The sequence below is a fragment of the Paramormyrops kingsleyae genome, chromosome 7 (genome assembly GCF_048594095.1).
Source record: "Paramormyrops kingsleyae isolate MSU_618 chromosome 7, PKINGS_0.4, whole genome shotgun sequence".
NCBI classification, from domain to species: Eukaryota; Metazoa; Chordata; class Actinopteri; order Osteoglossiformes; family Mormyridae; genus Paramormyrops; species Paramormyrops kingsleyae.
The window spans coordinates 4,643,049-4,931,406 of record NC_132803.1 but is presented as its reverse complement, the minus strand read 5'-3'; the positions used below and the strand labels follow the sequence as shown (position 1 = coordinate 4,931,406).

At 42.8% G+C, this 288,358-nt stretch overlaps 2 protein-coding genes and 4 long non-coding RNA genes across 18 annotated transcripts in view; 3 read left to right on the top strand and 3 right to left on the bottom strand.

Moving 5' to 3' along the window:
* Positions 1–14,355, top strand: part of LOC111859817 (uncharacterized) — a 19,031-nt gene extending 4,676 nt beyond the window's left edge. Inside the window, exon 4 of one of the 2 annotated variants that reach the window (XR_011992321.1) lies at positions 12,665–14,355. This is a non-coding gene — a long non-coding RNA (uncharacterized lncRNA). Of the gene's footprint in view, positions 9,506–12,664 lie in introns of those variants that run through there. The other variant, XR_002841902.2, reaches the window with a different exon arrangement.
* A 6,011-nt stretch (positions 14,356–20,366) lies between these two features.
* On the bottom strand, positions 20,367–47,113 carry tmem161b (transmembrane protein 161B). 3 transcript variants are annotated; one of them, XM_023843254.2, is made up of 12 exons: positions 46,861–47,113; positions 39,493–39,596; positions 37,675–37,758; positions 36,072–36,169; positions 35,719–35,875; positions 28,394–28,545; positions 28,092–28,152; positions 27,867–28,007; positions 27,147–27,260; positions 26,135–26,309; positions 25,294–25,390; positions 20,367–23,828 (listed from the first exon to the last, which is right to left on the bottom strand). In XM_023843254.2, exons 1-12 carry the CDS (start codon positions 46,957–46,959, stop codon positions 23,548–23,550), a joined length of 1,563 nt encoding a protein of 520 aa, XP_023699022.1. In that variant the 5' UTR covers positions 46,960–47,113; the 3' UTR covers positions 20,367–23,547. The 3 variants fall into 3 exon arrangements, with proteins under 3 accessions (XP_023699022.1, XP_023699030.1, XP_072570230.1); XM_023843262.2 differs by having other exon boundaries at positions 46,875–47,113; XM_072714129.1 differs by lacking the exon at positions 46,861–47,113 and adding an exon at positions 41,828–42,827.
* Positions 47,114–51,940: 4,827 nt separating this feature from the next.
* LOC111860087 (uncharacterized) lies at positions 51,941–63,076 on the top strand. The gene is made up of 3 exons (XR_002841955.1): positions 51,941–52,160; positions 57,627–57,786; positions 62,756–63,076. It is a non-coding gene; the product is annotated as an uncharacterized lncRNA (long non-coding RNA).
* Positions 63,077–71,078: 8,002 nt separating this feature from the next.
* LOC111860101 (uncharacterized) lies at positions 71,079–115,936 on the bottom strand. 2 transcript variants are annotated; one of them, XR_002841960.2, is made up of 4 exons: positions 115,620–115,936; positions 97,301–97,390; positions 75,260–75,347; positions 71,079–71,411 (listed from the first exon to the last, which is right to left on the bottom strand). It is a non-coding gene; the product is annotated as an uncharacterized lncRNA (long non-coding RNA). The 2 variants fall into 2 exon arrangements; XR_002841959.2 differs by lacking the exon at positions 115,620–115,936 and adding an exon at positions 113,248–114,536.
* LOC111860106 (uncharacterized) lies at positions 114,809–119,453 on the top strand. Its single transcript, XR_002841961.2, has 2 exons — positions 114,809–114,935; positions 119,098–119,453. It is a non-coding gene; the product is annotated as an uncharacterized lncRNA (long non-coding RNA).
* A 5,716-nt stretch (positions 119,454–125,169) lies between these two features.
* LOC111859941 (myocyte-specific enhancer factor 2C-like) lies at positions 125,170–187,947 on the bottom strand. Of its 9 annotated transcripts, XM_072714120.1 has the most exons (11): positions 187,732–187,947; positions 182,145–182,279; positions 160,782–160,966; positions 151,778–151,981; positions 140,432–140,575; positions 138,190–138,379; positions 137,185–137,232; positions 132,598–132,770; positions 131,475–131,604; positions 130,280–130,433; positions 125,170–129,371 (listed from the first exon to the last, which is right to left on the bottom strand). In XM_072714120.1, exons 3-11 carry the CDS (start codon positions 160,833–160,835, stop codon positions 129,044–129,046), a joined length of 1,425 nt encoding a protein of 474 aa, XP_072570221.1. In that variant the 5' UTR covers positions 160,836–160,966; positions 182,145–182,279; positions 187,732–187,947; the 3' UTR covers positions 125,170–129,043. The 9 variants fall into 9 exon arrangements, with proteins under 9 accessions (XP_072570221.1, XP_072570223.1, XP_072570219.1 ...); XM_072714122.1 differs by lacking the exons at positions 182,145–182,279; positions 187,732–187,947 and adding an exon at positions 180,045–180,851; XM_072714118.1 differs by lacking the exons at positions 182,145–182,279; positions 187,732–187,947 and adding an exon at positions 180,161–180,851.
* Positions 187,948–288,358: the final 100,411 nt, after the last annotated feature.

The following is a 288,358-nucleotide window of genomic DNA, read 5'->3' as shown; positions in this document are numbered from 1 at the left end:
TGAAGGCTTTTATGGTGGTCTGCTAAAGTCACTTAGCATGCCAATCGCTAACCGATGACGTAAATAATTCCTTGAGTGATTCCGTACCAGCAGAGTATGCCGGCCATAACTACCCTGCATTAAGTTTCTCAGACAGCACTTATAGTTTTTGTCCTTAAAACTTTATATTATTATATAAACATTATAGTGAAGCTATTCACATTGAGTGCCTGGCACAAGTGTGTGACGACAGAGCCACCGCGGAAGTGTAATCTTCACGTCCAAAGTACGTGTGTCTTTAACTGCTGCCCTACCTGTTTCCTCAAACTTCACTAACGGCCTTTGTTAGCCCTCATCCAAGCAAAGTGGGACTGTGTGGGATTCAGGGTTACAGGAAAGAGAATGGGGGCTGGGAACAAATAAGAGGGAAATCAGAATGAAAGGGAAGAGCATATATAAAAATACAGGTAGCCATGAAGCAAATTTAGTTCAAGGCTTACAACCCACAAAATGAATAAACAGAAATATAAAAATGAAAGTGGGCTGGACAAAGTATCTTTTATTTTCGTGCTGAGGCAATAACCTTGGGACAAGTTCAAGTGCTGTGTGATAAAGTTTTTCTGCTTCTCTCTGTTATTAACCGAATAATTGCATATATCATCAATTATGTTTTCATTCTAATGCCTGAATTTATTTGGGTGTTTTGAAAATTTTTAAACACACGGGCTCAAAAAAAAAAAACAGACTGACCTTGAAAATGTATGTATGAACACAATGAAAATACGAGTACATTTATTTCACTAGGTGTGCCTCCGCTTCCTTTAATGTTCTAATTAAAAAAAATTACACAACATACTTTGACTTTTTTTTCTTTTTTTCTCTATTTTACAGATTGAGATTCTGTTTTACGCACTACGGAGAATATTTTTGCTCAATTTTAATTCGTTTTTAGGGAGAAAATGGCCGCTGCTATTATAATTTATTATTGGTTTTCTTGTGCATTTATATGTGCAACTATTGAATTCTGCCTCTGTGCAGCAGTCATAAGTTGTCCATTATTTCAGTGTTTTGTGGAAGTTGGACGTCGCTATCAGGGGGTCATTCATAACTTGACTTATTCAGGGACATTTCCAGCTCTTTGAAGTGTGTCTTTTAGATATTGCATTGCTGATCACCACAACACACCGTCCTCAGTTTGTAAAATCAATGCTCGCTAGATGATCTACCATTAAGTGTCATTCCATGGTTTGGCTAAATGTGTCTGTCATTCAGTCTCTACTAAACAACAATGTCAAAGGTCTTTCTCACATTTTACCCCTGTTTACTGATTCCTATTATCCATAGAACTATTTAAACGTTATATTTTAATAGTATAGATCATTTCTTGAGTTATAACCACAAGTATAAGGTCTAAGGTACGTTCAAGCAGAAGACCTCCTGCGTTCAGTCTATTAGCCAGGGTCTTAATCTGTAGGCCACCAAACACTGACAATGGACAAGTGGGGCATGTCACCTTGTAAACAACAGGATTAAGTGGCCTGAGGTTCCATCTTAAACAACACAAAAAGAGAGCCATGTCAGACTAGGAAAGGGCAGAAGGATTCACAAGACAGAGGTCAGAGGTCATTGTAGCGGTGACCGTTCACATGCTTCAGAGCAGCCGGGTTCCCGCAGCCACGGCCACATTCACCTCTTTCAACATCTCTTGCCCTTTCTCTGCAAATTGAAATAATTGGCCACAAGTCTCTTCAGCTGTATTTTTAAAATATGAGCTTGGGGAGAGATGCACTGTGAAAGGATCGCCTTTGTGAAGAAGGCGCCCGGGACTGTTATCCCCACATTACCCCGAGTGCTACATAGACTTCGTACACATAGACTGATGCCTTTATCGCCTCGCTGTTTAAGGTAAAGGAGCAGGGGTCAGCTCGGTATTCACACGGCACATCCTTCTTACCTATAGCAGGAACTAGAGACAAACTATAAAGAAAATGACTCTTAAAGCTTATTTATTAAAATACGGTTTCTTCCATAACCCATTTTTAATATTGAAATACGGTTTGAATTTATAGGAGGAACAAATCATATGACAAAGTTTAAGAGTTTCTAATGACTTTTTCGTAAGTGCCCGCCGTTTTTTCCATTGTATTTGAAATGATTAACTCCTCCGGAACGTCACAGTGATTGATTTCTGTGTCAGGGATTCCTATGGGGACCCCAGCAGCCTCCATATTGCACGGCCACCTTGTGGGAAGATGAGACGTTCGGCCCATTGTAGCCGCCGCCACACAGGGCCGTTTCTGCCAGACAGGGGCCCGACGGCCCCTCGCAGGGGTTATGAATATAGTTACAAAGGGCCGGCTTTGTTTGGCTCGCTCCGCTTTTAATAAGGAACCTCACAGGCCGAGCCTTGGGGTCAGGTGCCGCTCTGCTGGTGTTAGGGAGTCGTCTGACTATTTTTTCCCACGTACCCCCTCCCTCATGTCCCTCGCAGGGAGCCCCCCTCCCCGCCTCACACACACACACACACTCTTGGCTCTTTAGGCGTCTGTGGTCAGAGCTGTAGAGGCTGTGTGTCTGCAGGGTATATATAACTCTGTGCATGCCCAGCCCTAGGAAACGGCAGGAACAAGGCGTGACTGTGGTGACAGGGGAACTGCGGGGTCATTCTCCAGCTTGGAGCTTTTGTAAGGGACGCTGTGTGCATGGGGGCTTGTATATATCACATTGTGGGGATCAAATGTCCCCTCAATGTGGTAAAACCTGCTACTTTTTGGCTTGGGGGGACGTTTTAGGTCCCCAGTGTTTGAATAACAATCTCTGAATGCAAGTAAAAAAAAAAACAAAATTTGAATTTTGTTTAGTTATTTATGGTTAAGGTCAGGGCTGGGTAGGGGTTAGGGTTGTCATAGTTAGGTTTAGGGTTATGTCCATAGAAATGAATGTCCCCATAATGATAGGAATATAAGTATGTGTGTGGCTGTGTGTGTCTGGTTGTGCAATATTTGGAGATTCATGGTGGCTAGAATTTCAGGTAAATTTTCATGCTGTTTATGATTTTTTTTTTTAACCGATCAAACTGTATGTTCATGTGCTGAATCTAGGGTTAAAAACCATATGTTAAGTTTTCATTCAAAATATGTACCAGAGGTTAAAAAAGAAGATAATTCTCAATCATTCCCTTACTGTTTCAAAAAGCATTTCATTGTTGTGTATTTTCTGTTTTCCAATGGTTTTTGCAATATTTGACATCATTTACATATTAATAAAATGGTTATACATTGTTCCCCCACTACCCTGACCAGGATATCTAGTTATAAGATGGATGGATGGATGGATGGATAAGTTTCCTTGTATGTGGAACTTGGTTGGTAGTTGGCAGCATTCTAATAGTCATTCACATATTAGAAGCAGGAATGTAGTTGAAAAAATAGAAATGGCTCCTTGTAATGTCATAAGGAGATTATTTTTGTACAAAGTGAAAGGTGTAATCCCGTACAATTTCCATTAGATAAAAAAGCTATTGTCTGGTAATAAAAAATCAAATTAGGATAATTTTTGTTGTTTTGCTTTGACATTTAACATTTAATATTTTCACAGCCACATCCCGTCTTGGAGAGCATTCAAGATCAGAAACTATTTTTCTCTGCTATAGAATGATGCCAGAGGTGCTTCATTCAAACTGGCCTAATATTCTGAATAATTTGAACTGACAAGAAATAAATATACAGAAACAAGCTTAAATTGACATTGTTTGCCTTTATAAACTAAACTTGGAACATGCAGCACCATACATTCTTGGCAGGAAAAATGTTTTCCCACTCAAAGATCCTAAAAGAAAAATAAATAAAATATGTGAAATGCATGACAGATCTAAAACTTTTTGAAATCTAAAAAATTATTGTAATATGCAGCAAATTTGAGCTGGGTGTTATTGTACTGTATTTACATGGGATCTATTATTTGGTACCTTTCCGAATAAAAAATGAACTATAAAGTTATATACAGTTGTAATTTAACTCAACAGTCGATGCTATTAACATTACACTGTAGTAATAACAGCAGTTTTTTTTTCCTTAAATTTCACCTGCAAAGTTTTATGCCTGTGTTAATTTATGTTAAACAGCAGTCTAAGGTTATTGCCAAAAATATATAAAATTACCAGCAAGATTTCATATATCTTATTAAACTTGTAAATATATGACCCTTGGATTATTTTTCAGTTAAACATGCACATAGCAGATATTTACTGAATATCAGGGAAATTGTTCCATCCATCCATCCATCCATCCATCTTCCGTGCACTTGCTGGTCAGGGGCATGGGGACCCTGGAGCATCTTCCTAGTAGCACAGGGGGGTGAGGCTGCGGTACACCCTAGATGGGATGTCAGTTTGTTGAAAACAATAAATTTTTAATTCACAGGCTGCCATTTTCTGAAGAAATTTGTGTGAAAATTGACGAAACCTGTGAAAAAGGATGAGTCCGCCGGGTAATGCCGTTGGTGCGATGATGCATTCCGATATGACAGTCCTCGTGACAGTGTGCTTACTTCTGTCTCCCAACTAATATTACAGATCATTAAATTTTAATATTGGGTCACGGAGGTCACGGCATTAAGGTTCAATGCTATTTTAATTCGGGTCCCACCTTGGGGAGTCCTGAGCAGAATCATTCAACAGTCGCGAGTCACCTTCAGCTAAGTATGACTCTGACTGTGGTGTACCTTTATGTCTGCTGCGCTACCCAGATATCCACAACAGTCACTCAAAGGTCTTTGTATGCATGTAGATATTTGCAGAGTCACCCTGTGTATATTTTCAAAGTCACTTGAGGCTCTGGGTGTATGCGGATAGTTGCAGAGTCACTTCAGAGTATTGCATCATATAAAATATCTTAAAACTCTGAAGGAAATTTCCTCAGGACTACTAAAGCTGAAAAGAGGGTTTTTAAAGCATACTATTGATGTTTTGGTGCACATATACTTTTCTAAATAATAAAAGGTGGTCATCCTTTGATTTCCACACTTTACAGTCTGGATTTTATGTCCTACACCATGAACTATACAAATACAAAACATTTCAACGCATGGGTGCCAATGCCTCTGGATAGCCATTGGCCCTGTTCTGGAGGATTGCTACTGTAGCCAGTATAAACACTCTTTTAATGCTACATCTATAACAATTATTGCTATATTTTTTCCAGTATGACAAAGATTTCAGATGGAGCTTGATATTCAGAAGAACAACGATAAGGACAAATGTTGCTCAGATCTGGGCGCGAAAGGAGAACAGCTGACACATCACTGATTATATCCTCTGAAAGCCACATCCAATGCCTTTGATATCATATCTTTTTGTGTGGTGATGTGTAAATTTTAAATTATAGCAGAATATTCGATTTCAATATTTATTTTTATACTGGGAAATATAGTTTTCAAATTTCACCGTCAGTTATGAGAAATCATGCTGCAAGTTATATATATTCACACAAACACACACACACACACACACACATATATATAGTACTTTTGTGTGTTACAGGTTTTTACCAGCTTTTATTGTCCCAGATATTATTGGGTACTTCATATCTTGCATGTTCTCTTGAGACAGATTTCTGCTCCTCCTATTTATTTAAATCTTAACGTGTCGCATGGATGAAGAAGAGTAAAGCTAATCACCGCTCTGCATGTGCATTCTGGGACTCCACATGGTCAGTGCTGAATGGTCTCCTTCATTACCTTTGTCTTAGTATCGGCCTGCAATTGATGCCATGCAGATTTGCCTGTTTACTTCTCCTCAATGTCAATGTTACTCACTGACCAGTAGTTTCAGTCTGGTCTAAGTACACAGGCTCACACAAAGACCGCACAGATTGTCCCAAAGTCATTTTATTACCACACATAGTAACCCTCTCCCCCCCAACTCCCAAATACAAATTAATGGCTGCTGGCTTTTACTGATGAGCAGTGATAGCATCTTCAGTGAGGCTGGGGTCACCAAGGGGGTGCTCCAGATTGATGTGCCCATTCCGGCTGACCCACTTGTGAACTTTAACTAAACTTTTGCCAAACTCAGTCCCTCCACCCCTCACCCCCACCCACCCCTTGACCCTTAGCTGATGGTGTCACGGAAAGCCAACGACGATGCAGAAGAACTTGGCAGTGGGGAGAAAATGCTTGGCCAGGGTTCTTAGCATCCAGCAGCATGAGGGGTCGTGTGGGTCAGATTGAGGACAGTGGGCTGGTGTGGGACGGACTCTGAATGTCCAATATTGTCCTGAGCGATTTATTTAAAGCTTAGCAGTCTCTCTCCACAACGTGCCATATACCCGTACATTTCAGCATTCGGACAAAAATGAATCACACAGAAGAAACAAACAAACAAACAAACTGTGAGTATAATCCAGCTGAGGACAGCATGCTGCCTGAATATGAACTGAACATTTGACAAAAAAATACTTATTTTGTCCTAACTAGACAAACACTTCATATCTGAATCACTTGAATCACATGTGAAGCACAAAAAAATCTGACAGACTAAAGTGCCGTCGTAATGAAAATGACGAAAAATAATATGTTCTGTACCAAATCTAGATCTTTTATTACATCTTGGTATTTTACTGGATGTACAATTTAAGTTCATTGTTTAACAGCTGGACATCTGTGCCTCAGATCCTTTAAATCCTCATATTGGTACAGCATTGGCCCTTCATGTCCTCCGTCACATGATCAATTACATTCAACGTTTTGGAAACAGTCTGTCTTACACTTTTAAAGATTCCTCTCTGCTTGGGGGAGACGCAGAAAATTAAATATGACACAATGAAATTACACATCACTGAGACTAGACAAGTTCACCTTAGAAGGAAGAGACAAATATTAACCTGACCCTCCAAACTCTTCTATTTCCCTGGCAAAACAACGCAATTAAATTAACATTTAGTGGCAGAGCCTGAAACGGAGCTTTGTATCACTGTGTCTGGGTGTTACCAATTTTTGTTTTTCAATTTTCTTCATTCCTCCGAAAATTTTTGTGCACTGAATGTCTTTCATGTCTTCTCTTGACAATTGACACTAGCAACATTATGCCGCCGTTAACGTTGCGTCATCATGTTACATAAAAGCACCAATTTTCATAATCGTTTTAATAAACATTTTGAAATATCTATTTGCAATGAAAAACAGAGGTGTTTTAATTCGTTTATTTACACTGCATCTCTGACAATGTAATGTAATTAACGTAACATAATAGCTACCGCTTGGCGGTATGTAAATAAATGCTGTTCTGGGCTTTGCTCAGGGATGCAGCTGCCTCCTGTCCTACAGAGTCTTAAGCTGGGCCTTTCAATAAGATATGTTTTACACAGGTACCTGAATGCACCAAATCACATTTTTCATAAAATAGCTTTTGTTGAGATTAAAAGAGGTCTGCAGCCAGAGCCGTAACAATCGCGTGAAATTACCGCGAAGCTCGACGAGTCGCGGCCGCTACCCCCAACCCCCCAGCCCTTCTCCGGCAGCAGCAGCGAGCAGCTCAGGACGGGGTCTCCCCAGAACCGCATTCAAACGGAATGCGTAACCAAAAAACGAGGCTGAGCGGGAACCCTTCAAGCGGCGGAACTAATGAGGCGTTTTGCCTTGAAATCGGGGGCCGGGCAAGCAGGCCCCGTCAGGGCAGAACTTGAGAGTGAACATCACAATCAGGTACAATGATGGCTCGTCTTCAACGAAAGAAGAATTCAATGGCAGCGAAAAGAGAAAAAAAAAAGAATATTCATTGAGCTGATCACTGTGGGTCGCCTTTGTAACACTGAGGGCTTATTTCATAAAATAAGTCACTATGCCTTGTATACAAAAGCTGGGCAGCTTTGACTTTTGGTTTCATACATATATAGATGGGATTAAAGGAACCATCACAAGCTGAAGGGTCTGTTCAAAACAGGTGACAGTTAGCCTCAGCTGGAAACTCTGGGGCAGACAAACAGAAGGAACAGGTACACTTGACAGTTTGGGGTCTTTGTGGCAGATCTTCTCGGGGTGCCGTGTGGCTGATGATGAAAGGAGCTGAATATTCAGTTAGAGAGGGGGGATTCTTTCTTTAATCAGGAGCCTGGCGAGAGCATAGAGAAGCCAGCGGGTCCGGCACGGCTGTTATGCTAATGGACGCGGCAGAAGTTGGGGGGTTGGGGTGCGAGAGAGGCAGACAGGAATAGAGTGCTGGGAGGGTGTGAGTGAAGGGGCCCTGCTAGTTAGCGGACTGCTAATTAACTTAGCCGCCAAGTGGGAAGCAGGAGCTGCAGGGTTATCTGCATCCTAATGAAGCTGAAGCAAGCGTGTGACTTGATTGGTGGAAAGCCTGCGTCAGGCCTCGTATTGTCCAATATTGTCAGTGAATAAATGCACCCGGGGGGATTTAGCGGATGGCGGATTTCTACATTCCCACTGTATGAGCCATGCTTAGGTTAGCTAACGACGATTTTTGTAGTAAAACGTCCCTCTGTTTCTTATGCTCGATCTGATGTTTTAAAGGCCGTTGACTCATTATTCAACACAGTACAGTCAGTCTGGGTGTTTTAACAGGATTTCACGCTGAATACTCATCAAACAGGGTAGTATAGCATATATACATACGCTAACAAAGATACCATCACGTTCGTATGGTTTTCGGCTGCATTTGACCGGAGGCTCTTTGCCCTGCGGTGTAACACCGACGCCACAGCGCCGGCCTTTTGATGGATCGCCCCGTCTGGCTTCCTTCACTGTGACACAATTCCCCCAGAAGCATGGACAATTGAATCGCCGGGGGTCAGCCGCACGGCACAATGCCGGCCCATTGTCTGAGGGTCGGCGTCGGCCCGCGGGCGCAGGACCTGCGTCGCTGCCGTGAGTCCGGCTGCAATCAGCTGTCTGACTGCAGCTTTCCCACACGTAGAGTCCATATGGGACTCGTAAGTGACACCTGTGATTTTATAGAGGCTGAGATCACATAAACAAGAATAAAAATTACTTATCTTGTTCCGGCGAAGATGACCTTGGCAACCAAATATTTTTGGAAATAAAATATTATTATTATTATTATTATGGATATTCTCTTTTCTAATCTTTGATAAATTTTATTTTAAAAGTTCTTAAGGATAATGATCAGTACTATTGTCACAAAACAAAAACATAAAATAGTAACTTAGCTGGGAAACTTTTATTTTGAAAAGAGAAGAAATTTTAATGTAGTTTATAAATTTGTAATTCATAATTTCTCACCCAGAAAGCTGCAATTTTATTCTGTAATTTGCAGTGTGAAAGCATGAAATTTAATTCATTTCTCCTTAATTTTACAACAGAAGTATTACTTGCACACAAATATAACACACAACATTTCGCAATATAATAAACGGTATGGACCCCACAGTCTCATGTATGTAGGTTTGGCTGGAGTGTAACAGTGATGCTGTCTTTTTTAAGCACACAACCTTGCACAAAACATACAATTTTAGAAGAGCCAAAAACTGATTTCAAAGCGTCACACATGCAGAAAAGCACACTGTGATCAGTGTATGTATTCATGATGTTCTCCATTTTGGTTTTGATGTCAGTCGTAAATATATATATATATATATATATATATATATATATATATATATATAATTTTTTTATTTTTCACTCCAATTAATTTTTATTATAGACATTCAAACAAACACTAGTTTTCACACTAAAGTCAAATAACTGTGATTTTTTTTACACTATTTTGGCCTTTGTATTCCAATCATTGTGTGTACTTCATAGGTAAAATAAAACAAAAAAAATGAATTTGGTTATTCTGGGTTTCTAGACAGATGACTCGGAGCTCCGGAATTTTTAACTCTGTTACCTAATGACACTTTTCCACTTTTAATAGTTATAAAAATACATAGAAATTACAAGCTGGTCCTCAATGAAGAAGTGATGTGATTAAAAATGACTCGCACATCAAAGCTGAGGATGAACGATTGGTGAAGTTATTCTACGGAGACTTACTTTCTTGTTTTGCAGTTATAATGTGATTGGGTCGATCCTGGGTGAACTGCAAATTTGGGAACTTTAAATTAGGTCTCCACAGCGTTTTTTATTTTTTTCCCCCGCTAAAACAGAGGAGCTGCAGATATCTCCTGACTGACAGCTCGTAGAATGAAGGGTGGCTTCCATAGATGCTTCTGTTCTAATTGCTTTGCCTCAGTCTTCTTCATATTAGTGCAAAATGTGTCATACGGCCTATTTTCAGTTAAAGGGTCATGGTTACGTGTGGAGCCCAGTTGAGACCATGGAAAGAGGACAGTGGCTAAACTCTCTCAGTGGACGGGAAGCTTTAAGCTTATAGACTTAGTTAAATGCAAGAAGCAGTACAAAGGATGAAACTGGTCATTAGCAGCCTTCTTTGTGCCTCATCTGCCAAAGGTGACGTGTGCCAGACTAGGAACTCAGAAGGCTGCGGATTTTTCCGGTGTCATTCTGCTCAGGGTACATGGCTTATGCTGCTCGTGGATCTGCATTTGATGGCCGCGTCTCTCCTACAGCTTTGTTGGTCTTCGTAGTGGCCAGCAAGTCACTGTATGAATCTGCTGAGCGCTTGACGATTCCGGCAACCAGTCATGGGAAAATACTCATAAAATCGTATACAGACAAAACATTACAATGCCTGCCCACTCATCTACATCATGATAGGCGAAAAATAATGCTCTGAATTCTGAGAAAATGATACGAAGATTTTAAAATTAATATAGCTGTAACTTATATAAACAAGTAGAGGCTTCTCATCATCATGGAAAAATTGAAGGTAATTTTCGCTAATGATTGCTAGCTGCAGATAGCATAATGATATGGAGCTCAGGGTGATCACATGACCAAGGAGGATGTGAGGGCAGACACGTGCTGGTGATGTTTCTATTGATATAAAACAGTCCAGAGATGAGTAACTTAGGCATTCACACCTGAGAGCTGGACCCATGACAATTCTTCTAGAAGGATCTTTGAACCTGGGGCAGCCCTGACCAGGAGTATGAAATATGATTGACTATTTCTTCATGTTGCTAGCAGCTCTTAAGGTGAAAATGCCGTCAATGGTGTGTGTGATGTGTGTGTGTGTGATGTGTGTGTGTGTGCGTGATGTGTGTGTGATGTGTGTGTGTGTGTGTGTGATGTGTGTGTGATGTGTGTGTGTGTGTGTGTGATGTGTGTGTGATGTGTGTGTGTGTGTGTGTGATGTGTGTGTGTTGTGTGCGTGATGTGTGTGTGATGTGTGTGTGTGTGTGTGTTGTGTGTGTGTGTGTGATGTGTGTGTGTGTGTGTGATGTGTGTGTGATGTGTGTGTGTGTGTGATGTGTGTGTGTGTGTGTGTGTGTATGTGTGTGATGTGTGTGTGTGTGTGTGTGATGTGTGTGTGATGTGTGTGTGTGTGTGTGATGTGTGTGTGTGTGTGTGTGTGTGTATGTGTGTGATGTGTGTGTGTGTGTGTGTGTGTGTGATGTGTGTGTGTTGTGTGTGTGTGTGTGTTGTGTGTGTGTGTGTATGTGTGTGATGTGTGTGTGTGTGTGTGTGATGTGTGTGTGATGTGTGTGTGTGTGTGTGTGATGTGTGTGTGTGTGTGTGATGTGTGTGTGTGTTGTGTGCGTGAGAGAAGAAATGAGGGAAAGGTTCATCTAAGAAAATAATTGTTACATTCGAAATATTTAGCTAGACTGGCATCACATGTCATTTGTCTTTTATCAGTTTATCAGTGTATTTGTGTTTTGCATATTCATCCATGTTGGCCAAAAAAGCCACTGATTTGATTAATACCTATAAAATCACAAAGGAGAATCAGGAAAAGGTGGTAGTGTGGGGGGGTGGGGGGGGGGATGAATTTTTTTTAAGTAGTGCTTAGTGAAACTGAAGAGAAATCCAGTAGCAGACAAACACCATCCGTCTAAGTAGCTGAATGCAATTTTCATTTAATAGTTGCTAGGTTACACTTTGCTATGCGAGGAAGCATGTGTATATTTTGTGGAAATGCACATCCCCAGTGCAAATGCAGATCCAGGTCCAAACACATATGTACCTGCCTCTCTATATCTATATAACATCCCTGTGCTTTTGTAGCATTCATTTCTGTGTTTTTTCCAACATCTACGGGGGAGGGGTTGTTACACAAAGATGAATCTTGGTCTGATCATTCCAATGAGGCCACCATAAATGGAGGCATGCAATTTTACCTCCAGAAAGCCACGTTTACGATTATATGACAAATGGCACGAATCATAAACATTTTTCAAGCTGCTTCCTCACAAGAGTCCATTTTCCAAGTTATTCGGAAAGCGGATTATGCGATTCATTCGTAGGCAAAATAAAGATGCGCTTATTACGAACCCCAACAAAATAGGGGGAAGATATCACAGTACGTATATTGCTGAACTCCAGGGTGCGCAGACAGCAGTGCCGGTTAGTAAGGAACGGCGTTCCCAGTTCAGCAGAAGTCACCAAAGAGGGGAAGCAGGTGAACAGATGCGAGTCTATGAATACCAGAGCACAGTCTGAGTACATAAAGAAAAAGCGTTGTAAAATATAAAACGTATCACTGTGACAGTTATGTTTTCTTTTCATTCACTTTTCCCTCTGTTGTATTGACATGGAGATCTGAAGCGACAGCCCTTTCAACTCATTGACAGCGTTTCGTTTCCAGTGGTGACCAGGCGGGATCTCAGCTCGGGCACTGGTCCGGCACGCCGGACGAGGGCAGATGCTTCGGGGCCCCCGTCCCCTGGCAACTGTCCCCTGCAAACCCTGGCCCTCACCCCTCCAGCCCAGCAGTGTGGAGCTCAGGCAGCAGCGCGATGGGCTTCAGCCAGCCAGTGTAGCTGGGCCCTTGATGTCGAGAAATAAATCTGACAGGCCCCACTGGAAAGGTCTCGCCCTTCTCATTCCCAGCTCTTTCAATCTCTTCTCTTTTTTCAGTTTCTCTCTCTCTATCTCTCTCTCCTCCCCCCTGAAATCCCCCCTCCCCCTTTTCCACGGTCTCAAAGATAATGTCATAATTTACAGACAAGCATTGTGCAAGATGAATGACGACTGCTTTTTAGACTTAATAAGCATTACCCTTTAACAGATAATAGTCTTTGGGTAACACGCAGTCAGAGTATATAGAAAGAAAACACCTTCAAAAGGAATTTTCCTTTTTACTTCGTATTTTCTGACTAATGGGGAGATGCTGAAATGTAATTATTTTCCTTTATGATCCAGCAGATTGATAGTGATCAAAGAGCCACCCTTTGTTCTGAATATTATGCTATGCTCCTCCCGCCCCTCCCCACGAGACCGTTTTTGTCTTAAATGCAGGGGGAAAACTGTAAAGAGATGCCTTGCAGATACAGCCCACTGTCTCATGTGGAAAATTCCACGCTTCCTTTATATTTGCACACGTGTGCCCTTTGCGCTTGTTATTCTGCTGTCTCGCAGTTACCGCCGCATTCTGCCGGCTCTCTCCAGCTGCAGCTTCAGCAGATTGGAAGGCACGCTCCCCCCCCCCTGCCCGCACACCACAAGGCGGGGGACGCGATCAGCTCTATGCCACCCAAAGGCCGCTGATCGCTGAGGTCCGTCCCAGGGTGACCTAAGCATCCACTTCCTATACGGAGTTTGCCAAGGGGAGGAGGTGGGGGCTGAGGGTTGGCCTTTTACCCCCACTCACAAACACTGAACACCCCCTCGGGGACGGCCAATTGACTTCCTAATGAGTGGCCAGCGATGGGTTTGCCCCCCCAGAGTTCTGCCCGGTGGCCTCGTGTTAAACAGGTGTCTCGAGCACGTTCCGCATTATGGGACGGGAGGGGCCAGGGGCCGTGACCTCGCATCAGCACTGCCGGCACTGCAACACGTCGCCGCTCCATTTAGAGGGCTGCGCGGGTTAAGCAGCATCAATATTCCCAATTCCATTTAATTATTCCATCTTTATCCTATAAAACATAAATTCCAATTGCGGGTGTTGGTTTAAAATCACAGGAATACATCTTTCTCTATTATCAACAGTTCTGTTTTATTAATGGTGGATGACATTATGTGGAGTATATACATGATTGACAATGTGTTTGTGAAATGGTAAAATGTGATAGATTTCTGTAATACATTTATAATCTACTTTTCATATTTTATGTACTTTTTCAAAATAAGACTGCATATACATAGTCATTTTAATATTTATCTAAATTTATGTTTTTGCTTGCTGTGTTATAACTGAAAAGCCTGATTTTTTTCATAACTGTAAAAGAAAGCTAGATAGAAATAACATTGCAGTTTTAATTTAGATTTTCGCTTTGAAAAGAAACATAGCACCAAATACTGGGTATAAAAGCTAAATAAACCTGTCAAACCTCAGAATTCTGCTTCAGGTGCTGCATGTATTATGTCTGAAATGCATGGTTCAGTTCATAACTTTCACTGGAACATTATTTTAGCAATATTGTTAAATTTAACAGAATATCCATCTGTAAATTGCAGTTAAGAAGGAGCCAAGACAAACTTGCTGTAGGAAGCTCAGTGTAATCGTCACATCTGAGAAATCTTCCAGTGTTTTAATGAAATGCGACAATACGACAATGCGATCCTGCGTGTGTAACGGTGGATGAGGAAAGGAAGGTACCCCAGGCCAGTCAGGTTCCAGGTATTTTGGCACAGAGGGTCCTGTGGGTGGAGCTTTGAGGTTAATGGAACAGAATCATGAATTAGATTAAAGGTCTCTTCCTCACAATGGGTTCGGCTGTTGTACCCTTGATCATCTGAAAATCCTCATTAAATCCTCATGTCTGCATAAAGGGGTAAAACCGAAACTTATGCAAGGTGAGTGATGAAAATCTGTTGTGGTGTGTGTGGGCTGAATGTGTTACATTTCCTCTATAGCACTGGCCCAGCAAATTAAGATACACATTTATGTTGTTTACTGTGGAACGTTTTCTTGTTTGGCAAAATTATCCGGACATAACAGTTATTTTTCTCCTCCAAGACAGAACTGCTCAAAAATAAATACAGTATGACCTTAAGACTGAGAATTGCAAGGTTCTCTTGAATTGTCTTCCGTGGGATGATGCTCCATTATGTAAGAAGTTAATAACCACAAAATATTTGATGAAGGATAAAGTGAGAATGAAGCCTGATAAGAGATGTGGGGGGTGGGGGGAGGATGCTCTTGTCAGGGGAAGTCAGGGGGCAGAGAGAGGCCTGATTCGAAGGGTTTCTCCTGAGACACACTGCCGAACCAGCAGGGGGCAGTAGATAATGTTTCTTCTTCTCAAGGAAGGAAGAAGATGGATCGCTTTGTATGTTTGTTTTTTTTTCATGGTGAGTAAAATGTAGATTTCTTCTGAATAGAATGATGGAAGTAATTTAGAACTTGGGGAAATGCTAAAGATTTCCCATCTTTTATGCACTTTAGTTCATTTTGAATAATTGTTTTTTTGAATTACAATAAAGACAGTAATGATATTAATTTATATCTTTGCTGGTATAAATAAAATAAATAAATATTTTTAAATATTTCTATTTCCACAGCAGTTAAGTGCATACAGAGCTCTATGTGCAGACTATCAAACACTAACCAGTAATGGTGTTAAATCTGCTTAAAAGTATGACTTTCATTTTTTAATTAAAAAGGCAGAGAATCTCAGTAAGCTTGCAATATTGTTTCATTGCATTAAATGCTTTTGTGCTGAAATATGATTCCTTTATATTTGTTTGTACACAAGGACATCCTTATGAAAACCACAGCACCTGCTTTAATGTCGCTACTGCAAACGAAAACACACTTCTCTGCTCTTGTAATTTAATTGTGCTGATGTGCTCATGAGCACCGTATGTTTTCACGTTACGCTCAGACTGCGGGAGCAACCCGATAGCTACGTGCTCATTAAGGAGCTGGCAAGATGGCATCGCAGGGCCCTAAAGCGACCGGGACGAGCTTCACTGTGAATGCATGCAAAAAGAAGCAAGGCTTTGTTCATTTCCAGGGATTTGTATGGTTATCAAACATACAAACAGATGCACAGTCAGCCCCTACCCCGCATGAACTACTGTGTGTATGTGTGCATGTGCATTTATATAGTGTATATGTGTGTGTGTGGCCTTATCCTAAAAAGATCCAATAAAAAATGTATATACTCCAGAAAACTGAATTACCAGTAAACTGTAAAAAGACATGAGTGAGTTGCTTTGGTCGACTGATGCATGCATGTAAATGTTAAAGATACTTGGTTTATTTTAAGCAGTAAGAATGTGTTATGCTTAAAATGCATGGTGCACTTTCATAAAACCTTGGACTCAGAAGCGTTGGCCAAAATCAAATATAGTTACATTATGATTTGACTTCAGTTACTAGGGCACATTGAGGAGACCTTCCTGAAAGCTTCCTTCATTTCTCCTGCAGTGGTTACTAGGATGAACGCTTCTCCTTCCCAACGATTTCTAAGAGATTGACAGCTGGAGTGGTTCTTGCTGTTTTGGTGTCAACCAAGACGTTTGATCTTCGTTGCATGCAGGAATTAGAATGCATCCACCTCTCTTTCTTTTTCTTCCTACAACTTTGTTCATATATTGGTTTGATGTTCGACGAGACGCAATTCAGAGCCGGCTGTTTATTCATTGGCGGTATGCTGGTGGCCACCATTCAAGAGCAGGGCAATTGAAAAATACGTACCGCAGTCGGTAAAATCTGCCTCTCCGCTACCCGAAAGTACGATGCATCTTTGATCTATCTGAAAGGCAATCTGTCTATGCGAAGGCAAAGCCAAAGCTAGGCAAGATAAGCTCTTCCTGTCGCTCTTACCGGGACAGCATTTGTCAAAATGCTGTTTCTGGGATATCACAGTAGTATCTGCCGTTTGTCGATATGGCATCACGTCACACAGACTGATGCTGCATTGGACTGAATTTCTGACGGAAGGAAAATCACACTACAGATGATAAGAAGCATATCTGAAAGTCTTTCAACGCTTACAAATCAGTGAAATAAAGAGAATTGTTTCGAGTGTTGGTCCTTGTAGCTATTAAATCAGACCTCAAATCCTCACGGAACTCAACAGGAAATAATGGAATCAATTAAACTAAATCATGGGAATGCAAACGCAAAAGAACCAATGCAGCACAATTCCAACAGAGACACTGAATTGCCCATTTATTTTATAATTTTTTATTTTATAATTTCCTCTAAAGTCAGTTATTAAAGGCTTTATTAGCTTGTCTTCTTCAAGAAACTTTGCAAAGTCTCAATACCCAATACTTATACTGAACCATTAACTTGATAGACAGCAGCTACTCTGTGGAACAAATTACTTTTGAGACCACAAAACTTAGATACTGTGAAGTCGATGGACGCTAAATAGAATTCTTGATGGGAAAACAGGAAAATGGCAGAAAACTGTAGGCAAACTCAGCAGAGCATAGTTCACCAAAGTCAATGGTGCGAATTGTGCTCTCCTGGGTACAAACAAATGATATGCTTCAATCTCCATTTATTTGTTTTTTTTTTTAATGCATAGATTTTACATTCATCAAACAATAAAGACTACTGTTTTGTAAAGTTCATGTTTTTCTGAAGTATTACAGGCCTGAGATCAGAATAAGAAAAATAGGACCATTACTAATGAAGATGCAAAAATTGTTATGGTAGAATTTCCCCAATATGCTTTCCTTGTGGCTGCTAACAGACCATGTGTTCATCTCAGATCACTGCTTCCTGCTGTGGCCACACTTTGAGTGAAAATAAATTTAGAGTATCGTGGGACTTCAGACATTTATTGGCTTTCGACTGGTTCAATGTAAAATGAAACCCATGGTACAACTCCTGTTTCAGACCAAGCATTTGTGTATAACAGCAATCCCAGTGTTTTGCTCTGTAAACACTGAAGCAGCCTCTTAGTAGGATGGTATGAGTGAACGCTGGAGCATATAGACCAGGGGTGGGCAAGGTTTGCAGGTTTTTGAGATAACCTTTAGGTCAGCTGTTCAAACCCAGGTGTGAGGACTCTTCAGCCAATCAGTCCTCTAATAAGTGACCTAATTAGGTAGTTGCAACGAAAACCTGCATACACACCGGCCCTTTGCGGATAAGATCGCCCACCCCTGATATAGATACTCAGATTCACCCACATTCCAGCCGCTTATCTAGCATTGGGAGCCCGAGCAAATCCCACTGGGCACAAGCTCTCAGCTAACAAGGAACATTCCCAGAAGTCTTCTCAAAGTTGGTGTAGGACGTTCTTACTGTAACGTTGACGGAACGCCATTTCCACGTTTTACATTTTAACAAAGGTTCTGTCAGTGTCAGCATGGTAATGTTATTGCCTCAACATCCTTTTAATGAAATTAATGTTGAAAAATAGCTTTATAATGAAATTTTATAAAAGTGTTACATGAGTATACTGCGAAACTGCTGGCCAGCCCTTAACCCACGACCTTTGAGGTGTAAATCGACAGTGTTACCCTCTGCCCTACTATGCCCTTCATTAGCTTTCATATTATTAGCCTTAGCTGTAGTAGTAGTTGTAATTCTATTAGTGGGTTAATGTTCTGGGAACATCAGGAATACTGGACACTTTGAATGTTTCCATATCTTAATTTTAACATTCAGGAAACATTCCTAGAATGAAAAATTGTTAGTGGTGCTGGAGGAGTCACACCGCACAGGGGGCTCAGCGCGCGCACCCATGATGGGTGATTTTAGACACCTCAGTTTACTAACACCTTTTTTGATGGGGGGAGGAAAGATGAGTCCCCACATGACACCCGAGCAAAACAGCTATACTGGGTCGACTTCACACATGCAGGGATAAGATTCACACCTCAAGCTCCACTACGAGGCAGCAGCACCACCCAGCTAAGCCAACATGATGCGGATAATGTAAATGTTTAATAAAATTCAGGTCACACTAAATGATTTGTATTTTCACTCCTATATTATTTCGATCTTCTATTTAAATCTTCGATTTCCAAAAGACTGAATAAAAGTTCTTTCGCAATACAAAAAGTAACCATCACGCATGGCTCATTTTTTTAGAATATGCACAAACAGCATGCTTTTAAATACATTACGTTTAAATACAGCATACACCTAAGATTATAAAGTCCTTCATTTGTAATTTTTGGCAGTTTAATGACCTTATAACCATTCGCTGTCAACTTTTCATTCAGTCGATTCTGTTCTTTGTAGTGGTGCACATAAACGTGTTGCATTAAATGACATCTTTGGCAGATTGGTGTTTAAATTAGAGAATAACAAAATCCAGTGACATTTACAAATGACAAATGTTGCAGCCAATTTATGTGTCTGGATTTGTCTTATTTTTAAGGAATGAAATGAAAATCACCTTAAACTACAGGGGTCTCTGGGTTTCCTAATCAGAACTGTAAGTCATGCTACGTTTCATATTTAGTTTGGTTATTCGTAGTACTATATACAGTTTGTGTATGAGGGGAAAAAGATGTGCTGCGATTCTACAGTGCTAAAACTTTTCCTCCCCGAGAATCGGATCTCAGGAGGACTTTACATCCTGTGCCAGGAGGGGGGCTAACAGGCCCCCCCACGCTTACGTTTTAATAACGCAGCAGGTAGCAAACTAGGCTGTTACGAGTGGAGTGGCCATCGCATCAAGATCCCCCTCCCCAACGTCGCATATCTGCCCGCAGATCTATGGAATACGGCCAGTAACCAAAATTGACACATATTCACATCGATATTCAAAAATGAACTTGCTCCAGACAGGAAAAGTGCTAATTTAAACACATAAAAAAAAAAAAATCATACACTTTTATAGAACTGTTGTTTATGCGATACAAGTAAAAAATAAATAAATAATGGGCCTCAGAAAGATGCGAATTCTCCAAGTTTCTGATCGCAACATTAGCAAACTGCACTCGGGGGTTAACACATTAAGTCTTTCAATGGAACGGTTTGGACAATGGAGACAAACAAGGAGAAAAAGACTTCTGAGAGCAACTAATACTGTGTTGACCCTGACTTCGCCTTCAATTCCCAACGCCAATAACCTCATTTAAGGCTGCAAGAAACTGGGAGGAAAATAGGCGGCAGCAGGTTAATAAAGCAAACACAGTTACTAATTGCTACGTTCTCACGGTTGGGATTCTTCCCCACCTCCCCCCACCTTTAAAAAAAGCACCTGTCAAATGGGAAGTACAATTTCTAAGGAGGAAGAACTCAAAGGCTTTTGAAATCTGAAGGGCCTGCTGTTTATCTATCTGACCTGGTCGACAGAATGGAGTGTTTATTTCGAGTATCACTCACCCTACAATGACATTCCCACAACATTTACCTTTTTAAAAAAAAAAAAAAAAAAAAAAAAAAAAAATCTACAAACATAAAGAGAACACAAGTAAACCTGAAATTCTTTGACAACAGTAACTTTATTGTTTTGGTTTGCAAGAAAATGGAGCCATTTAAGTCACCGATACCGAAGTAACGAATAAAAAGGAATTGTCTGGTCCAGGTGGCAAATCTTATCTTTTGTTAGCTGTGAAATTTTTATCATTACAATAACACTCGCCGGTTTTTCATATTGCAGCCTTTTTTTAAAATCAATAAAGAGAGAAGAGGAAGATCGACCGACTAAACACCAATCAGACTTTCAGATAAAATGGTCATGATATTAAAACTTTGGGCAAATAAACAAATGGACGGGTCCTGGTGCACAAAACATTATGTAACATAATATTCAGAACAAAAGTAATTGTTATCGCCTGCTAAACTGGCCATCATTGTCATTACGGACACTGTCATGACCGCTGTGGTCTTAGATGACACATTTCCTTAGATGTAAGATAAGTGGTCACCTTCTTTAACCAAAACATCGCATCTGAGATCAACACAACTTAATACAATGAAAAAAAACTAGACTATAAATAGCAAAATTTAATGGCATGTTTAAGCAGTTAAACGCAGTGTTTTATACAAATAAAATTCTCTAATCCTAATAATTTTGATACTACTACTACATTGATACGCTTTTTAAAAAATTTAGTCTTAATCATGTCAAAAAAATGAAAGTGTTCAGACAATGCCTTCAAAAAAATCATTCAGTGTCTTAAAAGTTAGATTTTGCAACAGATTTAAATTCAGAACACCTAATTAATGTAAGACATTCCAAGAACTACACAACATCCATTCAACGGGCAATAAAAAAATCATGATTAAGAAAGGATAGAAGGCAATTTTTTCCCCATTAAGTAAATCTAAACAATTTAATGACAGTCTTTGGTATATATTTTTTTAATTATTAAGTACATGATTACGTATGCGCTTGACTACAGATTGATGTGCGAACCAATTAACACAATTCCAAAAGTGACTACATTTGAAGATCAATCTGTTACATTAAACACAGGTGGCTAAATGGACCCACCTTGCTGAGTCAGATGTGACAAAAGGGACACAACTGCATAACATTAATATTTGTTAATGAATACATGGGGGTGCGTAATTTCAAGAAAACCAAACATTATATTTGGGGGCTTGCGTTAACTGTGCTGCACTGATTCAAGTGAAGGAACGACAAATGCATCTGGAAGGTTCCGTTTTAAAAGGTGTTCCACATGAAAGTCCTCTTCAGAACTGTCGTTTTGCAGGTCTGGTTTCCTATGGGAACACACCGTACATGCCTGGCGTGGTCAGACTAAATTAAGACAGATCAACAGAGCTCTCCTTAAAAAAAGAAAAAGAGGGATTAAAAAGATCCTTGTGACCTGTGGTGTGCAGCCAGCATCTCGCTTCTCATGCCAGATTTGAAACCGTTAAAAATGTCAGAATAAGGGAGTGTGAATGGCTGACGACCCGAAGCCTCGGACACGTCGACGTGACACATGTCACCGCAGCCACGGAACAGCCTGCTGAATGCTGAATGGCATGCATGCAATTTCCACAAAAGAATGCAAACAGATCACAGAGAACAGGGGCTTTGTACCTAAGGCACGCAAGAATACCTTGTACATTTAACTTGGGTGTTAGTGGCCAGTACGATTTAATAATGAAAGGGCAGACGTCCAAAAGTCCCCCCCAGTAGAGAAAATCACAATACAGGACAAAAACAAAAAGGTAACGATGTATGAAAGCCAGACCATTCATTTTGTCAAAGCATACCATCCACATAACTAACAGATACAATTTTTGAAGGGCAATTGCAACAACTTAATTTCTTGTCTGATGAATTAAGGGATAGAAGCTGATCCTGATGACTGGCATAAAGAGATACATACAGCAGTTATATGGGAACAAACACACTTGTATCTCATGCCATCTCTGATTCCCACCGAGATACCACCCAACACTGGCAATTAACAATTACAATTACAATCATACGACCAGACGCAAACCTAGACAGGCGACAGTCATTTGTAAGAATTTTCCCTTTCATTTCACTTTTCTTCATGAATACAATGTGTTTTCACAGAACTAGACCAGCTGTCAAACAAAACCTAAAACTGCTTTGATATTATGAACCAGACATGCAATAAATAAATACCCTGTTTTGTTGTGCAATTCTGCTCTGACTTTATTAAAAATGTTTATTAACCCAGCACTCAAAAGCATCAGGCAATTTTAAAATGATAATTAAAATACTACTAATAAAATAACAATAATTAAATGATTCTTTAGAAAACACAGACAAGTATTGGTTCAGTCTAATTGTTACAGTAATTATATATATATTTTTTTTAGACGCTAAGACTTGGCACCTTTTTTGTTTTTTTTAAATCGCTGAATTCCAACTAAAAAATTCTTGGGGGGGAACTTCTGATTATGCTGATACAATGGGCTCTGATTTTTGTTTTCTCCCCCATGCTCTACTTCATTTTACCACAGAAGGCAAACAAAGCAGAATGCCTCAATGCCACATCCCAGGGGTCACACACCACTGCACGCCAAGCCCCCCCTGACCCTTGCTTTTGTCCACTCCCACACTGGCACAGCATCGTCTTCACTGTAATATACAGCAGCATCCATCTCCAGTCCAGTTGGAAATGCTTCCACCTGCAAAGCTGCGTTGATTGACAGCGTCGTCATCCAATAGGAAACAAACAATTGTACTTCTGTTAAATATGGCTCAGCTTCTACTTTAGAAGAAAAAAAATCTCTGTAAAACACATTATATTAAATTTCTGTGTGCATTCCATGTATGTATGTTCATTAAAACAATATTAATGTATCCTAATGGTCTTTGTCACGTGATCATAGTACCCATTTGTTCTCTCAGCTTGGCTCAGACAATGGAGACCATGACAGTTGAAATTGTGACCTTTTTGTCCACATGGTGAAATCTCAGAGCCTCCATTCTGAAATGAGCCATCTCTCCAAGCGGCCAGAGGTAAGACCTCTTTTAGGGGGCGGTGGGACGTGTGGACAGATTCTCACACGTATACAAGGTTCATCGTGTTAAGACTCACGTCTCCAGGTTTTTGAAGAGAGACTGTAGAGGAACCCAGGAGGAAGCACTTGAGGGCAGGATGAACAACAGCACCCCCCCTTTCCCACTGCCTTGGCCCCCAGGTGCTGGAATGGGGCAGGACACAGCCCTACGCCGCCATGAGGTACTGGTGGTAGAACAGACCGAAGAGGGAGGTGGAAAAGAGGCAGGCAGCGATCCACCAGGTGAGGAAGGACAGCAGGCCGCGGAAGAGCAGGGGGCTGAACACAGTCTGCAGACCCCCCAGGGCCATGGAGAGCTGAGCCACCGACGCCTTAGCCAGCCCCGGGATGGACGTGGGCTCCGGAGAGGCGGCAGCCATGGGGTCAGAGTTCACAGCCAAGGGGCCAGGCTCTCCCGGCTCCAGGGACGGGGCCCAGGAGTGACCACCTGATGATGAAAGCACACATATTAGAAAGGATGGAAGGACAGCAGCCACATGTCAAAAACCCACAACACAATGACATCAGGATCCATCCATCAGACCGTGCCTGTCTGTACAAATTCGAAGTGAGTCTGGAGCCTATTCCAGGAAACACAGGGCGCGAGGAAGGGCGCGAGGAAGGGCACGCTCAGTGCAGAATGCCACATCACCACACAATAAGGGAAATGCTAAATATTTAGAAAAACAAAAAGACAAAAAAAAAAAAAAAAAAAAAAAACCCAAACAAATGGTGCTGGAACCACAACAATGTATTCATCGGACAGGCGGACAGCCTCATCACCCGCCCCAATAAATCCGCACTTCTATCACACCCCCCACCATCTACAAGATCTAGCGCTCCTACATATTCTCCCCATCATTATAAACACTTTTAACAACAGCCCAAATTTGTGTGACTTGTCTTGATATGTTCAGGTTCACCAAATCTGCTCTGTGGCTGTGCTTTCATGGGCCACCACTAAGTGACAATCCTTCGAATTTGGTGCAATGAGTCTCAAAATGAATCATCACCGATACCAATGATTCTCAAACTTATAAATACGATTCGATTCCCCTACAATAAAATTTGCTGATATTTTTTTTACTGAGGAGCTACTGCACTACTACCAATAAAATGTGCCAGAGAGGGGGGGGGGGGTGTTTATAAACCTTATTTATAAGATTCAGAAAATCATCTCACATCCCAAAGTTTCAGAACCAGTGACCCATACAAAGTTCATAGGAAGTTTGAAAAAGATCCATTAAATACTTTCAAAGTTACTGTGTTCGCAAGACTAAAGGACTTCTGAAGCCACACAGATCCTATCCATTTAATTACATTTTTTTCAGAAGTACTAATAAGATTAATGAATTACTAAAATGCCACTGCCATCAAGTGGTATTGTTTTAGATTTGGGGTGATATGTCTCAAAATTTGTCTAGTTCCAGTGTGTCACTCATACAATGTGTCTGAAAACTTTGAAAAAAATCAGTGAAACACTTTGAGTTATTGTGCTAACAGGATAAGCGTCTGTGGCTTGCCCTTTTCATTGCCATCACTATGCGACACTGTTTCATTGTTGATGCGATTTTTCTCAAAATTTGAGTAGTTCCACATCTCTGCAAAGGTTGAAAAACATTCATTGAATACTTTTTGAGTTATCCATCTGATGAGAAAGCATCGGCCACTGAGGCAGACTGATTCCAAAACCATATGTATTCCCCATCCAGCAAATGCAATCACAAAAACACTGCAATAAAACCATAAGAAAAACAAAGCACAGATGAATTTTGGACTGCTGGAGGAAAACAGGGCACTGTAAGAAATCTAGGCAAATATGATGATAACATGCACATTCCACACATTTGCACACACAGGAATCAAACCTTGGATGTGAGAGACCATGGTGCTGAACAGCACTTAACTCTTACCTAAAGTTTTGAGGAGCAAGGTTGTGTGCAGCAACATCACTAGGGGTGCGACATACTGAAGGGCAATCACACAAAGGTAATAAAAAACACGCGCCACCTAGGACACAAAGAAAAGGCCTCTTAGCTCACAGTCTCTTAGCTCACAGTCTCTTAGCTCACAGTCAGTAAGCGAGAGCCAAAACGGGTGGGGATCTTATCGGTGACGGAACACCGAAGTGCGGGAGTTATGCCAGCGTCTGCGAGGCGTATCCTGAGCTATGCAGAGGTGATGTGCATAAAACATAACCAAGGACAGCAGCACATTTGGGCTACTGCATTCAAGGGACTCCAGGTCCCAGGAGCCACAACTCGGTCTGCAAATAATTTCACTAGTTACTGAGGCCATCTGGATTAAGGACCAGGTCAGACATCTTATATGATGTGGATAAACCACAAGTAGCTGATTAAAGTTTTACAGGTACAGAATACTCTTGTTACAGGTTTTAGAAGTTATCAAGATGAAATGAGAGTTAGGTAATGGCCAGTATTACAGCTTTAGATCATCCCTCACTTTAATGAGGGGATGCTGGCCTGTATTGAGATTGAGGCAGTTAGTAGGATGGTCCTTTGCTCACTGGCAAATCCCAAGCCTCAAGTCTGATGCTGTATCTGAAGAACATTTCAGTCTCAGCCTTCAAGTCTATGGGGCCTCAAAGTGTTTAATTCTGCTGAGACAAAGTTTATTTTTTTTGGGGGGGGGGGGTTGTGGTACACAATCTCATATAAAGGGGCAAAATATCATATGATTAAAGCAAGTCCACCATACAGGTATTCCCACCCCCTGCCCCCAAATTTGGGTTACCATCTTCTGCAAGTCGACGGTGCTGATGCGGCCTGCCTCCTTCTTCATCTGCTCCACCCCCTTCTTGGCCAGGTTGAGGTAGGCCTGCAGGTGGCAGCGCATGACGGCCAGCCTCAGAGCACACAGCAGCAGGATGGCCCACAGACGCAGAGTGTCATATGTGCTCTCCGTCATCCTGGGGGGGGGGTCACCGGGTGGGTCAGGGCGGCGGCTCACGCTCGCTTACGTGTAGCATTAGCATTAGCCTCGCTGTGGAGCTGCAGATGTTTAGCAGCAATCAAACCAGACAACTGCATGTGGCCACTGAGCCACACTTATTATTAAAATAAGCATGTTGGTTATTTAGGAGATGCTGAAGCAGCATGTGCTGCTAAGCAGCTAGCTAGCTAACTAACGATCCTCTGACTCTAAACGCTACCAATATATTGTAAACATCTGGGGAGGGAGACGTTTTGAGTGGGTCCCCAGAAACGACAAACCCATCCCATGGGCCTCACGAACACTGTCAGCTTCCCTTCACATCAACCGCTAAGCAAGGGTTCCCCAGTCAGGTCACTGGGCACCCACGGACAGTCCACAAGCTCCAGAAACTGGGAGGGAGCAAAATTGTGGACTGTCCGTGGGTCCCCAGTGACCTGATTGGGAAACACTGCACTGGGCTACCTGCTGCATGTATGAACTCATTTAAGTGAGGCAACAATTTATTAATGCATATTATTGTCAGTAAGAAATCTGTACTGCTGCACACAGCTCTATGAGGCTGCAGTGAACAGCGGCCCAGTTCAACCACTTATAGTTTCAGCTGCGTCTCCAAGCTCCCAGACTGCATTCAGATTGGCCTAAAGCCATTCAATATAAGAGAAAAAGTTTGTCAATTGATGCAGATTTAATAAAAGGTTCAAACATAACTAAGACACGAAATGAAAACGAGTAGAAACATCAAAACACAAACACACACACACACACAAGCGGCGAGAAAACACAGAAAGATGAATAGGAACAGGAGACTCACAAAGGCTGACTCTCCTTCCCCAGACTGGGGCTCATGATGTAGTCCTTGGTGATAGGTTTCACCCATAAGAGTACCATTATCAGGGGGGCCAAAAAGTTGATGTGAAGCAATGTCCTGCAAGAAGCCATGAAATCAGGGCAGAAACAAATACAGTGTTTTTCACAAAACAAGGAGGAAAACACTTCACTCCAGTTTCCCCCAGCGGATCCCAAAGACTTGGCTTACAGTGCTCTTCTAGACAATGACGTCATAACCTCTGAAAATCTTAATTTTACAAATTAATTTTTCTCCTCTCACATCTGTGGAAGTAGATCAACTTTTTTTTTTGCAAGCAACACAGAGGGACTAACTCTTTACAGCCTACGGGGTCTCGCAGAAATGGCGGCATTGCCATAATGGAGTTTTAGTAAGATCAGAAAAGGAACAGCGCCTTTAAAAAAAAACAAATTAAATCCCATTGTTCTCATATGAATCGTGTCACTGAACAAGAGCAACACAAGGATACTCACTGGTGAGCTAAGCCCATGCGATCATGTACAATCACGGCTAAATGAATATTCTTTCAATCAGACACAGGAGAAAAATAGCCAGATGGAGGAAGGGTTTTTGTGGGAGGGGCAACCAAACGCCCTGCCCCCGAGAGCCGCTTAGCAGCTTTGATTGCCCTGCTGGGGGCAACTTGCCGACGGCGGTAACAGCAAACGCATCCGAGCTGCTTACTGCGTAACTTTGGCTGTGGTGAGGTTCAGGGCATCCAGGTGCATCTGAGCCAGTCGCAGCCCCGGAAAGGTCAGGAAGGCTCCGATCAGAGAGCACAGCAGGGCCAGGATCAGTTTGAACGTCAGCCTGGATATGGGCCCCCTGGTGAGAGCGGGCACGTGGACGAGTGTGAACCCACAGACCGCACGGCGCACACCCGCTTATATCGGCGGACCGAAAACTCACTGTGACTCCAAGCCCTGGTTTTCCAGAAACTGCACGGCACTCTCCGAGAAGTTTGTGAAACCTACAGAGCGGCAGAATTACCATAAGTGCAACAGGCAGACTTTCAGGAACAAAGCAACGAGCAAATCGGCAAAAGCAGAAGGCGGCGGCAAGGTATTAGCAACATGTTAAAAGCATCAAGTAATGAAAGGCATGGTAACTGTCAGCCATTTTGGTAACTGGAACAGGTATACCTGGACGGACAAGGACACGGACACACACACACCTTACAGCAAACGCTAATCATGCCTTGTAGCATTTACCCGTTTCAAGGCCAAACTCCAGGTAATTCTCAGTGACAATCAGAATGGCCATGGCTTTGACGAAGAAAAAGAAAGCAAAGGTGATGCAGAGTGATCTTTCTCCACCCTCCTCCACCCTGAAGTAGTGCATGGTCAGAGAGAAGAGATTCTTCCTGAAGACGGCAACGTTAAGGGAAAGTCCCAAGAACAGAAGACACATCAAATTCAGGTCCTTTTAACAATATTATATACAGAGTTTAGTGTAGAAATCCCCCGTTTAGTGTAGTAATAAACTGAATTTCTCAAAAATCTTGCAGACAATCAGTATGATTGAAATTCACGATTTATGAAGGTACATAGCAGCAAGGAATGAAGCAGTTAAGGACATCAATCAAAAATCCAATGGCTGCAGGTTCAAGCCCAAGAAAGGATCCCACCATGTCAACCTCACATGAAGCATCCAACCTGCTTCCTCCAGATAAACGATGAGCCGCTTTAGCTGAAAGCTTCAACGGCAAAGAACCAGGTCGATCTTGTGAGACCGAACAATTCAAGGCACATGAAGAGACAAGGGAAAATCGTGGTTTAGACTGCAGTGGTGTGTAGCTATGCAGGCTGATCATTCCACATGCAAACGGGATATTACACTGGCCAAATTCACACAGGACGGAAGGGAATAGGCTCCCCTATCCGCATTTTATCACAAAACAGCAATATACATACAGTTTAGGGTCACACAAACCTGCTTTTTGACTGACTGATATTTTGAATACTTGAATCATTTTGAACTTCATAAAACTTTTCCCCGTTATGTGCGTGTGTTCTTTTGGGAAAGGACACCATCATCCAATCTGCAGATATACTCTTCACCTTGTGGCTATGCGGTATATACAATTTTTATGGTATATCAATATATTTTCAAAACGAAATATAGGATGACAATATCATTTATATCGGTATACTTTTATTGTGCATTAAAATTAGGGCTTTTTTAAAGATATTTAGTCATTGTTCCTGGTACATTGTGTTTTAAAATATTGGCAAATGGCTCAAAGGTTAAGAAAAACATAGTTTACAATATTTGCTTTATTTTTTAAGGTTAATACATTAAAATGAGGGTCTTTCCAGTTTCTGTTTGTAGAACTATTTGCCATATAGCTTTCAATTAGGTAGTCTTTTTGTTCATAATTATTCACTTTCTGCTTTGAGAGCAATGTCATAAACGGAGAAAAAAATATCGGTGGATATAGTGGAATGAAATGCTTTTATGTTGTAGCTGCAACACTGATATCCATTTGGCATTAAGAAAAAATTCAGTATAGACATATTGGCAAACAGGGAAGGAAAACCTGTATTTGCATTTCATCTTGAGCACACTCTGTTTTCATTTGTAACAGCTCATGTGTGGCTTTAACTTACAACTGAACAATTAGCCCACTTAATAGAGTATACTCATTTATTTACACACACACACACACACACACACACACACACACACACACACACACACACACACACACACACCAAGCCACTATCACAAAAGTGCTGCGTCACATGACCTGGCCACCTGACCTAAACACAGCAGAAATGCTTTTGGAGTACCATGACCAGAGAGTGAAGGAAAAGCGGCCAATGATTGCTCAGCATTTATGCAGGAGCTCCTTCAGGACAGCTGGAAAAGCATCCCAGGCGGCCACCTCATGAAAGTGGTGTGGGGGGGGGGGGTGAACAAGAATAAGGAAAAAAGTGGGGAAAATAAATAAATAAATACATACAATACTATGCTATACTGGATAACCAAAATATTCCCACACTGCTGACTTGAATGTGGGTTTACTCTGCAGTCTCAGGGTTATCAAATCGCCAACTTTGGTCAGCTGGCTGGAGTGAGATTTTCGATTCGAGATCAGTCTGCACACACACTTACATGTATGTAACAGTTTAATTACCTTGTAAATAGTCTGTAGGGTTTGCGAACTACCTCAATGCTTTTGATGTAGCTAATTTTAGGTTCATCATGGAATTATAATATTTGCTGTAAGATTTCTTGCATTATAGTCCGGAAGCTTGAGTGTCATAGCAAAAGCATGAGAGCTGGCAAGCCAGGTTATTATCCATCTTGAGGTAATAAAACTAGCTTAGCTGTTAGTGCAGGTACAATCACTCGATCACGATTAGACCAAACCAGTCACGTGACACATGCAGCTGGAAGTCAATGATGTGCACAGTATACAAAATATACAGTCTGCTCTAACTTTAAACAGGATAACAATTTCCTGATTTACATGTGTTATAGTGTTAATTGTGAAGTGAAAAATGTAACATTAGTAACGTAACACAGCTCAACAGGCTGCAGCTTCGGGGTGGACATTGTGGTTCCATTTTCCAGAACCGTGAGAAGAGATCATGAATGTTTGTGAGTTTCACCACTAATTTTTCATTTTATATAATATCAATTGCTCTACACAAAAAAAAAAAAAAAACAGTATTTCATAGTAACATTTTTCTGTTCATGAGTATGACCCATATTTTAACATTTATTTATTTTGACTTGTGATGTACAAGTTGTTCACTGTCAGCAAAAATTCTACTTAGAGGCAAGTACAATCTGAATTTCAACGCTTTCAAATAGGCATTGAAAAGGCATACACCATAGATACAAACACTCGCAGGTACTCAGGAGGACCCTAACGATCTAAGAATCTATAACCTATTTGGCAGATGGCTCTAAAAACAGAAGCCCGACAACCACTGAAAGTGCACTTAACATTAAAGACCTTAATATTTTAAAGGTGTAAGCATTCAGTAAAATAAAACACATACTGCACATTACAATATCGTTACCCTACGTATGCCTCCGTCTTGCAATTTTTAAAAACGAAGTCAACCAGGTAACATCACCTTTGCTTACTGAGTGCTGCGACTTTTTATATATATATATATATATATAAAAAAAGTCGCACCATTCATATATATATAGACACACACACACACACACACAATATATATATATATATATATATATATATATATATAAAAAATCATGGACCACTACTCTGCCTAAATATATCAAGATACGATTTGAATAGTGCATATAGCTGGGAGGGGAAAGGGTCTATCCATTTATTTTTGACTAATTTTATCATTTTCTTTTAAACACTTGATGCCAATCACCACATGTAAATTATTTCTATGTTTTTAACATCTTAGTATACACTTGAACATTATCTGGTAATTGCATTCACAAATCTTGGGTTTGTATTCTTTAATAAGATGCCAATCCCGTGAGCCAGCAATCTACAGAGCAGTGGAGCAAGGTTGCCCCAGAACGTCTTTATGGAATAGCAAGGCCTGCTATAGCTATCATGGAATGAGGGGAGAGCCAACCCTCAAAAGGCCTCGCTGGGTCAACAGCTGGGAGGCATCAAAAGGAGGAAGAGGGGGAGGTGCAGGAGTCCAAGTATACTTGTAATCAAGGCAAAAGCAAAGCTGGACAGGCTACCACCATAGACCTGCTGCCAGCCCAAGAGGCGGAATAGTACAGATTTCCGATGGCAGAGATCTGCAGTATAGCATTAGCCAGCCTTGCAGCTGCTGCTCACAGTAAGCATTCGACTTTGGGAAAACTCGTGACCAAAAAAAAAAAGACGTCTAGTCATTTTTATTACGGTAATGAGATGCCACCCAAAAGCTTCAGCCTTCAACGTCATTCTAGCACTTGACTAAATTCATTATGACCTTATCAGTTTACTGCGAATGCGTGCGCGCGCTCAGGAGCCCACGGGTTCGGGTGCCCGTATCCCGAAACTCGAGCACACTCACGTCATCACGTCACGCACCGCCACCTCACGAGGTAGGCCCCCCCAAGCCACCACGGGGGTCATCTGTCCCGCCGAGACACCAGGCAGCATTTCCACATCACGTTACCGGATCCTGGCTGACAAGCGTAAATAAATCCGGAACTGAGTAGGTCCATTCATACATGCAGCTGTATCATTATCTTGGAGCTCGGCCTCCCCCAGCCGCCGACCCAGCAGAGCAAATCAGTTAGGGCTTGCTGGCTATACGGCATCTTCAATTCTCCACGGCAGGAAATAGTGGGCTTTTGCCAAATGTATACTTGCTCGCAGAGGACTCCTATCAAGCCAGATTGAACCCTTGGGCTGTGACTGGGATAATTCTTATGATTTGGTGACATATTAGTGGAAAAAAGTAGTGAGTGCAAGACACCACAGTTACTTCTATAGTTATGGACCTTCACAATTCTCTTCTCCCATTTAATTCGGAATCGGGAAAGTCATATACACAGCCTGTATTCCACGGTTCCAAAGTGTGCGTATGTATTTTTCTTAACAAGTAATAAAAAAACATGGCTACCCTGATCACAAGGTATAGACAATAATATATATGAGGTTGCCATTAAATGAATCTTACAAAAAAAAAAACATGGTGATGAATACAAGGCTGAGAACTGGTAAAAGAGCAGCCAAATTACAGCCATGACCAAAGGTCCAAGGTTCGAGCTCTTGGATGAGGGCCAACTGTCATACCATTTATCTGGGCCCTTTATGTAAAATGGATTCTTGGGTGAAACCCAATACAGCAAGGCTACCTACGCAGGTGCAATCTATGTACCAAATACTTCCTTCAGGAAATACCGAGTCATAATGGGACCCTGATGAAAAAGATCCTGTCAATAATATATTTTAGCACATGCCTTATTGCCCAAAGCCTGGCATGCAGAACTACGCTTTAGATGATCACAGGCAATCAAATCCAAATTCCTTTCTGTGCCAAAAAACACCCTCGAGCCTTTGTTACGTTTTTGTATCCATTTTGCCCTTCATCTTCGCCTCCCGGTCCAATTCCAACTGCCTCTGAAGGCGCCACACTTTCACACCGGCTACCTGAGGAGCTCCATCTAGCTGGGCTTACCCCTCACCCTCGGCGCCAGTCCCAAATGATCCCCCTGCCCCTAGCCCACCAGGGATTAAACTAGCACAACACCAGGACCCTAAAGCTACCAGGGCCAGCAGCATTCAGCAGTGGTGAATCATGCATTATATGTACTTTCTTAGGATTTAGTATATGCCCTACTAACTCCCACTGAAAAAATTACTTTGATTTACTCAATATTATGTGAAATTCCCATTGTTACAATAAAAAATGGCTCCTGGAAGACACATCACCTGAAACATGTATGTCATTGGAAAACGCACGATGAAGATGAGTTTTGTTACTGAGACACCCTCAACTCAAACTTGCATGGCTGAGCTTGACATCCAGTGCGCATGGCCTTAATTACAAGGATCCGATGCATTTTTATGGAGCAAAGAACAACCGATAGAGAATAAGGCCCCTTTTCTGCTTCCCACACGTGACTGAGGCATCTGTGAGCAAGATCCCCTCAGCAGTGAACTAAGGTAGTGAACAATCACAATTCTATCCCAAGTCCATTTTCCTCACTACTGAAGACCTACTTGCATTAAACCAACAAAACTAATGCCTGATGTTTAACTTGTGTGGATTTGAGGTTCCATGAAATTTTGCCCCGGCGCTGCATGACATATTTATACACAGATAAATATTTTATTTATTTATTGTCAATTGCAATGATGACTTATGACTCTGGAATCTTTCTCAATGACTGGTTTAAGATGCCTCAGCTCTGTCAAATATTATTCATATAACAGGCCATTTAACATGTGCTTAAGCTGCCCCGTTCCAGATATACTAGGTAATTCATGCCTTTGGTAATTTTTTTCAGCCTCATCATTCTGATAAAAACACAGCAGTTACTTGCATGTGGAGTTATTGTGCATGGCACACAACCTTAATATGTCAACAAGTTACAGAACAATTAAACACCTCAGAGGAAGACGACACTATGCAGCCATTATAAAATCATACCACAGTTCTGTCCTCATGTTGGTCTCCATCAAAGCCATTTAACAGAACCGCTAGCTTTCACTCTCTGCACACAAGATCAGGCCTCCAACGCAACGGCAACCGCAAGTACACAACCATTGATAAGATAAGAAAGATAAGATGAACTTCATTTATCCCAAGGGAAATTCTTAAATTCTTAATTCTATAACAATAATAATAACAACTTTGAAAACTCAGGAAATGTAAGACTGCATGTATTACTGGACTGAGTAACTAGCAAGAGAGCTTTGCCTAATAATATATTTATAGATATAGATCAGTATTTCCCAGCTACCTGCCTGGAGCAAAAATGTGGAATGTCTAGCAGATAGCTGGGAGGGAGCAAAAATGTGGAATGTCTAGCAGATAGCTGGGAGGGAGCAAAAATGTGGAATGTCTAGCAGATAGCTGGGAGGGAGCAAAAATGTGGAATGTCTAGCAGATAGCTGGGAGGGAGCAAAAATATGGAGCGTCGGGGGTCCCTGAAGACCAGGATGGGAAGCACTTATCTAGAGAACTGAGACAGGTGTTCTGCAGCAAAGGCATGGAGGCACACATCACAAACACCTCAGCGCTCTGAATAAGAATCAGGCAGCGGCTGAAGGTCCTGCCAAGATTCCACAAATCACTGGAGACATCTCCCAAAGTTTCAGTGCAGGGGCTCACCGGCTCACCAGTGCGGGGCGGAGGGATGGCACACGGAGATAGGATAACGAGAAAGCCAGTATAGATGTGGCAGCTATTATGGACAATCACATATTTAAGTTGATACTGCCTCAGCTGTTGATGAGAGGCTTTGCAGCATAGAGGGGTTGGTGATCACACCTAGAAGATCCATATTTGATTTGCTTAATTTTGAGAACAAAAAAAACAAAAAACAAAAACAATATCATTGACCAATAGAGACTTTGGATTGGAATCCAAAACATGTCAAAATGCAACTGATGAGTTCATCATCACTTGACTTTGGTCTGTATTGTTGACCGAAAAGCTTTCTAGCATAGCAATTCACTGAATAAAACTAGAACATTTCCTCTCGCGTATGATTACAGGCTTCAGAAAAAGGCATCGGATATAAAGTGCACACAAACTGCATTTAATGCAGTTGTCCGCTGAAGACAACTTCCGCAGGATAGACACTACAGTAATACATCAGTGGCTCTAAGCACTTTGTTCACTGTAGTTAACATGGACACAGAGTTTCTTAGCTTGCTTTACTTAGGAGAAGCATTGCTCTTATGTAAAGCTCTCCCCAACTCATCGCCTAACAATGACTCTTGCGTTCTCTCACTGAGAAATCTGATCCGGTCTAAGGTTTGTCATCATCCAGACGAGGTTATATTATAGCAATCAACCCTATCTTGCTCTCAACCGACAACTGAACAAGATTCCACTGAACTTAAGCTCACAAAGGATACATGACAAAGGCCAACACTAGAAGACACCAGACCACGCTGATGTTCATCTCGCCAGTGGGTGCGGCCAGGCTGTAGTAGAGCTCCGTGATGAAGTACACCACAGTGGCTGCCACAGTGAAGTCCACCAACCACTGGTACTCGGGGAAGTAATGCAAGGCTAGAGAGGGGTAACAGAAAGGAAGTAGGGTTACATCGGGATGCCAAAGAATCACGTTGCCAACCCTAAATCTGGCAGCATGTACATGAGGATTGTCATACACGCGTTCAATGGAACAGTTATGAGCACCACTGTAAAGCATTTTGTTAACTGCACAGCAAGTAAAACATACATATCAGAATGAATGGTCATTCACCCAGTGTGTCTACTTCTGTAATCGACTTGGTCTCCAGCTGCAGATCGATGTCCTTGGGAATGGTCAACGGTTTGTTATCTATGTGCCCGTTGTACTTCCTGAGAAGATAATGTGCAAAAACAGCCGTCTGATGGGGGAAAAAAATATTATAATATTTTGCATACCTCAATGTCAATTCAGGTCCATCACAAATGCCAAAAAAGCAAAACAAAACCAAAAAAAAAAAAATTGCTATATGCAGAGACGTAACATATATTAACATTCTAGAGACTAACCAAAAGAATACATAATGTATAACCATCTCCCATAATGCAAAGGGCCACCTCAGTGACAGAAGGTGAGTTCATCACCAGGATGAAATGCAAATGTTTGGTACATGCGATCAGACATAAATATTTGATGGGTAGCGCGGTGGGCGGCATGGCGACATCAACGACCCCAACCGCGGGGGGGCACCTCCACTCATGACGCCTGAAAGGAGAGAAGTCTGGGGAACGGACAGCCTACAGACACAGCACCGTAGAAGCCCCTGCTACTGCATTTGGCGATGGGAAGGGGGGAGGGATCACTCTTAAAATGTAGTACGACTGTAATGAATTTGGTTTTACTTCATAAGTAGCTTAGAGCAGCTCTCGGGCATGGCTAATGGAAACGAAAGTAAAGCATCGGAGAGGTACAGGCACATGACATGGCGGTCGCCAGGCAGCGGACCGTCTCCTGCGTGCGTCCCCCCCCCCCCCCCGTGTACAGCCAGCTGACGAGCCCTGCGATGACAGCGCCGAACGGGTCTCACGAGCGACTGGCTCGGCTGTTTCCAAGGGAAACCGGGAAATAACCAGCCGTTTTTAATCTCTGCCCCCCCCCCCCCCCCGACTACCCACCCTCTGCTTTTCACAGGATTAAGAGGACGGGCTGTAAAAAAGGCAACATTTAACCAGAGAAAGGTACGGCTCCCGGGTAGTCCAGCCATGCACAGGTGCTGGGCCTGACGTTGGGTGGGCACCAGAAGGGAAGAAAGAACACTGAGGCCCCTGTGCGGGCCCTGGGAGAGGTGGGGGGGGGTGTGGGGGGGGCACTGTAAATGCACACAAGCAAGTGTCACCGGATTTACCCCTCCCAGAAAGGAGCCACGCACCCGAGAAGAATAGAGGCAGACATGCACATCTGACACTGACTTCAATTTAAATCAGTAAAGCGCGCCCTGCTTTTGTGTGACTGTAGCCGCTTATACCGTAATTCATCTCCAGCATATGATGTGACACTGGCCACCGTGGGGGCGCCCTGATAAAGAGACAGTCTTTCATCATGTCAGGGGGAGGGCAGTGCCGCATGTCAGCTTGGGTAAATAAGACGAGTGTCCTGAAGGTCTGAATGGGGTATAAACGGCACGTGCGTGCACACACACACACGCACGCACGCGCACGCACACACACGCACGCACACACACACACGCACACACGCACGCACCTTCTTTTTTTATAAGGGAGAAAAAATAAAATCTAGTGAACTACCTCATGGGTCTGACATGATTACCTTACATATTTTTTTTCCTCCCCGACCAACCCGCGCCTCCACCCCACCCCCCACCCAGTTGGATCTTCACCTGTCCTTCTTGTTCTTTCCTTTCTGCTGCTTCCCAGCAAGGTTCCTCAGCTCATCTTCTGTGGGATGCTGGTACCACTTTAGGCTGAGAGAGCGAGAGAGAGAGAGAGAGAGAGAGAGAGAGAGAGAGAGAGAGGGAGAGAGGACTCACCAAAGGGTCTAGGAAAAAGTAGCCAATCCTTCAGACCAGAGCACTATTAACAGGACACCCCCAGCCATAAGGGGAGGTACGCCCCCTTAATGTGACAACAAGAGCAAAACGAAAGTAAGCGATACCCTGCAAGGAGGCAGAATTCAGCTGCTCTGTCCCTCCCGCTGCACATCATCAAAATCCAAAAAATTCTTACAAATGAAAAACATTTGCAGTGCCAGACAGGACACTCTCTCAGAGCTTATCCTGGACACTGGGGGGAATACACGCAGTGCAGAGCAGTGACGGATGCAGTGGCCATCCGCTGGACACTGGGGGGAATACACGCAGTGCAGAGCAGCGACGGACGCAGTGACCATCCGCTGGACACTGGGGGGAATACACGCAGTGCAGAGCAGCGATGGACACAGTGGCCATTTGCTGGACACTGGGGGGAATACACGCAGTGCAGAGCAGCGATGGACGCAGTGACCGTCCACTGGACATTGGGGGGAATACACGCAGTGCAGAGCAGCGATGGACGCAGTGGCCATTTGCTGGACACTGGGGGGAATACACGCAGTGCAGAGCAGCGATGGACGCAGTGGCCATCCGGCGTGAGGATCCAAGCTTGGACAGTGGACCTGTCTAGCTGCATCGCTCACTCTCTGTCGGAGCTTTGCAGACAGGAATGAACAAACTGGTGCAGCATTTCACAGCGCATTTCACGAGAGGAAGGCGGCTTGTTACACTGTGCAGCTCAATCAGCAACTGCAGGAGGATTTTATTTAAAGCTTGTGGCTGATTCATCATGCTAAGAATCTGATCTAAAGCAACAGGATTAACGGATTTGTTATATGCATGTTCAGAGTTAAAACCGCAGAAACTGAACGGAAGACCCATGACATTCATCCATAAATGCTTATGAATGTCCTTTTAGCATAATGGTGCCATTTTCAGCATCAATAGAGAAATTAAGGCCTATGAGAAAGAGACCTGACTTCAGAACGGTGCTCTTCCGCGGGGAAGCGGCGAGTATCCCGAATCTGGCCCATTTCAAAGCCAGCAAGAGGAGGGAATTTCAATGGTCTATAGTTATCCTCCTTATGGGATGAACTTAAAACTCTCAAAACTCACTTTGAGGGCCAAAAACTTACACAAGGCCCTTCATTTTCAAAGGGGTTTCATGTCACACTGAAATGCATCTGAAGCTGGCTGAGGTTCAAAGAGCTGTAATATTTCTTTCCACGTTTGTTCCTTAATTAAGCTTTTATTAACGAATAGACTCTCCAGAGCAGTGATCGGGCCCGTATTCGCGCCAAACTTCAGAAAACCACACATTAATTATTCAGGGTGCTCCCAAAAGCTGTTGACTCTAGAACACAAAGTGCTAATTAGAGAAAATTAAGCCAGTGCATCCCCCCCCCCCCCGATAACCGAGCCGCCGCAATCCTCTCAGGAGTGCCCTAATGCTGGGTGACACTGATTTAATGTCCTAAGGGCAAAAATGAATTTGCTACAGCCATATGATACACAGAGCAGAGCTGATGAATACATCAACATAGAAGGAAGAGGATAGTAATTTCAGAAACAACAATAAATGCAGCTGTACCTTTTTAAGACACTGATCATGAAACGGGTCACTAAGAAGCATTATGACAGGAGCGACGGAAAGCGTGCGTGTCTTACCGACCACTGCAGAGCAGCCACCTTGCGAAGGAGTAGTGAGGTATAATCTTCTGAATGACACTGGCCATTACCATGGTAACCACCAGCTGAACACCAATCACACCCTGGGAGGGAAGAATGTTAAATACATTTTCAAGGCACTGTTAAAACACGAAAGTGATCCAGCTCAGTCAATTTGAAATAACTTCCTCGGCCAACCTGACCCAACAATGGTTCCGCATTTCAGGCCATTAAAACTCAGCACGGATAGCCGCGAATTTGCAAAACAGCGCATGGCAGGGTAGGGCTCATTAACATTCATAAAGGACGATCTCTGCGCTACGGTGACGATCCTTGTACATCGGCACTATTGGGAAGCCCTGTTTTGCAGCACAGAACATTCTTTAATGGTTAAGATGATCTTCGCGCTACGATGCTTTTGGGAAATGCCCCAGTCTTTGTAGTGCGAAAAAGTCATTCATTCTGCTAGCTATTTGGTACCAATGGTGAAGAATATGAGGTTACCAACTAGCTAAGTAAAAAGTAATGTTAGTGTTAGAGATAAGTTGAAATATCGGTATCAGTCGATGCTCATTAAAATAAAGAACTCGGCATCTTTCCACTGTGTGGATCTCGGCTGATGCTGCCAGACAAGATTTTAATCAATATTCAAAAGTTAGCAGTGCCAGAGTTACACATGTACTAAAATAACGGCAATGACTGCGTTGGACAATCAGCCATTTTCTGTAGCGGAAGACGAGGGATTAAGTCGGCTCATTCACCACGTAGAGGACGTACCAAAGTCCCGGCCCTCAACATGTTTATAACGCATTATGAAATCTGGCTCGCAGATCGATCTTTCCTTTTCCACAGGAGGGAAAAAAAAAAATAATAATAAAAAAACGCAACATCACTCCGTAAATTTGAGCCGGCAACTCCCCAACCCCATTCAGGTAGTGCTTCCTTTAATGCGTTTGATTTTTTTTTCTTTTCTTATTTTCCCTGTTTATAAAGAACAATAAAAATTGATGTTCCAAAGATTTTACTTTCTTTTCATTCCACTAATAGTGTGTAATCATTTTCCCAAGGTAATCTGTGACTTTTTGTCAGTGACATTAAAAAGGTTTGAATTTAGGTTAACAAAATAATCAAATAATAGAATTGCGACAGAAATGACAGATTTCTGATGTATGGAATCGTTCCTTCAATCATCATCATCAATAATCAAGTTGTGTTGCGACCAACGATTTGCATCAAGGGAAATTCAGGAAGGCTTGATCGGATTTCTGACAGATTGTCAATGGCTTGTAACGTCTGCCCAGTTACAGACAAGTGAGACTTGGGGGAGAAATATCAAAGAGGGGGAGCCAAGTTCAACTGGGTCACTATACTTTGAGTATTTCAAGAAATTTACAACAAAATTACAATAGGACAGTCAACTAAATATATGTTTAACTATAAAATACTCAGATATGCGTGGTTAGCGCTGTTGCCTCACAACTCTGGGACTAGGGTTTGGTCCGCCTAGGTTACATGCATGTGGAGTTCGCATGTTGCATGTGTGGGGTTTCATCCAGGTTCTCCGGTTTCCCCCCACTGTCCAAAAGCATGCTGAGGTTAACTGGAGTTACCAAATCTCTCATAGGCTTGCATGTGTATGTGACTGGTGTGTCGGTGGCCCTGTGACGGATTGGCAAAGCAAGGAACAACCAAGGATGGGGATCTGACCAATCTAAGGACACACACACCAGTCACACAAACAATCTGGTAACTCCAATTCACCTTGGCATGTTTTTTGGACCTGAGGTGGGGGGTGGGGGGGGTGGGTGGAGAATACCGGACAAAGACAGAAAGACGACCATTCAAACATTACAGGAAACACTACAGCAGACAAGCAGGAGCTGAACGGCTACATCAGAGACATTAATCTGTAAGCCAGATTGGAAGGATAAGATTTTAAATATTTGTATAAAATTTAATAGGTGGTTCTCTTACATAAATGCCAAACTTTAGTTGTTGGTACTGAACCGAAAAACACAGCCCCCCCTCCCTGCCTAAAAAATTCAATAGATTTATTGCAGAATGTCCTGAAAAACTTCCAGGAAACTGAAGAGGGGAGAAAGGCTTAATAACGAAAGCTGGCATATGAAATAAAACAAATACTCAGTCTTCCAACACCTCAGCAAATCTAACGTTGGCAGTTTTAAAGAGCCGTGCGCCTCCAGACTCACAAAGAGGACCCAAAGATACAATTAGCCACCCAAGACTGGCCTCCAGGGAACATCTGACGACGACTGACTGTTCTCAGACACGGAATCAGCTGGACAAACCTGTCTGATTTACTGTGCCAACTTACAACAGCGGTAAGCCATTCAGGAAAACTGCTTTCGAAACAAAATCAGGGACAAGTCGAAAGTCCACAACAGCAGTGAGAATCCTTCCATCAAACTCTTCGCCCCGAGTCCACCCAAAGCCAGCTGGGAGTGTCCAGTCAGAACAACTAGGCCGTGATATGATGAAGGAACGAAGACAACAAGCAGTGTGGACTCCAAGAAGAAGCTCAGAGTGCCACTGGAGACTCAACACATGGAGCCCAAAAAAAATCAAATGACAACTGTGAAATGGTACAAGTTAAAGACCCTGAACCGGTCTATAATTAAATCCCATTTCACAAAGAAGCAAACATTATTAATGTGTGATACATTAATAGCCAAGTAATTCCAGCACATGCAATGATGGGAAAATGTGCATATAAAATTATGTGAGGACATTCATTGTTATTATAATTCTATTTAAATACATGTGTAACATCCTCGTGCTCAAAACACAACTAATTGAAAGAAACAGGATGTCAAACAGGTTGAGCAGCCCAGCTTGTCAACTGATGACAGCCATTGATACCCTCATAACCATTATAATGTCACAGTGAGCATGCGGTTCTTCCCACGAGTCTCATTGGCTAGAGGCAAGGATCACCCTAGATGGGACGCCAATCCATCTCGGGGCACACAATCAAACTGTACCACAAATTCAAAGACAAATATTCACCTAATTACCCATCTTGACTGCCAGAGGAAAGTAAAGTACCCAGAGCAAACACGAAACGCGAGACGAACAAGCAAACTCCACACACATACAGCCAGGGGCAAAAAATATCACAGTTATAATAAAAACATGTTAAAGGCAAAGTAGATAAACTAACAGTTGATGCGAAATAAAAACACACAACGAAAGAACAAGAAACATGCAACAGGCCATCTCGACATCCAGTCTGGAAGTAAAGGTTTCACTCCAATGGAACGACACAGAACATTTTCTACCATCTTCATGGAACGTTCTAGGACTGAGTGATACCACATCGATATCATATTATAATCACCAGCGCTTCAGAGAACAGGCGAAGCATTTGGCCGGACGCCAGCTTTTCAGTATTATACAGACGTTTATTTACGCCTACAATTTGTTAAATAGATTAGTAGTACAGTTAAAATATTAATGGTTAATTTTATGACACCCCAAAGATAGTAATCAGTGCAAATCCAGCACATCCTGAAGTTTAATAAGTGTGTTGAACTTAAACTGCAAAAAGTACGGCCTCCAAGGTCTTTTTACCTTGTTTACCCAGAAGATCTTCGCTTTTAAAAAACGACATGGCTGCTGAGCTGTTCCTTTCTTCACCGCCACTCCAGTCCATATAGCACTGAAGTATACCAAACCATAGTATACCGAACCTTAGTATACCGAACCATAGTATACCGACAATATTATGTGGTGAGCTCCTCTAAGCGAATTTAATGAACATAAAGATATGTCAAATTTATACAGATTATTAGCTTAAAGATTATTTAAACGCATCGCATTAATTTTTTATATAATATTGTCTTAACAGATTGAGGGCATGATAAAACGTCTGTATAGTACCGAAAAACTGGCGTCCGGCGAAATGTTTCGCCTGTCATCTGAACCCCGGTAATTACTGCGTATGCACGATGTAATATCGATGTGATATCACCCAGGTCTAGAACATTCACCTGTTAGTCACAGGGGTTTTATAACATGACATAACATGACTGACCATGACTGACATGCAGATATATACTATTTTATTTCACACCCTACTTCAGAGTTTAATCTGTGCAAAAGGCTGGTGTTTAACTACATTCAAGTACTATACACTGCACTGTGATAGAGCACCAAATCTAATTAAATCACAATTTTAAATCACAAACCTAGACTTCCAAGTATACAGACACACAGAGGAAGTCTTCAGTTAGGTTTTTGGGCTGCGTATTAAAGAATATAGGGGACAACAGGATATTTACAGTTCCTACTTCAGATAAGCATAATTCACCAAATGCCCCTTAGAGTTTGGCAGAGCAAGAACAAAATAAGGACCTTAGAGCGACTGATGACTTCTCTCTGGGGTATCTTCCCAATACCAACTCAAGTTGCACACACAAACAAAAGAAAACCTTTATTGCACAAAGGAATTTATCATCTTAAAATACATTGAATAAGACAAGACTGTCATAACAAGCCAGCCTTCCCCCCACTAGCCAATTTCCCGACGATTTCGCTGCCGTGTGAACAGTTATTCATCATGTCTCACTTTGCTGATGTGCATAATTTATAGAATGCGGTGAGGCTCTCTGCTTCTACAATTTCAGTATTACTGCCTGCTGAACCAGATCCTCCACACAGCCACCACCAGCTTTCCGGCTATATTTACATTATAGATATATAAGCAATGAGGACACTGCGATTCCACCAGCTGATGTAATTAACAGTCCAAAGGATGACCTGGCATAAACAAACACAGTGTTTTTGTTCTTGATTATATGCAGTGTTAACTCTAGAAATGATGAGCTCAAAATTATTCTGCATACTTTCACTGCTTCAACTTTTAGTTTAGGAGAACTGAATTTAGAAATGAATGAATGCTAATCGATAATGTCAATATCGAGATGATACAAGACATTATTTAAAACTGAAAACTACACGCGACAAGCAAAGGTGACCATGAAACTACTTTATTCTACAGATACAACCTTTTAAAGCAAAATAGAAAAATTCTGTCTTTTGTTCTCTAAAATAAAGTTCGATAAAGCACTTCTGATAGCAAAACAATCTTATCGCATGACCGATATGCCTAATTCATTCAAAGTGGTTTGAAATTTCAAGCTCCTAGAAAAGTTACTGAAGCTTTTTAATAAGTCCAAATGGGGGGGGGGAATTCACTGCTTTCTGGGCCACCAGCTTGCAGAAGCAAGGGTGGGTGGGTGGGAAGTCTTTGTATGAACACAGGGATTTGGCGAACTGCCACATTTTGATCGGAAGTCCAGAGTCAGGACCTTTGCGGGAGTCAGACTGGGTAGCCTGAAAAGTGCCAATTTATTCTTTAAGTACTTCCAAAGAGATAAATAATTATTTGGGCCTATCAGCACACAAAAGTGCAATGCACTGATGGGTTGGCACCACATCAGAGTATAGAGAGTCACTTAGCCTGTCCTGTTTAAGTCAAAGTGAGAGCCCAAAGAGGCACCCATGGCTGAGTAAATTAAGCCAGCATGGGATATACTTATCTGTCAGTGAACAGACCTCCCAACATAAAAAAAAAATCCAAGGGCAAAATAAGGGTGGTGGTGGTGGGGGGGGGGGGGGCATTTGCTGGGATTACCACCATGACTGTGTGATCAATCACTCTCTGTCCTCTATTAAAGTAGTTACCAGGAAAATCCGAAAACTTATTGTAGAAATAATGTAAGAGGAATTAGGGTCATGGGCAAAAACAACAGGAATAATTATTTTACAAGCATCAATAGTGAGGCTGTAAACAGAAAGATCTCTGCAGCAGCAGGTTCTCAAGTAAAGCTTTGTGACATTGTGACACTTTCAAAACATCCACTGAGTCCTATAACACTTTTCATAGAGAACCCCCCCCCCTCACAAAAGTCTGCAGTATAAACCTGTAGCATTACTTCTTGGTACAATTTAAAGGCAACACTAATGCATATTGTTGTTGCATATAGCATTAGCAATGAGTCTGATTCGTGAGTGATTTATATGCCATGCTGCACATTAAAAGATACGGCCATAGGAATTGACCAAAGATTAAACATAAGAATGAGAGAAGCTACAAAGAACCTAAGGACAAAAATGTGGGGAATTTAGCCTGAGATAAAAGGCTATAAGGTCACACATTTGATTCAAGATGGATGATGGAAATGGGAATTTCTGTGTGTCAGCACTATACCAACCATACAGAGATTAAACTTTACAATCCAAGGTAAATATACCTAGTATATAGCACACTATTCACAGAAACAAGACGATGGACATCATCAGTCCAAGGACCGTATGACTTAAGTTACGTAGGACGACTTACAGTAGCTGTGGATGCACTGGAGTTCATAGCTCATCTGTAGCCTGTACTACAAAGCGGGGTTACTGGCTTATCGGGGTAAGTTGTCGGATTTAAGGTGCCACAGTTTAAATGGACTTCATATTCGTTCACTTACATTTTGCCCAGGCTACCTTAAATCCGACAAGTTACCCCGATAAGCCAGTAACCCTGCTTTGTAGTACAGGCCCAAGATGATGTAGGATTCAATCTGAAGCATCCTCTCTTACATGTGACTTGTATGACACACATGAATTGAAGCTCTGATATCAAATCCATGTTTTTCCTCTCATGACGACAACTGCTAAACCAGCCAACCAACCAAAACCTTTAATGCATTAACATTTATTTATTGAGTAGACCATTTTGCCCAAATCAATATACAAGTGAGGCAAACAGAGCAATACCAGAAAACTGACTTTGCTGACTAGCAAATCACCAGCGTCTAAGAACTTATACACTTGCTCAATGTAAAAAATGTTAAGTTGGTAGTCATTGGGAAGGCAGAAGAATTACCTTAACAATATAGGTAGGAAACGGTTCACAGGGCACCAATTACCAGAGGACAATTTAAGGTCATGAATAAAGTTTAAAACCATTACCGGGGCCCTTCCAGAGAGAACTGATTGAATAAGACAAATAAAGGAAGATCTACACACATTTCACATTTTTATTTGCCATTATATGTTAGTAGTCCACTAAGCTCTACCAAGAAGATTAAAATGCAGATTAATGATTCGACCTGCTGATAATTAGCAAGCTAGTGCTCAAATTACAAGGAACAACAAAAAAAAAAAGAAAAAAAAAAAAAAGAAAAAAAAAAAATAAACAAGCCGCTAGCCGGCTAGCATGCATACCAAGCACATCTGGCAATTGATGAATTAGCATGGCAGCTCATTACATGCCATATTTGACTGTAGTTGGGTTAGCTTGCGGACCTGGGTGTTACAGTCCCCGCAGCACAGGTGGGTAATTCCCCGCATACCTACCGAAAGCCACTTACCATGTCGGAGCAGTACGGGACCACAAGCAACACCTGCTGTCTCACTAAGCACCCCTAGCCGGAAATCCAGAGGCTCGGCGCACATAAGCCCTTTTTAAAAATTACTAATACCTAGGATGAGTAACCTTAACTGACTGCACCTTCCATTCGCATCTGTTCATACAGAATTATGCATAACTCATTCTATGTACCTCTACATTCAGTGTGTTTTCAACTGTTGTAGAGGTCACGCTCAGACTCCTGGTACTTAGCCGATTGTAGATTCGCCTGATTAAGAAGGAATAAATGTTGCGCTCCTGAGTAATGAAAAAGGAAAATAATAAATTTATTCTACCAGATATTGATTTTTACATTTATATATATATAATTTTTGTGTTTATTATGATCGATTATAGTCTCGATTTTCTTTTCGTTTTTCTTTTAGTCTGGCGTTTAAAACGGGCGACTAAAAAGGGGGAGAGGACCCTTCTGTCTCAAAAGGAGGCAGAGGTCGAGAGACACGTGATTTCATTCAGACGGTTACTGTTCGTATTTTCTATAGCAAAGATGTTAGTCTTTTGAAAATAAAAAAGTCATGATTTAAACTAGGGAAATTATATTTGCCACTGTAGTTATTTGCTGGTGCTGGTGATGTCATTGATGTTTTTTCAAATCCTATTATATGGTTGCCGGCTTTCTAGCTTACTATCGCATATATCGGTTATTACTCTTTTTTTAGAGTATGATTGTCATTAACAACAAAAAGGTTTATTGTAGAACTCATGACTAACATGCTATCCGCGATCATGCCGAGGTTAACAGTGATAGTAGCGTTAACAAAAGTTGCACTCTGTTCTTGGAAAACCACATCTATTAATGACTAATAAGTCATATAATTGCGTGTGAATACAAGAACTAAACGACTATGCATGACAAAATATGGTTTTCATATACAGATTACTGTTACAGTATAAAGGTTACTCTAAATATCAAGCTGGATCTAAGAATAAAAAATACAGATGATAATTAGTAATACTGCCTAGCTGGAAGTATAGTCAGTCCTCAAGGTGAGATAATTCTAGTGTTTGTTTAGTGGTTACAGTAGCCTAGATGTCTGTAGAAAGCCGGTCTTGATAATAGTGGGTTGTTTTTACTTCCTTATGAGACCACACAACTGTGTTTACACAATAAGGGCAAAGGAAAGACAAATTCTGTCGTATAAATGTTGGAGTTCTATAATGGTAAACTCATTCACTATTTAACTGGTGAAATGAGCAACAAAGATTTCAGCAACCTTGCTTGTAATCACTAAAACGTTAATCTCAAAGGTTATGCATCATTTTCATTACCATCATGAAGATCTTGAGGATTACATTTTAAATAAAAATAATCATCCGATACCCTGTCACTTCTTATCCTTTCATGTGTTTTTGGCAAATGCACTGTTCAAATCCTGACGAATCCACTTTTTTTTTCTTTTTTCCCCCTTCTATTAGTAAAAAGGTACTACACTGTTGAGTAATGTATACATTTTGTACAAGTCAAAGAGTTATACGCTCACAGTTGCTTCTGGATTGCTATGGGCACGTAGACTTCTGATTACTGAAACGCAGTCACTGTTGCCCCACACCTAGTCCCTGAGAAAATAGATCACATATCCATTGGCATTGTTAGGTGTCCTTAAACAAAGCTGGGGAGCTTGTTTATAAAGGGGGGGGTGCAAAAGTAGCTGTACTGTTTTTATTTTACAAAAAGTAAAGTTTTTATTTTACAAAGTTATTTTTAAAAGTAGCTTCCGAGATGAACGCCTCCAATTCATCCACTGTGTGGGGCATGCTCTCAAAAACCTTCTCCTTTACTATGCCCCCTCCCCACCCCCTAAAAATGTCCATGGGAGTCAGGTCAACTGAATGTGGGGGCCAGGCGATGCTGCAACGTTGTCCAATCAAACGCTGTGGGAAAGCTGTTGTCAAAACTGTATACCTACTTAAAAAAAAAAAAAAAAAAAAACTTTGTAAAATAAAAGCTTTACTTTGTGAAATAAAAACTGTATACTGTACCTACTTTTGGCCCACCCTGTATACCATCCAACCAAGAGCAGAATTGTAAGCCTCTGTCATAAGAATACGACTAACCCTCTCTGGAAAGGGCCATAATGACAACAACAAGAACAACAACAACAAGAACAACAACACAACAATAATAATGATAATATCCACCAATGTGGCCATTGGTGACTCAGTGCACCATTGTTACTCATCACTGGCAGACTCATCTGCAGCATTCATTCAGCCACCTCAAGCTGCTCATATTTATTCATATTTATTTACCCACTATATTATAAGCTTATTTGCACATACCCAAAAGCTGTTTCTACTCTACAACTGATTGTCTGACCTTATGCTTATTTATTAATATTATTTGTATGTTATTAATATTATGAATAATATTTATGTCTCTTATTTTTATTCAATTTTTTTTTTGTCTTTTATCTTAATTTTATGTTTAATTGTCTACTTCATTCTACCACCTGCACCAAAAAAAATGCACATGTTGTATTTGGTGAATAAAAGGATTTTGATTCAAGGTGTCCAGTTGTGCTCATTAATGTGTAAGGAGGCATGCAAATTTTGATAGCTGGCACTTAATAATGTAACTAAATGCTACACAAAGTGAAGCATTTAACTAACATCCTGTTCTATAAAAAATAATGAAGCTGTCATTAGTTTGTTTCTTAGAGTTTCTTCTGAAGTAAAATTCTTTATGTGATACAAATGTCTCATCCTCTGATCTCAAATATAGGGGAAAGTTGGTGAATGTTTGCTTGTTTCTTTGCTTGCTTGTGTTTGTGTGTCTTGCAAGCCCGTCTATGATGCTTTGACAGCAAAGGTATGTCTTAAACTCGCTGATAAGAAATCAAGGTCAAGAGGAAGCAGCTGCAGTAGCTGACCAGCCTGCTTTCTTAATAAAAATGTAAAGGGGGGGGGGGGGGTTGTCACATGTCAGTAAGGCCCAAGGGGAGTTCTCTAAGGGGCTGGGCAGAGCCTCACCCTTTTCCAGCAGGTTTGCTGGGGTGTTTTAGGTGACACTGAGCTCCTTCTGAGAACTTGTACACCTCTAGCCCTCATCGTAAGCCAACCTGCTGCTTCATTGTAGAGATTTAATGAAGAAGGAGGTGTCCAGAGACCTGAAGACTTTTATCCCCATCAGTTGTATGTAATCCACATCTGCCAATCAGACAGACAGCCCCTTTTCTCTGTTTGAAATGCTGCAAGGCTAATATGGTGAGATGTACGTATGTTTATACAAGTGCTATACAGTAGTGTATGTATGTGTATACAAAACACTAGGGTATACAAAATAGACATTTAAGTCCTCCAAATGTGAAACATGGATATTTGTGCAATCATAATTATATCATGTACTAATTATGTGTTTCACATTCAGTGATCACAAAAGATAATAGTCTTATTATTATTTATTTTAATATAAAATAGTAACCATCTAGGGAAATCAAAATGGTACATCATCATTATACACAGTGCATCTTGGGAAAATTCCAGAAAAAAAGGGCTGCTGTTCTTCTAAACAATAAAACTTGCAACAAACCCAACAATACGCATATTTGTCTTTAAGATTATAAAATCTCGTTCTAATTAACTTTACTGTTTTTCACATTTGAGTAGAGGTGAGTTTCATATAAATAATAATAATAATAATAATAATAATAATAACAATAATATAGTACGTGTGTGTGTGCGTGCGTGCTCTGATAGTGTCATTGGCATTGGGTTAACATAATCTAGGATTTTTCATACAAATTAAAATAGGACCTCATTTTTATACAATATTTAACAAATAGATTATTTAATTCACAGGACACACGGTGTTTTTGTGCAGCGAGTTGTTGGACCGGCAGTCCCTGTTTTAATCGGCGCCGTGCTGATAAGAGCCTAAAACGTCGTAAGCCGGTATTCCGGTTTATTTAATCACAATAAGTATAACACTCGAATTTATCAAGTCAAGAAAAATGAATGCCTTTCACAATACCACCGCTTTGATTCAGTCAAAAAGAAGTCCGTTTTAATCCTGATACAAAGATAACCCTTTCTTGGATAATGTGTGAGCACTTGTTGTGCTGCCCGGGGGTCAGATAACAGGATTTGGAGGGACAGGCTGCGCTCTGATGTCTGCGCCCAGCGGAGCCGCGCTTCACCCAGACCGTGTTCATCTGCATTCATGGGGACGCGCCTGCTGCTTGGGCAAACCCAAGGGCGACTGAGAGACCCTGCAAACTCCACCGTGACTCGGGGTGCGTCCTGCTTTAGCGGGACCTCCGCTGTGATCAACCATGCAAACTGACCCAAATATGGAATACAAGTTTTGAGTGGATAGCCGCTATGTTATTCATGGATAGCTACTATATTATTAATAGATAATTATTCTACGTTAGAAACGGCCTCTCATTCAGAAACATGTTACATATACAATCCTTTTCTGAGAGTCCAAAAGCCAATCTGCCTGCAGACAAAACTGCGTCCTTTAATTTTGCACCTGCCTTGCAAATCATATAAGGCGAAATAAGGATTCGAAGAATGTTGTGTGGCGTTTCGATTTAAGTTTTGCCTAATATACACATTTTCATAGCCGTAGTGCCATCTCCAAATAAAACAACGTAGGCTACGCTTCTTGGAACGTTTGTCGTGTGTTTCTTCTGATGGCGTTGATCTTGCTAAGAAGAAGGTCATTTCTTTATAATCGCATGAAGTAGACTATTTGATTAATGTTACGTTATTGCATATATATATATATATACACACACTCACACATACACACATTAATCAAACAGTCTAGTTTATACGATTATAAAGAAATAACCTAGTTAATTCTCTTAGCAAGATTAACACCATCAGGAGAAACACACATACATTCCAAGAAGAGTGTGTGTGTGCGTATATTATATTATATATATATATATATATATATATATATATATATATATATATATATATGATTTGCTTTCCTTAAATATGAATTCCTGGAAAAATATGCGCAAAATACGTCCCCCCCACCCCCTCTGCGTTCTGCGTTTGTCTATGCCTGGCTATTGCGAACTCATTAAAATCTAAATTTCCCATTGGACAGTGGATAATTAAATGACACTCGAAATGCAAGGCCTGGTAAATTATTTGTTAGTTAACGAAGTAATCAGAGTGCTTTTGTTAAATGAGGGCCTAGCTTGGTGAATCCACTGCAAGAAAAAGACGTGTTTCCAGAAGAGACTTCACAATGGAATGGTTAATAAAGGTGAGTGCACAGATTGCAGAGTTTAATATGTGCATTATACATAAAATGTATTATAATCGCCTTGGAAATATCAGATAAATTCTTTACTTGTGCGAAACTGCGATTCCTTTGTTTCGTGAAATAGTGCAGCGATTAGCCTATAAATAATGTACAGTACTTCTGCGTTTCAATGGGCCTACTTGGTTCAAAGAGCTGAAGTAGGCGTATATGCCATACGAAATATGAAATAATAAATAAGTACTTAAATGAAAGCATTTTTATATCATCTGATATTTTTGACTACAAATATCATTACAAACTTAAATATATGGCAGGGCAACGTAAAAGCTGAAAACTTATTTATAACGTTACGGATTAATGAAACTTAGGTTTCGGATTTTGTATAGCATTAAACTAGTTATTCCAAAACGGAAAAGTGAATTTTTCAATGTATTTTGTATTACACTGTTAATGTTCTGTTTACGGAGTAAGCTAATGGCTTTTTTATGTATTTGGAAAAAATATAAATTTTATATCACCCTTTTTATTGAGACTACAGTTAATATTTTTTATTACCAAAACTTCCGCTGAATGCAGCACCTTTTGAAATGCATGTTGAGAAATTCGTTAAATACTAAGCATGATTATTTAATCTGATCTGTAATTTATAGTCTTCATTTTAAATTATGTAAGTTTACAGTTATACACAATTATACAATGCATTGGCATTTCAGTCTTATGTTTAGGTAATGCATTCATAAAATAAATTTCTCTATGGGGTTAAAACAATTTGTACACTTTTTTGCATTAGCTTATCGTGTTTTGATAGTGAATAGAAGTGTGAAAAAGATCATCGACAGTGCAAACAGGTAGCCTACTATCCCTGAGTAACCTACTTTAGGACAACGGGGGATCAGAAGTAGCATAATATTGAACATTTCACTGGAAAATTTACTTTGTTTAATTTCAGTGGCCTGCAACTATCCGATTTCAACCTTAATAGTTATTTAATGTAAGAAAATAGCCATGTAGCGACATTTCAAAAAGAAAGTTCTGGGTTCACATTGAGTTCGGTTGTGTTTCATACAAATACGTGCTTCTTATGACGGGTGCATGACAATGTCAGTGAAGTCGGATTGCATGTGGTTCACAATTACAAATCAGTTTCGATGCATCGGGACATTTATACAATCCTGCAAGCACTTAACTTTGACATTTTGACAACTGGATAGCAGGAAATATTCTTTTGGGAAATTTTTGGGAAATTCACTTGTGAATGATTCAAAATGGCGATGTAGGCCTGTCTTGAAAAGAATAGAATTTCTGATTTCGGTAAAGAAAAGTTTTGCTTACACTTTAAATGTTTTAAAGCGATTACGATAAAGATGGTGATGATAACATTTGTTATTATGAAATTGCAACAGTAATGATGATAATGGTAATAATAGTAGGTTATTATGAGTTTTGTTTAATTTTTTAAACAAACATTTGCCTGACATGACACTGAGCACAAACTTTTACATATTGTGTTTGATAATGATAATTCATCAAACTGATGTTTTTGCATTAAATAGGAGACAGCTTGTATACAAATGGTCAGAACTTATTGGTGCATATAGTTGATTATTTGCATATTAAATATGTTATATACGTTTTTCAGTGATTTTTCTACATTCACATATCTCCTGTTACAAATGACCACCCAGAGAATAGAGTTTCACTAAACGTCCAAAATGGGTTATTTGTGCCTGTGGCACTCAATGCCTCACATACACACACTTGCAGAAGAAAATCTTTTAAAGTGTAACCTTGGCCTTTGAAAAGAGCACTTGTTGTCTTTCTGTTTTTTCCCTGTAACATCTATTCTTTATATTATCTAAACCTGAGTAGAGTTTGACTTGAGTATAAGACCAGTCCCCACAAACTAACATTATAAGAAGAATAGCGGCAATACAAGTCATATTTGTTGAAAATGTTTCTTTTTTACCGGTTCATGCTGGGAAGAAGAAAAAAAAATGTGTTAAACTCAAACCAGAGATGGTTTTTGGAGAAGAGGGGATGACAACTTATTGAAAGTTCTCAAGGAATCATTTCTATTTCACCCTTCAGTGGGCAGCTGATTTGAGATTGTGTGTTAGCATAACAAAGGCGTTGGGGCCTGTGAACTTGGGGAACCTTTCGACCTCGGAGCTCCCAGGATGAATGGGCTCCCGGGTCTGTCTATAGAACTCTTCCGCAACTCCCCTCTTCGTGGCTAAATTCTTAATCAGGGTAATTTAATATAGTTTTCAATATGCCTCATCTAGCGTTGGGAAAGCATTCACAGAATAATTCACCCCGCCCCCCCCAAGCCCGCCACCCATTCAGCTCGGCGAGACGGGCAGCTGCAGACTCCGGCCTTTGAATTGAAATGTACCAATATCAACAACACCGACGGGGGGGAAAAAAAACACAAGTGCCGGGGTGGGGGGGCGGTATTGTGGGGTGCGAGCTATGAAGGAACAAGGCTGCCCTCCAACTCGATGGAACGTGAAACCCTTTCAACCACATCTAACTCCCAGAATGGGCCCGACTTAACTTGCCGGTGACAAACCACCGAGTCGATGGCGCCCCGCGTGACAAGCACTTTCCTGTTTACATACGCTGGCGGGAAAACCGCTTGGGGCTGAGTGCACCTCTGTGGCAGAGACTGTCTCGGTAAACCCCGGCGTACAAACCGCCACAAATGGTGTTTAGTTAGTGCAGTGAGGGGGGTGTGGGTAGGGGAATGTAGCCAGGCAACCCAGTCTGAGCTGCGCCACCTATTCTTGGTGTATTAGCTAGCTTCAGAGCTTCAGTCGTTAGCTGCACTGCTTCTTTCAGATGTCAGCCATTGTGAAGATTTTTTTTTTTCCACTCCGGTCACTCTGCATTGTTCCATGACGGTTATACGCTTTGCCGTCCAAGTACTTTACGTGATGTAAACATTTTCCTTTCTAGTTAGCCCTTATTATGCACAAAAGTACTTTGGCTCAGTTTTATTTTTTTTTCCTCAGGAGACAATGTGTGTATCGAGGTGTGTCTGGTTTGGGCCGTATGGATACTATTGTCAGTACCACAGTGCAGGTGTGGTCTCTGCGTGTGGCCAGGTTTTTAACTCCAAAAGATTTTGTGAAGACCCACAATTTAGATTAATTTCAGTTAAGACTGAAATGACAGATGTGCTGCTTAAGTATATACATTTAAGAATCTAAGTGTCTCCTTATTGTGTGCTGTAGTATTTGTTATTCTCTCTTTCTGTTGTGTCTGTGCTACTTATCCTGCTCTGCACACCCACACACCCCTTAACCAAAAACAAGTAGGAAAGATTTGCCCGTTTTGTTTCTTCGAATGTTAGGTAATGTTTTTTATTATTATTTTATAATAATTCTATTATTATTATCATGCTGTCAAGTTGATGTTGATTCCCAGCGATCACAGAGGTGACATTTCTGGGAATTTTTGAATGTTTTTGTCCTTTGGGTCTTCAGGGCTCCGGAGTATTTGTTCATCGCGTTGATGATTCAGTTGTTACTTCTCATCATTGTATTTCATTTAGCATTTTTTTTTTTAAACCTTATGAACCATTCTGTACTCTGCAAGATGGCAGGAGTTTGGACATCGCGGATCAGGGCTCGGGTGAGGAGCACATTCCTTCATTCAGCTGTGCCATCATATAGGTCTGGGTTCTCCGTGCCATATGTCATATAAGTCTGGATTCTCCCAGAACATTTGTCCAGAGCTTGATGCTCAGCGCCCCCCCAGCCCCATCATAGCCCTTACCAGCACTTCCACCACCTTCAGCTAACCTCACCTCCAGTCCTGTCCAGGGCTGTATTCCTCCGACACACATTGTTTGGAGAGCAGGGTTAGGCTCAGCCAGCCCCGGCAGCACTTGGGGTTAAGGGCCTTGCTCAGCAGCCCAATGGTGACGTCACTCTGCTGACCCTGGGATTTGAACTGGAGACCTTCCAAGGCTCCGTGTCCTGACCCACGGAGCCACACTCATGCTGTAATTTCTCTCCATCCATCCATCCAGCCACATTTTCTGAATATCTTATTCAATGAATGGTCTCTGTAAGTTTGGAGCCTATCCCAGGAAACATTGGCAATAAAATAAGGTACACCCTGGGTAGATACCATTACACTGCAAGGCACATTATATTGCATGCATTTTTTTCATAATAATTGTGCTAAATTCAGCATTCTACTTGAATGACAATATGTTGTAATTTAGATATATATTTTAGAATTATAAAAATTGAATTTCTATTCAAATCTCAGTACAACTGACTATAGCTGAGACCATCTCAGTGAAAATGTTATTTTATCCAGACATTGTACCATAATTTAATACATTTAATGAATATGGATCGTCCTAGCAATATGGATTTTAATTTAAATAGATTTCTCTTTCTATGCAGTAGAACATTTTACTGGATGAAAAACATTTCATTCTTATTTCAAGCCAAACAGTTACTGATTTTTCAGTAGAGTATACTGAAACTGTATTACTATATATATATATCTATTACTACATATATTACTACTGCAGGAAATATAAGTATATATGTAATTGTTTAAGAAATTTAATTATGTATGAACAGTTTATATGCTGCATTTTAATGATAAACTTATATTTGCAGATATTAGAAACTATCATAACTGACTACATAAAACATCCATCCATCCATCCATGCATCTTCTTAGACTGATAGTCCAGTACAGAGGGGCAGAGAGCATGGAAATCTCTGCTAGGAAACACAGGGCATATGGCAGGGGGAATCGTGAATATGACGCTTATCCATCAAAAGGCACAACTATAGAAAACAGACAAGTTCTAGTTATTCTCCTTTACATTGTTATAGTTTACGGTGACCTTGATCTCATGCTTATCTTGATTACTGGTTGCATGGTAAACCACAGTAAAATTCCCAACAGTTAGTATACCATTTCAAATTTTGACTATCATTAAAAACTGTGGTTTATTACTACGCTTTGGAAAAACACTTTAAATCCGGTAAAGCAGTGACCAAAGTTAGCGACAGTCTCCCAGACGCAGGTGTGCAGGTACAGTATTCAACTTGGGCTTGTTTTGTGTCGGTGTAAACATGGTAAACATGGTGGAAGGCAGCAACAGGGCTCTGGAGATTTTTAACGTTTGTATACAAGCACATTTCTATGCAAACTGTCTCCTATTTTTTATACTCATTTGATATTATTTTCATATATTTGCATAAAGTATTGGCTGTATGTTATTGTAATGCTTATGCAACCAAAAAGTACGTCGTGCTGCTAGTTTTATTTGTGGTTTTCTATGTAAAACTTGGTGAAACGATTTCAGTTTTTGTATCGGTACTTTTTAATCATTTTCAGCACATTTTAACAATATCACGATGACACTGATAACCGTGATAATTGCGGTTACTATAATCGTGATATAAAATTTTCATATCGTTTCCTCTCTAGTGGCCACATTAAGCCGAGATGGCCAGAGTCCCTCCATCCCGGCACCAGTTGCATATTCTGGAAAGCCTAATAGGCGGCCATGTTTCTGCTTGGATGAGGCTGTCACGGCGGTGCCATGTGGTAGCGTTGTGTGCTAACGCCGGGTGCAGCAAGGGCTGAGGTAAGACTGAGCTCTGGAGTGATGAGTCACTCCGCTAGGACCTGATAGGCTAAGTCACTTGAGTCACCTTAAAGTTGAAAGGGTAGCCATTCGCTTCCATTAATAGTGCGTGAAACAGGGGTGATTTAATCTCCCTTGATGTGACAGCGACTGAGATGGGGCCGTTGTTGGGAGATGACTTGTAGCTCCGTCTCGCTACTTTGTGGCCTAGCCCCAGTGGATGTGGACATCGTGAGGGTTGTGGACATTACTTTTCTACAGTAACAGGTGCACTGTGAGTGCTTGAGGAGAGAAACGTGGGCCTGCAGAGAATTAATCATCTTTTGCTGTAAGTCAGGCAGGTTGCAGAGTTCAGCGCCGTGTCTATCACAGGGGATGGATGTCATATTACCGCAGAGGTCAGGTGCCATTGCTTACAAATGATGGCTGCTGTTCTGGCTAAGTTTGGGGCGTTGCTTGGAAGTTTGAAATATGTTTTCTGACCAATCAGAACACCCAAAGTCAGATAAGAGAGCTTCAAATTTTCGCAGAGAATGAGGCCATTTTGTCTAGTCTTGACCATTTAAATGTATTTTTTTCTTCTTTTGTTACTGTTAGTGAAATAGGTCAGTGTTACCATGGAGTGTGATTGTCAAAGTGATTTTAGGGCATTCGATACTTATCTAAATGAGTGATGAATGCCAAGGATTCTCATAAAAATAGCAGAAGTACATTATTTCTCAATGACTTGCAGTGATTTCAGGCTTACAGAGTGAGCTTGCTTTGGTCCATATACAAAGCCTCAAAAGTAAATTGTGTTTGAAATCAAAATAAACTAAATTATATAGCAGAATATCAGGCTCTATTACACTTTCCTCTAGATGTATTATAAAGAATGAATTTGATTGATAGAATGCAGCAAACCAGTGAGTTATATTTATAGAAAAACTAATAAATATATAGACTTTTATCCACTGGTGAATTAACTGTCAGAAGCAAAGGATTTTATGTGTATGTTATTTTTTAAGTTTTTCTTTAGTTATTAAAAGTTTGGACAGCATGTAACGTAAGTCATTGGAGACTTAGGTGACAAAAACTGGAGCTTGAAGAGACGATTAGTGTAGAATCCCCATCCTCAAGACTGACTGAAAGGGTTCCTGTCTCACTCTGTATCATCCTATTTCATGCCTGTTACCAATCACCAGCAATGTTAACAAATAGTAATCAGAGTGAAGAATCAATCAGTTTACTAGCAATTAATTATCAGGAACAAAATAAAATTTACTTGACAGTTGGTCTACTAATACCAATTAGAAAAGATATTTAATTTGAGCCTCAAACTCCAAAGGAGGCTTTTCAGCTAGAAATAAGGTGGTGTGTTGATAGGAGAAACATTAGTTAATAATATTTCATCCGTTTCCATATTTATTATGTAGTACAGAGTGTGTCTGAGGAAACACGGGTTCGAGGCGAGATACGCCACTGGCAGTGAGCACTGTGCACTATGGACAATTCAGAAATGCCAGTTCACCTAACTGCTGTGTTTATGAACATAGGAGTGCCTAGAAGAAACACAGACAGACGTGGTGATGCTGCATACTCAGAGCCAGGGCCAACATTAATAATAATACTAATAATATTAATATATATATATGCACTGGGTTGTTATGACTAGATGGTGCGCTTTCAGCCTCAGAAAGACTGGCATATTGAATGCACAAAGAAAACAGCATGATGAATATTGATTGTAAGTAGCTGAACAGGACGAATTCTTTAAGTTAGAATTAAGCGAAAATCCAGAGTCGGCATGGCTGCCATCTACAGTCAAGGTCTGGTCACCCTCATCGCCTTGATAAGCAGTGCGATATCTGCCTGCCTGCTCCCTTTGTGGAGAGAGAGTAAGACTCATAACCCGAGTACACACAGGGATTTTGGGTCCGATTTGCATATTCGGCAGCCGTGTCACGTTTGTGCGGGATAGTCTGAGTGCAGCGTAATCCTTAACCGCGCAAAATGGGGAATAGGGCATGTTCCCCAGGGAGGGAGGGACAGTTCATTGAACATGGGTGTTTTTTCTCTGTCTCGACTGCTGATGTCTAGGTAATAATACTGTCTAGGGCATGTCTGAATCTTTTTTTATTGCTTATCATGTTTTTAGCTCATTACTTATCAGCACAAAGCATGAGAGCACAATCCCTCCTACTAGGTATAACTGAATTAGCGCACATTTACAAGCACTGTGCTAAAGCATGGATTTCATGGGGAACAACTGGTCTGGGCAAATTGAAGTATTATTGTGTATTGTCATATTATTGTCCATGTTATTTTTAACTTGACAAAGGTTATATACATTTAATTACTGTTGCAGGTGACATGTTAAAGATTTTACCTTTGTCTATTTTGAATTTTTTAATTTTGCGTATAACAAAATCATCACACTTAATTCAATTTTATTATGTGCCTGAATTATTATACAATTATTTTTCTGCAGTGTTTTATTTCCAGCACTATGTTCAGCGCAAAAATAGTTGCATCAAAGTATATTTGTTTTTATTTAAAGTTCAGACACAACAGAATGAGCTGATGGGTGTTTAATAATTATGGAGTAAATACGTCTGACAGGGTGCGGGCAGGAGGCACAGCCGCAGACGTCAGAACAATGCCATTATAGTCCCTCTGGGGGAACCCCAATTCAAATACGCTCAGATTGAGGTGCCCCGAATGTCTAGACGATCCTTCTTTTGTGGCCCGGACACCTTTTCTCTGCGTCCCCCATCCCGTCTGAATGCGTGAGCTTGACCTGTGCTTGACCTGCGCTGTCCCAGCCGCCTCTCCGTGGGAACGGTGGGAGAGTTCAGCCTGGCTGCGGGTCCCGGGACAGACCCATATTAAGGCAGAGCGGCAAGGTTTCTGCTCAGCGATGATCCAGCGCAAAGCAATGAAATGACACCTTTAACTGAAATGTTCCCTCCTCTGCTCATTTCTGCTTCTCTCTCCTTCGCTGTCTCTTCTCGTGCTTAATTTTTTATTTGTTTCATGGATGCTGTCATGAAACTGAACACCCTGAATTATTGAGAAGTTTTCTTAGCTAGTAAAATTGGATAAATTATTACACGTGCTTTGTTTACTAGAAGCAAAATTGATTGACCTAAAATTCTACATAAAGATTATCACGCAAAATCCTGCCCCTGCTTAACCACAATCCTATTTAAATTATCCAAAGACATGAATGTATTAATTATTGGCCAAAAACAACAATAATTAGCTAATGAAATGCAGTGTAATTGATAGAAATGTACTGATAAAAACACTCACGCTTGTCCATTTATTCCCATGCAAAGAATCCAGGTATTTTTCTCCAAAATGACATTTGAAATACGAATGTATAAAAAATACAGCATTTCGTGCTATGAGTAAAAGGGGAAGGTCATAGCAAATGCCCCGTTGTTTCTTATGTAGCACTACAAAGCACTACAAAAGCACCCGTTAAATAAACAATGCCATGAAATAGCATGAACAGAGCACATTTTTAAGAACTCGGGTCAGGAAAGGTGCTTTTTGAACACAGGGGGCAAAGTGAATTTTAAAGAGGTACGATTTGAGTCCTGCCTGGAAGGCGTTTTCCAGAACAGGGTATAACCTACAGTTTAGTCTGGGAACAGAGGTCAATCCAGCCCATAGAGGCCAAAAGCAGAATAAAATAAGAACTCTAATTATGAAGATGTCTAATCAGCTTCACCATCACAAATTAAACCTTAAATGGTGCCATTAGCATGAAAGGTCTGTGTGGAGATATTTAATGTCAGCAGCAGGCGAATTTGGAATAAATCGAGATGAATTTGGAGTGACGTTCTGGAGGTAGCACCGCTGTGAAACTTCAGTTTAACCTCCCTTGACCCGGGGCGTGTTGGTGCCAGGCTGGCAGGTCGCTGGCTCGCGTGGGCTGTGTTCAGAGCAGATGTGTTCAGAGCAGCCACCCGGAACTGTTTTTTCACCTTGGCTAGTGGAAAGCGGCGAGCAGAGGCACCTGTATAACCTAGATAGGGTGCGACTGCAATGCTGCGGGGCGCGTGCTAATTGAAAGGCAGGAAGTGATGTCGGTGCCGCTGCAGGGCTCTCTGGGAGAACAAAGGAAGCAGCGAAGCAGGTGGGTTAAACGGTGACATGCGCTTTCGATTTGAGGGGCGATCTGAGGGCGTCTCCCCGTCGTACATCACGGGGAAAACACACGTTTTGTCTCCAGATGTTTACAAATGTCAGGGCAGATTTTGAAGCAAAAAACAGACCTTCTGGGTCAAGGAATAAATCCAACACGACTTAAATTACACATTATTTACAAATATACATGCAATGATTTAAGAACACCAGATGTCTTTTTCTCTAGGAGAGTTAGAAGATTTTTCCTTCGCGAAATGGTAACCCTGTTTAAGTCTCAGGACTCTTCAGAAGGGTTCGAGCAGCCAAGCAGCGGTAAAGGTCACCAGACCTTAGGAATGGGTTTTCCTCTCTTTTCATTGGTGAATCACAACCTTGCTCCTCACTGGCTAGAAATAACCTTCAGCAAAGGAGGAGACGTGTCTCTGAAGTGATGGGAGGTAGGGTGAGAGAAGGCTGAATGCTACGTTTGCCAAGCGCTGAGCTTTCCACTGACACGCTCCCATTCGTTGCGTTGCTGTTACGTGTTGATTTCAATCAGATTTGACTGATCTGCTCTACAAAGGCTAAGCATAGTAACTGCATGATTTTTTTAATCTTATCAAAATTGAGTTATGACTGAAATCAGGCCTCTCAAGGCTCCGTTTTATCTTGTGACAAAATTTCAGAATTGGACTACGCTCGGTTTGGAAGAAAACAGTGTGAAAATTACACCAACTACAAGATCCACAATAAAAGCAAAAGCAAAACACTCTGTTTCTCAGTTTCAGTGTCGGCGTAATTACTGTGTTTTGCCTTCGTAGGACAGTAATCTCTCATCTTTTTCCTGTCTTAGAACCGGTGGAAAGGGAGACACTTAGGAACTTGGGCAAGCGGCTGCGCAGCCTGATGGCGAAAACGGAAAACGGAAAGGCTCAAGGGCAACTTTTATCCTCAGACCGTCAGGATGCTGAACTCTGACATGCCAACAAACACCCAAACCTAAAAGTCAAGCCCACCCGACTTACTGCACGGTCACTTTATATCTAAGTCACTTTATATTATATTTAATTAATTCCATTTTCTCTTCTGGTAACATTATTTTACTGTATTATGTGTTGCTTTGGAGCTGGCTAGCTTTGTATTTCACTGCACATTGTACCTGTATAACTGTATATGTGACAAATAAACTTGAAAATGATATGCTATGGCTCTAGCTCTTTGTTTGTTAGTCACTTAAGTTTGTGCATTTCTTTAAATGGAACTTACCATAATATAACATTATATTTCCTAGACCATTACTTCTTCAGTCTCTTTAAACATTAACACTTAAGCAGGTCACCCTGTCCACATTCGCTTTACTTTAAAGCACGCATCTTAAAAAGTCAGTCACCTTATTGGGCTACACAGGAACCAGCCACTTCCAAGGGGAATGTATACTTTTGCAACAAATAGCAGATCTATGGTTGTGCATGTGAGAGGGACAGACCCTTCAAATATCCTGCACATGGATAGGAAACATCGGAGATAGAATGCACGCTAAATATAGATAAGATGTTTATAAAGGCCTGTTCAAGCGAAGTTTCGGCAGGTCCAGCAGGAGGTCATGTGTGATAAGGGTCCTGGGGAATAGGCTTCTCATGCCTTTGGTGCGACTTAACACACGGTCTCTTTGCTAACTGTGTTAAGTCGCCAGAGGATCTCTGAATCCATCACATTCTGAAGCAGCAGACCAAAGGAAGCAAATCAGCGGAGTCTAAAATGAAGCAATGTGTCTCGACAAAAAAGCAGCATCAAGACCTAAATATTTAACCTCTAAGCTAGAATTCCATGAGAAATTTCAAGTCAAATTCTAATACAATTTTCAGTTGAACTTAAATACTGGTTAGACCCTGTACCACTATCAGTACCAGTATACCCTCCGGTGATGTAGTAGCGCTTTCCAGTTGAAAGTAGTTTTTACGGACCGATAAAGTCTAACAGACTCGAAAGGAATTTCTATTTGGGAAGTGACTGAAGTTTTGTGTTCCTCAGACCCGAGTTGCATGCCGCACATGTTCCTCGGTCTAGGGGGCATCTGCAGTGCGGGGGCTGCTTCTTAGGCTGCAGAACCTGACGTCCGCTCTTTATTGGCCCTGTTTGTCACTCCGTGGAACCAGAACCAGAGCGGAGTGTGTCTGCCCTGATAGGCCTGGCAGACTGGACGCTTTGTAATGCTGTGATTTCTCCTTAGCTGGCCGTGGAGAATCTCACACCATGTTCACTTCCCCACTAGAGAGATTGGAGGGAATAAAAGGGGGGGAATATGTTAGTTCACGGTAAGGAGGAGTTCTGCCCTGCCCTGCACTGGGTGACAATCATATATATATTTGTGTTAAAAGATGTTTGTTTAGAGCTTAGTCGGTGGATTGATTCACGTGTGGATGTGGACTGGCGATCAGTATGTGGGAATCAGAGGATGTCGCTTGTGGTCTGCAGGATGTTTTGTGGGGGTGGTTGGGTCTCAGGGACACACCCGCTCTACTCACCTGTGAAAAAATGTACTTAGAGGGGAAGGGGAGTTCTCTGGGTGTTAGAAAGAGAGTGTGTCTGAAAGCAATGGGCTCTCCTGCTTTTATGATTTACTCAGGGAAGCCAGAGGCAAAAACAAACATGTTCTGTGGGTTGTTTGGATGACCTTCGTGGCCTGGCGTGGGGATGGGTGGGACCGAGGGGGTCTCTGGGATAGGGACCCGGCCCTCGGGGGCTCCACCCTCACCTACTACTCCGAGGGTGCAAGTAAAATGGCCCCATTCCATCCTCCAGTCCCCCCATCCAGTGGATCTGCTCCCTGTCATGAAAAACAGTTTGATTTTCTTTCTAGTGCGGAAATGTATGGTATTAGAGGTCTGGAAGTCCAGTTTCATGCTGACTTGTGCAAAGCATTACCGAGCATGGCGAGAGACACCTAGACTGTTAAGTAAGCTGTGAGGAGAATTTGTTGCTTCGATGTATGGCCCCACATTTTTGAATGTTAATGAAATAAAAGCTTATTACTTTGTATTTAATGCACAATGATCCATAATCAAATGAGCACATGCCACATTTAAACTAGGTTTAAACCCCTAGCAATACTGTGGTGATTAGTTTTTATTGATACCTGTGCATTGGGTTTGCTTATTATTGAATACTGCATTAAGGATTAATGATTACTAGTGCTGTCAAACGATTAAAATTTTTAATCAGATTAATCATAGGGTTGCTGTGGATTAATTTCGATTAATCACTATTAAATATCTTTTATTTTTAATCTATATTAATCACATTTCATTTTGCATGAGCAAACAGACTCAATAAAAAAGGGAATATATATGCACTTAACATATTTATTGAACATCTTGAACACGAGTCGGATGCATTCCATCTGCCACAGAAGTGCAATACCATGGACCCATATCAAAAAGCAAGATTTTTTGCTTAGCCGGACAACTTGTCGGATTTAAGGGACCTCAGTTTAAATGGCCTTTATCTTTGTTCACTTACAATTAGCCCGAACTACCATAAATCCGACAAATAATCCGACTAATCATGAAATCCAATTCTAGCCCAGTTAATTGCCATTGTTAGCAATATCAGTTAATAACAGATTACACGCGGTGCTTTACGTACAAAACATAGCAACACGTCCACAGATAAGGTGGACGGTATAGTGTGCGCGACCGATTTAATGAGCCACAAATGAGAAGCAGTGCTTAAACAGTATAAAACTACAACTTTCCCTTCTGTTGATAAAAGGTGCAGCCATCTTGGATTCTGAACTCGTGAATCGGGATCCTCTGTGCTGCTCCGAATTTCTCAGATCTCCAAGAAACGGAAGCGCGCATGTCGTCACTTCTGGCTTCAAAATACGAGTTCCGAGGGCAAATGGAAGGCACCAAAACTGCCCGAAATGGGTTGACAGAGACATTTCAGGGATTTTGATTCATTCTACGCTGCAGATGGGTTAATTGCGTAAATTTTTTTAATCAGATTAATCATGATGATGGATTAATCCGCGTTAACCCATTCATTTTGACAGCCCTAATGATTACATAATTTTTTTTAAAATGCCTTCAGTGTTGGGGATCTGATTTCCACTCCCATATCCCAGTGTACGTATTTTGCATGTTCTCCCGGCATCTGAGTATCTCCCACCTTATGCCCTGTGACGGCCTAACATCCACTCTGAGTACCTCCCACCTTGTGCCCTGTGACGGCCTAACATCCACTCTGAGTACCTCCCACCTTGTGCCCTGTGACGGCCTAACATCCAATCTGAGTACCTCCCACCTTGTGCCCTGTGACGGCCTAACATCCACTCTGAGTACCTCCCACCTTGTGCCCTGTGACGGCCTAACATCCACTCTGAGTACCTCCCACCTTGTGCCCTGTGACGGCCTAACATCCACTCTGAGTACCTCCCACCTTGTGCCCTGGGACGGCCTAACATCCAATCTGAGTATCTCCCACCTTGTGCCCTGTGACGGCCTAGGATCCAATCTGAGTACCTCCCACCTTGTGCCCTGTGACGGCCTAACATCCAATCTGAGTACCTCCCACCTTGTGCCCTGTGACGGCCTAACATCCAATCTGAGTACCTCCCACCTTGTGCCCTGTGACGGCCTAACATCCACTCTGAGTACCTCCCACCTTGTGCCCTGTGACGGCCTAACATCCAATCTGAGTACCTCCCACCTTGTGCCCTGTGACGGCCTAACATCCAATCTGAGTACCTCTCACCTTGAGCCCTGTGACGGCCTAACATCCAATCTGAGTATCTCCCACCTTGTGCCCTGTGACGGCCTAACATCCAATCTGAGTATCTCCCACCTTGTGCCCTGTGACGGCCTAACATCCAATCTGAGTATCTCCCACCTTGTGCCCTGTGACGGCCTAGGATCCAATCTGAGTATCTCCCACCTTGTGCCCTGTGACGGCCTAACATCCAATCTGAGTATCTTCCACCTTGTGCCCTGTGACGGCCTAACATCCACTCTGAGTACCTCCCACCTTGTGCCCTGTGACGGCCTAACATCCACTCTGAGTACCTCCCACCTTGTGCCCTGTGACGGCCTAACATCCACTCTGAGTACCTCCCACCTTGTGCCCTGGGACAGCCTAACATCCAATCTGAGTATCTCCCACCTTGTGCCCTGTGACGGCCTAGGATCCAATCTGAGTACCTCCCACCTTGTGCCCTGTGACGGCCTAACATCCAATCTGAGTACCTCCCACCTTGTGCCCTGTGACGGCCTAACATCCAATCTGAGTACCTCCCACCTTGTGCCCTGTGACGGCCTAACATCCACTCTGAGTACCTCCCACCTTGTGCCCTGTGACGGCCTAACATCCAATCTGAGTACCTCCCACCTTGTGCCCTGTGACGGCCTAACATCCAATCTGAGTACCTCTCACCTTGAGCCCTGTGACGGCCTAACATCCAATCTGAGTATCTCCCACCTTGTGCCCTGTGACGGCCTAACATCCAATCTGAGTATCTCCCACCTTGTGCCCTGTGACGGCCTAACATCCAATCTGAGTATCTCCCACCTTGTGCCCTGTGACGGCCTAGGATCCAATCTGAGTATCTCCCACCTTGTGCCCTGTGACGGCCTAACATCCAATCTGAGTATCTTCCACCTTGTGCCCTGTGACGGACTAACATCCACTCTGAGTATCTCCCACCTTGTGCCCTGTGACGGCCTAACATCCAATCTGAGTACCTCCCACCTTGTGCCCTTTGACGGCCTAACATCCAATCTGAGTACCTCCCACCTTGTGCCCTGTGACGGCCTAACATCCAATCTGAGTACCTCCCACCTTGTGCCCTGTGACGGCCTAACATCCACTCTGAGTACCTCCCACCTTGTGCCCTGTGACGGCCTAACATCCACTCTGAGTACCTCCCACCTTGTGCCCTGTGACGGCCTAACATCCACTCTGAGTATCTCCAACACTGTGCCCTGTGACGGCCTAACATCCAATCCGAGTACCTCCCACCTTGTGTCCTGTGACGGCCTAACATCCACTCTGAGTACCTCCCACCTTGTGCCCTGTGACGGCCTAACATCCAATCCGAGTACCTCCCACCTTGTGCCTTGTGACGGCCTAACATCCACTCTGAGTATCTCCCACCTTGTGCCCTGTGACGGCCTAACATCCACTCTGAGTATCTCCCACCTTGTGCCCTGTGACGGCCTAACATCCACTCTGAGTATCTCCCACCTTGTGCCCTGTGACGGCCTAACATCCACTCTGAGTATCTCCCATCTTGTGCCCTGTGACGGCCTAACATCCAATCTGAGTATCTCCCACCTTGTGCCCTGTGACGGCCTAACATCCAATCTGAGTATCTCCCACCATGTGCCCTGTGACGGCCTAACATCCAATCTGAGTATCTCCCACACTGTGCCCTGTGACGGCCTAGGATCCCATCCAAGTTGTCTCCCAAAAAAATGCCTTTGTCCTCCATTTCCTTGGTTCCACTCCACATACACTGCACTGATGCTTTATTGAAGTACTATTTAAGCAAAAATATACTGTTATTCATGGTTATTGAGAATAGGACATTTTAGTTGAGCATAATTATCTGCTGCAATTTCATTGCGTGAAAAATGCTAACATTCAATAAATTCAAAGAGAACATAAACATTTCAGACATAAAGTGCACCATTAATGACCATATAGGTATATGGATTAATGGTTAAATGATGAAGGAAGAAACTGGCGGTTGTTTAAAGACACACTTGGACATGATGTAGCTTAATTATTTTGGAAAAATCTATTTTGTTGCCAATCAGTTACAAATATCAGTAGAAATTCACATTGATACATACACTGAATTCCATTTTTCATGTTACAAGATTTCAAATTTCATAACTGTGATGTGACCCCCCCCCCCCCCCATGCAAAGAATAAAATGTTTCACACTCAGTCTTTCCCAATAAAATAAGACAAACAGCATGTGTTTAGAGAAATGGCGACTATAAAAACAAAAAAAATCAATTAAAAATATCTGTTTGGTAAAAACGTTAATGGCAGCGATCAATTTCACTCAGGTTGCATTTCATATGAACTTAAATTAATTCCTCAAAATTTGCTAAATGGCTTGTTCTTATCCATAATATTATTCTATATACAAAATGTTTAACTAGAGCCAAATATAGCTCAACATATTAAACATGAAAATGCATATTAATATTAAAATGTAGTTATATAGTTCATTATACATGGTCAGTAGGGTGGCACAGTGAGTGTTTCTCAAGCCAGTCCCTCCTAGCTCCCGGCAAAAACCTGGACTGTCTGGCAGGGAGCTGGGAGGGAGCAAAAACCTGGACTGTCTGGCAGGGAGCTCGGAGGGAGCAAAAACCTGGACTGTCTGGCAGGGCGCTGGGAGGGAGCAAAAACCTTGACTGTCTGGCAGGGAGCTGGGAGGGAGCAAAAACGTGGACTGTCTGGCAGGGAGCTGGGAGGGAGCAAAAACGTGGACTGTCTGGCAGGGAGCTGGGAGGGAGCAAAAACGTGGACTGTCTGGCAGGGAGCTCGGAGGGAGCAAAAACGTGGACTGTCTGGCAGGGAGCTGGGAGGGAGCAAAAACGTGGACTGTCTGGCAGGGAGCTGGGAGGGAGCAAAAACGTGGACTGTCTGGCAGGGGGCTCGGAGGGAGCAAAAACGTGGACACTGTAATGTGTGGATTTTTTCTGAGTGCTATGACTTCCTCCTACAGTACAAAAAACGCTGTTAGGTGAATTAGCATCTTCCCATAGTGTGAGCATGTGTGTGCTGTTACAGACTGAGGATACACTACAGGTTTTCTGGGACCCTATATATGGATAAGTGGTTGATAAATGGAATGATAGATATACATAGTCTGTATACTATCAACGATAATGATGGCTAATTCTTGTTAATTATTAAGATGCTTTTTTAACATTTTATTACAAATCATAATAAAAGCATATAATAGATATTAAATACAGATCTTCTCCCATAAAATAGGACAGCCAATATAGTCTTGCAACCTATTAAACATCTAATAGAACTCCTGGCCTGTAAATGCTCCAAGGAAGCAGTGGAATACAAGCATGTAGTAAACATTTTTTTTTTTAAATGCATCTTTGGCCTTGGTTTGTACACCTGCAGCGGTGATGGTTATGTAAGCCAAAAAAAAAAGGTGAGAGAAATCACTGTGGACAGGTACACACTCATCAGCGGCTCACCTGTCACGCTCTGCAGTCATGGAAACGATCCCAGCCCCCCCCCATGGAGAAGGCGATCGCACGAAGCCCCCAGTCTGCAGGAGATTCCGGCTGCGGCAGATAAGCTGATGCGACGTGACAGCGGGCGACACGGCGCGTGTGAGATGGTGGGCCTCTCATCCCCGTCGTCCCGGTTACCGTATGCGGGACGAGCCGATTGATGGGACGCCCCTACGAGATGGAGCGAGGTTTGGGGCGGGGCTGGCGTGGGGGAGGACCTCCTATAGGACACGTGAGGAGCGCCCTACCTGAAGGGAGGGGCTCAGGTGATCAGATAGGGTGAAGAAGGGGGGGGCTGGAGTTTCCTTTAGAGGAATAAAGTAGGAATGAATGAAAGCAGGGCGATAAGACTGAAGCATGTGATAAATGGCAAGGCCCAGAGAATGCGAGCCTCGCCACTCAGGCAAAGAGCACTGCAAGACCCTCCCCGTCCTGCGCTGGACAGTGTCACCCACTACGGTCTCCCATCTACATGGTTTTAACCATGACGTCAATATCTTTGACCACCTATTATCATTCCACATTTTATGTTTGTGAATTTATGTTTGTGTTTGTAGCGTTGCGTAGTCAGTATTCTAAACCAGATGAAATGCAGACTGTCGTGATTCCAGTTTCATACTTGACCAGTAACAATAGTTGAGTTACTCGAACTTGCTAATTAAAGCCCCGGAACGCTATATGCAGTTAGCATGTCGCTAAGATGGGGCAGAGATGTGTGCAATACATGACTTTTGCAGGTGTGACTCAGAACTGAGGCTTAAGTAAAAATAGAAGAGTCTGTCATCCTTGGAAAGGCCTACCCAGCCCCCCCCCCCCCGCCTCCCCATGTAGATTAAAAAAGCTTTAAAAAAATAATTTAAGATGTACATTTTTATGAAGTCAGTGTTTTTTGGACCAATACTGTTCATTCAATAAAATAGTTTATTAGAGTTAACTTGTTATACATATACAAATAGACATATACTGAATATATACATAAAATATACAGTTTATATGCTATATATATGTTTCAATATTCTCTATATATCCAGAATATATTTACAGAAGCTCATACTGAAATAATTATGCAGTCTATACAAAAGTATGTTTTATATTTCACAGCATTCAGTGACACGAGGCCCAGTAGAATGTAAATGTCTTGGTCTCTGCAGGAATCCAGCATCACATTCAGTGCCCATCTGATTCGCTGCTGTCAGAGTCATGTCTGCCGTTGTGTCACCTGCAGGAGACCTCCACCTGAAATAAGGAGAATGGATGGCTGAGGACAGAGCAGACTGGGGGCAGAACACAATGTCCTCTGCGTGCTCCTCTGATCCACGCACCTGAATCACGTTTATTTCAACCGACGCCTAAACATCACAATCACACTTATCTATAGATACAGCTCAGCTCTATGTGGACCATCTTCAAAAACTGAATTACACTGAAAGGAACATTTCACCTTTTCAATGTTCATGATGACCCATGATTACTAATTAGCCAATTATTCAAGAAAAGAATGAGTTCTATACAGGTTAGCAAAACTGTTTCTGTTTCTCACTTTAAAACTATTTTGTAAAACATCTGTGTATGTTCAGGTACTATTTTGTAGAAACTTTATATCACAATTATATTATATAGGAATCATGACCATATGAGATCATTCCTGACCACCTTGATTCATGGCAGAAGATATATTTGAAACTATTTGTGCAAGTACATTTTTTGCATGGGCTGCAAGATGGGAATTTTTTTATCAGCTTAAACAACAAAGTTTGGTAATGCTTATCTTGAAGATCTCATCTATAATGCATTATAGATACCTTCATAATGCATTATAATAATCGGTAAAAGAATTGATTAAGTATTATAGCATCCTCTATAGACAGTTATAAGGCATTATAGTGTTGATTATAACACTTCGTAAGCTCCTGTGAAGTACTCATCTGTAATGCACTACAGAAACCTTCTTAATGCATTATAATGGTCAGTATAAATCATTATAAGAATTAAGGATGCTTTGTACTGCATTATGCAGTTATCTATAGTACATTATAAATGAGAGCTTCGTAAGCCAGTCATAATGCATAATAAACATGGTTATCATTTTTATATCCATGTTTTTAATGCTGTATGAAGGCATTATAATGTGTTATGAATGTGTTCATAGATTCTTACAGACAGTTCTGACCATGCTCTCCAGCTATTGGTAATAAAGAGTACACGAGGATTCTGTTTACACATAACAGAAAATGTATGTATCAAACTAAAGATGCTCCTAGTAACATGTTACTTTTGGAGATAGCTACTCCTTTACTTACAGTCATTGTTTCTTTATATTCACCAGTGTGTCCAAAAATGTATTGTATTGCAGCAATAAATTTCTATCAAGAGGCCCTGTGGTGGACTGGCGACCTGCCCAGGGAGTACCCTGCCTCTCGCCCGAAGATGCTGGGATTGGCTCCAGCTTCCCCACGACCCAGATGGATTAAGCAGTATAGATAATGGATGGATGGATTTCTATCAAGATGTGTACATGATAGCTTATTAATTCAGTGCAAGAATCTAGGCAAGAGATTTATCTTGGTGCATAATGATTCATGTGTTTTATTTTCAAATGTCATTTCTTTCCGGGGACTTCCCATTGACTTACATTGCTATGGCAACACTGATGTGTCCACCACATGTCCATTAAAATCAATTTCCTGTCACTTGAAACAAGAAACAATTCACAACTTTGGCAGCAGCCTCTGGGCTCCAGAGCACTGATGTCCATTTGCTGAATGGTGCTTCCCGCTGACAGTAGAAAATAGTGTGGGAGTGATGTGGCCAAAGTGAATGTTAAGGGCTAATTCAGTACAGCAAAGCGTCACTCTCTTTTCACAAATGTGATTATAATTGATGGCACCTTTGAAAAATGGCATTTTAAATCCCTAGCAGGGATGCCACAGCCCGTCTACAACTTTTGAGCCGTCCTACACCTGTAATTGGATAAGCACCTACGGAAATCTATACTACTAACTTGGTAGCAGAAGTCACTGTCATCTACTTCCTTCTGTCAAAATGACCAGCAAGCACTACACATAATGGGTGAAGCCCAATTCATATGGCTGCCATCTGCAGCAGTAGCAAAACCTTATGAATGTCTGTGGGGAAATTCTCTTTGCCCCATCTTGCTCTCCTTACTGGTGAGAGCAAGCCTGGGGGGCACCCTTACTCAAGGGCCCATGGACATGTGACTGTTCGTGTAAGGCTGGACTGGAACCAGCAACCACCTGATCACCAGCACAGAGGTTTTACCCGCTGAGCCACATTTCACCTCTGTATTTGAGTTTCATTCAGTCCATTTTGAGAATGTTTATGAAACAGACTGAACTAACAGGCCAGGTGAGATAATAGAATGGACATGTTGTCAATCAATCTATTAAAATCATTCTGTTTCTCAGTATCATATTATTTTTGCAACCCACGATGTTTTGACAGGTATTTTAGGAATCATGCAATGAGATTCATTATAAACTTTGTTTATCCTGTGGCTAACTAAGATGATTATGGAGTCTCTCAGGTGCCAGTTAAACGGATGAGTAATGAAAGTAATCTGCTGTAACCTCTGTGAGTATAAGCAGTCGTCTCAGGCAGCTTCAGCAAGAATAACCTTTGCACTGGCAAAAAGCAGGAAACTGTCTCCACGTACTTGCTAACGCTGAGCATTAAGAGACACCCAACTGAGGTAACAAATTTCATACTGCTGATCAGTGCTGGGAACGTTAATCACAAAAGTAATCCGTTACAGACAGAGGTGGAAAGGTCAGGTCCAGAAAGTACTAATCCAACCAGTTGAGTATTCTGTGACCGTGAGTCTTTATACTGGTTGGTTAAAAGAAAAACCTGGTCTTTAATTGTCTTTAATGGATTAATTTTGTGAGTAACTTCCCCAACAATACTTCTGGCTAGCCAGTCATTCATCACGAAGTGCTGAAAACGCTTAAAGAGTCGCTGAGAATGTGCTGATGTGTAACGCTGATGTGTAATGCTGATGTGCAACGCTTAAGTGGCCATGTTTGCTTTTTTCTTCCATTTCTGTTTGGGAGGGATGGACAGGTCCAAATTAATATGGGCTCTCATCTGCACGCAATATCGCAGATGAAAGGCACCACTGTGAACTGGACTGATTGTAATACCTCTAAAAATGAATGCCGACAAGAGGCACCCATGCACCCTGCATACCTGAAGAGGAACCTTCTCATCTTGGCTGTCTCGTGCCTTTGGCAGGCGGGTTTTTAAAGTCTACATGGAAATGATGATGTGCCGCACACATCCATACGCAGACAGATACATAAAATTACCACTGAACCATTACCAGGCTGTAAAAATATGCATAACTATCCCATACAAATAACGGGATCATAGTGGGTCAAAGACACATGCATTGCTCTCCAAAATCTCACTGTACAGCATCCCCTGCAGAGCGTCATGCAATGAGCTGAGTAAATAATACATTTTTCTGTAGAACAAGAAATTAGCTCTTCAAGCAATAGACAGAGCCTGTTTAAGTGTCATGGGTTTTCCTTGTTATGGAGGAAAACGTGTAATAAAGACAGCGGTTGGCAAATGTAAATATGGTTGTGTGGGAGTGTGTGTGTGTGTGTGTGTTGTCAGGAAAGGTTCATGCATTTCAAAAACTGAAGTTGGCATGAGTTACTGCAATCCTTCTCTCTGTATCCATGTTGGATAACAAAATTGGTAAGAATTACCCTTATGTTTCTAATATATGCTCATAAAGATTGTGATGTCTGTTTTGCATCTTCTTTGATGATCAGAAATATTGATGAATAGAGATGAGGATTTCCCTGTCCTTGAACATGCACACCCTCAATATTCATTATATTTGTTTTATTTTGGTGGCAAGTAGTGCACCAGAAAGAGCGCCGCTTTTGAAGATGAAGATGATGAGGACACTGAATGCGATTGCTAGAGCAGAGATGAGACGCGCGCTTCTGACGTGGAATGCAGCGCGGGCGGCTTCCGCTTGCAAGCTCAGGACTTCAAACGCTACGCTCACCTACGACAAAGGGATATCAGACATTCCTTAATACTGTACTCACCTTAAATGCCTATTAGTTCCAGGTGTTGCTGCATTCTTTCCTTCAAATTTCGATGTCATCTGCTTTTTTACTTGGGGGCACTTGGTTCCTTGGAGGGAAAAAAACGCAAATTAGAATGTGTTAGGGTGAGAAAGAGTGTGTTTGGTGAGGGATCTTCCATGTGACAAGCTAGGTCAGGGTTTGCCCCGCTCTCTGTCCTTGGGCAAACGAATTGACCTACTTATCATGTGTTCTCTTTAAAAAAATGCATACAAGCAGCTGATCTAGTAGAGCTCAAAATATTCAGATATCCATCTTTATCGCTGTTCATGTTGTTCTACCCTACAAGAATAGTATTTTCTTCCATGAGCTCTCAGCTACCATGCTTACTGTTTGTAAAATGCGGTAAGCCATGCATGAATGCAAGATTGCATGTGTAGTAAGAATGAATGCCATCCTATTTAACAGTACAAATTAGGGAGGATTACATCATCTGCGAGAGCCTGTTCTGAGGACATTTCTGTCATGCTGTCCCATCCATTTGCCTCTGCTTTTCTATATTTGGGGACAGCTTGGAGAATGAATTCATTGTGTCTGTTGACCTCTTCCTCACCTCCAGTGCCTAAGTAAATTAATTTGACATGCATAGTTATACGCATAGTTACTTATTTGTCTCCAGGAAGTGGATGCCAACCGTCCAAAAAAACACTATTTACAGAATATTAAAATTAAAGGTGGACATTATCTATCAAACCAAACAAGCCTGTACCGAAAAATAAAGAGTAATTTTCAGACAGCGCGACACAAAGTACGGTCCAAGGGCGTTTGTGTTGTTTGGAAATGTAAAAAAAAAAACACTGCATGTTTTGCCTTGAGCACAAGAGAATTCATTGCCTGGCATGGTGTATACCATGGGTATCGACACTCCACCTGTTACAATCAAAAATACCTCACACCTTTCCTGCGGCATATCTCTCCAGCCTCTTTCACATGTGTGTGTGGGTGTGTGTTTGTTTGTGTGACAATCCCATGAAACAAGCAATCCTGGGATTGTCACTGAAAGCACTTCCTTTTTAAACACCCCCCCACCACCAATGCTGGCATGCTGGGACAAGAAGCAAAAAAAAAACAAAAAACATGACACACGGAGGGGGCGGGGAGCAGGGGGAGGGAGAGATTTTCCTACTTTTTTCATTACACTGGCTCCTGAGATGCATTGTGTGTTATAAAACTCTGTATGTGTGTCATACTGTGTATCATGCAGGGAAAATAAGAAACTTCCCACATCTAATATAAAGGGGTGTTTCAATGGAAAACAAAAACAGTTCCCTGCATTTTTAGTATGTTTTTTTTTATAAATATTTAAGAATTTTAAAAAATGTTATTTGACTGGCATTTAAGTGGTTAAAAACTGCACACAGTGAATGGAGAATTTATATCAGGAAGACAAAACCATTATGTACATATAAGGGAAGGATGTAAGTGAATTTTCTCGATGCCATTGTCAAAGAGTCCACATTATTAAATTTGTAAATTCTACTGAATGAAATGCAAAGAATAAAAATTTAAAAACCATCTTTTCAATATTGTGTTTGTTCACTGTCAAAATGTGTATCGTTGCCCTTGGCAGAACAGCTTTGGTACGTCCTTGGTATACTGGAGTGTTGTCATGGATACTCAAAGACACTTCCACTATCGGTAAACAAGTGAGATAAAGCACATTTCAGTGAGGCTGATCCAGAGGTGGCTGTCCTTTGCCTAAACATGACACAGTCAAGTCACAGGCAAACACTTCTGCAGATTCCATCAGACACAAAATGCAGCATTTTCATAATCATATGTACACTTCGGTTTCTATACATTACAATTTCAGAGGTAGTGGAGGTTTAGTACTTTTCGTTCAAAATTGTGCAAAATTCACAACAGTCCTCACACCTCCAGGATTGGGACTTTGAATCTGACTTCAACTCTGTTCGTGTGCATTTTGCATGTTTTCCCAGTGTTATGTTGGTTTCCTCCTTTGCAGTGGTGTGCAGTCGGGCTACATACCCTCTCTGAATAGTGCATAATACCTGAATGTGTCTGAGCCCACTGACGGGCTGGCATGCCGTCCATGGTGTTCCCCAGCCCTGTGTCCTTCACTGCCTGTGATTGGCTCTAGGATCCTGATAGACTCTCCAGCTGGGGGGTATTCCATGAAGCAAGATTTTGTCATTAGCCAGATAACTTAAGCCAAATGTAAGGATTGTCCAATACGAATGTCACTCAACTCTCCTATTGGACAGTAACCACATTTGGCTTAAGTTATCCAGCTAACTGGGAAATGCTGCTTAGCGGAATACCCCCCAGAACTCCTTGAGATTTTCGAGCTGACCTTTGTTCACATTGAACACTGGTAATGTGCATGGCAAATCTCCCATTGCCGTATATATGGGGTATTATACCCACCCTGCTTTTACTTAAATCATTTACTTTTGTATTAATAGCACTGATGAGAGTACAAATGTATAAAATCCATGTCCTCCGAGCAACAATGGAATAGGATTGCATGCAAATCGGACAACCAGTGACTCTGTGAAGTCTCTCCATGAAACTGGCAGCTCAACCATCTGCCTGGTCAGACTCTGGGGTGGGGGGTGGGGGGGGGGGGGTACGAGGGGCAGGTCTGCAGCACCCTACATTTGCACATTAAGTCAAAGTAAGCCTTGACGAAATAAAAAAAAACTCGAGTCTCTGTAATTGGTGAAACCTTGTGACCGACTTGTGAAACTACGCATGGAAGATTCTAATTATTCTTAAATACCAGGAGCCTTATCGACGATTGGGTGCCGAGAATAACCTAAAGGGTTAAACTATTTTCTCTGTAGCATCTCTCTTTTTTATCTTCCTTTTATTACACATATTTTGTCTAAGATGGCAGCATTGTCTTCTGCAGATCCAAAGCCCATAGCCCTTAGACATTGTATAGCTAATTTGATGTATCAATTATTCTCATGCTAATGAGGCTACAGTTTCTCACGTTTCCAAAGGGTTTTGGAACACAGATGGTTGCACACAAATCTGTCGAATACTGTCCCTTTTTTATATCTGGGACAAAAAAAAACTGTGAAAGCGACACAAAAAGCCTGCGAGACGCAACAAAAATATTAGCATGTCTTTGTCCTCGCTGTGTAATTCCCTGCGTTGCATGCGGGCGATACTGTGTTTGGATGGTAGCCCCCAGAAAACACAGCCATCCATATCGCTGTCCTCCTTTTTGTCGTCCCACCCATTTTCCCCTTCTTTCCTCTTAGATTTCGCTCGACATTTGTGGCACTCCGAACCATTATGCCGCTCAGCACCTTGACCATAACAACCCCCCCACATTGACGAATATATGTGGCAAACATGTCACCGATATGCCAACATATGGGAATAACAAGGGAGCAAGGCTCATGAAGGCTGGGGCGCTAACTGGGTAAGCAAGCAGTCGACAGATGACTCACTAAATATCATAACAGCTATTCTATTATTGATGAGAAATCCTACATTCACAGTGCTATTGCTGTTTATTTTCCAAGCTAATGTCTCAATCTCCTCCCAGTCGCTTGTTTCCCAAGAAGGAGAATAAATCTCCTCGCTTAAAAAAAGGTCTCTGGTTTTACAGGGGCGGCTCATTACAAATCAGAATGGCACCAAAATTCATTCACTTGGTATCTTTAAAATTAGGTACTATTAATATGTAATAATTGTTCATTGTTGTTGTAAATAATTTGACACACATTGTCTCCCCTGGGTAGTCAAAATATCATGTGAAATGTTTTTACAGGTCATTCATAATTTTCTCTGTACACTATACATAGAAAATAAAATACAAACACAATACAAATCAGAGGATGACTGGTTGCTGTATCTGTTTGGGGTGAATGTACTTTGTTTGCTGTCCCAATTATTCGAAACCGTGCAACAGCGACACGGACGTCTAAGGTTGCCAGCAAAAATACTGCACGTTGCACAAAACGAAATGAAAAAAAAAACACACAACAATAACAAAACAAAACAAAAAAACAAGGTGAAATTTGTTCTCTGCTTTACAGCATTTAAATCAGGAGTGCACAAGCAGATAACAGCCCGTGGAGATGGGTGATGAATGAATGGATTCACAGGCTCTCGGCACGCTGAGGAATATATTTGGGCTTGTGAGAAGTGAGAGTCATACAGTAAATCTTTTTTTTTTTTTTTAACTGAACCATGGCTTCCAAAGAAAATGGACGAACACCCATGATAGGGAACCTCAACAGCCCCGCCTCTTCTCAGTTGCAGGTCACTCCTGAGAAACACACAGAGCTATAATAGAAAGAACCCCCCCTATTGTTAGGGCCCGTAGCACTTGAGGCGTTCAGCAGACCTGAGCCAGCTGGGCACCTTTTTCTGCAGACGCCTTCTGTGATGGAAGCAGGTCGCATCCTTGGCCGGTGGAACCAGGAGGGCCCATTACGAGCCCGTTAACCCAGACAGGAAAGACGGCAGCGACGAGCAATCATGGCTTTTTAATTTTTTTTAAGGATGTGGTTTCATGATGCTTCATGAAAAGAAGACAGGAGAGAAAGACGGAGAGCTGATTAGAATTAATTTGAGCTTTAGCCACAAAGGCTGATGCTCAATGAGAGAGACAGAATGGGGGATTTGGGGGGAACTGTTGTGACTAACGCTGTTTTACTTCAGCGACCATGAGAACCCTTCAAGCTCGCTATTAATCTGTGCCCCCCCCCCCTCTCCACCCCCACCCCGCACCGCCAACTGCCTGTGTGCAAAAGGGACCGGGGCACAATGACGTTGACGTGTCATTACTGTGTGACAGCGAGAAACAAATCAGGGGGGGTGGGAAAGTCCTTGGAAAGGCAAAACAACAGCCAAAAAAAAAAAAAAAAACTTTTTTGAGAGGAAGGAATCCATTTTAATAAATTTACATTGCATTTGCTGTTCCCTTTCACCTCGCAATGAAACAATATGCTTGGCCACCGGGCCTTGCTCCTTTATCCCGCCGTCTCGGGCCTTGCTCCTACCCTGACAGTGCGCTCCTCTCAGACCCACTCCATCTCTTCCAGGCTTTGGTCGCTTTCAATTTCAATTTAGCACAATAAAGTTGTTATGTGGGACAGTGTGGGCACCTGCTGTGAGGCAACAGAGCGAGCTTGGCGGCCCGGAGGCTGGCGTGGGTACCACGGCCTGGCTGATGGGGAAGCTCTCCGGCGGATATTAAGGCACCACGCTTAGCTTCAAACCGCAAAGAGGCCACTGTGATTCCACGCAACTCCATCCCACCGCTAGTCTATACATACACACACAAGGACACACGCTCTTCCTGTGATGCTGTGGCCACCATCATGGGGGTGGATTCATCCTTCACTCCTCCCACATGAGGATCTACCTTAAAGCCTTGAGTAACCCAAACCGATTCTTTGTTCAAGAGCCAGGGTGGAATTTGGACCGAGTTTTTTTTTATGCGTTTTGGGGTTAAACAAAGTTGAGATGTCAAAATTCATTCCCGCGGGCAGCACAGAGCTCAAAGAGGCTATGGGTCTGCTTGTCCACAGAATGAGAGAAATGTCTGTTTAGGTGAACATCATCCAGACCAAAATACAAATACTGAGCACAGGCTCACAACCATGCACATGAACGCTGAAACTCGCACAAACAGTACAAAGTACGCTAACCATGGCGATGGAATTGTTATAAAAAAAATTGTAAAAATACCAGGGTGCTGTTTTGCGACCAAACACACGAAAATTAAAAAAGTCGATCTTTAACATCGCCATTGTCCGTGACACGGAGACAGTCAAGCCGATCGGCTTCAAGGACAAGTGCAAACGCGGAAAGGCTGGGTGGTCTCGGGATGCGTGCAGGAGCATCCGTGTGTGTGCATCTCCGCGCCTTTTCTCCTCTGCTCTGGATGCACATCGAAAATGGACCACATGGAAGGGAAAGTATTGTCTCCGCTTCCGCGATAAGGGGGGATGGCATATGTGCAAGCGTTCTATATCATTATGCCACTGTGATACTCCGGGGGACCACCGTAACTTAGTTTGTCTTCCTCACAAAGTTCGGCTAAGCTTGGACAGATTCATTAGAAGGGTATTCTTTGGGCTCGACGATGCCTAAAAAGGCTTCCGACAATGGAGCTAATCACAGCCTCGCCCCTGACCAATGGTCAGATTTTCCCTTTTCACCTCTGGGCCTGGTATCATCTCATAGCAATTTGCCCAACTAGTCAATCTGTCTCAAGCTTAAATAAGGTGGTAGCTGTTTTTTTTTTTCTTTCCTGACACTCATCTGTCCAGAATTTAGTTTAACTACAGTCCTCCATCCCCATAGAATTTTAACCAGTCAGATTTGTGTCCAGCTCTGTCCAGCTTGAAATGGGCTCCAGCCTGGCCTGCAACAAGGACATTGGATAAGTGGTTCAAAGATGGATGGATACATTTTTTTCCATTTACCAAGCATTTATAATGTACAGTAACAGGCCGGCATATCAGAATGGATAGCTAGGACATAAATAAATAAGAAACACACACAACTCAAATGTGCCACAGTGCTTTCAAAGGCCACTGAATTGGTAGAGTGCAATGTTATCAACTATTTGTTGTGGCGCCCAGAAGCAACCCTTTGAAAGGCAATGACACCCCACCTTACTCTGGATACTAAGTGCCATGGGATAATCGTGAGTCCCGGTTCCCACTCTACGCCTGTGTCTCATGCCTTAGATGTGCGCTCTGCGTTAGTGACTGCTAGTGTTTCCTTGTTTAACTATAATCTCAATCCACCCATGCCACCCCCAGCCCTGAGTTTAATGAGCGTAAGGAATAGCCATGAATGTGCAGCAGCTATAGGAGGACAATAGGCTACACGTTATAATTAGACCAAAAAAAACACCAATGCCAACTAGAACTTTCAGTGCAAATTTTCTTAGAGTCGAGAGCAAAGGCCGACTATAAGTCTGGGGCCATCTAATTACGACAATATCTGGTATATGACAAACTGAGGCTGATACATGGACCATGGCTAAAAACACATGCCATTTGCAGCTCCACTCTGCCATGCCTGTATTGATGTGCACCACTCTGCTCTCTGAAACTAGCATAACCTAAAACTAAGGGCATTCTCACATTGCTAAGCCAATTGCTATGCAAAACAATGAAGCTCTTTGGCTTCACATAAATTTCTAGCTGTTTAACATTACCCATACCATCAAAATCTCCTGAAGGTCATTTGGCAAGCTGGTGTTATGTCCCCAGCAACAGAAATATGGGCGTGAGACATGTGGCCCTTAATTTTGCACAGTGAGCAACCAGAACAGTTTAATGAATTTTAGAAATTAAATTACGGTGGCTCATGTCACTGCGCTGCTATATGAATGCATGTAGTGGAACTAAAGGCAGAGGCTTCAGACTTTGCACATTGACAAATTTCTTAAACTAAACACCCAATTGAAGCAACCTCAAATCTGGTCTAACATATAAGTACAGAGCTTTAAAAACACCCAAGTTCACAGTGAACCTGTATTGGTTATGTTAGGTTCCAGGTGCATCTCAATCAAGAAATAATGTGTCGCAATATAAGAGGGGAATCCAAAATATGTCTAAACACGAATATGTTTTGTAGAAATAGAACTTACAGAATACATTTGTTAAGAAATGTTTATTAAGCATCAGATTCTTTTATGTATTCATTTTGGTTTTTAAATAATCATATCAATTTTGGGATGCAATGAACTTTGGGAAGTTCTTTGAACTTGTTAACAACTTAATTTCACAAATTACAAAGTACAATAAGTACCGCGGGTATCGGTTATAATTTGGGGCTGTTCCGGGGCAAGGTATACACAGAAGAGGAAATACGGCGACAAGGGATATAAACAGAAACACGAAAGCAAGAAATAAGCCCTACAAATCCAAAGCCAAGACTCCGGAAAACCGCGAAACCAGAAACAAGCAGCCGGTAAAGCGAAGCGCGAAGACGGACGTGAAACGCCGGCACACAAAAGGCAGAACCCGGAACAGCCCGTAAACCCGGAAGAAGGGGAACAAAAACCGAGCCGAGCATTAGAACCGCCTACTTCCGGTTCAATACCGTAATCAACAAAATAGCAGCGCAGCAGCAACGCAAGTGAACTGGCTTTATTAAGGTCATGCAACCTGAATATGAACAGAATTAGAAATTGAGAAAAAATCTGTTTGATAGGTGGTTACTACCCAATATTGTTTTCAAAAGCATCTGTTTCCCCAAAAATCATAAAATAATTAGAAGACGTTACCTTCGGATATATACATAGAATTAATATTTGCTAATTTTAAGATCAAACAACAAAGCATAATGTAGAGGCTCCTTCTTAAAAACCATCACAATTAGTCCTTAATTCATTCAAATAATGCAGTGATCTCAACTCTGCATGAACACAAGTAACACAAGTAAATCTACAGCTACACTGTTAGTAAGCCTATCTATTGCTGTTTTCTGTTTGATTGCATAATCCAATCACTATGTTACACCAAAACAAAAATAATGTGGGAGTGAACTGGTTTTAACTCTGTATAAATTATTCCACCTCCAGCTAAAACAAATGAATAATATAACATTATACTACTAACATGGCAAAAAGGAGCATACTGAAGATATAATATTTCTAAATTAATATAGAACATATTAAAAGATTCCACAAAAGACAATGGATAAAGTCATGTATGAAACAAGATACAAATTCTGAAGTTTTTGACCTTTTTGTCATTTATCCTTCCATTTTCGATAACTGCATAGCTATCACAGTCTGCTCATACCATTTACCATTCTTCCCATATGAGCACATCAACCTAAAGCGCAAATGACCAGGCATACATTCCTAACCATTTGAATCAATGTGTTAAATCTCAAATACATATTTATATACACATTTTTAAAGCAACTCACATACAGAATATATACATAAATAAATATGGAAATGCAATCAGACCACGTACCTAATTTTACACTAAAATTGCTGCATTCCAGCACTCTGATAGGTGAAGATAATAATTCACCCCAAAGAAAGGGGGTGATGCTGAGACCTTCATATCACTGCATAAACCCACGCTGTCATTGTACAGCTTTTAGAATGATTGATATACTATTCTCTTTTTATTTTGCAGTCTATTTTGAAGTCCTTTTGTATGTCTTATTTGTATCTTTTCATTATTTTATTTCATTATTTTATTCTTATTTATTGATATTGTGTTATACTGTTTTGATTTTATTTGTATTGCATATTTCTTTTCAAGCACAATGCAGAAGCAGGTGGGAAAGTATTTCACTATACAGTAGTGAAATATGGACAAACAAACAAATGTAGATGAACAAAACATGAACCACAAATTATCCAAACTGTACCTAACTGTAAAAGGAAATATGAAATGCAATGGCAGGAATTAAATTAGAAAGTGAAGAAAATAAGATCAAAAATGTGAAATGTGAATTTGAAAATCTGAGCTGCAGTTTAAATAAAAGCATTGATATAAATGTAAATTCCAAAATTTAAAAAAAAATCACATCTGTGATTGATTACCTTTGTCTAACATTATAATCATGAAGATAAAATATATTGTACTAGGTAACATATAACACAGAAACAAACCATTATGGTTTTAGCATGATCTGCTCTACAGGTCCACAATCCTTGGATCTTAAATTGTGGAATTAGTACATCTGTGTTCATGTGAAGTTTTTCCTGGTGCTCCGATTTCCCACCATCCAAATACATGCAGTTAAGTTGAATCAATTATTCTGTACTGCATATAATTGCGTGTGTATTTGCAAATTCATTGTGACTAGCTAATAATTCATCTAGGTTGTCCTCAGCCTTTCACTCTGTGCATCCTGGGATCGACTCTTAATCTCTATAAACCTATCTGGTTAAGCAGCATTTGTAGGTGGTTGATTTAGCTACAAGTAAAGTGTCTTATAAGTGTAGGTTTGCATCTTGAGTGTTTTTTGTTCACTGTATCTCAAAGCCTGCCCACACAACATAAGCCTACTACCTATTAAATGTTAAAAAAGACAACATTCAAAGCAAAGATTACACTGGAAGACGAATATTTGCTCACCCATATTTAGTCACACGCAATTTAGTTGTCTTTGCAATGTCGATTTAACATAACATGAATTCTTTAGCATGCTGGTCAGGTTGACTAATAGGATTGGGGCTAAAATGAGGAGTCCCTTTATTGCATGGAACCCATCCCCTGTGCCCACACCACGTCATCTGTGCACAGTGTGCATTCATTCTTATGAATCGTCTGGCTGCTTGCCATATTGCCAGTGTGCCATTTGATAGCCAGCAGAGAACACTGTACTATCCTTATGTGTAATGTTCAGATAGTAGACTTGCAATTAGAAATATTAAATTAAGAAATCCAGTTCAGTTTATTCATACATAGTGCCCAGCTCCATAATAATTACCATAAAGCACTTAATAAAGGGTATAGCATTTATAATATTCCAAAAAACAAATTGATATAAACAAGGCCAATATAAGAAAACACAATTCAGGCTCACTATAACAGTCAATTCAGAGCAGAATACCAGAATGCCACAAAAACTCCTAATGTAGGAATAGAAAACTCAACTGGCTGCCTGACTGCCCAATCCCCCTGGGTAACCATGCAAACTGCAGACCAAAGGGCCAAAATCCACCTGACCGGGAACAGTTAGGGTACATGTTGACCTTGTCATATAAAAATGGTCTTGGGGATTTGTTTCACAAGGCCAAAAACAAAAGCATGAGCAGAAAACGCTGTAGACAAACCATCTGACCTGACTACCAAACCACGCAAGTGATCCCAATGCACTCTACATCAAATCTGAGAAAAAAAAATCAGAGAGACACTAAAATACGACAGTACTAGATTTTAGGTATACGTACTAAATGAATATATAAACCAAATGGATGCCATGACTGACAGATTACAGGTTAAATTAATAAAATCCTTTTCAAGCTATGCAAATTTGTATTCTTTTTAGTGCTTATGTTACATGGTATTGGGTAAAATTATTTCTGTGAGTATATCTGTAAGTGAATGTAAGGAATAGAGACTGATGATGCCTACTTTTGTGGGCTGCAATGCTGCAATGACTCACACACACACACACACACACGCACACGCACACACACACACACAATCAGTACTGTATAAGAAAAGGGCTGAAGGCTCTCAGATAAACCCTCTAGGCAGTTAATATCTATGTGTGGCAACCCCGTCTACACTATCTATCCAAAAAATTCACAACTGAGCCTGTAGTAAGACTTTAAATTAAAAGCATGTGTGACGGTACCCCCCCCCCCCCCCCCCCCCCCCCCCCCCGTTTCAAACCTCACATGCAGAGTAAGGGACCTCTGCCTGAACCTCAGCTCTTCCAGAACACAGAGGCTCTCCTTTTTTGATAATCATAATAAAACGTATTTATTATTTTGTATTCCCCACATTAAGATTCCAGTTTTTTATTGACTCTTTTCAGAGGAAGACTACAATAACAGAACATTAACACATTAGATTTTTAATGAATTGATTAGCTTATTTATTTCACAACACAGTCTGAAACAGCATTTAAAAATTAATGTATGCAAATAGGCCTCTCTATGAAACAGATGGAAATGGCATCTTATTGTCGTTGCATTTCCAGACTGGCACCTTGGAGCCATTGCACAGTCTCTCGGCACGTTCCTGCAGCTGATCATCTGTTCTCTTGCATAAAAACCACTGCAGCGATATTACAGTGTGTCTTTCTGTCATTACTGTGGTAATTGTTCTTTCTCTCCCCCTCTTCTTTAAGAGGAAGGACAGAGGAATTTTATGCTTTATATGCATCGCTGATAGTAAGTGGGTGACAATTTGGTCTGAAATTGCCAATGTCTCTCTATTTGACTTGCATTTAAGCCTGACATTTTGCAGCAGTAAATTGTCTCATGTTTGGCAGACGTTTGTGAGGGAATACACCGAACATTCAGGGTTCTCTTATCATTGTTTCTAAGAAGCAGTGCTCAAGGGGTTAAAATGGATTCACACCACAAGAAGGTGTTTCCAGGGGCCTCTGAAACTGCATCCTTGTTTTCGGCTCTGCTCTTTACTGCTGGTTTTGTCTCCGAATATAAAATAATGGCTTATATGTATATAAACAAGTAAACAAACATGCCACCCACAGTATAATACACAAACAGCTCAATGGTTTGGCAGCCACTAGCAATTATCTTTTAAATGCTATGGAAATGCTGTGCGATGTTCCTAATAGTGTTTACTTGAATGTTTGTTTAATAAACGGTTTATTCCCTTTGAAGTGACAGAAACTACACTGAGGTTATTGATGTTTGTGAAAAATTTGTTCCCAACAAGCAAAAGCAGCTCAGTTTTAAGAAAGCTTTGATGGAAAGTGCAGCCGGATGAGGACAGAGAAGGGAAATGATAAAGGTCTGAAACACTTAGGTGAAGGGAGTGCGGGGCCGTCTTGCTTGCTAATTGATTTCGTCTGTTAACAAGGCATAATGTATTCTATTGTGTTGTTTCTTCTGTCTGAATGAAGCTCAGTCTTGGGGCCCTTCGTTTCGCCCTCTTCCCTGTATTCATGGGCTTTTTGATGTGAAGACGGTATGACAGGCCTGGATTGGTCCCCTCCCTTCCCCACACACCCCCCCCCCCCCCCCCATAGATGGCTGGATGGATGTCAAAAGCTAGTGCTTGCCCATAACGGGCTCACGACGTGGTCCGTGGGCTGGCAATGGGGGCCGTCCTGGTTCCCACTCGCTTTCGAACCCTCTGCCAGTCCTACCCCCCCCCCCCCCCAAAACTAATGCTGGCTCTGGGACAATGCTTGCATTGTTGCCTGGGCTTGGATTTGTGTCCTAAAGACAACTGGGAGTGTATCTTGGCCGATGCAGCCCAAACAGGCCCGTTAATTACTCCTAGGGTTTCCTGATTAACCTCAAACCTTTTGCTCAGGCACAAAGGGCCCACTGAGACCAGCCTGTGCCCCATCCCCCCCCCCCCCCCCCGCCTGGCACTATGGTATCTCCCAGACTCTCACTCCCATGCAGCACCGGAGCTCTGACTAATTGGCTCTGTAAAGCCTCTGTGCATCACACATAGCATGCTACAGAATTAGCAGCTGCCCTCAATCACTCCAAAAAAATATAAACAAACAAATAAACAGACAAACAGGCAAACAAACGAATAAATAAAGGAGAGAGTGGGAGCAGTGGGGATGGGCACTTACTTATGTAGGGGGTTGGGGGAGAGAGAGTAAGACAATATTGCAGCGATGTGAGGGGGGGTGATTGCACACCTCACAAGCTCTGTTGTAAATGACCTTGATGATTTGCGACAAAGCTAATTTCTTTATGACAGCTTTTCGACGTGCCACTTTCGCATACGCAATCCACGCGGGGAGGAAAGGGTGTCGACCAGCCTTCCCAAGCTCAACAAAGGAAATCCTTGGGAAAAATTAGGAGAGCTCCTCCGAAACGCATTACCGGCACTGGAAAATTCACGACCGCTTCATCACGCCGCGTCGCTTTGCACACTAGTAAATGCCGGCCGTGAAATATGCAAAGCAGCCCAGCGAATATGCGTAATTACCTGGGAGCCGGGGTCATTTTTCTGGGTTATGTGATGTGACGTTTGTAGGGCGTTGGCATACATCAGCGTAAGTGCAAGTGACACGTGTACCACCCCCGTCTCATGCTATGGAATATTACAGGTAGCGCGCACACACACACACACACACACACACACCAGCAACAATAATTAGAATATATGTAAGACATACATGTAATGTGTGTATATAAGGCCTGTATTTCACATACACAGATAGAGTGAGAAAAAGGTGACCAGTTATTGACCCTCTTAATTAAAAGAATATTACCTTTTTTTTCCTAAATACACAACAGAGGTGCACAGATGCAAGCACACAATGAAATGAGGAATGTAAATCCAGTGCTGAAGGCTTATCTCAGGTATAACGGTGCGTATGGATACCGTACCACCTATGCTAACGTCGCCCTGCCATTATTTTAACACATATTCTAAACTGCGGGCGAATATTTTGCTATTCATACAAACAGGCCATAGGGATAAACAATTAATTTTCCAGACGGTTAGGCACCTTTTTAAATCCTCAATGAACTTGAAGCACTTGTACAAGATCTCATGCAACAGAAACTGCTTAACACGGCCCTGGAAATTAAATTAGTTTTGTTACTACACTGATGAACAGGTTCATAAAGGTATGGAACAAAATGTATTTTTTTCAGCACTTTGTGTGTTTAAAATTGATTCAGGTTTACAAATAGGCATTCTACACACAATTAATATGTAACTAAACAACGTAAAAACACATGAGAATGTTGCTCAAAGTGGACGTCCTTTCCCCATGATGATCAAAAACTGTAATATGCCCCTCTTTGCCTTAATAGAAAATGTCGGAAATACTAAATCCTGTTGAGTCATGCTGTTTTGAGATGTTAATATGCTTCCCACACACATAAAAGTGTTCTTCGTTATTTTTGAACACTTTGATCAAGTGAATATTCCCATGTAATTCCATGAAGTGAAATTAATTCACCTAAAACAAATAATAAAATGAATCTCAGATTGAAACAAACATGTCAGGTATAGCCCCTGAACCCTATTTTTGTAAGAAAACATTACAACAGGGGTCCAGTTCTCCGTACCACAAAGCTTTGGTCTTCTTGTCTGCATTTGCCATTGATAATGCTATTATGGCACACCATAGCATACAAATGCACTGGATAATGCGAAGGCAATCATTTCCTTTAGTATATAAACTAGGCGACAATGTGTTTCTGTGCTACTCAGGCTCAGAGAAATGTCTTGTTAATAATTGCTATGGGGTTGTTTAATTGATTTAAATATGAACAAATGGGGAAAGAAGATTTAACCGCGGCCTGGACCACAGCCTCTCGACCCTCCACAAGAGCACAAGCAAACATGACGCCATCACTGCAGATGCATCGCATGCAAACACGGCGCTGGCTTATATGCGCACGAGCGGCTCTGCCCTCCTGAATTCCGCTTTTTTATTTTTTCTTCCTCCCCTCATCAGAAGCTATGTGCCACACAAAGCCAGACACAGCCACAATTCCAGCGATAAACAGGATATCCACAGAGCTCCCACGTCGAAATAACAGGACTCTTACGATTTTATACAGTCATATTGATGGTATGAATGTGGGCTCAATGAAATCCAACGAGGTGAATTTCTGATATTTTGTCAGAGCACAGTTTTTTATGTAACATGCTGGCCTAGAAAACGAAAAACGACGAACGCATGTTCTGAATTGTTGGGGAAAAATGTATATCTAAAGTTCAACTGCAAGAGCACAGAATAATTGTTCCCTAGAATATATAGAGAAAATGATTAAAATAGCTAATGCAGTGATGAGAGCTGAATTCCTTAGATGAGCTTTCAGCTATTTACATCATCTACTGTGTCATATTTTAGGTTTTAATAAAAAACCAAAAAAAGAACAATGAAGGAAGCAATTTAAAATCTGATATTGGATCCACATTACAGATAATAAAAAATAAATATTTTATTAAGCTACTAAATAAAAATAAAGGCATGACAGCGACGCGTTACCATTAATATGGCCTCGGTGACTAAGATAAACAGGCCGGATATTTATTTTCACATTAATGTATTAAACGTGCTATAAAATATACACAGGCAGTTCGAGAACCGGGTTTGGTCAGGGGGTCTATGAGCCACACAATACAATTTGAGAAACAGCCCTCTCTGGAAATCTTAAATCTAATCCCAGGTTTTGTGGCACATGCAAATGAGGGTAGGAGTTAACTGTCTGCCCCTCCCCCCTCCGCAATCGGGGGAGCTGAAGCAGCCAATTTCAGCACAGTGGCATACAGTACAGCGTCACTATGCCATCCCAACCCCCTCAGCAGACTGCACCCCCTGCGTCAGTCACCCCCAGCTGCCGACAAAAGCCCCCCAACCCTAAAGGGAAAAAAAACACATATCACAGATAGCACTCTGAAAATTAACTTGACATTTGATGCAGAAAAAATATATATACGGGTGGGGTAAAAGGGGCCGATAACAAAAACCAGCTCGTGACCCGAGGATCACGTGTGGGGGGTGGGGGGGGGGGGTTTAAAGAAATGGGGAATGCAGTGACAGTATCAGACGCCCGCAGCAAATTTTCCACACCTAATTCTCGGGAGACATTTTTGTGTCATTTGTTCCCACAAATGTGTTTCCCCTTCTCCGCTTCCCAACAGCGACGGGCACCTCCCGTTTCTGTCCATCGCGGACGGAAAAATAGAGAAAGCCCCTCGAAAATCTCGGTGTGTGCCCATGCTCGTCATCAAACGAGCAGGCGGGGAGGCACACTCTTGTGGGTCCTCATTAAGATGCTCGTAAATAGCTCGGACTGTTGAACCCATTACGAGACGCCTCGCCTTCATCCTCGTGCCCCCGCAGCTGTGTGCTGACAGTATTCTAGCCGTGGCTGGGGGGTGGAGCTCCTGGTGCCCGCCTGCCCACCGTGCACCCTGGTCTCGATGCCTAACGACAATGCAGAGCAGCTACTATGGCCAGAATATCCAATAAATAATTAGCTAGCTGTCCGTCTGTGGGAGGGGCGGCATGGTCCTTGTTTAGGGCCTGAAGTTCGGCGCTTGTTCGTCCACCGCATACGCCCTTAAAATAACGTATAACCCCCAAGCCCACCCGAAAACACGGACTGTGTGAAACATGAGAGATGTCCAAGATGAAGTAAAAGCCACGTTAATTCGTTTAATGCTTGGTTCATGCTCTCGCTGTCAGCAGTTTCCGAACGTTAACATGTGACGATGCTTCGTATGGCTTATTTATATCCCCGCTTCTATGCTGCAGTGTGCATTAACGAGCGCTCTTTTCGTCAAGCGTACATAAATCAGTCCAAAGTGTCGTAGGTGTAAATGCGGGAAATGCCAGGCCGGGGGGGTTGGGTTTGGGGTTGTGGGGTTGCATGTACCCCACCAGGCCCCGGCAAGTCTCGGCGCCCCCATTCTACCACCGTCGCCATTAGACATGCAGGAATGTTAACATTATTATGCATTATCATAAGCGTCTGCACGGCCCCTCCCGTCGCCGCTCTCTGTATTGTGTCTGGGGGGGCCTGATGCAGCAGCAGCTCTCTAAGAGCCTTGCCTGGCACGGGGCTGGGGACGGGACGGGGGTGTCCTTGTGCCATTTGCACAAATTGCTGCCCTTTAAATGAACGCACCCGACTCTCGAGCGTGATTATTTTGGTGATTTCTCTTTTTCTTTTTTTCATGCACACACTCATTTGCGTATATGCGTACGGCTTTCCTAAATGCTTAAAAATACGAAGGGATTATATTCTGCTAAAATGTGCTTTTTATTTGAGAATTTTTATATATTCGTAGATTTTTTCCTGCTTCATTTTAAATCTACCTCTACCACGATATGTAACAATGAAAAATCAAAAAGTGTATAAAGAAATTAAGAAATTGTCTATTACAAAATGCTATTATATTAATCATTATTTTAATGTATGGAAAACAGTTAAGCTTTTTCCATATATAATGCCAAATTTGAAAGAGGTAACAAGAAAATTATTTTCTAATATTTTTATTTATTTGTATTTCAATTTCCAATTGTTACAAAAAAGAAAATGTAATGTGAAGGTCATAATGTACTTTTAATGTCACCTTGTATAAAAACAATAGCCATTATAACACACAATTAAATTTTGCATTTTAATAAGGTTAAAAAACATACCATTTTTAACAAGATGATATTCATTAGCCAGGCTGCACATGTGCTCTTAGTATTTTTCATTTAAAGTGGACAAAAAGCAAATCACCCTTTACAACAGATGCTTATTTTCATCTCTTTACACATCCTGGCACAAAGGTGAATTTCAAATGAACCATTTTAAGAGTCACACACCCTAAAATGTACACCTCCTGGTGCGGTAGCACACGCGCACACATGTGCGCACACACGCACACATGCACGCAAGACAAAAAGGAAGGAAGGGAGGGAGGGAGAGAGAGAGGGAGGGAGGAGCCAGGCCGGTGGTCTCATTTGCAATTTATATTACGGCAGAGTTGAGGATGGTTTGAGGGAAAAATCTCGGCTTATAGGGGTAACATTAAAATGTGCGTCCAAACGTAGCGATAAAGCAAAAAATGTAAATAAGACCAGGAGAAAGGAGTCAGAATGTTTAAGCGTAACCTGCTTCTTCAGGAATGCTTAGCCGGTGATTTAAATATTTAAATGAATATGGATGAGAAGTGGCTGCCTTATGAGGACATGTGACATGTACCAAACCCCAATACCCCCCCCCACACCAGGCTGCGTCCATGATTTGTGTGATTTTATTATGCGTGTGGCCTTTGTTCTCAGAATGAGGACCAGTGTATGTAGACGCCGCTCCAAACATCCGTACGACCAGCCAAGGGTTCGCGGTCCAGACCTGGCTGCTTAATAAAAATAAAGCTTCCAGAACACAAAAGGGAAACGACAGATTTACTTATTGTCTTCTATGGCATTCCTTAATATTGAGAGGGGAGCATCAGTGTGCGATTCTCCGGTGTATGGGGGGGGGGGGGGGGTGACTGCGGCGTGTCACTCTCGCTAGCGAACTCCGTAGGTGGCCTGACCGAAAAGGCCAGCATGCTACATAAATGCATGTAAATGTCTGGAGAAAAAAATCCCAGTATGTTTTAATAAATACTGTCAAATACACGCACTACCAAATTATGATGCATTTTCCTCATAAGCAAATATGCAGTAGATTTTATTGAATAAAACTGTATAGAAATGTGTGAACTTATATTATGGCACAGATAAAAATTTCACACTGTCCCGTTTCATCCAGAAGACTGGATTCCGTTGCCGTGTTCACCGGAAAAATCGCAGCACAAAGGAAAACCCCAAAGCCGGGCTAGACTTGGCAGTTAACTTTCTGTGTTAATGGCATGGAGGGAATATGGCGTGTGCTTGGAGATGCAGAGGGACATGACTGTTTAAGGTTCGGTTTTTACTTTGGCTCCCATTTAGACATTGGCAGAGAGGCAGATCACTACTTTTGCGAGCCGACAATTACAATTATAAAAAGGCTCATCAGTGGATCCGGATGCCGGCAAACATCCACCATATAATCAGCACCGGCATCTCCAAGCACACGGCATACATGTGCCAGCTGAAGGATGCAGAGACACCATTAACATACACTGTACCTTCACAAAAGTGAACCTGTTTTGCCTGTAACTGCTTGGCGTCCTACTATACTTATGCAGAAATTCACTTACGATGCAAACCAAATTTAGGAATATTTTAAATCTCGTAAGTGCAAATCAGTGCGCAGAGACTATATGACGTAATGACAATATTTATTAGCAACCAATATCAATTATGCGGAATTTCATGGAAACGAATGGGAATACAAGGAACACGATCATTTCTTTTGTTGCATTATGAAAATCGATTTAGACTCATAATAATGTACAATGTGTACTGTGTCTGCCAATTATTTTAAGGTTCACTCTTAGGCTGCTGCGACTTCGAAAAATAGTTGCTTGAATAAACTGTGGTCACAGTCGATCAACTGCAACAATCACACGTCAGTCTCTGTAATGAGTGTGTGACACATGGACATTGTAATGAAACTCTTTATGTGTACATTTTGTAGACAAGTCTCCTCATCATTGGGTATCCAGCCTTAAATTTGGAGTTATTTGTCACAATCTAAATATTCTTTTATAACATATATATCGAAACCTATACAAACCCAGATACAGAAAATCACTTTGGCAAGACAAAATCATTGGATTAGCCGCCAATTGTGTGATTTCAGAATTAAAGAATCGTTTCTTGCACGGTTTCTTGGTTAAGATGTGATTTCGAAAAGGTCTCAGGTCACGAATAAGGTGCTAAAAAACAGATTAAGAGAAGGAAATAAAATATATAAAAGCCTGTAAGTATATATGTGTATATAGTCCACCATCACGCAGAAGGATGTGAACGCTGCATAGAGACCCTGCCTTGATCAGACTATCCCCCGAGACTAAGGGAGGATTTGTTGATGGCTGTCAGTATGACATCAACGCCAACATCGAGAAAACTACAGAGGAGGAAATGTGCAGGAATGATGAATGAATATACTGTTCACTGCATGAAAGTACCGCATATGACAAGATCATAAAACACATATCCTGTTAGAAAGACCTGCAAGAAAGTCATTTAAATCGTTCTGGCCTGATTAGACAAAAACAATATTTTATTTTTTAATCTCTTTATGTCTGACATCCCCACAATCAAGTGTGGTATTTGTAGGTCTTGGGCGTGTGGTGTTCCTCCCAGCCACAGCAAGAGCAGATTATACCAGGAGAGGTTCCTCATCTATGGATTGCTCTACACAGTAAAGAGAGTGGAGGTAAAGAAGGACCATATTGCGCTCTGCCCTGGATTTTCCTTCAAGTTACTCTTTTTGTTCGCAATTCTGGCAAGTTTACAAATTGAAACTCGTCAGAGATTCCTGAATGTTGTCGGTTCCAATACAGCAGTTTCATGCATCCTCAGAGTTTGTGTGAATCTCTGAGAAAATATAGCTCAAGCCCATCCCCAGCAATCTTGGTGGCTCTCTAGCAACCGCAATTTCACACTTTCATGAAAAGTCGTTGTTTGTTTGCCTCGCTAAAATGGACAACAACAGGGCCGAGCGTCAAAACAAAGCAGATCGCAGCCATTGACTGGGGGCGCCTCATTTGAACTTTGGTAGAAACTCTTCTTTGTTGTGTCAAAGACAAGCTGTTGATTTACTGACAGCACTGGGAGTCCCTTTGAAACCAGAGGTCGGTGGGTTTGACTGAGTCTCACTGGCTTTTATGATACCGTAACCTCAACTTAATTGGCTCTTCAATGTATTCCACAAATACTATCTAAGGGAGATGGCTGAAATCATTAAGTCTCACACTTCAAACCACCACTGAAAAATATATGTATTTATATACCCTCTCACCACAATTGGACAGTCCACCCAAACGACTCCAGCCATAATTCCCAAGTCCCATATGTTCAGACAGTCCAACAACTATTATATATAACCCACATATAATGTGTTGGTAAAAACAAGGTCAAGAAAGTTTTTATTTGTCGTTCTTGTCGTTAATTCATAGCTATCAACACAGGTGAACATTTAAGTATTTTCAAATATGTATTACAAAAGCAAATAGTATGTAATGTCTAATTATTTATTTTAAAGAAATATGCTTCCTGCAGTAAAATGCTGTGAAATGTGGTTTTAAACAGCATGAAGGAATCCTGTTTACTTAAACCACTTCTAGCGTTTTTTAAATCATTAAAATAAATGCAGTATGTTCATTCTTCTTTTCCTCTCAGGGTTGAAAAGAATATATAAAAAATAGGAAGCAGGTCATGAGTTCTAATGTTGCCTGTGGCCTGGTTGGTCTAAATTCCCTTCAAAAAACCTACTTGCCTGTTTACTGCATCTCCTGGAGCTGCAGCCCTCACTGGATTAAGCAAATTGTTCGTATGGTTTTGCTTCAGGCGTGTGTGCACATACAAAGCAGACACACACACACACACAGACAGATTTGTAATCATATCTTTGTGGGGACTCTCCATTCATTTCTATGGGCAAAACCCTAATCTCAACAATGACAACCATAACCCCAACCCAGCCCTAACCTTAATCTTAAGTAACCAAACAAAATGCAAGTCTTTTTATTTTTAGTTTTTTGATTGCAGTCACAGATTTTTATAAAATTTAATTTCCCCTTATGGGGACTGAAAAAAATGGTCCTCACAATGTCAAAATAACATCGTTTTATCACAATGTGAGGACATTTGGTCCCCACAATGTAATGTGTACCTGGACCACATACACACACACACACACACACACACACACACTCACAACATTCATGCTCACCCCCCGAGACTCTGTTGGCAAGGAGTGGGTACGCTCTTAATTTTCTTTGAGCCTCGACTCACCTCACTTGGAGCAGCATTGAGAGGAATTCCCAGGTAGCTCCATTTCACGTCTTCCAGTTGTCAGGCTGCAGTCGTCGCACACTCTTCCCTCTGACATGCAAAAGAACATGCAGTGCATTCAGTGCAGTGCTCCTATAGACAGCTCACCATTTTACCTGGGATCAGGATGAGCTAAGATGCTAGGTGCACTTACAGAGAGGAGGGTTATTATTTAAGCTGCTAATCTGTGTCAGAAAGCATTTTCTTTGGAAACCCCAGTATGGAAAATGATTTTTAATTCCAGGCAGTGACTAGCATGAAGGATGACAGACACTCAATTTTCTTTCTATTTGTCGCTGTTCAGTTCAACCTGTTTTTAGAAGTGTAAGATGTCTACCAATATTGGCTTATAAATGTATTTGAAATGCTCTCTCTGCCACAGAACCGTGCACCAGTAGAGATCCGAGGTTCAGCATGCGGCTTCCACTGACAGAGCAGGTCTTTTCCCTTGACAAACCTCCAACAGTGAAGTCCACTTGTGACCACCCTTGACCTCTCACCCCCCCCCCCCCCCATCCAGCCCTGAGGTCACCATGGCAGATCTAGTGATCGTTGCTGGAAAAACAGAAGAGACCCCCCCCACAAATGAGGAGTGATCAGCAATCCATAATGGATCGGCATTCCACGTTGGCGGTCTTGCCAGATTATGTTCCAAGATCCAGGCCATCGTTGATGATGTAACGACAGAGGGCATGTGGGGGGGCAGCCATGAGTGAAAACTGACCTTCCGATTCCAAAGCTCAAATCCCTGCTAAGTGTGAGGCCTTTACTGCTTCTGGGCAGTGAAACCCCTGCCTCATGCCAAATGTAAATAATGTAGCCCATACATCTAATAGATATATGCAATGAAAACAAAATAAGGGGGTTCCCACATCTGGAAAAGTGGAGGCCACGCAATGCCGCTGAGGTGATGGATGGTCGGGAACCAGAGAGGACTGTATGTAACTAGGCCTCTGTCCTGCGCACTAATGGGCTTTCCCTCCTTTCCATACAATAGAAGCAGCGTCACTCAGCAGAGATTAGCAGACTGTCGCAGGCAAATGAGCAGAACAAAACTGCTTATGGAAAATATGTGTATCACTGAGCTGACTGCTGCGGCAGTAACTGAATGGAGGCAGACTAGTGATGAACTCAGATATAAAACTGTAAAGAAAAACAAAATAAACATTTGGGAGTTGTTTGTGTAGGGGCCAATAGTCAGGCCACTTGTTAAATGTGTACATCTAACGAGGGGGCAGGTAATAATTACATTTCAACTAGCTGAATGAACCAGACATAAGCGTGTGACATTGAGGCAGTGAGACACCAGGGCAGTCAGTCTGGATTAATGAGCAGGCTGATGGGGACGAGGCCGTCGGAATTCACTACGGTGTGAGGACACGCCAAAGAGAGGCCGTCGGAATTCACTACGGTGTGAGGACGCGCCAAAGAGAGGCCGTCGGAATTCACTACGCCGTGAGGACGCGCCAAAGAGAGGCCGTCGGAATTCACTACGCCGTGAGGACGCGCCAAAGAGAGGCCGTCGGAATTCACTACGGTGTGAGGACGCGCCAAAGAGAGGCCGTCGGAATTCACTACGGTGTGAGGACGCGCCAAAGAGAGGCCGTCGGAATTCACTACGCCGTGAGGACGCGCCAAAGAGAGGCCGTCGGAATTCACTACGCCGTGAGGACGCGCCAAAGAGAGGCCGTCGGAATTCACTACGCCGTGAGGACGCGCCAAAGAGAGGCCGTCGGAATTCACTACGCCGTGAGGACGCGCCAAAGAGAGGCCGTCGGAATTCACTACGCCGTGAGGACGCGCCAAAGAGAGGCCGTCGGAATTCACTACGCTGTGTGGACACGCCAAAGAGAGGCCGTCAGAATTCACTAAGCCGTGAGGACACGCCAAAGAGAGGCCGTCAGAATTCACTACGCCGTGAGGACACGCCAAAGAGAGGCCATCAGAATCCACTATGCTGTGAGGACACGCCAAAGAGAGGCCATCGGAATTCACTATGCTGTGAGGACACGCCAAAGAGAGACGGTCAGAATTCACTACGCCGTGAGGACACGCCAAAGAGAGGCCGTCAGTATTCACTACGCCGTGAGGACACGCCAAAGAGAGGCCATCGGAATTCACTACGCCGTGAGGACACGCCAAAGAGAGGCCATCGGAATTCACTATGCTGTGAGGACACGCCAAAGAGAGACGGTCAGAATTCACTACGCCGTGAGGACACGCCAAAGAGAGGCCGTCAGTATTCACTACACCGTGAGGACACGCCAAAGAGAGGCCATCGGAATTCACTATGCTGTGAGGACACGCCAAAGAGAGACGGTCAGAATTCACTATGCTGTGAGGACACGCCAAAGAGAGGCCGTCGCTGGTAGATCTGCCCTCATTTATAATCGTCACACGTAAAAAAAGGGGAATTGCCATTAATTGTAATGCCGGTGCACAAATAGGAAATCCAGCGCCAGAGGGATGTAAACACACACACACAGAGACACACGCACACACACACACACAGAGACACACACGCACACACACACAGACAGAGACACACACGCACACATGCACAAAACCTCCCTACAAAACAAGACCAGTTATTTTTCGTATAGTATACTTCTCACATGGGAATATTCTTGGCTTACAGTTTGTGAAGAGCCCTCACATATAGCAGATGATTTCTGTCATGTCACAAACATAGGGGCAATGTTTTAGAAAGATATCAATGAAAAAATCAGATTAAGTCATCTTAAAAAGAAAGTATTTATTAAACAGCTATCACATGAAAATATATGACAAAAAACCCGCTCAACATTTCAAAAATAAAAAAAAATATGACATTTTTTATTTTTTATATAAGTAATCTGCACATTTTTAAAAAGTAAAAATATTTTAGTGTATTACCTGTTTGCACCCTGGGTGGAATTCTTATGAGTTTGCTTTCTGCTTGAAAACATTTCAGAATATGTTTTTTTTAGCTTGCTGATAATGGCAAGTATTTACATACAAGGGTCTACCTTCAAATTCTGGGCCACTGACAAAACGTCATCTTGCCCTCACCACACTAAGTTTGATATATAAATGTACAAATTTGTGGGTCCCAATCAAGTGCTGGGCTCCACGAATCTGCCAGGGTATCCACGCCTCCCTGATGCCCCAGAATATATGTATATGTATATGTATGTATGTATGTATGTATGTATGCATGGATGTATGTATGTATGTATGCATGGATGTATGTATATGCTTACTCATTGCCAGGGCTCCCAACGCAGGTACAGCAACATTATACAAAATGAAATATTGCAGAACACGCACACACATACACGCACACGCAGAGGAGAGTCCAGAAAAAACTACCGCTTCAATTTACGTGCTCGTGACATATCATTGCACTTCCGTGAAAACGGGAATACCCAAAATTGAAAGGGACCCTCCTGACGCACACTGGCTGTGAACAACGACAGTAGGATCGCTTTGTGAGCATGAGAGCGAATAAAGACACACCTTCAGACTTATTGAATTCATCCTCTGCTGGTCTGCAGAGAGAAATGGCGGGAGGCAGGGGTGGGGGGGATCCACTTTATGATTTTTTAATATATATTTTGATTTGTTACTGATTTTATTTATTTGTTCTTCTAATACCACATTTTGTTTTGATCTGGGACCGTCTCATCAAATGTTATCATTGAATGTAACCAATGCATTGATCTATAAATACATGCTGTTATTTACGTTTTTACATAAAAGCTTACGCAGTTTGCTTTTTCATTTCCATTCAATTTCATACAACTAATAAAAGCAGCAGCTTGTAGTCTACATTCATTATTTGTATACCGTCATATTTATGCATAATCTAGGTCTCCGTAGCCCTACTGGGTTGCAGCTAACATCTCTAATTTTAACACAATGGGGGGTGGAAAAATAGAGAGACCCAGTTTTCTGAAGCTGTTCCATATGGATTCATCCGTATGCTTACACAAGTCCTTTCCTCCGGTTTACCCAGGGAGGGGCCGGGCCCGAGTCCCGTCTGGTCGTGTGTGGCTTGCGTGTCCCCCAGTATAAGCTACCAAAACGGCAAGGTGTACCAGGAGTCTACACTGGTGCCCAGACTTAAAAAAGGACAACGTAAAAAAGTGCACAGTGCATAAGCACACTATAGCAGCCAATTAATTTCAGCCACCCACCATTTACTGTCAAGTATCTTTTTAAGACACAATAATGTAAGAGAACAAAAAATAAGTAGCTGAACTACTGTGGCACTATAATGAATTGTGTAGGATCTTCAAGAGGCGCTCAGCAAAGACGTACGTGTGCTTCCCCTGTGCCACGCCTACCCTGAAGGACAGCCTGGATGAGCTGTGCCCACCCCGTCACGGAATGGGGGGGGGGGGGGGGGTGCTGAGGACTTGGCCAAATTTAATTATGCCTCCCGAATCCTTCTATCACAAATCTGTGCCGATTCAGACGCTGTTGAACCTGCTGCCATAGCCCATGACTGTCCTTTGTTCTCTGCATTAGCATTTGCGCTCTGCATAGAAAAATTTCTTTCACCAAATGTACAAAAAAAAAAAAAGGAAAATATGCTAATATCACACTCACAGATAATCAGGCTCCATGGGGGTGGAATGACAGTCATTAAATCAATAAACACTTTTGTTATTAATATTGATGGTTCCCAAAATGATACATAATATAGATACAGGGAGTGCCCAGTGCCTGCCCTTCTGTGGGCAGAAGCGTTAGACATTTACTAAAAAGGTCTTTGATATGTATATGTTATTGGAGTAACTCTAGTTCCAGGTTATATAAATAGTCATTACATAAGTCTTTGAATATATTGGTAAATTGTTTGCACACATGCCTTTAACATCCAATGACCATGCATTAACTGATGTTTCGTCAGAGTGATATGACTTTCCTCAGAACATTACCCTTTAACATAAATTACTTCAGCACTCCAATATCAGTTTAATTACACATATACAGCTTAGTATCTCACCTACAACTCATCACCTATAACCTATAAACCTATAAACCTAAAGTAACAAGGATGTGTTTGCTTTAAAATGGAAACCGACAGATGATATATGTAACTTTACTCACTAAACATGTATATATTCTGGAAGGTAGACTCTACAGCTTTGAACAGTAAGCAAAAAGGTGAAGCACAACCCATACAGTCAGCATCTTGTTGTGATATCTCAACTTCAATATGAATTTCCACGCAGAACTGCACACATTTAAGCTTAAATTCAGCCATTGAACGGAAGTCTTCTGTTTGAATGACACTCCAGTGTTTAAATGTAAGAATATCCCTTCACTTTCTCTGTACTGTTTTATTTACAATTTCCTTCACTGTTGGATAAAAATGTTGTTTGTTTTTGTAGAATCACTGTGAACTGAGATCAAGTATGAATTATTAAATAAAATAATAAAACTAAAACATCAGTTTTATTTTTTTTAATTAAAAACACACCAACCACAACTAGAAATGTGATAACGTAACATATTTGTGTCACATGCTTTCTGCTTGCTCAATGGTAACTGGATTCTGATGAAAGAAACAGAATGCTTCTGACCAAAGAATAATCTGCCTTAATAAGAAACCTCTAGGGCCTATCAGTAAGATAACAGGCCTTAGCATGCGCCTGGGTCACATACAGTCAGTTGTCAAGTTCTTCATCATTTGTAAATTAAGTTCTGCAGTCCAAGATCGGTGTTGTGAGTGTCTGTAAAATAGTAAAACAAAAACAGTGCCAAACAGTCACACTAGACGTTTGAAAGAAATTCACTGTGAGTCAAGGATCTTGAGGCAGCGTGCTTATTCATACTCGTGATCTATGGTGTGTGGAACAATTTATGTGGCATAATTAGTCGTTTCTGGATTGCCAGCTGAAAGGACCAGCACTCTGTGTGTACCCAGGACTATTGGGGGAAAAAAGCAACACAAACTCGCGGACTTAGCATGGCAGGAGGGCAGCTAGTTCCGCTGCAGACAAAACGTGCCGCGATGCCAATCGCCAAGGAATTATGCATGCAAATGGGGCCGTGAGATATGCAGGAGGGGGGTCAGCCGCGACTTTAATTAAAAATCGGTGTCGGCAGCCCCGCTTGTTTGCTGCTTGGTGGCGTGTGCGCGTGCGTGTGCGCGTGCGCGTGCGTGTGCGAGCGTGAGCCAGCTGGCAAGCCCCAGCAGACATTTTAGGTCTCTACCCCGTCGCTCGCCACTGCCTAAACCGTAAGATGGTGGCACCTTGAAAATGACGCTGCTCTCGGCAAAGCAAATCACGGTGGCGTGATTCCCACGCCACGCCGATGCCATAAGGCAGGCCAGCTTAATGAGCCTGAATCCTTCCCGCTAATGAGAACATCGGCCATTAGCATCAGTGCATACAGATAAATGTATAGGCCATTTTCAGATGAAATTAGCATGCCTGATTCCTAATTAAAGCTTACTGAATAAAGTATCACGTGCTACTTCCAGCTAAATCGGAAAAAAAAATATATATAAATATATATATGGAAATAGTACTGATTTTATGAACAAGGCCTTATTTTGTAAAACCTCTGTAATTTTTAATTTGTTATTCTTGGGGTGTTTATGTCGAATTTTGACAGATATGTGTATATGTATGTATGCACATATGTATGTAGATAGATAGATAGATAGATAGATAGATAGATAGATAGATAGATAGATAGATAGATAGATAGATATAACTGTCTGTATATCTAGTAGATAAATATATACTTATATATATATATATATATTTTTTATTGATCCCAAGTGAGAAATTCTGGACATGAATGTCCATAAATACATTCAAAATATGAACTTAAAAAAATATAAACACTAAAAGACCAAACACTATTTCACAGAACTCTTAGAGCACTAATGTCTTTAACTTAAAAATGAGGTCCATCCTTTTAGTTATTGGGAATTAGCCTGAATGAATAATTAATCGCTCTTGATTTATTATTCATAGCCTTTCATCTGATAGGACTGACAGTGTGCCGAATGAATTTACATGCATTAATTTATTGATAAATCATTAATACATGCCTTTATAATGTATAAGGCTGCTTTTACTACAGCATTTCAAATTACTGTACAGATGCACACTGTAATAGTGATAAAAAAAGAAAATACAGCGCCGAGTTTTATTTGGAACACAGGTGTGCGGTTTCAAAATACAGAATGGATCACTGCTCTGTAGTAGTAAATATGTGACATAAGTGTTTCCAACCCAATAAATGCAGTAGGCAAGACATGGTAAGTAAATGACAAACGTATTAGTCAGACTGAACAGGAGCCAAATGTTAATGCCAATAACTGCTTCTAATAAGAGAAACAGGCAAAGAAACTTATCATACAAATGCTTCGACATGAACAAATAATATATTTACAGTGTATATTTCACAGTGCAGTGCAGTCTACTTAAGATCATTAATGGTTATATATATATGTATGTATATATATATATATATATATATATATATATATATATATATATATATATATATATAATTTCATGAGTTTCATAAATGCATTACCTATCTTCATCTGACTTAACCTTTACCGTGGTTTCTCCTGAAGGAAAGCATTACACGTAGTTATGGTCCATATAAGTCCAAGATCCTATTACATCTGTAAGCCAAGGTTGCTGTTTCTGAAGAATGCAACTATTAACGTTTTATACACTGGAGCAGCACTGTGGATTAGGTATTGATAACCGCAGATTAGTAGAGACATGTACTGAGAGAAGCACCATGTTCTAGAAAACAGAGTTTGGTTAATCAAAAAGAGAATTAGCCCCTCTGATGGCATTGATGTCATACATCAACACAGGAGTCACCCACAGCGGAGACTGACTTCGGTCAAAACATACCCTAAAACAGCACGCAGCTTTAAAACTGAGGTTCTGCTATTAGCCAGGTTCTGCATCTAAGGGGACTCAGTGTGAAGTAAAATGTCACTACAGTGGAGTATTTATATGCTACAAGGAAACAAATATTAAATATAAAAAAAAAGTAAAAATGAAAGCTGCTTTATCTGCAGCCTAAACCTTTTTTAAGAAACACGCCACCAAAACTGCCTGTGGTGTTATTCATCAATACTTCATCTGCTGGCTCTAACTAGCAAACAGTGCATCAAAGAAAATCCTCATTGGCCATGCTCAAGATGTCAGGGAAGAATTAGAGGGTCACAAACCAGTATGATTCCCTGGACTGAAGGCCTCTCTGCTTCAACCGATAAATTGTCATTAAGCCACTCTGATCATAATGATCGTTGTGTTACTTTCACTAGCTGTTGTACAACATATAAATGTAAACTGACCTTCGGGTATATAAGCTGTACATTAATGGTGTAAAATTTTGTTGCCCGAAAGCAGGCACCTGTACACAAGTCAAGCAAGCAACGACGCTCAGCAAGTTACCAGATGCTGGCAAAGATGAGTTTCTGTCCATTGCTGTGATCAGATCCCTAAAAAACTGCTGAAGTACCTTTGCTCTTAGAACTAATGAACGTTTCCCGAATGTGGCCCAACCTTTTACGATCTGAAAAGCAGGACCCAGGCGCTAAATTGCAGTAACTGGTGACACAGCACAGCATGAAACAGCTGTAATCCCCTCTGGTCTCTGTAACCTGTCTAAACACCCGTGCGTGATGGTATTACGTGGCTTATACACCATTGCAGAAATACCGGCGCTCATTCACACCGTCCTGGCTGTGCACAGCTTGGCCATCAGTTATCCTGCATGCACGATATCTGATAGCCCATTAACTAAATATACCTACATACATTTAATATATACACTAAGTGCCCAATTTATTGAATATATCCTGCCCCTCTGAACAGCAAGTCATGTGGTTGCAGCTGCATATGTACAGCAGGCAGACAGGGTCAAGAGGGTCAGTTACAGTGTGGCTGAACTTTACAGTGGCTGCAATGCATGAATTAAGGCATTTTAAAGTATGCAATGGTCACTGGAGCCAGGTGTGGTGCTTTCAGCATCTCAGAAGCAGTCAGCCTCCTGGGGATTTCCTATAACACGGCATCCAGAGCTTTCCAGAAAATGGTGATAGACAAAAAAGAAAAAAAAAAAAAACATCCAGTCAGTGGTCAAAAATACCTTGATAACGACATGAGTTTGAGGTGAGTGTCCAGACTGAAAACACAACTTTTCAACCCTTAAAGTGAGCAGTCCTTCCAGCGACTACATAGTGGTATAAAAATTCATATATATGTATATGAAGTCCTGAAGTTGCATTGAGAAGAAATAAGAAATGAGGATTACATGACACTGTTTTCCAGTGTATCAGTTATGCAATATATATGCATAAATATGTGCATATGGATGTCTGCAGTCTGCCTTTTGGGAAATCACAATATGTTCACCTCTACTGTACGCAGCATATATATAAAACTACAGTGAAATGACTTAAGTTCGTGTTCTCTGCTCCCGCATCACGCATGCCCAACCTCCTCCCTCATCCTGCTGCCAGCATATTCACCGTGAGCTCACCTCACTGTTGCCACGGCGACACCAATCAGCAGGAAAGCCCGCTGCACACGACAGAGGCTCACCTAGAGGAGGCGATTGCATAAATTCAAGCTTTGCTTAAAAACTGCAAGGTTTTTATCAGCCTGAAAGACTACGCATCCCATGTACTTATTCCATATGCATCCCATGTACGCATCCCATATGCATATACATGCAAATAAGTAACTTACAATCAAGTATTACAAGTATTTTTCTTTAAATATACTAAGACTGACCCAAATAGCAGACAGCAGAGCTCGCTGTTATTGTGGCAGCAGGATACAAGGACCGAATGACCCTCAATGTATCTGCATATTCAAAGTCCATTACATAAAAACACCTACACCAGACCCACCAGACTCTCTCTCTCACACACACACACACACACAAACACACACACACACACACACACTTCCGTTTTAATAGCAAACATACAGAACAGCTTTTCAAAAATATCAACAAGAAACTGAATACTGTGGTATGGTCATGTTTGGCAGGAACAATACAGAAATCAAGGACATACACTCATGGTGACTGGGAATAGTAAAGAAAATCATGGCAGATCAAACATGCGAAATTAATTATACAGGATGTTTCTACTGGTTTTGGCAGCAGTTTTTTTTTTCTTTTAGTTCATTGAATACTGATATCAGGTTAATTGAAAATAAGAAAAAATAGTTTAATAAATTAGAGTCTATAAAGTTTATCCATATCCAGAGTTTCCATTGTACTTTCTGATATGCACTTCTAAACAATGAAACAGGTGTGTTATCTTAATATTATATTCATATAATTATAAATAATGTATCAAACTATAAATATCAATTTGTGTTTTTTTAAAAACGTACAATTTTTGTCATATAAACATGATTGTAAACAGCATCCATTTTTTTAAAAATATCCATCCGTTAAACTTGAGAGAATAAAGAAGACGTATTTCTTTATTTTGGTAAGTAATTGATCTGTTACCTGCTCAACTCTTCATAAAAGCCTTTAGCACCGTATTCATTTGAAATGCTGAGCCATTTGTGAAGAGCTCAGCCAGCTCGTGCCTCGTGTCACTTCTTTAGGCAAAGCCATGCACAATGAGTAAAAGTAGTTACCCAATCACATTAGTCTTAGAGTGGGTTAGTTTTTCAAGTATAATAAAGTTCTAACAAAATCTATTCACCTATTCCCCACAAGGACGTTTTCGTTTACAGTTGATAGGCTACATATATTTTGGATATTGGCTGCCAAGAACACAGCCTACGTAATATCAATAATATTTAACATGGCAACATTTTAAAAAAAAAAAGAGAGAGACGTCCAAGTGTTGCAAACATCCGTAATCGGGCTGACTTTCAAAATTTACAGACTTTAAAGCAATATTTTTATTCGTTTACCGCCTGACTCGAATAGGCTACAAAGCCTGCTTTAGACAAGTCATCAGTACTCCACAGTTTTTAATGACAGGTTATAGTCTAAGTATTTAGTATCACAAAATATTACAGGGAGTGTATCTGAAAAAGAAACGTGTTAATTATATAGCCTACAATTCAAACACGCAGAAATTCATACAGTGTATGAGATCGTCAGAAATAACAATTTTATTGCTTATATACGAAACAGTAATATAATTTACCATATATGGCTTGGGTGAAATTATACTAAAGATGGTAATATAACGAAAGTATAAAACGAATGAATAACATAAAAGTAAACTAAAGCTAAAAAATAATAATAATAACAATAAAGAGAAGAAAACGTATATTTTAATAACTTAATCTTACCCGACAATTTTGAAAATAATAATAAAAATAGACACACATATATGATCGGCCATTCGCTACTGCTGAGATTCACAATAAATAAAATACTGCTGCACTAAAAAGTAAATACGGCTTTTAATGCCTCAAACGGTTCAAATAAACTAAGAACGCCCGTCTGCCGGGCACAAAGGGTCAGACACGTGTTCTCACGGTCAAGTCCAAATTACTCCAGGCCATCTGCTCCTGAAGAAAGAGCATCTTCTTTAAACACCCATTCAGAAAATGAATTAAATATTGCTTCACTCCCAGATATTACAAATATGCATACTGTACTGTTGTTCAAAGAACAAATTATTTCCTTTTACTTGTAAAGGCTGTTTTATTTTATCAACATTTGTAAGACGCAGTGAACATTATGCAATTACGTATTCATTTTTCGATCAACCATTACCAAAATTGTACTTAAGTCATAATAATACTAGTAATTTTAGTACTAATAATACTATATTACTTTGGGCTCTTTAACAGCTTTAAATAAAATATATTTTGTTGTAAAGCGTCATTTTACTTAAAAATTCGTTGAGTGTTTAGTCGTGAAATGTGTTTTACAATAATAATTCCCTGTTTCATTTGTGCACTAACTTCATAAACAAAACCAAAGCTATAACATTATTCCCGTCACACTCCGTAATCCAGTCACGTCTATCACCCAATAATCCCTCCAGGTCCTCCATCCCTATCAAACACACTTCACTATCGCACATTCAAACTGTTGCCACTCTAGCTCCGAGACCCGCGTCTGCTCTGGGTGGGAAACGGCGCCGCCTTCTAAAGTGATGCAGATGAGTCGGGTGCACTTGGTGTTTTTTTTTCCATGACCTAGGTCGCCCCCACCCCCATCTCTGTCTGTCATATTCGGCCCCAGCACCACATTGCCACTTGCCCTCGAGCGTGGGAATGGGAGGCTCCAGCCGTTCACATCTCCTGCAAGTCCGTTTAACGGAATCAATTAAGAAAGACCGACACCGCTCTCTCTGCGCCATTCCAGTTTTTCACTCGCGCCGTAATTACTTTGGGATGCCGACGCCTTTTCTTAGAGCTGATCGCCCCCAAAAAGATGGGGGGAGCGCGCACGTGCGCTGCCCCTGCTCAGCGCCGCGCAAGAATTAGCAATTAAGCCACGACAAGGAGGAGGCGGCATCTGCGGCAATTAACGCCAGATTTTTGAGGGTTCAGATCTCTTCATCTCAATGCCGTCTATATGTGTTAAGTTCAGGTCCCCCGATCATTTAAAATGTAAAAGTTTTCCCGCCTTTGAAAACAGTTCCGTAATTTCCATAATCCGCGGTGAAAATGGAAGCAGTTTTTACTTTCGGTTATCTAGCTTTATGACGACGAGCACACTCATACAGCTAGATAACCAAAGATAACAACGTACTTCCCATCATTCAGTTGTATCCCAGGTTTCATTTAATTTTGCTTTGAAATTCCTTTTTAAAAAGTGTCTTCATCTCCCTTTTGAAGATTTTTATTCCCACCGAGGACCAACCTTCTGCTGTGACAGCTGTCCATCAAAGTTGCGAGTCCAACTTTTGAAGCGTTTTATAATTAACCAAATACATAATCCAGGTAATTAAACTGTAAAGAAGTAAACAAAAGTGGCTTTATAATAATGAGCATCAGGATTGTGGATTTAGGTTCATCCATCTTTGAACAGGCCTACATTTGCATTATAAACAGCTTCATTCTCGTGTGGCTTCTTAACTCCTTTTAACACGTTATGGTGCGAACAATATCCTGCATCGCCAGCCAGCCAAGTTAATATGCTGTTCAAAAAAAGAGAACGGAAGAAAAAAAGAAACCGATCCGGAGGATTGTGCAGAGATAATAAAACAGCAGCATCGCGCAATCGTTTCTGGTTATGCAGGGAATGTATTTCTGCCAAAACGACTGCAGCTGGACCGCAGTAACAGCCATGTGTTTGCGGGAGAGAGAGAGCCGGGTCCCGCTGCATCCATCTGCGAGGACGCGGTGTGCGAAGACTCCCGAACCGCGACCAGCGGTGTGAAAGACCGAGAATAGGGCCATCACTGAGGAGCGGGGGTGGGGGGATGACGGGGCTTGCGGTTCCAAAATATGAACGAGGTCAAAGGTCTCATACTGGGGGAGTGTACGCTAATGATGTCGTGAGGATTCTTAAATACCTGTTTATATTTAGCCTTATTTATGAATGCGCAGCGATGCGCTCCAGCGTTGGCAAGTGCGCTGGAAAAACGAGTATTTTCCCCGCAGCATTTGGAGCATAAGGGATAACGGCGGTACCTCAGAACAGTCATCACGCATGAGGATTTTCTGTATACCCTGAATGAAGCTTGTAGCCTTCTCTTCGCGCGGTAAGAATCAATATATAGCCTAAATTGACGGGCCTCGTTTATTAAAATGCGTTTAAGCGATGCTATGAGTCTGCGCATTATTACATCAGTAGTCTGATCGTTGGTTTTTATTCCTTTTATTGTTTATTACTAATAACACCCACGCTGAGTGCCGTAAACGGTTGTATAAAAATCCCCTTTTCTCTGCAAAGGTATTATTTCATTTATTAACAAGAATGTACTGCATCTCTGTATAGGTATCGATGGCGATGTCACAATCACAATAATACGATTTTTGCCTTAAGCACACTCAATACACTGGCATGCTTGCAGGCGTCTCATTGCACGGCATTATTTTATGTGCATGTTTCAAAGAACAATTAGGTATTTCTATGCAGTTATGGTTGAGGTATTTTCGTTTTGGCGTGTGCGCATTTACACGCACACACACGCACAACACAGCTAGAGAGAGAGCGAGAGAGAGAGAGAGAGAGCGAGAGAGAGAGCGCGAGAAGAACCCAAGTCATTGTGATGATTGTAGTCTATTAAATATAACAACAGTAACCTAATATAACTCGGTCCTTGTCACGGACGTGCGCGTTATCACTTCAGCATCTGAAAGTGTGGAACACGAATAAAAATCTTTCATTATTGTTGTTGTTATCATTGTTTTGGTGCCACTGTGTAGGTTTACGATATGCAAAGAGCACCGTCATAAGGATTTAAATACATTAAGAATTCGGTGATTAACGGCGCACTTACGTGACCGTATTATTATATAGGTATATCCTAATGGAGAAAGCCTGCGTAATATTTATATCCAAAAAGGACGTACAGCAACAAAGGAATAATTTGACATTTTTTGAAATACCATATTAGTCGGAATTTTGTTGCGCCGTTATACATCCAGGTTTGGAGTGAATATATTCGCTTATTGTCTTCAAAATGTATAGTATCACATTTGAAGAAGTGGTATTGCTGTAGACTAATGGCTAGCGAATCCAACAGATATTCACCAGGAGATTTCAGTTCATTCAGTTCTGGACCCAAATTATAATTAACATAGGGGGCGTAACACAGATGCAAGTTGCGCACTTGCGCCGTAAATGTTAACTTGCTACTGTACTCCTTATTGGTTCTTCCGTCAGTGGCAATTCCAAGAAAAACAAGGCCATGACGACATATATACCCCCTTATTTTGCTAGTCCTTGAAGAGCTCAAGATAGGCGACTTAAAATGTTCGACAGCTGATTTGTGCACACAGGCGCTCATATGAATCAATAACACAATTCTGTGTCAGTTTGTACTTTATTTACATATGCAGGATATTAAAAAATGCATAGGCCTATAAAACGTTTTAAGATGTATGTATCTTATATGTCTATTCTTACTGTATCATTTTCACGCGCACACATTTATGCGTGTGTGTGTGCGTGCGCGCGCGCGCGCGTGTGTGTATAGGCCTTATAATAAAACTGAAATTTCATTAAAATGTGTAACGTTAATTTTTTCTTGGGACGAAGAGGGGGAAATTGCAGGCGACGTCACAGGGGGCGACAATTAATGTGGTGTTATATTCAATCATGCCATGTATGACGTCACCGTGATTGTGGAAAGGAGTGGATATTTCATAGATCGCAAACGCTATAAATGTCTGACTTTAATAAACTGTCTTCAACATGTAAGATGCAGCGTTATTTTGTCCAATGTACAACGTGAGCACACGCCATTATAGTTTTGTAATCATTAAGCAATAACCATCGTAATATCATAATTTATATTCCCTTCCTATAATTTGCACATGTTTAATAATCATTAATATAGCTATTGGTGCTAGATGTTCTAATCAAATGCTAAAAAACATGCTAAAAACCCCTATTATTATTACACAAATATCAATAATATTGCAGTATATTCGATTATATTTTAAATGTAACACAATACTCTCATTTCAGATTGATAGAATTTAAATCTCAGTTTCTGCCTCATTCAGTCATGAACTGTGGCCTATTGAACAGCCCTGTGTAGCTGCAGAATGGCAGCCAGGCTGGTGCCGATGGTTGTGGCCGAATGATGGTCCATTCCCATCTCAGAGAACACGGTTAATATATTAAATGCTTTTCTCCCATTAAAATATCGCTTACAGTCTTCAGAACGTCAATGTAAAATAGCAGGTAATTGATGAATTATTAGTAATATCACATATGCGGACACATAAGCATCACACAAGTAAATGTATACTTACACAATCAAATGTATGCCATACGACAGTATACTGTAAACAGCTGATTTAACTGGAACACTCCCCACGTCGCAAAGCATCCAAAAATCAAGTTCTTCAAACATGTGCAAGGCTCTCTCTCGACTCCTCGGGAATATCCAGCCATCCCTCGTCTCGCCCTCATTTAAAATTGCCGCTAATTTTCGGTTCATTTCGCTTGGTTCAGTTGCATCGAGTTACGCAGAAACATTATTCCAACCACATGAAGGCGAGAAAGAAGAAGCGACTTAAAAAAGGAAAGAAAGGAGAAAAAAAAACTTCCCAACAGCTCATTTGTCTTCCGCAACAAATTGAAAAGTGAAGTGTTGAGCTAAGAGTGAGCTAGTTTTGGGGGACTGGCCGCAGAACAGTCCACCCCTCCTTATAGAGAAGGGCGTGCTCAGAAATTCAAACAAGTTCTCCAAATCTTTTGTTGTATATAAACTGAACACCCATTGTGCATTTACTTCGTCTTTCACAGACTGCTGTAAAAATAACGAATATTCACTGAGCTCCTTTGGCCGGCAGAGCATTTAAAAAGCGAATTTTGACATTTTGACTTAAAGTGTCCCACTGTAAGACATAAAATACATATTACAGGGAAAACTTAATTTAACTATAGTTTTCAAAATATTTCCCTTTTTGTTTGCGAACAATTTCTTCTTCTTAAAGTGGTTATTATTGTTGTTATCATTTTTTCCCAGCACATGTAGTAAGAACATCGCAATAGTACATTTTATCATACGTTATTTCAGTTGTATACGATTTTCTAAAATGCCTTAATTTCGAGACGGCTAAACATGACTTTAAGTAGGAAAGATTACATTAGTCTAATTAATTCTTAACCAAAAATCAAGATGTTCGTTTTAAAATAAAGTCAAAACTCGTCAGTAATTCGTATATTTTTTATAGGTTTAGTGTAACAATGCATTTGGGATTACAGTTAACCTTTTGCGTTATTACTTAATGTCGATAAATAATCCTATTAACATTTAATATATATTATCTAATATTTTTCACAGTCGCCAATGATTAAATTTTGAAATACATAAAATATGTGTATGTCCTGCATATATTGAGTTTTGTACAATGTCTCCGGTGTGTGTTGCTCTTGATTAAATATATCAATATAATTGCAAACTTTCCAGACAAATTCTGATTTAGTGCTGTTTTCAGGTTCTGATTTTTACATACTCCTACTTGTCATCGCTGGCTAATCCGTCTGATTTGATCAGATCCACGAGAAGGTTTTACAACGAGGTCACGTCTAATGACGTAGCTCGGAATATTTGCTACGTGCAGCCATATTTAAATACATCAAGCAAATTAGTGCATCAAAATATGCAAATCCAGCTCGCATAGTCTTTCTCCCAGCAGACGGACTAATGCTCCCGAACATTCTCTTGTTTCTTCATTAGCGTTTTAAAGGTGGTTCAGTTGCTTTTTCCTTTCTAAAATTCTTTTATTTTTCCTTCTTTTCGTAACCTTTCGTAGCTCCGATTAACTGTACCAGGCGCCTTGCGAATCCAGGAGTATGTCGCGTATGGCAGAAGCGGAGAATCCCGTTGGAAAAATCGTCTATGCATAATGAGACATCTGCCGCGCCGTTCTCACAAGGTTGACGCCGTTGGCTCCTGCGTCTGTTTTATTTTTTATTTTGATGCATTTGTGAGGTAGATTTATATTTACTTTATTTGCTGACTTTAGAATTTCACTTGTAATTTGGCAGAGTTAACATTTTTGACAATTTTGCATAATTTGCATACGCAGAAGCATATTCCTGCACATTAAATGTATGCTCTGTAATTGCGGTGAATAAATGCTTTGTCGTACGTAAAGCACAATGCTCTTCGTTTAATAATGAGCAATCTATTAAATGTAGCTGCAAAGAGAAGCAAACTCGTTTTTTCCATTTTGCTTACGTGTAAGTAATGTTAAATTATAAACAAAGGCATCTGCATTTTCAGGTTACCCTACTGCGAAAAGATCTGATGCCGTAATGGGCAAGCAGCATTTAGCGTCTGTGTTACTGCATTAGCTCTGTAATGCAAAGGCAAATAAAACATTCCAAGTAGACATGACCTCACAAACCTTGTATTCTTTTTGCTAATTGTATATGTCTGAATATTTTAGTGCAGAAGGGAAACCAATCCGTTTTAACACATTCCTGTGTTTCGCTCTCTGTCTGTCCCAATTACTTCACCGTGTAGCCTATGCGTGACTTAATGTTCGGCTAGGTTAAATATTCTGTTCTCTATCTTTAGTTTTTAAGAGCATAGTTGAACAATTTTTATAATGGTTATTTGTAGTATGTTGAACAAAAATTAGCCCCGAAGTTTGCCACTGTTTTAACTTACCTTATTGTTTGCTAATTTCAAACGTCTTTCAGTTGTGTTCAGATGCAGAGTTGCATACGGCGCTACTTATGGTGCTAGTTTCGTCTTGTTACTCCGCCAAATGTATTTTGCGAAACCTGCGCTCAGACATGATCATACGATGTGTCACCAGCAGGCTAGAAGTGGTCAGATTGATAGGCAGAGGCATTTTTTTTTTGCAAAGGGGGGGAAAAAAACTGTCGTTGACATCTCATTTGTTTGACAAGGAGTAAGATGTAGAAAAAAAAAAGAACTCGCAATTTATACGTAGCTTTTGCTCACCTGTCTTTACACACTAATATCCCGCATTTAAAATGACTCACCATTTGTAAAATTCTCCAGCTAATCGTCGTGCTGGCTTCTTAGAGTTCAGTCGCACGTGGATTGAATGCGGTAATGTGACAGACCTGGCGATATATTACCATATTGATGCATATTCACTTCAGATCAAAATAGCAACACACGCCAAACGAATAATGAGACCAAAGTCAGGGCTTCAGACACACAGCCTATGAAGAGGAGATGAAAGAGTTTCACCCAAATTTGTAGTATGCCGATTTTATTCCTAATTCTTTATTAAGTTATATAATCGTCTATTGTTTTCTGTTTTTTAAATGATGAATTCTATTTTAAGGCCTTTATGTTAATCCCAGTAGCCTTTTCACTATATATAAAGATATACACAGAAAAATTACACATGGTGATACATTGTTTCCTGCAATACGTCATAGATTTCGGGTTATAACTAGCCGATTATTGTAATTCCTAACCCTTTTTATGATGTTACACGAAGTTGTTTTACAGTTAAACATCTGAATTCAAAATCAATGATGTAATAAGATACTCAAGGAAATATATATATATATATACTTTTTTAAATACAATGTGAATCAGATTCAGAAATTGATTTATTGCGTTTGAAAACTTTTTTAATATTGTGTTTTTTTTTCTTTCTAAATAAACATCATCAGCATCATTCCTTACTGGAATTTTCTGAAAGATAGGTTAGTTAAATTTTTGTTGAACATTTTGTTTTCCTCAAAATAGACTTATTCAAAATTTTCGGAGTGACTGTTTTTCTTCAGTTGCTAAATGCTTTTGTAAGGAAGATTTGTCTATATAGCAAATCGGAAAGCAGTCGGTCTGAATACGATGCATCGGTAATAATTAAACCATCGAACGAACCATATCATGAAAACGTAAAATAGCATAAAAATAACAGCTAGTGTTTTCACCAATTTTAAATGTCTCGTTACTCATTACTATCCTTACTCGTGTTAAATTCTATTTAAGTTTTCTTTTGAGGCTCACATAATTTCAGTATTAAAAAAAAATACATTGACAGTAACGTACCATTGGAAACGACTGTTTTAATAGTGCAAATTTGGTAAGTTTTTCATAGAAAGACCTTGAATTCGTAAGCATAGTAAGCTGGTTGCTGCTTGATTGCGACATCCAGTGGACAGAGTCCGCTAACATAAAAATTGTATCAAGGGAAGTGCTTTGCGAATTTTTTAAGTAAAATTTCTTTAATGTACCTCAAAGATCGTCAGAATTTGTTCACAACTCATGCATTAAGGATAACATATTCGTTAAAATCTAGCTTACTTGGTTTGAATAATAAAAAGTAATAAATAGATTCACATGTGTCTGCATGTCTGTTACTGAAAATTCCGGAACAGTTTGGCGCACTGATTGACACGTTTTGTACGCCAGAAAAAACGTAGATTGTGAAATTTCAAATAAGAGTATTTTTATTTCGGTTATTACTATTGATCAATTTTAATGATGTTCGCTTAATCGGCTTATAAATGACGCATGTTTATTTGCATATTCGCAATTTATCAATCTGCTGATTTTGTTTATAACCAATAAATTTGACCTGGGATGATACCTTTTAAATCTTCATTTTTATCTAACACACAAATATAGTTGAATAATGCGGGAATGCATGCTTTAGTACTCTGCTTTGTAAATTTCGGATTGCAGTATTTCGCACTTTATTAAATGCTAAATCCCTTTAACACTAATCACTTCGAAAAGGCAACTAACAGTAGAATATAACTGGGAAATGTCACTGTGCAGACCGGCTCGATTTCACAAAATTACCGATTACACTTATTCGGCTAGTATAATGAAATGTTGTTTTGCGGTAGCATATATTTAGATGACTTGGTTTATTCATTCAGATCCTGTATATGAAATACTACCTGTGCGCTTTACGAACTTTCCAATTCTTAATGCGAATGAAAATGTCATTTTGGTATTTGTTACATAAAACCAGGTGCTAAAAATAATTGGATTCATCGTTCCATCAACATTTCATGAACCCTTTTTAATTAGAAAAATAAAATCCCATTTTATACGTGCGACATTGTGCAAGTTGCATGCGAAGCTGCATTAAGTGGAGTTGATTTTATAGATAAAATTAAAAGTATATATACTCTGAATAAATATATTTCTGTTAAATATTATCTCCAGGTATTGCAATACACCATCATAAATTAAAAGGAAACTGTACTATGCGTCCGAAATGTGTAACTTATCATTTTGGTTCTTTATACGGAAAAAATAAACGAATGCAATATTATTAATTGAAGATAGGCCTACTGAATATTTCATATGTAAGATAAATTAACGATATATGTATGTTCTACGTGAAAACATTCCTTTGACTTGCAAGGATATTAGTGATCACGCGACACATATGCATTTTTCATAAATAATTAGTTTTAAAATCCATACTACAGGAGAGGCAGTTGATAATGTTAATAAGTGCCGAAGGTGTATTTTATTCTATAGTAGTTTAAAGAGCAAAATCGAAAGTACACATTCTAAACGTGTCATGATTATTTTTTAGTATCTCACTTAAGCTATTCGAAAAGGTATATTATGACATTAAAAGTGCATCACGTTCATCGACCGCAAGCAAACAGGTAGAATGCCCTGCATTTTCAGACAGTACAAATATTCGTTCGAGTATTCGCTGTCAAGTATTTTTTCAGTGTAGTATTCTAAATGGTTGCTCACTATATATTGACGGTTGTCATTCAGTCTGAGAGAACACGATTTATTGGTCCAAATATAAATTACTAGTAGCCTATTATAATTTCTTTTTAAGATGCATTTAATTTACAGCGAATTGGATTTTTTTAATGCACATTCGGTCAATCATATTTAGCAAGCAGATTCATGAAGAATGGAACATGCAAATTCCATTAATCGACAGTTCAGTCATGCAAAAATCTCAGTAAGAAACAGTGCAGTACAAGACGTCATCGTCACCAAGTAGCCTGCATTTCCCTGTATTCACAGTAATTGTTATGTTCTTCGTCAGGCACGTCATTGTTACTTATAATGGAGTACATACGTAAAATAAATGAGCATATACGAATCATTGGGGTGGAAAAGTCTATGTCCGGTGTTTTACGCATCTGTTTCTTTTTCATCATATTTCTAGGAATTTGTTCGTGTGACTGAGGAGTTGATGCAGCTCGGAGAAACTTGGGTTGGAAGAATTAAAACAAGAAAAAATGCCATCGAAATGTGCCTGTAATTTGTGAAAATATCCGCTGTTTAACAATTTTAAAAATGGGTAGAATAGTTTTAAATGCTCGTACGACCTCTAGTGGTGCATAATTATTACACTCGCGAGATTTAAAAAAAAAAACCGCCGAATATCGATGGATTCCACATTTTTAAAACTCAGTGTTTGTAGTGGTGTTATATATTAGTTTAAACTGAGAGAATGATGCTCATATATGATAAAACATTAAGTAATGTTTCCTTGTGACGCAATAAATGTGTAATTCACTTGTTGGTTTACAATAGTCATTATATTTTATATAACTTATAGACGGGAACATTTTGCATGTATGTTTAGTGCGTATTTCGAAATCTCAGCCATCCCAGCCATATAAGAAATACAAACAGATCAGGAGGCTGTAAAGTACCGTTTTCCTTACTGCCTTTCCTTACTCATGAAAGTTTGACTAACCAAAACGGCATAACCGTCAATTAATGGAATTATAGTGACTTTAAGTGAACATATAGCGTGAAAAAAGTAATTGAGGTACCGACCGTTTTAAAGATACTGATATTTGTAGGTGATATCTTTCGCTAGTGTAATAGTTCCTTAGGTCGAATTTTTCAGATATATTCCTCCTAGCAGGAATCTATTCGCAGGATGTCCCGACCACCATATAATCTGCCTCGTAACATACTGGTAGTTATGCTGCATTGTCAGGTGACACGATCAGAGGTTCAAGGTTTCAAGTAAGCTAATTCACAAATGGGACTGCATAGAACCCCCCCCCCCCCCACAAAAAAAAAATGATTATTCTTATTACGAAAAGTTATACACTTGTCGACGGCTCCAATGGCTGTCGCGTGCTCATTGATGTTATTTTTTTAACAGACCAAACGCCCGGTGGTTCTGCGACTCACATACACGTCATTCGCAGGCCTTGATATCAGGCAATTGAATTCTGGCGCCCTCGTCTGGTGGAAGTTTGTCCTAACTCTGAACGTAGGGAGGATCAACTGCGTTTGCTGAACAAAGATAATATAAAACCGACTTAAACCATTTGAGAAAATTTTAACTTAATGTACAAATTCAGTGTTTATTGAAATCTGCCCTATGAAGAATAAAAATTCATATCACGGCATTAATGTGGAGTGATCGCCTAATCCATGTCAGGAGGGACGCTGAGCTACTTCAGGTTTTACAAACTACTTTCAAACTGAAAGGCTCCTGTGCTCGGCCAATTAGTTCAGTTTTCCTTGTGCTTTGACTGGTTTGTTTCCTTGATTGAAAGACTCATCCGGCTGTTTCACGTTAGCATTAGTGACACATGCATGAGTATAGGAGACTGACCAATCAGCACACAGCAAGGACTGAAGCGCTTAGGTGAAATGCAGGTCATTTTAATTGAAACGACTGGTAGTTTTAAAAGCCTGTCATAGCTCAACTCGTCCACCCCGATTAGGATTAGGTGGGCACCCTAAATTAATGATAATGTTGCTTCTTCAATACTGAATTTAAATAATCATGCCAGCAATAGGCCTAAATTAATCTTCAAATAAGTGCAAATTCCAAGAGTGAAAACTTATGCTTAAACAAAACTTTCCCCTAAACAGTGTTTAGTTTTTGCATTTCTAACCTGAACACACTGGAGTGAAAATGGAATCTACAAAAGTGAAATAAAATGTGGATGACCCTCACCCTTAGGGACGCAGGTGGGTGTCTAGGAATTGCTGGGGAACCTAATGTCAATTTCTTGACATCATCTTAGATTAAACTGACTTCTTTATAGTGCCTATGAATATATATGACATGCGACGTGACAGTATGGGAGGGCATGAGGCACCCAAAGAGAGAGACCCCTCTCAGCTGTGGGACCCCAAGAACCCTGTTGATTCTGGGACCTAAACCCCGACCCAGGCTGAGAGGACTGACTTGACTGGACAGACAGAACAAACACAACAAGGCTAGGATCAGGGTTAGGGTAGATATTCAGTGACTGAATCCGGCCTGCAAGAAACACTAGGCTAAAACAGACCAGTGTTTCCCAATCTAGTCTTTGAGGACCTCCAGACAGTCCACATTTGTGATTTTTGCTCCCTCCCAGCTCCCTGTCAGTCTACATTTTTGCTCCCTGCTCGGAGCCAGGGGGGAGCAAAAAATATGGACTATCTGGGGGTCTCCAAAGACCGGGTTGAGAAACACTAAACTGGACAGTGGTGATTGGTAAAGGGTGGCAAGTATGCTGCCAGGAAATGGGCAGGCCGCTATGGGGAGCCGGTTTGCGGGACTGCCGGCTCTGCCCCCTGCTGGCCAGCTGGCTGGATGCGTGACATGCAAACTGGCAAAGGCTGCCAATCTCTCCCACCGAGTGGGGCACACATCTCGTCCCAAACGCTGATGCCCAGGAAACACAGAGGTGAGGGTCTGAAAGTATTTAACTCCATTAGGTGGCCAACTGCTGCAGAGGACTGCATTTACTGTGGCCCCCATCCAGCATAAATGATGAGGCCTCCTTTAGTCAAATAAAACGCACGCTTTCCATATAGGAAATAAAAAGATTGCTTCTCCACGCACTCTGCTATGAGGTGCTATCGATATGCCTTTTGAGACCTGTTCAGCTGCCTGAGTGCCTCCACTCCCGCGCCCCACCCCCAATCACCACGGGTGGTCCGGGAAGGCCGCCTGTGTGGTCCGCACTACGGCGCGGGGTTTCGCTGAGCGGTGGAGAAGCCGGTGGGGGGGGGGGAGTGTTTTCCGCACACCTTGCAAAACGGCGTAACGGGCCCACAGCTAAGGTGGTCAGGAGCACTGTTAGTCGCGTGGGCGAATGAACGGATAGAAGGAAGACAGAGAAAGACAAACACTGTCTATAGATGGAAAAAAGTGCATGGTCTGTGTTCATTTAAGAACACTGGAGCTCTATGTTATAATAAATCACAAGAAATTCAATTCGGCTGAATTAAATGTCACATAAGACCCTTACTGAGGTCGTTTCCCTAAAGCAGTTTAGCACCAATGTGACTCGTAGATGTGAAAAGAGAAAACTGAAAACAGAAAGAGGCAGAAATGATAGTAGTCGTGTATAAAATAACGTTTATAATGTCAGTGTGGAAAAAGGTCAGAAGGTGAGAGAGGGAGAAGCTGAAGAGTCCTGGAAGTGGGAAGAGGGAGCCGTCACGCTGACATCACGCCCAGGGAGCAGCCAGCCGGCCCCGGGCCCCGGACCCCGGGCCCCGCTCCGTCTCCCCGCAGCACTAATGACACCCGCAGCTCGTCAGCTTGGTATAATTAACTGGCCGTTAAAGCACCTGGTATTCAAATACATCGTTGTGAACATTTGAGTGTTTCACCATAGAGATCAGTTCTTGGTGGCTGTGTCTGTGTATCACTCCTCCTTGTTCTCCTTGGTCCCTGTCCTGTGATTCGGACTCGGCGATTTCCCCTCTCGCTGACTCCGCGACCATTTGGATTTGGTCTGCTTCACTTACCTGTACCTGCTCTCACCGCGACTCCTGGACAGTGATATTGGAATTAAAAGGGCTCTTATAACACATGGATCCTTGCTTGTCTCATTATTATAGCTTGAAAACATCTAGGTGTTCACCACTAAAACACAGCAAGTCCAGACAAAGAAAACCTGCAATTCTGTGCTCAAAAATCACAACCATGTTGTTATGATTAAGAATCTTAGGGTGACTGAAACTAGACTTATCGGAAACTGAAACCCCCGCAGAGTCCCCCCGATCTGGGCTCTGATGTCTTTACTGTCAGGTCTCCTGTCCGATGCAGCAGCCCATTGGACTGGACACTGTGAGATCCAGGCTTGCTGGCTGGACAGGCGACTCCAAAGCGAGGTGTGCGTGACAGAGACTCAAACATGTCTGGTTGATAGAGCTAGGCGAAGCCTCTCACTTTCGTTAAGCTCTATGCTTTATTTTAAACTTTATTTTATTTGCATAAGCACTACAGGTACATACAGCTGAATGACATCCCTTGAGATACAGAGATGTGGGTTTTAATTAGCATCTTGTCTTCAAATGGCAACAAAATTCAGCTTATGCCACCGGTTTTTAGTTATAAAACACTTACTTCTAAATGTTCCCCATTTTATTTTATACAAGCTACATTAATCGCTACATTGTTTTTTTTTGTACGTGTTAAATTTGTATTTTTATATGAATGGACAAAAATCATATCTGAAAATAGCACAAAATTGAACAACAAACCAAAAACTGTATGTACTGTATTATCCAAATAACCAGTGCAGGACAGCCATATAACAGACCTGTGGAATTGTTTCTGTTAACTATTGTCGTTTGGCATCAGAAGTAATATTATTATGCATAAAGCTGCTAATTCAGTGGTTTGAACGCTATACTGCATACTATAACATGCCATAATAACTTAGCATTTATCCCCACATATACCAATGCAAGCAAATTCATGTGCGATTGGTGAACTAAACTACAAAGAGTGACACAAGAGAGAGGATTGGCACTCGGAACTCCAGCACTGTGGCGGGCGACACTGGCGGATTCATAAACGTTAAGGCAGCCTCTATCAGGGTTCCCCGTAGCCCTGACCAGGGGAAATGCGCAAAGGACGGACGGACGGAAGGATGGATTTCAGTTTTAATCACGTCCCCGACTGCACAGATATAACATGAAATTGCTCACCCCTAACCTCATTTTAAGCAATAGATAACAATTACACAGACAGACACACAGGAAGGACACACAAAACAAAAAAGTCTGTCAAGGATCAGGGCGGATTTGGCGCGACGGCGCGGCGTGGTGCAGGCTGGGAAGGAGGTGGACGACCCATTTGCGGCTCACAGGACAAAACGGGGTTTATAAACAAAAACAGAAAACACTAGGAACACTACAGAAAACAAAAAGGACCATGAGGGATCAAAAGCGAAAGGGGATAAAGAAAGACTAATTACAATTGGGTCAGGGACGACAACAAGCACAACAACAGGCACGACAACAAGCACGACAACAGGCATCAAACAATGAACCACTGACATAGACAATTAACCAATCAGGGAGGGTGCAGGACAACGAGGAATCAGGAAAACACACAAGGGCAGGAACAAGAACAGGCAACAGGTGGAACTAATTAACTCAGGGACTGGGACGGGAAAACTAAGACACTGACAGAACCAAGGAAACAGACTCTACACTAGGGGAATAACAGACAGGTAAAAACACAAACACGGGTACAAAGCATGAAACCAAAACCAAATACAAATCACAAGACACAGGAGCCAGAAAACTCATACAAATTAAACACTAGGGAACAAAATACAAAAACAGAGGGGTTGAGAGGTAGCCACGTGCTCAGCATGTTGAGCCATATAGCAGCCAGGGAACGGAGGAGACACTAAAGACTTGGACAACGGGAGAAGAGAGGAAAGAATGGGACAAACGGGTGCTGACCCTCCGTACTGCACTGCTGTTAGCTTAAAAACCTGAACATGCCTCAGATTAATTTGTTCTATTCATTTCTGTGGCACCAATGAAACATCTTAGTAATACATACCAAAAAATGAACTTTAATGCAAACAGTGAGAAAAAGATCTCATTGTTCCACATATTTTAATATTTTCTTTGTTTTGTTATTGAACTGTTACAGTACCTATATTATGCTTTTTGTGTAAATTGCTTATTCCAATGCCAATAGTATTACAAGCCTGACAACCTCCAGCATAGATCTGATTGGCTCTGCCATAAAGATGGCACAGTGGAATGTGTTGCAATCCGACTTGCCCCTGATTGGTCGATATCTGGTCACAGGTTATCTAAAGGCAGCATCTGATCAGAACATAACTAGAGTCTAACATTTCATGATTAAGTGAAACTGGAATAATGTATTGTGAAATACACAGTACGGACAAACAATACCTGTGCGATATCTGTGGTTTCCAACTCATTTGATTAAAAGGTGATGTTGCTATCCAAGGAAAATGAATAAAAATGAAAATAAAACACACATACACATCTGTAACTAAGAAAGCCAGTAACTTTACTGAATTGTCTGCAAAATACAAATACCTTTTTCCAGCAAGAGAAACTTTATTTCCATAATCACTACAGACAGCTGAATTAAGTCCCTTGAGATACACAGATGTGGTTTTAAGTAATAACATCTTGTCTTCAAGTGGCGACAAAGTCCAGCTTATGCCACTGGTTTTTAGTTTCAAAACACTTATTTTAAACGTTCCCCATTTTATTTTATACAAGCTACATTAGTTACTACATTGTTTTTTTGTATGCATTACATTTGTATTTTTATATGAATGGACAAAAATCGTATCTGAAAAATAGCACAAAATTGAACAGCAAACCAAGTAGGGCAAACCAAAAATTGTGTATGGACTGTTTTATCCAAATAACCAGTGCAGGACAGCCATATAAGACCTGCGGAAGTATTTCTGTTGCCAAGCAACATTTGCGGCAGATTTCACGGGTCCAAACAAACTTGTATAAACACCTTGCTTAGGTTCATTTCAAACTGAGTAACAGGTTTAGTAGCTATATCCAGTGAAGTTGGGGGAAAATGTGCATTTTGTTTTAACCAAGATATATAGTAAGTCCATCCATTATATAGTAAATTCATCCATGTATCTTTCATAACTGCTCATCCAGTGCATGGTTGTGATGAAATTGTAAATTTTACCTTTTAACCACAAAAAAAAAAAAAAAAAAGTTGCAGAATATTTACAACTTCTTATGTAAATGTAACCACAGGTTTTCGTGATGTACTATAACAGTTTTATCAACTGCCACACTTATCTGATCCAAACCTCAGCCAGGTAAGAAGACCCTTAGTGTTTCATAGTTTTATTCAGCGTTTAAATGATAAATTTTCAGTCAGCAATCATGGCCTTTCTAGTAAAGCAGTTAACGTGAATTGGGGGTGTGTCCCTGACATGGACAAATTTTCGATTAATTTGTTTGAACCCTTGGAATTAACTGCCACAATATTGCTTGAGAGACTGACATTGACTGTTAGCCAGTTTATTAGTTAAAACCACTGGGTCAGATTGTTTGTCTTTGTTGGAAGTGACTCTTAAATGATGACGTGAGGTACTCTGTGGGCCACATCGAGGTACGAGTAGATTTTGGGTTACGGAACACATGAGCGTAACGACAAGGAGAAGCATTATCTGACAGATCAGAGATAAAAGGATTGCTCCATTTCTTTGGTTAAAATATAAAAACGAAAGCAATTTTCTGAACCATAACACTCTACAGGTTTTTAAAAAAATGATTATCTTGTTTTACAAAGGGAAACCAATGTCTTGGAGCCGGTGCTTTAGTCTTGCTTTGTTACAGAAGAAATGGCACAACCAACTAAATCAGCTCTTAAAACAGATAATCGAGTGGCCTGATAAATTAGCTATAAACAGCTCCTTGTAATTATCAAGGCCTTGTAAGTCAATTATGCTGGTCTGTACTGTTCCAGTGGACAGTCGGGTTGCTTGCAGTAAAAACATATTTGTTATATTTAGTTTACACTTAAAACTACATGTAATTATTTAAATGTAGCCTCTTCCGCTAAAAATCGCACAGAATGAACATACATGAAAGCATTTTTTGAAGAGTTGTGTATGCAATAATAAATACTGTTCGGTGGGTGTTTGTAGATATAAAACAAACTTATCCTTTATATGTGACCTGTGTGCGCATCCATCCGTAACCTGAACTGATCATAACAACTGCATGTGTGTGAATTAATAACAACAGTGAACCTTTATAAATACTATTGCTAAGATTCTGAGGGCTCAGCCCCCCTTGATCTTGAGCGCATGTATAGAGTATGATCGCTGACAATGTGTATTAACTGCACAAGGCAACAGCTAAACATCTGAGATACGGCGGATTCAGAATTAAGCAGGCAGACAGTGACATGCCTGCTGGTTGATCAGAAGGTGTGCTTTTTCTTCGAAACAGCTTGTCAGTTCCTGACAGTGTGGTTCGAATCTGTCATATTACACTGGGGTCCAATGGAAAGCGGCTGGCCTCACTCATCAAAATCCATACAGCGACACAGCAACCTTCCACAGAAACAGCTGACAGCGTCCAAATTCTCAGTTAAGATACAAATGAAACAAAATTACAATGCATGTTACATGACGCTGAACAAATTCCATGTATTTTGGCTAAGGAGGAAAACAATGACATTAGATGTATTTTGGGTAATTTAAGCATAATTACTGTTTGTATCTTCTCCACCCAGGCGGTGGCGCTGTAACCTAAATGTATAACTCTGTAATGGAAACGCAACATAGCGCAGCACAAACAGGTCAACTTTCTTGCCATTTCATCACCAGCAGTCCTTTTGTTAGTCAGAGAGAGGCTTTCGGGTATCAACAAAAAAAAAAAGCGTTTTATCGTTGGCCAAACACGTTAAACATGGAAGCATTGTGCATCTGTTCATGTATGTCTCACCAGTAGTGAATACAGCCAGCCAGATTCCACAATAGTGACATTCCGTGAATCAGTCATTTTTTAAAACAAAGATTCAGATCATTTTCTGCAGCTGCTTATTAAGGTTAAACTAATTCACCCCTGAATGGTTCGTTTGTAGGTCTATCGAAACAGCACTGACAACATGTGCAAATGCACATATATAACCCCATTAATTAGATAAAACAATGTTTGCTATAACCATAATTATTATATATACTCATATATTAGAAAGCTATACACAAGCATGTTAATTTCACAGATTTTTAAAGATTCTTAATATTATTATATATAATTAGAAATACGCTTTTAAAAACAAACAAACAAACAAAAAAACTCTACAAAGAAAAAACAGTTACTTGTTCAGCAAAGCATTGTTTTTTTCTGTTGTCATGGCTTAGGGTCGTTCTTTCTATACAAAAAAGCCCATTTTTTAACCTCTAGGTTTTTTTTTTTTTACGTTAGCAAAGCTATCAAAAACACATTCTGGCTTATATAAACTACAAAAAGCCACAAATGCTTTGCATTTCAATTCCTCTTTTTTGTTTAAATTTTCTTTTTTATGAAAATATAAGCAAAATGTCTCATTAGACCCTCTCATACTGAACACGTCAACGCGTGACCCAGACTCCCAGCATGTAAGCAGCTTGGCTCTCAGGTGAAAAGTATGGTCCACATTCACTGGATTCCATCCAAATCCAAAAACCAATAGGCTCCATACTACAAGAGACACATCTTATTTGCTGTGGCCCCCAGCTGTGGGTCTTGCACGTATACCTGTGTAATTCCTCAAATTTTGCATATCTGCATTTTTTTTTTTCCTTTAATACTTTTTTTTCCTCGTTAATAAATCTGCAAAGTTCTGCAGCATTGAAACCCCTGATCCCCCCTCCCTCCCTCTATTTACATAAATACGTTGAACCTGCAACATGACATTGTCTATTGTGCTGCGAATCCTGCATGGGTCTGCCTTCCTGCCTGCGAGGGGCGCTAGCAGTGGCGAAGACAGCCAGCCCACTGGCCCAGTGCATGCGTACGCTTCCATTCGTTTACTCAGCCAAGTCACGCCATATCGCCGCTGTGAAAAGTAGTTTTACAAAACAGAGTACCTGACTTCTTGTTCGTTCCCGTAAATACGCTTTGTACGCACGTACAAATGTTTTTTGTCCGCATACCTGCCTCCTATACACGTTGCACCCCTGACCGTCCGCCAAAACACTGTAATATGTATAGCACACACACTCTGAAAAATAATAATAATAATAATAATAATAATATTAATAAAATAAAAAGAATTACAATACTAAAGTTAAATTTAGAAAACATGGCTCCTTCCGAAGCATGCGGCGAGCAAGGGGGCGGAGCCCTGGTGTCGGTCAGCCGGCCAATAAGAGAGTCCGCTCTGCTCACGCGGCCCAGCCCTCAGACAGGCGCACGCGCTTGACGGTGGGGCTCCCGCGCTCTTCCGGGGAGTGGAACTCGCTGCCTCGCTGTTCATCCCGGTCGCTGCCCTCGTAGGAGCTGCCACAGCTGCTCAGGCTGTCAGCGGGCGAGCGACCCGCGTCCTGGCGCGACGGCAGCGGGACGTGCGGGTGCGGCGGCGGCGGGTGCGGCGGCGGGTAGCCCGCGGAGCGATCTCTAGGAGGAGAAACAGGTTCGGACTTGATGTGCAGGCTTTGGGCAGAGGGCTGGGACAGATTTGAACTCTGACATAAGTGAGTGCTATTGCAATTTCTGTAGAAGAGAAGGAAACTCGGTTACAGGGTGAGGAAACGGCATTCGTCCGCCACACAGTCAGACACTTACACACACAGGCACACACGCAGTGCAAAGACTTCATAAAACCATGCGAGTGTTAAGAAATGTTCATATGATACTGCATACTGCTCTACAAAACACAAGAAAGTAGCATTGTCGGTATACTCGCCCTCTACTGAGAGGGACTTATCAAGAAGAGCCTTTCGCTCTTCTACTTGATCAATTTCAGCCATTAGTTCTTGATAGTAAGTGTCTTACATAGAAGCAGATGTACTCCTACAATCCAGATACACCAAAATTTTGCATCAACCGGGTGCCATGAGTTCAGAGTGAACTTGTTTTTCTTTTTTCTTTGTTTACTCACGGTGACTTGGCTTTCAAGAGTCTAAGATTTCGGGGGCGCTGGCTGTAATTTTTTGGGACAGATGCTTTATTAATACAAGGGGGCTTATCCAAACCAGATGGCTTTGTGTGTTTGAGGCCCAAATTACGCCAACCACTGGTTTAATTATGCCCTTCTTTTGGGTCGGCCTTTCGCTTTTGTTTGCTGCTGAGAGTGGGGGGCCTTCGGAGAGGCGGGGGCCTAGATGTGGGGCCCAAATATGTATTTAAACCCCACCACTTTAATCTGAGACGCTCTGCCTCGTGCTCATACAGTAACCTCATTCGGGTTGCCAGATGTTCATCGAGAAGTAGCTACACATGCCAAGAGAGTTACAGCGGCGAACAGGGCCCGTCCCGGAGGCGATTGGTTGCATGGCCGGCCATCAGAGCCAATGGAAAAGCGAGGCCTTGGATGGGCGTGTCGCGTGAGGGGATGTTAAGCGGGCGTGGGTAAGAGCTAGCCAATAAGGGCGGACTCCGGGTTCTCCCGGGCCACTTACCCAAGATGGGCCAGGCTGGAGTGCTGCATGTTCTGGACGTGTTGCTGCTGTTGCTGGTGCTGGTGCTGCCAGCCCGTGACCGAGCCCAGGTGCAGCGCGCTGGCGCTGTTGAAGCCCGAGAGTGACGACAGGTCTGCGCTGCTGAGGGAGTACTCTGTAGGGGGGGGGGGGACATGACATGTTACGCCGAGAGAAGAACAAACCCCCAATACTCTTCAGCTGCTTTCAACGCCCCCAGGGACTGTTTACAATATGTTTGTCACATTTTTTATCTATATAAAAAACCTTATTACCATACAATTCATAACATTTGAAACACGTTAAAGGGGAAATGCACAATATTAATTGAAATTAGTTAATATTTGGACGATTTCCTGTGTGCCCAAAGGAAACTGCATTTAATGTACCCTAAATAAAGAACTGCATCTTTTATGACACTATGACATCATTTAGACGTTTCAATTGAGATTGCAATTGGGTTTTTACGATTAATAGATCTTGTGTGTTTTCTGTGTCACAGATATTAAAACTGTGACACTCCACCATCATGATATTTCCTCTGAAAGACAGGCTCTTATCCACTGATCCAGCCCGACGTTTCCATAACATCACTGGCTCAGTGAAAAGGTTAGAGGGATAATCTAGAATTTGACGCACACATGGCACTTCTGAACTTAATGAAGTATATGTTTGTTTTGAATCGGAACAAAACAACCACAGGTTATTTGCGAAGTACAAGAAGAACAGCAATCTGCAATATATAATAATTCGTAGTTTTTAAGCAATATGAAGCTGTTCAGAAACCAGGCACAAACCAAAAAGCGGAACTTGTCAGTAGAAGTTCACTCTGAGTGGCTTTGATACATGGGGCAACTTTTTGGGCATTGGCGGCTGTTAGGGCACTTTCCCATTGAGAATGGGCAACAAATTTCCATCTGGACAATTTTGCTTTCAGTGACCGATGCTAGCAGCCGATCACATGACCGACTTGGAGCTTCTGCTGCCATCTTTGCGGTGTCTGTCTCCCTTGCAATAGATTTGCTTTTCTCTGATTGGTTGTTGCCAACTGTTTGTAGCCTTGATCAGTCGTCCTATGTCTCACTCAACATTGCCAGGCAACAGGGCTCAAAAAGTTAGCCCCCGTATCACCTTCAGTGCTGTTGTTAATGTCTATAGTCAGAGTAGCTATACTTACCAGTACCATAGGAGGTTGAGATGGCTGATGGGTAACCTCCCATTCCTTGACCCGGCAGAGTTGGCGTTGCTACAGAAACAACTGGCGTAGCCAATGACTGTGCAGACTGTGAGTTATTTATTCTCTGGTTCTGCAATAAAAGTGAGCGCACAAATAAATATCACTGTGGATGTACAATAAACAGTATATATGCCCTTTTATAAAGTTGAAACAAATCAACAGGATGCAAATGCATTGAAATGAATAAATCATGCTGATCTCTGCCAACCCTGAGGTCTCACTGTAGCTATAGTAACCCATACATCACTGTCTCCTTGGTAACAGGGCCTTGGTAGGGCTCCTTTATTGTGCAGGGTGACAGGAATGATGTGAGGTCGATGAGATTAAACAAACTCCTTCTGATCTTTTACCTTTATTTCAATATATAAACAGATTTGGAGATAATGGCGTCAGCTGTTACAAGTGGGAGAGTAAGAAGTGGATGGGGTGACAGCAGACAGGTGGGGACAAGTGTGTCTGCTTTTATGTACCACTAGGTGTCGCCCTCGACTCAAACAAGCTCCTACGGCGGCCAAATGTGATCCACATGCCACAGACCACGGGGCCACATTCGTGCTTTGTTATAAAAGCGAAGCCCTACTGATTTATCTAAATTATTTAATTTCTCCCAGGCCCCCTGCCTCTTAAATGTCAATTTAAGGATGGGCTCTAATCTTTGCTGCCCCATTTACCAATCGCAGGTCAACATCCGCAGACTGGCGGCAATGAAGAGGAGGGGCGGTAGATTGAAATTAGCGTGATTGGTGGCTGTGTGGTTTTGGGTGGGGGGACCGGGGGTGGGGCCCGGCATAGATCTAACGTGTGTAGCTTCTCCAAGGGACGTCCGATGTAACAGCTGTGCCGGTGTTGCGGACAGGGTGAACCGAACCTTACAGTGCGTTACTATGTCTTTCTCAGAAAGTGCGTATAACGCACTGCCCAGGACGCTGCCATGACATAGAAAATCTTAGCTAACAGACAGATGGAAAGGGAACTTATAAGAACAAATAAGGACAAGAAACAAAAGAGGTGCTTGATTTGGGACGGGTCGGCTGCACATGGAAGTCGCGGAGTGTCTACTCACGATGGAGGGCATGGCGTTCTTGGAGCCTGGTGGAATGAGGACGCGCAGGTCCGACTTGCGGTTGTTCATGCCTAGGTTCATGGGCGGGGGGGACTTGGCCTGCATGCCTTTGCCCAGGCCCCCCGGCGAGACCAGCAGGCCGGGGGAGTTGCGATGGTTTCCATACCCATTTCCTGCAGGAGAAACAGGGCAAAGCGGCGGTGAGGAGATGAGGTCACTCGGGTCCTCGTCGGCACCTCTGTCCATCTCTCTGCCCGCTTGAAAAGAGAGGAACAGAACTGAAGGAGACAACGGCTGCATATAGGAGTTAACCGAGCAGCATTTCAGCGCCATGGAAAACAGTCGTGGCGGAAGGGGGGCACGTTAAAGTCCACGGAAATGTGCTTCTGCAAAAGATTACGGACAATCTGTTTCTCTTCTGCTAAAGCAGAAGCGAGGAGGAGGAAAGGCACCCTTACGGATCAGGTTAAGGTGTCACGCTTTAGCACACAGATCGAGTCGCGTCCTGGGGGCCGAGCGAGACAGCCAGTCGTGGAGACAGGGGCCTGCTGCAACCAAAACAAACCACACCTCAGCTCATACTCCCCCCTCCCGGGTTTAAAACTTGGGTCCTCTTTTGCAAAGTCAGATTACCGTCTCAGCCGCGAAGCGAAACCTCACTCGTTCCGCATCGAGGCTGGCGGGGGATTTAACAAGCGCGTGGATTTCGTAACGAGAACGGACCTCATGAACTGAGAGCTTCCGAGGATTTTCCATTTAGATTTTCTTATTATTTTACAGTTTGGATCGGCACCAGTTTCCTTTTCGCACGAGCGTCCTTGTCACCGTGACACATGAACGGTGTCGAGCCGAGTCACATGGGTCGTCATGAGGCCTCGAGACATTTCAGAGATCAGAGGACAGTCACCATCCGCTAACCCTTTCTCTTTTGCAAGTGAAATGCACCCCCCCCCCCCCCCCCCCAAAATAATTTTCCGGGCATCCGTGTGCTCTAAGGTATAAATGCCAAATTATGGGATGGGACACCGCAGAAGGGTGGCCTTGCCAGGGGGTAAATATACATGCATGGGGTGGGGGGGGGGGGGGCAGCTCGCGTTACAGATGGGCTCAAATATGCCACTTAAACTCCCCACCCATGCTCACGTCCATGAAGTCAGAAAGCTCCAGAAGAAAAGGACAAACGAAAAAAGCCGAGCCTGCAATGCCCCCCCCCCCGAACTCCCCCCTCCACCAAATCACCGGTTTTCTTGCGGTAGGACGCAAAGTGCTCCGACGTGCCCCCCCACTCGAGGGGGTGGGGGGTGGGTGGTGGTACCACGTATTTCCTAATCATCCGCTGGCGGGAAAACGAGACACAGATGTCCTCCCCGGAACTTTCCACAGGGCATCTTTTGTTTCACTGTGGCTGACGAGCCCCGGGGGCGTGATTTATCCCGCGTCCGGGGGCGGCGGGCGACTGCCTGTGCCGGACAGGCTGCTGGACCTCCGGGACACGCAAGAGGAGCAAGGCCTCTGCTGACTTTAAGCAAGAAAGGTACCTGCCATATAGGACTATATCAGGACATCAGTCAGCTTTAATCAGGCAGAATATCACCAATGCTATTTCGTGTTACGCAATTTTACCTGCATGTACAGAATGGTTTACATTTAGGATTGATCTAGTTCAGGCTTGAAAGGTAGGGGAACACCCTGGAGAAGATGCACAACTACATCAGTGTAAAACTTCATGCTGGTTCATTATTGGACAGTGTGATGACATGAAGTCCAAACTGTCACTGTAAGATTTCCAGAGCAGTGATTTAACTGTGAATCGCGGACACACCTCTCCAAGTCGGTTATCCGTAGGCTTACAATACCAGCTTCAGCCTGTCTGGGGTGGGTGTTACTGCTGCCCTCTAGTGGTGCTAATCAGCTATTACTCCGGCCCTGTTGTAAAATGTCATGGCACCCCCGGATCACAGGAGCGTCTTCATGACCCCTGCTCAGCCACATTGGTGCAGACGACCCAGTGAGTCACATGACGTGGCAGAGGCATAGCCTTTAAAGGAAAGCCCACATTATCGGGGCGACAAAGGTCATCACAAAGGTCGCCACAAAGGTCATCGCGTCCCACCCCGTCACGGACACAGGGGGCGTACGTAGATGTCTCTGTGTCGTTTGGAAACACCCGTTCCTGACCAGGCTGTCGTCCCACCGCGATCATTTACTTTTCGTCGCTGCGTAATTGTATAGATTCAGACGCACAATGCGCGTCAGTCAGCCAGCGAGGAGCAAAGTGCACGCTTTGGGATGGACGACTTTTAACTAGAAGGTCCTTCAGACTTCACTCCGCCCCCCCCCCCCTGAAGTTGTCAGCCCTGTCACCAGTAATAAGAACATTGCTGACAGAAAAAAGGCTAAAAATATATATAGAATTTATAAACATGGGGGGGAGGGGGGGTTGCACAGGTTTTGGCTGCGTTTGGTTGCCCCTCGCCTGTAATTACAAGCCACGGCCTTAAAGGGACACTCAGGGCTGTTCATATTTCACAGCAGGCGCCATGGTGGAGAGAGAGAGATGACGACGTGTGTTACAGAGAGTGAAGCCGCTTCGGTCGGCGACGACACCTGCATGCAACCTGGTTTAGAATCAAACGGCTTCCTCTTACGGCCGAGAGACACTGCAGATTCACAGCAAGTCGCCGATCTGTCACCATCGCCACCGCTGCGGTCACCATGGGAGCCGCAGGCTGCGTTCCCACCGCGCGTGGACCGCTCTCACTCTGAGGAACCGAGACCGGCTGTAGCTCGGCCTTCTGTCACACAGGAAGCGCGAGTCCCTCGGCGCATTTACCGCATAATTAAAACCTCTGACCAGAAGCCCGCGTGGGTGAGACGCCAACGGAACCGGCAGCGGGAGCAGCTCTGGGCGGGTGTGCTGTGTGCTGCCGTGTCGACACACTGTGCCGATCTCACCGTGTGTCTGGCAGCGAGCGGCCGGGCGGATTTCCCGACAAAAAGACGGAAAACAGAGGAACGGAGTTAATGTGCTGTTCATAAGGTCTGCGCGAGGCTGCACTGGTCCTAGTAAAAAAACAACATTGCAAGGCCTCCATAAAGTCCACTCAGGATTCAGAAACAAAGTCCTCCAACCCAGCAGGTCCGTCAAAAAACTTGCCCATCTAATGCTGGTTCCAGAACCATCCATGTGTCATTTGGCTAAACACTCTTTAGCATGACAGAGCCGTTTACGCATGAGCTGTCTCAGAGCATTCTGGGGCATTACAGACACAAATCTGCCTGCACTATTATTTTAAACCATACACACATACATGCATACATACATACATACATACATACAATTATAAGTCAACGGCTGGGTAAACCTGCGAACCCAGCTAAGGTCAGTTTAATAGTGCTTTTGGCTTTTTGCACATAGTGCTTACGGGGGTGTGGAAAGCGAGCACCACCCTGTAATGGTGACACTGAGCGAACCGCTTGTGGTGTTGGAGAGATTCCACATCTGGGGCAAAAATGCACCGAAAAGCAGCAGAATATTCATGAGAGGCACGCAGTGGCCCGGTAGCAGGCGTCTGGGACCCTCAGCCAGTGCGCTCGTCCCCTTCCAGTGCGGCGTCGCACACTGGACGCCTCTGTTCTCAGTGACGGCAACAAAGGACACGTTTGATGGCGGCTGCCGGGGCTCGCCGATGACCGGGCACCGGCCCAGAAAGGCCGCTTTTGTGTCGGCCAGCGACTGGGGGCCAGACAGAGGGCCCCCCCTTGACCCCCCGGCCGGCCCGCGGATGGCTGGGGGGCATCCGGCAGCGACCAGCTGTGCGTAGAGGACCAGCCCCCTCCCCCCCCCAGCTCTCGAGAGGCGTATGGTGGTAAATTCACACATTACGACACGGTACACACACACTGCCTCAGATACCTTGGAAATATGACGAGATTGAATGAATTGTGTTTAATGCATCTTCAGAATGCAAAATAAAAACATTTAGCGATGGCATTACAGATGGTAGGAGCCGTAGCCCACACAGTTTTACTGGATATTTCATAAGCGTTGCAAAAACGCCATCTGAACCGAATGTAACCGCTACGCCCCCATTACACCCCCACTACACCCCCACTACGCGCCCACTACTCTACTAAAAAAAATCACTGAAGGTTTTTTTTTTCTCTGCACAGATCTGAACTGTTTCCCAAATAGCCTCCATTTGTGGCCTTGTGTTTGTGAATCAGTACTAATATTAAAACAGTCCCTGTGGTTCACTTGATACCCCCCTCCCCCCATGAGGACGTCATATATATCACATCCAGTTAACTATGCATCGCTACTCTTCTAACCAATGAGTACGCACAATGAAAAACAGTAAAAAGCCCCGCCTTGCCTGATCTCATGGTCTGCCTACAAACCAGTAGCGCGTCCGAATCTATAAACCCCAGCTGTTTGTACACTCACACCATTTCTGTGCTAACAAGGTACATCTCCCCCTTTTCAACTTGAATTAATGCCCGGGGGGGTTGGTCAAGGCTAATATCTCGTGTGAGGAGGTGGGGGGGGGGGGGGGGGGCAGGAGGGGGGGCTGGTGCCTTCCTTACCAGCGCTGGTGCCCACGCTTGAGGAGAGATCTGCACCCATCAGACCACCTGAAGCAGGAGGGAAAAAAGATGAGTGAGAAGACAGAACTGGCAAAAAAAAATAATTGGGGGGGGGGGGGTCTTCCAATTGCTCCCCCCCATCTCACCAGGTTCAATCAACTTGTTGCGCTGCACTTAATGACGCTTACATGTGAAACAGGGGCGAAGCACAAAAAAAGTGCGCAAGATTATCCCGCTTTCCCCAGCCGAGGGGGGGGGGGGGGTCCAAAAATGGCAACGTCAGGCCCCCTCTGGCATCCAAGAAAAATGGCGTATTTTTAAAGTCGGTGCCTGTGTGGTTTCGGCATCAAGAGGCTCTGCCAAAAATCATATTTAGTTATGCTCCTGTAATATGAAGCAAATTGTACGAGGAAGCCAAGTATAATCACAGGGCTTATGGTGTGGGCAGGAGGCAGCTGACCAGTGAACTAAATCCAGCTTTTAGACAATAATAAGAGGCCAGGACCAGCCCTGGCCAGGCCACAGATACATCACCAGAAGGTGCACATATATCTATGCCTGGGTTATACATGGCCCCATATATTCCTCAGGATAACACGGCATGTCCAATTCGGAACTTTCTTCTTTATTTTTTTACAGCAGAGAATTAAACCGCAAAAAGGGAAGTTTAAAGGAAAACGTTGAACGACAGGAGATGGTTTGTAACGGCGGACAGGCACTGGCTGTGGAAGTGATTTTGGGATTCAGCTGCTCTGGTCGGTTATGGGGGGTTTAAAAGGCGGTGCCCCAAACGACCGACGAAAAGCAGCCTGGACACTCAAAGAAAAATCATTATATTCAATATTGCAAACAACACGACCAAAAACTGATGCTGCAGATTGTAATCGTACAGGAATTCTGCAGTTATGGACAATGGAGGGTGACTAGCTTTCCAAGGAGATGGATGTATAGCGGGGGCGTGGCCTCCCGTGACAGTGACCAATGAGGCGACGGGGCGGGGCCCACCTGTGTTGCCGGCACTGGGCGGCCGGTGTGTGACGCCGGGGGACATGCTGTTCCTCTGCAGCGAGGAGTGGGCCAGTGGCAGAAGGCTGTGCCCCCCCAGAGAGCCGCCCGGGTGGCTGTAGATCAGGCTGTTGGGGTTCCCCCCGGGGATGGACACGGGCATGTCATAGCTGGAGGGCGGGATGGCCTGCTGAGGGGGAGGGCACGGTTACTCGAGTTACTGGTGCTTTACTGGTGTGAGATCTCAGCTGCGTCAACAACATGTGGAAAACTCATCCCAGCATTTGCTTAATATAAATCCTGGGTGACTTTAATTATCGAGAGCATATCTACGCTATACCAAAGCAAAGGTGCTAAAACTGGTAGCTTGAAAAAAATCATGTATCTTTATCCGTGTACACAGGCTGTTTATGGATGGAAGGGGGTGTCGGCCAGCTGTCTGAGTACCGCCAGCCGTGCCCTGACCGGAGGCAGATCCACACGCGGGCGGGCCTTGTGATCATGTGACCTGCTACCGCTCACTCCGACTAACCCCGCCGCCCCTCCCTCCCCACTAACCATGTCTCCTGAGCGCCGTTTCCCCCCCCCATGGCAGGAGAACACGCCCCCCACTCAGGTAAACACCCACCCCCCTGTGCCATCTGTTGGCTCTCGGATACGGCAGCGCGTCGTTAAGTGGCACTGTGCCCAAGAAGGCGATTCGCCTGCAGCGTGAGTGAGGGATGTCATCACCGGGTGGGGGGGAATGATGGGGGGTGCCTTCTAATGGCTGCCACGTGTCCCGCAAACGCATAAACGGCCGTCTATAAGGGGTGTTCATCAGAAACCGGATCCCACCTCTGCCTTCTGTCAAGGCCTTGGCCAGCCTGGGTAAATATTATTCAAAGGAATGGCAGCGAAGGTCCCAGCGCCTGGCCACTTAAGGATGGCTCCCTTTCGCCGGCCGCCCGCGTCCCCCGCGTCCCATCCGCCCCCCCCGCGTCCCATCCGCCCCCCCCGCGTCCCCCGCGTGGCCCACCGGCCTCGGCTGCTCACTCCGGCTCTTTAATTACTTCCTGGCAAGCCCAGCTTTTTTTGCAGCACCCCCACCCCATCGTCCTCAGCACCCCCACCCAAGCGTCCTCCCCCGTCCCGCCCGGCCTGCCGACTCTGTGGCTGCGTGGGCCGGAAGCTTCCAGAGTCCCAGGCTGCCGCGGGGACTCAGATGCTCTTCCCATCTCACTCCCCGTCCCGTCTCTCCAGGGGGCGCTGTGGAGACCCGCGGGGGCCGACTCCCCACAGCTCGCCCGGGATGCGGGCTGCCTTTTAGCGCCACTTTGTTTTACGCACCTCCACACGCGCTCGGGTTCATTAAGCTCGTTTGCGTCGCGTGTTAACGAAAGCGGTTAAATCCTGTTTTGGCTAATTTATTCAGAGGAACGTTTAGTGGGGGGATGGGGGGGGGGCGGAGTAGATCTGGGGCAGATCAAAACCCTGTTTACTGGCAGAGGTTTGGACCCTGGTTCCATTAACCACTACACCCCCCGCTGGCCCTACGTGAACATGGCGTGTTCGAGCGAGGGGGAAGAACCAGGCCTCGTTTCTCTAGAAAGTGTGTCACATGGGTAAATGGTCGGGGGTGGGGGGTGGGGGGATGGAGTGCAGTGTAATGAGCACACAGACCTGTTCAACAGTGCAAAAAATGAATAAATAAAAAAATAAAAAGCAGAACACGGTCAATCAGGTAGCAAGTGGCAATCACGGACGAACACCCCCTCGCTCATAATTTTCCTTTAGTGCTGGGTCATTATTCTAATCAGCATTCTCTCAGGTCACACTCTGGGCTGTAAGCCGTCACGGCAATGTGGAGGAGAATCTGTTAAACTGCTAAAAAAACAAAAAACGGGTCAATTTATCTTTGCGGACGAAACTTTGTGTGTACAGTCACTAAAACAGACATAAAAAACCCCAGACAAGTTTGACATATATAAACCAAAAAAAAAATAAACGTATGATGTGTACTGACAACATGTGACAATCACATTTGGAGCCACAAAAGATTAGTAACTGGATTTTTTTAGAGCATAATTCTTGTTAGAATAACAGCTACCCTTTTCCTGGAGCATTCTGAGCCTTGATCAAATCTTTCCATTTTTTTTCTCTTTAGCATCTTTTTGCTCAATATCAACTTCCTCCATGTAAATATGGGGGGGAGGGGGGGGCCCGCGACGATTCCGGCTGGGGGGGGGGGGGCTGCACTCACACACAGTCTCTGCCTGCTGATCATGAGGTCGATGTCCTCGTTCATCTTGCGATACTTGTCCTCTGACTCGGGACTGTGACCCACCGAGTCGTCGGCGTCGATGTCGGGGCTCTCGCAGCCGTTAAGGCCCTTCTTCCGCAGGGTCTGGGGGGGGGGAGACAGTGGGACTCAGATCAGCAAAGGCCAAGGGACGGGGAGGAGGGGGTTATAGAGAAAAAGACGACTCCGTTCAGAGCAGGAGCAGAACAACACGACAGGGGCTCAAACGTGTGATTCCCTTGGAGTACCGTGTACATCAGTCACACACAGACGTGATAAATACATATACGAATACACAGCTGAAATATAACTATTTTAAAATACCTTGGAAAAGAAATATAAGTGTATTGCCACGCATTTGCTAAGCATGCATTGGCAATGGAAAACAGAGATGCGCTGTAAAGGGAATTCTGGGTATAACGACAGCATCCAAGAGCACTGTTTCCAACCTCATGGTTTTATTTTTGCAGAAAAATCCACACAAGACGAGGATGCCCCTTTAAGGCGGTACGCCACCCCTTTAAGGCGGTACGCCACCCCTTTAAGGCGGTACGCCACCCCTTTAAGGCGGTACGCCACCCCTTTAACCCCCTGGCTGTTCGGAATGAATGCTAACGGGCGCATTGTGTACTATGCGTCGTATTAGCGGCCGGAGGGACTTCATAATTGCATTGTTTCCCGGCGTTTAAAGGTGCTGCGTCTCTCTCAAAGGCCTCTCCTCCCAATCCTTGAAAATAGGGGATTAGTGTTATCTCCCTGGAGCCCCCCCCTTCTGCAGTGAACCCCCGCAGTGAAGGGGATGGTAATTAAATGCACTCTGGGGACAACTGCTTCAGATCCGAAGCCAGTATGGGGGTCCTGCTTCGGCAAATCAAGCCCCACCCGAAAATCAATATTTGTCTGACAAACTGGAGAAAAGAAGACATCTGCGCAAATTTTAAGGCGCTCAGAAGAGAGAGTGAAGCGGAAACAGGTTCAAATACAAACTGTAAATGAAAAGTTAAGTATGGCTGGGAAGAGCCACCCAGACTGGACATGGCCCCTGATTCCGAGATGCAGTGTGTCATAGGCCATTCTCATGAAACGACCAGCCCGGGGGGGGGGGTGGGATTAAGCCACTCCCAGGGCGGGGGTGATTGATGGCTGGCAGCCACGCTGCTGACCCTGTGGAATGCCAATCATCTGAGACATCGCCACCTGTTGGTGGCTTGCACCTGTTGCCCCCACCCCGAAAGGGTAAGCACGACAACCAATCACTGCCCTAAGATCCAAAAGATGCCTATATAAGGCTTGTTCTCCCCATCAACCCGTGTCCTACCGTGACTCTGCCCCCCCCCCAGCCATACCCCTACACCACACTTATCACCACGGGTAACATCCCTGGCATGCCGACACACAAAAAAAAAACTCAAACCTATTTAACTCTCTAAAATTGGATGCTGCCAATTCTCTGCGATGACATAATCGCTGAAGATCCATATGAAATTGCTATGAGCAGCGCAACTCTGCAGCCGGTGACGTGGCTCGCAGACGGCGCTGCGCCGGTGACACGCGGCGCCCGGACAGCCCGAGACGGGTGACAGTCTAGCCGTAAATCTGAAACGCTTCACTTAAAAAGGGAAGCAGTCTGACAAATATCTTACAACACAGACAGGCTCTCAGGAACATTTACATGACATTAGGCAGCGACTGCCTCTACGCTGCCTCCAGCCTCCATGAGACCCCCAGTCATATCGGCATGCTGGGATAGAGGGCCCTGCAAGGTGAAACCTCCCAGACTGTTATCGAGAAACGGCGATCAATCTGGGGAAGGGGGGGTGTGATCGACTGTGCCGGAGGCCCATGAAACAGGAGAGGGGGTGACAGAGTCTCTGTGTGCCCCCCTGATTCACAATCCCCCCCCCGCCAAAACACATCCGGCTCTCATCCCTTCCACAGCTTCCGCCTAATTACACAGATTCTTTGTAACCAGGTACATGACAGCCAGTGCCCTATGTGCCCTTTGTCGCCCCCTGCTGGGAGGGGGAGGCAGGGGGCGTAACTCACCAATTTCAGGAGTCTTACTAAACCCCCCCCCTCCCACCCCCCCAATCACCCACTGTCTCCCCTCAGATAACCTCACGGCTCCTTGTGGATCAGCAGCCCCTCTCCCCCCGTACAGGCTCTGTGTGTGTGTGTGTGTGTGCGTGTTCGCATTCCGGTCTATTCTACACTGACCCCATTTCCCTGGTCCTTCACAAAGGTACACACGCCAAACACGATTCTTCCCCAAAATTACCATCACTGCAGTAAGAAGGATGGCAAAGGATTCATCACAATGTACTGAATAGTGTCCATTCTAGGGCAGCATGCTGGCTCAGTGGGCCACTCTCTGACTTCACATCTGCCGGGGGGTGCGTTTGCTTCTGGGCCCCCCGGAGTGTGCGTGTGCGTCCCGGCAGCCCAAAGTCAGACCAAGCGTTGGCTCTGAATTAGGTATGGCGTGAGAGTGCGCGTCCTGCCACGGGCGGGAAGGAGTCTGCCTTCAGAAAGACACTATAAACATACTCGCCGAAATATCAAGCCACGCCGATGGGTAAGTGTCAAACGCCAAATTCCCCGGTTACTCAGTGTAACAACGCCTGCTAAGCAACACAGAGTAATAATAATAATGTTGTATTCTGAAATGCACCCAAGGCATTGTGGGCTATTTTGGGGGATTTTAAAAACAGAGCTGGCAGGGCAGGCTAAGCCCCTCCTTAGGTGGGCGGGCTGCGTGCCCTGTGGCGGGGGGAGCCTGAGCACACCGTCCGTCTGTCCTTCTGCCCGACAAAGGGCATCCTGACGAGTCTCCCAAGGCCCAGACGTGGCGTCCTCTCGCAGAGCAGGGCGGGACCGGCTCTCTCTGGCCGTGCCGGAGCGCGTCCAAGCGATCCCACGCCGGGCGTGTTCCCGGCGCTCCCAGGGCTCGCCTCCAGAGGCCAAAAAGTGGGCCGGACGCAAACGGCAGCTGTACTTATCTGGGGTCCGCCCGCACACTGGCGGTGAAATGCCAGCCAGCCGTCCTGCCCGCCTTCCTGCCAGAACCGTTTTTTTGGGCTTGCGGCTGGTAAATTGTGAGCCATTACATTAAAAAATGTAGGAGCATTACGTCTAAGAATGCATCTTTGAGGAATCGCAGAGTGCGGCCATTCTCATATCTACGACGTCGTGAAGGGCCTCATCGAAACTCACGTAAACACCAGGTCACTCTCTCAATTTGGAACTCTTTCTCTCAAGGTTACATTTTACACAATGTCTATAATATTTTATATCCTCTGTCTATAGCATTGGTTCCTGCTTTACTAGAAGTTGTTGTGTAGCTCTGGGTGTAATACTGCTTTCCCTTGTACCTGGACATTCACTGGAAGCTCAGCCTAGCTGCACTTATGCAGCTAAAGTAAATGTAAATCTAAATGATGGACTGGCATCCCATCCACGGCGTCCCCTGCCTTCTGCCCTCAGCCTCCTGAGATGGGATCCAAGCCCATCCCCTGTGCTAGATTAGCAGTTATGGACGACAGATGGCTGGGTATACCATAACATCACAGTATCCCAGAATGCACCTCTCCAGAGTAACAGGAATTATACGGGAAAAAAAAACAAAACAAAACAGCCAAAACCAAGCAAGCCACTAAATCCAACGGAGAGTCCCCCCCCCCCCACACACACACACACACAAAACATTGTTGCTTGTTGAACACAGTGGCAAACATCAGAGGGATGAAGCACGCCTTGGAAGTTTATTAAGAGCAGATGGGATCACTGTTTAATGGAGGGGGGGGTCGGCACGTGCCACAGGTACGCCTTGGCAAGTCAGGCTGGGGGCGGGTTGGTGGGGGCTGGGTCCTGCGGCCGCATGGCTGCCATGTGACACAGGCCGGCCGCACTCTAACAGCTGCAGCTTTGCAGCAAATGGCGTGCTGCTGGATAATTTGCCCCCCCCCCCCCCCCTCGCCTTTCCACTTTGAAGCTACCGTGCACTATAATAAAGAAGCAGAAGGCCCAACCTTTTTATTCTGCAGTGCCAGTAAAATGCGGCTTAGCGCCAGGCCGCGGCTGCGGCAGCACCTGCGACGGTCGCCGCTGAGATGAAAACGGCAGCTGCAGGTATTCACCGCGTGGCTTAATGGGAGGCGATTAAACGCCCTGCGCCGCAAACTGCCGGCGGCGTGGCCAGCGGCCGTCATTCAGCATGACACGAAATTACGACGGCTGCGACAGAGGCAGAGCAACAACATCAGGCAGGAAATGAACAGAATTAAAAGAGCTGAAAGGGTTTTGCGGGACTGAAGGCACAAATCTTCCGTTTTTGTTCCGTTAAATACATACAGACGCGCTAATGGATTTCTCAGTATTGGGATCAGTTTATCATTGTACTATTGCGCTATAGTGGCTCAAACATCTTTAAATACATTACAAAAGATCACTGCTGGATTTCTGCATTATCTTTAAATGTGCTTTTCTTTGCAATGAATTAGTTTGTAGGGGCCCATACAGGGTAGCATGTCATTCAAATGACCCTTTGATGGCAACACGGCAAGTCCATCAGCGGCATTTAAATCAATTCCTAATTGATTTATTGTTAGATGTGACCAAAGGTAACCAGCGGGTTAGAGGTTAAATACGTGTCAAAAGTGTAAAAATTCATGTTGCGGACGTTAGCGATAGCATTCTTTGGGATTTAGTGCTTTAGCTACCTTTAGCTGCCTATATTAAAAATATACAGGGTTTTGACAAATGAGTTTTATTTTTGAGCTAATTAAGCAGTTTTTTGGCCATGCTTTTTAAGCATGGTGTATATAAATCAAATGCGCTCATCACTTTTTAGGGCAGCATTAAAGTCTGGATTTCGTTATTTTCCGTGACGTTATCCGTGACGGGTTTCATGTCGCTATCCGCCACTCCCCGTTTATCTTCATGTATTATTGGGGGATCACTGTGCACTAGTCACTATGCAAACACAATCGCTGCTCAGAATGCGACGATAAAAGAGGCACTTGTGGGCTCTGTGATGGGGTGGAGGGTGGCCAGGGGAAGGAGGGGGCCGTGCTTTTTGCCCTGGATGGAGTACAGGAGCACAAGGGGTCCGATTCTTCCAGACGGGTGAGCGCTGAGGGGGGGGTGGGGGGGGGCTGTCATCAATTATCGGCCTTTGTCTCAGAAAGGCCTTATCGGCAATAGCACGGCAGGAAGGGGGCAGCCCAACAATGGGCGGCCGTCCGACCCCCAGAGACCGCCGACTCCTGCCAGGCCCCGCCCACCCCCACCGAGGGCCCGGGACGGAATGCTCCGTGCGTGCCTGCGTAAAAATAGGGCCTCGTTACTTCCAATTTTCCAGATGATTTAGAAAGTATAAAACAAGTATACAGTGCAGGGTGAGCCGGCGCAAAGCTGCGTGAGGCCGCTCCTACCATTAAAGACGTGTAAACAGATTTAAGGCCGCCTTCTTTTAGCTAGCTGTTGTGAAATGGGTCGCCCAATGAGCCGGCCTCTCAGCAAGTAGTAATATTCCATTTCAAACTTCTGAATTTATATCTCGCTAAAATACTGTTTATTTTAACATTTTTGTACCAGGAGTAACAAAAAATGCTACATAAATTTCTCAGAGAACAAAACAAATACAGTTAGTTTTTTTTTTTAATTTTTGACTGCAGTTAAATCTGCTTTGTATCTTATTTTAAATAATTTCAAGGGTTTTCCAAACCAGTGTGTATTTATTTATCTGTTCTATCTGTCTTTGGAATACATGTGAGAGTATTCCAAAAAAGTTTGAGAGGCCAATCTTGAGTTGAAGTTTACCGCCTGAGGGTTTGGGGGGGGGGGGGGCGAAATAAAGGAAACAAACAAATCGGGGGGTGCCGGCGCCCGGACTCCCCTCACGGCGGCCCCGGCAACCTTCCGGAAAGCACTGTGCTGTCTTCCCGGAACGGCAGCATCTAAGGAGACAAAGCGCTTATTGAGCGGCGCGTCGTACCGTCAGCGGCTCAGTGCTCGCCGTGTGACAGTGTAATGACAGCGTCTAGTGCCTGTGGTTGCAGGGGGGAGGGAGGGCCCCCCATCACTGCCGGCCCTCTCAAAGGGAGGCCGATGACTAAAACAGGGCTCCTCGTTCGCTACCCCCCCGGCTGGCCCGGCACGCCCATCCCTCCCCATTTTCCTTGGCAGGCCGGCAAAGCCAGATCTATTTTTAGCCACTGCGGTCTATTTTTAGACAGCTACCGGGTTTTGAGGCATTTATAAGGGAAAGAACACAGAAAACGCAAAGGGGCGGGTCGGGCCGGGGGGGGAGGGGTCGTGGTGAAGGCCCGGGGGGGGGGTGGGGGTTGTGGAGAGGGCTTGCAGTCTCGGGCAGCCATATTTTCACATGTCAGTGTGGGGAATCCAGCTGTTTCCAATCTGAAAAGGCGGTGAAATGTATTTTTTTTTGAGTGGCTTGGGGGGGGGGGTAGGCTGAGATCACAAAAGTTCGTGGTTTTATAAATAACTGCACCCCCAGGCAAACTGGCCAGGATACAGCTAGCCGTTACCACGTGAAACAGCAAGGCCAAGCACTGAAGCCCCCCCCCGAATAACAAAGGGGGCTCTCTCTGTCTGTGAAATTTTTGACAAGCTGTCTTTTGAAGGGGGCGGGGGGATTTTTCATGGCCATGCAGTATTTGACAGCCTTCCCCCTGCTTTTTCTTCTTTCTTTCTTCCCCTCGTTCTTCTGAGTTGGTTTACCACTGCTTTGTTTAGACAGAAGAGTCGTATATTGGGGTCCACTGTACAGGCTATTTTTAACAACTACACAAAAAAGCAGAAGAGAATAGCACTAAAATAAATTCTACGAGGCCACATTCAAAAACAAACTTCCCATTTCACGCCTTGCAGTCCTGGTTTTATTTGTGTTTTTCTCACCCTCGTCAAGATGCGTCGATTCACAATCAACGGATTATTTCCGATTGAAATTAAAAGTCATCGATAAGAAATTGAGGGATCTGCGTGTCTCTGAGGCACTGCGCAGCTCGTCCTGCCAAGCCTCGTGAACGCCAGGACGACGTAAAGCCACCCCTGTCACCGTCACCTTTTAATGGCACAAGGTTAGTGCACGTGATCCTGAAAAGCTGATTGGCGCGTTGATCCTAAAGGTGGGTAACCATGTCACATGCGTGTTTAGCGAGGCCAGGCGGAAGCACGCTGTTAGCAGTGCAGCCCGCAAGTGAGTGAGACGGAAAAAATAACGCCGTAAGGATGCAGGACATGAGCTTACAGGCCGGGGGGGCGAAGGGCCATTCCAGGAATCTGACTCCAAGACCTCGCCGGAGATTAAAATTGACGGAAAGTCATTAGGATCGGTGCGATGTTTGCGGGGAACAGGAGTGAAGTCGAACCCAGTGCAACGGATGCACTTGGTTGTCATGGATTTGAGAATCAAGCACCATCCGGGGTCAGAGTGCGACGTGACGCGCCTGCCCACCCTCTAGCACTTGCTGACGTTTTTTCCCCCCCTTCGCAATAGGATCCAGCACCGCCAACCACCCCCCCCCCCCCCCGTGCCCCGAAGCACAAGGCAGAAACGTACCAGGAGCACCCAGAGCCGTGAGGGAGGTTTGCCGAATCTCATTAGCCGAGAAGGTAGTCATTAACAGCGCGACCTTCGGAAATAATTAACAGACCCTTCCATCCCCCCCCCCCCCCCACAAACCAGCACTCACTCAGCCCTCTCCCTGAGCTTGTGTACATGATGATGGGGGCGGCCAGGGGGTGGTGTTTTGAGATTAAAGAGAGGACATTCAGATTACGCTAATCTGGGAAATAGGATTGCCCCTCTCCACCCCCCCCCCACCCCCCTGTCCATCCTCACCGCTTCATTTATTCTCTCCTTCTGTCACTTCATAGCAATGTTGGTATCAATAAAAGCATATCAAGGGCTTTGGAAGGAATCCAGAGTACACACACACACACACACACACATGCAAATTACAGAGTATATCAAAAACAAGCAAGATACTTGAAACCTCAAAGGGTTTGACTCAACACCATGATTCAGCCCAAGAACACTTACTGCCGGACCTTATGAATATATATCTTTTTCTAAAACAAACAACATTGAACCAAAATTAAAATCGGTCCACATTGGATCTCATGCACAGCTGAAGGTTTCTTCACATTCCCTAAAGCAATTCCTGTTCTCTGGATATTTCCCAGCTCAGAAAGGCCCTGCCAGATTAGTTGTTTTTTTTTTGTTTTTTTATCTCAAGCCAAAGATAACAAGCAAGCTAGGCTGCTTTAACAAAGACACGCAGCACACATTAACTGTGACAATATATAGAGCTTAATATAAAGACGCAGATTCTAATTACGGACGTTGATTCCTAGCAGAGAGATAGCAGGGATGGCCTGTAAGCTCGGCGCATGTGATCTGGCGAGATGGCGGATATTCTGAAGCGAGCCGATGCAGCAGACCAACAGCAGCCAGATATTTGCTCAGGCTGACTCATTTCGTTATAGCGGCTCACAGAAGGTACCTAACGCTGTACTGACAAACTCACAGAACAAAAGAAAAAACAAAAAACGCTTAGTTAGAGACTTAGAGCTGATTGATTACCGCTCCCCGCACGCTGTGCTTTTGCCAGGTGAAAACATCTCTCCGCAGAGGAGAAACAGCATAAGCTTCAGCTGTTAACTGTTTATATGACTTCAAATATCTTGCATAAATAGCAATTGCTTATTTGAGGATCTACGTATCTGTTATTTGATATTGGCTTGCTGTACTACAGTTATTTTCTAAATACTATATATACGGAGCATATGCACTACATATACATACTGTATACTATATATACTTGTGTGTTTATATATTAATAACTAAAGGGACTGAAATCCTGCCGGCCACTGGTTCCTGAAGATGCTTAAATTCCTCCTGGTAGCGACTTACAGCGCAGTTAGGAAGGAGTGGCCTGTTTATTTTTTCCCACTGAAGCTGGAGATCTGTGAAAGACACGTCTGAAGTTTATTTTCACCTCTGGAAGCTGTTTGCCGCCCCGGCCCGCAGATGAGACACGTTTGCGGCTGTTAATCATCTCCGACGGCTCAGTTGCTTTTTCCAAGCAGACTCACGAGGCAGCCCCCGTCACCGCGTGGATCTGTGCGTCTGTGCGAGCGTGTGATTTGATGGGGGGGGGGGAATGGGGGACGCTGTTTCCCTTGCTGAAAGGCTGCCCTGGGACGGGCTCTCTGAGACATAAACATCGCAGGGGGGAGCTCTCACAAGCCCCCATTTCGCCGTTGAGCCGACGTCGCTAACTGTCAGCCACAGACGTGCTAATTGCATGTAGCTTCCTCGCTAATGCGGCCCAGGCTACTGGGCTCAGCCGCCCACGCGCCACACCCTCCCCCAATGCCCCCCCTCCCTCACAACACCCGTCGCTGGCTGCTCCGGGGATGAGACTCTCCGGGGGCATGAGGAAAACTTTCAAGAAGGGGCGCAGCTGAACGGCGGGCGGTGGAACCCTGACAGTCGACCTCCCCCCCCCCCCCCCCGGCTCCTCGCCACATCTCAGGCCCCCCCGCCGCGCCGGCTGAGACATCGGCCCGTCTCTGCTCGCTCCGTTACACCCTCCGCCACCAGCCGCGCCTCCCGGTCCGTCTCGACTCTCGGTGTGTGAAACCGGGAGCGACATGCTGTCAGCCGCTTTCCGGCATTGCTGGTGCCCCCCGCCGTGAGATCTCCCCGTGTCCCGTCCACGCCGCCCGGTGCGGCGCCCCTCTGACGGCCGGCAGGGATATTTTCATTTCCCGCAATCCAGTGGAGTGCTGCTTGATATGTTATAAAGGTGAAAAGTATCACGCTTATCAAACGTCACTCATGATGGGCAGATTCTTGGTCTCACCGCGTTCGCATCTGAATCTGCTTTATACAGCCGACAGTTAGGCTCTGATCTGACCCTGTGCCCAAGACCTATGGACTGCACATCCTTTCACAGTAACTTAAAAAAAACTAAAGACAAAACGCTAGTGAACTGTAGCCGATTCTTCATCTAATCGGCATCACAAGCTCACATGTAGAATATTTCAGGGGGCTGGGCTGCATTTTTCAGGGGCGTAATGGTTTAAATGGAAGTATGACAAGGCTGTGTGACTCTGTGTGTCACTGCTCCTTCCGCGTGCTGCGAGGGGCTATCAGAGAAGGCAAGGGGAGCGAACGGCGGGTACTGGCAGGGATGGGGGTCTGGTTTGAGAGACACACACACGCACACACACACACACACACACATTAACATACAAATGCTCAGCTCTCTGACGATCCATCAGACCCAGAGTGTCTTTTATGCTGTCGTCTCCCCTCTAACACGAAAGTCAGGGAGCACAAGTGTCACGGCCCAACCTGCAGCTTGTTCCCCCCTCCCCGCCCGCGACAACGAAATTTAAGCCCCAGGAAAATGGGCAGCCACGTCAGATTGAGAACTGCCCCAGCGAGTCTGTGATCCACACGGCGAGCACCTGCCCCATGACCTTTCGTGTGGCCTGCTGTGTGGGGGGAGGGGGGCGGGGGGGGGGGGGGGGGGGGGTGGTCCACGTGTCGGCCCACCCTGGCTCTGGGCGCCACCTGGCCTGCCTAACCCTCACCTCCAAGACACTCAGTAATACCCAAGACGTCCTCTTAAGTTCACCTAAAGCCCGTTCAGGTCTTCCCCATCGCGGCTCAAGGGAAACTGATTTCACACCCGGTATCTGCCAGCACCTCTTGAAGTTTCAGAATGACACCAGAGACCCTCAAAACTGTCCTATAAAACATTTAAAGCTATTAAAATCTACCTATGTTTACAAGATTCAAAGCCTCCAAAATGTCCTTCAACAGAATATTTCCCGGACTCAATGGTCAAATGCTACTCGCCTAATACACCCCTTATATAAACAGTGAGCCCATCTATCCATCTGTCTCCACTAAGCGCTGATCCTGTGCGAGGGGGGGGGGTCTCTCCCAGGAATCACAAGACACAAAGCAGGGGACAGGAACAGCCTGACCACTAAGCCAGTCCATCACTACCGGCGATTTAGAGACACTAAGTCATCTGACTAATACTTGAGTGTGGGAGGAAGCTGGCGCACTTGGAGGAAGTGCATGAGGACACCAGGAGGACGTGCAAACTGCAGACACTACGTTGGGTCGGCCGTGCAATCCAGTCCCCCCAGTCTGGGCAGTATGAGGCCACAGTGCTGCCCAGTAAAATACCTTCCACCAAAGATGAGACAAACAGCGACATATCAGGTGCGGGGCCGGGGCGGACAGCAGGGGGCGCTCACCTCGACGATGTCGGAGTTGGTGCGGCTCTCGTGGGGCTCGTTGTACTCGGTGTACTTCAGCAGCACCTTGTCCATGTCGGTGCTGGCGTACTGGAAGAGCTTGTTAGTGCTGTTGAAGATGATGAGGGCGATCTCGCAGTCGCACAGCACGCTCAGCTCGTAGGCCTTCTTCATCAGGCCGAACTTCCTCTTCGTAAACGTCACCTGGAAAAGTAAATGCGTCCGACTTCAGCTCACGTTTTTGTTTTTTTTTTTTTAAATATGTAAATCCATCAGTGTTGCCGCAAATACCAATCTTAAACAACAAAAGCATGTTTCATTCGCACAAACATCAATAGCACAAAGATAAATGATTAGCCATAGCCAAAAGAAATCTTATTTCATGATTATTGTACAATATTTATGACATCGTGAAGGTTGACACGAATAGTTAATGCAAAAAGTCCAGCAGAACGTCTATAGAGTTTTTACTGGTACCCAGTGCTGAGTACACTTCATTTTATAGGCCAGACAGTTATTTTTGGGACCTTTGGGGCCCAAGACAGCTACCGGGACAAAGAAAATAAAAATAGGTTCATTCACAGCTGCTTAAACGCATCAAGGAGGTTCGGTGAATTCAATGAACGTATTCTGTGAATGGCACATACCACAGGCGAGCTTTTTGCTGGCTTTTTAATAAGAATTATCTAAAATTTTAAAAACCATTAAATAAAACCGATTCCAAACCATTTCTTTGGTACACATGAATAGCTTGCGGGGTCCCTCGCGCCCCCTTGTCTTTACAGTTGTCTATTTGCAGTTTATGATGATATCCCTACAGCATCGTCCCGTTGGCCAGGTGTTATCCCTCCAGGACAATCTTGAATAAATGACAAACGTTTTACACGAAGCAGTTTGCACTTAAACGGCTTTAAACAGACTTGCAGCCACGGAAGCGTGACAGCGACCCCCCCTCCGCTTGTACACCGCACTCCTCCATCCCAAACGCCACCTATTAAACGCCAGCGGAGATCTTGCCTACGAGGGGTTGCACTAAATTTAGAAAATGACAAATCCAAGGTGAAGTTCATGCCCCGCGAATTGACTCCCTCCCCCCTCGCCCGGTTATCCGCGCTTGTAAGCCGGCGGCAGCCCGGTATTATGCTGGCACCGGGCATCGGGCAGCTAGGGCACCGGGACTCAGCCCCCGCCAGCGAGATCCCGGCCTCGGATTAACGCGAAACGCGTAAAACTCACTTTTAAAAATAAAAATAAATCAAACAGCTGACGCTTTTATTCCAAAACGAAACGAAAGGCATGCTGCCTTTTTGCAATGCATAATCATTTTCTTGATTTATTTTCTCATATTATTATTATTATCATCCTGTATCACCAATGTTTTTTCCTTCTTATTAACATCATTTTCCCGGTATCAGTAATGCGATCTTGACGTCTGACTTGTAGACAAACTACAGCAAACGGTGTAAAAACAAGATCGCGGCCAGCACCCATTTGCGACGTGTAAGTCAATGTGCTTAATTCAGCAGCGTCGATTTAAACACGATCCTAATAAAACTGGGAGCTGTTAAGAGTCATATGCCTTTCATTTATTCATGTGTAGCGTTGCCCAGTCTGTTTACACTGCATACTAAATTACCGCCGGCGCAGAAAACAATGCGAGATAAACAGCGCCCAGGCAATTAAGCCCGGTCGATTTCATCCTAAACCGAAAGGATTAGAAATCAATGTATTGCATTTAATAACGGAACTGAAAGTGTTTTGAACCAAATATGATGGAAAAATAAATAAGGGGAATATATTTAGCCTGGACAACGGGCATTTTGTGACTGACAGCGGCGTCAGAATGAGTAATGTCACAGAAAGCCACATCTTCCCCTTTCTGCATGTCTGCCCTGCATGGTACCTGGCCTCTGATGCAAGTGAGAATGAATCATGCTTGGAGCGGGACAAATCGCAAAGAGAGGTCAGTACTTGCCCCGTTTTTTTTAAAAATGATCATAATTATTATTTTAACAAAGTTCTTGTGTAATTAGGCTAATAGTGCATATTTTTTAAACTAATAATCCAAAAAAGCTTCTTATAACTTCTTTTCAAATGAATTATTAAAAAATAAATAAATAAATCTGCCATGGAGATTGCATTCGGTGTCCTGAATAAAGCCGTTTCCTGGAGGAAACAAGGTGTTGAGAAGCAGGTATGCCCTTTCGGGGGGGGGGCGGGCGCTGCCAGTACGGGAAGGACTTTTTTTTTGTTCTTTCCCAGGAGGTGCCACTACCCGGCGAGGCAGAAAAACGAGCCGGGTGTTCCCCCCCAGCGGAGGGGGGGCGGCTGGAGCATCAGCACACGGCTGACTCGACTGTTTGAGTCCATTTCTGCGATTAATTTTTAAAAATGCACAAGGACTGCTGCACCCCCCCCCCCCCACCCCAGCTCACTGTGGGTGGAGGGGCTGGGAGACTGGGCCAGGAGTTTCCGTGGGTGACGTCTTAGTGGGTGACAACTCAGTTCCTGCCAGGCCTGGTGTATAGCCCCACCACATCCCCTTAACCAGCTTAATAATAATTCATACCAGCTAACTAACCTGTTTTCAAAAGGCCATCTGTCTGGGTGCTTAGATGCCGTTACTGTTCAGATATAAATCAACTCTGTAACAGGAATCGGATGCATATTGGTGGACGCCGGCGTCTGATGAGTGGCATCGAGGTGGGCGGCCTCTTCCGCCCCCCCCAGCCCCCCCCGCCCCCGTCGGCACGGACGTCACGGTCACACGCGCGGTGCTGATCGCACCCTCCAGCAGGCAACGGCGGTTAAGCCCGGCAGTCTGCACGCTGGGACGAGACTCGCGCCAAAAAGGCACGGGATGGGGGCCGGAGTTACAGCCGAATAGCAGCCGCGACGGGTGGGACCCGCACACACACATACACACACAGGTTACACACACATATCTTTGTGGGGACCATCCATTCATTTCTAGGAAAACCCCTTGTGAGGATCAAATAGTGCCCCCCACACCATCAAAATACCAGGTTCGATCCCCACAGTGTAACATATATATATATAACAAACCCCCCCACACACACGCACACCCAAAATGTGAAAAGCTAGACAGTTGTCTGGAACCCAACAGCTATGCAAGCTGAAGGCAGCCAGCAACAAGACATTTAAAAACAAAATGTCCCAAACAATAGTCAAATCAATCAATCGATCTATCTATCTATCTATCTATCTATCTATCTATCTATCTATCTATCTATCTATCTATCTATCTATCTATCTACTGCAAAACAAATATTTCACAATTATTATCTCCTTATGACTATGACCCTTTACCTGGAGTAGTAAGATTAAGACAGATTAAGAGATGGGTGCATGAACAGATGAATATATCGCCATGACTACATGTACTATAAAAATCACCTGAAATACATCCATACATCCACTTCTTTTTCATTGTTCCAATCTGGGTTTATGATGACATTTTAAATCACGGCAGTAAAATATTTTACGCAATGGATCTTCGTCTCTGCAGCTGAATGTGTGTACTGTGTGTGCAGGTTTACTCTAACACATTAAATCAGTCACACATTCATGATATCAGGCAGTAAATATGACCCAGGTCACGGTAAATGACTACTCCTCGTGCCTGTGACATTTCCTCCTGCAGCCTTGTTTGAGCTGCGGCGTTCTGCTCTGTGGTAACCACTCGCTCCCAGTACTGTGCCCCTGTAACGTCTGTAGCGATTGGTGGGAAACGACCATTAAAAAAGGCTCAATACAAACGACTTTTCTCCCACAGTTTATGTCATGGCTGAAATTATGCACCTATTCTGTTCCGTCTCATATCTTCACAAGTTTGACAGCGTCAACAAGCTTTACGAGGCTGATGGCGGTGATAGGCCAACAGCCAATATGGTGACAATTGGTTTCCACACATTCTTGAAAGTGCTAAACATTTAAACCCATGCGTCTGTAAGTAAAAAACCATTCTGTGTAACACTGTGGTTTGTAAAGAAAGGGATTAGGGCACTTGGATGTCGCAGCGAAAACCTAAATCACAGCCGCTGGCCAGTTAGATGCTCATGACATTTTCATCTCTGCAGGTAAGTAAGTGCACGCCTCACTACGTAGTGCTTTTTGCCGAGCGTACACTAACTCTTCGTGGAGAGCTGTTTTCTTCTCCAAAATCGCCATGTCATATTGATGTCTTTTCTCCTCATGGATAATCCAGGCCCAGCCCTCTGCCACTGCTAGAATTAGCAATTTGAGACAGAATGTGAAGAGACACTCATCTCACTTTCAGTCAGGGCTGAGTTTAGCCCCTACATGGCATCTAAGAGGCTTCTCTAAAAGCAGGTACAAAGAAGGTTCCTGAAGACAAGCATGTTTACCAGGGGGCTCCCAAGACCCCCACTGTCCCTCTGGCACAAAAGAAAAAAGAAGAAGAAAGAGAAAGAGGTCAACAATATCGTCATTCCCTGCCACGAGAAGAGGCCAGGAAGCATATTTGTATGTGTTTCCTGCCATAACAGGAAGAGCCAGGCAGCTTCCCCTTCACAAAGGCTTCGCTTCTGCTTATCCCACCTCCCGTCCCGCGTTCCTGTTAGCCTGGGGGGTTGGGGGGTCCTTGGAGACAGCCGCCTGTCCCATGCCTGCGCACTTTTGTGAACCCCCGCGCGCTGTGAACACCGTTACTTTGGCAAGGTCAGGTGGGGCCCTCAGAGAATTTCGTGCAAACTTTCTGTGTATTTTGGCCTTAATATATATACCCTTCTGTATAATAATACATCAAGGGATTCTCTCACCAGCCAGGCACTGGATAAGAGCTACAGAAGATGTATGTATGAATGGACGGATGTTATAGCAATCCTCTCCATTTATAATAATACAAATTGGTGAATACACTATGCAGTATTATATTTTGCATTTTCCTTTGAAAAGACTGAAAAGATCCTCCACAATGCGTTAAAGCATTTCATCAACTTTACTAAGGCTGTCCTTTTGTGCAATCCAAGGAAAGCAAACCCAAAATATGGAATGCCGGAACAAAAAACAAGGAACAGGACAGATCAGAGAGCCTTGATTATTCTGCATCGTTAATTTGACGTAGATTTAGCTGCCCTTTCTCTGTCACGGCACTCAATCTCTCTCCCTCTCTCTCTCTCTCTCTCTGACACTCCTGCTCTCTCGCCTATGCAGGTTCACACGTAAACAACAACCAGGGTATAAATAAATGCGGTTTTCTGACACCCTGGTATGGAAGGGGGTTGGCAGGGGGGAGTTCCGGCTACGTGTCTCTCCCTCCTTCCTGTCAGTGGTCATCCTGCACCCCCCGGGCGTATTCCCCTTTGGGTTTCCTCGATCAACCCCCCCCCCCCCCAGTGAGCTATGCAGGCAGATGCATTGCTGTGATACGGGCCCCCGGCATTGGCCCTATAGCTGGCGGGGCCCTGGGTGGCGGCCTCCCGTTTGCCTGGCCATCGGCGTGGCTTTAAGCCGTATCGGGTTACACGCTGAGTCTACGGCGGGCAGCATGTGCTACTGAGGCTAATGTTGCATGGCGGCCCGGAGTGTGTGTGGGGGGGGGGGGGTCAGTCATTCTGCCTTTCCTGAACAAACCGATATGCACTCGAATCACCCATAGAGTCTGGTGCTGCCTGAGCGATGGCCGTGAGCTCGTCACGCACCACGAATCGCCGGGGATGTTGTGTGTGGCGGGGAGCCCGCTCAGCTGCTCTGTGCACGGCACTGTGGCAACATCTGCTCTTACAATTTGTTTTGTAAGGCTCACGATGTGAATCCAAAGCTCGCTAAGAAAAAAAAAATACAATTACCAGATAGGAAGAGGTAATGAAAGGGGTTTTCTGAGACACTGATTGACGTAATCCCGGCACAATTAGATATCAACGTGATTCAAGTGAGTCAAGATGGCGAAAATCCTGACGGAGGTTTGAAAGATATCATAATAAAAATATCCCAAAGGAAATATTTTCAGTTCTGTTGCTGGTACTTGGGAAAACTGCAATATTTCACATGGGATAAGAGAAAAAAAGCATGTTTTTCTTTGGTACTTGTGAAGTGTTACGTAAAACATATAATGGAAAAATTTAAGGAACAAATAAATAAAAAAAGGAAACAAAGCGTTGCTTAAATCTGTGAGTCAAAGTCGAGCTCGAGCAGCACGATGGTTTGAATGAATCATGGCTGTAGCGTAGCGCGTTAGCATCAGCATGGCTGCTGTCCTTCCTGTTTCAGCATTTAAATAAGCAGAAGACAGAAAGCAGCCTGAAGAAAAAGCAACAAACTGAAACTAAAAAACTAAAGAGGTTTTTACAGATGTCATTGTCATCAAAGGGCTTGAAGCTGTCTGGCCTTTGATTCAGAGTTTGGTTCAAACCTGAAAGGCTGGGCGCACTCATGGGGGGTTGGGGGGTAGGGACTTCGTGAAATCTCGCTTCTGGTTAGCAGATGTATATTTCATTGCACTGAGCAGCAATTTGATTTCTTTCACCGAACACGGGCAAACTTCCTGGTACGCACGATGTCGACTCTCACTGCTTTCTAGAGATTCGAAAACGGTCTGATCCTAAACTAAAATCAAACTAATTCCCCGCCATGGACAATGAAATCTCCACTTCTGGTTTGGGATTCACAGAGTGTCAAAGAGCCAAAACAGCTAAAAGTAATTCTGCTTGAAAAAAAGAATCTCGTTTAGGAGCAGACGACCATTAAGCCCACAGTATAAGGGGCCTTTCTGGAAACGTAGTGATCGCCTCTCTTTTCTGCCTGTTATTATTTTTTGTGACTGATTCTACCAAACACATTTGTGGCATCCTGACACACTTAATGATTTTCAGTGTGTCCCTCCAGCAACATGCAAACGGCTGTGGTTTTAATAAGCAACCCTGTTATTTAATCCTGCTGCTTCATTCAGTTCTTTTTACTGTGTTAGTCTCCAGAGCGTTTCACTTTATTTTTAATTGTTTTATAAAAAGCATAAGCATATTTAAAGATAGGCAGATATGCAGTAAATGAAGTAAAACTTTTAATATCTGAATATCCTGCAATAAGTAATGCTGTTTTTTTCACAACAACACTGTGTTATACGGACCGGTTTTCGCATTCTGTACGAGTCCTGTACGTTAAAATAACATCAACCTTATTTAGATAGTAAATCTTGCCCCGAAAAAAGATTTTGATGAAATGAAAGTTGTGTTCTTTTATTTTTACTGAAGTCACTTTAATTTCGCATTACTCGTGTTTAAATGTGGGTAAGCCTTCACGTGAGATGATGGAGCACTTCTGTATAAAAATAAAAAGAATGAAAATAAATAAGAGGACAGTCGAGCAGTGTTACATTGAGTCCCCCCCCCCCCTTCATAAATCTACTTCAGCGCGGTCCACGGTGTCCAACGCACCCTTCAGAGTCCATATTTCTTCCTCACTTCTTCCTGTGGACCCCAGTACCCTCAATAATTTAGATGCCCACCCCCAAGATTACATTAATTTAACAGGGGGCTGTATGACTGCAGTGGGGGGCTGATTCAGGCCACTGCTTTTTAGGTTCGCCTCCTTTCTCGCCCTCACTGCAGCAGCCGGAGATGCCCTGCATGGTGATTTGCTGGCGTCCCGCAGATAGGCATGGCGATCTCGGCGGTCTGTTTGCCTCACAGGTGAACGGTGTGTCCCGGTAAGCCTCAGAACAGTCCAGCAAATTGCCTCATTTAGGAATTAAACATGTTTCAATCATCAGACCAGGCTCTGTCTCGCGCCTCGAATGCGACACGTCAGAGTACATGGTGTTATTTTATGCTAAGACTTTGTTTTTCCTCTTCCCAACCCCTTTCCAAATGTTGTTGAATTAAATTGCTTTTTTGTATGATGATTTTCACCTCAAAGACCCTGATCATTTCAGCTTTTCAGAAGGAACATGCTGCCCTGAATGAACCAAACAGTCCTTCTCAGGAAATTGTACCAAATAGAGCCACAAATATCCCATAAAAGGGCAGGACACGCTAATAACTTGTTGGTTTTCATGTACATTAATTTCTTCTTCTGATATATATTTTTTTCTTGTGTCTACTCTTATGAGCTATTGCCTGTATTTATTTCTCTTTTCTCATTAATTTCATATATATTTTTTTGGTGATTATTGGATTCTCAATGCATACAACGCGGCTGCATTTGGACAAATGTGGATTACATGAAGCAGAACTAAACAGCTCTTTCAAACACCAGGGTGCCTCTTAATGAACCTCGTTGTGTGTGTCTGTGGGTGAATGTCCATCTTATAGGTATGCTAAGCCAACAATCGGCAGCTCTTCTCTGATTTTCGGTAAATGACCTTCCTTCTGTGCTGCACTTTCTACCCATTATGCTGCCTCGACCCGTGCAGAAAATAATATTTGCCGTGCACATCTGGCCCGTTCGTGTGCGTCTATCTTATTTTTTTGCTCTTAAAATTGCTGCAGTTGCCTGGCCATGGCGACGATCTATAGGCAAAAGTGCCGCATCCGATATAGTCCTTGTCCTAGAAACTTGTGAGGGTCTTGTGACTAATGATGTCAGTAGACGCTGGTACAGAGCTTCCCCTGAGAGGCACACGCGCGTGTGAGGACGCACAAACAGGGAGCGAAGCCCTGCCCGCCACAGGCCAACGATACCAGCTACTCACTGATATGTCTGCAGAGTTCGAGTAGGTCTTGCCGGCTACACCGGGACGTGGTGTGAGGAAGGGTGCCTGAAAAAGCCTGTAGTAACGCTGGCTCTTTTTTTGGGGGGGGGCGTCATACATTTTTTGAGCTGCGTCGGAATGGGGTCGCCGATTATTAATTGCATTTCAGCGTCGATGGAAAGTCCCCATGACGATAGGGATGCAAATGCAAGTGCCGTTTGTTTACTTCTTATCTAGCCACCCAGAAAACACCTCCTGTTTAGACCAACAGCCGACTTAGAGCACCCCCCCCCCCCACGCCCGCTGCACCCACCCTCCTCCGTGCTCTCTCACCTGTCTGTTGCGTTCGTCCATAATACGTGCAATCTGAATCTTCTTCCTCCCCATCTTCCCCGTCTTCTCCTCTGTCCCGTCTCCAAGGAATCGTGGGTATTCCTCTCCTGCTCCTCTTGAGGTTCTCCCCAAGGCGTTCGTTGTCCGTACCACTTGCCTCTCTCAGTTCACTCCGGCATCTGCTCCTAAACGACGGGACGACACGCATAAGAAAATGTCAAGAAGGGTCTTAATGCTTTCGAGAAACACCATGAAGGAATATCCTGTCGACACTTAATAAACTTTTGTAGGGGATATAAGTGATTTCGTTATTTTTCTTTGATTCGATTTGATGCCATCATGCTCTGTTCCGGGCTGGTGCTCTGCTTTCAACAAACTAGGTAAAAAACAACTCCTGTAATTGATAATAGGATAACACCAGAGCCTTGTTTTTAAATAATATACATGTTTCAGGTTTGGCATTTTTTTTTTTTTGGTATTATTAGATTGATATCGGTTACAATGACAATAACAGCTGATCTCTCAGCTTATAAACAGATATGATACCTTTAATATGGTATATGATATATATTATGCATCGTCATTGCATTATTTTTTTAATTCTAAGATCAGCATGATTTGCTGCACATTAGCAAAAAAAATGAAATCAGTGTTTGAGCACACATTTGATTTGCAAGTGTTAGTTAGACATTTTCTAGCAGAACGAACAATCCTGAAAAGACTAACTTTGCGTTTTTTATTCCTCAAGGTGACAAAACAGCTTGCTATTCATGTGATGAGTGTACCAGTAATATGACGCATCATTAATAAAGGGCACAATTTGATTTTCTTTGTAATGAGAGTGTTTATATACCTTAAAAATGGAGCGTAATGGAGAAGTGTGTTGGTTTTATGACGGCCTGTAGTAATCTGCTGCTGAACTAGGAATCTAAGTCATTCAAGACTCAGCAAAAATGTACCATCAAACCACATGGCAGTTTTGCATCTGAAACGTTACCGGACTTTAGCAAACACGGATTACAGTGCCTTAGGGGGAGTCATCTCCAAGATGGGGGCTTTTGTATTTTAGGCATTATGATTTCATAGCATCTGAAGGCAGCAGGAGGGAATTTTTACCGCAAAGCGATGACTAAAAACCAAAGCGAATTGCCATGGGAGGAAATGAAGCCATCTCTAAATGCAAATCGAAATGCAACAGACAGTGCAGCTGGAGACAGACATGAGTGCTGAAACAGGTCTGAGTTACAGGAGAAATATAGAGAATCAGGCCCAATGCCCTAAACCGGACCCATGACCTATTAGCTGGTAGCTTTGAGACGTTAGCATAGTGTTAGCATACAGACGTTAGCACAGTGTTAGCATTACAGACGTTAGCACAGTTCCCGTTGATTTGGTTCAGATGATGTCAACTCATTAGGCCACTGTGTGCTTGTGCTAATGTGATGCCGAATGAATAAGAAGAGAAATAGTTAATATAAAGACAACTAAATAAGAAGTGAAACGTCAAACTACGAGAACAGCATTTTTGTCATGAAGAAAAAAATGCAAGAATGTATTTAGCTGATTTCAGTACTACTTACTTGCATGTTATAACAACACGGAAACAGGAGATCAAACATCCAGTTATGCTCAATTTCACAAAAAAGGAGAATGCCCCAAAAATGTCATAAACTTATAAATTGTCTACATTAAAATGTACTTTCATTAAAATGCATAAAATATATACATTAATGCAAAAAAAGAACGTATGACCTTGGTAGTACTGGGATTTACTGGTTTAATTAAACTTTTTAAAGTCATATATATATATATATACACATACATACACAGACACACACAAACATCTCCCACCTGCTAATCCCAGTCAGGGTCATGAGTCTGTTTTCACTTTCATAAATCCCATGACCTTTACTCAGTTACTGCATGTTTTAGGAAAAGTTTTATCTAAGCTTAGAAATATTAATGGAGACATAATGCGCCGTTAATTACTGCAAATGGGGTCCAATCAGTGAGAAGCTGCGGCTCTCCACATGCGACAGCGCAGTGATACCTCTGCAGCCGGTCAGCTGAGGCACCGTTCTCCTGTCGCGTCCCGACCCGCTTTAACTTCTGCAGCCTCTTCTCCCGCTCGCGACATCGAGGGATCCCGCCGATGTGACACCGTACGTGAACGCCGGTTGACTTTGCCACGAGCGCTTAATCCTCCCTCCCCCGCCCTCTGACCCCTTGCCCCCACGCCGCTTAACACGGCGAGTGTGATCCTACCCTCCCCACTACACACTGCCCCCAAGCCCATCCCAGCTCGCAATCCCCCGTCAGTGACACCTCAGACACAGTCTCAGTCGGGCCCTCAGCTGTATCCTTGGCAAACAAAAGAGCCCAATTCATCGGCTTGCGCCGCCCGTGTAAGTAACATACACCATTAGCTGCTGAACATATGACATTAGCACGGTGCCCGCCCTGTCCCCCACCAAGCCAACATCCACACACATTTTATATTTCCTCTAAGCATTAAGTGACAGAGACAGAGAAAGAAAGAGAAAGAGAGAGAGATTGAGATGTATGGAGAAGGAGACGTTTGTAAAAAGCTTAAAAAAAAAAGTTAGAAGTGACCCCTCCCACTCTTGGGATAAACACTCACCCCGATTTGTGAGCAAACGGCTACAGTTCACGCACATGCAGGATCCAGAGTCAAACAAGCTGTCCCAGAAGCTGTAAGCTAATTCACTAATCCACTGCCAATAGGCTTTTGGAGAGAGAGAGAGAGAGAGAGAGAGAGGGAGAGAGCGAGAGAGAGAGAGAGACGGGGGAGGGAGGGTAAGTGGAATCTCTCTCTCGCTGAGCCCGATGTCACTGCGAGCAGAGCGCAGCTGCCCAGGAAAGCCACAGTTCACGGGGAGGTCTGAGAGTCAGGAAGGAAGCCGGAGAAACAGGGACTTCTTCACCGCTCCTTCTCATGACCGGAAGGAGGGCCAGTCGTGGGGGGCGGGGGCTATTTTTTGACAGTGGAGACTGTAAGAGAGAGAAAGGTTCAGACGGAAACAGACGAGGGTCCAGATTCTCCTGGGAGGGAAAGCTCATCACGGCCGACGTCTAATGTGACGACTGGGAGGGGCTTTAGCTAGGAAAACAGGGACGACAGCGAGACCACAGCCACCTGGCATGGGGGGGGGGGGGGGGGGGGTGTATATATGTAGCCTCCGTATCATCCTCTTCTGGCTACCCCCAGAATATTTCCTTTTATTCGTGGTTACACACCGGGGTCATGAGAAAGGTCCCCTTAATATAGTGGGTGATATGGCTCCTAAAGACAGGCTTACAAAGTGATAACGAACACCTAAGAAAAAAAACAGCAAACAAACAACCAAAATTAAAAACCGCACGCAAACTCGCAAAGAGAAACTTATTTCAGTCGTCCCCCTGGTTTCATTTCTTCTTTCTTTTGTCAGGATCTATTTGAGTTGAGCTTCACCTTGTACCTGGCCGCATGAGGGACTGGGAGGCGGGGTGAGGGACTGGGAGGCGGGGTGAGGGACTGGGAGGCGGGGTCACAGGCGGACGCTATCCTCATGGCAGAACAGACATCGCCGGGCACTTTTAACAATTATTATTTGATTTGAGTTTGACCACCCCCGCCCCCCCCCCCACCCGCCCACCCCCAACCTCATCCGCAACCTCCAGGAATCAAAAGATGATTGATTACAGGATTTAGGATGTTTTTTTCCCCTGATTCAGCCCTGGTTGCTACCGAACACCTCCTCACACACATCTGCAACACATTTAGTAATAACACACGCCTGAAAAAAAAGCATTTTCCTCTATCCTCATAGGAAATGTGGTTATAAGGATTTAAAATAACATATTACACAGCAGTAAGTAAACCTTTTAGAAGGTGTACGATACATTAAATAAACCCTCACTCCTTTTAAATAAACTCCCATTTCCGTGAAGAAAAGCAGCAATAACAGTTTCCAAACAATCTGAACGGGAGCGTAGATTCAAAGCACAGTTTCACATCTGCATTTTGCCCACTAATGCTATTTTTTTTTTTTACTTGTGTCTGTTTGCAGGTGTCATTGAAACGTTTTTTTTTTTTGTTTTCATTGCGCGTTATTTATTTTGTTGTGCGGTGCAGCACGGTATTTTGAGGACAGCGGGAATCCCGCAGAAAGTTCCCGAATCCCAGTCGTGCTGGGAAGCGTCCCCAGACCCCAGTGCGAGCGAATGTCAATAAGGCCCTTTTCTCTTAGCATGACGATCCATTACGCTGTCAGCCACAGCAAGGTGCTGACATTACATAAGATACATCACGAGGCATGAGATTTGCACACACGCAAACAAAACGCATCCCAAGGCCCTTTCGCCTTGTATTCCAAAGGCGCGAACAGACAACAGAGCTGGCAGTCGTGCAGCGAGCGCTCCCTCTGCTTTTGGCAACGCTACATTCAGTTTTGACACTTTGACGTTAATTTTTCAACCTTTTCGCATTCAATGCTATTGGGTTGACTGGACTCTATAGCAGGACCCCCCCCCCCACTCCCCCCAGGCCTGTGTGGCCCCCCAGCGACTGGCAGCTGAACAGAATGGCAGGAAGTATGCGTGGGGGGGGGGCACTCGCGGAAGGACATGACATCAGATACCACAGACAATAAGGTGTAAAGGTGTTTCCTTCCCTAAACTGTTCCAGAAACTGCAAAAACGGGAACCAAAACTCCCCCACTTCCCCCCCCACCCCCGGGTAAGGCTCCCCAAGTCCTGGGCTCCTGCCACGGGCTACTGACTAGCAAACCGTTGTCTTGCGATAAAAAACAATTTGGATGGGGGGGGGGGGGGTGCAGGCAAACTGGCAAACTGGGCTGGCGTGGGGTGGAGAGGGGTATCGTTCACAGACTATCCCTCGGTATTTTTAAACATGCATCCGCCTCTCTCACCCCCCCGGGTAAGGATTTCTCGGAGCGCCTATCCCATTTTGCCAGCTTGAGACCGTCGCTCCGGAGATTAAAACAAAAAAAAAAAAAAAAAAAAGAAACGTGTTCACCACGCCGACCGATTCTAATACGGCCATGACGCAACGGATGTGAAATCGCGGCATGAGGGACACACAGGCCCCGGTTGCCGAGAGACATTTATGGCGCGGAACATTTGAACATTCCGGATTACAGGCGTCGGTGATGGGCTCCACCTTCCTCCGCGATGAGCCTACCTTCGCTTAAAACGAGCATCGTACACTGAGCGGACGTGTGAAATCATAGAGCGAACGCACCAACACACGGCTCGTAAAATTCTGTGAATAGCTCTTTTGAGGGGCTGTGGCAGATTAAAGGAATTACGGCTGGGGGGGGGGGGATACCATATTTAGTCTTGCATTACAGGGAACTCTTTCACAGGCAAAACTACACTGTCTTTCCTCAACTCCTTCCGCAATCAACTGTGAACTAGTTAACCCGCTACGAATGAGATCCCAGCCTGACATGTTCTTCTGGCTGGGTCTTCACTGCTCTGATGAGCAGATAGAGGCCCTCTGCTCTAACACGCTTTTTTTCCCTGTTGTTGTTTTGGGTTTTTTTTCGCTCCTTGTTCCCAATGGCTTAGTCATCTCTTTTTTTTCCCTCCACATTCCAATCTAACCCCCTCTCCGAAACTTTGATCTATGCCGTACACCCAAAGGATATTTTCTCACGTTTTATTGTAATCCTATTTGGGCAACGATATGGTGCATCAGAGAAGTATTTTCATACTGATATTGAAAGCTTCTGGTTTTTTGTTTACTTTTTAGAAAGGTTTGGCATTGCAGCACATTATGAGATAAAGATTATCTTATTCAGAAATGTTTTTTGTTTTTTATTAACATTAAATTTCAAATCACAGGATAACCCTGATGAATGAATACTACATGCTAAAGAATATACATGTAAAATCTGGGAAACATGGCCCATTTTCTCCCATTCTTTGTGATTACTTTTTTATTATTGAAGCTCTGGGGTATATTCTATCTAGTTGCAGGCAGCTGGAGCCTTGAGAGCTTGGGCAACTGGGAAACTGCATTAATCAGAGCCGGAATGGGGACAGGTACGATTCCCCACCCATTTTATACTCTCCATCTCGGAATTTCCCAAGGACAAAAGGAGATCATTCGCCCTGTCAAAGCACACCGCCCCCACCTCCCTGAACCCTGGCAGCCTTCAGAGGAAGTGCTCAGTCCCGCGAGGTGGGAGAAGCCAATCACAGAACCCCCAACCTCCCCCCCACCCGCGATGTCCGGACACCAAGCGGCTCCGACCTTCACGCTGCCTGCCCAGGTCTGAGCATGGACCAGTGCTGCACAAACCCGCCCCCCCGCCGCCAGCCCAGCCCAGCCCAGCCCAGCCCAGCCCGGTCCGGTCCGGTCTGCTCGTGGATGCTTAAGAAGGCTTAAAGACAGAAGTGCCACGGTGCCAGTAGGCACAGTGACCTGGGTGGGTGCCCAGGCTGCACACCCGTTTGTGGGGGGGGGGGGGGCATAGGGAAGAGAAACGAAGAAGAATAAATACATAGAGATGACCCACATGCCCTGGTGACTCATTAACGTCTGGTGTCTTTCCGTGGAATTCGTGAGGCTCACACCAAGTGACGGGGTGGAGTCGGAGGGGGGTGGGTGGCTCACACTGGGCTCCTGCTAATCAGTCACAGCTCTCCTCTGCAGGCCCCCGCAGGCTGGAAGGCAGGCCTCACCTCCTATGACCCCCCTCCCTCTAGAGAGACGTTCAGTACGTGTATGCCAGCGACGAGGGAGTTGCCCCCCCAGCTTCTAGTTAGGCTTTTCCACATGGCAGGCATTCCTCGAGCGGCCGGGACCGTCACAGCTCGCTGCCAGGCCATCGTCACCACTAGGCCGGATGTAACATGAACGCAAAATTCTGCCCCCCCGGCCCCGCTCCCTTCCTGCCATTCAGCACTCAGTAAATGTGCTCTCGCTCCACACAATACCTTCCCCCCCCTCCCCAAAAAACAGCAGCACAATGGCGCCGCTACTGTATCCATATTCCCCCCCCCCCCCATGTCGTCGCAAAGCACGAAGCAGGTCGGAGTGAAAGGTGACATCGCCGGCCACGCCCCCGGGATGTTTCTGGGGTCCGCCCAAAAAAAGCTTGGTTTTTGTTTGCATATTGTTTTTTGGAGGGGGGGGGGGATGTCGATGATGCCTTGACCCTAAACACCAAACAGAACGGCCGGGTAAATCTCCTGATTACTTCATCTCACTTTGCCAGTGTCCTAATCAGCCTAATTAAAGCCTTCTCTCTCCTCTAAATCTCTGATGACAATTTGTTTCGTCCTATCCTGCAGCAGCCCCGCGAAGAAAAAAAAAAAAAGAAAGAAAATTAAATCTGATCTTCTGACAGCAATTATTAAATGTTCCCTACTGACCACATTTAAGCCCAAGGCTTGTGGGCCTCACAAATTCAGCCCGTGCCAAGCTGCTCCCGTCTCTATCCTCCCTTGGCACAGAGTGCTGCCATATATTTGCCATTATTGTTTATTGGAAATGAAGTGATACAATTTGGAACGTAATATCTGTTCCCAGCTTGTGGAACGCCTGTAATAGCCCCTCACAGGGGACAGACAAAGATTAAAAGAGGAAGTCTGATCGCTCTGACTGAGTGCAATCCATCATCGCTTTGACGAGGTGTTGAGCGCACACAACTCGATTTGCTGATTTATTTATTTTTTCCATGCCAGATCTCCATGGTTTTCTGAGCTTGCAACCGTCGCTGACATTTCCCTGGTTTTTGTTTACTGAAGGAATCGCCTTCCTATTTTATCACTCTCAAAAATGCTGCCTTATTTTTTTTTCCCTTTTAAAAATTTTCCTAATATGTTTTTTTTTTTTTTGCATATATATTATTATAACGCTGCTTCTGTTTATTTAAAAAAAAGTTCAGAATCTTGGGGCATAAAAAATTCTCTGGAGCACAACAAAATGAGTTGAACGTTACAGGCCACGCTTCGTTTCGAAATCGCCGGCGCTCCCTCGTGCTCGTGAGCACATTCCTCGGGGGTGTTACACACAGGTGCTTAAAAAGATCTAGACGGCCAATCAGGGATCCTGAATTTGGGTCAGCTGCTTTCATACGGCTGTTGATATCCTACTGGATTACTGGGAATCGGGAGAGCTATCGCTTCACTCCTGCTCCGACGGCTCTGGGCTGCGGGAATCCAAAGACATTAACCCCAGAAGCCCCCTGGATTACGGTGGCAGGGTGGATCGCTTTACCAGAAGCCAACCCCAGCCCCCCTCCCCCCCCCCCCCCACATCTGAGACCACACATCAACAGAATGGCTTTGAAAGTGCAAACCCAAAAATAGGCGTCACAAACTATTTGCTAGCAAATATAATGGCGACCATGCTTCCACTCCTGGTGTTTTGAGGCTTATTTTTACATCCAGTTCCTTAGCTGAGACCTTAACATTACCCATTTACACGGCTGTAAATTTCACCCACGGAACACGTCTCATACGTGGTTTGGGTGTCCGGTGGCCAGAGAGACAGACCCTTAAGGACCCTGTGTCCTTATCCACTACACCGTAGGCAAACAGACGGCTAGAAGAGAAGTTTTCTTTCTGCTATTTATTATGTTATTTAGCCGTTACCTTACGTAACGCCGTCACAATGCACCATCCGCGGGAATCCAGGGACCTTCATCGCACTACACAGAGGTCTACACAGAGGTCTACACAGAGGTCTACACAGGGATCCCTGTGTACGGCCCTCAGCCATGCTGCGAAAAAACGTCACTTTGGGGAAAAGTGACGTTACGTAAGTCTGTTGTACACCAGGATGAGCTGCACACCGTGAAAACACAGCGAGGGGCATTTCTGCGAAGGTTGCAGGCCGGGCACATGCCAACTTCTGAGAGGCGAAGCCTGCAGAAAGTAAAATAAGAAGCAGAGGAGACGAAACTACGTCTGCTGCGGCAAGACTGTCCTTCATTCATTTTTCTTGTTTTTGTGGTCCAGGGGGACAGAGAGTAACCCAGATTAGGTGCCAGAGAGGGCCCAGCGGAAAGGGGAATGGGTCCGATCCCTCCCAGCCGGCGACGGAAACGTCGACGTCCCCGTCACATGGGCCGTGGTGAGGAGGAGGAGGAGGAGGAGGTCCACCCGTGTGGGCGGAGTCAGAGGGAATGACGAGAGGAGCAGTGACGGATTTCTGAAATGAGGAGGCATCGCCTCATCCGCTAATGGGACCAGAGACTCGAGCCCTTCAGGGCAGGGGGGCAGTGACACCCCCCCACCAGCTTCCATGTGAAGGTAGCGGCTGGCCAGCGTGCGGGGGTGTGTGTGTGTGGGGGGGTCGATCTGTGGGCGGCACCCAGGATATCGTCGGCGGGCAGGCGGGGCCATCAGAACTGGCGCTGGCGGATTTGTCACAAGACGCGGCCAATTATCAGATGTTAAATGGGACAAGGGGGGCAGGGCAGACAGCAGGGGAGGGGGATGGGACAGACGCGGCGGGGGGCTTCCAGGAAGATAGCATATGATTAAAGACCCTGCATAGCTGCAGGAAATCAAAACTGGGGGGGGGGGAGGTTCCAAAGGGGCCGTGGGACAAAAAAGCAAACAAAAAAAAATGAAACATTACAAACTTGCTCTAAGAAAAAGCACAGTTAGACAAAATCACCCACACCACTGACGGTGTCATGTACATGCAACGAGAGCGTACAAAGATGGCCGCCCTTCCGGAAGAGCTTCGGCTGGCTAACGTGCTGCTTTGAGAAGCTCCTCCTTTCAGACTCGTCTCTACGAAGTGTGCATCCCTCCCTCTGCTCCTCAGGGATCCCACCTAACATCAGCCGCTACGTCCTGCTCCCCCAAACCGGCCTTCTGATAAAAACGATCCGCAGGAACAGTCCCCTCTCGCGTTTGTCTCTCGGCTACCCCTCTGTCGTTATGCCCCCACTCCTCAAAGCAATGTCAGCCACCACACAGGCACCGTTTCCGAAGCGAGAAGACCTTCCCAGCTCTCGGCCGTCAGCTGTCGCAGGCAAAACTCACGCGGCTAACGCTCGCCTGGGCTCGTCTTCGAATCGGCTCTCGATAAACACCACCCTTCTCTCTACAACTCTTCCTTGATCTCAGCGCCTTGCTACATGCACACAGAACACATGCTTTCATCTGTACATCACTGATATGGCTATAGTGCTTTTTTTCATGTTACTATAGCCGAGTGATGATGGCGATGAATAACAGGAACAGAACAAATTCCCAGATCTAATAAAAATTCCTAGCATCAGAAGGTAGCAAACCTTAATCAATTGTTTTTCATACTCCAAGAAGCTTCTTGTCAACATTTGAGAGGTTCAATCCTACTCTGGTCTCTCAGCGACGGCACTCAGTCACTCATTACTGGCCAGACTTAAAGTTTTTTCATTTGCTCAACCTTTACATCTTCTGAACCCCCAAAGGCCAGATTTTAATCATATTTTTTCTCTCATTTTAACCGATCCTGTCTTGTGTTTAACTTTCCCCGTCACTTCACTTAAGACTCCCCCCAAGTCCGGGTCACTGCTACCCCTGTTTTGTGCCCCCCCCCCCCCATCCTGCCGACTTCCTCACACAGCCTGTTAATTCTGCTGCCAAATAAACATCTAATTACACATGTAATTAACCAATGCGGCTCGCTAGCATCAGAGCATAATCCCCGTTATTGTTGCCTCCGTTTCTATTCCTATTAGTCTCCGAAACTGAAAAGCAGACAGCGAAACAGGGGGGGAAAAATAGGATTTGAAAATTTACTTCCCACGGAAAGATGCCGGCTTTTTTTCTCCCCTTCATTCTGCTTATCCTGTTTTTCTGATGGTCTCAGAACTAGGTCATCAACATGCTACATGGCACAGTACAAAATATATATATGTGTACATGTGTATATATCTATAAATATAGAAAAGGAACATTTGTTACTAAAAATTTTTTTTAAAAAAGCCTTACAAATGGACAGGCTTATCCAATTAAGCCTGCGTAAGCACATTAATGGCGCTCCATGAAACAGTCGTGAGGAGAAAAGCGCCCAAACCATTCGGCATTTCCAAAGTGGCTCCTATCTCCTCTCCGGAAGGTTCTCTGGCTTCGCCTCCCATTCACTTTGATAAGATGCCCTACTTATTGAGATTATGCCCCCCCCCCCATACACACACAGAGTTAGTCACACGGCACGGTAAATAAGCAAAGGGCAGGATAATTAAGGACGGGGCCAGTAAGGGAGGCGGCAAAGCGTAACTCCCGCTCGCCCGTCACGCCGCGTGGCGCCGTAGCTACGGAAACGACGCCAGACTGTCGCGGGTTCGCCGCTGCCATTTCGGCACCGCCTAAATAAATAAATGTGTGCCGCTCGTTTTACAGGATAAACTTTACCCAGGTGCTCGGAGATGCTCAGGAACCGTGTCTTCTTGGGTTCGGACCTCAGACCTGATGTGCTGTCAAATGGACCAAGACCCACAGGCAATGGTATAACAATGGGGGGGTCGAGGTCTCCACAAATTTAGCGGGAGACATGATTGTTGGAGGGGTTGTATTGGCCAATTCTGATGACTGGGGGTGTTACAACCCCCCCATAATTTAAGCCCATGCATAAGAGTTGTGTCTGATGTCGGAGGTGTGACGTGCAGAGTATGGTGTCAAACCTCTTCTTTCAGCTGCAGTTTGGTACGCAGCTGGACAGCACATTGCGCGGGGGGGGGGGGGACCTGTCCACCCGCCGGCAGGAGACGCTCGGAGGCTGACCGCTCCGAGGAGGTCAGCCTCGGCATCCGGGCCGCACCGGCTGTTTCCGTCTGCGGCAGGGACGCCGCTACAGCTGATTGGAGCCGAATTTAATATCCACGTTTCAGCCCCCCCCCCCCCCCCCCCCCCACAGAAAAGGGCATGGCAGCAAACGTGAGTCCGCATCACAGCAGACTACTTTTATTGACTGGGGGCCCCATGACTCCATATAAGGGCTCATTTCAAATGCAAGCTGGACCAAAAGGGGGTCAGAGCCAAAGCGTAGCCTAAGACTGGGGGGGGGGGGGTGCGAAACGAATCAAATACAAGCAGAAAATACCTGTAACCACTGGGGGGGCTGCGAAATGAATCAAATACAAGCAGAAAATACCTGTAACCACTGGGGGGGGCTGCGAAACGAATCAAATACAAGCAGAAAATACCTGTAACCATACTCCTGTGATGCATATACATAAAAGAGGAGGCAAACTGACGCCGAAAACAAAACTTTTTTTGGTATTTATTCATAAAAAGATATTAAGCTATAATTTGTAAAGCAGCCAGGAATCAGGCAGGGGGGCTTGAATGACGATTCATGCTTTTGAATTAAAAATAATGAGCAAAGTGACTCGGCCGATACCTGGGCTCCTGTTAATGACCCGCCCGCCCGCCTCTCCTCCACGGCCGCAAATAGCACGCGGCACCCTCCTCGCACATTGGTGTCAGTGCTCCCCAGCAAGCGATCGGCGGCGGAGGTGGTGGGGGGGAGTGGGGTGGGGGCGTGACGTGAGACGCCCCCCCCCCCCCCCCCGTCCCCGCCAGCGTGACGGCAGGTACCCACCCTGCTTCCCCGGTCTACCTCCACTATTTATAGCCGTGTAAAAAGGAACGACGGACCCGAAATAAAACAATGAACTTTTTACCCCTAACGACGACGCGAGTGGAGCGACAGAAGCGCCCCCCTCATCCCCCGCCACTCCCCACCAGCTCACGCGCACACAGAATGCGCAGGCCGGACACGGCCCCCGTCTCATGGCCGGACTATTTCTGTCCGAGGCCCATTTAGGAAGTGATGGACGAAGGCCAAGGCTTCTCTGTGAAGGCCCAACTGGCTTGGAAGGCTCCGGGGCCTTGCTGAAAATTTGGACAAGGTCGTTTTTTCCTCCCCCTCCTCCCCGCCCCCCCCCCCGCAACGTGTCTGTGACTCCCAGTAAAAGAATTCGTCTCCTGAAGCGCTAAACCACATCTGCTCTTTGCCTAGAAAGCCTTGAAGTGTAATGTGGATCTGAGGTTTCAAATATAGTGCAGCGGCCATCATTAATTATACATGCGTTACCGTGCTGCAAATTTCCTCTTTCGTCTCTCTCTTGCTCGCTCTCTCTCTCTCACTCTCTCTCTCTCTTTCTCTACAGACTGGGCATCTATAAAGTATGAGGAAAATGAGCGACATCACAGGAACCAATATGTAGGAGCCACTGTGGAAGGCATCTACAAAGAGTAAAACTTATAAGCTCTCCTGTTCTACATAAAGTACTTCTATACTCTTTCATTCTATAGGTTCCATACTAATTCTATACTACGTTTAAACTATTCTTTTGAGTATTTAGAAACATACATAACTAAGGAAAAGTTAAACGAAACAAATCAATTCTCACGTGTAAAGAGCATCAAAAATCATCCATTCATCGCCTGACTACCCACTACAGGGTCACGGGGGGACCTGGGCCAGGGAACTCCCCAGACAGAGCGCCAGTCTGTCACAGGGCACACGCAGAAAATAAGACACATGCTGTATTAACATATATCTCAATGTGCATATTTATTTAATGACATTTCCATTAGTTTCAGCCAATTGTTGTTTCTTTTGACAAAACCAGCACCTAGACCTGCAATTACACCTCAACACTGACATTCTGAAAAGCTGAAGTTTCTGCCATATCGTGTCCCATATCGTATACTTTTGTATGAAAATGATAAAATGTATAGTTTTGCCTGTGGCAGACTCCAGCTGCGGCAGTGCCAGATAGACCCCAGGAAGTCGCGGCGGGGGGGCCGGCAGCCCTGGTGACCGGCGGCCCGGCCTGACGAACGAGCCGGCTGGCGTCCTGCGGCGGGCAGATAAAGCCAGCGCCATCACTCTCGCAGGAGGCCGTGAGAACATCCACGACGGCACGCCCTGACATCTTCCTTTCACGAGCTGGACCGTGCTGGTGACAGCAGAGCATATTGCCTACATCTGCTGGGAACAGGGCGAATAGCGGGGGAGGGGCGGTGGAGGGGCGGGGGACGCCCTACACTTATGTCCTTTTGGCAATCGCTGTGTAAATGGGGCCTTAATATTATCCCTAACTTTATTCGTAACCTTGTTCTGGTTCTCCAGCGGCGATAACATTTGCGCAAATCCATTTTTTTGTTTGCCGGGTTGAAGCCAAGAACTCAAAGAAAATCAGAGGAGATGTACCCGGCTTTCACTGACGAAATAAAGATGGCCGTGTAAAACCCCAAAACAAAAGAAACGGCAATCGCCGTTTCGGTGTTAAGTAACGATTTTGGGAGGCAGACAGATAACACGACACCGAATGCCTCTTTTAGGCCCCTTACCAAATTAACAGTGCGACTCAAAACACTTACACCCTCCATCGTGAAGCCAAATGCAGAATCTGGCCTGCTAAAAATACCCTCTTTAAGTACACATTTTGGGGAAACGTATTAGATTATCACTACAAGAGCATAAAGAGCCCTTCACTATGTCCCATGCACCGGATGATGCTATAGGGTGAATCGACCATTTTATTTTTTTGCTTTGGTGACAAAGATAAATTACATTTGCTGGAAAATATTTGGGTTCTGGGCAATGTCCAAAGGTGCCAAAGAAAGTGCCCCACCATGAAGTGACCCTGGGCCCCCCCTCCCGCCACGCCGGGGCAGCACAGCCGGCCCAGTGTTCGGCGTCACAGGCCGCGAGGCGTTCCAGCCCGACGTTTACGGAGAGGTGAGGACAGGAGGAAAGACGCACAAGGTGTCAAAGGCATTCTGCTCTCTTCTCGTACCACACATGAGCGGTCCACTAGATCCTTCCAGCTTTTAAATCTTGTTTTTTTTACAGATGCTGGAGTGTTATTTACTTTTGGTTTTGTGTATCTTTGCTTCATCAGCATTAAAGTATTTATTTAAAAAAAAAACATGGGACTGTAGCGTAAATTACTAAATTCTGGTCTTCCACGACAAAATGCAGGCGAGGAAATAGGGTAAAGTCTGGAAAAATAACAATGAAAGCAAAATACAATTACTTTGAGCGTAAGGATGTTTAAATTTTTGTGGTCTCGCAAATATTTCTTTTCTACATTTTACCTGTAATGATTGCTTCTGGTCATCTCATGAGATTTCTCAGATGTGACCAAATATGGTTATATTCAAGTGGTCAGCTTATCCCGTGAGTCGGTCACTGCACACGTCACACCCGGTCACTGCACACGTCACACCCGGTCTCTGCACACGTCACACCCGGTCTCTGCACACGTCACACCCGGTCACTGTCATGTCCATTGGAAAAGAAAAAAAAAGTATGTACAAGGTTGTAAGTGCATTGGCTGAATTGCAATCCCAAGAAATGTCTTAGGTGCCTCGAGCGAAAGCGGGAAGGAGCGTGTGCCATTCATTGACTCAGACCCTCTTCTGGATGTCACCAGTGTCACCTGATGTAGTGGCAGTGGGACTGACCAATGTTTGAAGTCCTCAGAGATCTCGTACATGCAAGGACCTGTAACTGTCAACTTTGCCTTAAGCCTAAATCTGAGGTTTGGGGTGGGAGGGGCAGTAATCTAACTCACAAAATTGAGCTCCATTCCACCCCGACAGATCACTACATAGCCTGTCTGCCTGGCCTCTCTCTGTGGGATCCCTAACCCTGGCTTCTAAACTACGCTTGCCAGACGGCGGTATCTTTCACGACATCATATCCTCTTTCCCTTCCAAGAAAGAAAGAAGAAAGAGGGAAAAAAAAAAAGAACGAAACAACGTAATCGCACAGAGACACTCACAAATACACACATACCGAGAGCACCAAATTATATGCAAATATATTGAAATATGTTTTTACAATTACAATCAAACATCAAAGCCTGATATATTCCACTGCGATGTGAAATACCCGGGTGATTACGTCTGCCGCATTCTCCTCCAGTTACAGCAGAAATAACAACTTATTGAACGTCACCGTTAATTACTAGATAGAGACAGCCAGGGTGCTGCGCTAAGTTGCATATTAATATGAATGTACTTGTGTATATTTACCATTGAAAAACAACAAAGGCTCTGGAGCGAAGACTTCTCTTTTGAAAAGCAGACAATGAAGATGGTGACGTTCAGACTGTAAATCTCCTCTTGTTGATCCCTTGCAGGTCATGTAAACACGGATGGTTATTATCCAATGTATTGAATACAAATCACCACACTTTGTGAGTTAGATGACCTGCTATGTAAGCATTTCCTATTACTGGGGTAAAATGTCCCAATAATAATTTGATACCTACTTTCAGCAATTTATAGATAACACCCATATATAAAACAATAGCTGTACTGCATGAAATAATTGTTAAAATATAGCCAACTTGAATATCTTGGGCTGTATGATTAAAAGTAATCATAGCTAAAATAAAAAGTTATAATAATTCAGGACTTGGTATAAAACCATACTAAACTACAAAACTGACATTAAGTTCTGGTATGTAAAAACAGTTTGCATAAAATACATGACAATTGATAACGTGACACATATAGTGAGTCTCGTGGACAGATGTCTGACTGCAAGTACTTTGTTTGCGAGCTGAAGCAACCTTGTAATGAAACCCATAGAGTTAGATCAGCCCCGAAGGAGTCTGCTAGCTTATTTCAAACTTAACTGCCACAGGGCCCATCAAGTCCATAAGCATCCAATTCGTGCTTTTCATTTTCTGCCTGTCTCCCTGGTCTTGCAATTCCAGCATGCAAAAATACGAGTATTTTTATGATCTGTAACCTCAGTATCCTAATAGGAATTTAACAGACATTAGCAGTCAACTGGGCCTGCATCTGAAGAGATATTGAAACAGGTGGCACAGAAATTCTTTTGGAGTGCTGGATATGTACTCTTGATATAATTTGAGATCTTGGAATGATAGGGTTCAAAATCTGTCAATATAAAAATCTATCTATTGTCAGCAAGACCAATTTGAATCCATGAAACGGGATCAGCAAATATGCCCTAAAGCAGGGCAGAGGCCATAAATGAAGGGATGAACCTGGACACCATAAAAGAGCTTTCAGAGGAGGTGAGCCTGGTGTCAGTGACACTTGACGCAGAACGAGCAGCAAGCCGCGCCTGTCCCGCTTTATAAATATCACCTGGATGTCACGCCATGCCCCGACAACATGTCCCATCACGGTGACACGTGGGACCACCTTAATCCCGTCTTTGTGAGGCAAATGAGACACGGTTGTCGCTTGTCGGGTTTTGTGAATCGCAAGGGCGAAATCCGCCGTGATTTACCCAAGGCGACAGGTCTCGGGGAGAGACGGAAAGTTTTAACGTGACTCCGGGATTAGGGCGTTTCGGGCACAGAGGAGCCCACTGTGTGTTTAATTTACATCTAAACAGATTAATGTGCAGTAAGTCTTATAGGGTCGACAGTCAATACGGTACTAAACCCTGTCTATTTTGAGCGCGATCGCTGGTTATTAAGCAAAGCAATAGTGTTAAAACGCAGATAAAAGCGCCTACCTTCCTGTCGTGTTCTTGCAATAGTGTACAGGCTGATAACGACATAGGCTAATAATAACCATCCAAGGATTTAGCAGGAAATCTTAAATATTGATCCGATTTAAACCAAAGTCACGAAACTTTTAAAACTGCATTTTTGAATATGAATATGAATATGTTATTATAACTATTTGTAATGACTCATATAGGCCCACGTGATTTTAGAGGGTGAGATTTTATATCCTGTTATATCAGATATTCACAGTGAAATTGCCGTTTGGATAAGCAGTTCATGAAAGTGTGAAAATAAAACAAAAGATGGGATCGCCTTTGTTTCGCACGGAGTGACTCCGCGGCGGAGCTCAACTTCTCCAGACCTGAAAGCCCATAAATGGTCTCATTTTCTCTCGTCTGCTTTCCGTAATAAAACCTTAATGTTGTCGTAATCTTACATTAGAAAAATCAATGGAGCAATCTTTCACGCCCCCCCTATTCCCCCATAAAATGACTCAACTGTTTAATGAAACTGCTTTCATTTAAAAACAGATCTCACACGGACCAGAACAGCACTAGATCCAGTGTAAACGTAATAAAGCAAAAAAACCTCACTTGGTTGTTTTTTCAGCTTCTACCCAAGGCTATACAGCAGGACGAACTCCATATACTGTAAGTTATCTACAACTCGTAAATTGTCAGATATTGGTTCACAGGTGCTCATACTCCGCCAAACCTCCGGGGATTGTGCTTATTATCCTCCATACAAACATCTTTATTCTGCAACCACAATGCATACTGCCAGCAACGACATAGCTAGTGACATTTCTCCCTGGAAGTGCTGGTCAGAAAAAGTCAAATTTAAAGCGAGTAGGAAAACAGACTGACTTCAGTTCTTGCAATTGCCGTCATTAAATATGCCATCAGGTCCTGCCGGCTCAGGCTGCAAAGCCGGTATTTGCCAGGGTAATTCTCCATAGACTTACAGTGAAATATTGGCCGCACGCCATGGCTGCTTGGCGTTCGTATTTATTCATAAAAGCACTTTTGAATGCATAATTATTTGTTCTTACCAGGAACAACATGCGCTGATAGGATCCTTCTTTAGCTTTCATGAACGCATTAAAAAATTCAAGTAGGTCAACAACAAGAAACAAAAGCGTATATGGAACACATCAAATTCCTGGAAAAAACCCTAACATAGAGCTTATCGATTATTATAATTTTGTAGATAAACAATTGTTTTAAATATTCTAAGTATGTCAGTTTTTTTGGCTACATTAGCCAACATACCGTACCGAATTTATGTTAAATAGGCAAACGCGTAAAACAAGGAACAGAAATTAATGTCGGTATTTTGATCCCCTTTTATGGACAACAGCTCTTAGTTACGCTAACTTTTCCTTTTATTTCGTATCGGCACCACATCGCATAAAGCACTACAAAGTTTTCAAAGCTGTTAAGCGGACCCGGTTCACCGAGTATAAAATGTTTTTGTATTTATTATAATAATTATTTTTAGTCATTATGAACATTCGGCGACGAACTGTTTTCAAAGAAGTACTGCAAATGAAAGCACAATAGGAAACGACAATAAAAAAATAATTACAAGTACGACCTCTATTCCCGACTGACACCCAAGAGTCGCGTACAGCCGCCGATGTCTAACTGCTCCAGTTAAAGGAATCCGGGTTTTTTTTTTCGGCAATGACACTATTAAAGATAAAAACAGCTCCTAAGTTGCATGTATATAATACAAAGCGACGACCTCGCTGTCAAAAAGGCAAACATCTCACCTGTGTCAGACTTGGCTGGTCCTTCAATGCCTCAGACTTGTCTAATCCTCTCAACACCTAGTTCATAAGTCATAAGATCCAGCATGTGGAATTAACAATCGGGGCTCGTTACTTACTTTATTTTGTATGTATCTTAAGCAGTCTGGTAAGTGTCAGCTGCCACGGTCGTTCCTGCGGGGGTCTCGACCAGCTGAAACTGTTCAGTCTGGGGGGGGGGAGAAAGTCTTCTTCGCAAAGCGAGAAAAAAAAACCTCTCGCAAAGAAAGAAAGAAAGAAAAAACCTCACTTAATCCTGCACGGCATAAAACGAACCTCAAGTGAGTGGCGTGGAAAAAGCAGAGGCTGAAATGATATCAGGACCAGTCTTTCGTTTTGCCGGTGGATGCCGAGGTGGCGACAGCCTGCGCTCCGGCGAGGAAGGCAGGATTAAACCGGAGGAATGGTCGCTGGTGATGAGGATGAGGACCGATCCTGCTCTCTCCCACAATCCCAGCAGCGTATGCCCCTCACCCTGTTCAAGCGCAGGCTGTAATAATCAGTTTGGCTCTTTTGAAAGGGGGCGGGCTCAGGCCACCAACTATTTTAATGACAGAAGCGCTTCACTAATGCCTTATTATCTCAAGTCCATGTGGCCGGAATACGGGTAACGTCTGAATGGACCCAGGATCCCACTGTACTTCCCATATTTACTGCGCACGAAGTTGCGCGATTTGCTGCCGTGGGCGTATGAAAAGTAAGCAAGCAATTTCATGACTGCTGCCCACGATTAATGATTTCGTACGCGAAATGGAAAAATGAAATCACGATATAATGGAACGTAGTCGACGATTATGCAGGCAGTTACATGAAACGTTTGGTCTTGAGTTGATATAGTTTATATGAAAAGTAGCCTAGATTTTTAAAGAATTATTTTAATTTGCTTAACTTTAAAAATCATGGGATCTTAGGCAATTTCATTAAATATATGAATTGAACCCGAAGTATATTTTACCCTATAAAATTTTAGGGAACTTGTCCAATCTAGTACAGACGATTAGTTTTCGAAAGCAAAGACGTGCTGTCTTTTCCGTCTGAGCAAAGCGCGACGTTACAGTGTACATGTATAACAGTTAATGGCTGTTTATAATCAGATCAGCAGACAAGACATACTGTATAGTAAGGATACATGCAGGACATAGCTATATGCAGGAAAAGCAACAGGTTACATTTATGCTTTATAATATTTGTTGTGTTTAAGAATAATACCATTTTTTTTTGCCAATTTTGAAACTTTAGAAATGTATGCACTGTACTGTATTCATTTTACCAAACAACAATCACAAAATGTCAACTATTATTTTAATTGTATTGATCACTAATAAAGATGTTAAATGAAAAATGTCTTTAGTCCAAACTTATTTGTTCATGGATATGTTGGGGTTCTGTAAGTATTCCCTTTTAACTGTTGGGGATGCGCGTGATGTTAATATTCATGGTTCATTTAGACCAGCCTTGACGAAGGATGAAATCGCTCCGTGTGGAACTCTGACAGAATAGGTATTGTTCAAAGCAGGTGGCTCTGCTGCCTGTTTACTGCACTGTATGGATAATGCATCTGGGTATAACAAAAATAGCCACGTGATAAACATTATTTTTGTTATTAATACTTTTTTAATAGCAAGGAGCAAAATAAAATCAAAAATAAACTTCTCTGCATGTGGATGCCTGAAAATAAATACTCAAAATAACAAAATCTGAAACCAACATCTAACTATATATTCAAAAACCGGGTCTACAGGTTATGTGCACTTTGTTGTTGAATTTATCAGCAAACTGAATTTTTAAAATGAAAACAGTTAATTAATAATTGAAGCTAATCTGCAGGGCACAGATAATATATTCTGTAATGCAATCCTGAAGTATCTACTAACACCAGCACCTTTATGCAACGGTACATTTTAATCATTAATATAATTTCCCGCTACTGAATCACCATAGTATGGAAAGTGTGATACTGTAATTATTGCAGTTTTTTGTGATGTTTCACCAGTGGTGACACTGCGGACTGAAACGGTATCAGTGCGCTTCTGTGCAGCCAAACAGGTAAAACGCGCGTCTTACCGTCCATGCTCTCATTTGCTCTCGTCTTCGGCCCTTCCCATCCAGCGCGTGCCACCCCAGCGCCGTGCCTCAGCTGTCCTCCCCTGGCCTTCCAGGCTCCAAGGCTCTGTCCTGCACTTTTGTTTGTTTCGGCACCTTGGAGACAGATTTTAGATATAAGTAATCATTAGCATACGCCTGTCATATTAGCATCGCGCGCATCCCCAACCTTTGTTGAAGCTGTTGTTGGGTGGGTCAGTGGGTGCATGTTTTTTTTTTTGTTGTTTTTTTTTCGGGGGGGGGGGGGGTGGTATGTACCTCATGAACTCAGACTTGAAATAAATATATGGTCTAGGTATGGTTTCAGAATAAGGACATGAAATCAACAGAGTATAATTAGCCATGCTACTTCCCGTGAGAGTTGTCTTACTATATAAAGTCTATCAGTGTAATGTGCTACGGCAAGGCCAGTCCCATGGTAATAAGCCAGCCGACCACAGACATTCAGCTTGTGGGATTCAGCCCCCGCCCCCCCCCCCCCCCCCCCCCAGCAGGGGCTAAACTGATAATGGAAGACCTGAGACTGTCACCCTGATGGTGAAATGATAAGCAAGTCGTCATGGTCTAGTCAGTGATACCAGTCATGCTGACATCTACATCAGCCAAGCAGGGCCTAATCGCTGACGTCCTCTCCAGAAGTCGTGGAGAGAATCTGTGCCTCATATAATTAAGCCAACAAGCTTGTTTTTTAAAAGTGTCAAGTTCTATGCCCAAGATCCAAATCTTCTTTGGCTCTTCCTAACAGTAGGGACCTCCATGACAACTCCAATGCTGTGAGAGGCCTCACATATTCACGTGAGCCGCCATAATGAAATCAAATAGGTGGCCAGCGTGGAATCCCCGACATTCACTGTTCAAGGAAACTCGTCATAAGTCCAGAATAAGCACTGAACGTGATATATGGTATTTAATGCATGTTCATCTGTACATTTTCTGAGCAAGACTCCCCCCCCCCCCCCCCCCACTCCCTACCCCAAGGAGATCTCTCCATTTAGCATCTATCCCACAACACAGCCAACATCGTTGGGTGAAAACCTAAAAAAAAATCCATTATTTCCTGTAATTAGCAAGAAAGAAAAAACAATTAAACAATTGTGAGATTTTGATATGTCACTTTATATATACTTGGGGGGGGGGCTGATTTAATTAGGTCTGGTAATAACTGTTCTTGAAGAGGGGTGGGTCATGTTTGTGCTGGGTGCTCGACTTTCGCTCGTATTGCTGCAGAAATCTCTGGAAAATAAAGCACGGGAACGCCGTCACCGATTCCGCCACACCAGGAGAGCACCCGGACAAAGCTCCCTGTGAAGTGCTGTGAGCGGTAATCACCCGAAACGTGCAATTTGGTTGTCACAAATGATTTCATCATCTCATGCACACACTTCTCCAGAGAATTGCTGCACAGGTAAATATGTCAAGATGTGCCTCAGATTAGAGATCCTTCCCAGACACTTTTGAGATGTTTTCAATCTCCTGTTTTTTCTTATTCCCCATGTTTGTGTAAGGCAGGGTTTTTTTTTTTTTTCTTCTGTTCCATGCACTCTTTATTCGACTGTATGTGGGGGTACCATTACTTTAGCCTGAGCCAAATAAAAATAACATTACTGGGTGACTGGCAACCAGCATGCGACTCTTTCTCCTCCTGGCACAGGCGGAGACAGATTGCGCCACGAGGTAGCCATGTGGAGATATATAATTATCATTTCACACATTTACATGGAAAGGCTCTAGAGGACCAGTAGACTTCCTACAGAAATCTGCTAACAGATGAAGACGAGAATATATATTCTATATGTCGTGTATGTTCTGGTCTTATTCCGTTTGCTACATGTAATGCTTTTATAATGGATATATAAATTATATTTTGAAAGTGTCATAATTGGATTGGTGCTGGAGCACCAATCCAATTTTTCTTTTTTCCAGTGTTAATTTATTTATTTATGGCCCATCTTTTAAATATAGCTATTTGGTGATATTTACATGCATATTTTTAAACAATGAAACAACCAGTGTCATCCTCTATGTAGAACTTGAAGCTTATATAATTGTTGCAGGAAATGTTATTTTGCCTTAGAGGGGGCAGATGCAAATGTAGTAATGTCCAGTTTGGGCCTTTGAACTCAAATTAAGCTTCTGCTGGAAATGGACTTTAAAATGTCCCGTGCTGAGGCTGTTTTTATGGGTTAGCGTAGAATTCCTCGGAGGAGTGACATTTGGTTGAGCAAACAGCCCGAACGCTACACCTTTGATCCATTATAGATGAAGCACAAGAAGGAAAACATGCTTTCCTTTGTTGCGACACTGCTCCGGTTTCAGCGCCGAAGCGGTGCCATGCAAAAGTCCCTTTCCGTTTGAGCTGACAGGGCCGATGTCATCTCCGGTGTCACTCCTTACATCCCGCTCGCTCAAGACGCCCCACGCCCAGCTAATTCATATGGAACAGAACTTAAAACGGCACAAATTTACGCTATTTGCATATAAAAGCATACTTATTTTGCACTGCTGTTTTCTGTGAAAACATTTTTTTCCCTGACTGGCAGACAATAGGTGTGGTGTAATACCGAGTGTGTCCAGATGGGGTGCTCTAAATCCTCTGCTCCAGCAGTGAATTCCCTTCTCAAGAGGAATAAAAAGGCATTTAAGTTCATTTTCATTCACATGATCAAATCTCAACCCTGAGCTGAATACTACCTAATTAACCAAAATCTCAGTCTGCTTTATATGTAAAACTATTATTATGTTATGCTTTTATAAAGAACTCTTTCTGGTGTTGTTCTTAAATGTTACCCTCTGTTACAGACAAGCACTGTACAAGACAGCTACAGTGAGTCTTCTTCAATGCTTCCATTTTTATTGCCAGTGTTCACCACCATGTTATATTTTCAGTACATTTTGCACCCTTTTAAAGTGCCTTGCATAGCTTCCATTTTACAGCCTTCCGGAAGGTACTCTGCAGTCCAAAGCTATTTGTTAATAATCGGTCCACTCAAAGATCAAAAAAAAAAAAAGAAAAAGAAAAGTAATTTGGTGAATTACATATAACGAATTTGTTGATTTAGCTGTGTGCTAATACAGGTGTTAAAATGAAGAGGATGATTTTCTGCGGTGAATACCATCGTTATATTAACTTTAGATTAGGACATGGAGTTCCAGAGCAAGCATTATATAACTGGATACAACTTTTTTTTTTCTTTTGAGAAAAAAACTTCAAATAAATAAGGATCATTCATGATTCAGAAGTGAATCATAGAATGAAATGGCATTGTGCCGGCTTATAAAATTGTTGATAGCCCCTTTTAGGCTCAGTATGGACATAGCATTAAAAAAACGTACTTCCCCAAAACTTAAAGTTCTGTATTTGGTCTTCTCTATATTAGTCAAAGTGTTCAGCGCAGAAAAATGTAAAGCGTTCCTTACAAGCGTAACTGTGACATCGTTAGACGGCTTATCTCCCGGCAGCGTTCTGTACGGTTCACACGCACGCACGCAAACCGGGCCGCGCTTCATTTGATGGAGGTCGTTCAGAGATTCTATCGGGGGAGGGACGTTCTGCACAGTGGCGTTCCAGGTCGGCCGGCCCCCAGCACCTGGGTCAGGGAGGGTTAGGGAAACAAATTGTCCCTCATGCAAAATTAAAGGAAGAGGCAAGGTGGGGGCCGTGACGGGGTGGGCGGTGTACTGAGATCATACTGTGCAGCCGCTTGCATGTAACCCCACCCCCAAGCACCCCCCTCCCTCACAGGCCTCGAAGAGGACGCCTAAATCCAACCTTGGGACCCCGGGGGCCTTACCGGCACAAGGGTGAGCATTGACTCCCAGTCAGGTTAGCGATAGCGTAGCATAAACTTTAGCATGACTCCTAGGTCCTGTGGCGACTGTCCCACTCTGTTCTGCTACAGGTTGTCAGTACCACACATTTAGTCCCATTGCACAACTGGTGACGGGCAAACGCCTTTCCTTTGTGCAGCCAAAACACCATTTACATAACCAATGTGAAATTAAGCCTAAAAAAGAGATTCAATGCTTCTGTGATGCTTATTTGATGCTAGCCCAAATATAAGCAACATTTTTATACGTTCATATGTGATTCTTTGGTATCCATTTCAGTAAATGCAATCTTACATGTCTGTGGTAAAACCTGTACCTAAATGAAACGTATTTGAGACAACCAATATTATTCTCAAATATTATTCTCAAATTCAGAACAAAGTGATCTTTGTGTGTCCATGTGTTGCTGAGGAAGGCTGTCAGGCATAATAATAAAATGAGATTAAATGTTTTTCATCAGGACACTGTAATGGAAAAACATCCCTTCTAGATCTGGGTCTCTGAGTTTGTTTAACACACTCTGCAGTTCAGCAACGGCTTGCATTTTACCCCGATGCCACAGGCCACGGAGACTCGACCACTCTGATGCTGACCAATCTGCCTCTTTCCCGTTGAACAAATAAACGAGAGTTTACCTACATTTAAATCTAAATGATACAGGCTGAGTTTGGCCGGGATCACAAAAAAAAAAAAAGAGAAAGAAATCCACACAGGTTATTCTTTATAAACGTTTCAGAAAACCATTCAAGTGTAGAAGGGAAGTTGAAAAAAGAAAAGGGTTGCTTCAGGTGACAGGAAGTTAGGTGCATGTGCTGTACATCCATGACAGGAAGCAGGAGTGTCTCTCGCACGTGTACGGCGGCATTGTGAATCGGGACATGTCTGCCCTTCCATCCCCTTTTTCCCCGACAGGCTGGAGCCTGACCTTTCTTTCAAGGCTGTTTGGCTCTGACGACACACCTTCTGATCTGCAGAAATCAAACAGGAGGCCGGGCCCTTCAAACGCCACAATAACTGAGCCACAAGATGCCAGCAAAGCCCCTGGCAGCTTCACAAGGAGACCCCAAAATGCCCATATTTAGACATCAATACTCTTTATAAGCAAAGTGTTCACAATTTTAAATTAAAAAAATTATATTTAATTATTTAACTATTCAACTCTTTATTATGTAGCAAAGTAATTACAGAATATGGATACTGGATGGATGGATGGACGGATGGTCTTTTTCACTACAAGCGGTAATGTTGCATAACATTAATAATAAGTTAATTTAGTCAAAATGAATTGATTTAGTCAAAATCTAGCTCCTCAGTAAGTAGACATTTATCTTTTTATCATTTTTCACACTATAGATACATGATTAAGGTTTTCAGGAAAACAAGGGTACGCAATGGAATCTAAAAGTCAACATACTGAAGGTATATGTTCTGAAATCAGCCAAGAATATCGCATAAAAGATCAATTAAATAACATAGATATATTTGAGGAAGTGTCCACTGATTGACTCTCTTTACTAAACTTCTAATAATTCTCAAGCTGGGAGTAATTTTGCTCTGTCGTTCATCCCAGTGTCCCAGAAAATGTCACTGCATTTTTCCTTTTGGCCCCGCGGTTTGCCCTTCACGTGCCCGTCCGTTCCTGAAAAGCCCTTGATCCTGAGTGTGCGTGTTGAGGCCGTGCGCTCCGGTCGGCAGCGCGTGTGTCCTCCGCAGGACTTACCAGTGCCTTGTCTTGCTTCTCCAGGAAGCTAAGCCCTTCAGCACCTGCTGTGGGCCACGTCAGTCACAAAATCTACAGCGTAAACAAAAAAATTAAAAGAAATGAAAGAAGAAAGACAGAAAAAAGGAAATAAAGAAATCAAGCCAGACCAGCTGGCTTTAAGGCACCAGCCCCCACTTTAGATTGCGTGTGTCTCCTGTCTCACTCCTTACCAAACGCAGATGCATACCCCGCCACCCCACCCACCCACCCACACAACCCAAATGCCCCCCCGCCCCCCTCCCACCACCCCAAATTTATTTTGACCCCCGGGATTCATCAATTGAGTATCTAGCAGGACCCTGTCCACCTGTCCTGTCACTCCTGTATATATTTAGCATTGAGTGCTATGGCTACCGCCCAGAGCTTTCACAAGTGCCTCTAAAAGCATGTGGATGTCCAAAATGGGGTAGGACAAGAGGGGGTGGAGGGGGGCAGAAACCTCACTCAAACCCCGCGCCCCCTATTAAATCACCCTGGAAAATGTTATGTTTCCGTAATGGAAGATATCTCCATTTGAGAACAAACCTTTACAAGTCCTTCTGAACTGGAATTTTTCATTAATCTGGGGAAAGGAGACTTTTCCCGCACCCCCCCCCCCCCCTCCAAAAAATGGACTGTGCTATCTTGATCGGAAATTCAGTACACTGTAGTGGTTTTTACCTACATTGCATTTATTTCTTGCAGGGGTGACTTCCGTCAGATTGTACGTACTGTTATGCAGATACTTTGTTTTCAAGACACACTCCGACAATTACATAGAACAGCAAAATATGTCAATTAAGTCGTTTTAAATGGGAGGAATAGTTGCGCAAAAAGGACCCTTGTAAGCACTGAAACAATTTTAAAAATGCTGAATTAAACAAAAGGGCAAAGTCTTACCATTTCCTCACAGTTCTGAACTGCTTTAAGGTTAATCGCACAGTTCTCTATCCTGCTTCCAGTTTGGAAAAGTATCTCCCTTAATTACTGCAGTAGCCTTTTTACTTTGCCACTATTAGCGAGTATTATTTTAAGGCAGGCAAAATTCCTTCAAATTGTAGAATCACAAGGAGCATTTTGCAGCTGATTAAATCTAAGGAAAATGCTACAAGCCACTGAAACAATTTGAACTTTGTTCTGTATGGTGCATTTGCAGCAGGTTAAAATGGTTGTGGAGTTTTAATTAACATGAAACAACTTTGTAAATTGCTATAATCTTCATAAAGTACAAGGGAACTTGCTCCATTAAATAAACCCAACTTCTACTGAGGATTTGGGGTTTGGAAGCTTGTGGTTTGCACACGTAACCTTCATTGCAGGACACTAGGAATCCAGTCATGTGATCTATATAGGAGCTACTGCACAGTGTCACTCAAAAGACTTATTGTACCATATTAGGATATACTTAGAATGTCAGTCCACGAGACTTTCTCGACCCCAAAATCGTAACTGCAGCAACATTAGCAAGGGGTACACATTCTGTCATGGAGGGAGGCATATACACAATTGGTGTCCGGCCCCAAGAAAATGAAACTGTTCTGTCTGCATAAATATGTTTATTTATGAGCATTTGGCGTTCTTCACGATATTCTGAAAGACTTCTTCATCCCTGTTTATTTTTCAGTAGGAAATGGTTTTCAGAGGCCGAGCATTATGGGTATTACTGACCAGCAGTCCCACAGGACGGTTCCTGCAAGAAGCACAGGAAGGTAAACCACAAACTGTGTCGGAACCAAAACACAGGGGGAACGTGACCAGCCGCCAGGCTCGCCGCGGTGAGCCAGCAGCCGGATGGGCGCCTCTCTCCTGGGCACGGGACACCGGTGGGCGGAGGGTAGGCCATGCCCTCCCATTCCCCGACGCCTGGAGGTCGGCTGGGGCTCTGGTGCCTGGCCGTCGCGGGCAGGCCACACCTGCAGATGTGCTGCCCACTGGCCTCTGGGAGAGGTCACGCGCAGCACGAATAGGACAGTGACCCAGTAACAAAGCACAAGGAGAGTGTGAGGGCTTTTAGGCCTGTCTGCCACACCCCCGGCGTCACCGCAGAGAAAACTTTCTCCCTCCTAGATGTGCAAAAAGTGTCAAAAAAGGAGTCTTGTTTACAGCTGGGGTGTTAAGCGGCTTCCAGTCAAAGCGAGGTGCTGCACGCAGCTGAGGAGGATTAATAAGACCCTTCAAATGTGCTTTTTTATGCTGTGTTAATGTCAGGCAACACGCTAAAGTCATTGTTATAATGAATGTGTTGTGAGATTTGTGCCTTTATTTACCCAAATCCAGTCTGGAGAGACACATAAATATAGAAGGGTTTTAAGCTAATGATGCCATGCAAGCTCCTCCAGTGAGCTCCTCCAGTGAGCTCCTCTAGCGAGCTCCTCCAGTGAGCTCCTCCAGCGAGCTCCTCTAGCGAGCTCCTCAAGCGAGTTGCTACAAAAAGCTCCTCCAGTGAGTTGGTCCAACCAGCTCCTCCAGCGAGCTCTTCAAGCGAGTTGCTACAAAAAGCTCCTCCAGTGAGTTGGTCCAACCAGCTCCTCCAGCAAACTCCTCCAGTGGGCTTCTCCATCGAACTCCTCCAGCAGGCTTCTCCAACGAGGTCCTCCAATGGGCTTCTCCAACCGGCTGCTCTAGCGAGATCCTGCAGTGGGCTTCTCCAATGAGCTCCTCCAGTGAACTCCTGCAGTGGGCTTCTCCAGTGAGCTCCTCCAGCGGACTTCGCCAGCAGGCTCCTCCAGCGGACTCCTCTCGTGGGCTCCTCTTTATCGAGCTTCTCCAGCGACGTCTTCAGGTCTGGCATCTCGTCCGATCCCGCCAGACGTCATAGACACACCTTTGTGCACAGGAGCAGAATGTGGTTCCTCTCCACGATATTGTCTGCCTCGGGCCACCAGTCCGCAGCTTTCCCCTGTACACGAGCTCGGCTAACGATAACCGCTAAGGACATAATTTGCTGCTTTGGATCAGTACAGGTGAAAGGTGCTGTTTATTATGCAGCACAGTCTGGCAATCAGATAAAACGAAAGACACACTCAGTTCTGAGTGTGAGGGGGGAGGGTGTGCGTTGTGTTTATATTACATTATATTACATGTACCCCCACAATGTAATAAAAACCTGTTATTCTGACATTGTGGGGAGCATTTTCCAGGTCCCCACAAAGATCTGAGAATGCAATCAAAAAAATAATTTTTTTTTTTTTTATATATATTTTAGTTGGTTACTTATGGTTAAGGTTACGGCTGGGTAGTGGTAAAGTTCATCATCTTGTGATTAGAGTCTTCCCCATAGAAATGAATGGAGAGTCCTCACAGAGATATAATTACAATCCTCTGTGTGTGTGTGTGTGTGTGTGTGCCAGTTTATGCTTAGAGTGGGTGCAAGGGCCATATTACCATTTCTAATTCTAGAAATAATGTTTTTTTACTGAAATGTTTATGCTTACACTTGCTTCGTTTGAAGGACAGATTATTAGCCATGTCACTCTGTTCTCTCTCAGACAGTCAACACACCAGCCGTGCTCTTTCAGCCATGGCTGGCATGAAGATGCTAATTTGCTAGCTACTTATGCGAAGCTTACTTACGGCAGGCACTAAGACATCAAAATGCCTCATTTTTTCTCCACCAGATGCGAGACCACTACTCCACAGTCTATTATTTATAAATCAAAAGACTAAATACTACTTTTTGTACACCACACTAATTAATTTGGCTTTTACATCTTTTATATGCATTCTCTGATTTGATTTAAGGATTAAACTGCTACCTTTTTCCTATTTTCAACCTTTTCCTGTTTCTCCCCAAATAGCGTTCTGCATTATTAGCAAATATGTTTTCTTAATGATAGAATCCAGCTGAAAACATTTGACAAAATAATTACCTGGATGGTATGCAGTTTCATTCACCAAAGTTCAGCTAAGCCTCACACCCTGAAGTAGAGTTCATATTTTAGGTGATACACATCTGGCCCTTCGGCAACCTCGACCGTCCTTCTATATATTGACATCCATAATTGCATCTATAGCAACAGCCTTTGCATTATATGCTTGCACCGAAACAAACACTAAAAATGTATGTTGTTTTTTTTTTTTACAAGATCACCATGACAACTTCAAGTGCCACCCACAACTCCAATTTGCCAAAAAGTGACCTTTTAATAAATTGCTGCTGTTATCTTATTTAAGTAATTTTTGGTGGAATGGAAACAAAGAAGTACTTCATGGATGCATTTGGTGTCCTGTGTTTGTGGGTATTTATATAAAAAGTAGATACTGTATGTACTTTATAAGACAAACTTGGTCACTCTTCATTCCTCGCTTCCCATTACAAGGGTAAAACACAAATTTACTCTTCGTGAAGCAGCCCCATTCTGGCTACGAGTACATGAAGAATTATCCCCAGGCATAATCTTTAAAGTGATTGCCCGGCCAATTGGGGTGAAACATCTCTGAGTTAGGGAACTTGATGGAAATATTCTGAATAAACCTCGGGGAAAAATTGGATAGCTGTTTTATGAAATTAATTTTATGTGGTTTTCCTGAAAGAAAATTGATACAAAAGCATAAGATTAAAACCAAGTCGATTAATATTTTAGAAAAGTTTTAATTATTGCTATTTTATAAAGCCACGGTATTAAGTTAAAAATGGAGAGCTTTTCTTCTCTGCTTTTACTCCTTGAGAGTATCCGCCCATGACTAAGTGATCATGGCACACTTCTCATTTTCCTAGCCAACAAGGGCTCCATTAAAATTCACGATGCCCAAACTCCACGGCTCGGAATTTATTACTAATGATCCCAAAAATCTCAGAGACAGGGGCCCTCGCCATCGCGGGCGAATGATGAATTGTGCAGATATGCTCATTTTAATACTGATGTAAAACCAGCGCATGTTGACAATGACTCTGGATTCAACTTTGAACAAGGTGTTTGATGTTCGTTCAGACTCCCTGTGCTACAGATTGCTGCACTCCCAAATCTTATACAATGCTAACATGACAGACTGTAGACTGCAGTGAAAATATACAACATTTCATATTAATTGCACATGAGGCAGCTAAATCATTGACATGAATTAGAAAACGACTTCAGCCTTTCTACCTTTGTGGCTTTTGTTTGCGTATATTTTAAGGGCTTGAGCTTGTTTGTCATTATTCATTGCCGTTCTTTTATATTGTATTTACTGGAACTGTCTAAAGGATGCACTACGTACTTGAAATAGACAAGATGGTAATTATCCGATTATTAACATTTTATCCTGAATGACGAAGCTTCTGAAAGGAATGAGAAGCAGGGGGACGTGGAATTCAGTGATAACCGGAAGAGAAGAGATGGGAACTTGCTGTATATCCTGCCACAGATATGGGTGTAGAAGGACATACAACAAAAACAGCCCACGGAGTGTGTTAAGTTCAGGCCCATTGGGAAGGATTTCACCAAGCAGGATTTCCCAGTTAGCCTGCACGCTCGCGTAAACATGCTGTCGGGATTGTTCCTTAAGATTAATCCCTTTTTTAACACTTTGTCAAATATTCCCCTGGTTATAGGAGGAATCCTGGGAATGAATACCAGCCAATAGGATTTCAGAGTTAAGGTATCACTCATTTGTTTTGACACAAAACATGAACCTTTGCTGCTTTTGTCTGGTACCCATACCAGTCCAGTATCCGATTTACATGGGGTTGTTGTCTGGTATACATTTGCACTTTGGAAAATCACTTTCTTAAGTTTAGCGTAGCTTGTCTTTCTTGCTTTTCTTGTCAGAACATCGATTGCTTCTTGTCAGCTTGGAGTGGCGATCAAATGCATTGCAAAAGTCAGGCCTTTCCCAGAAAATGCCCCGTGTTCGTGAAGCATCTTCACAAACCAGTCTTCAACAATAAATGGAAAGTTACCCAGACAATTACAATCCAAAACTTTCCTTTGTTTGGATATATTAAAGAATTTTGAATTAAAATTATTTTTAAAAGAATCTGTAGCAGACTTGATGCCTTTGTCTATAGTTGTATTCTGAAGAAATAAATAAGAGCAAGCATGCGTCTAGACAGCATGTTTAGTTTAGCCTGAGTGTCAGAATCTGAGAAATATATAAAAACCTGCAACGATCATGGTTTTTTTCTGTGGGGGTTAAGCTGCTGCAACAGAAGACACAGAAGATACAGGGTCTGTTATGCAGATGGAAACCATGTAATCTCACAATCAACTCCTCCTCTAGGTGACTTCTCTGTGGAACACTGCTGTATAAACTCAAAAATGTATATATGTCAAGGAATTCTTATGATAAAAATGATTAGCGATAGAAGCTTTTTAGGCAAAGCAAAACAATAAATCTCCCTTTACACCTATCACTAAGGTACACATTAATTTATTTCTGCTTTGTTTTAAATAATCAGAAGCTAATTACATACCAAATAATCAAACAGGTTGCTGGTACAGTATGTTGATTTTCTGACTTTTTGAAATCTCACAAAGATAAATGCTCTCACATTAAAGCCTGTGAATTTACATACATCCTACGGTTGACTGTGCATGTGGTTGCCAAGTAACAGTTTGCTTACACTGATCTAACTATTGCTTCCAGCAGGTATTACTGTGAGGGGCTCGTGTCAGAACGTGAGCTGCCTGCATTTTATGTTACAGAAGTCTTATTAGCTGTTTTTTTTTTAACAATTTGTCTCATCTCAAGCAACCCGTCAACACTTCCTTCTGATCTCAGCAGCAATTTTAACACAAATGCAATTGTCAACTTCCTGGCAGAATAACTTTTATAATGAAAACTTTCATTCAGTTTGAGATATTCTGAAAAACCTAACATGCATTCTTACCAGAAAGACCCTAAGTGAGACTCATTCATTTTTTGTTTTGGTAAATAATACATTTATTATTAAGTATTCAAATATATTTCAAGGTGGAGGAAATCTAAGAAAAGAGCACCTTTGACTAAAACATATGAAGAATGACAGCTGGATGCAGATTGTACAGCCCGAGGACTGAAGGTGAGCTCTGAGTGGCAGAGTACTGTGTCACCTTCCTGTAACTAGTGTCTTCATTACGAGGTGCCCTGTATTCTGGCCAGGTGTTCCTGTGTCCCTGTCAGAATCTGCTCAATTAAATCCTACTTATTTGTCAGCTTGCAGCACTTGCTGTGCCCAGAATGGCCTTTTGCTGGAACTCTGTCACACACTGTAACTGTTTAAAAGGCTTCCTGGATGTGAACCACGCTCGTTACGTATGTAATGGTCCAGAACACAGAGGTGTAATTTCAAATGGCTCAGTTTCATTCTTTGACCATCTTCAATTATGCCTTGTAATTATAATACTCAGTGTGCCGTTTTGTGTAATCTTAAAATCTCTCTGGGGCTCACACCCTCCTCAACTTGACGCCCTAACTAAAGAGAATGTTTGTCTGTGTATAAGAAACATTCTCTTTATTGTCTCTGCAGTATTCAGAAAAAAAATATCTGTGGTTTCTAGATTTAAATCATCAACAAAGGGTTAATTTGAGGAAATTGGCTTTCTTTGTTGTACAAAAAGTCCTTACCTGCCTAGTTTTGTCCTTCTCTCCTCGACAGGCCTCCCCCCTTTGGCAGCCACTGAGCGGGGAAGCATGCTTCGTTAAGGGGGTGACCCGAAGCCTGACTTCATTAAGGGGGCGATCCAAAGTCCGACTTCGTTAAGGGGCGACCCGAAGCCCAACTTCGTTAAAGGGGCGACCCGAAGTCCGACTTTGTTAAGGTGGCAACCCAAAGCCCGACTTCATTAAGGGGCGACCCGAAGCCCGACTTCGTTAAAGGGGCGACCCGAAGTCCGACTTTGTTAAGGTGGCAACCCATAGCCCGACTTCGTTAAAGGGGTGACCCGAAGCCCGACTTCGTTAAGGGGCGACCCGAAGCCCGACTTCGTTAAGGGGCGACCCGAAGCCCTGCTTGCTGCCGTGTGCCGTATACACAGAGTGAATGCAAAACATGAAAAGCACCACCACAGGACAAAAATAAAGGAAGAATCTTTTCACCCAAAAACAAGAGAGCCGTAAAATCATTTTTGCCTATGTACACAGATTCATGTATTAACTGAGAAGTACCCTTAAGATAAAATGTCTCATTTTCACTTTCACTTCAGACTTCAGTTTGTAACCGTCTTAAGTGAAAGAATGTTATGTGAAGAAAGATCAAGGAATTTCAATGAATTATTGTATATAAAATGACCCATAATCAGACCATCTTGTGTGATATTCCAAACACAGAATTTTCCCATTAATCGTGTAATATTTAGATCATCACAGTGACGTGACATAATAATTCACAGAATGATCGACTTACTGAAGTTCCATGATATGGCTGCTATGCATTTACTTCGATGGGGAAAAAATATTTACCCTGTTTAAGAGATGTGGACCAGTTTTAGATGCTAGACACAGAATATTTGTGTTTCATTATTGGTGAAACACAAACTGCAGCATATATTTTTAGATAATAGCCTAACAGGAAATAATTTTTTGTAAAAAACAAATAGATTAACAATGAACTTGTCAATACATTTACGTCTTTAATATAGGTCCATTTGAAAGAATATTAGGAAGAAAAAAAATGCAACCACCTTCTGATCTTCATATTAACTTTGGGAAATGTTCCGTATTTCTGTTTGCATTTGTTTGTATCAGCATCGCTGAATGTATTAAATGTATATATTTTAACTTAGCAGACGTTTACCACTGTGTGGGCTGTTCAGTGCCTGATCTGGATGGAGAAAAGATGAAAAATGCGTATGTATGACCCTCTACCGATGGATGCATACATAGATGGATGGATGGATGGATAGACAGATCAATGGAAAACAATGAGGGATTTGAGGCAACTCAGAACCCAACAAGTCAACAACCCTTCATCGGCATGTCTAACTGCGTTTACACCACAGAGGAGCCAAAACTGCAAACGACAATGTCCAACCGGCACTTTCACTAGGGAACCGAGCAATGGGAGTTATTTTGGTAAATGCACGGTCCTTTGTATCCTACTCTTCAACAATTATGCTCCAGCTATATAAGGTGGTTGCTTGTAATTGTGAAGTGAGGCTTGCAATTTACAGAGACGACAAAACGAACTCGCCCTGTCTGCATCCAAACTTTCCTTTAAGTTGGCAACAAAAAGTCATAAATCAATTACAAAATAACAACACAGATATTTCCAAATAAGATGAACTATAACCACAATGGGACATGAGCAGAGAATGGCTTGTCTTTAATTTCCCTGTTAACAAATTGCTCTTGTAATTAAGCTGACTTAAGCCTCTCCCACGACTGATAAGTAGGGACACAGTTGTGTTATTTAGGCAAGTACAGCTGATAAAAAGCTTGACTATTGATTCAATAATTAATCCAGTTTCCAAGAGGGATTTGCAGTGCTGGGGTGACTGAAGTAGTCCTTACAAATTAAACTAATGTACTGCCTTTAACAAAATTCCCAAGCAATTAACATTCCCGACTGTATCAACACATTTATTAGCATGACAACCTTCTTGTATTAGCAACTGCTAGCCTAAATATAATTTGGCATCAATTAATTTTTAATTTGGATCGAGCTCATGCCAAATTATTCTTCTGAGCATTTTTAATAAGTAAAACTTTGTTTTTAATAATTATTATTTCTCTCATACAAAGTAATGCAATGTTATTTACTTATTGTACATACTATAGGAACATTTACTGATAAATCTCTGATTCGGTTCAGCTATATAAACTTTAAACAGGGGTGTGGCTGTTACCCCATACTATTCATACTATTCCAATGACTTTTGGAGGACCCAGAAGGTGCTCTGCATAGTGTTTTTCATTCAAAGCCATTTCTCTGCACCGTCAGGAAAAAAGTACCAATTTACACCTTTGAGGATAAAATTCCTTGTCACTGGGGTTGTACCCTCAAGGGTCTGCCCGTTGTACCCCAGCTGCGGGCAAATGTACCTTTTAAGGTACAGAAGTGGACTATGAGGAACATTTTTGTGCTATTAGAGGTACGTTAATGTAACCTTGGGGTACAAAACCGTACCGGAACTGCACTCCTTTTTGTTCTGACAGTGTGGGCCGATAAACCTGATCGCCAATTGATTATGTCTCTGCGATTCCTAAAACAATACTGGAATGAAATAGAATCGTTCATTAATTGTTCAAGCGTTCCAATGTATCGTACTAAAGGCACGTGTGAAAAATGCGGCCTCCTGGCCTTCGTCTATGCAGAGCCGACAGCTAAATCTTCCCAGGGTCTGGTGGCTCTGACGAAGCCCTTGTGTGACCTGACAATCAGCTGGATTGGTGGCCTCACACCTCGCACTGCATCCACTGATTATCCTGCTTTTAAAGGCCTCCTGCTACGCCCAGTGATAGTATCGTACCACTGCAGCGGAAATGGGGTCGGTTTCCCACTGCTCTTGTGTTGAGGTCTCATGATAGTTTTTTTCAGCAGTATAATTATTCCTACCCACTGTTACCCGGTTTGTAAATGCCTGATTTACACACAAGGCTTTTTTGTGCAGTTAGTTTTTTTTGCACGTGCTTCAATAAGGACAGCAAAGCCACTTATGAGTGTTTATAATACACAGTATATACTTGGTCCAAATCCATTTTCAGTGCTATCATAATCCTTCAGAGCTTAGAATACATTAGAGTACTTATGTAACTACTTCTGAATAAAAGAGTAACACTCAGAAAGAAAATATTAAAAGCAGTATCATTCAGTAAATCACAAGCGCTTCAACATATATTGGGGAGGATACTTTTTCTGAATGTATGGGCAGTTGCTGGAACAAATGCTGATGTGAGATTTCTGTCGACAATGAAGGCGCTGCTCCTTATCAGGAAAAATAGATGTTGGGAAATGACTGTATTCCCAAATGATCACGCGTCACCGAGGCCCACTGGACCGTGCCTGAAAAATGCCATGGCGGGCTGTGTACTCCAGGGGTTGTCAGTGGGTGAGGGGACACGTTCAAGAAGGAGGAGGATGAGCTGAATCCGCACACGATCGGTACTGGGCGTTGGTGTTCGGCTAGTGCCCTCCTGTCACCATAACAAATGACAGTGAAGAGTTCTGCTGTAAACCAAGCAACAGCTTAAAAAGTGTAGATATATTTTCTTTTGTGGTGTACAAATAAAGTCTCGATGAGCACAAGTGTGTGTCTTTCTTAACCGCTTCCCAAAGCAAGCCTTGTTAATCTGTTTTCCCAAATGCTACCGGCATCTCTCACTCCACACCAGCCCTTCTTCATTGAGAGTCTGCCTCACCGAGACATGGGTCCCTAAGCTGAATTGTTTCAAACAGTGTTAAAAACATTGCTAGCTACTAATATGTAAATATCTTGAAAGTGCTCATTTTAGATTAAACAGAATTATATATTAATGCATATATATGTTTTAATCGAAAGCCTGTTAGCTGTCCCCGTGGTTTAAAGAGAGTCTCTGCTCCACCCAACAGAAGAGAGAAACACGGCATTGTGGGAGCGTCAACCAGAAGATGAGCGGAATGAGCGAAGCAGACATTTCAGTCAGGAAAATCACACTGTGCTGCAGTGACACTCCCTGGGTAACACGAGGCCACAGCCGGGGTGGAGGCCCCGCAGTTTGCTCCATGAGCCAACATGGTCTGCATTTTCAGTTTTGGTCAAAAAGTCTATCAGCCTACAATATGAGGGCAACAGAGGTAGCTAATGCTACGTGCTAAAATAATAACGTGAATAAAAATAATGCCAATACAGGCTAATACACAATTAGCTACTGATATCCATATTGTTCTGTACTGAATACTAGTTTCCCTGGCCAGAGGTGATGCTTTGGAGTATCGATGGTGACAAGTTGTGATCTGCCCCCCCCACCCCACCCCCCTCAAGCAACCGGCAATGTATGTCGGAGGTGGAGTCTGATTGTCTGCCGGATCCGTAACCCCCTCTGCCCCTCTGATGATCTCCCGGCTGTTTATCTGATCTACTCCTGACAGCTCAGCCCAGACAAAGCAGTGAAACATCCTTCACGGGGTCCTGTCTAGGAAACGACTGTGGGATGTGTTCTGCCTCATAAAGATAGCAAAGGTCACCTGACTGCATGTTTACATCCGGACACATATGGGACCATTTACACATTATCGTGGATGCTAGAGCATTCACACCAACGAACCTTACATTGCCATGTAGTAACAAATAGTATTGGATTAGTAACAAATAGTAATTTAGATTGAGGACGGGAGTAAAATAAAATGGGTAATATCAGGTAGTCTGGTTTTTAAGCTTTATTCCTTCGCCATCCTCAAAGGTATAATTTAACAGGCCTCTTATGTTGTGTTTTCATAGTTAATTTCATCACTGAAGCTACAATTTTACTCTATTTATACATGGGCATTTTTCACTGAAGTAATTTAGTTGCTCAATGGGACGACACCAGCAGCCTTCTGGGACTGGAATGGGAAGCCTGCAGGTTATGAGGCTACGTGCTTGACCAGGACGGTTCCCGCCGTGCGCTGTTTCCCTCTGCGCTCTTATGCTACGCCGTAATGAACTTCAGCAGCGTGCGTCTCGCTCTCCTCAATGACAGAGGACAAATTAAGCTCTCGTTTATTTTTTTCTTAATGAACTAGGGAAGTACCGAGAATCAAATTGTTGATTCTCCTCTCCGAAGAGCAGCACTCCTCTTTAAAAAACGCAGCATTCCGCCCCAAGTGATTTGCATCTTTTATTTTTGCGGCGACGGCCGTCTTTGGAATTCGGGTTGCAGTGCATTCTGGGTAGTGGGAGAGTTTAGATATTTTAACGCCGTGCTGGGAGGAGTATTACAAAAAATCCAGTGCTAACAACAATGGCTCGAAGGCACAAGTTATTATGGTGGCAAACTGAATGGGAAACTCGCTATGCTTGCTGCTGGAAACGGTGTGATGTGGCTTATTCACACGCCACGCCATAGGCCCCTCCCCTTGCGTGGACCCCGACAGATGCATTCTGCTTTGGACGGTTCTTTTGTTTTATTTTTTTGTTTTTTTGACAAGCTGTTTGTTTGAACCTGCTCTTTTTTTGAGAGAGCGAATGCAGAGGTGCTGTTTTACATAACAAGTGGATATCCTCAGGGCAAGGGCGCGTGCGTGGAGTACGTTGCCGTAGCCGTGTGATTCGCAGGCCGAGTATGTCCGCCAGTGGGTGGGCGATATATCCATTCTCACCTCCTGAAACACGACCCAGCGCCCCCAGCCAGCGCCCCCACCTTGGTAGGTCACACTCCCAGAAAGGCTTTTGATGAAGCCAGGCCGGGCAGGTAGCTCAGCTGTCAGTAAATAAGGGCGTGTTTTCTTTGAGTGGGGGGAGGCGGAGACGGGGCGGAGGCGATGTGTGTCGTTGTGAAGCTCCGAGCCTTTGAATTGCTAACGATGAAAAATGAGCACAATGCCGATTTGAGAGCTTCACCCATGGGATTCGGTCCCCGGGGGAGCGCTGTGGAATCACTCGATTCTTTTTTTTTTTTTTTTCCCAACCTGCTTTGCAAATCCCCTATAGATGAGCCATATTCTCCTCTTCTCTGGAAAAAAAAATGAAAGGGAGCCAACGAAAAAAAGGCAACAACAACGGCAGCACATAAATGAGTGGCCGTGTTTCCGTGCTTTTTCCGCATCCCCCTCAGCTGAGCCATCGATGAGGAGAACCACAGCCTTTTCTACATCCGTCAGATGGCATCTATCAGGAGGAGGTTGAGTTGCTCCTTCTGCCGCCACCTGCACTGTGATCCAGCTCCCGGTGCCCCTGATGACTCGCACCTGCCGAAAGAGTCACAGTAAATAACCTGCTGCTCTCCGTGATTCACGAGCCACGGCTCCCGGGCCTTCAGACAGAGGGTCCGGGTCGATCTCCGATGGTCCAGAAGCTTAGCAGAGCAGGAAAGCCACTTGCTCAGTCTTCAGTGACGAAAGCCTGAAGCAGACCTCCTTTATCGAAGCTCTCATCTTATAGCTAAAGGGTTCCGATAGGTTTCTAGATATGATGACAGCCGGGTTCATTTTCACATATACAGCTCTGGAAATTTTTTTTTGTTAAAAATCTGCCTTTTTAAATCCTGGTTTAATTCTGTTGGCAGAAGGCCACACTGCACAGCAGGCTGCTTTCAAGTTCAAAATCTCTAAGATAGCAGTAGACAAGAATACGGTGAAGCAGGAGACACTGGCAACAACCAAAAATCAGCCAGGTAGAGGGCAGAAGCGACTTTGTAATGCCAGAGATGACCGTTAACTTATCCAAATCAATGGACGACCTCAAGTGACCTTCAAAAGGAATAGGAAACATTAAATGGTGTGAAGTGCACTGCTAGGACAGTTCATAACAGGCTCTTAGAAGCAGGACTGAAGACCCATAAAGCACAAAGAAGCCCTTTATCAATGAGAAACAGGGAAGAGCCAGGCTGCAGCTGGAAAACAATGTATATCTTACACAGGCGCATGCCCATAAATTGAGAAATGAGTGAAACCTAAAATTTTGCTGTGGTCTCGTAATTTTTTCCAGAGCTGCCTTTTGCTGGAGTTCATGCCTGTAGCTTCTGTTTCTTAAAGCAGCAAAATGGAAATTGTGTGTGATTTACGCAGCTTTTCATAGCTGATGACATGTAATTATTCTGTTAGTACACGTAATGGAGCACGGCCCGCGACACCTCGTCACCCAAATCCGGCTGACAAACTTCCCAGTGTACTGACCAGACACTCGTTTGTCCGGCGTCGACACGGAACGCGGGGAACCCTTCACCTGTCGGACAATCAATTCCTCCAACTAGCAAGCCTTGTTTTTCCAGACATGCAATCCCCCATCTAATAGACACCTAATACAATCTGAGTGAAGGCCTTTCAACATGCTACACATACTCTACAGTGACATCGAAATCGCAGGGGATGCTGCAGGCGTCGCATTGAGCTACAGCATGTAGTCATGACAACCATGTAAACAACCTGAGAATTCACGTGATTAAGAGAAAAAATCATCTTCCACAGGCTGTGTTGGAGCTTCCAGTCTCATTACATTAGCGAATGTAAGCAAAGTTCAGCAAATGCTGCTCCGTGGATCTCGGCCGACCTCCAACTGCGAGACCCAGCTCTACACATCCTCCTCATGTTTACCAGTCATTCTCCATTGGTTTTCTGCTACGTTCCATTCCATGCTCTCCAAGCGAACTGATGACTCATACCATCCAGGACCTACCATTCTCGCATCTGAATCTGGATCTTTCCTTTCATAAATTTCATATATTTTTTTATCCAAAATGGATAAAGTTACATTTTATTACCTGTTTCCCCAGCATTTTCTTTTTAAACACATCCTGAATTTCCGTTGGCTCTTGTATCTAAATGGAGATGGAATGAAGCACGTTTTCTTTACATAAAGAGAAAGTGATAGTCAAACACTAAAAGTACAACTATGTTTCCAAGAACAGAAGTGGAGAAAATGCTATTATCATTCTACTAGCGGCCAATCATAATTTTGACTCTTCTTCAGCTATTCAATTAAACTAAATGCATTATTCATAGGATTTATGGATGAGTAATTTGGTAGGACCTCAAATGTATTTGCATATTATAGTTTATGTGGTGTAAATTTATTTTCTATTTATATAAGAATTGAATACAATGCCAGCTCGATAAGGAGCAATTAATTGTAACAGAATTTCACCTTAACCAGAAAGACAAGCGACTGTTAATTACAAATAATGAACCAAAAATGCAGATTAAAATAGACAAAATAAGAATTATTTCATTTATTGTTCCAGAATGGAATTTAATTAAAACTTTGATCTGCGTGCCAACCAATGATTGTAAACTATCCATTGTGCATTTATGGGAATAAGTCACACATACATATGGACTTCAAAGGTTTTGCAGTGTTCCTTGTTGTTTCCCACAGTAGAAGGAGGTTTATTCTTTTTATTATTCTGAAACTCTTTTTCTTGTACTGGGTTCCCAGCAAAGGTTGTTGCCGCTTATCAGATATGTACCTGGTTGGTGGTCAGAGTCACAGTGACCTGCCACTCAGTGCAGCAGACACATTCTGGCTAATGGCGATTCAGCCGTCTATGCTCCACCGGTCGCCCGGCACCACGTGGCCAGGACATGTTCTCGCTCTGTGGGAATGACCTGAAGGTGCGATGTCTCGCCTAGCTTTGGACAAATGCTCGTCAGTCTCCGTTGACCTTCCTTGCTAGATGAACCAAGTCTCCGGAAAGGGCTGTTAACATGCGTGGCGGGGTGGTCTGCGCGAAGCGGTCTGTCGGGACGCCGGCGCTCTGGCTGCGCGGCTCCAGCCGCCGTCACTTTGCCTTGTTATTTCCAGTCGGCGTTCGTGCTCCGCGCGTCCGTCAGGTCACACGCGGCCAAACATGTGAGCGGGTTTAGAAATCCATGGCGAGGATCAGCGAGTTTTTAAATTTGCATGGATTTCGTTCCATCAAGTCAGCGCGCAGCTTTATTTCCGTGTATGTTCTCAAGGATCGTGTCGTGCCCCCCCCCCCCAACCCCTGCCCCCCATGTGCTGTATGCTCTAACCCACAGCATGCCCCGTCAATGGAAATAGGACCCAAGCGCTCTTTTTGCCTCGAACGGATGTATGAAAAATTATATATATATATATATATTTTTTTTTTTTTCTTTTACTGTATCAGTGTAGCGTGTTTGGCCCTGGGAGGCCTGTCATCTGAAATGCTCGAGATGACGAAATGGAGATGACAAACAAATGTTTGCCTCGTGGGAACAGGAAGACCAGGGGCCAGCTGCCCAGGCCTGCTGGCCGGCACACGGAGTTCCGGAAGATACCGTGACACTAATGCCACTTACAGTAGCCACCTCTTAAACATCGCGGGCCAGCTAGCCCTGTCCTGCAGGTGCTGCACCTCTGCATCTATGAGCATAAAGGCACACAAGTTAATGGCGGCTTGAAATTTGCCTGTTGATTGGTCACATTCTAAAAAACTGTAGCCTGATACCAGCTTTAAAAACTCTTTGAAGGTCTCCACACTGCACAGAATTTTGTGAAAACTATTTTAATGAAATGAAAAATGTCAATCAGTCAACGCACATATTGATTAAGTACATCTCACGGTCCGTGTTTACTGCCACAAGGCAGTTCTTGATATTATTTTTCTAGGATTCATAATAAATTGCTATACAAATGGCAGTTTCTGCATCACAATATTGTGGAAGGCAATGGGAACCATAAAAGATCAAAAATGGTCAATTTGAAGTCTGGCTCGAGCGATCACTAGCTGATCCCTTTTGAATTGCATGTGTTAATGAATGCCAGAACACATCTCCGCCTCACTTTGTGGCAAGGTGACATAAAGACGTCTGCATCCCATAAGGGGTAACAGAGGGAAATTCAGGAGAAGCTGAGCAACGTTCCGCGCGCCGCAGGTCGAGGCGAAAAGCTCTGGCAGGTGCAAACAATGTGCTATGTGCTATGAGCAATCGCATCCACAATTTTTATCACAATCGTCTCCAAATATGACTGTCAGCAACAACAGATTTACAGTCAGGAGCTGCCTTTTCCCAGTGAATTCACAGAAACTTCCAGAATTTTACACCAATATGTAAATATATATAAATCCCATGATCTGTGAGGAAGGAACAGGTAAACATATGGACAGACTGCATTTCATCTTGTCACCCACGATATATTCATATTTATTTATCTGCTGCGTCAATAGAATTGGCGAGATTTTGAAGCTGTTATGGGCACAAGACTGTAATGTTTTAATAACGGCTATTGATGGGTTTGACTCGCGATTCTCAGGTAGTCTTTATTTCTCAGGCGTTAGCTAGGGGTAAAAGTGCTTTCCACATGGCGCATACATAAATAAACACACAGACGAAAAGCACGAGGGGCCACTCCAGCTGTCAGCTGTAAACAAACATGCAAAATATATCTGTTTCTGTACAGCTGCTTAAGTATTGATGGCCGGCGAGGCCCCAGAGGTGTCCTCAATGCTGGCGTCTGTCCCCTCCCTGGGCCTGTTCGCATGGGGGGGGGGGGGGCTGACACCTAGCACGCCCCCCCGCAGACACGCTGTATTGCATCATCTGTTGATAAACTGCCGGGGTATTGTGTGGGGGAGGTGAGCCAACGGATTTAAAGGCGACAGCTACTGTTGACTCTCTGTAGCAAGCCGCCAGGCACTCTTCCCTAAAATCCCCTTCTGTGAAATTAAGAATGCTACTCCTGACAGCCCTTCTTACGTTTCTTTACAGTACTTTCAAGAAAACGGGATTCTCGCAAGACCCTTTCGTACGCACTTAAATAAAATCGACTAGACTTATACTGGTACTACACCAGCTACTGCAGTTTTGTTTCGTCTTGTTTTTTTTTCCCTTATTTGATCTAATTGAACAAAGCATACAAGCCATAGATTTACTATTGTTTTACCTTTAATCTTCATTCATAGCATTTATTCACTGTGGGGAAATACAATCTAACGTTTGTAGATCAGTTAGACTGGGTTTGATGACATCCCCAAGCTGCCAGCTGATACAGCTGCGCGGAGACGGAGGACAAGAGACGAGAGAACAGGCCGAGGCTGTTATCCAAACTCATTTTCAAAATCAGAACTTTATTTCCAAAGTCAGCATTTCAAATCTCAGCATGTCCAATCCCATTTAATGCAATTGACGCGGCATTTTACGAAACGATAAATTTTCAAATTAGACACATGCTCCCCCCACCCCCCGTCTCCTTCTCTCTTTCTCTCTCTCTCTCTCTCTCTCTCTCTCTCTCATGATATCATGCCCCATAAGTCAAGAGAAGAAGCTGGATTTTGAGGGTATTTTACAGTGTCAAATGTTAAGCGATAACCAAATTCCGCATGGTGAAACAGTCGAGATTTCAATGCTACGGATAATTGTGCAAAAGTTCCCCCTAGGTTTTAAGAGTTATCCATTTATATGGTTCGTTTACAAGGATTAAAAGCAGCAGAGTTGAAAGAAACTTAGTTCTGCTTTTAGTCTGGAAATCCTTGGTGGTCATGGCAGATGATCCCAATTTATTTGGTTAGCACTGCTGTTACATCCTTCAGTAATAAATAATTAAATATGATGTACACTCCATTAATCTTAAAGTCTTTGGTTTCTCTATGCATTTTAGCTATAATTTATAGCAAATCTGAACTGGGGACCTACAGCCGTATTAGAGTTAGCTAGGTAAGATTTGAAAAGATTGCCTAATATATCATTAATAATTGCATAATTCATTATAATTTACATATTGTTATTAAATGTTATCAGTTGTTGTGATGTCTTCTTAAGCAGATACATCTCAAAGGGTGACGGTTGTGTTGCAAAATCCGTTATGGAAGAAAAAGCAGTTTTGAATGTGGCTATAGATGAGACACTTGGGCTGAAAAGTATTCGTGGGTATGCCTGGTCAGTTTTTTTCTGTTCTGGGGGTGGGGGGTGGTGATTGTTGCGGAGACAACGTGGGACGTCAAATGGTCTTTTTTGACGCTAAAACGTTGTGGCAATGTGAGAAGAACGCCGACAGATTTCAGAGATCTCCATTTTTTTTCTATATAATTTTTTTCTTGCCGGGGGACCGGTGGTGTGGCTGTCTGCTTGTCAGGGGGGTTAGGGTGATCCCGCTTGACAGCTCCGGAGGACACACACATATCTGGTGGCCATACCAGCTCGTGTCTGGTTCTAATCAGCACCCGGTTTGTCAGGACCCCAACACCACCCAACTGGCCACATCCTCTAATAAAGTTTCTTCTGGGGTTCCAGCTTCTTCTGTCACCTAGGAAACACTCTTTACACTCCCATGGTCACGCACCATAGGTCAAACCAGCCAGAAGTGTTCCAGCAAGGATATTCAGTAAAGGCCCAGTGTCACTTAATCCGCTAAGCTCGATTTTGCTTAGTAATTGAAAAGTACAAAAAGTACTGTACACTGTGTAGGAAACACGGTGCGGAAATGCTATTATATCACAGTACAGTTGCTATCACTGTTCTGTTTCCTCCAATATAAAAAAAAAAACATTCGTACCCTGCAGCTAATTTGCTAAACATGCAGGATGCTTTTAGTAGGTCTTCCTTAAAACGGCAAGTTTAATAAAAGGTTTGAGCTATTATAAAAAATAATAATTTCAGGCCAATGCATTGACATATAAAGGTTAAATATTTCATTGTGTCGTTTCATCATTTTAGTGTAGAGTAGCTCAGTAGGCATCTCTGTATCCTAACACTTCCACGGTTGGGGGTTCGAATCCCACCTGTGCTCTTCTGGGGTGTGGAATGCGCGTGCTCTCCTGCAGCCCAGACCCACGCACTGAGGCCGATCGGCATCTCTGCACGCCACGGTGCATCACTGTGCGCGCCTGTGCCTCGCTGTGTGCGCCTGTGCCTCGCTGTGCGCGCCTGTGCCTCGCTGTGCGCGCCTGTGCATCGCTGTGCGCGCCTGTGCCTCGCTGTGCGCGCCTGTGCATCGCTGTGCGCGCCTGTGCCTCGCTGTGGTCTGGCCTCCCCAGCCAGGAAGTACTTCTGCCTTATACCCTATGTGAAGATTAGCTCCTCCCCCCTCCATGATTAGAATATGAGTGGAAGTATTTTTTTTTTAAGAAGGAAAATGATACATTATAGGTCTTGATAGGATGATATGTGTTGTCATTAAAGTGTAAGTTATTATTTCTAATAATGCATGTGTATGTTAAATTCTCAATGAAGTATTGATTACACTTTGCTGAAGAGTGATACAGAATGTTCAGTGTTTTTTTTGCATCCTGATAATGAGCAAAAATAGTAATGTTTTTTGCTTCTGGTAGAGTTATTTTGGAGTTTAGCATGGTGTAAACTCTGAAACTTTGAAAAAACATTGTCTTTTAGAAGCTCTGCTTTTCTGACCGCTTGTATTTACCATATTTACCTTGTGTATGAAACACTAAACGCATATGAATACCGTAATTTAGCCGGCAGAGGGACACATGGTGTCCGTGAATGAGAGCGAGAAACGAATTCACGCTCCAAACAACTTCTGTCTTGCGTTGTTTTTGGAGACGATGGATTTTCTTTAGCTTCCTCGCTTTCCATTCACTATATTTATGTTTACTTGCGAAAAATTGCAAAATTTCTGCAAATAGAACATACGTGTGCTTACTCAGCATTTCCTAAAGGTTCAAAGGCTTGGTCAGTACAGCTTTCCCATTTGTCGCTTAAATTTTTATTTTTTTATTATTTATGAACACCACACAGTTTATACGTTGAAAAACAGTGCTGATGGATTATATATGCCAGTGTGTAATTTAATTTGAATTAAATGTCCTGAAGGTATCAGTGAGAAGCTGAAACACAAACGCTTTCTCTGTTCACTGGGTTTGGGAGCCGAATGGTTTTGACAGAAGTTTAAACCTCTGGACACTGTAAAGGGTCTGAGGAACATAATATTCCGAAGTTTATTTAACGTAGACTTCCTGCAGGATTAAATCAAATGGTGACCCACCTGCTGCTATATTTTACTGCTTGTTGGGCCTTCAGAAAACGTTTAAGAGTAAAATGTGCATTTAAGGTGCCAATGGAAAACATATAATGGCCTAGCCATGGTCATATTCATTTGTTGGACCTGTAAGGGCATTTCTGGGACTGTACATAGCTGTAGAAGAAAAGGGATGGATTAAAGGTGAATGAAGCTAAATTGAGGGTGTCTAGTATGGCTCAGGGCCCGAGGAAGGGAGTGAGATGCCAGAGGTCAAAGGTCACCGTGTGCTTCCCTGCTTGCGAGGTCACTACTCCAAGCTGCAGGGATTGCAACTACAGGTCAGAGTCCAGGACCTTCTCGAACCCATTTTCTGGAGCTATAGGAAATGGTAGTTAAGGAGTAATGTCAAAAACATGAGGTAGCACTTACGTATAACTAGTTGTTTACAAATTTTTGGCATGTTTATTTCTGAGACAGATAATTCTGAAGAAAACAAAAGGATTTGAACAACTCATGAAGTTATTAAACCATGTAGCTTTGATTAGGAATGCCATATGTCCTTAAAGTACTTAATTTTATATCTAAAGACTAAGAGCATTTTATTTTCATCTAATAGCTTTCTCTGAGGTCAGAGCCACTGAAGAGGGTCTCCTATTCCTTCGGTGACATGTTATTTGAGATTTAATTTGTTCCAATAGCACAAAGCCCCAGCAGAGATAAAATTCCTGGCCTTTTGGCAGTTGCTGACTTGACGCGATAACAGGCAATAACGTAAAAAAAGTAAATTTGGTGTTTAGCTTCTTTAGCGTCTGGGAGCTTCTGCAGCCGGAGGGGTTCGTCATTGACCAGCAGGGATTTCCGAAACAGAATCCCAGACTTTTCCAAGAGTCCTCAGTCTGTCGCATTTCAAAGTGAACATGATTATAGATCTCTTTCACGTGGAAGTAACATTTCTTTCCTAAAAAAAAATTAAAAAATAGATCATCGGAGCGCGTCATTCTGTCGAGAGATCCTTTTTGAGTTAACCCACCATGTAATTCCTCCACTCCCCTTTTTCCCTAGCCCGCAGGAAGAGGGAAAATAAGCTCATTATCAAATTTTGCTCTTCAGCCGCATAATTTCTTGGAAGCATGAAATGGCTGTCTCTCTTTGCAGGGCGGCGATCGCTAATGCGGAGTGGCAGACACTCACGTTTGGTGGCGCGATAGAGGATTTAGCCAACGTTTCGATGGCGCGCGCTGCCCCCACGTCTATGGACCAGCGCTCCTCGGGGTTTCGGCAAGAAAAGAGAGGCCTCACAATGTTAATAAAAAGCTCATTGTATTTTGTGCATTATGGCAGATTTTAGGTAAGAAAAATGGCTGCCAGAGAGGGACAAGTAGCACAAAGCGGAGATGAAAATGGGAGGGTTTGGTGACAGGGATGATGGGTGTGGGGAACCTCACTGGGACACGGTGGGAGAAATCCCAGTTTGCTGCTGCACGGGGGCAGCGCTTAGATAGTTTGTTCCTAAAACACACAATTCTTTGTGTGCCGGAGTCATGGTGCCTCTGACTTCCTGCTCTGAACAAGAAACAGTCCAGTCATAGCTCTGCTCTCTCTCTTTTTCCACAGCCTTTTGGAAGACATCGTTTGTCATAACCTTTCAGAGATGTGAGGTCCTAAACTGAGCTTCTCAGTCGTCCTCTTAAGCGAAAAAGACATTCTGACCTCACAGTTTTTGAAGAGACTTAAAATTGCTTTAAACGTTCAGCAAATATCAAGACTACCTGACTGTTTTTGCATGTGATTTTATTTAGCTTTATTTGATTTCACAATGCTATGTCTGTGTGTGTGTGTGTGTGTGTGTGTGTCCAGGGGGGAGTGTCCCGGCCATGTGTCCCCTGCTGCCTGGGAGGGGCTCCTGGCCCCCTCCTGTGACCCCCGACCAGCATAAGTGGCTGAAGATAAATGGATGAATAGATGGATGGCTGAGTGGGTGGATATTTTGGCTATGAAAAATACATATAAATCCTCCATGACAACCATATTTTAGTGCATGTTTAGATAGATTTGTGAAATAAAAGCCCCCTTACTACATTTAGTTGTGAGTATGTATTACATTTTCATATTATCTTCCAACTTATGCTTGACCCGTATTATTTTGGTTTATAGACCAGATGAGATAATGGAAACGGTGCAGGAAGTCATCCTCTCAGTCAAACAATTCTTCTTCAGCGAAGGAATATCCACAGTTGGCTTGTTTCAAAGAAGCTCAGTATTGTTTCAGAATGAAATGCTTATGAAGGCCTGTGATTACAAGTTACCATAGCCGGTTTAAGGGCTAAAAATAGCCCTTGGGGTTCCGGTCTGTGTCGATTCCTCCAAACTTCAGGGAAATTGACTCTCTCAGAATGTGAGAGGAACTCTGTTCGGAATGTGAACATGGCTTGTTTGCTGTAATTACTGTGGTGATTACCGCCGCTTGCATTACTTAGTATATTTAAAATGACAATAATTACTGTTAATAAATGAAAAAAGAGTATCTGCATATTAAGTGTTTTAACAAGTTTTAATCAAATAGCCTCTGCTTCTGTTTCAAACTGTAAGCATAGTGAATTGAGTTTTTTTCTTTAATCAGACACAATAATAATGGTTAAAGTATGTCAATCTAAGGGCCTGATTTCCAGCTACATTTTTCAACTGTCTGCATTTTGGATTAATGCAATGCCTGTCACTCATAAAACTATCATGTATTTTGATTTAGATGCTTGGGGTTTCGTCACGGCAGTTTACAAAAAAAAAGTTCTTTAAATGGACTTTGTTATAGTATGCCATATATTTTCCCTGCTAAATTTATTTGGAAATATATGTTTTGGGCAGTGAGACTGTCACCATCAATGGGCCCAAACAGCCCTTTGCAGCCCTTTGCTTGGGGAAGGTCTGGAAACAGAAGAAAATGCCCGACAGACAAACACACTCCTGACCTCTACATTGAGAATCACTTAAAACCTAATATAACCGCTTTCAGAAAATAAACAAAAAACAGTTACCATGACAAAAAAATGGCAAAACCCAAACTGGAAAAGAACCCTAAAGTGTAAAAAAAAAGAGCATCAGGAAGTTAAGCTGTCTGAGGTGAAGGGAGCAGGCGACTTCGTGACCAGTGCCCAGACTATCATCACAGCTGTCTTTTCATTCTCTGCCCGTCTGTCTCTCGGAGTTTTGGCAGCGATCTATGAAACAGGAAAACCACCTTTTTTCTTGCTAGGGCGCCTGAGAAGGGACAGGCGGGAATTACGTAACTCGCATTGTGCCGCTCCTTAAAGTGCCCGGCTGTCGCGCTAGGAGTCGCTCGTCCAGTTAATAGCGATCGTGGAAGGTGCCGGCTCTGGGCACATTAACGCCCATGAAATCAGCGGCACTTTGTATGGGCTTCTAAATACGTTCTTTATTCTTTGGTTTTGAGTTGTTGGGCAGTTTCTAATACACTGTGAAAAATATCGACATATTTCCAAGCGAGGAAGAAGGTGGCATTTCTTTCAAGGCCATGACAGCTCACACTTTCATTTCTGCTAAATAAATAGCAACAGATCCTTCCTTTTTTTGCAGAAACCAAGTATAAAAATAACTGTAGAAGATAGGTGCACCCCTGATTGTAAATGGAATTATGCTGATTTAATGATTATATATTGTGGTCTGTGTTGTGGATTGGGGGGGAAGTCTGCTTAACTAATAAAGGTATCTATACCTACATAACATTTTGTATGTCCAGTTCATTTTTAGCTGTTTATTGAAGTATTTGACTTCAGAACTGCTCCTGTCACCTTTCTGAAATAACACGCCTGTTAATGCTGTTATGTATGACACGGGCTGTGTTTCTGTAGCATGGTTACAACCTACCTGGCCCCAGCGCCCAGCATCTTGGTAGAAAAATGCCCATGTTCAGTGATGAATTGGGTCAGGGTTAAAATATTCATGACTTTATTAATGAGCAGTTTGGCAAAGATCGTGAAACTCGGCCGATCAGTTCCGAGGGATCATCTCCGGTCTGCGGGTGGAAAGGAGTATTTTCCATATATCAAACCATCTGTCATTCCAGGATATGACATCAGATATGACATCAGATGAGCATATGTCATTATCACGTTTTTAAATTACAACTGGACATAGTACACATGCTATTTAATTATTTGTGCACTTTGTAAATGAATAATCTTTTTCACCTTCCCCTATACTTCCAGATTAATTCTTTCTACTTAATCAATGTGTTTGATATTTTTTTAATGATCTTTTACTTTTCACTTTGCTATTCAATTATTTTTTTTTTTTTAAGTGCTTAATAAAATGGTTACTCCTAGACAGCTTCAGGAAGAAACTCTAGTTTTGCAGTAGTTTTTGCTGTCCTATTGTGGGAACCCAGCCAATTGCTACCGAAAGATAAACCCAGAAACACAGCTGATCAGTCACTGTTACTGAAAAAGGACTGTAGATCCAGCGTGGGATTTTCTTAAGTGTCAAAATTAAAAACTCGTGCAATGTGGGTATTCAGAATGCTGCAGCAGCGAGTCAGACAAGGGCTGAATTTATTATTGTAGCAACACAGAGATTACTCACTGTCCAAATAGGATTTGACAGATGCCATTCTCCATGTGCCTGCCATTGGGAGAAGAAGGGAATATACTCCCTACACAAATAAAAATGGCTGTGTTTGATTTCATATTCCTAATGCTGATTTTGGCACTGGGTGTACGCCAATCCCTCAGTATGAGGCACGCTTTACTTGGAAAATTGATGGTCCGAGACCGGGGCTTAGCTCAAACAAAACAAAGTCCACCCCCTAATCACTGTTTATAATTCAGGTACTGTACGAGAATTTAAAACTAACATAAAATGTGATTTTCAGCTGATTTATGATTTTAGGACCGGAGGGTTCCCTTTGCATGCAATTTGTTTCCAAGTAAAACACTTCAATCCAGCTTCTGAGACAAATATCTGCATAGACTTCCAGCAGCCCTGAACAATCCTAAAAAAATCAATAAGGCCGCTCAGAATTCCCTACAATCCCAGTCTGAGCGGCCAATGGCATAACAGAAAGCCCCTTCTGTTCTGTTTTCGCCGGCTTTGGATTAAAGAAGTCATCACCTATATGAAATATACATATCAGGCAAGCTAGGTCCTTCTAAAGGCATTTGCTAAGCAGATTTGCCAATTAATCGATGTGAAAATGAGATTACGATACGGCTGCGAATGGCTACAGAAATGCCATATAAGTAGCCAGTGTATTTTCGGCTATTTTGCACGTTAGCCCAGGCTATATAGCTGAGATATGCTGTGGGTTGTTTCCAGCGAGCACTGGAACTGGGGAATCTGAGCTTCGGTGAAGCATTCTGGGGAAGACTAAAGAGGCAGAGTGCCCTACCCAGCCCACCCCCCACCTCAGGGCCCGGGGGCCCGCACCTACGGGGTCGGGTTACTGCGAAAGCCACAATCCAAATCGATTTCACAGATGACGGCTTCAGCTCGGCCACACGGAGTGCCGGCAGGCGGGTCCCGGCAGGGTGAGCCTCCCCAGCGAGACCCCCCACACCCCCACCCACCGCTAGGGTTTCATTTCACAGCAGGTGTCAAGGCTGTTGTTGAAGTTCGTTGATTGATATCAGGAGCACTAACACAACTAAATCAGCCTGCTCCATTGCCCATTGCAGTGCTTCCTCCAGCGGTTATAACTGATTTGTTTTACATAATAAATAATGGCATGCTGAAATGGATTCACTGTTGAAATGTACTCAAAGGCAACAAACCACTGACTCTTTCGTTTGCAAATGTTTTCATTTACATTTGTATAACATAATACTTTGTAGTTGAATTACAGATATTTCAACATCCTAATATGCTTGGGCAGATCTTCTTCTTTGATTATTATTATTATTATTAATATTATCTTTTGGATAAATAGTTACAAATGGATGGATGGATGGACAGATTATCACTTTAGGTGTTCTTCCATTGATGGCAAATTCTTTCCTCCTGCTGATTGGTCGTCTCCACTGAAATTCCCACTGGAAACTCCTGCTTGTTGTGAAGGCTGCCCCAGTGATCTCCCTCAGCACATCTCACCATGGATAAGTTCTAGCGCAGCTTCGCTCAATGTAAGACATTCCATAAAATGCCTGGAGTCACTGTGCTATCGATTCCTTTCTTGCAATAACTTCATAAGCACCGAACTGAATTTCAGGTGCAAGTGATTGTTATATAACATCATAGAAATTCTTCTTTTCCAATCTATTCTACAGGAAACAGTGTTGCATTGAAGGTGACAGCTTCGCCTCTTCAGATGAGTTACATATGTGATGACCAGCACACCTAGAATTTATGCAGAAATAATCATGGCAAAGCAGGAAGATGATCGGTAATATCGACTCAGATTAAAAGATTCACCAACAAGGCCTTCAGCTGTGTGTGTGGTATTTGCATGCTCGCTTTGTCTTTTCATGCTTTTCGTCCAGATCATCTACATTCCTCCTGTGGCTGGATGCATCACCGTTACTGTGCGATCGCTTATATGTGTTGCTATGTACCTCTCAGTGCACTGGCATCCCTTCCACGGTGTTTAATACCTTGCATCAAATACAGTAGCACTACAGAAATATGGATGAATGGACGGAATATCTTTCGTTCAGCTGTACTCTTGAAACTTACAGAATTTGTCATTTTTTTCCCCCACAAATTATAACACAGGGAAATAACCTGATTTATAGTGTTATATCTAGGGCAGATCACCTCCGCCCTAACGGCGGAATGACTGACGTAAAAATGCTCGACAGCGACAACACTGGAAAAGTGATATCTCACACTCAGCTGGAAAAAAATCAAACCTGTTTGTAAGAGTTTACAAGTGTGTGAATGGGTACAGGAAGGAACCGCCTTCAGAGGTTTTCTACACGGGGATACTAACTACAAAGATATCAATTAATGGCACAGGATACAGGATGGGGACCGGAATACTAAACTAGGAAACACAAGGGCACATACAGGAATACGATTAAATCCAAAGCTCAGGTCAGCCGCGCTGGTTTAAAGGATATTCGACGCGATGGTTCGTTCATCTTTAAGACATGCTTTACTCCTGCAGGGATCATTGTGCATAATAAACACACCTATATGTGTGTTCTGCGAATTGAAATATGCCCCAGCGCTACTGCTCTCTAAAATCTGGCAACTCCACTCTTATTTTTCAACAATAACTTGGGCTCACAAATTCCCAGAAGGCATAATTCATTAGTAGTCTAGGAAAATTTGTAAAACACCGGGGTTTGAAAAATGGTGGAAATTGTGGCAGGGCACAAGAGCCGAGTCCTTGCAGTCCATTACAATCTTATCAGGGTTTTTTTTTTTTTATCAGGGCGAGACAGTGAGACACGCAGGAAAACAATCAGCCTTTGGGAAGTGGTGGAATGTCACGGGAACCAATGTGGCAACGGTGGGAGGAATCTCACCCAATCCGCATCTAAGTCCACCTCAGGAACAACACTCTCCAGTCCAGAACACTCTTCAGCCGAACGTCAGTCCACTTTACTGCAATCTGTGTACGTCACTATGGCTAAAATTGCCAAATTATTATCGCGTGCACCTGCAGGACGCCAGCAGTTTGCCAGCACATGCGGAATGCTGATGACTGACTGGAGAAATGAGAGAGGAAGCGTGTGATAATAGCCGCCTTGGTGCCGTAGGGTCTCCTCGTCTCCAGTTGGCGTTTCTCACCATCGTCGGCCCTGTGGTGGGACTCTTTATGTTGGGTGGTCTGGCTGCTCATCTGTTTAACCGGACCTGGGTGTCTTTCCCATTTCTCTCTCCTGATACACTTGAAATGCTTCATCGGTCCACCGTCTCCTTTGGAATCGTGGCACGCAGGAGCAGTCAGGTTAATGTTTATCCACCTCTGCCCCACTTCTATTTTTTTCCCATTCCTCCCGGAGGATTTCACTCTCTCCCAGTGGAGATTTTGTATCTTGCAGCTCCGTGAGTGGGATTCCTGTCAGTCTTGGTCTGATGCCTAATCTGTGTGCTTGCTGTTTTATCTCTGTGTAGGAGTGTCCTTCTTAACAAGCATCTCCCTGATATCTAGACGTATCGTCAGGTTGAGGAGCCCGTCACTGTTATCACATCACTTATCAAATATTTTTGTTAAATTGCTCCTTTTTTATTGATGGTTTATGTCTATAGTATAGTTGCTGTGGTATAAATATAATAAACAAATTACTGTTTATTTCTGTAAACTAAATTTCTAATAATTATTTAATGTGAATAAATAAAAAATTGGCAATAGTTTACCTAACAGTCTTCTTCCACACACCTGAGTAATGTGTGTTCACAGCCCATCCTGGGAGTCTCCCGCCTCACGTCCGTCACTTCCTGGCACACACTCCACGCTACACTCCACGCTCACCACAACTGAGTATTGTTCCTAATACCTGCCACCTCGCCATTACATTTTATTACTCTTAGCAGTTTTTCCCAATACTCTCAGTGTTCGGCACGTATGAGTACTACCTTACTACAAAACAGAAAGGTCATTATGATTTCTGTTCTCACAAAGATTATTGAGATATTTTTACAATAATTCTTTTGTGAAGAAACTAGATTTCTTTTAAAGAAACAATCTGGCGTAATCCATCCATCCAGTCTATTCGAGGAAACACAGGGCACAAACTAGGGGAAATCTATGATAGCTCTATTCCTTAATTTATACCACTCAATAATGGCACAAATTCAGCAGTGCTGTTCAGCGTTACAACCCTGACATGATTTTTAATTCAACAGTGTGGCAGAAAGATTATTCAGCAAAGTATAAGCACATTAGGGCTTAAGATTTCAAACAAGCGTCAACAAGAAAGCAGCAGAAATACTCCAGGACAAAGTTAACCGACATGTATATGTTGATCTTGGATAACTGTGGAGGGGACTGCTGTCTTGGGAGAGCCGCAGAACATAAGGTAAAGATGGAGGCCCATCATGGTCCAGTGGCAGGGAGATGGCACGAGGGGGGTGGGGGGGCGCTGAGGTCTTCATGTGGGCCAGAAGGCAGCTGGATTTTCCAACGCCCGCGGAGAGCTGGGCAAGCGGGCGGCCGCACGCCGGGGGTCCGGCTGTGGAAAAACTTGGTGTCCAGTGAGGAAGCTCGGAACCCTGACTGCTGCCAAAGAAAACTGCGGTCGGAAGAGTCTGCTAATAGTGCGTGATGCGTGTCACACCTGAAACTAGAATCATCTGAGGCCTGGTAACCGCAGCAGCAGGCATCTCCGCGGACCTCAAGAAAAGGGGAGAAAACCAACCTAAGGCCTTTCATCTTGAGGATTTCCACTGCGATCCTCATTTGCTTGACTCACAGCCGTCGCGTGCCTAAACGTTCCAGCGAAGCTGTGAAGCGACTATATTCAGGAAGAATAATGAGTAAAAGCAGCTGTGCTCAGGCACATAAAACTGACGCAATTCAAAGGTATATTCTGATCACCCCAAGTTAAGCTGAAGGTGCCTGAACTGCCGGGTCAGACAGGTGGGGGTGGAGCAGCCGCGTGTTTGTGTGCTGAACAGGCATCGGCGGCTGGAACCTGAAATGTCACCTTATTCTCAATGTGCGGAGCATCGGCTGCGGAGCGGAAACCACATCAAATCGGGGAATGACAAGAGCTTCATGTCGAGGAGAAGGCGATGCCACGGCAGCGAGATGCTTACGAATGCGGACACCTGAAAAGGCTCCGCGCTCCCGAGTCCTGCAACCTTCAGATGTTTATCAGGTTTTTTTTTGAAGCGTTACTACCTTCGGTTTAGGATCTCATGGACGTTTGGTTTAGGACTCAGTAACTCGAAAGACATTTCCCGGCTTATCTGCTTCCTGTTTCCCTCTCACAATAAACAGCCACGACATTTCAATGATGTTTAAAGTGACCTTTGCATGTCATGGATTACACCATCAGGATGTATCCAGCCCTCTATCATATATTTCCTATTATAGACTCTTGATCACCATGATCTTGAGCTAATAAAGGTGGTTTGATGGTGCCACTAATGGACTAATGGGTTCATCTCACTTACATATAGATCTGCTTACAAAAAATACATCCTGTTGGATCTCACCCCTCTTTGTTGATCAGATGCAAAAAACATGCTTTCAGAAAGCCTTTTTCATTGTTTAATGTATTTTTAGCTCACAGTTCTTTACAAATGGTTATAATTTTGATATTAATTGTCTGTATATGCAGGAAACAAGTTTAGTCATCACAACATCCACAGAAAATTCCCAATTTCTCAGTCCCCTCAGATCACTATAATGATGCATTTCTCGTCCTTCCAAATGAATATTTCCTCATGAACATTAGAGACTGAAAAACTTCCACCTGTTACCAACCCTTACATGTTTCTGCAGGAATTCAAGGAGCGTAATTCATATAAAGTTTATTTCAAAAACAGTCGTAAGTTATTAAAGTCGAACGAGTCAAATAAAATGGGAAAGAAAAAAAATCACGACTCCCAAACCGGAGGTTTCGAAAGTGTCAACTGCTTTTCCCCTGCCCTTGAAAACAAGACTGGTACAGGCCACTGCTGGCCAGTACTAATGCGCTTGTGACAGGTGGGGGCGGGGAAGAAGCCATATTGTGTCAAAACCGGCAATTAAAAGGACCACCCGGCCTCCGGTCACTCGCACCATGTGATGGATGGTTGTCCAGCTCCGACAGGTGCCGACACAGAGGTCTCTCTCTCTTTGACTGGGTTCGCTGGCATGCTAGGGCTCCTGTATTGACACATTCCAGATAGCGCCATGCGGCTAATGACTCTCTGCGCGGCTTCTGTCTGTTGTTTATCTTCCTGCAACCCAAACTCCCCTGTCACAGCATGGGGACCGTGCACGAGATTTTACCGCGAGTCCCATTAGACGGCCTAACCTGCCAAGAGCGCATGTCAATAACAGTTGCGGAAAAGTGTTTTTTTTTCCTTTCTTTTTTTTTTTTTGTTAGCCTTGTTCTATCGCAACAGTGCAGCGAATGAAATGTCACCGGTCTTATACCTGTGGATTTGAATAATCTGAACTCGCTCCTGTTTCCCATAATTGAATTCCCACTGTTCCTGGCTGCGTTTAAGTCCTGCAGGCGCAGTTGCCACAAATCCTTCGCTCTCCCGTTCAACGGCACGCACACCTGGCCGACTTTGGGACCGAGATTCCGTCTCTGTGTTCCGAGTGTCACTGTGTCAGAGACGTCATTGATTATATAAAATACCAAACAAAATATTTAGAACTTGAAGCGTCGGGTGTGTTTTCCTGCTATTAAACAATTTTCTTCAAATTAGCATTAGAAAGCTACTTTTTGGAAAAAAAAGAAATAATTATAGAAAATATGCAGGCACCCAATTACCATGTAGAATTAAGCAAAAATAGAAAGTGACACAATAGTTTCATTATAAAACATTAAATAATGTCTTTTTAAAAAATGCAGTAATCCCATGATATTAAGATCTTTCAGAAACATTAATTGGACTTGGACCATATTAATAAGTTGTCATAAGATTATATAAAAATATCACGGTTGTTTTCATATGCTTCCTGTCAATTTCACAGAGGTTTAAAATTCTCTGTGATTATTATTATTATTATTATTTGAAAAACAAGTTTCTAATGAAATTTGGGGAACTTTATGCATATTATGGTTCACTCAATTACTGGTTTGGCAAACAACCAATAAATTCGGCCTATAACATAAAACTTCCAAATATGTTTATAGGATGTGTTTTTGTTTAGACCTGTTTTGTGCTGACTGGTTAGTGCTACTGTGCCTGTATAACATACAGTGTAAAAGTAGCTAGACAAAGCAAAGATGGTCTATTTTTAATACAAGAATAAAATAATACACTCTAGTCACATAACATACGACACAACAATGAACCCAACGGTTGTCAAACGTGTTCTGTGACCTCACAGTGATCAGATCTAAACATTATTAAACCTTAATGGGGAAGTTCTGCAGAACCAAGTATGAAATAGATTTCCAGCTTATTCACCCAGTGAGGAATGGGCCGATATCCCACTATCCACAGTTCAGGACTTATGGTAGGATTTCAACAAGGATTGAAGCTCTTCTGAAGGCAAAGGTAGTTGCACTCCTTGCTCTGTGCTTTAAATAAATATATTGTTAGGTCTTTTCTTTATTTTCCAAGCTAAGAAATTAATAAGTGGATTAAATTTTGATTGAAGCATTTAAATTTTCTAATGCATCTGCCGGTTTCTTAGAAAAAAAAAAACAAATAGTGAAAACGATGCATAAAAGTCACAAAATGTTTTGTTAAGTTACAGTGCCAGAACATTTTCAGCATTTCATGTTTGCCCTGATTCCTAAAAAGCAGACGGCTCCTGACACTCAAACGCAATGTTTAGTCAGCCACAATTCTTCTGAGTTTTATGCAGATGTTACTTGAAATGCACAAATGCCACATTTCGCTCAAGGCATTTTTTCAATTCAAAGCCAGTTTTTTGTTGCTATTACTTATTTCTACTATTTGTTTTTCCGATTCATGATCCCTAAACTTACTTGTTATTTCAAACCTGAATTAGCGAATAGTTATGAGACTGCACATTCACATCGGAAAGATCACAATTATGAAATGGAAAATGTCTGTAACCAAAATGAGCCTGACACAAGTCCTGGTGAAATAAAGTGAGTCTGTAAAAAACAAATAAATTTCATAAATTAGGTGTAATTTTACCCTGCAGCAAGGTAATTTTAAAGCCAGAGCTGGATTCTTACGTGATTGGATTGTTCAGACTTTCACTGGTAGCTGATGATACAATCTATAAACATATGACACCACAATTACATTCTTATGTTGCATAGAAGGTTGATATTTGAGTAACATTGCATTTAGGGAACTACACACATGTTTACATGGAGCTAATCAGTGACTTTATGCCTAATTTTTTCAAATCAAATAATTCAAAACACATTTGATATTATTTCATTAACGTTAAATGTTGAAATACTTTGGTACATTTTCCTGCTGTGTCGACAAATGTCTGTTTAAATAAAGTTTTGAAACAGACTTATGTGTCAGTGTTTCATTTCCCATATTAGTTGTAAGGATATGCTCACAGTATGTCTTTCCCAAAGCCTACAAAGATTTGATATAGGAATACAATGTGTGTGTATGTAGGGGGAACATAAGAACATAAGAACATAAGAAATTTACAAACGAGAGGAGGCCATTCGGCCCATCAAGCTCGTTTGGGGAGAACTTAACTAATAGCTCAGAGTTGTTAAAATCTTACCTAGTTCTGACTTAAAGGAACCCAGGGTTTTAGCTTCCGCTACACTAGCAGGAAGACTATTCCATAATCTAACTACATGCTGTGTAAAGAAGTGCTTCCTCAAATTTGTTTTAAAATGTTCTCCCGCTAATTTCCACTTATGGCCACGAGTTCTAGTATTTAGACTAATATTGAATAGTATATTTTGACATATTTAATTGAATGTTTTGTAAATGAAGTGCATATCACAGTGGCGGGCATAAATATATTGGCTTGGCTATTTTATTTATTGAGTAATCTTTCATAACACCACAAGCTGGTCATAAGTCTTACTTATATCTATACAAGTGTGACACATTTGTTTCCTTGACAAAAGTTTGTCTATAAAGAAGGAAGGATTTATATAGAAATAATATAGAATAACTTGGGTATGTGCTTGCTTGCTTATCTATCTATCTATCTATCTATATTTGAGTTTTGGAGGGAAATAGTTTAAGTCATCATGAGGTAGTTTGTGGATAATCTGCCAAGACAACAGCTGATGAGTAAGTGCCTCATAGAAAGAAAAAAACCCTGATTTCTACTGCGGAATTTTAATTAACTGTTTGTTAATTAACTTATTTTTTGGCATAAAAATCTCTACCATCTAATACATGCACTCCACACTGTCAGTGTATTAAGAAAATAGTAAAGTCTTTACAGAAATGGCTGTATCACTGATGCTGAGATACTGACTGTGCATTTCGTCTGCAAAAAAAAGCAATGTTTAAAAACTGAGACTTACTTCACATATATACTTATATACACACACACACATACACATTATATATACTTTTTCTGTGTGTAAATGGGAATGTAAAGCTGTCTCGAGTCCAAGATGCATAAACTCCACACACTGTTGAGCTTTGCAAAAAAACATATTTCTGTTTAAATTCATCTCGGGCATTTTTACGATCCTGACGATGCCGGCCTGTGTGGGGCGCTATTGAAAGCATAGTATCCGCGTCTCACGCTGCATTGCCAGGCCTATCCCCCCCCCCCCCCACCACTTCACTCTTCCACGCTAATGGGTTTTGGGCCACTGCACTGCGTTCTAACAGCGGAACCCTTCTTTGCCTTATGATGCGCTGACACTCTCTGGACGTTGGCCACGGAGACGGCAGCTCTCTGGAGACCGTCCAGGACGGCACGGGCCGGGTGGCTGCTGAACCGGGCCGCTGCCCCTCCGCATTTTCAGCCTCCTAGACGCTCCTTTAGTCACCCGGCCCCCGCTTTCAAAAAACTGTACATTTACACTACGGATACAGGCTTAGCTACCAAATGGCTGGCTCTGTCCAGAATCATCTGTCATAGTTTATAATATGTTATATTAAGGTGGTGCTTGCCAGACTGAGACTCCCACCTCATAATTCTTTGAAGTATGTGAATGGTCTACACTAATGAGAAAATGGAGAGCTGACACATTTATGCCATATTGTCCCTTTTTCTGTCCCTTTAACACAATGGGAACTTAATAAAGACAATGTGCCTTTATCGCAATTAACGTTTTTTTTTTTATTTTATAAAAAAAATGACATTGCATGAAACAGAGTCAAAGCACAACAGTTGAAAATGACAGGCCTTCCTAACTGTGACCCACGGTGACCATCTCCCAACAGCAGGCCTTCTGGCCCGAACTGCACACGATCCGTCACAAACGACACGCGTCCGAGCTGCTACTGCTCTTCCCGGGCTTCAGTCGGAGCGAATTAGCGAGGTATTGTCCACGCCAGCTTGAACCGAAGATCCGACGGCTGGCTCTGAATTAATGGCTAATCATCTGGGGCCTCACAGATCATTTTGTCTGCCTTCAGGCCCTTTAATTACACCAATATGCCATGATAAGATTCTCTAATGTGCCCCCTCATATCAGCACTGTTACATGGTCACTAACCATGTATGGCTGTTCCCTGGAACATCTCTATCTGATTGCCGGCTCCCGTTAAGTGATCCATTACAGGCTCCTGTCCTGGCATCCATGGTCATTCTCTTCTTTGTGGCCTTGTCCAGATCACTAGCACTTAGCTCCTCTCTTTCCTACAATCAATTTAACACCTTCGTGTTTATCTCTTTCTCACGGGTTTCGTCTTGTTATTTTTAAAAGAAGGTTTTTAAAGGGAATGAAAAATCGAGAAATATCCTCCTTGTATTTTTTTTTCTGGATGTTTTAAAAAAAAAAAACATTTAAGAATATTCTCCTTTTTAGTACCTGAATGTGACAAGCAGTATGATTATTTTAAAAAGAAAAGAAAACTTGCGGTAAAAAAAAATTGGATTTCAGCGATTCTTTCGTAATTTAGAAGCAATTTAGTCTTTTGCAATTTACACATTTTCCCCCAAATAAAATTACGAGTAATTAAAAAGTGTGTTTAAATAATCAAATAAATAAATAAATATGTGGACACAGTTATGAACACAATGTAACATTCTTTTTCATTTATTTGAGACAAAGATTACAAAGTTTCACAGTGACTGAAGAGATGAACCAGGAAGTTGCCAGTTCAAAGCCCCAACCAAGCAGCCAAGATGCAACTAGCTCAAGTCACTCTGCTAAAAAGAACATTATAAGTCGTTATAAGTAACAAAAGCAGCTGGCTGTGTAACAACACAGCGTAAATAACAATACCAGTCACTACAGTCAATACTATAAGAGTAGTGAGAATTTCCGCGTAGGTGGCAGGGGGAATCCGCGTGACACACACCTGGGTTTTTGACATTAGACGTGAGCACATTCGACTGTTCAGCATTGCTAGTGACTGACAGGTGCCTCTGTGCCATGTGTCTGACCTCACTCCCTTCCACATGCGTAGACGCCTGCAATTCCATAAACATGGCAGGGCTGCCCTTGGTATTTTGATATTTTGATGCTTCAGTGTACGTGATGTCCTCTGCTGTCACCCAGAATAATAGGGTAAAATGTGGAAAAACTTTGGAGAAGTTGTACTTTTTAAAACATATTTCAATTTTTTTGTGTGTTCTGCAAACACATTTTTCTCTCTAGAAATAATATTGCCGGGTGGATTTTTTTTCTGACCAATATTTTTTTTTCAGGTATGAATATCATTTTTTGGCCCAAGAATACTGTAAATTATTATGATTATATAGGTTATTTGTATGATTAAATTTTTTCTTTTGACAAAACAAAATAATTTCCCTGGATTTAAATGGGATCCAGAACTGAAAGTGTATTCATCAATGACACAGTGATAGAAATAGGCTTGGGATTTATTCCTTAGGGCAGTCATTTAGAACAGTCTACGATTTTTAATGAACATAGCTAATGAACTAATGAATGATCATATCTAATGAAAGACTTCTTTATTAAGAAGGTTAAATCTCTAGGTGTGAATCTCATTCTTCGTATTTCAATATCCATTCGCTTGGTTTATAGTTGGGCTGCTAGTGAATAACTGACTTCAGCTTTAACAAGCCACCAAACAGTCATAGTCAAATTGAGCTAATCACTAATCACTAATCACCTTGAAGTGGATTCTTTCCATTCCATAGGCAGGATGGTCCTCATTGTCCTTTGATCACTTCTTGTTGATCATTTTCTTCAAAAACCTAAAAAATTACTTCATGCAGTGTGAATGTCTGGCAAATCAAAGACCATAACTGATATTTGTTTGAAAATTGTGACCAAAGTAATTGTCAATAAAAAGTCTATAAAATGATGACTAAGTTAATAACCAAATGACAGGTGGCAAAGCGTCTTAGCTCGTATTGATGTGACGCATGCTAGGCAGGCAAGAAATTACTAATTCTTGTCGCCGGTTGTATGATTCTTAAGGCTGGTCCGAGTACAGTGATCGGATTGGAGAAATGGACTCGTGCACATCTGGGAGACAGATGATTAAGACTGGTTCCTCATTGGCTTTGTGACTCCTTCAAGCAGACTTGATGACCCGAGGGTGACTGCACTACCTCAGCCAATAAAGGAGACAGTGTTCAGTTTGTGGTCAGTGGTCTTGGGTCAGTACATATTCTAACCACTGACATCTGCTTCTACACTAGAGGGTCTGTCATTCTGACAGTTTATTAATAGCTTGTTTCAACATCTAGGCCTAGAAATTTCCAGTGGGCTTCGAACACATATTGCACAATCAAAAGTTATGCATACGCATTGCATATTTCATATACTTTCTATGTGTAGAATCAGCTTCATCATGTATCAAAGTGATACAGACGCAGTGGTCACTTTACTGCCTTCCAGGTAGGGCCCATTTTTTACCTCCTGAGCCACTTTGTGCATTTTAATAAGCCTTCCTGTACACCATTGTTATCCTGAGCCTTGTGACCTTCCTGGTAGCTCTGAAGAGTGGCTATTCTCCTCTGACTTCTCTCCTGGACGATTTTGATTACAGAAAATCCTTTGACGGTGGTACCTGGACCACCACGTTTTGGTGCCAGGAATCCAAATTCAAAAATCACTCAGACCATTCATTTCAGTTCTTTGAATACTAAGCTAAATGGTAACTGAAACTTAAGAGCCTCTCTCCATTCTGTATTCAGCTGCAGCCACATAATTGGTTCTTTGTAGGAGCAAACTCTTTGTGTCACCAAGCCAATGTACCTAATTAAACGGACACTAACTGTATTTGTTGCATTGTTAGACAAATTATTTATAAGGCTCATTTTATTGTTTTCCAATGATTCATTGTACTGGCCCACTACGTCACAATTGCTGGATTAAAAATATTATTTTTGACTGATTGAAAGTATGGCATGGAAAAGGTTTTTTTTTCCATTGCAGCTGTTTCATCGTAAATGATCACATTAACTACAGTCAAACGTTAAATCATTGCAGATCACATGAGTTTGGCTTTTGGTTGCAAGCGTACTTGTGAATGTTTACATGATGGTTGTAAGGATTACCTTTCAGTGTTATGGAGCTCTGACCTATTTAAATAGCTGCTGAGTATGGATTCATTATTTCTGACTGTTCTAAATACACATTGCAGTGTTCTATATTTCTCTTTCACACATCAGAAAACTATGTGGCTCAGTAATTTCTGAAAAATGTCTTGTCATGGCCAAATTGTCCTACTGTAAGACACGTGTTAAACTGCACATTGTGTGTAGCTACATTCGCAAGGAGCTCCCACGACGCTCATAAACATTTCCCAGCCCCGACCAGCATCATTCAGAAACATATGAAAAGGAACAACATCGCTGCAAGCATTTGACGTTTTGTGTCTGAAAGTCAATGGCAGTGCATCACTGAGCATTTCAGTCTTTAAAAGGAGAGAAAAACAGTATTAAATGTACATATTTAGCAGATGCTTTTGTCCAAAATGACGTGCAAGGGAGGTCAATCGCACATTGTAAATATTTATACTGTCAAGGAGTCGACTTGGCATAGGAGCAGCTAGGCTGAGTTTCCAATTAATGCTCAGGTACAAGTGTAAGCAGTATTGGAGCAGGAGCTACACGACAACTTCTAACAAAGTTAGAACCTTATAAGACTATTCAGGGACCAAAAGGCTAGCTTAACATTCAGGGAACATCAAGAGGCATCAGGTTGAGGAATTCATGGAACGTGGGTCTTAAGGGGTTTCTGGCAGGTGGAGTCTGATGGCAGGATGCGGTTCTGCTGCTCATTCCACCACCTGGGAACCACACGAGAGACCCATCTGGAGTGACACTTCTCATGTGATGGAGGGACCGCCAGGCGACCTGGTTTGCTGACCGAAGGGGTGCCATGGGATATGGAGAACCTGCCCATTAATGGAGGTGTAAGCCAGCACCCAGGACTTGAACTTGATGCGAGCACCGATAGGGAAATACCCAGTGAGGAGAGACCTGCAGGGGTGTGACAGGAGAGCACTAGACCTGACTGAATGTCACATGTGCTGCCACATTTAGAATCTTTTTTGTTTTGTTAAAAAAAAAATCATTACAAATCACATTTCAGAAATAAGGGAGGAAGCTAAACCGAAACAACATCTAAATAATGAGATTTACTTCAGGTACCATCCGGTAGCTTGTAACAGCCTGGATCAGATCAGGGGACCCCCAGTTCTCACTGTGTAAAGCATAAACGCAGCTTTGTGCAAAGAAAGAGGTTCTCCTTCATTCTTCAGGTCAGTCTCCGCACTCAGCCTCACTGAGACAGGATTCGAGGTGACCAAGGGGGGCTTGTCTATACATAGCATCCTCTCTTCTACTCCACCCTACACCCCCACCCCCGGCTTTTGGACCTCACACTGATCACCATGCCCCATAAACCTTGCCCTATTCCTCCAAGCTAAGCTCACACTCGCAGTCCATACTTTAAGATGAGGAGAGAGTAAAGCTGAAGGCAGAAGATCGTACGCTGCCTGGATATCAGTTTCAATAACGCGTTCAAAAAGGCCAAATGCTTTTTGTTAACGGTGAAATCTCATTTGCCAAATACTAGAGCAGTATGATTTTAACCAACAGTGTGTAAGTAGGCAAAGCTGTAAAACACTTAAAATACATTGAAAACTCAAAATCAAATGCTTTTTATGTTAACTACTTTGCATAGGGTTCAGTAATTTGCTTCAATAATAGCTAGCATGAGAAGATTTGCATGAAATATTCAGAGACCAAAACGAAGCATGATTCTTGGATGGGGCCTCCAGTTATCGTCTTATGTCAACCATGCTTTATGTCCTATTGAAAATGCCAGTTGTGAGCTCTAGACAAGGTAAATAACGCCAAGGGAATCTCTGTTGAAGGACTTTTAGTAAGAATAGCAAATGGTTCAAAAATATAATTGAAAACATATTTTTGGTCGACAAGCCATCCAAACTCTGCAACTGATCATCTACTCAGGGTCCAGGTGATCTTGAGTCTGTACTGGCAAACATACAGTGGTGCCTTATGGGGTATGTGACACATACAGTGAAGACCATTGACCTGAGTACCTCGGGAAAGCACATGCCCAACTCAAACCTTCAACCTTGGGCATTCAAGTTGATAATCTTCAATGGTCTTCCTTTTGCTGCTAAGTCACTCCCTTGACTAAAGGAGACAAAAACTGCGAGTTATTAACTCTAAAATAATTTTATTACCCTGGTAATAAAAATAGTTTTATTAATATATGATTATGGCATTTACAGATCCAGCCGCTTAAAATTTCCCCACTTTCCATGACAGGTCCTTGACAGGACCTTGACTGGCTCTTGGCTGGTCCTTGACTGTAATGAGATCCCCCACGATGATGTAATGAAAAAGGGGGCCGGCATGATCCACCCCTCAACTCTCTTTGTGTAAAGTACTTGCAATGATCTATCCATCCACCAGGGAGAGCAGTAATCTGAAGTGACTTACCTGAAATCAGGTAAGATACCTGAATCAGGTATTGTAACTCCACTGCAAAAAATGAAAATCTAAGCAAGTACAATTATATTTAAACAAAATTCCAATTTCATTAATAAACTTACTACACTGCAATAAATGGCCTGTGAAATTTAGAAATAGTTTCTGTTGTGAGGCAAAGATGGCCTAAAACTGTCAAAATGTGTTTTTAGTCAGTTTATTGATGAAATTACAATTTTATTTTACTTCCCTCTTTGGAGATGAGGCGGTCCCAAGATATGTCCAATACAATAATTACAGGCCTAAACAAAGTATTAAGACTGATATTGTCAAGCAATGAGAGGTATATGAAAATTAATCAGATTTGAAGCCCATTAAGCTTGTTTGGCACAAGATGAAAGATTTCATGCGCAAGGAGGCCAAGCCAGGTACAAAGCAGCAGCATGTCCAAGAGTTATTTTGGGAGAAGAGAGTGACCCAAGATGTGTGTGACAGACTAATTACAGGTCTAAACAAAGTAATAAGGTTGACTGTGGAGAATAAAGGTGTGTTCTTTCTTTCTGTCTGGCTAACAGCCGGATAGGCTGCTGGTGGCTGCACATCCACGGGGGGGGGGGGGGGTGATGTGTGAATGTGTCATTAACTTCTCTGCTTGGCCACAATGAAACAATGAGACAGATGAGACAGATGTTTGAAGCGGTCAAGGTGAGGTTATTTTTTTAACATAAGAAACACTGCTTTCAGATCATAAGAACATAAGAACTATACAAACGAGAGGAGGCCATTCGGCCCATCAAGCTCGCTTAGGGAGAACTTAACTAATAGCTCAGAGTTGTTAAAATCTTATCTAGCTCTGATTTAAAGGAACTCAAGGATTCAGCTTGCACTATGTTATCAGGAAGACTATTCCATATTCTGACTATCAAGCCAGTCGGTTAAATAAACACTACTAAACAGTCATTACACACTACCAGTCAAAACTGTTGTTGGCATGTAAATTAGAAACCAGAAGACTATAGTGGAAAAAAAGTATGATTGTCTACCAAAAACATTTATACACTGTATAGTCATGACTGACATACTGAGGCTGGGTTTGAACCAGTGACCTGGGGAACACAAGCACACAGGCTTAGCTCACTGAGCCACACAGGGACCCTGAAAGTGCAAATGTTTTTTGCATGAAAGTTCACCATAGCAAATACCCTGAGCAAGGAACTGCCCACAAGCACAAGAAAAGTGGTGGGGCTGGGGGCTGGGGGCTGGGGGCTGGGGGCTGGGGGCTGGGGGTGGGGGGTCAACTGAATGTGTGAAAGTCATTAACATCTCTTTTGACTGGTAGTATGTGTGTGTTTGTGTGTGGGTTTGCATAGATCACATTTGAGGACCAAATTGCCCCCAAAGTGTAGTAAAACCTGAAATTTTCCTACTTTTGGGGACATTTTTTGAGGTCCCTATTTGGATAAACACTTTTAAAGCCTCTGATCACAAATTTTTCTGAACACATACAAATCGAATTTCAATGAAAAAGTTGGCCAAAATTTCACATCTGTTCACGACTATACGCTCGGGTGGTGAACAAAAGCACTGGCAAAGTCTTGCATTTCTGAAAAGTTTCAATACGCAGAAAAAGGCTAGTCACATTAGAAACGCTATTTCGTGAAGTCTGGTCCACCATCTAAACGGCTAAACACACCAGAAGCCCCTGAAATAGAAGAAATCACAAGACAGAAAACATTTTAACATCCCTCCATCACAGAGCCAGACTCGCCATCAAAACTGTAAGCTCCTCTAAACCCAGCTTATTGTACCTTGATACCTTGTACGTTGCTTTGGATAAGTCTGTTAAATGCTTTAAATGTAAATATAAATATTGTACAGTGTAAAGCCATGTAGCAGAAATGACTTGGGGTCAGTAATCCAGGAAACATGGAGGTGTACAGTAAATATCCATTGTCTTCCCAACATCAGTCACTGAATGGTATTAAAAAAGCACTGGAGAGTTCAAAGCATACAATTCTCACAGTCTAACAGCACCACCAACATTCAGATGTAAATGAGCTTGAGATGTAAATGCATGCTGGCTGACCAGATCACCCCCCCTGGAAAGAAAATATCCCTATTCCCTTTTATTGTCCTTGGTGATTTTAACAGAGTGAATCTACACCAGGAACTTCCTAAATACAGACAGCATATCGACTGCCCCACCAGGGACAACATCACACTGGACCACTGTTACACCATTTTAAAAGATGCCTATCGCTCTGTCCCCCGGGCAGCTTTAGGACATTCTGATCACTGTATGGTCCATCTTATTCCAATTTACAGGCAACAGCTTAAACGTGCCAAGCCTGTAGTCAAAACTGTGAAGAAGTGGACCAATGCAGCAAAGCAGAAACTGCAGGACTGTTTTGACTGCACTAATTGGACTGTCTTTGAAGCTGCATCTGATAATCTGGATGAGTTGACAGACACTGTGACATCATACATCAGTTTTTGTGAAGATGTGTGTGTCCCGACCAAGACCTTCTGCACATACAACAACAATAAACCATGGTTCACTCCCAAACTGCAACATCTTCACCAGGCCAAGGAGGATGCCTACAGAAGTGGTGACAGGGCCCTGTACAGGCAGGCCAGGAACACGCTGACCAGTGAGATCAAAGTGGCAAAAAGAAGCTACTCTGAGAAGCTGAAAGAACGGTTCTCAGCCAATGACCCTGCATCAGTGTGGAGAGGCCTGCGAGATATCACCAGCAACAGACGACCCCTACCCCCCGCTGAAGCAAACAAAGACCTGGCAGATGAGCTGAACAACTTCTACTGCAGGTTTGAGATAAACAGATTCACACCCCCCATCCACCCCACTCCAGAGACAATAACCCCCATCACACCTCGTACCCCCCTATCCTCCCCCCTGGAACTCAGAATACACAAAGCGGAAGTGAGCCGGCTGTTCCAGAAACAGAAAACCAAGAAGGCCCCGGGACCAGACGGTGTATCCCCCTCCTGCCTCAAAACCTGTGCTGATCAGCTGGCTCCCATCTTCACCCGCATCTTCAATAGATTCCTGGAGCTGTGTGTAGTTCCCTCGTGCTTCAAACGCTCCACCATTATCACGGTCCCCAAAAAACCCACCATTACAGGACTGAATGACTACAGACCTGTCGCCTTGACGTCTGTGGTCATGAAATCCTTTGAACGCCTGGTTTTAGCCCATCTAAAGGACATTACAGGACACCAGCTGTACCCCCTGCAGTTTGCCTATCGGGCAAACAGGTCGGTGGATGATGCAGTGAATATGGGGCTGCATTATATCCTGCAACATCTGGTCCGTCCAGGAACTTATGCCAGGATCCGATTTGTGGACTTTAGTTCGGCTAAACGAGCATAGATTTTAACGAGCAGTTAAAATCATTTCAGATCCGTCACATCCTGGACACAATCTTCTCCAGCTACCCCCCTCTGGCAGGCGCTACAGATCTGTTTACAAAAACTGTTTACACTCTACCTCGCACCTTAAAATTGCACAGTGTTACTCACCTGTGTATATTTATAATATTTATAATTTTTCACATTTGTATTGTATTTGTATTGTATTGTACTGTATTTGTACAGTATTTCTTGTATACGGTATTTTGTTTTTATAGTGTCACTTATTGTAGAGCTGGGTGATATGGCCTAAAAATAAAATCTCAGATTTTTTCACAAAAAATCTGATTTCCGATTTTAATCGATTCTCCCCTCCCCTACTCAAAATCAAACTACTTTATTTAGCTTTTTTTACTTTAAACCACACCTTTAGGAGCAGTGTGTGGCTCAGTGGGCTAAGCTGTGTGCTTGTAATCAGAAAGTCACTGGTTCAAGCCCAGCCTCAGTATGTCTGCAGCTCCTTGAGCAAGGCCCCAACAGGTGGCCTTCACAGACAACTTATTCTTCAAAGATCAAGTTGAGGGAGGCATAAACACAATTTCCCCACGGGGATCAATAAAGTGTCAGTTATTATTGTGAACACTTTTAGAAAGGTTTCTCTATAGCTTATTTTAAAACTGGCAACAACACAATACACCCTCAAACTTATAAATAAAAGTAATAAGTAATATTGTAATAACAATAGAAAAAAAACACATAATTTTATCATGTCAGCTTAGTATTAAGTAAATACTTTATGCCATTGGGTTTGACATATTATATTACAATTATAATTACAAATTACAGAAGTAGCAACACCTTTCTTTGGGCACGTGCCATCTTTTCCCCTGTCATTGCCATGTTGTTAGTGAATCTGCTACAGTGTTAATTTACCCGTGAGGAATGGTGCATCGCATTAGTTCCGCATTTGGCGCTTGTGTGTAAAAAAAGTAATAAAATCGATTTCATGAAAACATATCGTCCTGAACTGTAAATTCGAATTAATCAATTAAATTGATTTATCGCCCAGCTCTAACTTATTGTTTGTGTATGAGAGAGTATCAAACTGTGGGAAACTAATTCCTTGTGTGCCCCAGCACACTTGGCGAATAAAAGCTGATTCTGATTCTGATTGCTGCAGCAGGTGAGGATCATGAACTCCCAAGGACCTACAAATTCTTTAATCAATCAACAGTTACAGTATCAACAATCAATGGCTGGACAGTTGATACAGGGACAATGATCACAACACACATCAGAACAGCCTTCCCAAAGCCAACAAACTGAACCCTATTGAAAATTTGTGGACTATGCTTAAAATAAAGCACTTTAAAACAAATCAATATACTGTAGGACCAAAGTGCTGTACAAAGGATAAATAAGAATAGACAATAAACAAACCAATAAAGCATATTAAAATAAAATAAGTAAATAAAATAAATTAAAACAAAAATGAGCTTTTTTAAGTCATAGCAAAGACCATTCAATCATTTAACCCTGTAAAAAGAAAAGTAAAGTTTTTGTAAAGACAGCGCCATCTAATGGTATCACCCTGCAAGTGAATGAATGGGCGGGTTTATAGTCAAATATAGGCCCACCCCTAGAAGAAGGGGGGCTCTACCTTTCGGATGGTAATTGGAAGGAACTTGGCTGGGATTTGGCTGCCAGCCAGACTGGAGGGGAAATTTTAAGTGGCTGGATCTGTACTGTGCAAATATCACTTTAAAAAGTACACAGACTCATAGATTTTCAAAGTCTCTTTTGATAAGCTGGTAAGCTGAGAGACCGGATCTGAATGGATGGCAGCATGAGGGGCCGTGCTTAGCCAGCGCCCGACTCGGGCGGCATCCAGCAGAACGCAGTGTTTAGAAGACTCACCCATGGAGACGGTTGCAGACGTGAAGACAGGGGAAGTGAAAGGCGCTCCTCACAGCCGGGGGTGGGGGGGGGCGGCGGATAGACACCCCCATCGCAGGCCTGGTGCCTTAACCACAGCGCAGCATCAACTGATAGCTTTGTGGTTTCCCTCATCACGTCAAACACAAAGAAGAAGGGAAAACACTGTCAAGCCCAGCTCTCCTCTGCTTCTCATCGATGAAGGACTTCTTCCTTGCTTTATGGGTCTTCAGTCCTGCTTCTTGGAGCCTGTTATGAACTTGCCCTAGCAGTGCACTTAATGTTTCCCATTCTTTTTGAAGGTCACTTGAGGTCATCCTCCGATGTATGAGGCACTGTTGGATAAGTTAACGGTCACCTCTGGCTTTAGAAAGTTGCATCTGCCCTCAACCTGGCTGGTTTCTGGTCGTTCCCAGTGTCTCCTGCTTCACCTTGTTCTTGCTACCTTAGAAACTTTGAGCCTGGAAGTAACCTGCCTGTGCAGATTTTTTAAAATTTAGAGCGAGCTCTTGATTTTTTGTCCAGAGCCGTTTATACATATACGTGATTGTATGTCTATATATGTATAAATACAAAACATAAATCAGTCAATCAGTAATTGCATATTCATACTTGTATGCATACATATATATTGTATACTGTATATGAACATGACATTTATGGTATACTATATATACAAGTAAAGATAGAATATTGAGGATATATAACATGCATTTTTATTTTATTTTAGACAATGACTTTCAGGAGTCTTAAAAGACAAAGAAGTGCAAGCATTGTATATAATTAATGCAGCATCACACATGTTTTCTAGCACATTCTTTCAAGAAGACATGCACTCTTCATTTGCTCCAAGCTAAATTCTTAAATGTAGATGCGTGCATTGAAAGCAGCACATTATTGTTGCAATATCTAACTACATTCACATGACTTCCATCCCAGAAGTGGAATTTCATAAAAGTACATTGCAATATGTAACTACATTCACAGAACTATTGCATCCCAGAAGTGGAATTCCATAACTTCAGGTCTTGAGTACCGGATTTCGGTGTGGGACTGCACAAGCCGTGAAATTGCCACTCAACAGTTAGTATGAATGTACAGTAAGCATTGCACTTAAAAAAGTTTCGTTTTACTCATGTGCAATTAAATCTGGACTACTTAAATACTACTGGCGCCTGAATTGTATATGAATTGTAATGTCTTCGGTTTTACTTGTTTCAGTGCACTAACATCTATTGTCTATTTATTATTTATTCTATGTGTACTTTTAGTTGTTCTTTGTATTGGGTGTGTCTGAACCAGTAGGCATGCCAGTATCCTTGATGCACGTGGCCAATGAAATGCCCAACTCTCGATTCCGCTGCGGCGGCTTTTCCGAAACGCTGCACGTCCTCCTGCGCAACGTGATTTTGAAAGACAGAACCTTTGCCGTGGAAGCAATCGGGCCGTAGCCATGGAGCAGGGCGCCTTTACCAAAACCGATTACGAAAGCGGTGAAACGCAGCACAGTCATTCCGCCGTGCGAGCTTTGCCGAGCTGTTTCCTGCTTCACTTCCTTAAATTTAGCTCTCGCCACACAGAGAAGACCTTGCTTGAACTGCACTCCTGCAGTTATACTCTGATTGCACAAAGATGTAATATTTTCCTTTGTTTTTCATTAGCATGACAAACGATCCAAATTTCAGCTATTTAAAAGCAGCTATTTAATTAATGAATTTATTGCCAAATTACTACTGCAAATTTAGGTCATTTGAAGTGTGCTGTACATAGAGAGTACACGATGTGGTCACGTGACAAGAGAGACTCTATCTGTTTATCCTTTTGTGATGAACATCATGCATTTGCATCCACCGTATCTTTCATTCCTCAACATCATAGGATACATAGACCCCAGCCTCTCAAGGCCTGCTCTGCTTTGCACAGAATGCTAGTTCTGCATAGCGCACAGTATTGCATAATGAGCACTGCGATGTTGAAGTCATCAAACATGCCCTTGAAGGCAGCATTGGCTCTATTTGTGCAGAATTTGTTTGCTCTTAATAGGTCTGCATGGGCGTCCTCTGGGAGTACCTTATGGTATACACCCTGTGCTTTCCAAGACACGCTATGGATTACCCAATCACTAATTGTATAAGCTCTTACTGTATCAGATGCATGTGATATCATCCTCATGCATGAACTGTAACATCCCAGGTATGAATATACCAACAGCTCATTTAGATAGGTTGTAATTTATGCATAAAAAAGTAACCTCCTGCTGTACTGCTTTTCTCTGCTTTGGGCCAACTGCCCCTTAACTAGAAACTACGGAGTACGGCATCTACACTTATGCGGTGTGTATACAACACTGGCCTTTCATTATGGTGTTCAAATTTTACACATATTTTAGTTTTTCCCCACATATTTATATGTGTGTGTGTTTTTTTTATATTATTTTTCAATATTACTTTGTAGCTCATTTAAAGTAATAACTTTTTGCCATTAATAGGAAAAAAAGCAGATATTTGAAAATATATGAATTACATCCTCAGTGAGTTCTCTCTACTCGACCTTCAATGAAACTGCGCAACAGAAGTGAAAAAATCCAGCATCATTTTACCTTGGTTTTCTGCCCACAGGCACTGAATATAAATACTTTGCTTACTTTTCTACATTCTTTGGGCTCTTTAAACTCAGTCAAGATATTTAGAATAAAGTGATTGACTGAAGTGACTTACATGCATATCCTAATGTATGTATGATGTCATTATTTAGATTTTTCAGAGAGAGTTATAAACATTGGCGTAGCTGATTTTGATATACTTGACATACTGTATGTTGAGGGCTTGCAGGATCCTCATTGCTGAGGACCCGAGTGGCTGGACCAGGCGGAGGGGACGCCCACGTAACATCTGGCTGAGGCAGATAGATGGGCACTGGACCGTGTGTCTGCCTGGGGGGTCGCCAGCCGGGATCCCGAGGAATTTCGCCGTGTGGTGGGTGTGGCAACGCGCTGAACCAGTGCTGCTCCCCAACCTGACCTGACCTCTATTTTGAAACGCTAAAGTGCTCGCTATGAAGTCTAAACTTGAAAATTAAAGAATAATTAGTCATTATATATAGTTAATTCCCAATTGTAATAGTCCATTGAAAAGAGAATAAATTTAATTAAGCTAGAGAAAAAATATGAATGTGAAATGCCACATTTATTCACCTTAGTCTGTTCTTCTTGGACAGAGAGACCTTTTTATTAAAACTGTACTACCCAAACACGCAACATTTAACATGGACACCCAACCAAATGACATTCCTAATCCAGTTCCAGGTTTTCCATTGAATATCTCATTTTATATTAAAGTTTCTGTTTTACATTGATGCTGGACAAACCTGCAGCTCATGTCAGCATGAACCACAGACACCTTCGATGTGTCAGTAAGTGTCCTGGCGATCTATACTGAGGGCATGGAACGTCCGGTAAAGCGGTGAGCTAATAACTAAATATATCCCTACGGTCATGGTACACATGCATCAGATCGCAATCAATCACTGTTTAGCACCTACAAAGCACTTATTGACATCTCTGTAGTGGGATACCCTGCCCCCATACTTTGGCTGGCTCACAGCATCCAGAAACAGCTTGTCTCGTGGCAGAGTGGCCTGTTTGATTGAAGCACTATTGATTCGATATTACCGGTTGGGTTGATAACTGAGTTATTGTATATTGTCAGTTTTAACGGCATCAGAACAACCACTAAAGAATGAGCTTTACTTTGCATCCACTCTGGCAAGCTTGGCTGCTTTTAAAAAAAAAAAAAAACAGATAAAGCCTCACCATGTTCTAGATAGATGGAACTTTTATTGTACAATTTCTTAAACCAAATTATTGAATTACATCACCTTCGGTTTGATTTTTAATACTCATCTTAAGAAATTCTTTAGTTCTCTTTTTGTTTTGCAGGGGGGGGGGGGTTTCTATCTTTTTTTTCTGTTTATCTTACTATGTTAAATGTCTTGCTATGTCACCTTTTGTGCACCTTGCCTGTAAATTTCAAAAGGAAATTGATTACGAAAGGAAATAAAAATGATTGAATTAGAATGCTTTTTAAATACACCATTTCACACTGCTTTGTGCTACTGGGTACGTGTATGCTGTTCACATTAAGTACCTACAGCAGGACCATCAGCCATGAGGTGAACCCACAATATTTGGAACAAAAGCTGACTTCCTTAACATTCATAGACAATTTTTTTTTTTTACCTCTATAACAAGGAGGGTCGGCTCGGCAGAATGTTCTAACTGCAATTGTCTGACATTAAATAATGAGAAGAAAGATAAAAACTCCAGCGAGGCTTCTTAGTGTTCGGCGGTGTCGCCGGAGCCATGCTTTCTCAGCTTGGGCACAAAACTTCGATGGATTGTTACGCAAATAAAGGGGAGCTGTCGGCACTCCCTCTGAGCTGAGAGCAAGGGAAGGAAAAACAGAGAAAACCGTGAGCTCCAGTATGGGAACTGAGCTGAAGATGGAGGTCATTCCTTGTAATAACCAAAGGTCTCGTTTACACCATCCCCACGGTTTCCCCCGAAGACCACCTTCAGTGACATCTCTCCGTGATGCCTCTAACCGTATATCAGTTGGTCATTAATTAACACATTTGTTTTTTCTGTGAAGGAAGCATATAATATAGACATTCTGATCAACCAAAACATTATGATCACCCCACGTGAAGCGAAAAATGTTGACTTGTAATCTGGTCAAAACGTGAGTGTCAAGGTTTGGGAGGTGTTAGACAGTAAGCTAACATTCGGTGCTTGTAGTCGAGATGCTGAATGCAGAAGAAATGGGCAGGGATAAAGATCGGTGTGACTTTGAGAAGAGCCAAATGGCAAGGCATGTGGAGTGCTCATGGTCAGTCGTGGTTAGAGTGGTCTGAGGAGAAAAAAACGATGAACCACTGACAGGTTGTTGGGGAGCCAAGACTCATTGATGTGAGATGTGAATCCTGTGTGTTAGAAACAAAGAGATGGGCTACTATGGCACAAATAGCAGATGATTTTGATGATGATCACGGAAGTAAGGTGTCCCAACACACAGTGCACAGATCGTTGCTGCGTATGGGGGAGGTAACTGTGGATTAAACTTGTCGGTCCAACACACCCTACAGATGCTCGACGCGTTCCCGGCGGTCAACAGAAAATGAGATTCATTGGGCCAAGCAACCTTCTTCCATTGCTCTAATGTCTAGTTCCGATGCTTGTGTGGCCATTGTAGACAGGAATCAGCATGGACACTGGCTGACCTGCAGCTACGTAATCTGATATACAACAGGGCTGGATATGCACCATGGCTGATCATGACCACCTCAAGCCTTGCTATTCCAGAGATACTCTGACCCAGTCACCTGGCCATTATGAAGAGGCCCTTGTCAGACTCACTCTGATCATTATCCCTCCCAACTTCTTCTACATTCAACATGTTGACTATGAATACTAAATGTTAGCTTAGCATCTGATACATCCCAGAGCCTGACTTTATACATTACAATTTTTACTTTACATTTCACATGGGGGTACTCATAGTGTGTTGCCTCATCGATGTACATATATAGAAAACCACACTGCAATACCTAACTATATTCACAGAGCTATTTTACTGCGGCATTCTAACTATTTGTTACCAAGATATCATCCAAAGCTTTAGCTGTAACTGAAGGAAGAGTATGAACTGAAGAAGTACACAAATCTGAGTTTATCAGTTTGATTTTTCATCTGTTTTGTTTGGGGTACGTGCTTTCAGTGTTTCGTTATGCAAAAACAAACGAATGGCAGCGCTTGGCTATAAACACAAACACAACAAAATCAACAAACAAACTACTAGATTTCGCTTGTTGTTAAGAAACTTATGGGAAGAAACTAACAGGTACTTCATGGCCTGTGGACAATCTGAGCTTAAGTTCCTATGAGTTTATAAGCTACAAATAGAGGCTTTTATTTCATAATGGAAAACCAGGTTTAAAATTAGGCAACATATACTTATAAACATATTCATAATGGTATACACTTTTTTGGTAGTGCTTACAGTTTCGAAGCTGGTTTGGATGTATACGTGTCAATGAGTCGTGCACTTACGTAAGCAGCACACTCACAAACGCATCCCTGCCTACACAGTGAACAAACATTAGCCTTTTCTAAATTAACACAGCTGAATGCCTCTGTTTGCATGATCAACCTGCATGTTGTCTCTGAATCTGTTGTTTTTTGTGTGCATATATTCATTTTCTTATGCACATTTCCTGTTATTTTATTTTCAGTCTTTCTTCAACACTATTGCTACATGCATCACAATCAATGCTTTTATGAGCGCCACGATTTTTAGTGTTGTTAAGTGAATCAGCTATGTGACAGCTACATGACACACGTGGGAAGAGCTTCTCCAAACTTGTGTGCTCTTGTGCATTATTAAAAAAAAACGCTGCAGCCCTTGTTACTGCATCAATCTGAAGTCCTCCACTTTGCAGCACTGTTTGTAATTATCTCATATATATTAAATATGTTGGAGAAAATCACAATTGTTTTTAATTCTATTATTTCTGTATTAAGACCATAACATCCTCCAATCTTGCTCTTAGTAGTAATTTTTTTTTCTGGTTGATCAGTTAATTGAAAAACCTTGACTAAAGTAACCTTGAAAGAAGTCTTAGGGGTAATGAGAAGACCCTTTTAATGGTGTCTTTTGAGAAATCAGTTTAAATATTTCAGTAACTGGAAATTACAATAAGAACTGAAGAATGTAAACCCAGTTGTAAACCCTGTTCAGATTTATAATTTATTACCATAATTGATTGAGAGGAAAATGAAATTTATCATTTATTAATTGGGTTCCCCCAGTCTGATACAATTGAGCAGAACTGCAGTGGGTTGAGTAGCTGATGAAATGGCTCTGAGGTACAATTCCTGGCTGAGTATGTTTTCTTGCACTTGATGTGTTTGTCATGATTCAAGTTAAAAGTGGGAAAACTGTAAGCTTCACACAAAAGTATCTTAATGGAAATTTAATAAGCTGTTGATAAATAAGTGTTGGATTTTGACCATGTACTTCTGGCTTTATATCTCTTTAACCATCTTTAAATAATAGCCAAGCATACTGTTAAACCAGAGTTACATTTGCAGACATAGTCAGGACCATCTGTAGATCTACACAATGTGAACGTGATGCATGTAATCATTAACCTTGGCACAAACGGGGAATGAACTTAATTAATTAAATCATTATCCATTTCCTCTGATCCATAATTATTTTAAAGAGATGGAAAAAAATCCAAAAAGACCGCAGCTCTGAGGTTATCATGCTATCCAATTAGCCTGCCAGAGGGAGATTATGTTACCTAGATACCAATGGGAAAGTGTGATTTCTCTGTCAGACGGAGTTTTATAATGCAGAGTGCAATTACTTAAATAGGTCAGCCGAAGACACGGTGAGGCTTTTCTGTCTACCTGCGAGGAGTACTTTGAAAGCGCTCCTTCACGTAGCTGCGAAAACCTTCCCTTCCTCCCTCAGGTTGTTTCTTCCCCCTGATGTTTTTCTCGACAGGAGCCGCTAATTAAATTTCACAGACATGTATAACCTTGTTATACAGAACCTATGGAGAAATGATCCAGTGCACGGCGAAGAACAGCCAGACTGTGAAGTTACGGCTACGGAAGCTCGGCGCGGGCTGATTTAACGGCTCAGGCTGCACACGGATGCTTCCCATATTGTTTTTTTTTTCCGGCTATGTTTTGGTTTCAAGGATTTTGTAAATATTTGAATAAATAAATTCTTGAAATATGTGTCATTTAGCTAACACATAAATGCACCGGCCCAGTAATAATTCTGGAATGATGTTTAATTTAGAAAATTTGAAATGATTTGAAAGCAATCACGTATCATTTAATAATCTAAATATCACTGGATGATCTACCAATAGCAGGCTGACAGTTTGATTTTTTTTTTTTTTTTTCATTTTTTGCAGTGAATGCAACAAAGAAAACCAGCCAGGCTTTGCTTTGCTAATAAACTGTATGATTTTAAATAGATTCTACTGATGTACTGCAGAACCGTTCCATCCAGGGTGTGGCCTGCCTTACACTTTCCCCAGGAAAAGCTTCTGATTGTGACAGCCATATTGTAAGGCTGCGAAAGGATGAAGGGGCAAACAGATTAATATGTCAGTAGCAAGCTGGGTACGGAGGTGGCTTCATGGATGAAGAGCCTGTTCAAGCTGCAGAAAGTTTCCTAATGGGACGTGACTTGCTCCAACAAAACAGATGCATAAAAGGATTATTAAAATTATAGGGTCCAAAATAAAAATTAGAGATCCTTGACTCTGTAAGTTCAATACCATCAACTATAAGACTCGGACACCAGAAATGGGAATATTACATTCCATAAGTACTGATGCATATCAATCACTTAATATTTTTTTTTTAATAATTTTATTATTTGGCAAAATGACATAATTTGTGTTGAATCTTTACTCTCTTCCCTCTCATTGGCTGTTAAGGTGACAGCTTGATCTCAGATCGAATCCAGTGAATTTTTAGATTTTTATTCAACAGAGGGTATTGCTTCTCCAAATGGAGGACAAACTCACAATGTCTATGCGTGCACACATTGGCCTTTCTGTGTACGCTGTACAGTAGGAAGCTTTTTCAATTTCTGATCCCGTTACTGCTTTTTTTTTTTTTTTTTTTTACTTGTGGTCGTCAGCAAACCGTCAAACCTGTAGAAAGCCAGTCTGAGAGCAGAGTGACCCAACGGTATTTTGGTTCAGCTTTAATTAGTAGAAAGCCCAGTGATTCAAAAACTGAGCCGAGACACATCAGCTACACACATGACTAAATGATTTTTTTTCAGTTCCCTACACAGAGTTCTGAAACTGAGAATGTCTGGTCTTAGAATGCAAGGCCTATAGTTCCAGTACTATTGGTCCATTTGTGTTCTGGTTCGGCTACTATTTAATGTCAATGGATAATCATATTTGACAATACTCAGGGCTAGTCGCTGTTCATTTCAACTATATTTCACACAAAATTAGAGGGAATGAAGGCTTCAAAATAAAAATGGCCGACAGACTAGCTACCTCATTTAATTTACTTTTACAAATTAATGCAGTTAATAGAGCATGACATGTGATGCTTATAAGAGGAAACAGTGCTGAATCATTCTGTGGAAACGGCCGAAAATTATTCATTTCTCATTACACACCATGCACAGCTGTGGTTGGGCACGGTAACATCATTTCAATATTACTTATTTTTCTGACACACGGAGAAGCATGGGACGCTGTCAGCAATTTAGACGCGCCGGGAAGGAATGGGCAAATACTGGCGCTTTCTGTAGCCACCACGGCCACACAGGTGTGAGGAGGGCTATTTAAAGACTTTAAGCCGTCGCACTGTGTTACATTGTACTTTTTCTGATGACGGCTTGGCTAGTGAGAAGGGAGAGAGAACAAGCTGTTCTTTAGCTATCAACCTGCATGTGTTTTTAGCACTTTATTGAGTTCCTTATTTATTTTCCCAAAAAAGGAGTTTAAACCTAATTTAAAAGGTTTAATTCCAAACCAAACTGCACAATAAAATTATCCTAAATGACCCCGGGTACAGTGAAATTACACTGTTGTGCGTTTTCATCTTTTTTCCTCCAAATCAATTTTATTCCTCCGTAAAGAACATTAAAATGTAGAGTTTATTATAGAGTTTAAATTATCTGTCATGTTTTACATTAACTGACAAAAAACGATTGGAGCATCGTACAGAAGGTCTGGGATGTGGGTTCCTTGCTCCCGTCTGGATGAACTGGTGATGAATTAAGTCCCACGTGACATGGAGTAGAGATTGGGGTTCATATTGTGTCCTATATCACTCATGTATGTTCCTAGTGAAACAAAAGCCTTCAAACACAGAAGCAGCAGACTAGAAAACATCACATACATTAAACATGTTGACACAACTGAACAGCTCTCATTTCCCACAAACACTAAGTGGACCCCAATATACAGGTTATAGTTCTAATAATAATAATAATAATATCAGTAGTAGTAGAAGTGGTAGTGGTGGTGGTGGTGGTAGTAATAGTAGTAGTAGTAGTAGCAGAAGTATTAACGGTGGTAATAGTAGTACTAATTGTTGAGATAGTAGCAGCAGCAGTAGTAGTAAGAGTAGTTGAAGAAGTAAAAGTATTAATGGTAACATTTTGCTTGAGGGGACACAAATAATGCAGTATTACACACTTATTTAATGGATTAATTAAACAAAAAGTCTGTGTTAGTTACTTACTGGTCCTATGATCTTTCATAATTAATCAATAATAACAGTTCATGCATTGAACTTGAGTAGTGACTGAGTTACTAAGTTACTTGTGCCCCCAAAAGTAAAGTGTTACTGTTTTAATAATAGCTATAGAAACTATTTATTTCCTCAAAATGTTCAGATTTATTTTTCAGATGTATTGAAAAAGTTTAAAAACTGATAAAGTGGTTCAGGAGTTTAATAAGAGTTTTGGATTCATGAAAGTGTAAACAGCAACCAAAATGATATACCAACACTTGCTATCTGTTACAGAACAACATGGGCATATATGTAAAAATGTGTCACGTCAGCTGAGTATACATTACATCAGTCTTTCTTCTTATGTCTTCTGCTTGACTAAGTTGCCCACTGGGGTAGGTTGACCTCCGGATTAAAGGAAAGAGTGCCCCCTACTGAAAGAGCGAGTCAGTGCCCAAAGCAATTTGTTTTCCTCTGCGATCTTTCCTACCCCTACGGTTCTCTCAGCTTGAGCGTGTGAAACAGCCCCATGTTGTTTTGTGAGGTAGTGGAGCCTGAAGCTATTTTCTTTTTGACAGTGCACATTATTAAGGATCAACATGGCTATGCATTCTGTAATGCGAAAGGGATATCGGAGCACAAACAGAGCACAGTGTAGAAACACCGCAACAACCATCATTTTGTACAGGGGCCCTCAGCCATGTGTGCATGGAGTTATATAATGATTGTAGAAATGTGTCTTTAACCTATCACTCCAAATCTGAATGGGAAAGGCCATCTACCACACCATTCAATAAACAGACAAAATGTCAATCGCATGCCAGAGAGATATTCTGTTATTATTAAAGTTAAAATGGGGAAGAAGTGTATCTGCAATTACGGACAGCAGCAACAAGAGCAACACGGGCAACGCGAGTCGCTTTATTCTGTGCTGAGAATTTCTGTGCAGACGTTGCTTTGAGGAACTTTGCCCCAGAGACTCTCCCTCTTCTCTGTGTAGGAGGTTTGTTATGAGGATGGAAAGGTGGCTGACTTTTTTTTTTTATTTTATTTTTTTGAAGCTGACGGTTTGTGAAGTGCAGCCTACTTCTTTGGCATCCGGAGGCAAGCTCCGAGTTCGACAAACATTTACAGTGGGTGGCGGCTGGAGATGCTATATTTCATTATAAGGTGTACCAGTGCGCTACTGAATGTAAACTTGGCCAGTTCGTCTGCTCAAGTTGACTCCCGGCCCTGTTAGCTCAGCGAAAAACGGGTCGGGCCGTCTTGCCGCAACTGTGCGGCGGTGCCACAATCGTCGAGGCCCAACAGCGGGCTTGAATTTGTCATGAATGTTCCCCGAAATACATTTTAACCACTCACCTACACTCCACCCATCTACTGGGACCAGAGCCTGGACCGTCCTGTGAATAGGACCTCAGGGCTCTCACCTGGATGGTGCGGTCCAAGGACAACACAACCCCCGTTGTCCAAACTCATCCGGCCACTGGATCGGTGCGGCCCTCTCGAGATGGTTCCGATTCCCATGAATGACTGTCTGTCTCTGGATAAAAGAAAGAAATAAACAGAGGTTGAGAAAAAAATAATTAGATGTGTCACTTTCTTGAAACGGAGCACTTGGCAAGCGGGCTGCCACGATTAAAAAATGCTCAGGAGGGAAGAGTTGCACTGGGGCATTGACAGCTGTCTTAGTTTAGAAGAGCAGGTTTTGCCGAAGGGATTTTGGGCTGTAATTTTCCATTCATATCCATTATACTTCAGCACCCTTGTTCCAAACTCAACTGATGTCTTGTGAAATACTTATGAAGCTGTTGATGTTCAGATGCCATATAGGTGATAAACGTGCAGATTAAAGCTGTTCCATTTCATAAGGGGTACAATGACAATGATAATAATAATAGTCCAGTTCTCTGCAAAGTGCTTGCTCTGGGTCATGGAGAGACACTCTATAGATGGTAAACGGGATTGCAGTCACAGACATGTCACACAACTGTTTGAAAGCTGACGTGAGTCACTTTTTATTCAAAGCTTGAATTACCAATCAGTCAGTCGATCAAAATTTGTCAGACAGTTATCATAAAGTGCAGTTCGGGGGGATCATCCAGCAGCAATGACGTCGTTGCAACTAGAGTACATCTTCCCACTTATGTTGCAGTTGTAGGTAATATAAGGTCTTAAACCGATTTCTAAAGTGTGCTTATGAGATGCCAATTAACTGCTGTTTGTTAACAGTAATCACATTTATGCTGCTTGCCGCAGTTTATGAACCACAATCAAACAGCAAAGTGGCACTTTGGTGGCCGTCCATCTGTCACGTAGCCAGCATTGACGTCATGGTGACCCAGGGCATAAAAACACGGAAGCCCCAGGCAGGTTCCGTAAGTTGATGTTGTAAGACCAGAGCTGAGCGAAATGAGAAGACATCACATTGGTTTTTGTGGCATAGCTAAAGGGTCAAGGGTCATTTAGCGTGTTAAAATTAATTTATGCACATGATCAGTTTACCAGTAGTTAACATGTAAACGTGTTAACGTTCAAGATATAAGAAATCCAGACTGCCAATCAATGGTGTTGTTGATCGTCAGCAAATGAATGACGAGATGTGTAGTTGAACTTCACTGTACCTCCGGTCTGTTCACCAGTGATTTTCCAGAACTTGTTGACAACCTCATCTTACTGGACCTAACCAGCTTATGTCTTAGGTAAGACCCTGAATTATCTAATCCTAACCAAAATCACTCAGATTCTCCGGTAAAATAGTTTCTGTCCATATGTTATGCTATTTACATGCACAACGTTTTTAAATTGTAAAAATGTTTCTGTAATGCTTCTAACAAAGCATACTTTTCAGTACAATTCGTCCTAAAGGAGTGGCTTTAATGTGTTAACATTTGTTTTATTTCACATATCGATTTTTATAACAGGGAGTATCTAATTAGGCTTGAGTGACTCTTTTAATAAGTGAATAATGCAATGTAAATGTAATATTTATTTGGTTTATTATACAGGTGATTCTGAGGTTTTATTATGACAATTTCTTGTCATTAAGTTTAATCTGACTTTATTACATAAAGGTTTCATGTAAAGTGTGGGAATGAAGATTTATAGGCAAAGCAAAACATACACAGACCTATTTATATAATATGCAAATGCTTAGGGTTGTGCTTTTGTCCTGTAATTGTTGTCACACATAAAAAGGCAAGACCTAACATCAGGCTACGCTAGAATGGGTGTGTTAGCAATGGGAATAGACAGTATAAGGACAATCCTCAAATCATCTCTCTTACACACACACACACACACACACACACACATATTTGTGGGGACCATCCATTCGTTTCTATGGGGAAAACCCTAGTCCCAACAATGACAGCCTTAACCCCTATCCAGCATAACCTTAACCATAAGCAACCAAATAAAATACTTATAAAGACTTTTGGCATTTTTTCATTGAATTCACAGATCTTTATAAAACTGATTTGCCCCATTTGAGGCCTGAAAAATGTCCCCGCAGAGTCAAAATAGCAGGTTTTTATGACATTGCAATGTTTGTTATCAGGGGCGTTGCTAGAGATTTTGGGCCCCATGAAAGCATATCATATTAGGCCCCCCAGTCCAAACCAATCCAGTTATTTTCCTAATATTTTAGGGCCCCTGTTGCTCAGGGGCCCTTGGAATCGTCCTAGCTTTCCTCCCCCTTACGGCGCCCCTGTTTGTTATTATCATTATAATGTTTGTTATTAATGTAGATCAACTCTGATAAATCATGTTAGATATATTTGCATGTTGCTTATGAATGTTCTATGAATGCTTATAAAGGCATTATGAAGGTGCAGTTAATGGAAAACATTTCTTTAGATTAGATTGGATTAGATTAGATTATAGATCCAAAAGGAAATATAGGTTAGGTTGTATTACTAGCTGAGTTGGGTAATTCGGGTCCAGAGAGTAAAAGTCCAGACCAGGATTTTGTTTCAACCAACCAGTTGAATACTCTGTGACTGTGACTCTTTATGCTCAACTGGATGGTTGAAACAAAATCTCCGTCTGTACTTTTACTCTTTGGACCTGAATTACCCAACTCTGATTACTAGTATATTTTTGACTTACATGTTTTTTTGCTGTACAGTGTCTAGTTTGGGAAAGTGCATCCGTAAGGTTGATTTTACGTAAGTGTTTGTGGAATGGATTACTTACACTAGTTGTACAGTTTTTAACATGCCTTCTACGTGTATGTGTACACACTCACTTGCAAACATGCTCCGCTGTCTTTGGCTGGTATCTTGTTGCCATCCTTCCAGCGTGTTTAACTCAAGCTTCGTCAGGTGAGACGATACTTTAGAGCAGCATGTCAAGCTCGACTGAAAGGGCGTCGATGGAACGTTTGCGGCCACTGTCCTTTTGTCGGGAATGTGCAGCATATGCATTCAATTAATAAAGGTGTTTAAACAAAGTGCTTATATATCTGAACAATCAACAGCAGCCCTGATCAAGGAAATGCTGGAAAAAGGAACGAGGCCCAGTAAACAGTGAGACAAGTGAATCAGCTCAATGTGGCTATTTATAGTCAGGCTTGGCAATACTTGAAGGTAGCTTGAAGTTCTTAATTGAATGTTGCTATTGTAGGAACATCAATCTAAACATTTAAGCCCTTTTTTCACTCTTAGAATCAAAATGGTCTCAATTAATCCTTGGGATATAAACCCTGGCTTTGGTCATATATTAATTGAAAAACGCAAAGAGTCAATAAAAAACAAGCTCACTTCCCACGGTTACAAAAATTGCCAGAATGTGTGAAATGTTTAAGCAGGCAGAGAAAGCTGATGCTGATTAACTAAACATGCATAACAGAAGGATCAAAATCATCCTTTTTTTTTTTGTGAAATCTGACCAAATGCCGGTTTCACTGCTTTTAATGCATTTAGGGAGTTGAGTTTCGCAGGCTTAAATTTGTTATTCAGATTTGTAATTGTTATGAATAGCAATTATCCACATGTTCAATAACAAATGAGCATAAACATTTTTCCCTCTTTTTTATTAGTGTGATTTTGCTTTTTAGCATTTTAACTAATGTTTAACAACTGAAATTAAGTGTCTTGCTATAGTAATAGAATTCTGTACTAAGACATAAAGATGATCATTTATTTGAACAATCAACAGCAGCCCTGATGACAGAAACATAAAATATTTTTGTGTAAAATTTATATATTTAAATATCTACTAATATAAAAAAAACAGGCTTTATCTGTAACTACACACACATTTTAGCATATATACATGGAGAAGTTACGTTATCCTTATAACATGGACTATTGATAGGGATCATTTTTGGGCAGGGATAATGTAAAGCGCTTTGAGACAATGTAACATGAAAATGCGCTCTAAAATTGAATTGAATTTAATTAAATTGATACAAAAATTAATTCTATTATAGTTTATTGGGCCTGTCTATGGTCAGTCTTGCTCCTCTTCTGAGAAAATGATAATAATCGTTAAAATATATTCATGCATTGTTTATATAATTTTGCATATTATATACTGTAGGTGGAAACAGGCATTCCTGTAAATGCCACTAGTGTAAAAACAAAGGTGGTGACGTGAATGATCCCTAAATGGAAAAGGTACCTCTGTCCACCACGTCTTGACTGCTATGTCTCAGCTTACAAGGCTTACAGGGTAAAGTCTAGTTTGATCAGCGGCAGCAGTCTGCTGGCTTATATGCCTCATAGCCATGTGACAGAATGGGAAAAAAATGACTGGACCTTTAACATTGCAAAGCATCTCCTGATTTGTGAAATTTTATTTATTGTCCGTACAAACTTGACACGAATGTATTTCCAGGGCAGAAGGGAGAATTCTTGGATTCTTGAGACGGATTCACAGCGTTTGGCACCGCAGACACACGATATGCAAACTGACTCGGGAAAAGCGGGAGCTGGAATGGCAATTGGCGCGTTTAAAAGGCCCACGCGCGCCGGGCCGTGGCACGCACCAGCACCATGCCACCCCAGAAGCCGCAGGAGGGGCGACTCCCGCTGTAGCTGGGCAGGAACAGGAAAGCATTTATTTCAGGAGAATCACTGCCGAGTGACTCATATGTTGACTGGAAAGCTGGCCTGGTCTTCAACAGATGTGTGTGTCGTGCTTGCCCAATAGTGCCTCGCTTTGCACTACACCACCCCCCCAAATATCCACGCCCCCTCCGCTGGCTCCGCCCCTTTTCAGCCCACCGCACCTGTCGGTCAGAATCATGTTTTTAAATAATCCTCCTTGCCAGATGCCAGAAGTTTCATGTGTGTGTGTTTGTGTGCATGTGTGTCTGTGTGTGTGAGTTATCTATATATTACATTGTGGATACCAAACGTTCCCTACAATGTGATAAAAACTTGTTATATTGATGTTGTGGGGACCATTTTTTGATCCCCACAAAGATAACCTCAATTTTATAAAAGTCTGTGACTGCAATCAAAAAACTAAACATGTCAAAAGTCTTGTATTTTTCTTGTTAATTTATAGCATGTTAAATTATAAACAATTATCTTAAATGAATGTATTTCAAGCCAGGTATAGGGGTCCACAATTATTCAAATAACAGGTCGGAAAGAATGTCATGTTTAAATCTGGAGATCTAAGGCAGAGATTTGTACTGTATACAACAGCAAAGATAAACATTTAATTTCACAGCAGGAAATATCCTGATGGCACAGGCATGTGATGGAATGGAAGGTAATCAATGAATAGTAAACAAAAAAGAAGGAAACCGTTAAAAGTTATATCTCTGTTCTTCGAAAGATTTGTCTATAAATGCTAAATAGATATTTCGAGTGTATAAGGACAATGCAAAAAGCCTTTTCAAAAGTAAGCCATAATAACGTATCTTCTTCCAGTTTCACGCTGATATTTCACTTTCTGTTTGCTAGGTTAGGACTAGTTTCCAAGATAATATACATAAGACCAGCTTGGCAAGTTCAGGTTACATTATGGTGAAATGAGTCGATACCTGTACTCAGGATCTGTAGTATTGGCTTGCCAGACTTCTGGTTACATTACAGTGACATCAGTGGGTACCTGTACAGCAGTGGTGGGCAATCATATCTGCAAAGGGCTGGTGTGGATGCAGGTTTTTGGGATAATCTTTTGTCAGATGTTCAAACCCACGTCTGAGTACTCTCCAGCCAATCAGTCCTTTAATTAGTAATCCTATTAGGGAGTTGCAGTGAAAACCTGCAGACGCAACAACCCTTTCTGGATAAGATTGGCCACCGCTGCTGTACAGGTTCTGCAATAATGGTTTGCCAGGGTTTTGGTTACATTACACTGAGATCAGTGAATATCTGTACTCAGGATCCGCGGTAATGAATTGCCAGAGTTCTGGTTACAGTACGATGAGATCAGTGAATACCTATACTCAGGTTCTGCAGTAATGGCTTGCCAGGGTCTTGGTTACATTACAGTGAGATTAGTGAATACCTATACTCAGGTTCTGCAGTAATGGCTTGCCAGGGTCTTGGTTACATTACAGTGAGATCAGTGAATACCTGTACTCAGGTCCTGCAGTAATGGCTTGCCAGGGTCTTGGTTACACTACAGTGAGATTAGTGAATACCTATACTCAGGTTCTGCAGTAATGGCTTGCCAGGGTCTTGGTTACATTACAGTGAGATCAGTGAATACCTGTACTCAGGTCCTGCAGTAATGGCTTGCCAGGGTCTTGGTTACATTACAGTGAGATCAGTGAATACCTGTACTCAGTTCCTGCAGTAATGGCTTGCCAGAGTCTTGATTACAGTACGATGAGATCAGTGAATACCTGTACTCAGGTTCTGTAGTAATGGCTCGCCAGAGTTCTGGTTACAGTAGGATGAGATTAGTGAATACCTGTACTCAGGTTTTGTAGTAATGGCTTTCGAGTACTGGTTACAGTATGATGAGATCAGTGAATACCTGTACTCAGGTTCTGTAGTAATGGCTTTTGAGTACTGGTTACAGTACGATGAGATCAGTGAATACCTGTACTCAGGTTCTGTAGTAATGGCTTCCGAGTACTGGTTACAGTATGATGAGATCAGTGAATACCTGTACTCAGGGTCTGTAGTAATGGCTTGCCAGAGTTCTGGTTACATTATAGTGAGATCAGTGGATATCTGTACTAATGTGCTGCAGTAATGACTATTGATATTCTACCTTAACAGTAAGAGAATCCTTTTGAAAAGGAAGTCGGGGTTGGCCATTGTGTGGTATCTTCTGCCTTGAGTCTTGCGATCATCCAGACTTGTGGACAGCAAAGCCAACAAACAACCTCAAAGAAAATCCTCCAAGTCACCCTGTCTTCCAGCACAAAGCTGTCAGTGTCTCTGCAGGAGGGGAAACTGATTCACTCAAACAAAAAATGACAATTGTCTCAAGCCACATGTAGTGAAGAGGGCATGGAAAAAGGGATGCGCTGAGTTAATTAACTGAAAGAGAGGTAGAAATATGCATCATTGACCACGAATGTGTCTCCCAGATGGTGCTGGATTTTTGAACAGCTCATTGTTTTCCAGTGCAATTTTCCTAGTGGAAATTTCATCAGAAATTAACCAGCATGCTTAAGAAGGTTTTCCAACTGGTTTCAAATGAGTCTTAGGACAACCAGATTAAGTCTCTGCAAATCACCAGTAAATATATTATTGTTGATTATGCATTCTAACTGCATTCTGCCAATCTGTCTACCAGCAGGTAAGTAATATATGCTCCCTGAAATGCATCTGAGAACTGGTTTAAACTGGAACTTTAACCACGACGACATGGCAAAGGCGACTGGAGCCATCCCACCCCACATCCCATGATGCCATCAATTTAACAAAAAAGCAATAACAAACGTCTCTTATCGTGGCCTCACTGCAAAGCCCCGGGTCCTCAGCGGGTAACCGTGGTGAGGGTTCTCCTCCGATACACTCGCATTCTTCCTGCCCATCATGGCAGGGAATGTGCCAATTAGCGGCGATTGCAGCGGGAGGGGTCGGGGCCGGGGGCGGGGGTGGGAGGGGCCGGTGGTTGCGGGATCGCGGACAGGAGTCCTCGGCGCTCCCCTCAGTCAAACTGCGGATATAATTAAAGAGCAGCATTCCCTCCACATCAAAAGCCGCCATGCTCGCCGTCTGGGACACCCGCCTTAGCGCCACACCCAAGAACTGTGAGAAGAGGGCAGAAGGAGAAGGAGACGGAGGATCGACGGCAGTCAGCTGGAAATGTACATTACGCAGTCTGGAGTCCAGCAAACTACGCTAAAAAAACAAATGAAGACAAAGCAAAACAAGGAAGCCCCACTTTACCTCCCTTTGAAAATAAATCCCTGTTGAATTGTAGCATCCATGGGAACCGTGATATCTGGGGTTTTCATAACATACCGTCATCGAGGGCCTGCCAACCGGGATTTGAACAGATTAGCTACGCGACTTTGGCAGCATCATGAATCTATGGATTCCCTTTGTTAACGTACATTGATGTTTCTGGATTCTTGACCAACACATCATGCCAAATTCTAGCCTCTGCATCTGTGCAGCTAATTTTCCTTGAGTTATGTTTTCATTATCTGTTATTGTTAGCTAATGTTTAATTTTTTAATTCATTTTGTAAGAGTTTTCCTTTCTTAGACTTGCTATTATATTATGCGGTATAAAATGGTTAAATTATTTTAATTTAATGCCCCTCTTATTTTGACACACCTGAGCTCAAAAACATAATCAAAATAAATTATAATTATAGGAAATAAAGTCACAAACTTGGTTTGTTGATTTGATAGAATTAAACAACAGTACAGAATTCCAATTTTGTAGGGCAACCTGACAACAATTTGCAGGTGATTTCATTGAATTAGTTTTTTTTTTTTTTGTTTTCTTCTGCCCACCTTCAGGTTGGGTTTCTTCTGTCTGAAGGCACTTTCTTGCAGAAAGAAGGTTAATAGCACCTGTTCCACTGCCAAAGCAGCATGGGTGTTCCTAACGGAAGCAGAAAAAAAATCCAGATATGTAGAGCAGAAGCATGAATTTATGTTTCCGAAGCATAGCTTAGGCTTAGAGTAGACCTGCGAAATAAATAATACTGACACAGTGAAAATGTAGCTCATTGTAAAGGTTACCTGCAATAATGTATAATAGAATATGGTTGACAGTGACACATCCAGAGCATCACATCTGCAAGTTAAGCTTAAATATTTTCTATTAATACGGCTCTCAACAGGCTGACAGAATCCACTTGCTCTAACGGGCTTCAAAGCTGAAGTGACATCGGATCTGCAGGCAACATTTTCAGGATCATGAGGTCATTACTGTGATGCCCCCCCCCCCCCCCCACCAATGCCTGTCCTGTGGAAGGAGAGTCCACCGGCGGTAACAAGACTGAAGCACATCTGAGGGAAATGAGCCGTTCGTTAGGAGAGCCGAGCCGACGTTGTCACACACCGTCGTGCCTCCAGTGGGAGCGGCAACGTCTGCGCCCAACCGCCCTCATCAGTACCAGTTAGGCGTTATCTGGCCTAATTGCTATACAAAGGGTGGGGGAGGGCAGGGAGGGGTAAATGTCATGCACAAACACGCATGACGCTCACAGACACTTGCTTCCACACAAACCCATATGTGCGTCTGTCACTGCTGCACAATAGAGAAACATCTCAGGTAGCAGGGAGTGAGCTAAGCGGGATCCGGGATGAAAACTGACAAACGTGAACTGCCTCTCACCCTTACAGAACTTGCAATACCTTGCAACCTTAGGACTTTTATTTTGACACACCTGAGCTCATTTACTTTGCAATTTTCCATAATAAAAGTCATTGGCTTACTTTTGTATTATTTATCTATATATGCATCCTCCAACTGCTTGTCCTTTACAGAGCATAGATCCTATCCCAGGATGCACAGGGTTCAAGGTGGGGAAAACCCTGCAAGGGGTCATTTATGTCCTATTTGAACTTATCTTAATATTTTGCCTTAATGTGCGTTATGGCGTTTTCGCCTTGAAGTTGAATATTTATTTAGGAGTTGTGTATTTATTTAGGAGTACAATGATGCTCAGCTGATGACGTGCAAGAGGATATGGACAGATAGAGATGAACAGACGGAGGGAAACTCAAGAGCTCAGAATGCCGTATCATGAAATGAAATGTTCAATCACATGTAGAGTGTACCGAAGTATTAGTAATAAGATCTATTTTTAAGGAGAAACCAACTAGGCAGTACTGTTGATTAATACCAAGTACCAACCTCTAACATATAACACCCGGCCTGAACGTTATCCTCACTTTATGCAGGATTAATGACATTTAATCCTGTAATGTGCTATGGTGTAATTAATCTTAAAGTTTTACTTATTAATGCCTAGCCTTGGCAAACAAATCTTCCACAGAAATCTTTCTGTGGTGAGTCTGTATCTCTGTTGTATCCTTTTTATGCCATTTCTATGATAGTATGCAATAGTTCGCGGTTGGCAGTGTAAAAGCAAATAATATGGCTAATCTAATAAATTAATTCTCGAAAAAAAAAGCTGCATATTGATTGCGATAAATCGATACAGTACATGCTAAAATAATGGCTTAATATTCTGTAATATGATTAAGTTCATCCCCTACCCCTGGAAGCTTAGGAGTTAGATAAAGGAATCGCTTCATTTTATAAATGTGGTCTTTGTTTTGACAGGCATGACAAGCTTTAAGGTTTAAGACTTTTGCAGATTGATCAAGAAGTTCTTCTAATAATGAGCATTTGAATATGTTTATTAATTTATTTTTACATTGAACTCATTCAGTAATGCCCCTCTTGTGATTTTCGCCAATACTGTGCAATGCCATTAAATCCAATCTGTCTAGTGGTTTTACACATGTAAAAACAACATATGCAGGCTGGCTTTTTTCCCCAATATGTAAACAGAGACCATATTTCTTAATGAATATAAAAATATGACCGTGAGATACTACACTCACCACTGGGGTCTCAAACAAAGAGAATGGCCGGCTGTTTTCTGTTGTTCTCGTTTTATCTGAATACTTAATTATCTAAATGAATATGCCGGTCACAGGACTAATTTAACTCCTCCCAAGGTCAACGATGACAATGATTTACTTTGACCCAAACTGTCGGAAAGACATTAACCTCTCTAGGATGTCCTTTAGAAGTCCTGATGTAAACATACCCAGTGATAGGGCCAGAATGGTCGCGGGCAGCTACTAGTAGTTAAGGACATCGACTTCTGACCCAAAGGTTGTCGGTTCACGTCCCAAGAGAGGGCCTGCTGTAATAGCCTTCAGCAAACTACTTAACCTGAATTTCTCCAGTGAAATATCCTGCTCTAAAAATGGGTAATAAAGTTGCTTTGGGTAAAAGTATTAGACATGCAGCTAAATTTTTAATTTCCAGGTTTCCCAGATTTTGTAAAAAAAAATAAAGTGAAGAACCCTTGTTCCTGGGCTATGCAAGTGAAGCAGAGGGTAGATTCCCATGTTAATATTTTGAAATCCCTGAAAGTAACACAGCTCCAGGTTTGACGCACTGATTCCTGCCCGAAGCTGTGTGTTTGTGTGTCTGTGTGTGTGCATGTGTGTGTGGATTATGTTTATATTACATTGTGGGGACCAAATGTCCTCCACAATGTGATAAAAACTGCTAATTTGATGTAGTGGACACCATTTTTCAGGTCTCCACAAAGATCTGTGAAAGCAATAAAAAGATTAAAACTGCCAAAAGTCTCGTATTTTGTTTGGTTACTTATGGTTGAGGTTATGGCTGGGTAGGGGTTAAGGTCGTTATGTTGGGAATAGAGTTTTCCCTATAGAAATGAATGGAGAGTGTGGAGTTTGCATGTCCTTCTATGTTTAAGGAGGTCTTCTCCAGAGGCTCTGGTTTTGTAGCCAAAAAAAATGAAGTTAGGAGAATGAGTGTCACCATCTTTCCTATAGTGTATGTTTGTGCGTCAGTATAAATGCCAAGCCTCAGACTAAGTGTTTCCTGAGACAGCTTCCAAAGCACCCTCTAACAGGTGAATGGTTAAGAATGGATGGATGGATGGATGGATGGACGGATGGATGGATGGATAGGGTTTATCATTTGAGATTTTGCCATCAAAGGTAAAGGAATCTCATGGTGCTGAAAGGGCTCCCTGACAGTAAAAATTGTGTGGTGCAGTCAGACTTCTGCCTTTGTACATCCTAATTGAGGGAAATCAGGTGCGACTTCAAGTCCACGGTAATCCCTCAACTCTGCAAATTTACTTTGTGACAAATTGACTGTCACTGGCTGGAAGAATCAAGTGGGTTAATTAACTGCAAACTATTTTATTGTGAGCCTCTCGAGAGGTATTTTAGTCAAGTATGCTGGACCTACATTCGTGTCTGACAAGGAGGTATCGTCTTATGTAATAATCATGAAGGAATTGTAGCTATCTGCAATACTGTTAGTCATGAAAGAATAATTATATTCCACCTTATATGATGCGGTTGTTTCTATGCACTTTATAAGGGTGCTTTTCATTAAACCGTGTCAGTCGTATAAGAGCAAGATCAGGGAATGCAATGAAAAGGTCAACTAGTGTATAATGATGAGCTAGCTGTATTTCTGCGCCAGTGAGGGTAATGAACACCAGTGCTCAATACTTCAAGAATAAATCTGAGGAATACCTCCAGTCTCTTTTCCCTTCATATTTCATTTAAAGTTAAATCCACGTATTAGTCTCTGATCACTTTTCTTTTTTAATTTATTACGTACAGTAATGTGGTCATTAAGCAGGAACAAAACACAGAAGATTCCCCAGTTGTCAAAATGACGGGATTCATTGTAAATTCACGGGAGGGAGTACAGCAATACCTTAATGCCTGTAATAAACAGGCAGCCGGGAAGGCACCTGGTTTGTGCATTTTCGGTCAGGGAAGTAACCGGCGTCTTGGTTCTTTGATCAACCCGGAGAGACGGGCACAGCAGCAGAGCAAACAGCGCGCTGCCCCCAGCCGCCGTCTCGCACCTTCACGTTCCCCGGGACCGAGGGGAAGGACGCGTAGTGTCCCAGCTCTCGACAGAGGAGATAAATCACGCCGTGTGCCGGAGGACAGCACCCCCCCATCCCCCCCCCCCCCCCCAGGGCTGCCGGCTGGAAAGTTCATTACTACACCGCTGCTTTGCCTTCCTGTGTGTGCCACGGCGGACGGGGGCCGGCCCCAGATGGACAGCCCACATCTGTCACCCTCTGACGGAGGGCAAATCCATATTCCGCCCCAGACAGGCAGGTATGAACTGGGGGAGCCGCATTTTCCACATACTTAAGAAACAATTATCATGAAGATCCTGCTAAAGAATAATAAATTGATCATAGTTGATATTAGTAATATTTTAATAAATAGCTTATTACTTAGCTTGCTTATGCATCACTTATATCATTTAAAAATTATATTATAAAGTTCAACACTATATATGATCATTTAATGTACATCTACATTTGAATGCATAGATCTTTAGAGGGTAAAAAGGTTGTCTATGCTATGTGTTATTTTGCTATTACTTTCTATGCAAAACTATCTGCAACTATTCGGATATGAGAAATGGTTCCTAGTAGAGGCTGAAGATGAACATAAGAAAAGCGTCCTGCCTAATGGCGATCGGCTGTCCCGGTCCCTTTTACCGAGATTCATTTTCAGAACTTAACTGCTATGTCACTCCATATCATTAAATGCCTGAATCGAGTGAGGAAATTAACTTAAGATTTTTGCCATGGCAAAATTTAGCATGCCGGTGTCGTCGGATATGAGCGTAATGTGAATATAATGCATTTGGGTGTATGTACACTGCGCTGTGTCACTTTTCCAAACAAAAAACCTGCAGTAATGGAATCTCTAGCTGGGCACAGAGTCGCGGAGCACACAAGGTATGGGAAATGGGATGCTAACTTAATGAGGCCATACAGTAAGATTCTCCTCTGCTATGCTACAGCTGGTGTTGGGCCCTGGGAATTTATGGGGAAGTCTTTCCTGGCAGGGCATGTAATTGAATTGACCTTGCGACCATTTCAAGTGGATCGATTTCTCCACTTAACTGTTGAAACCCAAGATCGAAAGGCCCAGGGATATTCATAGCGTATTCGGGTCTGATCGTAACAGGTGTATGTGAATGTGGGAAAAAAAAAGGAATTTCTCACTTATATGTTGGGGTCTGTATATATTCTCACAACAAAGCCTCACACATATAATCACCTGGAGAAGACAATTAAAGGACAGATTGTTCTTTAAAGTTCAACCTGCTTCCTGTGAAAGTAAAAAAAGACACATGGAGATTAACAGCCACGCACCAGCTATTTGCTATAATAATATAGCAGAATGCCCCAGTGTCAAAACCAGTGCGTACAAAGGTAACTGTGGCAAGTCTGTGATTATTATATAAACAAGCTTAATAATGAGTGTTGTGTGCTACTCACATGATCGATTTGTGGTCTAGATAAATAAAGTTAAAGATAAAGTTAAAATCAGATTAATTGCTGCAAGGATAAATAAACTGTCACATAAATCATTAGTCTGAGCAGTTTATTTTCCGTTGCATTGGATGGTTATCTTTCTTATTAATGACATACAGTAATTTGCAAAACATGCGAAAGAAAATTATGTTTAGATTCATTTATGTTGACTTTAATTTTATGTCCATTAAAGTGTGCCCAACAAAGTATCAGTAACTTTTTGCAGAACGCATTGCATTCTCATGACTTTTCATTGTGTAATGTTGAATTGTGTGTTTTTATTTTTGTCTTATCAAATTCACACTTACTACCCAGATAAATAGCTTGAAACATATTCTGTGACTGCCTGAGACTTTCGCACAGCACTGGACATTATGGACAAATTAGTTGCTCAAAGACTGAATGACGGTGCCTCCTCTAGGGCTTGAACCGCCAGCCATTCTGATCGCTCCGCGGAACGTAGCGCGCTGCGGACAAGGCAGGACCGAACTCGCGCCATTGAACAAATGAAACTGCTTCAATGACAAAAGTCAAAATAGGGGCAGCAGGTCCTGTGCTCGGGGTGCTTTTAACCGCGAACATGGGGAAAGGCGAACGGGCCCGGTTATCATCGAAACCTTCGGGGACCAGGAGCTGCGAAACAAGCATCCCTTCCCAATAGCACACTATTTTTTAATGGTTATCCTGAAGGCTGCTTTGACCTTCCGGAATTTTCTTTTTTTTTTGTTTAGTTTTCGTTTTTCATCTTGCCTCATCAAAACGGGGGGGGGGTGAAGGGGGGCAAATAACGCAAGGCACAAAAGCAGGCGGACATAAAGGCGGCGTGGCGGGGCGTCACGCGGTGCGGCGAGCCACGGTAGCGAGAGGACTTACCCCTTTCCAAGGGCTCCCTCATGCTGGTTATCTCGATAGAGCAGCTCTTAAATTGTAACAGGTCCTGAGGGATTCGCAAAAGTGGGCCACCAGATTGGGTGGAAGTTAGAATCGTACCATCAGAAACAAGCTACACTAAATCCTTGAAACGGATACATGCGTGTGGTACAGCTGCCCTGAATCTTGGGACTTTACATCGAGAATAATACTAATGGCAGTTGACTTTTTAAATGCAAACAGAGGAAACAGACATTCACCTTTTTCTGTTTTCTGCAGGTTGTTTTTTATGTTCACAGGAAGTGAGTGACCTTTGTCTGTTGTGAAGGTGGACTACAGGAGATTGTCCTCATGGCAGGTGCAGAAGGCGGAGTCCCAGTAGATTCACGTATCATGACCAAACAAAGCATCGTGAATCACATAATCAGATGTATTTTGGCCAGACAATCACCACAGGTACTACAGTAACTATTAAAAAAATGCAATGGGATCCGGCTTGTCGACTTTCCTTTGTGTTTGTCTGACTGCAGCAGTTAGATATGTAGCACATTTATGTGTCATAATAATACTTGATTAATTCAATGCATATAGCAGAGAGCACATAATTATTCATATGGAACAGACAGATCATCACCACGAATGTATTTTATTCGGTTACCTCAGAAAGCAATTTTGCTATTTCTGTATCGTTTTCAACTTGGGTGTTCCACACGATATCGTTATTTCTTATTTTTTTCTTTTACCCTCCCGATGTTTCTCCCCTATTTCTGTCGCTCACGAGCAGTTAGGCGGTTACAACATAAGGCAGATGGCGCGAGCTGGGATAATGAACTTATTCCATACTGCGGATGAGGAGATATGTAAAGATGAAATACCTGTCTTCCTTGAAACTCGAAAATTGTCCCCCTGACGGTTCTACAGAAAAGGGCAGAGGAACACAAAGTACCATGCAGGATACCAAAGAAAGATTAGGAAACTGTACTATGCTTCGAGAGTAAATTAATACCAATTAAGAAAGAAAGAAGAGTGTATATTCAGTTGTAACTCGGAGTGTCTGCATGGAAACCATGCCGTCGCTAAAGTTGGAAGCAGAGAGGACACATTCTGCTAGCCTCCTCGGTCACTGACTCCTGGCACGCACACAACATTGCTCGAAACGAGACGAAAATTACAGGGAGTCTCAGGTTTTCATCTGTTAAAGCCGTTAGAATAATTACTGGCCGGCGTTCAGTCACACCTTAACCCACACAGAGACGGAGAGTTACATCTATTTCTAAAATGTTGCATTATGTTCTGTTCCATCAGTTCATGACGCCTGTTTCTGCCGAGATTCAACACGATACAAAAGCTAGCAAGCAGATCAGTTCTTCAACATTTTTCCACTCTTTTCTTGCTTCATCTATTTGAAACTGGCATCAATACTAGTTTACTAAAATAATTAAACTAGAATATCGGTAGCATATCAGTAGCAAAGTACAATATTCAAAAATATTTAATAGCTCTGATCCTGATGCTATACATTTCTTTCTGTTCCCTGTCAGCCATATTCCTAAACGCAGCCAGTTAATTATATACCAAACGAAACCAAAAAAAAAAAAAAAACTACACAGCAAGAACCTTTTTTTTTTCAAAATATATATATGATTTTCTCCTTTTTAACATGTGTGGTCCATAAAAGAATTTTTATTATAGCTTAATACATCAGAGTCCTGGATTCAACCCAAGAGCCATAACTATGTCTGCGAGGCTAAGATACTTTAAACAATGACCTAATGAAAATAAATGTTTAATGTTATTGGAAGCATTATGTAGGCAGGTGATGTTGCTATTTTAAAGTTTCATCAGTTTTGTTTGTATAGTATCTAATGCCGCACAGGACTTAACTACTAGTATTACGCTTCCTACATTGCTGTTCCCAAACCACAGTTGGTACAGGCTTCACTCGGCGATATTTCAATGTTGCCACAGATCCGTTTAAGTTTTCCAGAATGTATGTATTTTCAATCAGCCATTTCCCAGTGCAGGACTGAGCGGTTTTCCTCTCATACTGTATAAAAAAAGGAAATCACTGCAAGGTAAAGATCAGACTGACTAATTGCATTCATACATTTCTCAGATGCATTAATCATAAAAGGCATGGTTAGATCCAAAGAATAGATCTCTGGAAGGTTTTGAAGAAGCTTTATTTTATCTAAGGACCCACAAGCATCATGAAATAAGATTTCTATAACACTGCAATTGCTTGTTCTATTAACCGTCATTGATTATGTGTCTAAAATCTTACACATCCCACCCAGCTATCAATGTTTTCTCGCTATTTGTTTACATGATTTTTCCGTTATTAAAAATATTTTTGCTGTGTAAGTTATTTCTCATGGAACTGACTCCATTATAGGGTCATGGTGGGCTTGGAGTCGGTCCCAGGAAGCACAGGGGACAAGACGGGCGGACCCCCCAATTGGGATGACAGCAGGAATAAACTATATTTAAAAAAAAATTGAAATTTGGTATCGGGAAGTTACACTATATTGTTTTGGAATAAGGAAAATTATCAATATGGAAAAATCAAGACATCAATTATGGTATATTGAATTAATATAAATTTAGATGCTCTGAAAGACATACAATAGAAATATATTTTTTCAAGAACCTACTGAGGTCTTTTTCTTACATAATCTGTGACAAAGTCAATGAATTTGAGAAATCAGAGCAGTAACTCTCAAATAGGAGAAGTCTATACTTTTTCCATTCCTGTACAGATATGTTATTTTTTCGGCAAACATTAGCTACTAAAAACAAGTATATTGGGTGTTTAGGGAGATCTATTTTAACAGAGTAGATTACTCATCATTTACCGTCTCCAGAAATGGAAGGCAAGGAAATGGTGACGATGGGCTTTAAACTGCTGGCCTCATTCTTTCAGCTGGGCCTTCACGTCCTCGCACTTGGGGTCCTGGACATTTTTTCGCACATTCATTATGCTGCGTAACTTTATTTTCGGCGTCGTGTGAAACAGTGCGTCTTTCATGAGCTTAAACACCCCCGTAATCGTATTATCGTGAAGGAGAACGTCGTTTGCAAGCTACTCCGCTGTTCCTTAGAGAAGCAGCACTAATTTGCTTAAGATGCTAATGAGAGAGAGTGAGGGCATACTTCCCAGCATTCTTGGAAACAGGCCATGTTGTTTGTTTTTCTCTTAGAAATTAATAATAAATGAAATGAAATAATGTATGTTTGTAATATTGGTGATGTATTGATATTAGCAACATATTGATATTTGCCCATACATGCACAACAGATTATGATGTAGTAATATGCATTGAGAGAGAAGATCATTTTTAGGCACTAAAGTAGGTACTTAAATTGTCCATTGGCAAATTGAATGCATTATATAAGCAAGTGCTGGAACTTTCTAGAGAGTGTAACTTTGAACTCGTTGCCTTTTCTTTGACTTTCTAATTACCAGTGTGATTAATCCGAATCCATATGCCCTCGGTACTTGCACTGGGGATCCGTGTTGCACTTGTTGGACACAGCATCATTTTGAAAAGGTCACAGTCGCTTTAAAACCAAAACCATCCTTGCAACTAATTACCTAGTGCAACAAAGACCTGACTTTCCTTGAATCTTACGGTGTGCGTGGAGGCGAGGGTCTTGAAATTATTGGTAAGTGGCTGATTTTGGCCTGTGTTCACGTTTGCTCAGTTCTTTGAGGGAGGACAGCCAATACCTGCATAAAACATTAACCCACATAATTATCGGCACAATTATTGACACATGGAAGCACACAAAAAGGGACCCGTAAGTCTACAAATGAAAGATTTCAATAAATATTTTCAGCTGCGTCACTACTGTCAAAGTGATCTTATAGCCAAAAACAGGCATTTTACTTAATTATTTTAGTCTTAGTTAAAGTCTGGAAGACGTTTGACACGCAGCATTCATCCCATTGAGTCGGAAGATGAGTTCTCTTCTTTCTATATTTTTTAGGATGTTGGTTCCATAGCAACAGCTCATAATGTGTAGAGAAATGCCATGGATAGCATGTCCATTACCGCAGTGTCTGGCCACTAGCAATGGCAAATCTTTGAGGTGTTTCACAGAGCAATCAGCCACGCACCTTTTTGTTTCCCTGACACAAAGTTAGTCCCTCCTCTGCTAGCTGATGCTGTAAACCACTCCAGAGGCTGACATGTATGACGAAGTGTCATTGATCCCGATAGATGATTTCAAATAGCATGCTATAATTTGGATAATCTGGGCAGACGCGGTAATAAATCTGCATTTTCCAACCGTTCGGTGGGTTGCATTGGGTGGCATCATCGGGCATTGGAGGATTTTTTCTTTCGGGTGTTTTTTTAAACTTTCTTTTCTATATCTGGGGGGACGTGGATCAGATGTCTCTGCTCGGCAAGGCCCTCGGAGGGACATGTCATGCTGCTGCTTGCCGGTCGCTTCCAGCTACGGGATGTGTTTCTCCCCCACCTGCTGCTCGCTCTCCTGCGTGCCGGCATTGTGCCTCGCAGCGTGAGGACCGCACTTGATTGGCAGGGCGAAAATGGGGGAGTGCGAACCGCAGCCCTTGGCGCTGCCAGGCATGCTGGGAGTGAGGGCAGCAAAACAACTGGCAGCTATTAAACTTGGAGGAAATGGTGTTTTACTTTAAAAAGTCACGTATTTTGTCACCCCTTATAACATGTGCGCGTCATGTGACATCTATCTTTATTACACATGGATTCTGGGGATCCTTTTCTTTATTTTGGCTTATCGCTGCCGTCACCGATCGTTGCATAATTGCAGCTCGTCCTTTATCTCAGAGGCCAGTAAACTTTTGCCTAAAATGCAGAATTATCAGTTCATGAAGACAATGCATGCAATATTGCTGAACAGTGTATATATACTGGGCGGACGAGGTGAATTTCTGTTTAATAATGCTTAATATATACTTTATGTACGCATATGGGCCTGCACAAGCCCCAGTGTAATTAGTATTTAGATGTTGCAGTTTTAATACGTGGACGTGGTATGTGGGGACGATGAGTCATCATTCAAATAAACGGCCACCAGATAAGATTTATGTCTGCGAAGACCTCTTCAGTCTCGTAATAGGAATTCATTACCCAGACCAGAAAGCTATTCACTCCTGTTGTGTTTTCCGGCAACGTAAACACGAAATTGAGCCAGCTACATTTTCCCTTTTTTTTAATCAGCTTTTAAAGCAGCCCTGAGTCATTTCTTTCTTTAACTTAAAGAAGTTGTTAACTTCAGTGCGCCCTGTAGAGGAGCAGCGAGTCAGAGCTGAGAGTGAGACTCGCTGCATCGCCTTTTCTCCCTCTCCGTATCATTTACATGTTTTGTTATATAACCATTAGCACCGCGTGACGCTGTTTCGAGTTTTTTTGGCTCGGATGCAAAACCATCCTCGGTCTCCTGTTTTGTGGTTTTCAACTTTCTGGTGATATAGATGATGCATATGAAACACTTTTAATGTCAAAGCGGGAGCGGGATGAGATCCGCTGTTTAAATCGAAAACAATATTGTTTGTAAGCCTCCGGTGGTCGGATTTGATTTTCGCAGTGCATCCAGGTGTATCTGAGAGGCGGCTTGGCCAATCAGACGTTGTCGGGGAGGGGGCAACTTTTCAAAGTGGGGCTGAAGCTCAGCAGAGGTGCTTGAAATGCTGATGTCACATGACGGGCACTGGTGGGTGCAGGTGCGCCGTCCCCAGTCCGCCGCTTCGATCCCGCCTCGTACACCAGGACAGGGTGTCCAGAGTGACCTGCCGGGCACGAGGCTGGTGTTTGGTCACCATCTGCTCCTCGAGCGAGCCGGTATGTGAAAATGCTCCCGTGCCCCCCCCTCAGCTGCCCCAGCCAAAAAACCCTAAGTTCATGGGAATGGCCGACACGAAGAATCCCTGAACTGCTTCCCACAGGCATGTGACAGCTGTAATACTTTAGCCCCCCCCCCCCCATCCCCCCCAACTCCCGATCCTCGTCCCCCACACCCCAACCCCCCTCCCACTCCCACAACACCCTGCTTCTTCTCACAGAGCCAACACAGCGCGAAATTTATGGCGCTTCCTCTGCGGTGTCCTAGATTGGCTTTGCACATTCATCACGGCTGCTTGCTGAGGGGGGTAACGGGGGGGGGGGGGGGGCGGTCCGCGCCCATCGGCCCAAGGTCCCGCAGCGACATGCTGGCAGCGTGAACCGTGCCTTGCTGCTGCCACCGTCTGGGCAGGTTCCCCCCCAGTTTTATCCTAAACCGTCCACCCCCCCCCTCAACGCACCCCCGAACCCCCATCCAAAGCCTGCTATCCTTTGCTAAATGCAAAATTCACAGCAATAGACTCAGTGCCAATTGCATTTGGTCAAATTGCATTAAGTCTCACAGTGGCTGTTGATGTCAACAGATTGATTTGTGCTCCTGGGTCACGGGGTGCGTTCTGGCCGTATAGGGTGTGCTCTCTGGTGTTTATTACACGCCCATATCTCACTTTTGTTCACAAGCATTTGTGAATTATGCATGGTATTAACATTAGCATATAGATTAAGCATGTACATCACATTCATATATTTGCGTGAAACCTTTCCTTTATATATTTTAGCGGAATTTGACACGGCCAATCAACTTACAGCGTTTTGTAATTACCCCACTGGTTAGCCAGCTAACGAGCTTCAGCTGGATGAAGCAGCCACGGCTTGGACCCCCTTCGGCAGCCGTCCGGGACCGTGGCGGAGCGGGGTACTGGCAGACGGTCGGGCCGTGAGCCTTCGGAGAACCTTACGGACGGCGGCTTGTCGGCTAGATGTAAACATTAGCATCAGCAGAACGGATTCCCTGATGGGATGCCGAGGGAATATGATTAATGAGCCACTCGCCTCTACTTCCGAAAACTTACTTAAGAAAAAAGAAAAGGCATCATGGTTTCGAAGCACCTTGTACAGACTTCCAGACAGGCAGGAACAATCAAATTAATGCTGGGGGAGGGGAAGGGAGGGGAGGGGGGCTAGGTAGCGGGGGGGCAGACACGGGGTAGATGGTCGTTAAGCTGCCTCTGACAAGGAGGGCTGGCTCTCATGGCCCCCAGTGGTCCCGTCGTGTGTGCAGGCGCACTAGGGCTGGCAGGGGGGGCTAGCGCCACACAGGATCTGGGGTCGCCCGTCCTGGGGGGTAATTAGGGAAAACGTGTGCTAGCTTTCATGTAGGGGGAGGATACCTGGCGGGGGGGGTGAAGAGGGTACGGCCGCCTGCCTGCATGCCCGCCGTGGCTCACCGGAGCGGCGAGTAATTGAAAGACATCATTTGGCTGCACGGTGGGTGACGAAATTATCAAGCGGGTGCGGGAAATCACGGCACGGCACGGCGCGGCGGGCGAATGGCGGGGCGGGGGACGGGGGGTGCTCTCTGAGATTCACCGCGCACTGCACACTTTCGGGGGCTTTTTTCTGACGGCTGCAACAAGGCAAACAAGCCCACCGTCGCTCATCACTAATTAACACTGATCCCTCCCGGCTGGCTCCCGCTCCCCGGCCTATTTGCGGGAAATCGTTTCAGACGTTTATGTCAATATTTCAGAATTTCGGTAAAATGTCTGACATTTGCAAAGTGTTGCGCGTGCAGCCACTGTACTTATTTTATTATTTTTACTTGTATCTGGGACAATCAACATTTATTTCCTATAGTGCGAATACGTCTCCAGCTCCTATAGCTGAGCGTAATGATATGTTTTATTCCAACCTTCTCCCGTTAAGTCTGTCTGCTTTCTCCTAGTTAGTCCACCACCTAGCCTCCGGATTGAGCCCTGATTACGATTTTTATGAAATCTTTGTATGCCCGAGGAATTATAATCATCTCTTTCTCCTGCACGATTGTTGAATAAAAGGAACCATAAGGAGTTTACACCTCCGCAATCACATATCTCGCACCTTGCAGATCACGTCCCACGTAGCGCCATCTGAATCAACAGAGAGAGCCTGGCTTCCCGCCCGCTGACTAACAGGTGGGCGTTTCAAGCCGGGCTGGAATGATTTGTCCGAGGAGGGGAGATTATTGACAGGTAGTCTCTCTACCGAGGGATTAGGCAGGAGTTACAGGGGAGGCTCCTCTCGCCTGTGGCCGTCCTGAGTCTCTGTGCCGTTTGCCACGTGACTAAACATGCACCTGCGCCCCAGAGATATACGGGGAAATCTCGTAGCGCTATCTGTGACATGACCGCAGTGATTAAACCAGATTTTTAAAATGCCAAGTGTAGGTAGGAATTATGGCATCAGCCTGTCTGGGAGCTTAAATCCTACCCCCAGTGTCGATTTTGTATTCTTACTTTGTACAAAGTCTCTGTAACATGATTATACTGATACTTTAATGCAAGTCGTCTGTTAAATCATGAGTTAAACCATGACATATGTAGAGATTAAACAACTTGTAACAGTCTAAGCACGGGATGATGTTTACTTAAACATGTGACTGTCTGACAACACAAGTCAAACAAGAAGGTATCATAGCTCTGCTTACTTAAATGGGCAAAGATCATATCTTTATTACAATGTGGTTTTGTTGTCACACAAAGTGTTGATTTGTGTGAAATGTTGTTTAGGGGAACATTACCAGTTGTTTTCGATTTACGACCATCCACACAGCAGTATACAGTATGCTAAGATTTGCTTTTAGTACAATTTTGTTAGCGTATATTTACTTTTAAAACTTTAACTGATACTTATTTAGCTTTCCATACCAGGAAGGCAGCAATGCAGTTCTATCCAACAAAAAAAAAGGAAAACCGTTGAAATGGATGTACAGTCATGAAGGATCAGATGGGGCGGGTAAAGCCTCACTGCCTTGTTGCTAGATGGTTCCGCTGAACTTTTAAACTTGCCAGACTCTGACATGGGAAAATGCCATTCCCGTGAACATATGCTGAAAAGTGCTACCTCTGAGAATGACCCCCTGTAACTTAAAAAGGCAAACATCTGAACACGTAGGAGAAAGGCTGCGGTACTGTGAGAATATGTCCCAAAATAAACTCTGGAATATTTCAAGTCAAATCCCCCGAGAGCGAGATCTCAACCCTTTTTTTTTGTTGCACTGCAAGGCCTGGTCAGCCAGACAAGTGAATTTAACAACGGGTGCCTGTCCAATCACAATAAAGTGTGTGGGGGGGAATGGACTTAACAAAAACAAACAACTCTTGAACCTGATAGGCCGAAACTGAAGCACAATAAAAAATGCACTTTGCAAGAAAAAAAAATCACAGCAAGGCCAAGTGATGAACACCCACTTTTACGGCCTATTTGTGGTACTTAAACTATGAACAAATAATAGTTACACTAAGGCCTGTTTAAGCTACATACAAACTTCCTTGGGGGGAGGGGGGGGGGGGGCTGGCGGCTCAGAGCACGAGTGCCGGGTATAGCCTGGGCCACACACCTTTGCACGCTGACACACAGTCACACACGGTGGCCAGTTTACTGACACCAGTACCAGTTAGCCAAGCTGCATGTGAACTGTAGGAGGAAACTGGAAAACCTACTCAAACCCATGTGACTAAGAAAGAACACACGGACTCTGCACAGGCGGACTCTGCACAGGCGGACTCTGCACACGCGGACGTTGGGTGCCCCCTGTTTATGGTACATTCCTTTAAAAAGTTCAGTCGTTTTTTTTTAAAGTAACTCTTGCAGCCCTTATGAACAGGTAAAATACCATTTTTTTCTGGAATACAATGAACAGACCCAGGGTGTTTATCTACTGTATATACAAACAATAATATGAAAGCTAAGATCAGCTAATTACTCATAAGGGTAGCATTTACACAAATATGACAGAGGAAAGTTGACAGTTATACCAGTTACATCAATCCACAAAATTCAAATGAACTTCATCTATTTCCAGTACAAATATGGATTAATTGCTTTGAGAAAATAATAATTATATTGGAACAACAACAATCCACAGGTACATTATTCATTGTATCTAAAGAGTAGTAGTTTTATAATGATTGTCACAGTAAAATTTGCGGCCCAATCGTTGGGCCCTTGAGCAAGGCCCTTAATCCTTGGTAGCTCCAGGGTCAGCTGGCCCTCAGAACCCAGGCTTGACCCTTACCTGCACGTCTCAAAGGAGGACAAGAGGGAATATGCAAGAAGAAGCGTTTCAGTGTCACTATACTCACACTTGTGCAAATGGCAAATGAGGGGTCATTTCACTGTGGTGTGGCTCAGTCAGTTACAATGGTCTGCCTGTAGTCGGAAGGCTGCCAGTTCAAATCCCAGGTTGGCCGAGCGATTTTACCACTGGACTCTTTGAGCAAGACTGTTCCCAGAACTGCCTGACCCCGCTTTCTCAGAAATGTAAAGTGCTTTGGATAAAAGTATTTGCGAAATGAAAAATTTTAAAAACCTGGAATGATAATATGGAGAAGGGAAAAGAAACTAAAGCTAAACTCTGTCAATAAGTATCTGAAAAAATTCATAGCTGCACCGTTCATTTGTGTCATATTAACTGTGTATTGGAGACGAGTGTCAGAAGACGAATGCTTTTAGCAGACTGGCAGGTGACACTGAAGAGGGAGGGCTCCACAGTGTCACCTGATTTCTCACGTACCTCCTTGGCGTTCACGGACCATTCCCCGAGGATGGAGGTGGTGATTGCTGGAAGGAAGCAGGTGGGTGGATGTCACAACAGCCCATCTGATTACACACCTCCGCATGTCTGGGGCCATTAATCGTTGTTGTTAATTATAAAGGCCGGTATTTATAGTGATGGGTGATCTATTGGTCTTAGAAGATTAGAATTTAATGAGTGCTTTTCTGGATAGTTTTAGATATTGGGGGATTATCACAGACAATCGCCCATCCATCCATCCATCCATTTATCCACCTGTCCATCATCTTACTGATTATCTGGTACGAAGCTTTGAGGAGATGGAGCAGGAAGCCCAAGACACAAGGTGAAAGACCTTCCAGGATGACGTCAAAGTTCATTACAAACAATCCAGATAAATGCATTTCTCCTGCAGTTTGCTATGGCTGAAACTGATGTTAAGATGTTTGTTATACGGTCCTCATTAATTATAAATGAACCCCCCCCCCCCCCCCCCCCCACACCTACATTTCCAAAGGCAACAGCTTTGTGATGCTTGACTGATCCAAACCCAGATAGCACAGCTGTGGAGAGGCGTCCTTTTCAGGGAAAACGCTGAAAGCCAAATGACGTCTCTGGCATGGACCGAGGAACCTACAAGCGGGTGATAACCCAGACTGACAGGCTTGGGTAGCTTTTTTTTTTTGCCCCCCGTTGGAATAAAGGCATCTTAAGCAGCGGTAATGTGGCATCCCTTCTCCCTCCAAGGCACAGAAGGGTTGGAGGGGGAGTAAGATGGTGTTTGGGGCCCGGCAAATGGGATTTGAAGTTCAAAGCAAGTGTCCCTGTAAACAGCTTTGGTCGTATGAAATGGAGACGCATCCCCCTTGGGACAGCCCTTCCAGCCCATCTCCGGCGTGTACGAAGGCGATGAGAGAACTCCCACCATCCTTTCGGATGTAACAAGCAGACTCGCTCTCAAATGTTTACAGGTGGGCCTTCCTTGCCACACAAATACCCCGTCGCCGAGCGTGATAATTCCCCGGTTTGATCACCGACAGCACTGTCAGACCCACGGTTTGTAAAACAAAGATTTACTGCCGTTGCAGAAACTTACAGTACGGGTGATGCAACGTATATATATATATATATATATATATATATATATATATATATATATATATATTAATATCAAGTCCCAGGAAGTATTATTTTCATATAAATGCAATGAGACCGCGAATAACAGGCGTAACCTCTGAGCTCGCCTTTTTTCAGTCATCTGCGTTTCAGGGGGACATATCAAAGCAAGTGGCTCAATCTGCACGGACAGGTACTATTCAGTATATCGTGTAATCCCCATGTGCTTAAAATCACACCGGCAAACGTGAAGGGGATTTTAGAAACTAAACTGACAGGGGTGTCTTCCGTAAGATGTACACGTAAAACTGACAGAAGCATCTCAGTCGGAATGGAGCGACACACGTGTTTCCGCCGCTCTGTGTCCATTTTTCTTCTTAAGACCTTTTTTCTCTCTGGCAGTAGTACTGACAGAACAGGGCTAATCATTGCGTGAAACTCAAACGCTTTCCAGCCTCTTTGGTTTGGGAGACAAATGAGACGCCGGCTGCCACGTTGTCAGATTTCCAGATGAGACGGTGACAAATCGTAGCCCTTTCTCCCGCACTGGTAAATATCACACAGATCTCTGCGTAAAGACTCACCCTGAGCGTTGTGTTTTTCGTAAATGTGATTACTGCCGGGACAAACAAAACGCAGCCATTTCCTGCCATATTATTCCATTTCTTAGCTAATTTACACAAAGCATTTTGCAGTTTTATTTTTTGTTCCCCATTTCATACAGCTGTATGTTGAACTGGGGCAATTCTCAAAGGTACAATGGTGAGGTGGGGGGGGGGGGGGGTGCCAGAGAATTGAACAGCAACATTTACAGGTTATGAGTTCATTTCCTTAAACATAACTCTACCTGCCCTGGAAAAATTAATTTCGGATTAATCACAGATTGCTGGGAGACACTGACTTTTGATCAAGTGTCTGGTGCATCACTAATAGGAAAGACTGAATATCACAAATGCAGGTTATATGTACCCACATCTCGGATTAAAATTATGGAAGCGTTTTTTTTTTTTTTTTGGTGGTGGGCCTGCATTTAAATTTTAAGTGTCTTGATCTGTATTTGAGTCAAAAACCTTACCTTTTCGCCAATATGCTAGGAGGTGACCATTTAAAGGCTTTGAAAGGTTTAGTCCATTAGCTGAGGGGATTTATATAATAGTATCCCAATAGTTTGCATGCCATGAAATGTCTGTTATATTGCCTGTAAGAGCGGCAAAGAGCTCCATAATTTAGCTGCTGCAGTATTACTCTATGCCCTCAGGTCAATTAGATGTGTGTGAGCTGCCCTGAATTTTACACCATAAAGCCAACCGCCTTCATATAGAAGCCAGAGCAGGGAGTGACTGGGTCAAGGTCACCGTGACACCAGGCTGGGACGGACTGAGGCCTCACTTTCTGACTTTAACAGCACTGAATGTGAGCTGGGCGACTGCATTTAATAAATTTATTCATGTTGTTTATCATTACAGAACTAAATCTATGGTTTTTAGGGCTCTGTTATGGCTGCATGATGACTCAGTGGGTCCACAGTCCAAATCCATCCATCCATCCATTTTCCATAAGTGCTTATCCAGTACAGGGCCCCGGTGAGTCTGGAGAAAGGGACACCGCTACGATTTTGGGCCCCATCAGAGCATATCTTATTGGGCGCCCAACCCAGACCAATCCCATTATGTTCCAATTTATTTTAGGGCGCCTGTCACTCAGGGACCCTTGGAATTGTCCCAACACACCCCCCCCCCCTTCATGTAACCCCTACCTGAACTCTGTCCCAGGAATCGCAGGACACCTAGTATGAGATCCCATTGGCAATCCATGCAGATTAGGTGATATGGTGCCTTTAATATACACTTCTGTGAACCCAGTGATACAGTTTTAATAGGTAGTACATTATTATCCATTCATCTGTTCATCCATCCATTCCTCCATTGATCCAGCATCCATCTTCCGGCTGATTATCCTGGTTATGATCAGGGCTACATGCTGGATGGGATGCCAGTGCATTGCAGTGTGCCAGTGCTCACACACACTGTAGCAACGCCAGTTAGCCTAACTGCATGTGCATTTGGACTGCAGGAATGCATGGCTGGATACGCCTCAAATGTCTATTGTAAAATAAACATTCCGCTTAGCTCAGGTTAATTGAGTGATTTGATTGTGAGTTTGTCTTTTATATGAGTCCGGCTTGGGGTGGCACAGTACCTGCCCTTGCTCCTCCAGGGGACTTGGGGGAGTCACCCCCACGTCCTACATACTGTATGTGGTGATTGCATGTTTTCCCCAAAGTTACACTAACTGGCATCTCTGAATTGGCATGGTGTGTGAGTTTGTGCCCTGTGATGGGCTTCCGGTCCTTGGGGACCCACAGACAGTCCAGGTTTTTGCTGGAGCTGGGAGGGAGCAAAAATGTGGACTCTGGCAGGGAGCTGGGAGGGGGCTCAGAGCGAGCAAAAACGTGGACCGGCTGTGGATCCCCAAGGACCGGATTTGGAAACACTGCTCTACTGTAAGGACGAGCATAACATGCGTCCTTGTCCGGCCATGTAGTACTGTAGAAATTATCTGGCTTCCGACATGACTAGAAGTATCTGGTAAGCCACTCCCACTGAAGCACATCTGAAATTCACTTTGGAGTCAAAAGATTAAACTTATTAACTTTAAGTTAATACAGTCTTGTTTAGGCAGCTTTAAAAGTTTTGCAGATGCATCTAAAAAAAAAAAAAGCCTTAGAGGATATTTGCGAATGATCTGGAGATCTTCCTGAGCGATGACTTTGCACACCACACGAGTCAACCACCCCGACCCAGATAAAGTCGTACAGAAGGAACTTACTTACCCCAGCCGCAGAACAGAACTTTAAACAAATCGCCGTCTGCTGTTCTTATGGTTCCCATGGCAACGGCACATTCTTTAAGTGTCATACCTAACATAGCAGACAGCCGCGGGAGGTATTAGTGCCTGATTACGGCTGAACACTTCCGCGGCCCTGCCAGGGACTTGTTTGCTGTGGAGGCCTGAGCAATGTTATCTTCTAACATTAAGGATAATCAGACTACACTGTCAATACTACCTGGGCCCAAATAGTTGTAGTTATATTATAAAGGGCCTCTTTACTCCCTCTATGGCGAGAAGTAGAGTATAAATAACTGACCAATCACCTAACCGGTGAAAGGGCTGGAAAGGAGAGTGCCATTAGGTTTAATGGCTTTTCTTATTCTATATCTGACCAAAGACAGTTAGCAGGAGGACCAAGTGCATTTCAGCCTGAATCCCCATCTAGGACTGGCCTTGTATGTAGTTTAATCAATTGCCCCCCAAAAAAGAGAGGAAATCAAGGCCATTGCCGGGGAGAGGGTACGCTGAGCAGGAATAGTGTCCTGGTCTTGACATCCGCCACACAAAGTAAATATCTAAGCCGCACTCAGCAGGCCCTATTTCTGCCAAATTCCGAGCGTCAAATTTTGTCCACTTAATGTATTTCTTTATTCGCTTTTATGCTGTTTTTTTTCTTTTTGCTTAGCGAGAGCTTTTATTCATAGAAACCCTTCAGTGCCTCGAATTGTTTACGGTGCCGGCTCATGTCAGGTATTTTTAAGGACGCGTAAGTGGGTTTCTCTTCAGGGATTTAAATCTGCAACCTTTCCATCGCAAGTCGAGTGCTTCATCTCCCTTAAGATATTTTTAATTAATCCGTGCAGCTACTATTACGATAATCACGGCAGTACAAGAAACTGATATAAATATAATGAATTTGCGCGTGGTGGTGATACATCTTAATGAGCAACGGTCAGTGGATCTATATGGACTGATTAAAGTAATTTCGTAAAGACCTCAGTATGGTTTTCTCAAGCCAGACGTCGGGTAATCCATCTCTGTGGCAGAGTTGGGCTAACATGTAATAGCACATCCAACAACACATCCAAAGACTCCAAGAAAACCCTTTCATATGGTGTAATATATTCAGTACGGTCAGAGCAGTATCATTCTATCAATAAACATGTAACGCTTAGCATTTTCACAGTTTATGCACTTCCCTGCGTTGTGTTGTCAAAACAAACGTTGACATGGATAACGATGTTCGATACAATAATCCATCAGGCACCTACAACATGTGCCCAGCACCACCTGTACGTTTTTCACAATAACATCATTCCATCTTGCCTCTGAGCACAGATGTAACCTCTGCTGCAGCTCGATATCTACGTCCAAAATGCCTTAGTTGGGTGTCAGGCTTCAAAACTCAGGCACTTAAGTGGTTTGATTAGCAAACTGTTAGAATTGTAAAAACAGCATTATTGTAAGTTTTTTTGTGTATATCTATTATTTAAGTTATGTAATAAAAACCTTGCACTAATGTAAAATGAAATGAAAGTTCTAAACTAAATTCATAGCGTAATGCTCTGTGTACATTCTGCAAATTAAAGGTACTTTTCACGGCTGTTCTCCAATAACTACCTTGAGACAAATTATCCATCTCAAATGACCATTGTCCTTCATGCCTTTCCTGGCTCCAGCAACAAGGACAAGGTTGATTCAGTCTTAGTGCTGATATACAGCAGCTTATGGCTTGTGATTTTCTGGAGCTGAGGTCTATTAAGAGGAACACCTTGATATCGTATGGAGACGTTTAATTCACCTCTTAAGGAAAACTGCGGAGAATCTTTGTGTATGTCATGGATTTACCTGGAACTTGCTTGCTTTTCAAATGGACAGATAACTGTTATTCAGGAAGTAGAAACTACAAAAATGATCTGTTCTAATACAGTAAACAAGTGTTTTTGCATTGGATGTACTTATGTTGACTGATATCATTGACATGTAGAGTATTTAGGGGAACCCAACGTCAACCCCAAAGCGTGGCCTTTTCTCCATTTCAGGTGAGGAATCAGCTCTGCTGCCAGTAAATCTCAAAGTCACCTGGTCATAAGCTCCAAGACTCTCAGATCTGTGTCTTCTTCCTCTGAGAGAAATCCCCGCGAATCAATTTCTGGAAGTGATACGGCAGGAAACAATCGTGACATTGAGGATGGCTGCATGCCAAGAAGCTAATGCCCTTGTAAGAACTTCCCAGATCCAGGAAAATCTGACTACAGTGTTCTAAAGGCCAGATAATGATCCCATGTTACGGGGCAAGTGCTAAGCACACTCCGCCGCGGAGTGACATCGATTATGTGCAAAGCTGACTGAACTAGGCGATACCTCAGCAAAGCGAAAAAGTAGTCCTGTCACTTTAAGCTAACCATACATAGTAGGGTCCATAGATAGTGCCCTGATATACACGAGCTAAGACGGCTTCCACAGTTTCATTCCCAGGTGACGCAATACAGAACGCATGCCCTCCTACACCTGCCCAAGACGCCAACTTCCCAAGTCATCCTGGCAAAGGTAAAGAGCGTGGTAAAGTCATAGTAAAGTAATTTGAGTAGCAAAGGGTAAAAGCATACCACAAATCAAAGGCACTAAGATGGCCCAACGATGAGCTACTACTCTCTTAAATAATGAATTAGTAGCTGATATCCTGTGACGGGCCGGAGAGAAAGCACTTCCTTTCGGGAGTGAAGCAAAGCTTGGGTATCCATGAATAATTCATGGGGGAGTGTTCCTGTTAAAATGGCTAGATATTGGAAGTCAAATGCAAAACTATCTCTCCACCCTATGACAATATTGCAGATAATGTAATACTATATTGAGGGGGGAAAAAATGAAATTCAATGGCAATATTCCAAGAATCTCGGTTTTTTTAATTGTTTTTAAATTATTACTTGCAATTGCTACAAAATGTAACATGAGAACTTGCCATCCATCTTTCCAGGAAACATGCATTACCCCAGCCCAGATGTTAAACAATTTTTAAAAAATAAATTAAAGCAGCATTCTGCCTTTCAAATTCTGTACAGCAGTGCTATCAGTTGCATCGATCCTTGCTGTTTATGGTAATCCGCGATGCAAATCTTCCACGTCCCGGACTATCTGTTGCCAGCGTAACAGTGACAGGTTTAGAAAACTACCCCCATTCTTTTTAGAATTGTTTCAAGAAAAAAATATGTTTTGGTTGCATAAGCTTGACTAATTGAAAAACGAATGATTCGATAGCAAAGTAGCATTTTATACCAGCTGTATGACTTAATGCCCTGTATTCATGCCTACAAACCGCCCCCCCCTCCCCCGCCCGCCTGCCCCACCCCCGATCCTGACTGGGATAAGTGGTTAAAAGACAGATGAATACATTTATAATATACTGTACCAGTCATATCATTATATGATGCTGATCATTTCACTACTAGACTATATTCTTTGATTTTGGTCTAACAAATGACTGACATCTCCATGACCCTGCACTGGAAAAGCAGTTGGAAGATGGATTTATGAAAACGCCGGAGATATTTTCATAGTGGCAAGCTAGTTAAGAAAACAGCATTCCAGTTAAGAATCTTAAAAACTGCATTTAATCGGTGCACATTTTAGAAAAGATACATTTTAATGTCTCTGGACTCCACCTTCATTTTCAGTCATAATGGGTAAAACTCCCATCTTTGCCCTGTCATGAGTCAACTCTGCGGCAAACCACAGGCCTGTATGTTTAATACATTAGCGATGTGGCCTGTCTTTGATCTGAATCGACTCCATATTCTGCCATTTTATTTTTCTTTCCCCAACCTGAAGCTCAGTAGGGAAATCCAGCGGATTCGCTTGGTTGTTTTCAGTTGATTGTCAATCAGGGCAGCCAGTAATGCTACCTCAGTCATTAAGGCCAAATGAATCGCAGGCTTACATGTGTACTGTACTGGAGATGGAAAAGCCACACGTTTTGAGCTGGCCTCGTAAAAAATCAAGCAGTCACACTCCAGATGTTTCTACTTGCTGAATGAATCCACTGTACTCCCGTCGAGATGCTGAATGATATATGTAGTCAGGAGCATTTCGCTAATGAAACGCTAAAAGTTAAATGAATGGCTAGTTCCAGGAAGAGTTGAAACCAGCATTATTCTGAACAATACTGAGAGATTCATATTACAACTAAAGATTGTGGAGAGGAAGTATTAAATCAAGATGAGTTCCCTCATTATTTCATACTCATAGGCATAAAGATCAATTTAGGAGTCGCGTCTTCATATTTGGCACAGTTCAGATCTCTAATTTTACAGGTTACTGTGAAACCTCACATTTAAACTACTGGAGAACACACTGAGGATTATCTGAGCCAAGAGAGATGATGACAAAGTGTGAAACGTGATCTTTCATCAATCCCGTCCCCCTCCCCAGCCCTCCCTGCCACCTTTACCACTGACCCATCTGGCATTAATATTAAAACCAAGATTAAATCTAAACTCTGACTCTGCGTTTAATAGTAAAATTACATGATCCGAGTTAATAGCATGTTGTCTCTCAGGAGGGCACAGAATGCCTCCGTAATGAGGAAAGATGTTTCCCTCGGAACGAGGTTTGTAATATATCACCAGCAAGAAGATCGACGTTCTGACACAATCCCAGGTCAGCCTGACGCACCGAAGCATTTATACTATTTTATGTATACAGGTACATATCCAGAAAACACACTCATTTGACAAGTTAATAACTTCTGCAATCTTACATTCTCTTTGCAAAATACTGGAATGGCTGTTGAGGGGGTTGTTTAGGATTTTCAGAAGTTCAGCAAGAGTCGTGTTTGAGTGGTCTTAGTTTTTAAGACTTTGGTTCATCGTATAGTAAGTCGACGGGCTACATATGTCAGTCGGATACTGCTGATGAAAATAAGGTGCAAAACTTGAGTAGTTGCAGCATTCAGAACAATTTGGAACAGCTGGGGGCTTCTTGTTACATGGTGTCTTGCACTGCAGCTCATCAGTGTGCCTGCCAGTCATTACAGTCAATCATAAACTCTTTAATGGGCTAATGTACAACACAGACACTTTTCGCTTTGCATTTACACATCATCTACTATTCATTGGGAATATTTAGTGATTGTGAAGATTTTTGTCTTTACTTTATATCAAGATTTTCCCTCAGGGATCAGTAAAGTATATCTTATAAAATCTCTCTGAAGGCTTCCTTTTAAGAAGATGCTAATTTGAGTGGATAAGATCTTTTATACAATACAAATGTCTATATGTCTACATGGGCTTCTTTCACATTCTGGTCAATAATAAATTTCTCTATGCTTGACAGTAAGTCCACTTCAGCTGTAACCATATGATCCAAGCCACTGTCCATGTGAATCTGCAGTATTCCCCTTGCGAGCTGCTCACAGCAGCCTATGGTGAAACTCTGTCAGTTGGCCTCTGTATTCCCATCCTGGCAGCTGAGGGAATTCCTCCCACGCTCCGGATATGTCTTCCTCTGTCCTAAAATAGTCATTTTCACACATTAATTTTAATTTTGACTTCCAGGGTTACAGTGAACATCCGAAGACACGCATGTGAAGATCCTCAATGCCGTCTACCTTGCATAACGCCGAGCTGATAAAAGAAGTGTAAAAATATTATATAATCAATTAACTTTGCGTCAAGGGTGCCTGGTTTCTCAGCTAACCAATAGGCCGGTCAAACGACTTCAGTTAAATGAAGTATCCGATATCACAGAGTCTGAGCATCCTGCTAGAAGTGGATGTACATCATTAGGAATAAAGAAAATTTGCCAGTTCTACAGAAATGTGAAATTATTCTGAATTTGTATATCCTTATATGCTATCCATGAACTTTTGTTGAAGCACAATTCCATCCCCCCCAAACACACACACACACACACACACACACACACACACACACATATACACACACACGTGTAGGGTAAACATATCCTTATGGGGACCGCTCATTCATTTCAATGGGAAAAATGCTAATGCTAACTATGACAACCTTAACCCCTACCCAGCCCTAACCATAACCATAAGTAACCAAAGAAAATACAAGAGTTTTTGCATTTTTAGTTTTCTCATAGCAGTCACCGATTTTTATAAAATAGAGTTTTCCCTTATGGGGACCAGGAAACCGGTCCCCATAAGGGATAAAAAACGGATATTTATCACGTTATGGGGACATTATGTCCCCATAAGGATAGGTAAACCCGCTCACACACACACACACACACACACTTTTTTGTAGGATTAATACTTTACAGTAGAACATGTTGATGAATTTAGTATGTTATTGTGTTACACCATATTGTACATTAAAAACATTATGATATAACTTACATATTATTAATGTCAAGGAAATGTATAAATGCAGGAAATTAATTACAATTTGGTATTTTTTTCAAGGGGAAATTGTACTTACCTCCCTCCCAGAGAACTTTCCCCACTTTTAAAAATTTGATTCTCCTGTTCAGTTGAGAGTCCAGGGTCAAAGCACATGGTCGGCCTTTTAACATGGGGGCCTTGCAGCAGTTGTTTTGGGGTTAAGACCCTAGCTCAGGGGTCCAGCGGTATTAGGACTACTCTGCTAGGCATGGGATTTGAACCAGCGACCTTCTAAACCCAGTCCCTGATTCCTAACCTGCACAACCTACCGTATCTATTAATCAGGCTAATTGGCATTTTCAAATGGCCCTCAGTAAGTGGGCATATGTGCCCTGCGACGGCCTGGAATTCCACCCTGGGTCTCCTCTGCCCTGCGCTGTCTGGGATTAGTGGTGGATTTTTTTAAGTCCAGAAAGTAAAAATCCAGACCAAGATTTTGTTTCGACCAACCAGCTGAGTATAAAGAGTCACAGTCACAGAGCACTCAACTGGTTGGTGGAAACAAGACCTTGATCTGGATGTTTACTTTCTGGATCTGAAATGTCCACCATGTCCAGGCTTTCACAACTCTGTCCTTTTGGGGATTAAAAATACATACATGTCTGGCTTATTGTTAAACCGGCCAAAAACCTCCACGGACAGGTCCAGGTCCAGGTCCAGGTCCAGGTCCGTGGTCCCAACCAAGGGAGAACTGCTGTAACTGTGTGCTAAATCATAGTAACGTCAAAGCTAAATATGAAGTGATTATTACAATATCACTGTTATGGAGGGATCGGTCAAAGGATAAAGCTCTTGCAATCATCTTTCCATCCCACTTCAGTGACTGCACATCTAAGTAGTTTTGCAGTGATGCAAGTTCTATCCCAAGAAGATCAGGAAATGAGGCCGGACATGTTCATCGTCACAGACTATGGGCAACTTGGCATCATTCACCCCTACTACACGACTTTGGCTTGCTTTGGAAGGCCATCACCACACGGATCGAGCACAGAGACACAGACCTCCACACCAATGCTCAGCTAATTTCCTAAATACAGCACGTTCTTCAAAATACGAAGCATGACATGGCCAAAATGCAGATTTTATGTTGATGCTCCCAAATCGTCATCCTAGTTTGATAGAAACCACATTTTCACAGGACGGAAGTGGTTTGATGGCTTTGAAAGCTAACACTTTCCCGTGGTCCCTAGAAGACTAGCAGGGCCTTGCAGGGCATGGAGACGGCGCGTGCCAGCAAGGCAGCCCGCGGGATCACGCTCGAGATGCACGGAACGACGCCAAGGAGCCCGGCGTCTCAGAAAAGCGCGTCCCTGCTGCGTGCCACTTCAAATATCCTCACATTCCAGTTCGCAATAAAGGGCTGAGATTATTAAAGTATACATATAGTGAAAGCTAATATTGGTTATACAACAGAGAATTCCTGATTGGAGCTCACTTTAATTAAGCAAATAAAAAAAACAAACATAATATGCAAATTGAGTGTCACTTCAAATAAATGTATATTATAATAATTGCAGAATTACCTATAATAAAAAATAAGTGTCGGAGGACGCTAAAGCACTCGGACGAGTGTCTGAAGGAGCCCGGGATGACCAGAGACAGACGCACTCCTTACTTGTGGCTCCGACCCCGGGGAGGAACGGGGTGAACAACACCCTGTCTGTCCTGCCGGCTGGGGCATGGCCTGGGGCGTAGAAGGCGGCGCGGACCGCGGGCCGGACGGAAGGGCCCGGGCGGCTCGCCAGCAGGCCCGCATCGACAATGCCCCGCTTCATGAGGAGGGAACAAGAGCACATGTTTTCACGGGTCAGCTCTTCAGACGGAGCCTCCTTCCGAGTCACATGGTCGCCGCGGGAACAAAAGGCCATTCTGCCAGCCACAAAGGCACCACACTGCCATTACGCACAGGGAATCCCCAGAGGCCCTGCTCCCTCTGCTGCTTTATTAATTGCCTCATTTGTTCACTTGTTTATTTTGTGTTTTTCTCTTCTTTTTTTTTTATTTCGCAAATGACACACAAAGTAGGTAAGAGCGGTCCTACACATCTCGATGATTCATAAGCTGTCGTCGCGGTAAACATCTTGTTTATATCGATTCGTGCCGCATGAATTAATAATGCCGAGCGGTGGAGGTACGTTTTCTCCGCGATACTGCAATTACGCCTCCTACACGGAGCGTCACGGAGTCGTGCGAGGTCATCATGCTAATGGAGCCATTCAGAGGCCGCTCGTTATTGAAAGCTTTTTTTTTTTTAACATATGCACAAAACAGATAAGTTCAATCTTTATTAAGTGCTGATACTGGTATTCAGCGGAATGTATCTGATGGTACCAGTGCATGTTTGTGCGACACCCAAAGTGGAGTTAAACATCATGTTCTGTGTCTCGTTAAATCCTTCTTGTGAATGATAATGACCTTTGTTAATGAATTCATTGGGGAGGACTGTATGGAAGTCAATATGACAAATTGCTTTTCATACGCAAGAGTCATACGCAAATTAGGGCAAAGAGTTCACGTTGTTTTTGTGGAAAAAGAAAACAATTCATGTGTAGGTATGTATATTTTTCTAAATAAAAAATAGGTATAGAATTTTTTTAGTTAATCTGACCTTTTCATATGCTCAGCACAGAGTTCATAGACTGCAAAGCATAAAAAAACTTTTTACTTCAATTTTGCGTAAATATTACAGTGTAAGATTATTGTGTATCATGTAGGATGGAATGCGATGGGAGAAATATACGGCAGCAGAATGAAATCAGCTCACTCTCTCTCCCAGTGCCTTATTGCCAATCGTATCCAAGCAGTCTCTGTTTTCCCTCTCGAACCAAAACAACATGACCAGACCCCAGCACCCAAACCCATCCACTGCTGTAATCCTTCCCGAGACCTGACGCCCATCTGGTTTTCCTGGGATTTTTGTTCCGGAGCTAAAAAAACCTGCCCTTACTTACCTTCCTTACCTCTACTCCCCAATCCTTGCCCCCATGCCTGCGTCATACGACTCAGCCAAACTCTCCTGGAGCAAATCTTACACCTGCTTTCATTAGGTTTATCATGTAGACAAGGCAAAAAAAAAGCATATGTCGTGATCCATGGACCTTTGTGATATATGCCGTTATTAAAACGGCATTAACAAAGATTCTGGCATTACGCCCGACTCTGGACTAAGTGGCTCCGGTGACTGGAGCCTCACGCTGAGTCTCCTTTCCTCCTCACCGTAGCAACCGTGCGAGGGAACGAGGCGCCGTGACCTTGATGGCCACCCCCTAAATCACACACGTGGCCTAACACTCGCTCCGTGCCCCTCTATGGCTAAAACACCTAAAAGTGGTAAACAGAGAGAGAAAAAAAGGAATTTTGAAAAATAATAAAAGCTCTTGGTCATTTAAGGTCAGGGATATGTTGTTTGTTGCCTGAGAAAATCTCCCTGTTCGAGCGCAAAGGTGTTATTTGCGGCGTAATGCGTGTCTGTCCTCGGAGCTCACGTCCGGCACGGATGCCCAGGATGTGTGGCTGACCAGTGTTTGTGCTCTGAGGTTGTCTTGCATCTTGTTTTTGTGCTGCTTATGTCCTCACGCTGCTCTCATGGTGGACAGGACAGACCAGGCCTAACATAACGATTAATCACAAATATACTTTGAAAACACATAGTGCCGAATGGAACAGGAAGTGATTCCCGACCCACTTCTAGCTGTTTATGGACAGCATTCGCAGAACAGAGAGGGAGAAGCTGAAGAAAAAAAAAAACAGAAGCTTCAAATAATAATGTAAGAATATTATTAATATAAGAATAAGATATAACATTATATATTACATGCATTACGGTAAAATCTCCAACAACTAAAATAGGAGCACCGTTCTAATACTGGATGGACCCCCTTTGCCCTCCGAACAGCCTGAAGTCTTCCTGGCATGGACTCAACATGCTTCTGGAAACCTTCCTTAGAGATTCTGGTCCTTGTTGACAGGATTGCATCTCGTAATTGCTGCAGATTTGTCGGCTGCACATTCATGCTGCGATTCTCCTGTTCCACCACATCCCAAAGGTGCTCTATTGGATTCAGATCTGGTGACTGGGGAGGCTTCTGAAGACACACTGAACTCATTGTCATGTTCATGGAGCCACCTTCAGCTGTCCATTTCGCTGAGCCTCGGGGTGCCCACTGTAGCCTCAGCTTCCTGTTCCTGGCTGACAGCAGTGCAAGCCGACGTGATCCTCTGCTGTTGTGGCCCGTCCACCTCAAGGTTCGATGTGTTGTTCACTGCTCACCACTGTTGTTAAGGACGGTTATTTGACTTGCCGTAGACTTCCTGTCAGCTTGAACCAGTGTGGCCGTTCTCCTCTGACCTCTCTCATCAGCAAGGTGTTTCTGCAAACAAAACTGCCTCTCACTGGATGTTTTTCGCACAATTCTGTGTAAAACTCTAGACATTGTTGCGCATGAAAAGCCAAGGCAATGAGCAGTTTCCGAACCACTCAGCTCACCATATCTGGCGTCGACTACAGCAGGGTCAAAGTCACTTAGATCACATGTTTTTTTCCAATTTTGATGTTTGATCTGATCATTACCAGAAGCTCTCCACTCATGTCTGAATGATTTTATGCATTGAGATTTTGCCACATGCTTAGCTGATTAGATATTTGCATGAAGGAACAGGATTACAGATGTGCCAAATACAATCACCAATAAATGTACGTATATCAGTTATGTACAGGCAGTGCCTGGGAAAGAACGTCCGACTTACAGACAACTCGTACTTACCAACGGACTGCCATAAAGCCTATTATATTAATAATTTGGGTTAAATATACGGAGATAGATTTATGTCTAATGTAATCATATGTAACAAACAAATTGCAAATCCAAAATCATGTATCTGTAACTTGACCTGTAGGCAAAGATTTTGCAAGTACATTTTTACTGTGACATTTACAACAACAGATTCACACATTCAGTTCGCACTCTAAGTTTACAGATTATCAATTTACAGACTAATTTGGAGAGTTTGTAGCCGTTAATGTGCAATTGATTTGTAGGTGTAAATAGATAAATTTATAATTGTACTTAAATGTCACAACAATCTTGTCATTTTATGTAACGCAAATCCATATTCAGGTTTGAAAAATGTGTACCTGTGCCTGACGACTAACTTTCACGAGTACAGTCCTAATTTTACAGTTATGCATTGCAATTTATGACTTTACAATATTCAAGTTGCGATTACGAATCGCGGTTTATGCATTTGCAACTTCAGTACTGCATTGACAAATCACTAGCTACATGGGGAACGTTGCCAATGGCCAATGGGTTTTGACAAAAAAATCTCACTATGATTTTGAATTTGCAATTAACTTTTTTTTTTAACATATGATTACCTTAGACATAAATCTTCTTCTGCTTTCAGCTCAGTCCCCTCAGTTCTCTGGAACTTTTGGCTCATTGATGACAGAGATTTTTTTTTTTGTCAAAACCCATTGTCCACTAGCAACGTAACTTTCCCCACGTAACTAGTGATTTGTAAATGTTGTGCTGAAGTTGTAAACTGAAATGCCTAATTGCAATCTGAACGTCATAAACTTGAATAAATGTGAAATAGGATTGTCCTCATGAATCTTTGGCAGTAGCCAGAGACAGACATTTGCAACTCTGAATATGGAGTTGTGTTTCATAAAATTACGATATCACCTTGAG

Coding starts and splice junctions, on each gene's coding strand:
- tmem161b (XM_023843254.2), bottom strand. CDS start 46,959: ATGTGCGCCGAGCCTCTGGATTTCCGGCTAGGGGTGCTTAGTGAGACA. Junction 28,153..28,393: donor GGAGTTTGGCCTTGAAACGG/GTAAATGCTACA, acceptor GCCGCTCTGTAG/GTTTCACAAACTTCTCGGAG. Junction 26,310..27,146: donor GGGAAGGAGAGTCAGCCTTT/GTGAGTCTCCTG, acceptor CCCCCCCCCCAG/GATGACGGAGAGCACATATG.
- LOC111859941 (XM_072714120.1), bottom strand. CDS start 160,835: ATGGGGAGGAAGAAGATTCAGATTGCACGTATTATGGACGAACGCAAC. Junction 151,982..160,781: donor TGGACGAACGCAACAGACAG/GTGAGAGAGCAC, acceptor TTACTTTTCCAG/GTGACGTTTACGAAGAGGAA. Junction 129,372..130,279: donor TCCAGCCTGGCCCATCTTGG/GTAAGTGGCCCG, acceptor TCTCTTCTACAG/AAATTGCAATAGCACTCACT.